We start from the raw sequence: 288,358 nt of genomic DNA on the forward strand, positions 1-288,358 counted from the left end.
TCTCTTATGTATTACGTAGTGGGGAGGGAGACCAATTGCTTTTGCTTCACGTACTCTCAGTACCAGTGAGAGTAATTATGCGCAAATTGAAAGGGAAGCTTTGGCATTAATTTTTGGGGTCAAGAAGTTTCACAATTATTTGTATAGTCGTAAGTTTACGATTGTTACGGACCATAAGCTCTTAACAGCAATCCTCCATCCAAAGTCTTCAGTTCCAACATTGGCTGCAGCCCGAATGCAGAGATTGGCTTTGATTTTGTCAGCATATACATATGATATAGAAACATAGAAAATAGGTGTAGGAGTAGGCCATTCGGTTCTTCGAGCATGCACCGTCATTCAATGAGTTCATGGCTGAACATGCAACTTCAGTACCCCATTCCTGCTTTCTCGCCATACCCCTTTATCCCCCGAGTAGTAAGGACTACATCTAACTCCTTTTTGAATATATTTAGTGACTTGACTTCAACAACTTTCTGTGGTAGAGAATTCCACAGGTTCACCACTCTCTGGGTGAAGAAGTTTCTCCTCATCTCGGTCCTAAATGGCTTACCCCTTATCCTTAGACTGTGATCCCTGGTTCTGGACTTCCCCAACATTGGGAACATTCGTCATTGCATTTGACCTGTCTAAACCCATCAGAATTTTAAACGTTTCTATGAGATCAGTGAATACAAGCCCAGTTGATCCAGTCTTTCTTGATATGTCAGTCCCGCCATCCCAGGAATCAGTCTGGTGAACCTTCGCTGCACTCCCTCAATAGCAAGAATGTCCTTCCTCAAGTTAGGAGACCAGATGTGGCCTCACCAAGGCCATGTACAACTGTAGTAACACCTCCCTGACTCTGTACTCAAATCTCCTCGCTATGAAGGCCAACATGCCATTTGCTTTCTTAACCATCTGCTGTACCTGCATGCCAACCTTCAATGACTGATGTACCATGACACCCAGATCTCGTTGTACCTCCCCTTTTCCTAAGCTGTCACCATTCAGATAATAGTCTGTCTCTCTATTTTTACCACCAAAGTGGATAATCTCACATTTATCCACATTATACTTCATCTGCCATGTATTTGCCCACTCACCTAACCTATCCAAGTCACCCTGCAGCCTCATAGCATCCTCCTCGCAGCTCACACTGTCACCCAACTTAGTGTCATCCGCAAATTTGGAGATACTACATTTAATCTCCGCGTCTAAATCATTAATGTACAATGTAAACAGCTGGGGCCCCAGCACAGAACCTTGCGCTAACCCACTAGTCACTGCCTGCCATTCTGAAAAGTCCCCATTTACTCCTACTCTTTGCTTCCTGTCTGACAACCAGTTCTCAATCCACGTCAGCACACTACCCCCAATCCCATGTGCTTTAACTTTGCACATTAATCTCTTGTGTGGGACCTTGTCGAAAGCCTTCTGAAAGTCCAAATACATCATATCAACTAGTTCTCCCTTGTCCACTCTACTGGAAACATTCTCAAAAAATTCCAGAAGATTTGTCAAGCACAATTTCCCTTTCACAAATCCATGCTGACTTGGACCGATCATGTCACCTCTTTCCAAATGCGCTGCTATGACATCCTTAATAATTGATTCCATCATTTTACCCACTACCGATGTCAGGCTGACCAGTCTATAATTCCCTGTTTTCTCTCTCCCTCCTATTTTAAAAAGTGGGGTTACATTGGCTAATCTCCACTCCATAGGAACTGATCCAGAGTCTATGGAATGTTGGAAAATCACTGTCAATGCATCTGCTATTTCCAAGGTCACCTCCTTAAGTAGACTGGGATGCAGACCATCAGGCCCTGGGGATTTATCGACCTTCAATCCCATCAATTTCCCCAACACAATTTCCCGACCAATAATGATTTCCCTCAGTTACTCCTTCTTACTAGACCCTCTGACCCCTTTTATATCCGGAAGATTGTGTGTGTCCTCCTGAGTGAATACCGAACCAAAGTACTTGTTCAATTGGTCTGCCATTTCTTTGTTCCCCATTATGATTTCCCCTGATTCTGACTGCAGGGGACCTACGTTTGTCTTTACTAACCTTTTTCTCTTTACATATCTATAGAAGCTTTTGCAGTCCATTTTAATGTTCCCTGCAAACTTCCTCTCGTACTCTATTTGCCCTGCCCTAATCAAACCCTTTGTCCTCCTCTACTGAGTTCTAAATTTCTCCCAGTCCCCGGGTTCGCTGCTATTTCTGGCCAATTTGTATGCCACTTCCTTGGCTTTAATACTATCCCTGATTTTACCTGAGTTGAGTCACCTTCCCTTTTTATTTTTACGTCAGACAGGGATGTACAATTGTTGTAGTTCATCCCTGCGGTCTCTAAATGTCTGCCATTGCCCATCCACTGTCAACCCCTTAAGTATCATTCGCCAATCTATCCTAGCCAATTCACGCCTCATACCTTCAAAGTTACCCTTCTTTAAGTTCTGGACCATGGTCTCTGAATTAACTGTTTCATTCTCCATCCTAATATAGAATTCCACCATATTATGGTCACTCTTCTCCAACGGGCCTCGCACAACGAGATTGCTAATTAATCCTCTCTCATTACACAACACCCAGTCTAAGATGGCCTCCTCACTAGTTGGTTCCTCGACATATTGGTCTAGAAAACCATCGCTTATGCACTCCAGGAAATCCTCCTCCACCGTATTGTTTCCAGTTTGGTTAGCCCAATCTATATGCATATTAAAGTCACCCATGATAACTGCTGCACCTTTATTGCATGCACCCCTAATTTCCCGTTTGATGCCCTCCCCAACATCACTACTACTGTTTGGAGGTCTGTACACAACTCCCACTAACGTTTTTTGCCCTTTGGTGTTCTGCAGCTCTACCCATATAGATTCCACATCATCCAAGCTAATGTCTTTCCTAACTATTACATTAATCTCCTCTTTAACCAGCAATGCTACCCCACGTCCTTTTCCTTTTATTCTATCCTTCCTGAATGTTGAATACCCTTGGATGTTGAGTTCCCAGCCCTGATCATCCTGGAGCCACATCTCTGTAATCCCAATCACATCATATCTGTTAACATCTATTTGCACAGTTAATTCATCCACTTTATTACGGATACTCCTTGCATTAAGACACAAAGCCTTCGGGCTTGTTTTTTATTTACACCCTTTGCCCTTTTAGAATTATGATGTAGTGTGGCCCTTTTTGTTTCTTGCCTTTGTTTATTCGGCCTTCCACTACTGCTTTTTACCTTTCTACCATCTGTTTCTGACTCCATATTACTTTGCCCTGTCTCGCTGCATAGGTTCCCATCCCCCTGCCATATTAGTTTAAATACTCCCGAACTGCATTAGCAAATGTTACCCCCAGGACATCAATTCCAGTCCTGCCCAAGTGCAGACCATCCCTTTTGTACAGGTCCCACTTCCCCCAGAACTGGTTCCAATGTCCGAGGAATTTGAATCCCTCCCACTTCACACTCCATTTCCTGAATTTCTAAGTCTGGCACTGCTGCAAACTATGCTTTTGTGTGCAGTATTTTTTCCTGTAATAACAAATGATGGATCATTAGACATTACTGTAAGCTAACTTTCAACTGGCCTATGTTCCACTGCACTTTTGGTGTAATGACTTGTTTTCACAAAGCATAAGCCTATATTCAGGGCTATAGTGTCAGCTGTGGTTCAGTGGGTAGCAAACTCTCCTGAGTCAGAAGGTTGTGGGTTCAATTCCCACTCTCAAGAACTTGAGCACAAAAAATCTAGGCTGACACTCCAGTGCGGTGCTGAGGGAGCACTGAACTGTCTTTTGGATGAGACGTTAAACCGAGGTTCCGTCTGCTCTCTCTTAAGTTGGATGTAAAAAATCCCATGGCACTATGTCGAAGAAGAATAGCGGAGTTATCCCTGGTGTCCTGCCAATATTTATCCCTCAAGCAACGTAACAAAACAACATTATCTGGTCATTATCACATTGCTGTTTGTGGGAGCGAGCTTGTGCGCAAATTGGCTGCCGTGTTTCCCACATTACAATAGCGACTACACTCCAAAAGTATTTCATTGACGGTAAAGCGCTTTGAGATGTCTGGTGGTCGTGAAAGGCGCTATATAAATCCAAGTCTGTGGGGCTGCAGTTGGTCAAGGGCTCCTCCCGCCCAAAGTACCGCCGATGGCCACCAAGGTACCAAACGGTACTTCAATGGGATTTTCACCATCGAGGTCCCTTGAAGGTCGGCGGACAGCAAATGAACGACGTACACCGCCAATCTGAGTGGCAGCGGGTGGGAGGTCTCATTCTCGGTGGCAGAGGCGCTTGCCGCCAAAGTGCTGCTGAGGATGGAGTTGGGCCCACGGAGGGTGAAAGACCTAAAAATAAAAATCATCAACAAAAAAAACATCTGAGGACCTTCAGGGGACCCCATCCAGGTAAGTACCTGTAAAGAAATAACGTAAAAACATTCCACTTACCTTTTTTACAGGATCTTGACACTCACCATTCAGGACAGAGCAGCCTATACGCAGTGGTCCACTGCCGTCCTGCAACCGACTCCCGCCCGCACCAATCTGGCATCTCGGCGGGCGGGAGTCTACTGACGTGCATCGGCCGTCCGCTAACGTCGGCGGGCGCTTCCCGGCGGCTCTCCCCTCCCACCCACTCCAGGTCACCTCGAAAGTGGCACTGGACGGATGTTGCAGAGGAATGTCGCCGGCAGTGGGTGGTAAGTTGAACAATTTCGGCCCTTCTTTCTTTCTGTATTTTAGTCTTTTTTGATGCTGTGTCAGCTTTTTTGAAATTGTTGCTCAGCTTTTGCTAGGTTTTTAGGTTGGCATGTGTGTTTACACCATTCAAACTTCGTTGTCTTTCATGAATCCCTTTATTGAATTGGTTGAGTGCCTTGTAACTCACCACCTACCGTCTATTATCCTGCATATAATAGGATCTAACTCTCGCAGTTATGACCTCATCGGAACGATTCAATTGAATTAATGCCTTCCAGCCATCTATTATGCTCTGTTTATCTACCTATCACTCCACTGAATTTGATTGAGGTAGATTAAACATTTTGTAAGTCTTTCTGATTGATGCACATTCATGTGCACACAGAGAGATAGGACATCTGCTTTACAGTTCAAGTCCTTAAAGTCATCACTAATTTACAGAACCAGGACAAGATGATGTATATTTCTAAAATCTGTTCTACAGATGTTAATACTGCAGCTCATCGGGCAATACATTTGGTGGTGTTTTATTCAGTTCTCCCAGATTATTCAGGATATATAAAAGCTGGATCTTCTTCCTCTCAACCAACATTATAATCAAAATCTCCCACAATGAATCCTCACCTGCTGGGGCACATTGTCTGATGTATTACGGCAGTGATATCTGCAGCTAATCAGCCTTTGAGACTTCTATCCAGATAGAGTAAGGAAAGGAAGCAAAGGAGAATAGAAACTAATGCTCTCCCTTCTCTGTTCAGCAAAAATCCCTTTGGTGACTTTTTTCTTTTATTCGTTCATGGGATTTGGGCATCATTAGCAAGGCCAGCATTTATTGCCCATCCCTAATTGCTCTTGAGAAGATGGTGGTGAGCTGCCTTCTTGAACTGCTGCAGTCCGTGTGGTGAAGGTACTCCCACAGTGCTGTTACAGAGGGAATTCCAGGATTTTGACCCAGTGACGATGAAGGAATGGCAATATACTTCTTGTCAGGAGGATGTGTGACTTGGAGGGGAACGTGGAGCTGGTGGTGTTTCCCTGTGCCTGCTGCCCTTGTCTTTCTAGGTGATAGAGGTTGCAGGTTTCAGAGATGCTGTCGAAGAAGCCGTGGCGAGTTGCTGCAGTGCATCTAGTCGATGCTACATACGGCAGCCACGGTAAGCTGAAGATGGAGGGAGTGAATGTTGAAGGTGGTGGATGGGGTACCAATCAAGCGGGCTGCTTTGTCCTGGATGGTGTTGAGTTTCTTTAGTGCTGCTGGAGCTGCATTCATCCAGGCAAGTGGAGAGTATTCCATCGCACTCCTGATTTGTGCCTTGTAGATGGTGGAAATGCTTTTGGGAGTCAGGAGGTAAGACACTCGTCACAGAATACCCAGCCTCTGACCTGCTGTATTTATGTCATTGAATAATAGAATTATAGAAGTTTACAGCACGGAAGGAGGCCATTTCGGCCCATCATGTCCTTGCCGACCAACAAAAGGGTATCCAGCCTAATCCCACTTTCCAGCTCTAGGACAATAACCCTGCAGGTTATGGCACTTCAGGTACTTTTTAAATGTGGTGAGGGTTTCTGCCTCTACCATCCTTTCAGGCAGTGAGTTCCAGATCCCCCACAACCCTCTGCGTGAAGAAATTTACCCTCAAATCCCCTCTAAACCTTTTACCAATTACTTTAAATTGATGCCCCCTGATTGTTGACCCCTCTGCTAAGGAAAATAGGCCCTTTCTATCCACTATATCCAGGCCCCTCATAATTTTATAAACCTCAATGAGGTCTCCTCAGCCTCCTCTATTCCAAGGAAAACAAATCCAGCAGAAACTGTCCTCGTAGCTAAAATTCTCCACTCCCGGCAACATCCTAGTAAATCTCCTCTGTACCCTCTCCAGTGCAATCACATCCTTCCTGTGACCAGAACTGCATGCAGTACTCCAGTCATGGCCTAACCAGTGTTTTATACAGTTCAAGCATAACCCCCCCCTGCTCTTGTATTCTTGCCTTGGCTAATAAAGGCAAGTATTTCGTATGCCTTCTTAACCACCTTATCTACCTGGCCTGCTACTTTCAGGGATCTGTTGAGACATGCACTCCAAGGTCCCTTTGTTCCTCTACACTTCTCAGTGTCGTACCATTTAATATGTATTCCCTTTCCTTGTTAGCCCTCCCCAAATGTATTACCTCACACTTATCTGGGGATATTCATGGAGCCTCCTCTTCCCATTAGTTGCTTAATGGTACATCACCATTCATGAAAGGATGTGGCAGGACTGCAAAGCTTTGATCTGATCCGTTGATTGTGGGATCGCTTAGCCTTGTCTAAAGCATGCTGCTTCCACTGTTTAGCATGTAGTGCTGTGTTGCAGATTCTCCAGCTTGGCACCTCATTTTTAGGTACGCCTGGTGCTGCTCCTGGAATGCTCTTCTACACTCCTCATTGAACCAGGTTTGGTCCCCTGGTTTGATAATAATCGTAGAGTGAGGGATATACCGGGCCATGAAATTACAGATTGTGGTGGAATAAAATCTGCTGCTGCTGATGGCCCACAGTGCCTCATGGATGTCCAGTTTTGAGCTGCTAGATCTGTTCTGAATCTATCCCATTTAGCACGGTGGTAGTGCCACACAACACGATGGAGGGTGGCCTCAGTGTGGAAGATGGGACTTCGTCTCCACAAGGATTGTGTGGTGGTCACTGCTACCAATGCTGTCATGGACAGATGCATCTGTGACAGGTAGATTGGTGAGGATGAGGTCAAGTAGGTTTTTCCCTCATGTTGGTTCTCTCACCACCTGTTGCTGGCCCAGTATGGCAGCTATATTCTTCAGGACTCAGACAGCTCAGTCAGTAGTGGTGCTTCCGAGCCACTCTTGGTGATGGACATTGAAGTCCCCCACCCAGAGCACGTTCTGTGCCATTGCTACTCTCAATGCTTCTTCCAAGTGGTGTTCAACATGGAGGAGTACTAATTCATCAGCTGAGGGAGGGCAGTAGGTGGTAATCAGCAGGAGGTTTCCATCCCCATGCTTGACCTGAAGCCATGAGACTTCTTGGGGTCCGGAGTCAATGTTGAGGACTCCCAGGGCCACTCCCTCCCAACTGTATACCACTGTGCTGCCACCTCTGGTGAGACGGGACATACCCAGGGAAGTTGCTGGAGGAGTCTGGGACATTGGCTGAAAGGTATTATTCTGTGAGTACGACTATGTCAGGCTGTTGCTTGACTGGTCTGTGGGACAGCTCTCCCAATTTTGGTACAAGTCCCCAAATGTTGGTGAGGAGGACTTTTCAGGGTCGACTGGGCCGAGTGTGCTGTTGTTCTGTCCGTAGCCGGTGCCGAGGACTCTGCCTGGTGTTCCCACCAGTTTTATTATTATTTTTTTTTCTCATAGCGGTTTTGTTACAACTGAGTGCCTTGCTAGGCCATTTCAGAGGGCAGTTAAGAGTCAACCAGATTGCTTTGGGTTTGGAGTCACAAATAGGCCAGACCAGGTAAGGATGGCAGATTCCCTTCCTTAAGGTCATATAAATACACGTTAAAAAAAATCACATCAACTTCTCCTTGGGTCAAGAACATTAAAATGTTTGAGCAATGAAAGGCCATTCAATCCAATTAACTCATTCTGTCATTCAGCCTCTGTTTCGATACACAATCTATAATACTATTGTAATAGCACCCACCTCACAACTTGAGCCTCCACCGGGAAATCTCCTCCATGCCTTTCAGTTCTACACAGAGCGGATTCCTGTACAGGCTGCTCTTGAACACACTCCACGTTGCCATCCTCGCCTGCCGTCCGAACACGCCATGGCGCACCATTTTGCCATCCGGAGAAGGTGGGGGTCCCCAATCGAGTGCTCGCTACGCAGGAGTCCTCCTTTTATTTATTGGGGACTTGGCCTGGATGATGTTGCATGGAGCAGTACCGTGCAATAAGTTTTTAAGTCGGTTCACGGTCACCCAGGCCGCCTGTAATTTCTGCGGTCTAGAGGAGTCCGTGTTCCTTATTTATATTGAATGTGTGAGGCTGCAGCTCCCCTTCCAATATATGAAGAGGCTGGTGCTCAAATTCTGGTTGCACTTCAGTCCCACACTCCTGATTAAATTAAAAAGTAGGACCTCAAAGGTAGTAATCTCAGGATTGCTACCAGTGCCACATGCTACTGAGAGTAGGAATCACAGGATAGCTCAGATGAATACGTGGCTTGAGGAATGGTGCAGAAGGGAGGGATTCAAATTCCTGGGAACCGGTTCTGGGGGAGGTGGGACCAGTACAAACCAGACGGTCTGCATCTGGGCAGGACCGGAACCAATGTCCTAGAGGGAGTGTTTGCTAGTGCTTTTGGGGAGGATTCAAACTAATATGGCAGGGGGATGGGAACCTATGCAGGGAGACAGAGGGAAGTAGAATGGGGGCAAAATCAAAAGATAGAAAGAAGAAAAGTAAAAGTGGAGGGCAGAGAAACCCAAGGCAAAAATTAAAAAGGTCCACATTGCAGCAAACTTCTAAAAGGGCAAAGTGTGTTAAAAAGACAAGCCTGAAGGCTCTGTGCTTGGGAAAGTCAGCAATTCGGTAGTATCCTGCAGCCCTCTCAGTCTGTGCCTCCCTGGTCATAGGGAAGCTGATAAAGTCCATCCTGCGTGCATAAAGGCTTCAGTGACCTGTCTAATGCAGCAATGCATGGCATGCTGAGATATACCGCAAAGGTCAACAGCTGAGACCTGAAAGGAACTCAATGCATAGAATGAAAGTGCCGCGGTGACCTTGACTTGACGGACAGTGCGGTCCTGATGGTGCTGGCAGGCTGCACATCTCCCCTAATGAGCTGGCATATCTCACTGATAATCTCTTTGTGGAAGCGCAATCTCCTAAGGCACGTGTTATCGGACAAGTTCAGGTAAGACCGCTTCTCCCTGTAAGTGCGTAGGGTGTAAGGTCTCATCCTCCTCGGCAGTCTGGCACGTTTTAGGCTGGGCACATATGCTGTTGAATATACCTTCTGCCATCTCTAGTCTGCAGCATGTGCGTGGTCATCAAGACAGGCTAAGAAATGACAGGCCCCATTCCAATAACTATCAGTATTGAACAAATACTTTGGTTCCGCTTTCACTAAGGAAGACACGAATAACCTCCTGAAAATACTAGGGGACTGAGGGTCCAGCGAGAAGGGGGAACTGAGGGAAATCCTTATTAGTCAGGAAATGGTGTTAGGGAAATTGAAGGGACTGAAGGCCGATAAATCCCCAGGGCCTGATAGTCTGCATCCCAGAGTACTTAATGAAGTGGCCCTAGAAATAGTAGATTGGTGGTCATTTTCCAACATTCCATGACTCTGGTTCAGTTCCTATGGATTGGAGGGTAGCTAATGTAATCCCACTTTTTAAAAAAGGAGGGAGAGAGAAAACAGGGAATTATAGACTGGTTAGCCTGACATTGGTGGTAGGGAAAATGTTGGAATCAATTATTAAAGATGTAATAGCAGCGCATTTGGAAAGCAGTGACAGGATTGGTCCAAGTCAGCATGGATTTATGAAGGGGAAATCATGCTTGACAAATCTTCTAGAATTTTTTGAGAATGTAACTAGTAGAGTGGATAAGGGAGAACCAGTGGATGTGGTGTATTTGGACTTTCAAAAGGCTTTTGACAAGGTCCCACACAAGAGATTCATGTGTAAAATTAAAGCACATGGTATTGGGGGTAATGTACTGACGTGGATAGACAACTGGTTGGCAGACAGGAAGCAAAGAGTAGGGATAAACGGGTCCTTTTTCAGAATGGCAGCATGCCGCAGGGCTCAGTCTGGGACCCCAGCTATTTACAATATACATCAATGATTTGGATGAAGGAATTGAGTGTAATATCTCCAAGTTTGCAGATGACACTAAGCTGGTTGGCGGTGTGAGCTGTGAGGAGGATCCTAAGAGGCTGCAGGGTGATTGGACAGGTTAGGTGAGTGGGCAAATGCATGGCAGATGCAGTATAATGTGGATAAATGTGTGGTCATCCACTTTGGGGGAAAAAACACAAAGGCAGAATATTATCTGAGTGGCAACAGATTAGGAAAAGAACATAAGAATTAGGAACAGGAGTAGTCCATCTAGCCCCTCGAGCCTGCTCCGCCAGGGGAGGTGCAACGAGACCTGGGTGTCATGGTGCATCAGTCATTGATAGTAGGCATATAGGTACAGCAGGCGGTGAAGAAGGCAAATGGTATGTTGGCCTTCACAGCTAGGGGATTTGAGTATAGGAGCAAGGCGGTCTTACTGCAGTTGTACAGGGCCTTGGTGAGGCCTCACCTGGAATATTGTGATCAGTTTTGGTCTCCTAATCTGAGGAAGGACATGCTTGCTATTGAGGAAGTGCAGCGAAGGTTCACCAGACTGATTCCCGGGATGGCTGGACTGACATATGAGGAGAGACTGGATCGACTGGGCCTTTATTCACTGGAGTTTATAAGGATGAGAGGGGATCTCATAGAAACATATAAAATTCTGACTGGACTGGACAATTTAGATGCAGGCAGAATGTTCCCGATGTTGGGGAAGTCCAGAACCAGGGGACACAGTCTAAGGATAAGGGGTAAGCCATTTAGGATTGAGATGAGGAGAAACTTCTTCACTCAGAGAGTTGTTAACCTGTGGAATTCCCTACCGCAGAGAGTTGTTGATGCCAGTTCATTGGATATATTCAAGAGGGTGTTAGATATGGCCCTTAAGGCTAAAAGGATCAAGGGGTATGGAGAGAAAGCAGGAAAGGGGTACTGAGGTGAATGATCAGTCGTGATCTTATTGAATAGTGTTGCAGGCTCGAAGGGCCGAATGGCCTACTCCTGTACCTATTTTCTATGTTTCTATGATCTTTGGGCACCCTATGCATAGGGGACCGGACAGGTCGGAAGGCCTCCTCGTAGGACTGCTCCTGGGCATGGCCAAGGTGGCCATCAACCTGTCCAGGCAGCGGGCATTCGAGGGGGTCCTTCAGCCTGACTGCCTGCCTCTCTTCCGTGGTTACATCCAAGCCAGGGTGTCCCTGGAGATGAAGCATGCAGTGTCCACTGGTATGCTCACGGCCTTCCGCGAGAGGTTGCCGCCGGAGGGACCGGAGTGCATCATCACCCCCGGCAACCAAATTTTAATTTTTAATTCGAACCAGTTGACTGTCTAAAATTTAATTTGTTTAAGTTTGTCAGTTTTAGTGCCCCCCCCCCCCCCCACCTTTAATCAGGGGGCACTTGATTTACTGAATTAATTGATTTACAGGTGCAACTTAAAATAGTTGTAATAGCATTCAACTTAGCCATTTTTCATCTTTTCCCCACCCAAATCCTTATCCCTTTGCTTCGTGTTGTATCAGTAAATTATTAATTTTCCTTTGAAACCTTCAAATTAATCAGTATGTATAGCACTAAGTAGCAATCTACTTCATAAATTAATGACTTGAAGTTTTAAGAAGTTATTCTTTAAATTTAGTTTTGCCTGTGTGTTCTTCAGAAAATGTCTCTCCAAATCCCTTCATTATATTAACATTTGTAACATATTATCCCGAAATCTTTTTTTCACTAGCAACAACAGGCTTATCTTAGAACATAAGAACATAAGAACTAGGAACAGGAGTAGGCCATCTAGCCCCTCGAGCCTGCTCCGCCACCCAACAAGATCATGGCCGATCTGGCCGTGGGCCCAGCTCCACCCACCCGCCCTCTCCCCGTAACCCCCAACTCCCCCACTGGCCTATTATGCATTAGTCCCCAATCTGATCAACTGTTATAAAAACATCTCCAGTGCATTATGATTTTCTAAAATCCATACAAAGCAAGGCCAAAAGAAAAAACTACCTTAGTTCTCCACAAAAATACCCTTCACATTACTTCCCTTCCTCTCCATCATGCCTCCGCTGTCAGCATCATTGACATCACGACATATAATCTCACCAGATAGAATGTAACATTTGCTTTCACAGACACAGAACAAACTAATTTGTAGCTGATGATTAGTAGACAAATGTTAAATGCTCGAATGTCAAAGATAAGCAGCATTGGGCTTTGATCTGTAATGAGATGTTGAAATGTTAGTGATTGTTCATCATTATATTAATAGTTGTTGCTGACAGGATAAAGCATTTTCACCATCTGGTTCAGTTTATGTCAGTCAGCGCAAGATAGTCCCTCTTTAGAATATTATGTTAGGAATAATATAATATTATGAGCGGTATGATTGTGATACAGTACATGTGGGAGCTCTAACACACTGCACCACACATTGGTAGGATGCAAATCTGCACCTGTAATTCTCCACATTCATGATCATTACACCTCATGTGCACTAGCTCACAATAAGATTTTTGGCAGTTAACAAAACGTGCAAGTTCACGAGGCGTGCACTGGTTCACGAGGTGTGCACGAGCTCACGAGGCGTGCACGAGCTCACGAGGCATGCACTAGGAGTTCACAAGGTGTGCATGAGCTCACGAGGCGTGCATGAGCTCACGAGGCGTGCATGAGCTCACGAGGCGTGCATGAGCTCACGAGGCGTGCACGAGTTCACGAAGCGTGCACTAGCTCATGAGGTGTACACTAGCTCATGAGGTGTACACTAGGAGTTCACAAGGCGTGCACGAGCTTACGAGGTGTGCATGAGCTCACGAGGCATGCACGAGCTCACAAGGCGTGCACGAGCTCACGAGGTGTGCACGAGCTCACAAGGCGTCCACTAGCTCATGAGGCGTACACTAGGAGTTCACGAGGCGTGCACGAGCTCACGAGGCGCGCACGAGCTCACGAGGCACACACTAGGAGTTCACGAGGCGTGCACTAGCTCACGAGGCGCTCACGAGGCGTGCACGAGCTCATGAGGCATGCACTAGGACCTCACGAGGAGTTCACGAGCTCACAAGGCGCGCACGAGCTCACAAGGCATGCATTAGCTCATGAGGCATGCACTAGCTCCCGAGGTGTGGCAAACTGGACAAAGGGGTGCAGACCCATAATGCTGGGTCTCCATTGCATTTGCCTGTGATGCACATTTCTCTAGGTCGTTTGAGCAGGATACTTCTGCCTGAACGAAGGAAGCCTCAGAATTAAAAAAAAATAGATTCTTTCCTGCAGCCACAGGAGCCTTTATGATATCTACCCACCTGATTTTTTTTCTTCCAGCTCAATTAGAACCGCCAATGGGTTTCCATGAAGCGGATGTATCCTTTAGCCACCGAAATGTTTGGAAAGCAGAAGGAAAGCTCAGAAGCAAGAAAATCTCAGGCAGAACGAGGGTGGTTGGAGCATCTTGTAGACAATGGAAGAAACCGCTGAGACATGAGACAGCAGAGCATCTTGAAGGCAGAGAAGAGATCACAGAGACCGATAGACATTAAAGGAAGCATGGAGACATAATGGAAGACACTTAGTGATTTTTGGAGAGGAGTGAGAAGGAGGAATTCATTTCAGAGGCAAAAAATAAGCAGACAGGGGATCTCAGATGTAAGAATGGACTGGGAGCCAGTTCCCAGGTCTGCACAAATGCTTTATTTTATTCCGCGGTTGGAGTGTCCAGGTGTGCCTATCCCTCTCATTTTTAAGCATTTTCATCCCTATATACATCTGTTAGGGGATGGAGATGGACTCTGGCAGGGCTCCAAGGAATGATAGTGAGGTCAGGAGCCTCAGTGCTGCCAGGCCAATTTTTTTTTAAGCATATTTTTTTAAAGCAGAACCAAAGCCTATGAAATCAATCACTCTGGGGCATTGGCATCCCCCCCCAGTCTTTAAAATTGAACTACATCGCTTACAAACGTAGCAATATTCGATGTCAATGATGAGCCTTGAGCCCAACATGGCAATGGAGCAAATGACGGAAAATGCATCAGATGGCTTATTTCCTTTCGCACTACTCTCACTCACTATCAGTGTTGTTCCAAAGGAATCGGTGTCAGGATCTTTGCTCTTTACTATCTTCATTAATAACCAGATGTAGGTGTTGAGGGAATGATCTGCAAGATTACCATGTTATGTGCGAGTGTTAAGACTGTCGAGGATGCTAAACTACTGCAAGCAGATCTTAATGTGTAGGAGAAATGGTACCTTGTTTGGCAAATGATGTTTAACTTAGGAAATTTTTAGCATTGTGCACATCTGATGCTAAATATACATACACCCTACAGGGAACAGAATTGAAGCCATTGGTGAAAGAAACAGATGTGTGTTATAGTGCATCACATTCTAAGGCTGCAATTTCATCTATCAAGGCGAATCTATGGCGGCTGAAGTCTTTAGTGAGGTTCCAGCCCACTGTTGGCTGCAGCCCACTCTCTCTAGGTTATTTTATGTTGATGGGGCTTCTTATGCCTGTCCAACGAGGTTCCCGGCCAATGAAAAGGAAAAAGGTTGGATGACATCATTTGCTGATGCATCATCAGCCGGTTTCCTTAAAGGGAGCATGTCTAAATGGATTTTGACAGTTGTGCTGTCAGTGTTCTACAGCATTGAGGTGCTGCAAACACTGACGAGCACAGCACAAAGGTGCACGGCTGCACCCAGGCTCTCCCATAACTCCCTCCAGATGCTTATAGAGCGAGTCAAAGCATTCAGGAAGGTTCTCTTACCTTCCAATGGGTGGAAGAGACCTCCCCAGGATACCAATGCAGCCTGGTTGCACATTGCACAGGATGGCAGGGATGCCATCAGAAGGACCTGGCTGCAATGAAGGAAACCTTTCAATGATCTCAGTAGATCACAAAATGTTACTGCAAAACCACACTCAACCTCATATTGCTGTGCCACTCATCAAATTCCCATCGCTCTTCCCTACCCTATTCCTGCACATCCTTACTCACACTAACTTACCTTGCACCTCCACCCATCCCTCTCTCTCTATCGACATTATCACTTCCTCATCTCATTAGCCACCCCTCGCATTCACCTTCATCCTAGTCCAATCATACCAACCAACAACAACCAAGGGTAGGGACTTGCGTCTTTTAGCCAATGTTCATGTAAGGTTCCTGTTAATGTGTTGTCAAACATTGAAATCTTTATTTTCAACATTTTACCGCCTTGGACAGATCTGTGTGAACCTTTGGAAGGAGTTTAATGAGTTGCAGTGAATGGTGAGACATAACAGTAGTCCCCCCCCCAATGGTGATGAGTGTGAAAGGAATGGCTTGGGCATTGCAGGGATGCTTTATGGTTCTGGTATGGGGTGGTGCCAACCTGATGCATCATGTGGCAGCCAGGGTGTACAGCGTCAAGTGAACTAAATCTGGCCATGGTGAGGTCATCCCTGGCCTTCCGGACAGCAATGTGGTCAGCTGCTGATGCCCTCTGTCCTGTGCAGCATCAGTTGATTGCGTAGACGGTTCTTGTTGTTGTTGGTGATGCTGGTGTGCCTGGTGTCGCTGGTTTTGGGGCTGATCATGGTGAGTTTCTGAGGACCAAGGTGAGATTTGTTCAAGGGCAATGTTGCTGATGCAATAGATAGCAGGTGAGGTTGAGATGACAGAAGTGATCTGTCAATGGTGAGAGAGGTTGTTCCAAGGAGGTGGCAGTGGATAGAGCATTTAGTCCAAGCATTTCCAACCTGCATACAGCTCAAATGTGTATTCCAAATCCTGAAGGCTCCAGGTTCTAAGATTGGAAAGTGAACAGCTGTGAAATGGTAGCTTTTATAACACATTTGCAGCTGTCAACTATTCAGAAGAATGGATACACATTGAAAACCTAACCTACTTATCTGACATGATCCCCGAGCACTGTGAACCTTGTGAAAAAGCTGGAAAAATGTTAAGTACATGGTAAAATGATGTTTAAGTACCTCAAGTAGGACCTCAAGAGTAGTACTCTCGGGATTGCTACCAGTGCCACGTGCTAGTCAGAGTAGGAATCGCAGGATAGCTCAGATGCATATGTGGCTTGAGCAGTGGTGCAGCAGGGTGGGATTCAAATTCCTGGGGCATTGGAACCGGTTCTGGGGGAGGTGGGACCAGTACAAACCGGATGGTGTGCACCTAGGCAGGAGCAAAACCAATGTCCTAGGGGGAGTGTTTGCTAATGCTGTTGGGGAGGAGTTAAAGTAATATGGCAGGGGGATGGGAACCTATGCAGGGAGACAGAGGGAAGCAAAATGGAGACAGAAGCAAAAGACAGAAAGGAGATGAGTAAAAGGGGAGGGCAGAGAAACCCAAGGCAAAAAACAAAAAGGGCCACTTTACAGCAAAATTCTAAAGGATCAAAGTGTATTAAAAAGGCAAGCCTGAAGACTCTGTGCCTCAATGCGAGGAGTATTTGGAATAAGGTGGACGAATTAACTGTGCAGGTAGCAGTTAACGGATACGATGTGGTTGGCATCACGGAGACATGGCTCCAGGGTGACCAAGGCTGGGAACTCAACATCCAAGGGTATTCAACATTTAGGAAAGGTAGACAGAAAGGAAGAGGAGGTGGGGTGGTGTTGCTGGTTAAAGAGGAAATTAATGCAATAGTAAGAAAGGACATTAGCTTGGATGATGTGGAATCGGTATGGGTGGAGCTACGGAATACCAAAGGGCAGAAAACGATAGTGGGAGTTGTGTACAGATCTCCAAACAGCAGTAGTGATGTTGGGGAGGGCATCAAACGGGAAATTAGGGGTGCATGCAATAAAGGTGCCATTAATATGCATATAGATTGGGCTAACCAAACTGGAAACAATACGGTGGAGGAGGATTTCCTGGAGTGCATAAGGGATGGTTTTCTAGACCAATATGTCGAGGAACCAACTAGGGGGGAGGCCATCTTAGACTGGGTATTGTGTAATGAGAGAGGATTAATTAGCAATCTCGTTGTGCGAGGCCCCTTGGGGAAGAGTGACCATAATATGGTGGAATTCTACATTAGGATGGAGAAGGAAACAGTTAATTTAGAGACCATGGTCCAGAATTTAAAGAAGGGTAATTTTGAAGATATGAGGCGTGAATTGGCTAGGATAGATTGGCGAATGATACTTAAGAGGTTGACAGTGGATGGGCAATGGCAGACATTTAGAGACCGCATGGATGAACTACAACAATTGTACATTCCTGTCTGGCGTAAAAATAAAAAAGGGAAGGTGGCTCAACCATGGCTATCAAGGGAAATCGGGGATAGTATTAAAGCCAAGGAAGTGGCATACAAATTGGCCAGAAATAGCAGCGAACCTGGTGACTGGGAGAACTCAGCAGAGGAGGACAAAGTGTTTGATTAGGGCAGAGAAAATAGAGTACGAGAGGAAGCTTGCAGGGAACATTAAAATGGACTGCAAAAGCTTTCCTGTAAAGAGAAAAAGGTTAGTAAAGACAAACGTAGGTCCCCTGCAGTCAGAATCAGGGGAAATCATAACAGGCTGAACAAAGAAATGGCAGACCAATTGAACAAGTACTTTGGTTCGGTATTCACTAAGGAGGACACAAACAACCTTCCGGATATAAAAGGGGTCAGAGGGTCGAGTAAGAAGGAGGAACTGAGGGAAATACTTATTAGTCGGGAAATTGTGTTGGGGAAATTGATGGGATTGAAGGCTGATAAATCCCCAGGGCCTGATGGCCTGCATCCCAGAGTACTTAAGGAGGTGGCCTTGGAAATAGCGAATGCATTGACAGTCATTTTCCAACATTCCATAGACTCTGAATCAGTTCCTATGGAGTGGAGGGTAGCCAATGTAACCCCACTTTTTAAAAAAGGAGGGAGAGAGAAAACAGAGAATTATAGACCGGTCAGCCTGACATCGGTAGTGGGTAAAATGATGGAATCAATTATTAAGGATGTCATAGCAGCGCATTTGGAAAGAGGTGACATGATAGGTCCAAGTCAGCATGGATTTGTGAAAGGGAAATCATGCTTGACAAATCTTCTGGAATTTTTTGAGGATGTTTCCAGTAGAGTGGACAAGGGAGAACCAGTGATGTGGTATATTTGGACTTTCAGAAGGCTTTCGACAAGGTCACACACAAGAGATTAATGTGCAAAGTTAAAGCACATGGGATTGGGGGTAGTGTGCTGACGTGGATTGAGAACTGGTTGGCAGAGAGGAAGCAAAGAGTTGGAGTAAATGGGTACTTTTCAGAATGGCAGGCAGTGACTAGTGGGGTACCGCAAGGTTCTGTGCTGGGGCCCCAGCTGTTTATATTGTACATTAATGATTTAGTCGCGGGGATTAAATGTAGTATCTCCAAATTTGCGGATGACACTAAGTTGGGTGGCAGTGTGAGCTGCGAGGAGGATGCTATGAGGCTGCAGAGTGACTTGGATAGGTTAGGTGAGTGGGCAAATGCATGGCAGATGAAGTATAATGTGGATAAATGTGAGGTTATCCACTTTGGTTGTAAAAACAAAGAGACAGACTATTATCTGAATGTTGACAGATTAGTAAAAGGGGAGGTGCAACGAGACCTGGGTGTCATGGTACATCAGTCATTGAAGGTTGGCATGGAGGTACAGCAGGCGGTTAAGAAGGCAAATGGCATGTTGGTCTTCATAGCGAGGGGATTTGAGTACAGGGGCAGGGAGGTGTTGCTACAGTTGTACAGGGCCTTGGTGAGGCCACAACCTGGAGTATTGTGTACAGTTTTGGTCTCCTAACTTGAGGAAGAACATTCTTGCTATAGAGGGAGTGCAGCGAAGGTTCACCAGACTGATTCCCGGGATGGCGGGACTGACATATCAAGAAAGACTGGATCAACTGGGCTTGTATTCACTGGAGTTCAGAAGAATGAGAGGGGATCACATCGAAACGTTTAAAAGTCTGACGGGTTTAGACAGGTTAGATGCAGGAAGAATGTTCACAATGTTGGGGAAGTCCAGAACCAGGGGTCACAGTCTAAGGATAAGGGGTAAGCCATTTAGGACCGAGCTGAGGAGAAACCTCTTCACCCAGAGAGTGGTGAACCTGTGGAATTCTCTAACACAGAAAGTTGTTGAGGCCAATTCACTAAATATATTCAAAAAGAAGTTAGATGTAGTCCTTACTACTAGGGGGATCAAGGGGTATGGCGAGAAAGCAGAAATGGGGTACTGAAGTTGCATGTTCAGCCATGAACTCATTGAATGGCGGTGCAAGCTTGAAGGGCCGAATGGCTGACTCCTGTACCTATTTTCTAACAACCTCTTAATGATGTCAACTGCCTCCCTCGTTGCTTGGTGTCGGTTCTGGTTAAGCGCTGACAGACCCGACACATGGGAGACCAGCCTGGAGGCAGGTTGACAGTGGGCTCCTGACCCACTGTCAATCTTTTCTATTTTGACAGCTGTCCCTCCTCAGAACCCGCCCTCTTAGCGCCGGTAAAGTTACGGCCTCAGTGTTTAAAATCAATGTGATGAAACTATGTCTAAAGCAAACAGAGTATAAGGCTGTATTCAAGGACAATTTACTGCAAAACAAAACATACAATTTTGTCCTTGTACAAGGCTTCAGTCATGTCTTATTTAGAATATTGTGTCCAGTTTTGGTCCTCTCACATGGTTGGGGATATTGAGGCTTTGAACAGGGTAGAGAGGAAGACCACAATATTGGTTCCCAGTTTAAAACACCTTAGCTTAGCAAGGTTTAAAGAGAATTGGGGACTCAATGATGATTTGATCAAGGTTTATAAAATAAGGAAGGGACTAGATTGCGCTTATGTGGACAAATTATTTCAATTGGATAGATTAGGGAGAACATGGGGTCATGCTTACAAATTACATCAGGTCAGAACTAGGCTGGATGTAAGGTGGTTCTTCTTTTCCAAGAGAATAGTGGACCTGTGGAACAGGTTGCTGGCTTGTACACTGAATGCTGATTCATTGCATGCCTTCCAGAGAGACCTGTTTCTGTCTGGGGTGGAGATCACAGCATACAAGAGGAAGAAACCCTGTAATAAAGAACAGGATAAATTCGATCTCCTGAGTTAGTTTTGATCGCTTAAAGAGAGGAATTTTCCAGATTTTTTCCTCTAACTAACCTGGACATTTTATCTGTTTTTTGTCTTTCCCAGGAGATTACATGGCTCTGGATGGATAGGGAGTGTCTATATCATGATGCCACTTTACGAGAGAGGCTAGATGGACAAGTTGGCCTTTTCCTGACTGAAGTTTTTGTACATTCATATATATAGGTCGAGGTATTTTATGTTCCTTGTGAGTTACAGCCGGAAATCCCAGAAGTGGTGGAGATGAGCACAGGACCATGGAGCAGCAGTTTCCACTTGAATTTTATCAAGTGTAACTCAAGTGGAAAATCTAGGCCCATACCTTCCTAAAGGAACTTAGCATGGGCCTGTCTATTTGCTTTACATGTACTGTTTAAGTCAATTCTAAATTATTAAAAACTGGTGCGAATTTTACCAGTCCAGTGACATGCTTAAAGCGCTCGATTCACTGGGGGATCAGCGAAGTTCCCATTCAACTGTGTGGTTGGGTGGCCACGCAGCGGTCTGGAGGCCCCACAGGCTGCTTAGTGGCTTTTAAATGGAAAAAATTGAAATTTGGATGGGCCATGCAGCCCATTAAAGGGGTCGCACACCCAAAATAAATTAGCGGGAACATTGGGAGTCAGTCCACCTGTATAATTATTTACAGTTCCTGGTACTGATGTGGATGGGTGCCAGAAGTCCTCTAGTAGTGGAAGCAGAAGATTGCAAGTCGGTGCAATTTAAGAGATTTGGGCTAGAAATTGCGTAGTTCCCTGTTTGAGGCGATAACTTTTGCGGGAGCGCAATAGTATCGCCGAGCGCTATACAATTGAATCCGCCGAGAACTTTCAGTTTAGCGCTTCAAGAGGGAAGTGGAGCTTTTTAGAGACCATAGAAAGATACAATGTTCCAACCTCGAGTGGACAAGTTTAAGGTGAATTTGTGATACCAAAACTGAATGTTTGCGAATGCTGTTAATGCTGATGCAGAATCGTCTGTGCTTTGCCTTCGCGTGTATGTATACACAGCAACAATGGTGTTGATTCACACAGATACACAGGTAGTGTGCTGATTCACTGTTCAATGGGATCGGGACAATCAAGGCCGCACCATCGGAAGCCTCAGCATGTATGACCAAGCTCATGAACAATTCAGTTCTTATATTGAGTGGATGGAGATGTTTTTTAGGGCCAATAACATTATTGAGACCGAAGGTGCAGATGAGAATGTTCAAGCTCAAAATTAAGTAAGTTGTGAATGGAAGAAAGCAATTTTTCCAACGGAGATCAGGCTAGAAGTCTACAGAACATTGACAAATGTACTTATGCCAGGGAAAGCGATGGATGCATCATTTGAAGACATTGTCAAGAAACTCGAGGACCATCTTGACCCAAAGCTGTTAGAAATAACAGAGAGCTATAAGTTTGGTACCAGAAACCAAAATGAAGTGAAACCATCAGTTAGTACATTCCCAGGATGGCAGGACTGACATATGAGGAAAGACTGGATCGGCTAGGCTTATACTCACTGGAATTTAGAAGAATGAGAGGGGATCTCATAGAAACGTATAAAATTCTGACGGGACTGGACAGGTTAGATGCTGGAAGAATGTTCCCGATGTTGGGGAAGTCCAGAACCAGGGGTCACAGTCTAAGGATAAGGGGTAAGCCATATAGAACTGAGATGAGGAGAAATGTTTTCACCCAGAGAGTTGTGAACCTGTGGAATTCTCTGTCACAGAAAGTTGTTGAGTCCAGTTTTTTGGACATATTCAAAAGAGAGTTAGATGTGGCCCTTACAGCTAAAGGGATCAGGGATTATGGAGAGAAGGCTGGGGTGGGGTACTGAGGTTGAATGATCAGCCATGATCATATTGAATGGCGGTGCAGGCTCGAAAGGCCGAATGGTCTGCTCCTGCACCTATTTTCTATGTTTCTATGTTTACATTGTAGCTCTTAAGAAACCTGTCTTTGCATTTTAACTTCGGCACACTTTTGGATCATGCATTGCAAGATAAGTTTGTGTGTTGCCTGGTGGATGAGCGCATGCAGTCCAAGTTACTGAACACTCCAAAGGTAATGTTTGACATAGCATGCAAAATTGCCCTATCTGCTGAAATGGTGTCTAAGAATGCGAACGAGCTCCGTCCAACTCAAGTGACTAGTGCAGCTGAGATCTACAGTCACAAAGCCACCGCCAAACCTAAAACTGTGAGACTGGGTCAAAAGCATGTTGGTGAGAGCAGTTCAGTGAATTGTTATTGCTGCAATGGAAATCACTCACCACAGTCCTGCCTATATAGAAATGCGAAGTATTTTCACTGCCAGAAGCAAGGCCATATTTCAACAGCTTGCAGAGCTAGATCTAAAGCAGGAAGTAAGAACCATTCTAGTGGCAATGCAAAGCAGTGACAACAAAAGGGAGGAATTCACAATATTGAAGTGAACACACCTGATGTTGAAGAACTAGGCATCTACAGTATCTATGCCACTAGCAGCAATGCTAGCAAGCGTGAGAAACATTTCTGTACAAAATTTTTGTTCAGATTAATATATGTATCGACACCACGGCAGACTGCTCTATCATGAGTAAGGACACATATGAGATTAAATTTACAAAGAGTACCAAAGAGTTAAAAACCTACTCCGGAGAAATCCTAGAGACATTTGGACAATGGAATGTGCAGTACAACACAATGGCCAGACAGTAAAGCTGCCTATTATTGTAGCGAGCTACAACAACAGGCCAACCCTCATTGACAAAGACTGGTTGAGAAAGTTAAAACTAGACAGGAAAACATCTTCAGTGTAGATGCTTCAAAGAAGCGACTTGACACAATGCTGAACAAGTACAAAAGCATGTTCACAGACAGTTACAAGGGCATCACCGGGTATGACAGCATATCCGCATCAAGTCCAACGTGAAGCCTGTCTATTGTAAGGCAAGGCCGGTCCCCTATGCTTTGAAAAGTCAGGTCGAGGAAGACCCAGTGAAGCTGAGAGAGAATGGAGTGCTAGTAAAAACTGACATAAATGAAGGGGCTACCTGATTGTGGTGGTGCCCAAAGCAGACAAAACTGTACGCTTGCGTGGTCAATACAAATTTACTATCAACCAAGCAGCTGACGATGAGCAGTATCCGTTACCTACATCGCAAGATTTGTATGCAGCACTCTCTGGGTCAAAGGTTTTCTCCAAACTTGGCCTGTCGCATGCTTACGCTTAACTGAATGCTGACAAAAAGAGTCAACAGTATCTCACTATCAACACACACAAGGGACTGTACTCATATCCCAAGCTGCCATGTGATGTAAAGTCCTTCCCCAAAATCTTCCAAGCTATGATGGATAAGATTTTGCAAGGAATTCCAAATTGCTTATGCTACCAAGACGATGTGCTGATCGCAACACGCGGTGAGGAAGAAAATCTAGAAGCGTTAGGTATCGTGCTTCAAAGGTTGAATGCCCACAGTGTCAAATTGAAAAGAAGCAAATGTGCTTTTGTGCAGCCAGAAGTTGTTTACCTTGGTTTAAAGGTGATGCAAATGGCTTGCAACCAGTGAAGGAAAATAGTGATGCTGTCATCAATGCGCCAAAGTTACAGAACGTGTCTGAGTTAAGCTCTTTCCTTGGAATGGTCCAGTACCACTCACGTTTCTTACCTGAGTTAGCGACCAGGTTAGCTTCATTGCATGAGCTCCTCAGGAAGGATACAAAAGCAAAATACTGCAGATGCTGGAAATCAGAAATAAAAACAGAAAATGCTCTGTGGAGAGAAAAAAACAAAGGGTCATCTATTGTGTCTGTAAGCACTCTAGTAATGACTCCATGAGGCAAGGTATTGTACTTGAACTGTGGTCCATTTATTACAGCTCCTGAGTGAGGGTACAGCATGGTGAGCTCCCTTTTATACCTGGTTCCCTGTCGTGTACAGGTGACCCCCAGGTCTCCACCAGTTGCACCCTCTGGTGATACAAGCACAGTGTATACAGTGTGAAGGTACATCCAGTAGTCTTATGTAACTGTACTTTGAGTGTACAGGGTATATACTTATATTATACATACACAACATCATCGACATGAAATGCTAACTCTGTTTCTCTCTACTCAGATGACCTGCTGAGTATTTCCAGCATGTTCTGCTTTTATTCCTCAGGAAGGGTGGACAAAGGCGCAACAGGAAGCTGATGACACTTGGAAGAGAAATCTCTCTAGCGATGCTCTACTTGTGTACTACGACAACGAGCGTGAGCTTAAGTTACATGTGATGCTTCCAGCTACAGTGTGGGAGCTGTCATAAGCCACATAATGGATGACGGTCAAGAGAAACCAATCGCATTTGCATCACGAACCCTCACTAAAAGTGAAAGAAACTAGGCGCAAATTGAAAAGGAAGCACTCATCATAGTGTTTGGAATCAAGAAATTCCAACAGTTCCTGATCAGCAGAAAGTTTACCCTGATAACCAATCACAAACCACTCCATTTGGGGCCCAAATCTGCCATCCCTGCAATGGCTGCATCAAGAATGCAACGTTGGACTGTGTTGTTGTCACAGTATGACTACACAGTGAATATCGCACTTCAAAGCAAAATGCAATCGCAGATGCCTTGTCCAGGTTGCCACATGAAGACTCATGTTGGGAGTGAAGGTAAGGTTTTCGCGCTAGGTGCAGTTGACAAAAACTTTTCTATGAATGCAACTGAAATTGCAGATGGGACTCTAAAGGACTCAGTACTAAAAAGAGTGTATGAAAACACCTTGAATGGATGACTGATCAGTGTATGGACACAGAGTTGAAACCATTCCATAATCACCATACTGAATGGTGCGGAAGGTTGGGAAACTGAGTGGTGGAACCTACTTCTTTGAGAGACAGAATTCTGGCTGAACTTCATACTGAACATCCAGGAATCATCAGTATGAAATCAAACTTTGTTTACTGGGCTGGATTGGACAGTGATCTTGAATCACTTGTCAGCAAATGCAGCATTTACCAAAATTGCAGAAACAAACCAAAGCTCCACTACAACCCTGGTTCATGGCCAAGTAGACCTTTTCAGAAAGTACATGTAGACTTTTGTGAGAAAGCAAACCATTATTTCCTGGTACTTGTAGATAGTCAAAGTGGATTGAAATGAAACACATGGGTTCAAATACTACAACTGAATGTACCATAGATGAGTTGAGATCTATCTTTGCATGTCATGGCTTACTTGAAAAGCTTGTGTTTGACAATGGCCCTCAGTTCTGTTCTGCTCTATTCCAAGAATTCATGAAATGAACGGTATCAAACACAATCTCCAGTCATCTAGTTTCAAACAGAGCAGCCGAAAGGTCAGTCAGAATAGTGAAAGAAGCTCTCAAAAAGCAAGTGTTGCAGGGTTGTTTGGGACTCAGCATGAAGCAACATTTGGCAAATTTCTCACTGAGGTACAGAACTACTTGGCACACTACAAAGGGATATTCTCCAGCAAAACGCTTGATTGAGAACACGATTGAGTCTTGTTCAATCAAATTTGGCCTCAAGAGTTGAACAGAAACAGTTGAGTCAGAAACATTATTATGACACCAATCAGAAATAATGCAGCTTCAAACAAAATGAGTGTGTTCATGTTCTCAGTCTCCTGGCAAGTCGAGTTCACACAAGTGAGATGTCGGAACCATAGTAAAGGGTGGTGGAACCAAGAGATATTTGGTTAAAATTGGTGACAAAATCCAAAGTGTTCATGTAGATCAAATGATCTCTGCTAGAGATGAACCAAAACATGATCATGAACCACTTGATCATGAACTCATACATGTTCAGACTTCAGTAACTGAAGTACCAGGTTCAAACAAGTCTGAGATAGAAACGGGATCATCTTTGAGTTCGGAACCAAAACAAAACAGCCCGAAAATTGGTTCAACATCAAAACGTTCTATAAGGAGGTTGTCATGTATCCTACATGGTTACTGCTTGTACTATTACAAGGTGTGCCACCAGAGGGCACTGCAGTGGGAGACTTGCAGTATACCTGTACAAGTGTGCCTTTAGAGGCTGGACTGTAGAATGCGAACCTTCTCAGGGAAGAGAGAACAGGCCCCCGAGTCGCTTAACTCAGAGTCCACCGAGGGGAGCTAATCGAGTAGCTCCATGCTGGCGTTGTGGAGGGAATCATAGGGCTCACCAGTGCTGTTTTAAAAACTATGTTTGTAAAGGCTGCAGCACAAAGGGCCACCTCCAGCGAATGTGTAAAAGAAATATGACTCACTGTGTTGATGAAGAGTCTGCAGATGGCCATGAATCCAGCGTGGGTTATGAAACAATAGGCAGAGAGGCAGCTCAGCCCCACGATGAGGTGTATAGCACGTTTACTTGCACCACCAAGTGTTCCCCGTTGAGGATGGAAGTCGAGATAAATGGCGTTCCAGTCTTCATGGAAGTGGATACGGGGGTGAGCCAGTCAGTAATGAATCAAGAAGCCTTTGAGAGGCTATGAGACAATCAAGCTGAACCACCCAATTTGGTCCCGGTTCAGGCAAAGCTGCACACCTACACTGATGAACTTATCCCAGTCGTTGGTGGTGGTGTGGGTGTGAAGGTACTCCATAGTGGCATGGTGCACAAGTTACCTCTATGGATTGTTGCAGGTGATGGATCAACGCTATTCAGAAGAAGGTGGATGGAGAAGATCCATTGGAGTTGGGAAGACTTCACCCCTCCAGCTCGGAGGCAAAGCAAGCCCTTACCTGAGGGTGGACCCGGCACCAGAGAGCAGACCAGCACAGCACCCGAGGCACAGACCGCTCAGCACGACTGCATGGAGTTGATCCAGCTGAGACAACCCGAACGCACCTTCCAGGCTCCAGTGGCAGGACTCCGGAGGAAGAAAATCAGATCCAGAGGCGACTTCCCAGCTTCGGTGGCAGAACCCGGGGAGAAGAAGATCACCGCAGTCGACATCGTGGATGGAGGAAAGATGGCGCCCAAACCACGAGGTGAGGCACTGAAGAAAAAGATGGCGGCGGCCAGACCGCGAGGTGCAACGCTGATGGAGCAACAGGCGCCACCAAATGGAGAAGAGGATTGGGGTAAAGATAGCAAGGCTCTCTTAAAGGAGGCCTGCAACCCACCACATTTAAAGGGACAGTTCCACATTTTCAATCAATGTAAGAGCAACTGTGAGTTAGATGTAAAATGTGCAATTGATGATCAGAATTGTGTACATGCAATAAGCAAAGAAAAGAGACGCAATCATGATCGGAGCTACAGGTTATTTACAATGAGTAATGAAACGTTGTGCGATGTAGGATTTCAACTGCATTCAGTCAATGCAGCGGGCAGACACCCATCGGGAGCACACAGATCCAGCGAGCTACCCAATGCAGTAGCCTGCATTCCTGGGACCAGAGTTATGCACCATGGAGTGTGACCACAAGCAGCCAATACATACAAGCTGCAGAGCAAGCGATCTCAGGAGGGCAACGGCACCGGTATCGATACCCTACCCCTGATCGGCTCCACCTCTCAGGCACCCGATGACACCAACCACCACGAGCCTGAAAGAGCAAACTGTGCCAAGGCACAGCCCCCAGACCCCATCGCCACCAAGGCCATACCTGGGACCGAAGGGTCACCTGCAACAGTTTTGCCAAGGGGACCGGGACCAGCCAGGATCCCAAACCAAACAACGTCCAGGCCAGCGAGTCAGCATTTCCCTGGGCACTGCCAGACGACTGCTCCTCAGGGAGCAGCAGCAACCCAGGGTGCAGAGAAAGGACAGGGAGGTCACAGGCATCTGTGAACCTGCCCGATGCTAGGAGCAATGGCAACAGCCCCAAGAGCAGGCAACTTGAGCCAACCAGGTTCCCACTGCCAGCACTGGGCACCGTGCTGCCACCAGACTACCTGGACACCATCCAGCTGTTCTGGAACTAGCTTGTCCTCACACACCGGTTACCGATCCCCTGTACATCTCAAAAATGTATCTCATCAGTCGAATGTACTTGCCTCACAACTGAACCACAAATGTAATGCAAACTTTTTTTTCTGGACTTGAATATATATGAATGTAACGAGCCTCCGGCATAATCTATATGTGGGGGGGAGAGAATGGAGTAGTCATGAACACACACAAACAGAAATCACCAGCACTCTACTGCCAACGAAACACCACCCATTCACCCAAGATAGAAACGACCCGCCAAGGGTCAACCAGATAGAGCTAAGCCCAGAGCACAGTCAATGCAGAGGCAATTTGCACTAAAGGCTTGGGGGAGAGTGATATCATGTATCCTACACGGTTACTGCTTGCACTATTACAAGGTGTGCCACCAGAGGACACTGCAGTGGGAGACTTGCAGGTTACCTGTACAAGTGTCCCTGGCCTAGTATAAAAGGCAGGCCACCAGGTGTGATCCTCACTCTGGAGTTATCAATAAAGGACTAAGGTCACTACAGTTCAAGTACAACACATTGCCTCATGGAGTCATTATCAGAACATCTAAAGACATAACAGTGGTCTATTAATAAACTGGATTTGTAGTTCATTTATAAGATTTGTGGTCATTTAAAATAAAAAAAGCCAGGAGTTTTTGTTATGTGATGCATGTAATGCTGGGAAAGGTGGGGCCATAGTTTTGTTGTATTTGAGAGGGGAATACATACATTATTTTAAAGGGAGGGAAAGCTGTGTAATGTATTATCACATGGTTTGTCATATGGTTTAGTATGAGCATGCTTAATTCGCTCTGGCCTAATAAAGCAAGTATATGGAGTAGCAACTCAACATGTCTCTCTCCTTCATTTGTCCTACCCACAAATATTACAAGTACTACAGTATGGCTACAAGGAGATGGATGCAGGTTTGAGACTGCCGCTGGCCTGTGCTGTTACTGGCTGTGCCAGCCATATCCTACATGTTGGCAGGAAGTCCTCTTACAGCAGATGGCACAATTCTGTATCCGTGTCCCTGCTGACCAGATCATATGAAAACAGTTCCTCAAGATCGGTGTGACAATGCCTGCAAATAAGGTTGGAGACATATTGATGGATGTGCCCAATCAGGATTTACTAGCTGATGAGCACCCTGGATAAATGCCTAAATGTGCCAAAAAGAAGACCAGACAGCACAATAAATAAAAGCAGACCTTTCAGCAAGTTTCAGATGGAAAAGAATAAAAACAACATCCCAGTGAGTATTTAGCAGTTAACTGACAGCAAATGCCAGCAAGGTTAACTCTAACAGTACTTTCACCTGATGCAGCCTTCCAATAATCCTGAATGCCTATTTGAAAGCATCAGTCATTTAGAGAGGCAGTACAGAGGTGGCAACAGTGGGGAATTCCACCTTGGCTATGGATTGGGTGCTTTAATACCATTTCCATAGGGCAGGCAGTATTTTGCTGAGCGCTGCTAGTTGTCAACATTGCAACGAGAAGAAAATTGTAGTGGGTGTTCTTAGGGGCGAGGATTTGGATCAACTCATCCCTGTCCCATTTTCCTCTTCCAGCCAACCTGAAACTACCCAAAAACGAGTACAATAAGCAAGGATAATCTAAGCCAGAATAGATGAACGAAAGGACGAATATATTTAGAGCAGGCATCTTGTGCCATCCTATGGCAGTCATGTGCTATTACATTATGCTAATCAAATTAAAGGAGGTGGAACGAAATAATTTACAAAGTAAAATACTCCTCTACCCGTTGAGGTCAAAATATTTTTTATTTGCTCTAATGTCAATCCCACCTTGCACAAATAAATAAGCCGATAGAGTCCATAAATAATTGTATACACGTTAGCTGTCCATGTTTTGCTCAGACAGTCAGAGTTTCAGATTCAAAGTCCACTTGTCCACACCTGTTGATGAAAATCAGCAAATATTCAGATTTCCTGCACTTCCCCAAGGCATGAGTCTGTAGGCGAGTGATGGAGCAGCTCAAGCATCTGATCCCCTGTCTGATGGCTGCTGAAGTGGAGGTGGTGCTGTATGAGATACTGAGACTAATTCTACTGGAGCAGATATGGCTAACAGGGAATTTAATTGAGGTTTTTTAAAAATTATGCATAGTTTTGATAGAGCTAATAGGGAAATATTAGTACCTTTGTTTGGAAAGTCTGTAACCACGAAATTAGAGGGTTTAGCGCTGGATATTAAGGCTGGTATTAAAGAATAAATGGCGGCCAACTCACTGCCGCCTGCCGCCTGCCGCCTGCCTCCTGCATGTCCCGTGGCACCGTCATTTTGGGGAGTTGGGTAGTGCTTCTGCTGCCAGCGCTCGCTCCACATATTTAGATGATGCAGATTGTGACGTCGATGAGTGTGCATCAAATCAGCATTGTACAATCTGCCATTTTCAATTCAAAGCCCTTTCCTAATCACGATCAGCTGACCAAGCGTTCAGCAGCAAGAAGGAGCCCCCAGCAATGCTAGTTAAAGGGATCATCAACAACTTGCAGCTGACTTGTTTTTTAGTTCTACTGGCTCTGTCAAGGTTTGTGCTAATGTTTGGAGCTTTCTAAAGTTGCTGAAGTAACAGGGCGGGTTGCTGAAGGGGTTCTGTTTTAAGGGGTCTGCTCACACCCCTTACTCCCAGTCATGGGAGCTCTACTTGCAATCCTCCTCACGCTAAATTATGACAAGGAGATGGAACGGAAGCAGTGAAGAAGAGGACAAGATGCTCGCAGAGGGAGGAGGAGGCAGGAAGGCTCTCAGCAGGAGGCCTTACCCATCTAAGGTCTTCCCGGAGCACTTCTCTTCAGAACTTCTCTACTTAAGGCAGGAGCAGTGTATTAGGAGGCTCTGCTTCACCGAGGAGGTGGTCACAGACCTCTGCAGCCTCAGAGCAGGGCAACAGTAGCTCTCCCAGTGGCTTTCAAGGTCACCATGGTCCTCAATTTTTTTTGCCACCAGATCCTTCCAGTCTGGAGCAAGTGAAATCTCCCAGTTCGCCATCCATTGCTGCTTCCAGGAGATCATAGGGCTAGATTTTACACTTTTGTGCATATCGCCCAACAATGGGTGTTATTTCCGGCGTGGGCGATAAAAATGGGATTTCAGATAACCGGTTTCTCGCCCATTCTATATATGTGGACTTGTATTTACTCTGTACAGCCACCAGAAGGCTCATCCCCTAGAGTCCCAAGGGATCCCATAATCCCTTGGGAGCACAGGTACTTAAGGAGGTTTCACAGGTTGGAGAGGCACTCTGGAAACCTGCAATAAAAGACTACGGTCACACTTCACTTTGAGCTCCATGTACAGTCTGACTCTTTCTCCATACACAACAACTGGAGTCGAGATACAGATAGCGAACCCAAGGATGCAGAGAACAGTGGGCATCCTGGAGAAATTTTCGGAGGGAGATGATTGGGAAACTTTTGTGGAGCAACTCGACCAATACTTTTTGGCCAACGAGCTAGATGGGGAAGAGAACACTGCCAAACGAAGGGCGATCATCCTCACGTTCTGTGGGGCACCAACGTATGGTCTCATGAAGAATCTGCTCACTCCAGCGAAACCCACAGAGAAATCGTACGATGATTTGTGCACACTGGTCCGAGAGCATGTGAACCTGAAGGAAAGCGTTCTGATGGCGAAGTACCAGTTCTACACCTACAACAGGTCTGAAGGCCAGGAAGTTGCGAGTTATGTCGTCGAGCTAAGACGCCTTGCAGGACATTGCGAATTTGAAGGACATTTGGAGCACATGCTCAGAGACTTTTTCATACTTGGCATTGGCCACGAAACCATACTTTGCAAATTTTTGACTGTAGCGACCCCAACCTTGAGTAAGGCCATAGCGATAGTCCAGGTGTTCATTGCCACCAGTGACAATACTGAGCAAATCTCTCAGCACGCAAGTGCTGCTACAAGTACTGTGAACAAAGTGATGTTGTTTTCGAATCGTAACACACAGGGCAGATCGCACATAACTGCAGCTGCACGTCCGCAGACTACTCAGAGTCCACCATCAAGGGTGATGAATGCAAGGCCATTAACACCTTGTTGGCGCTGCGGGGGTGATTATCGTTTCCATTCATGCCGATTCAAAGAGTATGTTTGCAAGGGCTGTGGAACAATGAGACACTGCCAACGAGTGTGCAGGTGAGCTGAGAAGCCTGTTAAACCTGCAAACCACCATGTTGCAGAAGAGGACAGATCAACAGAGGATCACGATGAACCAGAGCCTCCGATAGAGGAGGCAGAGGTACATGGGGTGCACTCCTTCATCACGAATTGTCCCCCGATAATGCTGAATGTTGAACTAAATGGACTCCCAGTGTCAATGGAGCTGGACACGGGCGCGAGCCAGTCCATTATGGGCAAAAAGACTTTCGAAAGGTTGTGGTGCAACAAGACCTCAAGGCCAGTCTTAACTCCAGTTCACACGAAACTAAGAACTTACACTAAAGAACTGATTTCTGTAATCGGCAGTGCTACCGTAAAGGTCTCCTACAATGGAGCGGTGCACAAGCTACCAATCTGGGTGGCACCGGGCGATGATCCCACGCTGCTCGGCAGGAGCTGGCTGGGAAAGATATGTTGGAACTGGAACGACTTCCGAGCGCTATCGCCCGCTGATGACACTTTGTGTGCCCAGGTCTTAAACAAATTTCCTTCGCTGTTCGAACCAGGCATCAGGAAATTCCAAGGAGCAAAAGTGCAGTTCCACCTAATTCCGGGGGCGCGACCCATCCATCACAAGGTGAGAGCAGTACCGTACATGATGAGAGAAAGGGTAGAGATCGACCCAGACCGGCTGCAAAGAGAGGGCATCATTTCACCGATCGAGTTCAGCGAGTGGGCCAGTCCTATCGTCCCAGTCCTCAAGGGAGACGGCACCGTCAGAATCTGTGGCGATTACAAAGTAACTATCAATCGTTTCTCCCTGCAGGACCAATACCCACTACCAAAGGCCGACGACCTCTTTGCAATGCTAGTGGGAGGAAAGACGTTCATGAAGCTGGATCTGACTTCAGCCTACATGACGCAGGAACTGGAGGAATCATCATCAAAGGCCGTCACCTGCATCAACACGCACAAAAGTCTTTTTGTTTATAACAGATGCCCGTTTGGAATCCGATCAGTGGCAGCGATATTCCAGAGAAACATGGAAAGTTTACTGAAGTCAGTCCTGCACACTATGGTCTTCCAAGACAACATCTTGCTCACAGATCGGAACACAGTCGAGCACCTGCAGAACCTGAAGGAGGTTCTTAGTCGACTCAACTGCGTGGGGCTCAGGTTAAAATGCTCAAAGTGTGTTTTCCTGGTGCCTGAAGTGGAGTTCTTGTGAAGGAGGATTGCGGCGGATGGCATCAGGCCCACCAACGCGAAGACGGAGGCAATCGAGAATGCACCAAGGCCACAGAATGTAACGGAGCTGTGGTTGTTTCTGGGACCCTTGAACTACTTTGGTAACTTCTTACCGGGTCTCAGCACACTGCTAGAACCACTATATGTCTTACTATGAAAAGGGGGCGAATGGGTTTGGGGCAAAAGCCAAGAAAATGCCTTTGTAAAAGCGAGAAAATTGTTATGCTCAAACAAATTGCTTGTGTTGTATGATCCATGTAAGCGTTTGGTACTAGCATGTGATGCGTCGTCAGATGGCGTCGGGTGTGTATTGCAACAAGCTAATGATTTCGGGAAACTGCAACCAGTCGCTTATGCATCCAGGAATCTGTCTAAGGCTGAGAGAGCCTACAGCATGATTAAAAAAGAAGCATTAGCTTGTGTCTATGGGGTAAAGTAAATGCATCAATACTTGTTTGGGCTAACATTTGAATTGGAAACTGACCATAAACCACATATACCTGTTTTCCGAGAGTAAAGTGATAAATACCAATGCATCAGCCCGCATCCAGAGAAGGGCGCTCACGATGTCCACATGTAGCTATGCCATCCGCCACAGGCCAGGCACAGAAAACTGCGCCGATGCTCTCAGTAGGCTGCCATTGCCCACCACGGGGGTGGAAATGGCACAGCCTGTAGATCTAGCCATGGTTATGGAAGCATTTGAAAGTGAGCAATCACCCATCATTGCCTGGCAGATCAAAACCTGGACAAGCCAGGACCCCTTATTATCTCTCGTCAAAAGCTGTGTGCTTCATGGGAGCTGGTCCACTGTCCCAGTGGAAATGCAGGAAGAGATAAAGCCGTTCCAATGGCGCAAAGATGAAATGTCTATGCAGGCAGACTGCCTTCTGTGGGGCAACTGAGTAGTGGCCCCCAAGAAGGGCAGAGACACCTTCAATAGTGACCTCCACAGTACCCACCCAGGCATCGTAATGATGAAAGAGATAGCCAGATCCCACTTGTGGTGGCCCGGTATCGACGCGGACTTAGAGTCCTACGTTCACAGATGTAATACATGCTCACAGTTAAGCAATGTACCCAGGGAGGCGCCGCTAAGTTTATATGTGGTTTAGGGTACACGTCGACTATGCAGGCCCGTTCTTGGGTAAAATGTTCCTTGTGGTTGTAGACGTGTACTCCAAGTGGATTGAATATACGATAATGTCGGCTAGCACGTCCTCTACCACTACTGAAAGCCTGCGGGCCATGTTTGCCAAACGTGGTTTAACCGATATCCTGGTGAGCGACAATGGGTCATGTTTTACCAGTGCTGAGTTCAAAGAATTCATGACCCGTAATGGGATCAAACATGTCACATCTGCCCCGTTTAAACCAGCGTCCAATGGTCAGGCAGAGAGAGCAGTGCAAACCATCAAGCAAGGCTTGAAGAGGGTAACTGAAGGCTCACTGCAGACTCGCCTATCCCGAGTCCTGCTTAACTACTGCACAAGACACCACTTACTCACTGGGATCCCACCTGCTGAACTGCTCATGAAAAGAGCACTCAAGGCAAGGCTCTCGTTAGTTCACCTTGATCTACATGAACAGGTCGAGAGCAGGCGGCTTCAACAAAGTGCATATCATGATAGCGCAAATGTGTCACGCAAGATTGAAATCAATGATCATGTATTTGTATTAAATTATGGACAAGGTCCCAAGTGGCTTCCCAGCACTGTCATGGTCAAAGAGGGGAGCAGGGTGTTTCGGGTCAAACTTTCAAATGGAAATACTTGGACCAAATCAAACTCAGATTCACGGACTATCCTGAGCAACCCACCTTGGACCCTACATTTTTTGATCCCCCAACATACACACCAGTGGCAACCAGCACCACGGTTGACCACGAATCATCTACAGCAGCCTTGCAGAGCCCAACACACCAGGCAACCCAGCAAGGCCAGCTGCACAGCAGCCCAGCGAGGGCCCAACAAATGATTCAACAACACCAGCTTTCACACCGAGACGATCAACCAGGGCAAGAAGGGCCCCAGATCGACTCACATTGTAAATAGTTACACTATTGACTTTGGTGGGGAGTGTTGTTATATATGTGGACTTGTATTTACTCTGTACAGCCACCAGAGGGCTCATCTCCTGGAGTCCCAAGGGATCCCATAATCCCTTGGGAGTACAGGTATTTAAGAAGGCTTCACAGGTTGGAGAGGCACTCTGGAGACCTGCAATAAAAGACTAAGGTCACACTTTACTTTGAGCTCATAGTGTTCAGTCTGACTCTTTCTCCATACACAACAAGAACATAAGAACATAAGAACATAAGAACATAAGAAATAGGAGCAGGAGTAGGCCATAAGGCCCCTCGAGCCTGCACCGCCATTCAATAAGATCATGGCTCCACTTCTCTGCCCGCTCCCCATAACCCATTATCCCCTTATCGTTTTAGCACCTGGTTCCCATTTTTGAAATTGGGCATTACCGCGAGCGATATGAAATGGGCGGTAGCTTTAAATCTCTCTCTCCTTCTGCCGTAAAGTGTCGCTGTCCTTAGCAATGGCATAGCAACGCTCGATTCCTGCTATTCAGGATGTCAAGGGTCATCATGACATGCACAGAAGAGGAGACAGAGAGAGAGGGAGCTCAGAGGCACTGAAAGCGTGTGTGGCTATGGTGTGTGCTTGTCTGGTTGTTGTGGAACACACGAGGGAGATTCACCAGCAGCAAAAAGCCGACTAAGCACCAAGAACACAGTTGGCATTGAGTTTTTGTCCAACAAATAAGATATAACATGGAAGGCCTGGAGCTGGTAGTCAGGAACACTGGTGGCAAAGGGCTCCCAGTGGTCCCGTAGCACGGCACTGCACCGGCCCCCACCCTGCCAATGAAGCATCGCCTGAGGAGCTCCTCGGCCAGGTGGCTTGAAGTCAGAAGGGGAAGGGGTAGAGGTGGGGAAGAGAAACAGCGGGATGGGGTGGGAAGGGTTGGTTTTTACAGAAATACTGATGATTTCAGATGAATGTTCAGCTTAAATGTTTTTTATTTAACAAAACCTTGCTGCGCATTGGCTCAGATAGCCGCACCGTTACACACTGGTGATTCCTTAACATCAAAGGGTATAATCACACTTAACTTCAATCAACTTAAACTTTAACTGTCACCAAGGTCATGCCCACATTGATATATGACCTGCACACACAGCAGTGTGTCAGCTTTCTAAAGACCACCAACGTTCTTTCATAGAAACATGGAAAATAGAAAATAGGTGCAGGAGTAGGCCATTCGGCCCTTTGAGCCTGCAACACCATTCAATAAGATCATGGCTGATCATTCATCTCAATACCCCTTTCCTGCTTTCTCTCCATACCCCTGGATCACTTTAGCCATAAGGACCATATCTAACTCCCTCTTGAATATATTTAACGAACTGGACTCAACAACTTTCTGCGGTAAAGCATTCCACAGGTTAACAACTCTCTGAGCGAAGAAGTTTCTCCTCATCTCGGTCCTAAATGGCTTATCCTTTATCCTTGGACTGTGACCCCTGGTTCTGTACTTCCCCAGTATTGGGAACATTCTTCCTGCCTCTAACCTGTCCAATCCCGTCAGAATTTTATATGTTTCTATGAGATTCCCTCTCATTCATCTAAACTCCAGTGAATACAGGCCCAGTCGATCCAGTCTCTCCTCTTATGTCAGTCCTGCCGTCAGTCTGGTGAACCTACGCTGTACTCCCTCAATAGCAAGAATGTCCTTCCACGGATTAGGAGACCAAAACTGTACACAATATTCCAGGTGAGGCCTCACCAAGGCCCTGTACATCTGCAGTAAGACCTCCCTGCTCCTATACTCAAATCCCCTAGCTATGAAGGCCAACATGCCATTTGCCTTCTTCACCGCCTAGCTGTACCTGCATGCCAACTTTCAATGACTGATGTACCAGGACACCCAGGTCTCATTGCACCTCCCTTTTACTAATCTGTCGCCATTCAGATAATATTCTGCCTTCCTGTTTTTGCCACCAAAGTGGATAACTTCACATTTATCCACATTATATTGCATATGCCATGCATTTGCCCACTCACCTAGCCTGTCCAAGTCACTCTGCAGCCTCTTAGCATCCTCCCCACAGCTCACACTGCCATCAAGCTTAATGTTATCTGCAAATTTGGAGATATTACACTCAATTCCTTCATCTAAATCATTGATATATATTGTAAAGAGCTCGGGTCCCAGCACTGAACCCTGCGGCACTCCACTAGTCACTGCCTGCCATTCTGAAAAGGACCTGTTTATCCCGACTCTCTGCTTCCTGTCTGCCAACCAGTTCTCTATCCACGTCAATACATTACCCCCAATACCATGTGCTTTAATCTTGCACACTAATCTCTTGTGTGGGACCTTGTCAAAAGCCTTTTGAAAGTCCAAATACACCACATCCACTGGTTCTCCCTTGTCCACTCTACTAGTTACATCCTCAAAAAATTCCAGAAGATTTGTCAAGCATGATTTCCCTTTCATAAATCCATGCTGACTTGGACTGATCCCGTCACTGCTTTCTGACTGTGCTGCTATTTCATCTTTAATAATTGATTTCAACATTTTCTCCACTACTGATGTTAGGCGAACCGGTCTATAATTCTCCTTTTTCTCTCTCTCTCCTTTTTTAAAAAGTGGTGTTACATTAGCTGCCCTTCAGTCTATAGGAACTGATCCAGAATCGATAGAATGTTGGAAAATGATCACCAATGCATCCACTATTTCCAGGGCCACTTCCTTAAGTACTCTGGGATGCAGACTATCAGGCCCTGCTGATTTATCGGCCTTCAATCCCATCAATTTCCCTAACACAATTTCCTGACTAATAAGGATTTCCTTCAGTTCCTCCTTCTCGCTAGACCCTCGGTCCCCTAGTATTTCCGGAAGGTTATTTGTGTTTTCCTTCGTGAAGACAGAACCAAAGTATTTGTTCAATTGGTCTGCCATTTCTTTGTTCCCCATTATAAATTCACTTGAATCTGACTGCAAGGGACCTACGTTTCTCTTCACTAATCTTTTTCTCTTTTCACATATCTATAGAAGCTTTTGCAGTCAGTTTTTATGTCCCAGCAAGCTTCCTCTCGTACTCTATTTTCCCCCTCCTAATTAAACCCTTTGTCCTCCTCTGTTGTATTCTAAATTTCTCCCAGTCCTCAGGTTTGCTGCTTTTTCTGGCCAATTTATATGTATCTTCCTTGGATTTAACCCTATCCCTTGTTAGCCACGGTTGAGCCACCTTCACTGTTTTATTTTTACTCCAGACAGGGATGTACAATTGTTGAAGTTCATCCATGTGATCTTTAAATGTCTGCCATTGCCTATCCACCGTCAAACCTTTAAGTATCACTCGCCAGTCTATTCTAGCCAATTCATGTCTCATACCATCGAAGTTACCTTTCCTTCAGTTCAGGACCCTAGTCTCTGAATTAACACTGTCACTCTCCATCTTAATAAAGAATTCTACCATATTATGGTCACTCTTCCCCAAGGGGCCTCGCACAACAAGATTGCAAATTAATCCTTTCTCATTACACATCACCCAGTCTAGGATGGCCAGCCCTCTAGTTGGTTCCTCAACATATTGGTCGAGAAAACCATCCCTAATATACTCCAGGAAATCCTCCTCCACCATATTGCTACCAGTTTGGTTGGCCCAATCGATATGTAGATTAAAGTCGCCCATGATAACTGCTGTACCTTTATTGCACGCATCCCTAATTTCTTGTTTGATGCTGTCCCCAACCTCATTACTACTGTTTGGTGGTCTGTACACAACTCCCACTAGTGTTTTCTGCCCTTTGGTATTCCGCAGCTCTACCCATACAGATTCCACATCATCCAAGCTAATGTCCTTCCTTACTATTGCATTAATTTCCTCTTTAGGGAGCTAGGAGTTAAATTAAAATTCATCCACCTTATTATGAATACTCCTCGCATTGAGGCACAGAACCTTCAGGCTTGTCTTTTTAACCTACTTTGGCGCTTTAGAATTTTTCTGTAATGTGGCCCTTTTTGATTTTTGCCTTGGGTTTCTCTGCCCTCCACTTTTACTTTTCTTCTTTCTATCTTGTGCTTCTGCCTCCATTTTATTTTCCTCTGTCTCCCTGCATAGGTTCCCATCCCCCTGCCATATTAGTTGAACCCCTCCCCAACAGCACTAGCAAACACTCGCCTTAGGACATTGGTTCCAGTCCTGCCAGGTGCAGACCGTCCGGTTTGTACTGGTCCCACCTCCCCCAGAACTGCTTCTAATGTCCCAGGAATTTGAATCTCTCCCTCCTGCACAACTCCTCAAGCCACGTATTCATCCCAGCAATCCTGCGATTCCTACTCTGACTAGCATGTGGTACTGGCAGCAATCCTGAGATTACTACCTTTGAGGTCCTACTTTTTAATTTAACTCCTAGCTCCCTAAATTCATCTTATAGGACCCCATCCCATTTTTACCTATATCGTTGGTACCTATATGCACCACAACAACTGGCTGTTCACCCTTCCCCTCCACAATGCCCTGCAGCCGCTCCGAGGCTTCCTTGACCTTGCACCAGGAAGGCAACATACCATCCTGGAGTCTCTGTTGCGACCGAAGAAATGCCTATCTATTCCCCTTACAATAGAATCCCCTACCACTGTAGCACTCCCATTCTTTTTCCTGCTCTCATGTGCAGCAGATCCACCCATGGTGCCATGAACTTGGCTGCTGCTGTCTTCCCCGATGAGCCATCTCCCCCAACAGTACCAAAAACAGTGTATTTGTTTTGGAAGAGATGACCGCATGGGTCTCCTGCACTGCCTTCCTATTTCTGCTTGATGGTCATTCATTCCCTATCTGCCTTTGTCACCTTTACCTTTGGTGTGACCAACTCACTAAACGTGCAATTCACGACTTCCTCAGCCTCACAGATGCTCCAGAGTGAATCCATGCGCAACTCCAGTGCTGCAGCTGGATACACTTCCTGCATACATAGTCGTCAGGGACACTGTCCCTGATTTCCCACATGGCACAGGAGGAGCATGACATGGGACTGGGCTCTCCTGCCATAACTTAACCCTTAAATTAATTTAATTTGGCAACTATGCCAAAGGTTACTTACTGATAAGAAAAAGAAAAAGATAAAGATAAGGAAAAACTACTCACCAATCATTTACCCCCTTGGCTGTGATATCAACTTTTGATTTCTTTTTACTTCTTTTTTGCCCTTTCTCCCTGCAGTAGCTTGCTGCTGGGCCTTTAGTAGGTCTCTCACCTCTCACCGCTCACTGCTCCGCCTCCAGACTGCTGCTCCCGACACTGCTGGGCCTTTAGTCGGCCTCTCACCGCTCACCGCTCACTGCTCCTCCTCCAGACTGCTGCTCCCGACACTGCTGGGCCTTTAGTAGGCCTCTCACCTCTCGCCGCTCGCTGTTCCGCCTCCCGACAAAGCACTCATTGATGAGCTCCTGACGTAAGGCTCTTGCAGCTATCATGCCACCACGAGACCTTTCATGTGGTCTACAGGGGGGTGGGGGCATAGCTTCAGCATCAGCCTGATTGTCTGGGCTGATGTCAGCGACCGCCTCCTCATCCTCCTCTTCCTCTGTGGTGAGGTGGACTGTCAGAGAAAATTGGCATTAGGGGTATAAGCGAAATAAGGTTCAAAGTACCGGCTTCTACATTGGCTCAGCAAAAGGGGCAGAAGGTCTGTGGCTGACCTCACATTCTAACATATTCCAGCACCAAGGACCCAGAGGCCTTTGATTCAACATTGATGTACCAAAACACCAGATAACATTAAGGTACGTCCAGTGCAGCAAGATAAGATTCTGTGAAAAGACTCTAAACAGACTTTTAGGCACTACGTACGATCAGCAAATTCTAACCCAATGAGGTCATCCCAGTTAAGGTCTAAAAGTTGCCCTGAAACCTTGGTCTGTCAATCCAAAATATTACTAATAAGGTAACCCAATTAGAGATCGAGGGAGGTCGTACAGGGGTGGGGGCGAAGGGATCTATGAAATGTATAACTGATGTACAATTTTGCTATTCAGGGAACATCTCCGCTCACAGGTGGCTGTGATGAGAAGTGTTCCCAGACATCCGTAATTAAAGATTGTTATACCTTGCCATCCGTCGCCGTCTAATAATTCAAGGGCTGCTACGCGGGTTGGGACGAGCGTCAACCCTTTATATCAAAGGGCCCGCTCGTGGGAAGAGAAGCCTTCCCATTTTCCCCTTCAATTTGGCGCTGCGAGCAGAGTACAAGAACTTCCCGAATGGAACAATGATCTATCTGTCGGAGTGAGTATGTTTAATTTACCACCTTCAAGTTAGAGCTGAGGCATTGTAAACCAGAACCATCCGTAGGGGTTGAAGGCAAATCCTAGGAAAGCCCAGGTAGCAAAGGAGGAGGTTACGTACTTGGGCTACATAGTTGCCCAAGGGAATAGACAGATGCCTGTAGATTGGAAGGAGGCTGTTAGAACAATGCCTAGACCAGAAACGGTAAAAGGGGTCCGACAGGTACTGAGACTATTTAACTATTGCCGAAACTTTATTCCGGAGTATGCAGAGATGGCCCAACCGATACAGGACCTAGTAAAAGGAGGAAGGCCCTCCCAGGAACCCGTCGACTGGAGTAGCCCCCAGGAGGCGCCGTTTATACAACTGAAGCAAGCCCTTATGAGTGCACCCACATTGGGATTGCCAGATCAGAATACACCCTTCCACCTGTATGTGTAGCATAGTGAGACCCATTACAATGCGGTGGTAACCCAGGAACACGGGGATAGGCAAAGGCCCGTGGCATACTATTCCACGAAACAAGGACCGGTGGTCGCAGGGCTGTCCCAATGTGTCGCAGCTCTTGATGGTGCGGCATGGGCCGTGAGGACCAGCGAGCCTATAGTGATGACCGGGCAGGTCATCTTACATACGCCACATACCCTCGTGGAATTACTTAACACAACAAGAAGGTTAAGAACCATATCCGACGCACGGCGCGCCAATTGGGAAGCGATGCTCTTACCCCCAAACGGCGCCGTGACTGTAATAAAGAATAACAGGAATAATCCCGCAGGATGGATAGTGTTAGATCTCTTAATTTTCAATGAGATGCAAACTCCGGTGATAGTTTAACATAACTTTATTCTGGCAGCTGCAACAAACTGCTGGCTTTATGCCAGGTCCTTTGTCCTTCTGAAACACATGGCAAAAAATGGCTGTACCTATCCTGGATCAATTTACAATCGTGACCTCGCCCCCCTTGACCTTATTGGCTCAATTGGTATGTTGTTAGCCCATAATTGGCTCGCTGCCAAAAGCCCTGAAATGTCAAGCGTGAGTTACAGCTCAGTGCAATATGCTAACTCTCACGTAGGCAGGGGTCTGTGTTTTCTCAACTTTGCAGCCTATTTGAATTCCCTATCAATCTCCCCTTTGATTCTTTCACAAACTGAATCATAAAACATCAGGTATCACTGGTTAAACATTCTACAAAATAATTTCACACATGTTAATAGAGTTTCCTTCTAAAATTTGTTGATGTATTTCGCCACATGTGTGGACTAGTAGCTTCCACACAAATTTACATCAACCCGAATTCCATCGTGGCCACAATGGAAGTCTGGTTTTAGTAGGTTAATTAATCTCATTCCAATTTAATCCAAATCAATATCTTAATTCAACCAGTAAACAACCTTCCCTTAAGCATAACATACCCCTGTGCCATGTACAGACGGTCTGCTGGGACCTGCAAGGTGTCTCACATGCGGGACAGCAGCTACAGCCGCCTGGTTGCAAAAACATTTAATCAACATAAACAAACAATATAAAAGTAAAATAATTACAACGAATAGAATTAAACCTTCCACCAATGAAGTTCCTATTGAACCTAGCCATTCAGTGGCTCCGCTCCACAAAGTGAATGATGGGGGTTGCTTAAGTTTTTCTACCTCCTTTTGGATATGCTCCGCTAATTGGATAATTTCTTCGGAGCTATCTAGGATATATGTGCAACACTCAACAACTAGAAATGTTACTTTGGCATAAATGTATGAGAGATATAAAAAAGTATTTACATGTAAATTCCTGGGTACTCTACTATTTCCCTTTGGTGCAGAGGGTCGGCTAGTAAGAAGTAGGCAAATGCCTAGAATACCTGCAGTCAGTAGTACAATAAATTTATACATTTTGGCAAAAAGTAATTGTCCTTATCAGATTTCAGTTTCAGTTACGGGTGCTCGTTTAACGTGTGAAGCGTGGATCTAGGCTTTCTTTCCTTGGACTTCAACAGCTGCCTGGGTGATCAATAACACTTGGTAAGGTCCCTCCCACTTGGCACCCAAAGGTTCTTTATGCAACTTTTTCCCATACACCCAGACTCCCGGGATGATGTCGTGTCCTTCTTTGGGTGGATTACCCCAAGCTGCCGATACTTGTCGGGAAACAGAACTAATAGCATCGGTTAGGTCCTGACAGTATGATAACAAAGTGTCACTCATTAAGTGAACATCAGCTTTCCATAAATCGATAGTTCCTGGCAGCGACATGGTTCTTCCTGTTATAATTTCAAATGGGCTTAGATCTGTAGTTCTGTTCGGGGTTGCCCTAATGCTACATAGCACTATTGGTAGTGCCTGGGGCCATGGTGTTCCTTCTTGGTGATATTTGGCAAGCCGTTATTTCAGAGTTCGATTCATTCGCTCTACTTGTCCTGATGATTGTCGGTGATAAGGAAAGTGTAAATCCCACGTAATGTTCAGTAACCTACAGACTTCTTGGCAGACAGCACCTGTGAAGTGTGTTCCCTGATCTGAGTCAATGCTACTCGGGACTCCCCATCGGGGAATGTAATCCTTACACAAGACCTTTGCAGTGTGATTGGCTGTGGCTCTTTTAGTTGGGACAGCTTCTACCCATCTAGAGAATCTGTCGACCATGACAAGAATGTTAGTGTATCCTTGGCATGGAGGGAGAGATATATAATCAAACTGCAAATGCTGGAATGGTCCGACAGGGGCAGGGGGCCTCAGTTGGGGTATTACCGTGATGGGTCCAGAATTATTTTTCTGACAGACCACACAACGGTCTGCTACCAGCTGGGCATGTTTTTTAAATCCCCGACCCCACCAGCTTTTCTGGAACCGTGCCGTCATCTGTTGTGAGGCCAAGTGTCCCCATGAGTGGATCTGTTGGGCTAAAAAAGGCATAAGTGCTTGTGGCGCGACTGGCTTGTCGGTAACTCTTTGTCTCCAGACACCATCTTCGCATAGCTTAATTCCTGCCTCAATCCATGTCCATTTTTCCTCTCGGGAACACTCGCCTTGCATTCTTTGAAGGTCTCGTGTCAGAGTCCTTAGTGCTTTCAATCTGCACATCTGTGTTGGTTCTTCTGGGGGAACGCCCTGTGAGGCGGCATCTTTAGCTGCCTGGTCGGCTAGGGCATTTCCCTGTGCTTCTGTGGTATTTTCCTTGGTATGGGCCTTACACTTCAGGATGGACACTTCCTGAGGTAATTGTATGGCCTCTAATAAGTCTCAGACTTCTTTTCCATTTCGGATAGGTGTACCAGCAGCAGTGAGGAATCCTCTTTTCCGCCTTAACAGACCAAAGTCGTGAGCGACTCCAAAAGCATAACGCGAATCTGTGTAGACATTAGCTGTCTGTCCTTATGCTATTCGACATGCTTCTGACAGGGCCCGTAACTTGGCCTGTTGTGCTGACGTTCCTGAGGGTAAACATCCTTTTGCCACTACCTCATATAAGGTTGTAACTGCCCATCCTGCTTTTCTGGTACCATTGTCCACAAAGGAGGAACCATTTGTAAACAGGATGAGGTCTGGGTTGTGCAGAGGCTCCTCTGCTGCTAAGGCTGCTTCTTCTGTTTCTTTTAAAATCTCCACGCAGTCATGCTCTTCACATTCTCCCCGCTCTTGCTCCCTCGATTCTGACATCGGGAGCATAGTTGCGGGATTAACCGGGCTGGCCCGGACGATATGGAGATTAGGAGCTTCCAAAACTGCTGTCCAGCGGGTCCATCTAACTGCTGTCACCTGAGACATTCTATTCATAGACAGCAAGGTGTGTACGGTGTGGGGGCGCTTGACCATCAGCTTTTGGTCGAGGACTAGACCCGCAGTGATCATTACCGCTCGACATGTAGCTTCCATGGCCCTTAGACAACTTCCCCATCCGAGGGCTACCGCATCCAGTTTTGCCGAATAATAGCCAATAGGTCTTTGCCGATCCCCATGTTCTTGTGTCAGTGTAGCTGTCATGTATCCTTCTTTCTCATGGACAAACAGGGTAAATGGCTTACTACTGTCGGAGATTCCCAGAGCCGGTGCCGAACACAAAGCCTTTTTCAAACTCAGAAAGGCCTCTTGCTGTTCCTTAGTGAGGGTGGTAGTCTCTTTAGAGGCATGTTTCCCCTTTAAGATATCATTCAATGACTGAGCAAGCTGTGTGAAGGAGTCAGAAAGGGAACAGAACAGCAGTCCGGGGAGCGTCGAGAGAGGAGGGAGTCGAGAGAGGCAGCGGCCTATAAAAGGCTCAGCAGTCCGGGGAGCGTCGAGAGAGGCGGGAGTCGAGAGAGGCAGCGGCCTATAAAAGGCTCAGCAGTCCGGGGAGCATCGAGAGAGGCGGGAGTTGAGAGAGGCAGCGGCCTATAAAAGGCTCAGCAGTCCGGGGAGCGTCGAGAGAGGCGGAAGTTGAGACACGTACCGGTGCAGCTCCAGCTGAGAGAAGTCAAAAAAGAAGTAGAAAGAAATCAAAAGGTGACGTCACAGCCAACGTGGTAAGTGATTGGCTGCTGATTGGTGAGTAGTTTTTCTTTTTCTTTATTAGTCAGTAACTTTTAACATTGTTGTCGGCAATTTAAGTGTATCTAAGGGTTAAGTCATGGCAGGACAGCTCGGTCACGTGATATGCTCCTCCTGTGCCATGTGGGAACACGGGGACAACACCAGTGTCCCTGACGACTACATGTGCGGGAAGTGTGTCCACCTCCGGCTACTGACGGTCCGCGTTGCGGAGTTGGAGCTGAAGGTGGATTCACTCTGGAGCATCCACGATGCTGAGAATGACGTGAGTATCACGTGTAGCGAGTTGGTCTTACCGCAGGAGAAGGGTCCACAGCCAGCGAGGGAATGGAAGACCAGCAGGAAGAGTAGTGCAAGGAAGGTAGTGCAGGGGTCCCCTGTGGTCATCCCACTGCAAAACAGATACACTGCTTTGAGTGCTGTTGAGGGGGATGACTCATCAGGAGTGGGCAGCAGCAGCCAAGTTCATGGCACCGTGGCTGGCTCTGTTGCACAGGAGGGCAGGAAAAAGAGTGGGCGAGCGATAGTGATAGGGGATTCAATTGTAAGGGGAATAGATAGGCGTTTCTGCGGCCGCAACCGAGACTCCAGGATGGTATGTTGCCTCCCTGGTGCAAGGGTCAAGGATGTCTCGGAGCGGGTGCAGGACATTCTAAAAAGGGAGGGAGATCAGCCAGTTGTCGTGGTACCAGTTGGTACCAATGACATAGGTAAAAAAAGGGATGAGTTCCTACGAAATGAATTTAAGGAGCTAGGAGCTAAATTAAAAAGTAGGACCTCAAAAGTAGTAATCTCGGGATTGCTACCAGTGCCACGTGCTAGTCAGAGTAGGAATTGCAGGATAGCTCAGATGAATACGTGGCTTGAGCAATGGTGCAGCAGGGAGGGATTCAAATTCCTGGGGCATTGGAACCGGTTCTGGGGGAGGTGGGACCAGTACAATCCGGACGGTCTGCACCTGGGCAGAATCGGAACCAATGTCCTCGGGGGAGTGTTTGCTAGTGCTGTTGGGGAGGAGTTAAACTAATATGGCAGGGGGATGGGAACCAATGCAGGGAGGTAGAGGGAAACAAAAAGGAGGCAAAAACAAAAGACAGAAAGGAGATGAGGAAAAGTGGAGGGCCGAGAAACCCAAGGCAAAGAACAAAAAGGGCCATTGTACAGCAAAATTCTAAAAGGACAGAGGGTGTTAAAAAAACAAGCCTAAAGGCTTTGTGTCTTAATGCAAGGAGTATCCGCAATAAGGTGGATGAATTAACTGTGCAAATAGATGTTAACAAATATGATGTGATTGGGATTACGGAGACGTGGCTCCAGGATGAGCAGGGCTGGGAACTCAACATCCAGGGGTATTCAACATTCAGGAAGGATAGAATAAAAGAAAAAGGAGGTGGGGTAGCATTGCTGGTTAAGGAGGAGATTAAGGCAATAGTTAGGAAGGACATTAGCTTGGATGATGTGGAATCTATATGGGTAGAGCTGCAGAACACCAAAGGGCAAAAAACGTTAGTGGGAGTTGTGTACAGACCTCCAAACAGTAGTAGTGATGCTGGGGGGGGCATCAAACAGGAAATTAGGGGTGCGTGCAATAAAGGTGCAGCAGTTATAATGGGTGACTTTAATATGCACATAGATTGGGCTAACCAAACTGGAAGCAATACGGTGGAGGAGGATTTTCTGGAGTGCATAAGGGATGGTTTTTTAGACCAATATGTCGAGGAACCAACGAGGGGGGAGGCCATCTTAGACTGGGTGTTATGTAATGAGAGAGGATTAATTAGCAATCTCGTTGTGCGAGGCCCCTTGGGGAAGAGTGACCATAATATGGTGGAATTCTGCATTGGGATGGAGAATGAAACAGTTAATTCAGAGACCATGGTCCAGAACTTAAAGAAGGCTAACTTTGAAGGTATGAGGCGTGAATTGGCTGGGATGGATTGGCGAATGATACTTAAGGGGTTGACTGTGGATGGGCAATGGCAGACATTTAGAGACCGCATGGATGAACTACAACAATTGTACATTCCTGTCTGGCATAGAAATAAAAAAGGGAAGGTGGCTCAACCGTGGCTATCAAGGGAAATCAGGGATAGTATTAAAGCCAAGGAAGTGGCATACAAATTGGCCAGAAATAGCAGCGAACCTGGGGACTGGGAGAAATTTAGAACTCAGCAGAGGAGGACAAAGGGTTTGATTAGGGCAGGGAAAATGGAGTATGAGAAGAAGCTTGCAGGGAACATTAAGACGGATTGCAAAAGTTTCTATAGATATGTAAAGAGAAAAAGGTTAGTAAAGACAAACATAGGTCCCCTGCAGTCAGAATCAGGGGAAGTCATAACGGGGAACAAAGAAATGGCAGACCAATTGAACAAGTACTTTGGTTCGGTATTCACTGAGGAGGACACAAACAACCTTCCGGATATAAAAGGGGTCGGGGGGTCTAGTAAGGAGGAGGAACTGAGGGAAATCCTTATTAGCCGGGAAATTGTGTTGGGGAAATTGATGGGATTGAAGGCCGATAAATCCCCAGGGCCTGATGGACTGCATCCCAGAGTACTTAAGGAGGTGGCCTTGGAAATAGTGGATGCGTTGACAGTCATTTTCCAACATTCCATTGACTCTGGATCAGTTCCTATGGAGTGGAGGGTAGCCAATGTAACCCCACTTTTTAAAAAAGGAGGGAGAGAGAAAACAGGGAATTATAGACCGGTCAGCCTGACATCGGTAGTGGGTAAAATGATGGAATCAATTATTAAGGATGCCATAGCAGTGCATTTGGAAAGAGGTGACATGATAGGTCCAAGTCAGCATGGATTTGTGAAAGGGAAATCATGCTTGACAAATCTTCTGGAATTTTTTGAGGATGTTTCCAGTAGAGTGGATAAGGGAGAACCAGTTGATGTGGTATATTTGGACTTTCAGAAGGCGTTCGACAAGGTCCCACACAAGAGATTGATGTGCAAAGTTAGAGCACATGGGATTGGGGGTAGTGTACTGACATGGATTGAGAACTGGTTGTCAGACAGGAAGCAAAGAGTAGGAGTAAATGGGTACTTTTCAGAATGGCAGGCAGTGACTAGTGGGCTACCGCAAGGTTCTGTGCTGTTTGCACTGTACATTAATGATTTAGATGAGGGGATTAAATGTAGTATCTCCAAATTTGCGGATGACACTAAGTTGGGTGGCAGTGTGAGCTGCGAGGAGGATGCTGTGAGGCTGCAGAGCGACTTGGATAGGTTAGGTGAGTGGGCAAATGCATGGCAGATGAAGTATGATGTGGATAAATGTGAGGTTATCCACTTTGGTGGTAAAAACAGAGAGACAGACTATTATCTGAACGGTGACAGATTAGGAAAAGGGGAGGTGCAAAGAGACCTGGGTGTCATGGTACATCAGTCATTGAAGGTTGGCATACAGGTGCAGCAGGCGGTTAAGAAAGCAAATGGCATGTTGGCCTTCATAGCAAGGGGATTTGAGTACAGGGGCAGGGAGGTGTTGCTACAGTTGTACAGGGCATTGGTGAGGCCACACCTGGAGTATTGTGTACAGTTTTGGTCTCCTAACCTGAGGAAGGACATTCTTGCTATTGAGGGAGTGCAGCGAAGGTTCACCAGACTGATTCCCGGGATGGCGGGACTGACCTATCAAGAAAGACTGGATCAACTGGGCTTGTATTCACTGGAGTTCAGAAGAATGAGAGGGGACCTCATAGAAACGTTTAAAATTCTGACGGGGTTAGACAGGTTAGATGCAGGAAGAATGTTCCCAATGTTGGGGAAGTCCAGAACCAGAGGTCACAGTCTAAGGATAAGGGGTAAGCCATTTAGGACCGAGATGCGGAGGAACTTCTTCACCCAGAGAGTGGTGAACCTGTGGAATTCTCTACCACAGAAAGTTGTTGAGGCCAATTCACTAAATATATTCAAAAAGGAGTTAGATGAGGTCCTTACTACTAGGGGGATCAAGGGGTATGGCGAGAAAGCAGGAATGGGGTACTGAAGTTGAATGTTCAGCCATGAACTCATTGAATGGCGGTGCAGGCTAGAAGGGCCGAATGGCCTACTCCTGCACCTATTTTCTATGTTTCTATGTTTCTCCCCAGCAGGGCTGGGAGATCCCCGGGGACTATCCACAGGTAAAGTCGGTGCACCATCCCTTTGTGTGTGACTGAGAGCATGGCGCTGCCAAGGACTGGGACGATTTCTTTAGTATAGGTCCTTAGTTTGGTGTCGATCTTTGTGAGTTTTGGTCTTTTCTGCGGGATTTTCCACCCCCTGCTGCCAAGCTGCCACCCATCCGATCTCCCAGTAAGCTCTATTTACTCCAACAGTCCCTCCTTTGGTTCATGTGGACAGGAGGAAGCTCCCACCCCTCTGAACCATTATGCCCTGGACCCTTCTGCTGATGTAGTTCCTCTCGCCACCTCTTCTGGTGTTTTGCTTGATGTTCAGCATGTATGGGGTTCGCCAATCCTGCGATCCCCTGCTCTCAAGCTTTGGTGGTCCTACAGCCAAATTCCTTTCTTATGAGTGTTAGTAATGTTGGAGTAACGGGATCCGGGCTGGATCACTGGTTGATATTCTGGGACTATGGTGACCAGCATAACCAAGAGATACAGCACTATTATGACAATACCAATTGTAACAAATCCCTGCATCAGGGTGGTTCCTATTGATCCCAACCAGCCGGTCGCCCATCCCCACAGAGAGGAATCCGGCGTTTGTCGAGCCTTTGCTGCCTCTGTTTGGATGTGGTTAGCTAAATCGTGGATAGTCTCCGAGCTATCTGGCATGTAAGTGCAACACTCTCTTCCAATTATCGCACATGTGCCTCCCTTCTTGGCTAAGATAAAGTCTAGGGCCATCCTGTTTTGTAAGACCATCGTGCGTATTGCCACGGTTTTGGCGCTGATGCCTTCCAGCGCTTCAGCCGGATCATTGGCAACCTCTTTGAGTAGGGAGGCCAGGAGTTTTATTTCATTTATTGCTCGGGCAACACCATAGGAGGGTGCTATGATAGCAAAGAATCGGGTGGTCTCACTTATGTCTCTTTTTGCCAAATGAGGGTGTTGTGTCAAAGACCTCAGATGGTGTACATATGGGACCACGTAATCCAGGTAGCAAGACCCGGTCCGCTTCAATGGTAGCCAGGGGTACGCCTTATGGCCACAGACAAAGTATGTCCCATTATATGGGCTGTATCGTGTTACCACCTCAGGGGCCCATGCGTCAGTCAGGTTGCTACCATCTGTTAGGTTCTGGAATATTATGCAACTATTATCAGCGTCATCAGTTACGTTAAAATACTGGGAGCCCTAACTACGCCCCATTGTTTGCCCTCCAGTCTGGTTTCTAATGAAACAAACCGACCCGAGTGGTTCCCCTATTCCTGAGGTATTAGTAAGAACCAGGAACAGGGGCTGACAACTTGTATTGTACTTGGGCAGGTACCATCCTGTGAAGGTTTTTAATGGGTGGCCTGCTTGTTCCCATTCTGTCTCACTTCCCTTCATACTAACTATATACACCTGCCACCCCCCGGAGGCTAGATTTCCTTCTCTTGTCTCATCCGCGGAGGAGGCGTTCTGGTTGATGTACCATTCCGCCACCTCCGACAGGTTGAGCGGTACGGGCCTCAGAGGAATACCTCCCTTAGCGTGAATTGGGACATATGCGCATACCCAGCAGCTTGACAACTTTTTAGCTTTAACATATATATATGACATGTACAAGAACGTGTTAACATGTAATTCCCATTTTCGCCGGAGGGCCGTACCTTTTCCCCATTGGCTAACGCCGAGGAAGCAAAACAGAGACAAAGCGGACAGCACTTTCATTCTCATTGTTACTTATTAATCTACACTTTAACAATCTCCCAAACCCGCGTGCAACGTGTTGATAGAAGATGTGTCAGGACCTTCCTGTCAATGGTAACAACGAGGTTTGTTAAGTGTTAGGGCTTTAAGCTGAGACCATTGTTTCCATTGTCCCTTTCCCTTAATGTCCACACAAGCACAAGTATCACTGCTAAGCATGACCTCATAGGGTCAAAGCCCAGTTTTCCCGGTATGATCTTGACCATTACCCTTGTCCCCGCCGGGAGTACTTCAGGGAGAGTGGTCAACTTAAGGTTATCATCTCTTTCCTTTTGGTCAGAACGAACTGTTTTCCTCATATCTGCCAATTGCTGACTCAATTCGATGAGGTAGGTTCGTATTCTATCTTTCAATGGGCCCGCCTCCGTTCCTCCCGTGGCAATGCCCTCAGGCAGCAACATTGCCCGTCTGGTCATCAGTTCATACGGGGTAAATCCAGTAGTGTGATTGGGGGTCGCTCTTAATTTCATTAGGATTATAGGCAACACATGTTTGTCCAGTGTCCCAGATGGCCTTCCCCAAAGCCAATTTTAATGTTCTATTCATCCGTTCTACCATACCCGAGCTCTGAGGATAGTAGGGAATGTGGAACCTTTGTCTGATTCCCAATAATTTACAGACCGTTTTCATTACCGATCACATAAAATGTGTGTCCTGGTCCGAATCTATTTGCAATGGTACCCCCCATCGCGGAATTACCTCCTCTGCCAAGATCTGTGCCACGGTAGTTGCCGTGCAGTTTCTCGTTGAAAAGGCTTCTCCCCAACGGGTGAATTGGTCTATCACCACCAAGCAGTATTGTTTTCCCTGGAAAGCTGGGAAGGTCCCAGTGAAGTCTATCTGGATGTTTTCCCAAGGTCCCCGCGGGCGTGGCTGATGTGCCATCCGGACCTGTACCGGTTTTCCACTCTTGTGCTGTGTGCATATAATACACCTATGGCAATATCGGCCGACGTCCGGCCTCAACCCCGGCCACCACCAGTCTTTCATAATCGCAATTGCCATTGGGACTCGTGCGGTATGGCTCGCGCCATGGTGTAATTCCATTAACATTTGCCTTATACAGGACGGGGCTACTACTCTCCCGTCTTTCCTCCATACATGGTCCGCTTCCATTTTTGCTCCCTTCTGTGCCCATTCCCCTTTCTCAGCGGCGGGGATGTCAGCATGAAGCTGTACTATATTTATCCTTTCCTGTTCTACTCTTGCGGCCGCCACTTGTTCCACCCGTTCCGACTCTAAGGCCGTCTGCGCGGCCTTGTCAGCCGCTTGGTTACCCTCCTGTTCTTTCATCTTAACCTTTTGGTGTGCCTTAATCTTTATAACTGCTTCCTGTGTCGGTTTACTTGAGGCTTCTAATAGGTTCCTAACTCTTACTTGATGCCTAACGGGCTCTCCCCCTGTGGTGATAAAGCCCCTGCGTCCCCATGCGGTCATATAGTCATGCACTACCCCAAATGTGTACCGACTGTCCGTATAAATGTTTACGGTTTTTCCTTCTGCTAGCTTCAGTGCTTCTGTGAGGGCCACCAATTTGGCTCCCTAAGCCGACAGGCTCCCATCTATTCATCCCGATCTCTCAACGTCTAAGTGCTCGTTCACCACAGCCTACCCAGTCCGCGGGGCCCCATCCATATATTTATGTGACCCATCTACGTAGAAGGTGAGCTGCAGGTCCTCCAATGGTGCATCCTTCAGCCTTCCCATGTTCACTTCCTCATCCACTTCCTCACATTCATGGAGACTACCTTCCCCCATCATTCCCTCTGCTGGATTCTCCCTTGTGTCTCTGATTATCTTGACTAACTGATCGGCGGGTAGTAACACTGCCTCCCACCTTGCCCGGCGCATGTTAGAGACGGACCTCAGCCTTCCAGTGTTTAACATTTCCACAATGGTATGTTTGGTATGTAGGATAATATCTCCTGTCATTACCACTGGTTCACTGACTTTTACCGCCCATGCAGCACAGTCCAAGGCAGCTGCACATCGCGATAGTCCCTCTTCTACCGGTGACATCTTAGTAGAGTAATATGCCACTGGCCTCTTTCTATCCCCATGATCTTGTGCCACTACTGCTGTGTAAAATCCTGCATGATTGTTACAGAATATATGGAATGGCTTTCGCATATTCGGCAATCCCAGTCCGGGTGCTGTAACGAGGGCCCATTTTAACTCCATATAGGCTTCCTGTTGTTTCGGGCCCCATTCTACCTCCGACGTGGCCAGAGGGGAGCCCCTCACTAATGCCTGCATAGGTTCGACTATTTCTGCAAAATTGGGAATAAAGCCCCGGCTGTAATTAAAAAGACCCAGGACCTTCCTCAACCCCCTTACGGAGACCGGACGAGGCATTCGTTCTATGGCACTCCGCCGGTCTCTGGGCATGGTTCGTTGTCCCTGCGACAACTGTTGTCCGAGGTACATGACCTGGGCCAACCCTATCTGTGCTTTCTTTGAATTTACCTTAACCCTGCCCTCCAGCAGTGCTTGCAATACCACGACCAGCGCAGTGGCGTGCCCCCTTTAATCCTCTGAAGCGATTAGGAGGTCATCTACATATTGTAAAACCGTACTGTGCTACGGTGTCAGGTCTACTTTTTCTGATAACGTGCTCATGGCCCAATGGAAGATGACTGGACTATTGTGAAATCCCTGTGGGAGTTTTGTCCAGGTAAATTGCTTTGCCCCGACTGTGAAGGCGAATTTGTCCTGAGACGCCCGGTCGAGGGGGATAGACCAGAACCCATTTGCTATATCTAAAACCATAAAAACCTTACGAGTGGGGCTGAGCCGGTTAAATATTGTGGCCGAATCGGGTGTACCTTCGAGGTGATCTTATTTAAGGTCATGTAGTCGATCGTAAGGTGGTAAGACCCATCTGGTTTAGACACTGGCCACACAGGGGAATTAGTAGTCCTTTCAGTGTGTCTCACTATTCCTCTTTTCTCCAGCTCCTTAACTATCTCTTTAACCACCTGTTCTACTTCCGTTTTAATGGGGTACTGTCTGTGGGTGGTATGGACTGGTCCCTCGACTGTAATGGGCGATATCTTGCTTGTCCTTGGCCCAAACTGCGGACAAGGCACTACAAACCGCTCGATAGATTCCCTTAATCTTTGTCCAATCTTGTGCCAAAACTTGCGCACTTCCTATCTTGGCCGTGTGGCGGGTATATTTGGTGAGATGTGTCCTGGCCCCATTTGCTACCGGCCAGTGCAATTTAGACTGTCGGGTATCTATCAAGAAGTTAAGGTCCCTCATAAGGTCGAGCCCCATGATGTAGCCTCATTATTCTTACACACATAGAACTGTGCGAGTATCATTTTCCCATCTATTTCTACCACCTGCACTGTGCTTTTGTACGCGTGGACTCGTTCTCCTCCTAAGCCCACTATCACTATTTTATCCTTGGTTAACAGGAGGGGTATGTTGATTATAGAGACCGAGCATCCTGTGTCCACTAACATTTCACACTGTCGGCCCCCTATTCGTGCAGACACATACATTCATTCATCTGACCCTCCTTCCCCGGGGGCCGCTGACCGTCAATAGCTGCTCCCTGACTTCTTGAGGTATTCCAGGTATTTGCGGTACTCGTCGCTACCTATTTGTTGTTCGAGGGTCCCAGGGGCCGATGTTTTACTGGCCTCGGCCTGTCCCGCCCAACATTTCTCCGCTAGGTGTCCCACCTTTCCACAATTCATGCAGACAGGTTTCGGGGCTTTACAGGCCTTTGCCATGTGCCCGGCCTTACCACAATTAATACAGGTTCGGGGTCGGGTACCCTGCACCTGTCCCGCTGCCCCTCTCTCTTGTTTTATAGTTGGGCCCCCATGTTCTCGCTTTGCCTCTTGGGCATCTACGTTACTAGCCCACCGTACTACATCATCATAGGTGGCGGTGGCAACCATCCCCATTTTCAAAATCTTTTGTGTTCGGATGATAATCCCTCCTTAAACATTTGGACAAAGGCTGGGTCATTCATTGTAGCATTTGGCTGTCCTAATAATTCCTCATAGGCGGCGAACAGTCGTTCCCCGTATTCTGACGACCCCTCTCCCTTTATCTGTTTGTATGTCAGAATTTTTTCCCAATTAGTGGGAGCTGCCCCGAGGGCGGTTTGGACGGAGGCCTTAAAGGTAGCAAAAGGTGTCTGTTGGGCAGCTCTGTCTGCCGCCAGGACAACATTTGAGGCCCAAGTCCCGTCCCGATAATTTGCATTAGTCTGGGCTCTCCACCGATCCTTCGGGCACTTGGCCCTGACCAGTTGATCGATGTCCCTAGGGTGTAAGTCATGTACATCCCAGGTCTCGTCAAACCTTCCAAAATTCTATGTTATTACTCCTTGGTTTCAGAGACCCAAGGTCCTTCAGGATGGTTTGTTTCTCTAATAGCGTAAACGCGGCATATTTCGCAGTTGGGTTTGCCGCAGTTCCCCCCCTTCTCACTGGAGCTGCTTTTATTTCTGTGATGCCATCACCCCCTTCTCCGTTCTGACCCTCCATTTCCGGAGGGGCCGACGCCACGGGATATATTGGCGCATATGGGGGCGGTATTTCTCGTCCGAACATTTCTCCTGATGCACATGACCTATTTGGTGTACTGGTTATATTTTCCAATTGTTTCTCTAATTCTCTGATTCTTTTTGTTTTATATCTGTCGTTTTCTTCCGCTATTTCCTGTAACTGTATATATACTTGGGCCAACATTATCCCTGCCTTTTTTGTTCTATATTTCTTCTATTTTCTGTTTTTCCCACCAGTCCCGTTGCTCCGGGAACAGTTTGGACGGGTCCCACCCGTCCCGATTCATTTTCTCTCTCTCTGTCTTTCTTTCCTCCATAAACCATCTGGTCAAGGACCCTGACGGCCCCGAACTAAATGTAGAGTCTTACCTGCCATCGTAGTACGTCTACGACCTCACTTATGTCCAAGTGGGTCCCGCTTATCCAGCTGGGACGCCTACTATAATCCGTCGTCAGAGGTGCCTCACGTGTAAACCCACACTTTCCGGGTCTCTCAGTGGTGTCTCACTTGTAAACCCACACTTTCCAGGTCTCTCAGCGGTGTCTCACTTGCGACTAATATGTGGCATATCACGGACCTATTTAACATTTAGTCTTCTGTAAATAAGAAACAATACAGTTACAGAACCGCGGGTCGTGACCTATATAAGCCGTTTAAGTCACAAACCCACTCCCTTAGTTCGTTGGATCCGTCCGAGTGACCTACTCACCAGTCCCACGGTGTCAATTTATGGACGGTCAGAAATGTGACTCCTCGCCCCGTACCGCGGGCCTATGTAGAGAGAGTCCTCGACACGGATCCTGCCGAGTACGCCAAATTGTTAGTGAAATAACTTATTCACCGGAATACGGAAGAGCTTTGCGAATCATAAACAGTTTATTAAACAGAGCGCTCTGGGAGAGACGCCGTGGACTCCACAGTCACAGCAGCTGACTTTTCGTTTAAGCAGAGTGGAGCACAATCATTTATACACTGAAGTAAACAAGTATAGAAAATCTCGTTATTGTACAGAAAATCTCATTATTGATAAGAAATCGCCTGACCCATGAGTCATATAACTGCCACCGCCTTTGTCTGTCTACATGACGTCTGTATATGATTATACGATTATATGCTAGAGTGTGACCTCATCCCTAGTTGTGCAACTGGGGATTTTCCACCCCCTGCTGCCAAGCTGCCATCCATCCGATCTCCCAGCAAGCTCTATTTACTCCAACGTCTCAGTATGTTCAAGATGTTTGTACAGATGTTCACATCATCTCCAAAGACCTCCAGAGTACATCCGACCTCCCCCGAGGTTGAAGCAGAGCAACCTTTTAAAGGATGCGACATGTGATGTAGAACATGGCGTCCATAACGCTGTGATTAGTTCTCGTCAGTTCCACTTTTTCCGGGCGTTTTTTTGGGCAAGTGATATTGTGGGCGATATGTGTGTGAGTTGGTGAAAGTGACGCTGGGCGATCTCATGGCCATTAGTTTCGGCAAATGTGATCGTTACGACAAAAAAAAGTGGGCGGACGGTATTATTGAATCTCGGCATTAATTCCATACGGAAACTAATGTTGGACGATGTTATGGGCATTGATTTCGCCCATTCTGATGATTCCGCCCCAAAAAAGTGGGCGGGCGGTATTGTTGAATCTCGGCATTACACACATGGGGAAAGTAACGCTTGGGGATAAGTTTCTGAAAGATGCCCGTTAGTTTCCATTTTGTGGCTAAATAGGCAATATATGAGCTTTATACGTCATTTCAGCGGTAAAATGAACGTTAAGTGGGCGTTAAGCATTCAAAAAAAAGTGGAAAATCTAGCCCATAGAATCTCTCTATTCCAGGGACTATTCCCCTCATGACCTTTCTGAGCTCATCCTGTCCATGAGATCCAACTTCCTGCTCCCTTGACTCTATTTCCACCAAACTGCTGACCACCCAACTTCCTTATCTGGCTCCCATTTTAGCTGACATTGTTATCAGTTCTCTCTCCTCAGGTACTCTCCCCCCTCCCTCAAATCTGCCGTCATCACCCCTCTCCTCAAAAGAACAACCCTCGACCCCTCCATCCTTGCAAACTATCTGCCCATCTCCAACCTCCTTTTCCTCTCCAAAGACCTTGAATGTGTTGTCGCCTCGCAAATCCGTGCCCATCTTTCCTGCAATTCTATGTTTGAATCCCCCAAATCCGGTTTCCACACCTGCCACAGCACCGAAACAGCTCTCATCCAAGTCACAAATAACATCCTTTGTGACTGTGACAAAGGCAAACTATCGCTCATCGTCTTTCTTCACTTGTCTGCAGTCTTTGACACTGTTGACCACTCTATCCTTCTCCAATGCCTCTCCACCATCGTCCAGCTGGGTGGGGCTACACTCACCTGGTTCCATCCTTATCTATCTAGTCGTAGCCAGAGAATCATCTGCAACAGTTTCTCTTCCCGCCTCCGCATCGTTGCCTCTGGTGTCCCCCAAGGATCTATCCTTGGCCCCCTCCTATTTCTCATCTACATGTTGCCCCTCAGCACCAGTTTCCACATGTATGCTGATAGCACCCAGCTCGACCTCTCCACCACTTCTCTCAACTCTTCCATGGTCTTTAAATTGTTAGACTGCTTGTCCAACATGCAATTCTGGATGAGCAGAAATTTTCTCCAATTGAATATTGGGAAGACCGAAGCCATTGTTTTCTGTCCCTGCCACAAACTGCGTTCACTAGCCACTGACTCCATCCCTCTTCCCAACTTCTGTCTGAGGCTGAACCAGACTGTTCATAACCTTGATGTCAAATTTGACCCTGAAATGAGTTTTCGACCACATAGCCACAGCATAACTAAGACCGCCTATTTCCACCTCTGTAACATCGCCCGTCTCCTCCTTTACCTCAGCTCATCCGCTGCTGAAGCCCTCATCTATGCCTTTGTTACCTCTAGACTTGACTATTCCAACACACTCCTGGCTGGCCTCCCACATTCTACCCTACGTAAACTAGAGATGATCCAAATCTCAGCTGCCCATGTCCTAACTCGCACCAAATCCCACTCACCGATCACCCCTGTGCTCACTGACCTACATTGGCTTCCGAATAAGCAACGTCTCAATTTCAAAATTCTCATCCTTATTTTCAAATCCCTCCATGGCCTCGCCCCTCCCTATTGCTGTAATCTCCTCCAGCCCCACAACCCACCAAGATGTCTGGGCTCCTCTTGATTATAATTGTTCAACCATTAGTGGCCGTGCCTTCTGTTGCCTAGGCCCCAAGCTCTGGAACTCCCTGTCTAAACCTCTCCGCCTCGCTACCTCTCTTTCATTCTTTAAGACGCCCCTTAAAACATGCTTCTTTGGCCAAGCTTATAAGAACATAAGAAATAGGAGCAGGAGTATGACATACGGCTCCCCGAGCCTGCTCCGTCATTTAATACAATCATGGTTGATCCGATCATGGACTCAGGTCTACTTCCCTGCCCTCTCCCCATAACCCCTTGTTCCCTTGTTGGTTAAGAAACTGTCTATCTCTGTCTTAAATTTATTCAATGTCCCAGCTTCCACAGCTCTCTGAGGCAGCAAATTCCACAGATTTAAAACCCTCCGAGAAAAGAAATTCCTCCTCATCTCAGCTTTCACTTGGCAACACAGTGAGACGGTGAGGTCGTGAGTTCCGAAAGGTGGTGAGTTCTGAGAGGTCGAGAGGTTGGGAGTTCTGCGGAGCATGAGGCCCGAAGGTCGGTGAGAATTTCAATTCTGACGAGTCGGGAGATCGGTGAGTCGGGAGGTCGTCAAGTCGGTAAGGCCCTGAGGTCGGTGAGTCGAGGGGTCAGAGAGTCGGTAAGGCCCTGAGGTCGGTGAGTCAGGAGGTCGGTGAGTCGGGAGGTCGGCAAGTCGGTAAGGCCCTGAGGTCGGCGAGTCGAGAGGTCGGTGAGTCGGGAGGTCGTCAAGTCGGTAAGGCCCTGAGGTCGGTGAGTCGAGGGGTCGGAGAGTCAGTAAGGCCCCGAGGTCGGTGAGTCAGGAGGTCGGTAAGTCGGGAGGTCGGCGAGTCGGTAAGGCCCTGAGGTCGGTGAGTCGAGGGGTCGGAGAGTCGGTTAGGCCCTGAGGTCAGCAAGTCGGTAAGGCCCTGAGATCGGTGAGTCGAGGGGTCGGAAAGTCGGTAAGGCCCCGAGGTCGGCGACTCGGGAGGTCGGTGAGTCAGGAGGTCGGCGAGTCGGTAAGGCCCTGAGGTCAGCAAGGCGGTAAAGCCCTGAGGTCGGTGAGTCGGGAGGTCGGCGAATGGGTAGGCCCTATGAGGTTGACGAGTCGGGAGTTCGGAGGCCGAGAGGTCGGGAGGCCACAGAGGTCGTTGAGTTCGGGAGGCCACAGAGGGTAGCTCTCTCTTTTCTCTATTTCTTTTTAAGTAGATTTTAAACTAGATAAGGCTAATTAGAGGTATGGCAGTGCAGCTCAGTCCCATGGAGTGCACATCCTGCAGCATGTGGGAAGTCCTGGATGCTTCGCGCAGCCTAGACAACCATGTGTGCAGGAGGTATCTCCAGCTTCAACTGCTCGAACTCCGCATTTTGGAGCTGGAGCAGCGGGTGGCATCAATAAGGTGCATCCGCGAGGCTGAGAACTACATGGATAGCACGTTTCAGGAGGTGGTCACCCCGCAGCTTAAATGCTTGCAGGTACATGGGAAGTGGGTGACCACCAGATGTAGTAAGTGTGCTAAGCAGGTAGTGCAGAGTCCCCCATGAGTCCATCTCGCTTTCAAACCAATATTCACTTCTGCGTATCGGTAAGGACGATGGTGCCTCTGGGGAGTGCAGCCAGAGCCAATTCCAAGGCACAACGGGTGGCTCAGCTGCACAGGAGGGAGAGACGAAGAACAAAAAAGCCTAGTGATAGGGGATTCTATAGTTAGGGGAACAGACCGGCGTTTCTGCGGCCATAGACGTGACTCATGAATGGTTTTGTGCCTCCCTGGTGCCAGGGTCAAGGATGTCACAGAGCGGACACAGGGCATCCTGGGGAGAGGGGAGGGTAAACAGCTGGAGGTCATGGTCCATATTGGGACCAACGACATAGATAAAATAAGGGATGAGGTCCTACAGGAAGAATTTAGGGAGGTAGGAAGAAAATTAAAGGGTCGGACCTCAAAGATAGTAATCTCCGGGTTATTACCGGGTACCACGTGCTAATGAATATAATAGAAGGATAGAGAGGATGAACACGTGGCTGGAAAGTTGGTGTAGGAGGAAGGGCTTTAAATTCTTGAGGCATTGGGACTGTTTCTGGGGGAGATGGGATTCGTACAAACCGGATGGGTTGTACCTCAACAGCGCTGGGACCAATATCCTCATGGGGAGTTTTGCTAGTGCTGTTGGGGAGAGTTTAAACTAGCTTGGCAGGGGGATGGGAACCTGAGAACGATTCAAAAAGGAAGGAAGTAAAGCAGAAATTGGATAGCAAGAATCTAGAAAGTGAATCTGTAAGACAGGTGAAACAGGGTTTAGTATGCAGTAAGCAAGGAGGTCTTCCTGTGCTGAATGGTATATACTTTAATGCAAGGAATATAGAGAATAAGGTGGATGTGTTAAGAGAACAGGTAGACACTTGGGAGTATGACATTATAGCCATTACAGAAACATGGCTGAAAGAGGGGCAGGTTTGGCAGATCAATATTCCTGGCTACAGGATTTTTAGACAAGATAGAGAGGAGGGTATAAAAAGGGAGGGTTGCGATACTGATTAAAGAAACTATTACAGCAGTGAGGAGGGATGATATGTTAGAGGGATCATCAAATGAGGCCATATGGGTCGAATTGAAAAATAGAAAAGGGGCGATCACACTGCTGGGAGTGTATTATAGACCCCCAAACAATGGGAGGGAAATAAAGGAGAAAATATGTAGGCAAATTGCTGTGAAGTCCAAAAACCATAGGGTAGTAATAGTAGGGGGTTTTAACTATCCAAATATTGATTGGGACAAATATAGTGTGAAGAGTATAGAGGGTGCGGAATTCTTGAAATGCATTCAAGAAAAGTTTTTTAGTCAGTATGTAGCAATCCCAACACGAGAGGGGGCAGTCTTGAATTTAGTTTTGGGGAATGAAGCTGGGCAGGTTGAAGGGGTATTAGTGGGAGAGCACTTGGGTGCCAGTGACCATAATTCAGTCAGATTCAAATTGGTTATGGATAAGGACAAAAATAGGCCTGGAATAAAAGTTTTGAATTGGAGAAAAGCTAATTTTGCTAAGTTAAGGAGTGATTTGGCCAAGGTGGACTGGAAACAGCTACTTGTGGCTAAATCAGTGTTGGAACAGTGGGAGGCATTTAAGGAGGAGATCCGAAAGGCTCAGGCCAAACATGTGCCCTGAAAGAAAAAGGCTGAGAAAAATAATTCTAGAGCCCGGTGGGGACTTACAGGGGAGGATTAAGAAAAAAAGAGACGCTTATGTCATATATCAACGGCTAAATACTTTAGAATCTTTAGAGGAACATAGAAAGTTAAAAGGCAAAATTAAAAAGGATATTAGGAATGCTAAGAGAGAGCACGAGAAATTCTTGGCCAGTAAAATTAAGGTAAACCCTAAGATGTTCTATAAATATATTAAGATTAAGAGGGTAACTAAAGAAAGGGTAGGGCCTATTAGAGACCATGAGGGTAATCTTTGTGTGGAGGCGGAGATGTTGGGAGGGTTCATAATGAATATTTTGCATCTGTTTTCACAAAGGAAAGGGGCAATGCAGATACTGCTATCGAGGAGGAGTGTGATATTATGGATTAAATAAATATAGTGAGAGAGGAAGTATTAAGGGGTTTAGCAGCTTTGAAAGTAGCTAAGTCCTCAGGCCCGGATTAAATGCATTCCAGGCTGTTGAGTGAAGTAAATGAGGAAATAGCAGAGGCCTTGACCATTATTTTCCAGTCCTCTTTGGATTTGGGCATAGTGCTGGAGGACTGGAGGACTGCTAATGTAGTACCCTTGTTTAAGAAGGGAGAAAGGGATAGGCCGAGTAATTACAGGCCTGTCAGCCTAACCTCAGTGGTTGGAAAATTATTGGAAAAAATCCTGAAAGACAGGATAAATCTGTATCTAGAAAGGTAAGGATTAATTAGGGACATTCAGCACAGATTTGTTAAGGGAAGATCGTGTCTGACTAACCTGATTGAATTTTTTGAGGAGATAACCAAGAGGGTCGATGAGGGTAGTGCGTACGATGTAATATATATGAACTTTAGTAAAGCTTTTGAGAAGATCCCACATGGTAGGCTGGTCATGAAGGTTAAAGCCCATGGGATACAGGGCAAAGTGTTAAGTTGGATCCAAAATTGGCTTGGAGGTCGGAAACAAAGGGTAATGATTGATGGATGTTTTTGTGACTGGAAGGATGTTTCCAGTGGGGTTCCGCAGGGCTCAGTACTTGGATCCTTGTTTTTTGTGATATATATCAATGATTTAGATTTGAATATAGGTAGTACGATTAAGAAGTTTGCAGACGACACTAAAATTGGCTGTATAGTTGATAATGAAGAGGATAGTCATGGGCTGCAGGAGGATATCAATCGACTGGTCAGGTGGGCAGAGCAGTGGCAAATGGAATTTAATTCAGAAAGTATGAGGTGATGCACTTTGGGAGGGCTAATAAGGAAAGGGTATACACATTAAGCGATAGGCCACTTAATAGTGCAGATGAACAAAGGGACCTTGGAGTGCTTGCCCACAGATCCCTGAAAGTAGCAGGCCAGGAAGATAAGGTGGTTAAGAAGGCATACGGAATGCTAGCATTTATTGGCTGAGGCATAGAATATAAGAACACAGAGGTTATGCTTAAATTGTATGAATATTGAGGGGCCTGGACATAGTGGATAGTAAGGGTCTATTTCCATTGGTGGAGGGGTCTATTACGAGGGGGCATAGTTTTAAGGTGGCTGGTGGATGGTTTAGAGGGGATTTGAAGGGGGGCTTCTTTACGCAGAGGGTTGTGGGGATCTGGAACTCGCTGCCTGGAAGAGTGGTGGATGCAGAAACCCTCACCACTTTTAAGAGATGGTTGGATGCAGTAACCTGCAGAGTTACAAACCTAGAGCTGGTAATTGGGATTAGAATGTTGGACAGAGCAGATGTAATGGTAAGTACTGCAGGGAATAGAATACGGCCAGGGTGATTTCCTGGACTAGTTTCGATTGCTTGAATGGTGATTTCCTGGACTAGTTTCGATCGCTTGAATGGGTCGGAGAGGAATTTTCCCAGATTTTTTTCTCCCTAAATTGGCCAGAGTTTTATCTGGTTTTTGCCTCTCCCAGGAGATCACATGGCTGCGGTGTAGAATGTTTTCGTACAAGGGGTGTCGTAGTTGTGGTGAGGCAGATTGGTTGGGCTAGGTGCTCTTTGCCTTTCCGTCAGTGTTCATAGGTTTACATGTAACCTTTAGGGCTGCTGACCAAGGGCCGTGTAGCTCTTTGTCGGCCGGCGTGGATACGATGGGCCGAAATGGCCTCCTTCTACGCTGTAAATTTCTATGTTTCTATGTTTCTAAATGGGCGGCCCCTTATTCTAAGATTATGCCCCATAGTTCTAATCTCCCCTATCAGTGGAAACATCCTCTCTGCATCCACCTTGTCAAGCCCCCTCATAACTTTATACATTTCGATAAGATCTCCTCTCATTCTTCTGAATTCCAATGAGTAGAGGCCCAAACTACTCAACCTTCCCTCATAAGTCAACCCCCTCATCTCCAGAATCAACCTACTGAACCTTCTCTGAACTGCCTCCAAAGCAAGTATATCCTTTCTTAAATATGGAAACCAAAACTGTACTCAGTATTCCAGGTGTGGCCTCACCAATACCCTGTATAAATGTGGCAAGACCTTCCCTGCTTTTATACTCCATCCCCATTGCAATATATATTGTGTTCCCAACACAGATGAGACGGCACACAAGGAGGTTAAAGTAACAGTGACCTCAGTCTTTAATAAGACACTCCAGAGTGAGGAACAGGCCTTAAGGGCCGGCTTATATACAGTGCTCCCAAGGGATGCTGGGATCCCTTGGGACTTCAGGGGATGATCTCCCTGGTGGCGGAACATGGGAGTGCATGCTTTACAGATACACAACATCACTCCCCCACCAAAGTCAAAGTGAAAACTATTTACAAGGTGAGGTGGTCGGGAGCCTTTCTTTCCCTGGTGGACCGCCTCGGTACAAATGTCTGTTCTGGTGTATCGGCTGTGCCCTCGCTGGGCTGGCGTGTTGTTGGCCCTGCAGGGCTGCTAGGTGAGCCTGGCCTTGCTGGGCTGTTGGGCGTGATGGGTTCAATTTCCTGGTCCGGCGTGGTGTTGTTGATCCTTTGGGTGTCTGCTGTGGGTTGTTCAGGGCAGTCTGTGAACCGCAGCCTCGTTTGGACCAGGTGCTTTCTGTAAATTTGTCCATTGTCTAGTTTGACTACAAACATCCTATTCCCTTCTTTAGCTATCACCATGCCCGCGATCCACTTGGGACCATGTCCATAGTTGAACACATACACAGGGTCATTCAGATCAATTCCCCGTGACACAATGGCGCGACCATCATTTACATTTTGTTGCTGCCACCTGCTCTCTACCTGATCATGCAGGTTGGGGTGAACCAGCGAGAGTCTGGTTTTAAGTATCCTTTTCATGAGTAGCTCAGCCGGGGGCACCCCTGTGAGCGAGTGGGGTCTCGTGCGGTAGCTGAGCAGTACTCTGGACAGGCAGGTTTGGAGTGAGCCTTCTGTTTAAGGCTCTGTTTGATGGTTTCTACTGCCAGCTCTGCCTGCCCATTGGAGGCTAGTTTAAACAGGGCTGAGGTGACATGTTTGATCCCATTGCGGGTCATGAATTCTTTAAATTTGGCACTGGTGAAACATGGCCCGTTGTCACTGACCAGTATGTCAGGCAGGCCTTGGCTGGCAAACATGGCCCTCAGGCTTTCAATGGTGGCGGTGGCGGTGCTTCCCGACATTATTTCACATTCAATCCATTTTGAAAAAGCATCCACCACCACCAGGAACATTTTACCGAGAAACGGGCCCGCATAGTCGACATGGATCCTCGACCATGGTCTGGAGGGCTAGGACCACAAACTTAGTGGTGCCTCTCTGGGTGCGTTGCTCAACTGAGCACATACGCTGCATTGCCGTACACAGGACTCTAAGTCAAAGTCGATACCAGGCCACCACACGTGGGCTCTGGCTATCGCTTTCATCATTACTGTATCCGGATGTGTGCTGTGGAGATCCGAGATGAACATCTCCCTGCCCTTTTTGGATAGACTACGCGGTTACCCCACAACAGGCAGTCTGCCTGAATGGACAGCTCATCCTTTTGCCGCTGGAACAGCTTGATTGGCTCTTGCATTTCAACGGGGTGCTGGCCCAGCTCCCATGCAGTACACAGTTTTTTACTAGAGACAGCAGAGGATCTTGGCTGGTCCAAGCTAAAATGGCGGGCCGTGACAGATGATTTATCATTTTCAAATGCTTCCATGACCATCAACAAGTCTGCGGGCTGCGCCACCATTAACAAGTTTGCAGACTGTGCCATTTCCACCCCCGTGGTGGGCAATGGTAGCCGACTGAGAGCATCCGTACAGTTCTTGGTGCCGGCCTGTGGCGGATGGTATAGTTATACGCTGATAGCACGAGTGCCCACCTTTGTATGCGGGCTGAGGCATTAGTATTTATCCCCTTATTTTCAGCGAACAGGGATATGAGGGACTTGTGATCGGCTTCCAGCTCAAATTTGAAGCCAAATAGCATTTTCTTTACCCCAAACACACACGCTAATGCCTCTTTCTCAATCATGCTGTAGGTCCTTTCAGCCTTGGACAAGCTCCTGGAAGCATAGGTGACAGGTTGCAACTTCCCCACAATGTTAGCTTGTTGTAATACACACCCGACTCCGTACGACGACGCGTCACATGCTAGCACAAGTCTTTTACACAGGTTATACAATACAAGCAGCTTGTTGGAGCATAAAATGTTTCTGGCTTTCTCAAAAGCAATTACTTGGTTTTTTCTCCATACCCAGTTCTCACATTTGCGCAATAACACATGTAGGGGCTCTAAAAGGGTGCTTAACCCCGGTAGGAAGTTACCAAAATAGTTGAGGAGTCCCAGGAACGACCGCAGCTCCGTGACGTTCTGTGGCCTGGTCGCGTTCCTGATAGCCTCTGTCTTGGCGCCTGTGGGCCGAATGCTGTCCGCCGTGATCTTTCTCCCCAAAAACTCGACTTCTGTTGCCATGAAGACGCATTTTGACCTCTTCAGCCGCAGCCCTACGCGATCCAGTCACTGGAGGACCTCTTGCAGGTTTTGTAGGTGCTCGACGGTGTCCCGACCCGTGACCAATATGTCGTCCTGAAAGACCACCATGTGTGGTACCGACTTGAGTAGGCTCTCCATGTTTCTCTGGAAGATCGCTGCAGCCGACCGAATTCCAAACGGGCATCTGTTGTAGATGAACAGTCCCTTGTGCGTGTTGAGCAGGTGAGGCCCTTCGAAGACTCCTCCAGCTCATGTAGGCCGAAGTCAGGTCAAGCTTGGTGAACGTCTTGCCTCCTGCCAGCGTCGCAAATAGGTCGTCTGCTTTAGGTAGCGGGTATTGGTCCTGCAGCGAGAAACGATTAATAGTTACTTTATAATCGCCGCAAATCCTGACCTTGCCATCACTTTTGAGTACTGGGCTGGCCCACTCGCTGAATTCCACTGGGGAGATGATGCCCTCGCATTGCAGCCTGTCCAGCTCGATTTCCACTCTCTCCCTCATCATGTGAGATACTGCTCGCACCTTGTGGTGAATGGGTCGTGCCTCTGGGACCAAGTGGATCCGCACCTTCGCCCCGGAAAAGTTTCCAATGCCTGGCTCAAAAAGGGAAGGAAATTTGTTGAGAACCTGGGTACATGAGGCCTCTTCGACATGTGATCGCGCTCGGATGTCATCCCAGTTCCAGCGCATTTTGCACAGCCAGCTTCTTCCAAGCAGTGTGGACCATCGCCTGGGACAATCCAGAGTGGCAGTTCATGCACCATGCCCTCGTAGGTGACCTTGACCAAGGCGCTGCTCAGGACAGTGATAAGCTCTTTGGTGTACGTTCTCAGTTTCGTGTGGATGGGGCTCAGGGCTGGTCTGAGTGCCTTGTTGCACCACAGTCTCTCAAATATCTTTTTACTCATGATGGATTGGCTAGCGCCAGTTCCATGGCTACGGGTAAGCCATTCAATTTTACGTTTAGCATTATAGATGGACATTTCGTCGAAAATGTGTGCACCCCATGTACTTCAGCATCTGCCTCCTCTCTCTGAGGCTCGAAATTACTTTGATCCATCATGGACCAATCTTCCTCTGCCACGTGGTAGTTAGCAGGTTTTGCAGAGCTTGCAGCTTGTTTGCAAGCTCGTTGGAGGTGCCCCATTGTTCCACAGCTCTTGCAAACATACCCTTTGAAGCGGCATGAACAGGTTGAATGGAAGCCTCCACAACGCCAACAAGGTGTGAATTACCTTGCATTCATCCTTTGTTGCGGACTCTGAGTCATCTGGGTCACCTGAGACCTGCTGGCAGTTGCAGACTCATGTGTTCTGCTCTGTACATTTCTGCTTGCAAACACAGTTCCAGTTAATTTATGAACATTGCTAGCACTTGTGTGCTGAGAGATTTGTTTGGTGTTATCACTGGTGGACATAAACGCCTGTGCTATCGCAATGGCCTTACTGAGGGTCGGTGTCTCTACAGTCAAAAGTTTTCGTAGGATGGTCTCGTGGTCAACACGCACAAGGGACTGTTCATCTACAACAGATGGTCCCATTACAAAAAAGTCTCTGAGCATTTGCTCCAGGTAGCCATCAAACTCACATTGTCCTGCAAGTCGCCTTAGCTCAGCGACGTAGCTCGCCACTTCCTGACCTTCAGATCGATGGCACATGTAGAACCGGTACCTCGCCATCAGCACACTCTCCCTCGGGTTAAGATGCTCCCGAACCAGTGTACACAGCTCCTCATACGACTTATCTATGGATTTCACCGGAGCCAGAAGATTCTTCACGAGGCTGTAGGTCGGTGCCCCGCAGACTGTGAGGAGGACCGCTCTCCTTTTTGTAGCGCTTCCTTTTCCGTCCAGCTCATTGGCTACAAAGTATTGGTCTAGCCATTCGACATAGGCTTCCCAGTCCTCACCCTCCGAGAACTTCTCCAGGATGCCCACAGTTTGCTGAATCTTTGCGTTGGATTCGTATTCTCGTCGCCAGTTATTGTGTTCCTAACACAGATGAAGCTGCACACAGGGAGGTTAAAGTAACAGTGACCTCAGTCTTTAATAAGACACTCCAGAGTGAGGAACTGGCCTTAGGGGCCGGCTTATATACAGTGCTCCCAAGGGATGCTGGGATCCCTTGGAACTTCAGGGGATGAGTTCCCTGGTGGCGGAACATGGGAGTGCATGGTTTACAGATACACAACAATAAAGGCCAAGATTCCATTGGCCTTCCTGATCACTTGCTGTACCTGCATACTAATCTTTTGAGTTTCATGCACCAGGACCCCCAGGTCCCGCTGTACTGTGGCATTTTGCAATTTTTCCCCATTTAAATAATAACTTGCTCTTTGATTTTTTTCTGCCAACGTGCATAACCTCACACTTTCCAACATTATACTCCATCTGCCAATTTTTTTCCAACACACTTAGCCTGTCTATGTCCTTTTGCAAGTTTTTTGTGTCCTCCTCACAAATTGCTTTTCCTTCCATCTTTGTATCATCAGCAAACTTGGCTATGTTACACTCAGTCCCTTGATCCAAGTCATTAATATAGATTATAAATAGTTGGGGTCCCAGCACTGATCCCTGTGGCACCCCACTAGTTACTAATTGCCAACCAGAGAATGAACCATTTATCTCGACTCTCTGTTTTGTGTTCGTTAGCCAATCCTCTATCCATGCTAATATCTTACCCCCAACCCTGTGAACTTTTATCTTGTGCAGTAACCTTTTATGTGGCACTTTGTCAAATGCCTTCTGGAAGTCCAAATACACCACATCCACTGGTTCCCCTTTATCCACCTTGTTCGATACATCCTCAAAGAATTCTAGCAAATTTGTCAAACATGCCTTCCCCTTCATAAATCAATGCTGACTCTGCCTGACCGAATTTTGCTTTTCCAAATGTCCTGCTACTGCTTCTTTAATAATAGACTCCAACATTTTCCCAACCACAGATGTTAGGCTAACTGGTCTATCGTTTCCTGCTTTTTGTCTGCCTCCTTTTTTAAATAGGAACATTACATTTGCAGTTTTCTAATCTGCTGGGACCTCCCCAGAATCCAGGGAATTTTGGTAAATTACAACCAATGCATCCACAATCCCTGCCGCTACTTCTCTTAAGACCCTAGGATGCAAGCCATCAGTTCTCGGAGATTTATCCATCTTTGTCCTATTATCTTACTGAGTACCACCTCCTTAGTAATTGTGATTGTGTTAAGTTCCTCCTCCCTGGTCACCTGCACAAATTTCTACTCATGTGGCTCAGTGTCAAATCTTTTTATCTCATAACACTCCTGTGAAGAGCCTTGGGATGTTTCACTATGTTAAAGGTGCTATATAAATACAAGTTATTATTGTTGTTGTTGTTGACTGAACAGAGAGAAGCAGGACAAGTGCCCACATGGCTTTGCCAGGTTAGCGTGTTTCCCCATAGTGCACGGCGCCATCAACGGCACACATGTGACTTTGCAGGCATCGTATACCAATCCTGAGATGTTCCAGGCTACCATTCTCTTAATGTGCAGTTGATGTGCCCACTGAATGCCCACTATCCTGGCAGCAGTCATGATGCCTTCATCCTGTGCTAGTCCGGTACGCCAGCAATCTTCCAGGCACCGTGGCAAACCTGAGGGTGGCTGCTCAGAGACTCTGCAGATAGCTGATGAGTCCCCTCCGCAACCTCACTGCTAGCTAGCAGCCCATGCTTATATAATGAGAGCCATGCTGCCATGAGAAACGTCATCAAGCAGACTATCGGGGTGCTCAAGCAACAGTTCTGCTGCCTTGACCGCTTGGGAGGAGCTCGCCGGAGTGGGTATCCTGTTTCGTGGACAACTTGGCTATCATGCACGCACAACCCTTGCCACCACCGGTTCTAGGATCACCTCAGGAGGAGGAGGAAGAGGATGAGGGAGGAGGAGGAAGAAGAGGAGGAGGAAGAGGATGAGGATGTTAAACAATCAACCTTCTTTCTCCTCTGATTCACAACAACACGTTTCGAGTAAGCACAAGACTTCGTCATGGAGTATAGGGAACAGACTTTATTGATGCACAGTAAAGGTGACCAGTCTCAATTGCATTCAAAGAATGGATATTCAGTGTCTGTATCTTTTGAGTACTTTCTGACAAACTGTTGAAAACCATGATCTTTTATACACCATATTTTGACCACATCAAAGGAAAATGCCAAAATGACGTACCTATTTCCCAAATCCTCTATGTAAACAGTTTGCAATAGTTTACTTCAAAATCATTTCCCTTAAACAAGATTTCCTGAAATGGATTTGCTACCCCTGTTTTATTACCCTAAAACTAAAGCAACGTTTTATTAACTACATTTATTTCCTTCCACAAGCAAGTTACATCTCAGAAAACAAGGCATGCTTTCTCCTTACGACACTTCAAAGTCATTCTGGAAAGCCTGTTGCTTTAAGATACAAGAGATTTGACTGTTAGCTCTTAACTCCACAAGATGTCCAACATACATCACTCCAGGATGTCCAAGAGAAAAGGAGGAAGGGAGGAGGCAGGCAGCACACCCCTGTTCCGGACAGGCTGTCCGTTGACGCCTCATCAGACTACGGTTCCAATGAATGAAACGCCATATCCCTCTTGCTCACCACTTCCACATCATACCAACCCTCTGTCACAAAACATCACAGAATCCTCCTGCGCACAAAGCTGAATTGAGAGCCACCAGAAAAGACACGCACCAAACAAAATTCAAATCAAAAGAACTGTTATGTCTTCAGATGCTCTAACAATGACTCCACGAGACAATGTGTTGTGCTTGAACTGTAGTGACCTTAGTCCATTTAATGTAACTCCAGAGTGAGGATCACACATGGTAGCCTGTCTTTAATACGAGGCCTGACACACCTGTACACGTAACCTACAAGTCTCCCACTGCAGTGCCCTCTGGTAGCACACCTTATAATAGTATAAGCAGTAACCATGTAGGATACATGACATCACTCTCCCCCAAATCCTTAGTGCAAATCGCCTTTGCATTGACTGTGCTCTGGACTTAGCTCTATCTGATTGACCCTTGGAGGGTCGTTTCCATCTTGGGTGAGTAGGTGGTGTTTCATTGGCAGTAGAGGTATTGGTGGTTTCTGTTTGTGCGTCCATGACCACTCCATTCTCTCCCCTCCCCCACCCCGCCTCACCCGCCCCCCCCCCCCCCCCCCGCCACGTACAGATTGTGCCATTGGCTCATTATATTCATATACATTCCAGTCCAAAAAAAATTGCATTAACAGTATTACATTTGTGGTACCATAGAGAGGCAAGTACATTTGAATGGTGAAGTACATACTTGGAATATACTTGGAGTCAGTGATGAGGTCAGCACTGGTGCGTGAGGACAAACTAGTACCAGAACTGCTGGATGGTGTCCAGGTAGTCTGGTGGCGGCATGGTGCCCAGTGCTGGCAGTGGGAACCCAGTTGGCTCAAATTGCCTGTTCTCGGGGCTTTGGTCATTGCTCCTAGTGTCAGGCAGGTTCATAGATGCCTGTGACCTCCCTGTCCTCTCCTTGTGCCCCGGGTCGCTGCTGCCCACTGAGGAGCAGACGTCTAGCAGTGCACAGGGAATTGCTGACTCGCTTGCCTGGGCGTTATTTGGTTTGGGATCCTGGCTGATCCCGGTCCCATTTGGGAGAACCGTTGCGGATGACCCTTCGTTCCCGGGTGTGGCCTTGGTGGCGATAGTGTCTGGAGGCTGCACCCTAGCATGGTTGGCTCTCTCAGGCTCCTGGCGGTTGGTGCCATTGACTGCCTGAGAGGTGGAGCCGATCGGGGGCAGAGTATCGATCTCAGTGCCATTGTCCTCCTGAGACCGCTTGCTCTGCAGCTTGTATATATTAGCTGCTTGTGGCCACACTCCATGGTGCATCACTCTGGTCCCGGGGACGCAGGCTACAGCATTGGGTAGCTCACTGGACTTGTGTGCTCCCGATGGGTATTTGCCCGCTGCATTTACTGTATGCAGTTGAAATCCTACATCGCACAACGTTTCATTACTCATTGTAAATAACCAGTAGCTCTGATTGCAATCACACGACTTTTCTTTGCTTATCGCATGTATACAACTCTGATCATCAATTACACATTTTACATCTAACTCACAGTTGCTATTACATTGATTGAGAGTGTGGAACTGTCCCTTTAAGTGTAGTGAGTTGCAGGCCTCCTTTAAGAGAGCCTTGCTATCTTTACCCCAATCCTCTTCTTCGCTTGGTGCCACGTGTTGCTCCATCAGCGCTGCACCTCGTGGTCTGGCCGCAGCCATCTTTTTCTTCAGCGTTTCACCTGGTGGTTTGGGCGCCATCTTTGTTCCATTCCTGATGTCGATTGCTGTGATCTTCTTCTCCCCGGTTCTGCCACCAAGGCTGGGAAGTCGTCTCTGGATCCGATTTTCTTCCTCTGGAGTCCTTCAGGAAGGTGCGTTCGGTTCGTCTCAGCTGGATCATCTCCACGCAGTCGTGCTGGGCGGTCTGTGCCTCGGGTGCTGTGCTGATCTGCTCTCTGGGGCCGGATCCAATCTCAGGTGAGGGCTTGCTTCGCTTCTGAGTGCAGAAGACGTCGATAGCTGGAGGGGTGAAATCTTCCCAGTTCCAATGGATCTTCTCCATCCACCTTCTTCCGAGTAGCGTTGGTCCATCACCTGCAACAATCCACAGAGGTAACTTGTGCACCGCGCCATCATGGAGTACCTTTACATCTGCACGACCAACGACTGGGATAAGTTCATTGTTGTAGGTGCACAGCCTGAACCAGGACCAGCTTGGGTCGTTCAGCCTGATTGTCCCATAGCCTCTCCAAGGCTTCTTGATTCATTACTGACTGACTCGCCCCCGTGTCCACTTTCATGAAGATTGGAACGCCATTTATCTCGACTTCCATCCTCAACGAGGAACACTCAATGGTGCAGGTAAACATGTTATATACTTCATCGTGAGGCTGAGCTGCCTCTCTGCCTATCGTTTCATAATCCACGCTGGATTCATGGCCATCTGTAGACTCTTCATCAACATATTGAGTCATATTTATTTTACACATTCGCTGGTGATGGCCCTTTGTACTGAAGCCTTTACACACATAGTCTTTAAAATGACACTGATGAGCCCTGTGATTTCCTCCGCAATGCCAGCATGGTGCTACTCGACTAGCTCCCTCGGTGGACTCTGAGTTAAGGGACTCGGGGGGCCTGTTCTCTCTTCGCTGAGAAGGTTCACGTTCTACAGCCCAGCCTCTAAAAGGTGCCATTCTGTACTTGCCGGGTTTGAGTCCTGAGGATGAGTCATCCACCTAGAGCCACAGGTCGAGGTCATGAATGCTTGCCTCACGGACATGGCCTTCTGCAGTGTGACTGTGGTAACTGCAGATAGTAGCTTATGAAGAAGGCCCTCATGGCCAATTCCGATGACAAAGATCTGGGTGAAAAAGTTCTCCTCAACTCCCCTCTAATCCTTCTACCAATTATTTTAAATCTGTGCCCCCTGGTTATTGACTTCTCTGCTGGGGAAATAGGTCCTACCTGTCCATTCTATCCAGAGCCCTCATAATTTTATACACCTTAATCAAGTCTCCCCTCAGCCTCCTCTGTTCCAAAGAAAACAATCCCAACCTATCCAATCTTTCCTCATAGTTAAAATTCTCCTGTCTGTACGCAGTACTCCAGCTGTGATCTTTAGATGATGATACTGATGATTTCAGACAAATGTTCCATTTAAATGTTTTTTATTTAACAAAACCTTGTTGTACATTGGCTCAGATAGCTGCACTGTTACACGCTGGTGATTCCTTAACATCAAAGGGTATAATTACACTTAATTTCAATCAACGTAAACTTTAACTGTCACCAAGGTGATGCCCCCCATTGATGTATGACCTGCACACCAGCAGTGTGTCAGCCTTGTAAATAACACCAATGTTCTTTCAGGCAAAGTGATCATTGATGAGCTCCTGACATAAGGCTCTTGCAGCTATCATGCCACCACGGGCCCTTTCATGCGGTCTACAGGGGGGCAGGGGCATGGCTTCAGCATCAGTCTGATTGTCTGGGCCGATGTCAGCATCTGCCTCCTCATCCTCCTCTTCCTTTCTGTGGTGAGGTGCGCTGTCAGACTCTTCAGGCAATTATTGTCCCCTCCTGATAGCCAAGTTGTGCAGCATGGAGCACACCACCATGAATTGAGCTACCTGCTCAGGGTGATATTGGAGGTCGCCTCCTGAGTGGTCCAGGCATCTAAAGTGCTGCTTAAGCACTCCAATGATTTTCTCCATGATATTGCAAGTGGCTCTGTGGCTCGTTATATCGCCTCTTGGCTTCGGTGTGGGTGTCATGCAGGGGGCGGGGTCATCAGCTAAGTGGTGAGGCCATGTCCTTTGTCACCAAGCATCCAGCATTGACCTTGTGGCTGATTGTTAAACAAGTCAGATACAGTGCTCTCATGCAGGATGTGAGCATCATGGATGCTGCCCAGAAATTTAGCATTCACTGCCAGTATAATTTGCTGGTGGTCGACAATGAGTTGGACATTCAGGGAGTGGAATCCCTTGCGGTTCCTAAAAACCTCTGCATCCTGAAAAGGTACCCACATCGCGATGTGCTTACAGTCTATTGCTCCCTGCACCTTGGGGAAGTTTGCAATTCTGGAGAATCCTAGAGCCCTCTCATAGGGAAGCTGATCAAGTCCCTCCTGTGTGTGTACAGTGCTTCAGTGACCTGTCTAATGCAGCAATGTGTGGCACGCTGAGACAGATCACAAATATTGCCAGCTGAGGCCTGAAAAGAACCCGACACGTAGAACAACAGTGCCGCGGTGACTTTGACCTCGACGGACAGTGCAGTACTGATGGTACTGGCAGGCTGCAGATCTCGCTTTATGAGTTGGCATACCTCAGTGATAACCTCTTTGTGGAAGCGCAGTCTCTGAAGGCAGGTGGTGTCGGGCAAGTCCGCTTGTCCCTGTACTTGCGGGAGGTGTAACATCTGGTCCTCCTCATCAGTCTGGCATGTCTTGCATTGGGCACATAATGCTGTGGAACGTACCTTCGGTCATCTCAAGTCTGCAGCATGTAATCGGTCATCAAGAGAGGGTGAGAAAGGACAGGCCCCATTGCAATAGCTCTCTGTTTTCCACCGATTGGTCACAAAGAATGAATGTCCCGACGAAGACACCTATTAAATTCCAATCGGTCACAGTATGGTCAAAATGTTTGTACAGATGTTCACATCACCTCCAAAGACCTCCAGAGTACATCCGAACTCCGAGATTGAAGCAGAGCAACCTTTTAAAGGATGCGACATGTGATGTAGAACATGGCGTCCATAACGCTGTGATTACTTCCGGTTAGTTTCATTTTTTCCGGGCGGTTTTTTGGGTGAGCAATATTGTGGGCAATATGTGATGTAGAACATGGCGTCCATAACACTGTGATTACTTCCGGGGAGTTTCATTTTTTCCGGGTGGATTTTTGGGTGAGCAATATTGTGGGCAATATGTGTGCGGTGGTGAAAGTGACGGTGTGCGATCTCCTGGGCGTTATTTTCGGAAAATGTGATCTTTACGACAAAAGAAAAATGGGCGGTCGGTATTACTGAATCTCGGCATTAATTCTGTGCGGAAAGTAAGGTTGGGTGATATTATGGGCATTGATTTCGCCCATTCTGATCATTCCGTCCAAAAAAAGTGGACGGGCGGTATTATTTTTCCCCAATGTTACGCACATGGGGAAAGTAACACTCGGCGGTAAGTTTCTGAAAAATGCCCGTCAGTTTCTATTTTGTGGCGAAATGGGCAATATATGGGCATTAGACGTCATTTCAGCAATAAAATGGACGTTAACTGGGCGTTATGCATGCAAAAAAGTGGAAAATCTACCCCATGATAGTTTGAGGAAAATTTATTGGCCAAGAGTGCAAATTTTAATGGGGTGATAAGCCCTTTTTGAAAGGGTTGCTTGGAGCAAGGGAAAGGTTTGTGTTGGCAAGCATAGGGTCAAGGAGGGAAAGCTGAGTTAAAGCAGGTGCTGGGCTTCAGTTGGAGAGGTAGTTCAGAGGTGGCAACTGTCACGTATCCAAACATGTTTATTGCTTGTACTATTACATATGATGTGCCACCAGAGGGCACTACTATGGGAAACTTGTACACCAGCTGTATGGTCACTAAGGTGTGCCACCAGAGGGCACTGCAGTGGGAGGCTTGTAGGTTACTTGTACATGTGTGCCAGGCCTAGTATAAAAGGCAGGCCACCATGTGTGATCCTCACTCTGGAGTTATATTAAATGGACTAAGGTCACGACAGTTCAAGTACAACACATTGCCTGGTGGAGTAATTATCAGAGCATCTAAAGATATAACAGCAACAGTGGGAAATTCCACCTTAGTGGGTGCAGAATGGTATTAGGGATGAGGAACTTCAATTATGTGGAGGGACTGGAGAAGCTGGATCAATCTATGTACAGCAGAGGTTACAAGAAAATGTTATAGAGGTGTTCAAAATCATGAATGGTTTTGATAGAGTAAATAAGGAGAAACTAGTTCCAGTGGCAGAAGGGTCAGTAACCAGACGACACAGATTTAAGATGATTGGCAAAAGAACCAGAGGTGACATGAGGAAACATTTTTGGAAGCAACAAGTTGTTGTGATTTTGAATGTACTGCCTGAAAGGGTGGTGGAAGCAGATTCAATAGTAACATTCAAAAGGGAATTGATTAAATACTTTTTTTCCTTTAAAGTACTGGGCTGTGGGGAAACAGCAGGAAAATGGGATTAATTGGATAGCTCTGCCAAGGATTCGTCAGAGGCATAATGACCTCACAAAGGCCATCGACACTGTCAACCGTGAGGGATTATGGAGTGTCCTCCTCAAATTCGGCTGCCCTCAAAAGTTTGTCACCATCCTCTGCCTGCTTCACAATGACATGCAAGCTGTGATCCTGACCAACGGATTCACCACAGACCCAATACACGTGCAGATTGGGGTCAAGCAAGACTGTGTCATCGCAGCATAGCTCTTCTCGATCTTCCTTGTTGCAATGCTCCATCTCACCCTCAATAAGCTCACCGCTGGAGTGGAGCTAATCTACAGAACAAACCAGAAATTGTTCAACATCCATCACCTCCAGTCCAGATCCAAGGTTGTCCCATCCGGTCATTGAATTACAATTTGCAGACGACGCTTGCCTTTGCGCGCACTCGGAGTCGAACTCCAAACCATTGTCAACACCTTCACCGAAGCATACGAGAGTATAGGCCTCGTATTAAACATCGGTACAACAAAGGTTCTCGACCAACCCGCCCCTGCCGTACTGCTCGCCGATTATCAAGATCCATGACGAGGCCCTGGACAATGTGGACCATTTTCCATACCTCAGGAGCCTACTGTCAACAAGGGCAGATGTCGATGATGAAGTCCAACATCGCCTTTGGTCGCCTGAGGAAGATAGTGTTTGAAGACCAGGATCTCAAACCCGGCACCAAGATCATGGTCTACAGAGCAGTAGTGATACCCGCCCTCTTATATGCTTCAGAGACATGGACTATATACAGCAGGCACCTCAAAGCACTGCAGAAGTACCACCAATGCTGCTTCCGCAAGATCCTGAAAATCCATTGTCAGGATAGGCGCACCAACATCAGTATTCTCGCTCAGGCCAACATCCCCACATTGAAGCATTGACCACGCTCGATCAACTCCGATGGATGGGCCACATCATCCACATGCCTGATACTAGACTCCCAAAACAAACGCTCTACTCAGAGCTTCAACATGGTAAGCGAGTCCCAGGTGGGCAGAGGAAATACTTCAAGGACATCCTCAAAGCCTCCTTGAAGAACATCCCCACCGACACCTGGGAATCCCTGGCCCAAGACCGTTCAAAGTGGAGGAGAAGCATCCGGGAAGGAGCCGAACACTGAGTCTCTTCGCCGGGAGCACGTGGAAGCCAAGCAGAAACAGCGGAAGGAACACACAACAACCCAAGCACTCCACCCACCCGTCCCTTCAACCACCGTCTGCCCCACCTGTGACAGAGACTGCAGGTCCCGCATTGGTCTCTTCAGTCATTCTCGATTCGAGGGACTGCCTAAGAAGAAGAAAAATGGGCCAAGTGGCCTCCTTTTGTGCTGTATCATTCTATGATTCTAGTTCATGAGGTACCATGGATGTTTGGTTTTATTGAAGAGTAGCTATTGAACATTGGCAAGACCATGCAAATCAAACAACACCCTCTGATGATGATGATGATGATGATGATGATAGTTACGCTGGAAGAGGTGCAACAGAGAAGGGTAACCCTATTTGGGCCCAATGAGAGCTTGATACATGAGTGAATGCTGTGCCTCCACCTCCCCCCGCCCCGTTCTGTTTCCATATCCTTTTATTCCCCTTTCCTTCAACCATATCTCTAACCTATTTTTCAATGTTGACACAATCTCTGTTTCAATCATTAGCACCAGAAGTACATTCACAAAATTCTATGTAAAAAAAAAGGCACTCCTGCTCTTTGTCTTAAATATCATACAGTTAATCTTATATCAATCTCCTCTCGCTCACATTGCTTCAGTCGTGGTCTCCCTTTCGATGCTCATTATGTATAATTCATTAGCACTGAGGCTCTGGGGCTCAAAACCAAACTAGAAATTCATTATATATACAAATGATGATATTACCCCTTTAAATAAACAATTTCATTTATTCCACAGTAATTAATTTTAATGCACATTTCATAAAATTATATTTAAAACATCTTATGTGCAATTTAATCCATTCCACACTTTTTAATTTTATCATTCACCTTAACGTCAACAACACCAAAATACATAATTATGCAATAAAAACAGAAAACGTGGAAATACTCAGCAAGTCAGGCAGCATCTGTGGAGAAACAGAGTTAACATTTTAGGTCAATGTGCTAGACTTTCCACTTTTTTTGCATCGATACCGCCCACTTAACGTCTATTTTAATGCTGAGATGAGGTACCAGATATCGCCCATTTCGGCACAAAATGGAAATTAACGCCCATGTATCAATCACTTCTCGCCCAACGTAACTTTCGGCATGTATTTAATGGCGAGAAATAATACCGCCCACCCACTTTTTTTTGGCCTAAAGATCAGAATGGGCGAAACAAACGCCCAAAATATCGCCGAGCATTACTTTTGGCATGTACTTAACGGCGAGAAATAATAATAATGCCCGCCCACTTTTTTTTGTCGTGAAGATCAGATTTGCCGAAACTAACGCCCAAAATATCGACAAGCGTTATTTTCGGCACCTCGCCCACATATCGCCGAAAATAATTATCGCCGATAAACCCGCTGTGAAAAAGTTACTTCCACCTGAACTAATCACAGCGGTATGGACGCCATTTTGTACATCACAGGTCGCTTCACTTAAAAGGCTGCTTCAACTTCTGGGAAGTTTTGAGGTACTGTGGAGTTCTTTCAAGGTGATTTGAACATCTGAATAAACATCTTATCATACTGTGGACGATTGGAATTTAGTTTAGGTGTCTTAGTGGGAAAAATTATTGTTTGTGAACAATAGGAACATAGAAACATAGAAAATAGGTGCAGGAGCAGGCCATTCGGCCCTTCGAGCCTGCACCACCATTCAATATGATCATGGCTGATCATGCAACCTCAGTACCCCATCCCTGCCTTCTCTCCATACCCCCTGATCCTCTTAGCCGTAAGGGCCACATCTAACTCCCTTTTGAATATGTCCAACGAACTGGACTCAACAACTTTCTGTGGCAGAGAATTCCACAGGTTCACAGCTCTCTGAGTGAAAATGTTTCTCCTCATCTCGGTCCTATATGGCTTACCCCTTATCCTTAGACTGTGACCGCTGGTTCTGGACTTCCCCAACATTGGGAACATTCTTCCTGCATCTAACCTGTCCCGTCCCGTCAGAATTTTATAAGTTTCTATGAGATCCCCTCTCATTCTTCTAAATTCCATTGAGTATAAGCCTAACCGATCCAGTTTTTCCTCATATGTCAGTCCTGCCATCCCGGGAATCAGTCTGGTGAACCTTCGCTGCACTCCCTCAATAACAAGCACGTCCTTCCTCAGATTGGGAGACCAAAACTGCACACAATACTCAAGGTGTGGTCTCACCAAGGCCCTGTACAACTGCAGCAATACCTCCCTGCTCCTATACTCAAATCCCCTCGCTATAAAGGCCAGCGTACCATTTGCTTTCTTTACTGCCTACCTTCAATAACTAATGTACCATGACACACAGGTCTCATTGCACCTCCCCTTTTACTAATCTGTCACCATTCAGATAATAATCTGCCTTCCTGTTTTTGCCACCAAAGTGGATAACCTCACATTTATCTACATTATACTGCATCTACCATGCATTTGCCCACTCACCCAACCTGTCCAAGTCACCCTGCAGCCTCTTAGCATCCTCCTCACAGCTCGCACTGCCACCTAGCTTAGTGTCATCTGCAAACTTGGAGATATTACATTCAATTCCTTCGTCCAAATCATTAATGTTTATTGTAAATAGCTGGAGTCCCAGCACTGAACCCTGCGGCACCCCACTAGTCACTGCCTGCATTCTGAAAAGGACCTGTTTATTCCCACTCTTTGCTTCCTGTCTGCCAACCAGTTCTCTATCCACGTCAATACATTACCCCCAATACCATGTGCCTTAATTTTGCACACTAATCTCTTGTGTGGGACCTTGTCAAAAGCCTTTTGAAAGTCCAAATACACCACATCCACTGGTTCTCCCTTATCCACTCTACTAGTTACATTCTCAAAAAATTCTAGAAGATTTGTCAAGCATGATTTCCCTTTCATAAATCCATGCTGACTTGAACCAATCCTGTCACTGCTTTCCAAATGCGCTGCTATTACATCTTTAATAATTGATTCCAACATTTTCCCCACCACCGATGTCAGGCTAACCAATCTATAATTCCCTGTTTTCTTTCTCCCTCCTTTTTTAAAAAGTGGGGTTACATTAGCTACCATCCAATCCATAGGAACTGAACCAGAGTCATGGAATGTTGGAAAATGACCACCAATGCATCTACTATTTCTAGGGCCACTTCATTAAGTACTCTGGGATGCAGACTATCAGGCCCTGGGGATTTATCGGCCTTCAGTCCCTTCAATTTCCCTAACACCATTTCCTGACTAATAAGGATTTCCCTCAGTTCCCCCTTCTCGCTAGACCCTCAGTCCTCTAGTATTTTCAGGAGGTTATTCGTGTCTTCCTTAGTGAAAGCAGAACCAAAGTATTTGTTCAATACTGATAGTTATTGGAATGGGGCCTGTCATTTCTTAGCCTGTCTTGATGACCACGCACATGCTGCAGACTAGAGATGGCAGAAGGTATATTCAACAGCATATGTGCCCAGTCTAAAACGTGCCAGACTGCCGAGGAGGACGAGACCTTACACCCTACGCACTTACAGGGAAAAGCGGTCTTACCTGAACTTGTCCGATAACACGTGCCTTAGGAGATTGCGCTTCCACAAAGAGGTTATCAGTGAGATATGCCAGCTCATTAGGGGAGATGTGCAGCCTGCCAGCACCATCAGGACCGCACTGTCCGTCAAGTCAAGGTCACCGCGGCACTTTCATTCTATGCATTGAGTTCCTTTCAGGTCTCAGCTGTTGACCTTTGCGGTATATCTCAGCATGCCACACATTGCTGCATTAGACAGGTCACTGAAGCCCTTTATGCACGCAGGATGGACTTTATCAGCTTCCCTATGACCAGGGAGGCACAGACTGAGAGGGCTGCAGGATTCTACCGAATTGCTGACTTTCCCAAGGTGCAGGGAGCAATAGACTGTATGCACATCGTGATGCGGGCACCTTTTCAGGATGCAGAGGTTTTTCGGAACCGAAAGGGATTCCACTCTCTGAATGTGCAACTCGTTGTCAACCACCAGCAAATTATAATGCCAGTGAATGCAAAATTTCCAGGCAGCATACATGATGCTCACATCCTGCGTGAGAGCGCTGCATCTGACATGTTTATCAGTCAGCCACAAGGTCAATGCTGGATGATTGGTGAGAAAGGATATGGCCTCACCACCTGGCTTATGACACCCCCCACCCCCCCACCGCCCCTACGTAACACCCAGACAGAAGCCGAGAAGCGATACAACAAGAGCCACAGAGCCACAGAGCCACATGCAATATCGTCGAGAAAACCATTGGAGTGTTTAAGCAGCGCTTTAGATGCCTGGACCACGCAGGAGGCGAGCTATAATACCACCCTGAGCAGGTAATTCAATTCGTGGTGATGTGCTCCATGCTGCACAACCTGGCTATCAGGAGGGGACAAGAATTGTCAGAAGGGACTGATGGTCCACCTCAGGACAGAGAGGAAGAGGAGGATGAGGAGGTGGATGCTGACCTCGCGCCAGACAATTAGGCTGACACTGAAACCATGCCCCGCCCCCCTCTAGACTGCAAGAAAGGGCCCGTGGTGGCTACATAGCTGCAAGACTCTTACTTCAGCAGCTCATAAATGAGTGCTTTGCTTGAAATAACGTTGTTGTTATTTATAGAGCTGCATCACTGCTATGTCTGCAGCTCATACATCAATGGTGGGCATCACCTTGGTGACAGTTAAAGTTTAAGTTGATTCATGTTAAGTTTAATTATCCCCTTTCATGTTAAGGAATCACCAGTGTGTAACGATGCAGCTATCTGAGACAATGCGCAACAAGGTTATGTTAAATAAAAAACATTTAATGAGAAGATTTGTATGAAATCATAATTATAACTGTAAAAAATACCCCACCCCACCCCCATTTAGATCAATCAAATGGTCAACATTTCCAACAACACAGAACACAGATGCAAACCAACAAGGTACCCTCCTCACCCCTTCTCCCAAACCACCCAACAAAATAGCACCAACAACATAAAAATATGCCCAAGACAACACCTGTGGCCATGCACCTCACTTTCCTCCCCCGCCCCCCCCACTTCTCCTCCCCACCTCTACCCCTTCCCCTTCCCCAACTGACTCCAAGCCACCTGGCCGAGGAGCTCTTCAGGCCTGCTTCATTGAGGGGGATGATGGCAGAACTGCTGTTTGGATGGATACGGGAGAGGACGGTCCCGAGGTGGGAACGTGCTCTGAGCCAGAAGCAAGATCTTCCTCCTGGCTGTCATGTGTCATTGGCAATGGGGGTGCGGCACCTTGGGATGCAGTGCCACGCTCTGGGACCACTGGGCGGCCTCTGCCACCAGTGTTCCTGGCTATTACCTCCAGGGCCTCCGCCATCCGTGGCACATGCTGGCCAGCTGGTGGGATATGCCCCCCATTGTCTGGAGGATCTGCTGATCTATGTCAACACTCCTCCTGGATAAGTGTACCATGTCCCCGTTCAGATCTGTCGCTCGTGGACCAGACCTGCCGCATCGAACCAACCTCCACTTGGTCGGCGCCGTCCTGGAGACATCTGGGGTGCCCTGTGGCAAGGTGCTTGGGCCTGGTACCTCCATGGTGGAGGTGGGAATGGTTGCAGGAGCACTAGATGTCATTGGTGTCGAATGGATTATGGAGCTTGCCATTGCAGGCTCCTCAAAGTTCGCACTGTCATCCGTGGAGAAGGGACCCAGCAGATCCATGGGCGAGAATCGGGGCTCCTCAGCACCAGATGGAGGAGAGTCCGATGAGTCCGTCCCCGCGCCCCCACCTTCTGGGCTCGGTGGTCTCGTATGGGGCCACGCTGCTGGCTGAGCTGCAAAACATAAATGAGGGTATTAGAGGAGAAGGGGGTGTTAAGGTCACAAGGTGATTCCAGCGCTACACACAGCATATGCACGACAAAAGCACCACCATTATCAAGATCATCACAGACATCACATTTCATGACAATCACCAAATTCTGCATTGCAATAATTCCCATGAGGCCATCATTTATTAGAGAACACTTTTATCATTCATCTATCATATATTATTGGTCGGATATAAGTGGGTGTGGCATCTATTGACTTTACATCATGCAATGGTGTATACTTTACTCACGTGGCATCACAACAGGTTTTGCTGCTGCTTGTGTGTCCGACCGGGGGTGGCTCCCCACTAGTGCCAGCACTCACTTCTCAATGGCGGTGAGGTCGCTGATCACTGGTGACCCACCACCCGTTCGCCTCTGCTCGGCTCTATTCCTCGAAAGCTTCTGCTGTAAAAGGTAACACCAGCACGACATGGCATCAGATCATTGCGTGAGATCATTGCTCGGTACTATCACAGAGACTGATACAACACATAATCGACAGATGTAATTATGATTATTATGAAAATTATCATTCTTTTCCTAAAGAAGTACACCCTGAACGCAGGCTTTGAGTAAAACATTCCCGGAATAAGTGCAAGACATCACATCTGATTTTAATCACTCATTACACTTACAATTCAAACTGTATAAATATATAAGTAAATGTAAATAAATGTAATCAACTTACTCTGCCAGATCCAACAAGGTCGTTCCAGCGCTTGCGGCATTGATTGCCCTCACGCACCTCATTGATCGCCGAGGAGACCACCTCAGCTATGTCGGCCCAAATCCTCTGGTAGACCTTTGGGTGGGCTTCCCATGCCCACCCTGGGTCAATTGACTCCAGCGTGACTCTACCTCCTGCAAGAGGGAGGCATTTGCCTCGTCCGAGAATCTCCTCGCTCTTTTTCATCCTCCCAATAGTTCCACTCCCACCTCACTGCTTTCACCAGTGTCAGTCTCCGCAGCATGCTGTGTTGCCTCCTCCATCCCTTCCATTGTAACAATAAATTTACCACAAAAACCTCTGTGGGAACAACGTTATTTGTCCTCGGAATTCTTTTTGCTGCTGGAAAATCTCCCTCCTACCTCCCAAAATAGCCAAACAAGTACACACCACACTCACACACGCTTTCAATTCCTCTCTGCTCCAGCTCTCTCTCTCTCTCTCCTCTTCTGCACATGTAATGATGACCCCTGACCTCCTGAAATATGGGAAATGTCAGTTGCCATGTCGTTGCTATGGACACCGACACTTTACGGCAGAAGATCAAAAAAATTTAATGCTAACGCCCATTTTAGGTCGCTCGCGGTAATGCCCATTTTATAAAATGGAAAGTTGGTGTTTTGAAAATGGGAGATAATCCGGTGATCGCAAAACCCATTTTTACCGCACACACTGAAAATAACGCCGATTTTTGGCCGATCTGCACAAAAGTGGAAAGTCTAGCCCAATGACCTTTCATCAGAAATGGACAAAGTTAGAGATGTAACAGGTTTTAAGCAAGTGCAGGGAAAGGGGGAGAGGAGACAAAAAAAGAAAAAGGGAAATTCTGTTATGTTGTGTATCTGTAAAGCATGCACTCCCATGTTCTGCCACCAGGGAGCTCATCCCCTGAAGTCCCAAGGGATCCCAGCATCCCTTGGGAGCACTGTATATAAGCCGGCCCCTAAGGCCTGTTCCTCACTCTGAAGTGTCTTATTAAAGACTGAGGTCACTGTTACTTTAACCTCCCTGTGTGCAGCCTCATGTGTGTTAGGAACACAATATGTTATAGGGTGGAAGGCAGGAGAAATTAAACGACAAAAGGTATCTTGCCATAAGCAATTAGGCTCATACAGCAGTGTCTGATCGGCAGTCGTCTTGGTCCCCCTTGCCACTGGGGGAAGACCTTGCTCAGCTAAGCCCGTGTGGTAGCCAGCGTGCAGCGGCCACCTCAAGTTAAAAGAACTCACGCAGAGGTATCTTCCACCCTTCAATATGAAGTTTGGGACCTGGAACATCAGGACCCTCATGGACAACTCCAACAGCGACAGATCGGAACGCCGCACCGCCATAGTTGCCCGGGAACTTGGATGCTTTGATATCGACATTGCTGCCCTAAGCGAGACCCGGTGGGCAGGGGAAGGCTAGCTCAAGGAACAAGGTGGAGGTTACACCTTCTTCTGGAAAGGCAAACCAGAGGAAGAACGCCGCCTCCACGGAATCGGTTTCGCTATCAGGAATGAGCTGGTCAGGCTAGCACTTCAGTCCCACGCTCCTGTTCTTGAGCAGGCAAGTTGGAAGGTGTCATGTATTTAACCAGCATGTATAATCTGACCTAACTTGTACACTGTGAGAACAATGACCACGAGGTGGTGAACTTGTGGGAGACACTCCTAACCTGGACCTTCAGGTATAAAAAGGGAAGCTCCACCCACTTTCATCACTTGAGTGCTAAGGAATAAAGGACAGGTCACAGACTGACCTTCTCTCAAGCATGGGCCTCGTGTGCATTTATACTGTATAATAAGGGCGTATCAATGGCGACGAGAACCACGCGAGCATGGCCACTAGCAGAACAGACGAGAGGTACTGTGTTAAGGAATGGTTGGGACAGAGATTCAACATTGTTGAAGCAGCAGCACACACTTCTCCAGGCAGACAAGGACAATCGGGCATGCCCCAACATGTAGTCGAACCCAGAGGGGGAGTTCGACAGAGACAATGGCAAGTGAACGGCGATTCACGCCATTGCAAGGGACAATGCGGCCAGTAATTGGGCCATCAACACCTCAAGGGTCAGTTACAGCCGGTAGCTTATGCCTCCAGAAGTCAGTCCCAGGCAGAAAGGGGCTACGGGATGGTAGAAAAGGAGGCGCTCGCATGTGTATATGTGGTAAAGTAAATGCACCTGTACCTGTTTGGCAGGAAATTTAAGCTGGAGACAGATCACAAACCCCTTACGTCCCTTTTGGCCGACAACAAGGCCATGAATGCAAACGCATCGGCCCGCATACAGAGGTGGGCACTCACGTTAGCCGCCTATGACTATACAATTCGGCACAGACCGGGCACCGAAAACTGCGCCGATGCACTCAGCAGGCTCCCACTAGCCACCACTGAGGGGGCTACCGAGCATGCTGCTGAGATGGTCATAGCTGTTGAAGCTTTCGGAAGCGAAGGCTCACCTGTGACAGCCCGTCAGATTAAAGTCTGGACAAATAGGACTGGGCAGCCACGTACAGGGCATGCCCTGAGGAATTTAAACCATTTCACAGCTGCAGGGATGAACTCTCGATTCAGGCCGATTGCCTACTGTGGGGAAACTGCGTAGTCATGCCCCAGATGGGCAGAGAGGTGTTCATCAGAGAACTCCACAATGAACACATGGGCATTGTCATGATGAAGGCAATTGCCAGGTCACATGTTTGGTGGCCAGGGATAGACGCAGATCTGGAACTTTGTGTTCGCAGGTGCAACAAGTGTGCCCAGCTGGGCAATGCGCCCAGGGAAGCCCCCCTTAGACCCTGGCCATGGCCCGCCAAGCCTTGGTCACGCATCCATGTGGACTACGCAGGTCCTTTCATGGGAAAATGTTTTTGGTTGTAGTAGACGCCTATTCCAAATGGATCGAGTGTGACATTTTAAATTCAAGCACATCCTCTGCCACGGTAGAAAGTCTACGGACAATGTACGCCGCCCACGGTCTACCGGACATCTTAGTCAGCGACAATGGCCCATGCTTCACAAGCACTGAATTCTAGGATTTCATGGCAGGCAATGGAATTAACCATGTCAGAATGGCACCGTTCAAGCCGGCCTCAAATGGCCAGGCTGAACGAGCAGTGCAGATAATCAAACAGGGGATGCTCAGAATCCAAGGGGGTTCCCTACAAAGCCGCTTATCACGCTTCCTGTTGGCCTACAGATCCCGACCACACTCGTTCACAGGGGTTCCACCCGCAGAGCTGCTAATGAAAAGGACGCTCAGAACCCAGTTATCCCTTATACACCCCACCATGAAAGAAATTGTCGAGAGCAGGCGCCAGTCACATTATGATTACCATGACAGGAATGCAAGGGCACGATGTATTGATGTAAATGACCCTGTTTTTGTCCTCAACTATGTTGCAGGGCCCAAGTGGCTCGCAGGCACTGTGATTGCCAAAGAGGGAAATAGGATTCTGGTAGTTAAACTTACCAATGGACAAATCTGCCGCAAACACATGGATCAAACAAAAAGGAGGTTCAGCAACCCCATAGAAGAAGCAGAGGAAGAACACGATATAGAGTTCACTCCACCGCAGGTGACCGAACACCAGTACCAAAGGGAGGAGAGCCCAGTTATTGTGGGCAGTCCGGATAGGCCTGAGGCACCGCAAACAGCAGACACTCAGGCCAGCGGCCAACAACCGGAGCCCCAAATCAGGCGCTCTACAAGAGAACGTAAACCACCAGAGAGACTCAACCTGTGATCCCAATAAGACTTTGGGGGGGGAGGTGATGTCATGTATTCAACCAGCATTGTAACCCATGTATAATCTGACCTAAGTTGTACACTGTGAGAACAATGACCACTAGGTGGTGAACTTGTGGGAGACACTCCTAACCTGGACCTTCAGGTATAAAAGGGGAAGCTCCACCCACTTTCATCACTTGAATGCTAAGGAATAAAGGACAGGTCACAGACTGACCTTCTCTCAAGCATGGGCCCCGTGTGCATTTATGTTGTATGGTAAGGACGTAGTAGAAGGCCTCCTCGTAGGACTGCTCCTGGGCATGGCCAAGGTGCCATCGACCGGTCCAGGCAGCGAGCGGTTGAGGGGGTTGTTCAGCTCAACTGCCTGCCTCTCTTCCACAGTCACATCCGAGCCAGGGTGTCCCTGGAGATGGAGCACGCGGTGTCCACCGGTTCGCTCGCGGCCTTCCGCGAGAGGTGGGCGCCGGAGGGACTGGAGTGCATCATCACTCCCGGCAAATTTTAATTTGATCATTTATGTTTAAAGCTTAATTTGTCAATGTTTATTGGTTTTAGTGCCCCCCCCCCCACCCTTTAGCCAGGGGGCACTTGTATAATTTCTGTTTTCAGTGCCCTCAAAAAAAAACAAGGGGGCACTTTTTTGAAAGTGTCTGGAGTGTGCTCCCCTTTAACCAGGGGGCATTTGATTAATGTTGTCCACAAAAATAGTTGTAAAGAAAAAATAAAAAAAAATAAAAAAAAGACCTTTTGATTGTGCCCTTAAAAAAGAGGCACGATTTAAAAGTTTTACAAAATAATTAGAAAGATAATTGTTAAATCCTGACTCTAATGTACTGACTTACACGAGACACATGCTGAAGTCAAGGTCACTCCGGACCTGCACCTTTAATTCCAGCTCTCCAGTGCTGCACTTGCCTGAGATCTCCCTTTATATATCACAGTGGGACAGGTATGGAGTGTCTCCTGCAAGTGCACCCCTGGTGGTAAGGTATGGTTATTGTTACAGGTCATATCCAGTTACAGTCATGTATAGCATGGTAAGATACAGTTATATACAGTAATGTGAGATACATGCCATCACCCTCCCCCAAGGTCTTATTGCCTTTATAGATTCAGTCTCTCAGGTGGTCTGCGCTCTCGCATGAAGCGTCTTAGTTGTGGTTCAGTTGTTTGCCTTGGTGCCTGTTTTTCGTTCGGTGTGATTGCTGGTATCTCGCCTGGGCCCTTTCCTCAGGTTGTTCCACCTGTCTGTCCACCAGGTGTGGCGTGAGTTCCACATTGTAGTCTGCCTCTGGTTCTTCAGTGTTATCAGTGAATCTACTTTTTACTTGGTCTACATGCTTCCGGCAGGTTTGGCCATTGTCCATTTGTACAACCAGTAGCCTGGTTCCCTCTTTGTCTGTTACTGTCCCTGCAAGCCATTTGGGACCCCGGGCATAGTTTAGCACAAACACTTTGTCCCCTATCTCATTCCACCTCCCCCTCTAATTTCGGTCATGGTACTCAGTTAGCTTTTGACACTTAGCCTCAACAATTTCATGCATGTCTGTGAGGATTAATGAGAGCCTGGTCTTTAAGGTTTGTTTCATCAATAGTTGCGCAGGGGGAACCCCAGTCAACAAATGCGGACGAGATCTGTATGTCAACAGCAGTTGTGACAGGCGGCTCTGCAGCGTGGGACCTTGGATTCTGAGCATATCTTCTTTAATGATCTGCACTGCTCGCTTCGCCTGGCCATTGGAGGCTGGATTGAAAGGTGCCAGTTTAACGTGATTTATACCGTGGTCAACTATAAAATCGTGAAATTCTGCGCTGGTGAAGCACGGACCATTATCACTGACCAATATGTCAGGAATGCCATGCTTTGCAAACATGGTTCTAAGGCTCTCCACAGTGGTGGAGGTGATGCTCGAGTTTAAAATGGTGCACAATATCCATTTTGAAAATGCATCAACGAATACGAGGAACATTTTGCCCATGAATGGGCCCGCATAGTCTACATGCACCCGCGACCACGGTTTATTGGGCCAGGGGCTTAGGGGGGCCTCCCTGGGGGCATTACTGAGTTGGGCACAAATGGTGCACGGACGGACGCAGAGCTCCAAGTCCGCGTCAATGCCAGGCCACCAGACATGAGATCTGGCTATGACCTTCATAAGGACGATCCCCGGGTGCTCGCGATGGAGCTCCCGGACAAACGCCTCCCTGCCTCGTAAGGGCATAACTACTCGGCTGCCCCACATCAGGCAGTCTGCCTGTAGTGAGAGTTCATGCATGCGCCTATGGAAGGGTTTGACCTCCTCGGGGCAGGCATCGCGAGCCTCTGCCCAGTCACCGGTTAAAACACATCTTTTAACTAGAGATAACGTGGGGTCACTGGTCGTACAGGCTCTGATTTGGCGAGCCGTCATGGGCGAACCTGTGGATTCAAAGGCATTGATTGCCATGACCATCTCACAGTCCTGTTCGTCGGACTCTTCTGTGGTCGCCAGGGGTAGCCTGCTAAGCGCGTCGGCACAGTTGTCTGTGCCTGGTCTGTGCCTTATCGTGTAGTCGTAAGCCGCCAGCATGAGTGCCCACCGCTGAATGCGCGCTGAGGCGTTGGCGTTGATTGCCTTGCACTCGGATAGTAGGGACGTGAGGGATTTGTGGTCGGTTTCTAACGCAAACTTGGCCCCGAAAAGGTATTGGTGCATCTTTTTGACACCGTACACGCACGCGAACGCCTCCTTCTCAAGCATATCGTACCCGCGCTCCGCCCGCGAAAGTGACCTGGAGGCATAATCAACGGGTTGCAATTTACCCGCATCATTGACGTGCTGTAAAACGCACCCGACCCCGTACGCTGATGCATCACACAAAAGAACTAACTTTTTACCTGGGTCAAAAAGGGCTAAAACACTCTTGGAACATAGAAGGTTGCGTGCCTTATTGAAGGCGCGTTCTTGGGCGTGCCCCCAAAACCAATCGCACCCCTTTCTGAGTAGCACGTGGAGAGGCTCCAGCAGCGTGCTCAAGTTCTGCATAAAGTTCCCAAAGTAATTGAGTAGCCCGAGAAAGGCGCGCAGTTCCGAGACATTCCGGGGCCTGGGTACCAGGCGAATCGCTTCAGTTTTGGATTCGGTTGGGCGGATTCCATCAGCGGCAATCCTTCTGCTCAAAAATTCAACCTCAGGCCCGAGAAACAGACACTTGGATTTCTTAACTCTTAGGCCTACCCGATCGAATCGACTTAATACCTCAAGATTGCAGAGATGAGAGTCGGTGTCCCTGCCCGTGATGAGTATGTCATCTTGAAACAAAACCGTCCCCGGGATGGACTTGAGCAGACTCTCCATGTTGCGCTGGAATATAGCAGCTGCCGACCTGATGCCGAATGGGCATCGATTGTACACAAAAAGGCCTCGATGTGTGTTGATGGTGGTGAGTAGCTTAGACTCTTCGGTCAGTTCTTGCGTCATATACACAGATGTGAGGTCAAGTTTCGAGACAAGTTTTCCTCCAGCCAACGTGGCAAATAGGTGCTCCGCTCTGGGCAACGGGTATTGGTCCTGTAGGGAGACTCTGTTTATGGTAGACTTGTAATCCCTACAGATTCGCATGGATCCATCAGGCTTCATGACGGGGACGATGGGGCTTACCCAGTCGCTGAATTCCACAGGAGTAATTATGCCTTCCAGCAGAAGCCGGTCCAGTTCGTTTTCAATCTTTTCCCTCAGGCACAGCTCTAGCCTTGTGATGGACCGGTCTGGCATTCTGTGTGATGTAGATTCTAACTTTAGTCCCTTTGAAGGTGCCCACACCTGACTGAGAGATGTTCAAAACAGCTTAGAACTGTTGAGCAGGAGGTCCGTTCCTCTGATGACATGGTGTGAACATCATCCCATTTCCAATTAAGTTCTGCTAGCCAGGGGATTTGAGTACAGGGGCAGGGAGGTGTTGCTACAGTTGTACAGGGCATTGGTGAGGCCACACCTGGAGTATTGTGTACAGTTTTGGTCTCCTAACCTGAGGAAGGACATTCTTGCTATTGAGGGAGTGCAGCGAAGGTTCACCAGACTGATTCCCGGGATGGCGGGACTGACCTATCAAGAAAGACTGGATCAACTGGGCTTGTATTCACTGGAGTTCAGAAGAATGAGAGGGGACCTCATAGAAACATTTAAAATTCTGACATTTAAATTTAGAACCAGAGGTCACAGTCTAAGGATAAGGGGTAAGCCATTTAGGACCGAGATGCGGAGGAACTTCTTCAGCCAGAGAGTGGTGAACCTGTGGAATTCTCTACCACAGAAAGTTGTTGAGGCCAATTCACTAAATATATTCAAAAAGGAGTTAGATGAGGTCCTTACTACTAGGGGGATCAAGGGGTATGGCGAGAAAGCAGGAATGGGGTACTGAAGTTGAATGTTCAGCCATGAACTCATTGAATGGCGGTGCAGGCTAGAAGGGCCGAATGGCCTACTCCTGCACATATTTTCTATGTTTCTATGTTTCTCCCCAGCAGGGCTGGGAGATCCCCGGGGACTATCCACAGGTAAAGTCGGTGCACCATCCCTTTGTGTGTTACTGAGAGCATGGCGCTGCCAAGGACTGGGACGATTTCTTTAGTATAGGTCCTTAGTTTGGTGTCGATCTTTGTGAGTTTTGGTCTTTTCTGCGGCCACAGCTGTCCAAATTGTTGAACGCTCATGAGGGATTGACTGGCCCCCGTGTCCAGTTCCATGTTGACAGGTATCCCGTTGAGTAGAACCCTCATCATAATTGGAGGCGTCTTGGTGTAAGAACAGTGGACATTGATTGTGTTAACCCGCTGTACCTCGGCGTCCCGTGCACTGTTCCAACCGTCTTCTGGTCCGCTTTCCGACCCTTCCGATTCGTATACTAGCCAAGCTGCTGTTTTTCTGCACATGCGAGCCAGATGCCCTGTGTAGTTGCAGTTTCTGCAAACGACATGCTGAAATCGACACACCCTGGTTGAGTGCCTTCCCCCACATCTCCAACACAGACCGTTTCCATTGTTTTCGAAGGATGAGCTGCATCTGGCTGATCTCCCTTGAGCTTCTCTCAATCTGTTGTTGATTGCTCGCATTGTGGGTTGATGAGGTGCGATCGGCCGTTCATGTGGCCCTTGATTTTGATGGCTTCTGGTGCCACTGTCTGCTGTTGAAGGCCTGCTCTCCTGCCTTTGTCTGTGTGTGGGGGTAGCGGTTTGTTTCACAATGTGAACCCCTTGTTCTGATGCCTCGTTGGTTGTCATACCCGAAGTATAGATCAGCCTCGTTTCTTCTTCACCTGCCAAGAACATCTGTGCGACCAGTGCTGCTGCCTCTAGTCAAGTTCTTAGACTTGATAAGCTTTCGGAATATGCCTGCGTGGCCTATTCCTTCAATAAAAAAGTCTCTCAGTACTTCTCTCCTTAGTTCATCGGGGAACTCACACGAACTAGCCAGCCTCCGAAGTTCCGCCACGAAGTCGGGTATGCTTTGGCCCACACAGCGTCTGTAGTTGTAGAATCTGTGTCTGGCCATGTGTAGGCTGCTCGCTGGCTTCAGGTGGTTTCTCACCAGTGTGCTCAACTCCTCAAACGACTTGCTTGCTGGTTTCTTGGGTGCCAGCAGGTCTTTCATTAAAGCGTATTTTTTCGAGCCACAGCTGGTCAAGAGATGCGCTCTTCTCTTGTCTGCCTTATCGTCGCCCAGCCAGTCTTTGGTCACAAAGCTTTGCTGGAGCCTTTCTATAAAGTCATCCCAATTGTCTCCAGCATTATATTTCTCATCTGAGCTGTTGGTAGCCATTCCGTGGATTCTGTGATCCCAAAACTCGTCGCTACTGTTATGTCCTGACTCCAATGTACTGACTTACATGAGACACATGCTGAAATCAAGGTCACTCCAGACCTGCACCTTTAATTCCAGCTCTCCAGTGCTGCACTTGCCTGAGACCTCTCTTTATATACCTCAGTGGGACAGGTATGGAGTGTCTCCTGCAAGTGCACCCCTGGTGGTAAGGTATGTTTATTGTTACAGGTCATATGCAGTTACAGTCATGTATAGCATGGTAAGATACAGTTATATACAGTAATGTGAGATACATGACAATAATAATTATGTGCCTAATGGAGGATGATAATTATGCTCTGATTCGCCTCCAGACGTCCGTATTCACTACAAAGATTCTTAAAGGGATAGCCCCGTTTACACACATCTCAAAGGAACAGAATGCGACCCTTGCTGTTAAATGCTCCTTTAAGAGTTTCCCATTAAATACTAAATGCGCATGCTCAGTAGCTGGCATTCAGCGCGCGGTGGTTTGAAAGCTGTTCGGCGACTTTTCCGCCGTTGGGTTTTACGGGGTTGAGTTTTTTTTTACCCTTTACACGAATGGCTGACTCGTTCCAGAAGCTGAAAGTGGGCCTTCTTGTTAAAATTCAACGAAGCAATGGTAAGAAATTATTTGCTGATCAACGGAATATTTTCACGGCTGAGCTAAATGGGCGGACAAAGTGACGGTACTCTTGGCTCATTGCTATCTTTGAGCAGTGTTTTTTAGTGGGGGATGACTCTTGCCGTATCTCACTTCTGGGTGGAAAATAAAATAAATAAATGAAAATCTCTTCCCCAAAAAAAAAGCATGAGTCGGACGGGGACGTGCACATGCGCACTGAAGCAGTGGCTTTTTTTTGTTGAATTACCCGCCGGGTGGACGTCACTTATTCCACAGCCGCCTGAATCAAACGCCGGCGGTGATTGGCTGGTTGGGGCATTGTGACGTCAATGTCAGCCGGCTATTGGGCGCAGTGAGCTGTCGATTGATTGGGTCATCGCAGTTTGAATTTGCAGCAGGTCGTTTTCCAAACCCAGCAATTCTGAAAAAGAATGAAGGGAATACTAAACTGGAGCAAGTCGCTGTGATATTTGATCGCTTAATTTTATCAAATGTTAATGGCATCAAGTAAGCTGCATTGCCTGCAAATGCTGGAAATAAAAAGTGGTTTTTAAAAAACACAGCTCTGGGGAGAGCTCTGAATGGTTGCCCGATCTCTCCGATGTTGATTGACCTGCATCTATCCAGCACGTGTTTTTTTTTTTGTTTTAAAAATAGATTAGGAACAGTTTTGTACTACTTTCACAACTGGGTATAATGTTTTCTTGGTTTTTAAATAAATGTAACTTTTTTTTTGGTCTGGAAAAAAAATTGCTTTTTAAAAAAAACAACTGATTACTGGAAGCAACATGGAGTTAAAACTGATCACACGGGGTTAATGTCAGCCTCAACTAGCTATTTTCTGCGAAATGGAGTGGCGGGTCTATTAGTCAACTTCTGCTTGAAAGGGTAGATCTTGACTTGATGTGGGCAAGTAACTTTTTTGATTGACCATGGCACATGGGATGGGATAGGATACCAAGGTAAAAAAGAAATGGGTGATCTCACCATTTCTATTTATCTGAAGTGCCAGGCAAAAACTATCTCCAACAAGTGAGCCTAACCACCTCCCCATGACATTCAATGGCATTACCATTGTTGAGTTACCACCACCCTCCTTTCCATATCCTGGGGGTCTGACCAGCTATGTAAATACTGTGGCTGCAAGAGCAGGTCAGAGGCTGGGCAGCCTGTGCTGAGTGTGACTACCTGACTTCCCAAAGCCTTTCTGCCATCTACAAGGCACAAGCCAGGATTGTGATGGAATACACTCCACTTGTTGGAGCTACACTCATCCAGACAACACTGAACAAGCTTGAGACAATCCATAACAAAGCAGTGCACTTGATTGGCACCTTATCCACCACCTTAAATGTTCACTTTCTCCACCACCGGTGCACCATTTATCAGATGCACTGCAGAAACTCCCAAACCTGTGACCTCTACCATTAGAAGGACAGCGGGTGCATGGGAACACCACTTCCACCAAGTCATACCATCCTGATTTGGAAATATAGTGCTGTTCCTTCATTTGCCAACAAAATCCTGGAACACCCTACCTAACAGCACTATGGGAGTTCCTTCACCACACAGACTGCAGCGGTTCTTCTCTAGGGCAATTGGGGACGGGCAATAAATGCTGGCCTTGCCAGTGACTCCCACAACTCATGAATGTTTTTTTTTAAAGATTGTGAGGAAGGGAAGATGGAGTTAAGGGGGTTTGGAGCTTCCACTGCAAGTCAGTTGGTAAATGGACTGACAAGTGTGGAATTGAGCCATACAGATGAGGAAGGTCTTGGATTCTATCACTGATCTGTGCTGAGTTAACTAAATGCTAATAGAATCCTAGAAATGTACAGCACAGAAGGAGGCCCATTGTGTCCGTGCTGGCCAACAAAGCTATCCAACTTAATCCCACTTTCCAGCACCATAGATTATGGCAATTCAAGTGCCTTTTAAATGTGGTGAGGGTTTTTGCCTCTACTACCCTTTCAGACAGTGAGTTCCAGTCAATGTCAGGCACTTAAGGACCCAGCTAAGAGCCCTTTACAGTCAGTGCCTCACAGCTAACCTGGTGTGCCTTGATGACCCTGAGATGCAGAATGTCCACAACGCTTGGTCTGCCCTCCAGGCCTCCATAACCAGTGCCTGCAAAGAGATGCTCGGTCAGTCAACCAGGAAACACCAGAACTGGTTTGATAATCAGGAGATTCAAGAACTAATAGCAAGCGCAGGGCATTTGAGCCTTAAACGGCAACCCAACTCTAACAGCAAAGCAGCATTACATATCGCTAAAGGCTAAGGTCCAACAAAAAACCCAGGACCTAAAGAACAGGTGGTGAATGGAGAAAGCACAGGAGATGCAACAGCTGGCTGATTCTTCACTGCAGTCAAGGCCACATACGGACCAAACTCTCAAGGCCCCACCCCAGTGCTGGCCAAGAACTGGGAAACACGAATCAAGGACACAGGCAGTCAGGGCCTGCTGGAAGGAGCACTTCAAAGATCTCCTCAATCAAGACTCTGCCTTTGACTCGAGTGTTCTCAACTCCATTCCACAGCATGCTACCCGCCACCACCTCAGTCAGACCCAACACTGCACGAGGTAGAAAAAGCCATAAGACAGCTTAAAAAAACAAGGCTACGGGAGCGGATGGAATCCCTGCTGAGGCACTGAAGTATAGTGGAGAGGCACTGTTTGCATCAATACACGACCTCATCTCCTCTGGAGGGAGGTGAGCGTGCTGGGAGATCTTAGTGATGCAGTGATCGTGACCATTTTTTTTAAAAGGGGACAAGTGCAACTGCAGAGGAATCTTCCCCGCCATCGACCCCTGGGAAAGTCATCGCTAGAGTCCTCCTCAACTGTCTTCCTGGAGTCGCAGTGTGGATTTCGTGCCCTCCAGGGGCACAACGGACATGATTTTGTATCGCAACAGACTAATGAATAAGGTCACAGCATGCAGAGTCGGGACAAGTAACAGAATGGATAACTAGCCGGCTTCAATACATAAAGCAGAGAGTAGGTGTAAACGGTAGCTATTCAGTGGCAGAAGGTGGGAAGTGGTGGTCCACAAGGATCAATGCTGGGACCACTGTTCACAATTTATATTAATGGTTTAGGCTTTGGAATCAACAGATTTCAAGTGAGATGGAAAATAAAAATATTGAGTCGGGGAGGCTGGCTGCAGAGATCACTAATAGCACAGCAATTCTACTATCTCTTACCTATTTAGTCACCAAAGCCAAGGAAGTGGCATACAAATTGGCCAGAAATAGCAGTGAACTCGGGGACTGGGAGAAATTTAGAACTCAGCAGAGGAGGACAAAAGGTTTGATTCGGGCAGGGAAAATGGAGTACGAGAGGAAGCTTGCAGGGAACATTAAGACGGACTGCAAACGTTTCTATAGATATGTAAAGAGAAAAAGGTTAGTAAAGACAAACGTAGGTCCTCTGCAGTCAGAATCAGGGGAAGTCATAATGGGGAACAAAGAAATGGCTGACCAATTGAGCAAGTACTTTGGTTCGGCATTCACTGAGGAGGACACAAACAACCTTCCGGATATAAAAGGGGTCAGAGGGTCTAGTAAGGAGGAGGAACTGAGGGAAATCTTTATTAGTCGGGAAATTGTGTTGGGGAAATTGATGAGATTGAAGGCTGATAAATCCCCAGGGCCTGATGTACTTCATCCCAGAGTACTTAAGGAGGTGGCCTTGGAAATAGCGGATGCATTGAAAGTCATTTTCCAACATTCCATAGACTCTGGCTACCCTCCTCCATAGGAACTGATCCAATGTAACCCCCTTTTTTTTTTTAAAAAAAGGGAGAGAAAACTGAATTACAGACCGGTCAGCCTGACATAGGTAGTGGGTAAAATGATGGAATCAATTATTAAGGATGTCAGAGCAGCGCATTTGGAAAGAGGTGACATGATAGGTCCCAATCAGCATGGATTTGTGAAAGGAAAATCATGCTTGACAAATCTACTGGAATTTTTTGAGGATGTTTCCAGTAGAGTGGACAAGGGAGAACCAGTTGATGTGGTGTATTTTGACTTTCAGAAGGCTTTCAACAAGGTCCCACACAAGAGATTAATGTGCAAAGTTAAAGCACATGGAATTGGGGGTAGTGTGCTGACGTGGATTGAGAACTGGTTGACAGACAGGAAGCAAAGAGTAGGAGTAAATGGGTACTTTTCAGAATGGCAGGCAGTGACTAGTGTGGTACCACAAGGTTCCGTGCTGGGGCCCCAGCTGTTTGCATTATACATTAATGATTTAGACGAGGGGAATAAATGTAGTATCTCCAAATTTGCGGATGACACTAAGTTGGGTGACAGTGTGAGCTGCGAGGAGGATGCTATGAGGCTGCAGAGTGACTTGGATAGGTTAGGTGAGTGGGCAAATGCATGGCAGATGAAGTATAATGTGGATAAATGTGATGTGATGTTATCCACTTTGGTGGTTAAAAATAGAGAGACAGACTATTTGAATGGTGACCGATTAGGAAAAGGGGAGGTGCAACGAGACTTTGGTGTCATTGTACATCAGTCATTGAAGGTTGGCATGCAGGTACAGCAGGCGATTAAGAAAGCAAAAGGCATGTTGGCCTTCATAGCAAGGGGATTTGAGTACAGGGGCAGGGAGGTGTTACTACAATTGTACAGGGCCTTGGTGAGGCCACACCTGGAGTATTGTGTACAGTTGTGGTCTCCTAACTTGAGGAAGGACCTTCTTGCTATTGAGGGAGTGCAGCGAAGGTTCACCAGACTGATTTCCGGGATGGCGGGACTGACCTATCAAGAAAGACTGGATCAACTGGGCTTGTATTCACTGGAGTTCAGAAGAATGAGAGGGGATCTCATAGAAACGTTTAAAATTCTGATGGGTTTAGACAGGTTAGATGCAGGAAGAATGTTTCCAATGTTGGTAAAGTCCAGAACCAGGGGTCACAACCTAAGGATAAGGGGTAAGCCATTTAGGACCGAGATGAGGAGAAACTTCTTCACCCAGAGAGTGGTGAACCTGTGGAATTCTCTGCCACAGAAAGTTGTTGAGGACAATTCACTAAATATATTCAAAAAGGAGTTGGATGTAGTCCTTACTACTAGGGGGATCAAGGGGTATGGCGAGAAAGCAGGAATGGGGTACTGAAGTTGCATGTTCAGCCATGAACTCATTGAATGGCGGTGCAGGCTTGAAGGGCCTACTCCTAAACTTATTTTCTCTTTTTTTTTTATATATATGTCTAAAATTTGCAGATAACACCAAACTGGGGTGGGGATAGGCAATACTAAGGAAGACTGCAAAAAAAATTACAAGATGGCATTAATAAACTTAAAGAATGGACATATAACTGGCAAATGAAATTCAACACAGATAAAAGGGAGGTTAGGTTATTACATTTTGGTAAATAGGGAGATCACATATATTTGGAAAATACAAATCTAAATGGGGTAGAAGAGCAAAGGGATCTTGCAGTACAAATACACACCACTAAAAGTAGCAACACAGGTTAACAAGGCCATTTTATTAAGAAGCAAACAAAGCACTAGGATTTATTTCTAGGGGGAATTAATAAGTAGAGAAGTTATGCTAAATGTGCACTGAATCTTGGTTAGACCACACTGGGTACGGTGTACAATTCTGGTTGTCATATTTTTGAGGACAGAAGCACTAGGGAGGGTACAAAAAATTTACAAGGATGATACCAGAAATATGAGGGTACACTTATCAGGAAAGGATGAACAGGCTGGATCTCTTTTTTTTTTTTCCTTGAAAAGAGAATACTGAGGGGTGACCTAAAAGGTCTTTAAAATTATGAAAAGAGGGTCGATAGTGTTTCCACTTGTGGGGGAAAAGCAAAACTAGAGTCCATCAATACAAGATAGTCACCAAGAAATCAAATAGGAAATTCAGAAGAGTCTTTATCCAGAGTGGTGAAAATGTGGAACTCACTACCACAGAGTGGTTGAAGTGAATAGTTCAGATGCACTTAAGGGAGGCTAGATAAGCAGACAAGAGAAGGGACAAGTGGGTTATGCTGAGTTTAAATGAGGAAAGCTAGGAGGAGGCTTGAGTGGAGCATGGATTGGCTGGGCTGAATGGCCTTTTTCTGTTGTGTATATTCTATGTAATCCAATTCAATACCAGTATGTACTGACTGGAGTTATAATTCAGTAACCACTACCTTGTTCTTCCCCCTTCCCCTGTCCACCGGGTCTCAAGGTGGCGGTGTCTGTCTTAGCATCTGAGTTCCCAGGTAATGATGGTGCGGCGTTTGAATTGTCTGAGGGTCCTGACATTCCAGGTCCCGAACTTCATTTTTGAAGGGGTGGAAGATGCCTGAGTTCTTTTTAATGTGGGGTGGCTGTTGCACACTGGCTATCACACAGGCTGAGCAGAGCATAGTCTTGGTCCAAGACTACTGTATGGGCCTAGTTGCTTATGTTGCCGCCTTCTGGAAAGGCAAAGCAGAAGAACGCTGCCTCCATGGAGTTGGCTTCACCATCAAGAACAAGCTGGTCAGCCGCCTCGGACTCCCCCCTGCGGGATAAGCAAATGTCTCATGACTCTCCAGTTCACCCTATCCTGGAACCAGTGCGCCACAGTAATCAGCGCGTACACCCCAACACTCGCCGCAACAGATGAGGCCAAAGAGGAATTATCCTCGGCGACTTCAATGCCAGTCAGTAAGGACACAGACCTCTGGGGGTGTGTGTGTGTGAACCTGCTCCTGATAAAATGCCTAGAACATGACCATGTGGTCAACAGCTTGTTCCACCAGAGGGGACCTGCTCGACTATGTCATCGTCCGTGTGAAGGACTGCCCAGACGTGCGTGTCACCTACGCTATGACCGGAGGCGACAACTACTGGATGGACCACCGCCTAATCCATTCAGTCATGAATATAGCCCCAAAGAGGCGACGACAACAGAAGCAATGCTGCAGAAAAATCAACAGTGAGGCACTCAACCCAGTTAACGGAGCCCTATACAGCCTCGCTGCCAACCTGGCCACCCTCTATGACCCCAAGACAGATTGCCCACAATGTCTAGTCTGTCCTCAAGGCCTCCATAACCAGCGTCTGCGAAGAGATGCTAGTCATTCAACCAGGAAATACCAAGACTGGCTTGAGGTCATCCAGGAGCTAAGCCGCAAGCGCAAGGCATTTCTGAACTTAAAGCAGCAACCCGATTCGGAAGCAGCTCTACAGGCGGCTGAAGGCTGAGGTCCAACAAAAAAACTCGCGACCGAAAGAATGGATCGTGGGTGGAGAAAGCATGCGATCCTGCAGCTGACAGCCATGACGAGTGAGGATTCTTCACCGCAGTTAAGTCCACCTACAGCCCAAGCAAACCAGGCACCAACCCGCTGCTGGCTAAGAATGGGGAGACATTCATTTAAGGACACCGCGGCAGTCGGGGGCCCGCTGGAAGAAGCACTCCTTAATCGAGACTCTGCTTTTGACACGTCCTCTACTCCATCCCGCAGCATGCTTCCCGCCGCCATCGCCACAAAACCCCAGCCCTGCACGAGGTAGAAAAGGCCATCCGTCAACTCCAAAACAAGGCATCAGGAGCAGATGGGATCCCTGCCGAGGCACTAGGGCATGGTGGAGAAGCACTATTGGCACGAATGCATGACCTCATTCTTCTGGAAGGAGGCGAGCATTCTGGGAGATCTGATGCCGTAATAGTGACCATCTTCCAAAAAAGAGACCAGTCCGACTGCAGGAACTAGAGGAATCTCCCTGCTGCCGACCATTGGGATAGTCATCGAGAATCCTCGTCAACCATTTTCTCCCTGTGGCTGAAGAGCTCCTCCCAGAGTCTATGTGGATTCCATCAACTAAAGGGAATGGCACCAACCCTTGTACATGGCTTTCTTTGACCTCACAAAGACCTTTGACAATCAACCGTGAGGGACTATGGAGCGTCCTGCTCCGTTTCGGCTGCCCCCAAAAGTTTGTCACCATTCTGCGCCACGACAACATGCAAGCAGTGATCCTGATCAATGGACCCACCACTGACCCAGTGCACAACTCTTTTAGGGGGAGACAAAATAAATATTAAATCAAGTGCCCCCCGATCTGGGGGACACTCCAGACACTTATACCTGCCCTCTTTTTTTTTTTTTTCCTTTTTGTGATTTTTTTTTTTGGGGCATTAAAATCATATAATTTACAAGAGCCCCCTATAAAAGGAGAGGGGGACACTAAAGCCAGCAATTAAAACAAATTAAACTGTAAAATAAATAAAATCAAATTAAAATTTGGTTGCTGGGGGTTATAATGCACTCCAGTCCCTCCGGTGCCCACCCCTCGCGGAAGGCTGCGAGCGTACCGGTGGACACCGCGTGCTCCATCTCCAAGGACACCCTGGCCCGGCCGACCCAGTGCACATCTGGACCAGGGTCGAGCAGGGCTGTCTCATCAAGCCAACTCTTCTCTCTTTTCCTCGCTGCAATGCTCTCCCCCTCAACAAGTTCCCTGCTGGAATGGAACTAAACTATACAACAAATGGGAACCTGTTCAACCTTTGTCACCTTCAGGCTAGATCCAAGGTCGTCCCATCCTCTGTCATCGAACTACAGTACGCGGACGCGCTTGCGTCTGCACACTTCAGAGGCCGAACTCCAAGTCATCGTCAACATCTTCACCGACTTATGAAGGCATCGGCCTTGTACTGAACATCCATAAGACAAGGGTCCTCCACCAACCTGACCCCGCCACACAGCACTGCCCCCCACCGGTCATCAAAAGCCATGGCGCAGCCTTGGACATTGTGGACTATTTTCTATACCTCGGGAGTCTATCAACAAGGTCCAACACTGCCTCCAGTGCGCCAGCGCAGTCTTCGGTCGTCTGAAGTGTGTTTAAAGACCAGGATTTACAAGTTGGCATCAAGATTATGGTCTACAGAGCAGTAGTGATACTTGTCCTCCTATATGGCTTGGACGTGGACCAAATACAGTAAACATTGCAAAGTGCTAGAGTAATACAACCAGCGCTGCCAGCATCTAAGCACTGGCCGCACCGCTCCATTGGGCGGGCACATCGTCCGCATGCCCGACTTGAGACTCGCAAAACAAGCACTCTACTCTGAACTACACGGCAAGTGAGCCCCAGGTGGGCAGAGGAAATGTTTCCAGGACACCTTTTAAAGCCTCGATCAAGTGCAACATCTCCACCCACCTCGGAATCCCTGGCCCAAGACTGCCTTCAGTGGGGGAAGAGCACCTAGAGTCTCGTCGCCGAGAGCATTGGCAACACCGACAGTGGAAGGAGTGTGCGGCAAACCAGATTTCCCCACCAACTCTTTCCTTCAACCACTGTCCCACCTGTGATATACAGGAATTCCTGTATTGGACTGTATAGTCAGCTGAGAACTCGGAGTGGAAGCAAGTCTTCCTTGGTTTTTTGAGGGAATGGCAATGACTAATATCTGGTAGAAATGTTGACCCAAAATCCTGGCTTTAGAGTTATGCTTCAGCAACTCCAATCTACAGAATAGAATCATAGAAAAATTACGATGAACTAGGAGGCCCTTTTTGGCCCATCGTGTCCGTGCAGGTCAAAAAATGGCTACCCTGCCTAATCCCTCCTTCCAGCACTAGGTCTGTAGCCATGTAGGTTACAGCTCTTCAAGTGCACATCCAAGTACTTTTTAAATGTGATGAGGGTTTCTGCCTCTACCTCCCTTTTCAAGCAGTGAGTTCCAGACTCTGACCACCCTCTGGGTGAAGAAATGTTTCCTCATCTCCCCCTCTAATCCTTCTACCAACTACTTTAAATCTATGCTCACTGGTTATTGACTTCTCAGCTTCCTATCCACTCTATCTAGGCCTCATATATAATGTACCTCAATTAAATCTCCTCAGCCGCCTCCTTTTTCCAAAGAAAACAAACCCAGCCTATCCTATCTCTTGTAGCTAAAGTCCTGGCAACATCCTCATAAATCTCCTCTGCAATCTTTCCAGTGCAATTGCATCCTTCCTGTAATGTGGTGACCAGAACTGTACACCGTACTCTAGCTGTTGCTTAAGTGTTTTATACAGTTCAAGCATAACCCCTGTTCCCTTTATTAGCCAAGGCATAGAATTCAAGTATTCCCTATGCTGCCTTAACCATCTTATCTACTCGTCCTGCTATCTTCAAGGATCAGTATGGGTGATCCCATTGGCCTCAAATGCCCCTGGGGTAAAGAAGGGCATCCTCTAGTGTGTCCACTAGTCACTGTCCAGTCACTCTAATGGACAGTTCCAGTATAAACACTGGGTAAGATGGGGCTTGATGCCCTTTATGCTATAATTGTGCCCACATTTATCTGAGCTCCCTTCGCCCCCTCCTATTTCTCATCTAAGTGCTACTCCTTGGTGACATCATCCAAAACACAGCATCACTTTTCACATGTATGCTGATGACACCCAGCTCTACATCGCCACCACTTTTCTCAACCCCCTTCAGTCTCTAAATTGCCAGACTGATTGTCTGACATCCAGTTCTAGATGAGCAGAAATTTTCTTCAATTTAAATATTGAAGACCGAAGCCATTGTTTTCCCCCACCACACATTCTGTTCCCTAACTACTGACTCCATTCATCTCCCCAATGAGGCTAAGCCAGACCTTGGTGTCATATTTGACCCTGAAATGAGCTTTTGACCACATATCTGTGGCATAACTAAGTGCCTAATTACACCTCGGTAATATCGCCCCTCTCCACCCTTGCCTCAGCTCATCCCCTGCTGAAATCCTCATGCATGCCTTTGTTACCTCAACTTGACTATTCCAACTCACTCCTGGCTGGACACTCTCTCATTCTACCCTACGTAAATTTGAGGTCATCCAAGCTCGCATCAAGTCCTGTTCACCAATCGCCCCTGTGCTTGCTGCCTAACCGGGAGCCAATGCAAGGTCAGTGTCTCAATTTCAAAATTCCCATCCTTGTTTTCAAATGCCTCCATGGTCTCGCCCCCTCCCAATCGTTGTAATCTCCTCCAGCCCCACAACCCCTCTTTCTCTTTCTCCCCCCCCCCTCCCCCCCCCCCTTCAAGATCTGTGGTCCTCTAATTTTGCTGCCTTGCACATCTCCGTTTATAATCACTCAAACATTGGTAGCCATGCCTTCGGTTGCCTCTGCCCTAAGCTCTGGAATTCCCTGCCTAAACCTCTCCACCTCTAACTCTCTTTCCTCCTTTTTTAACAAGATGTTCCTTAAAACCTACCACTTTGACCAAGCTTTTGTTCACCTGCTCTAATTTCTTTGTTGCTAGATATCAATTTGTTTTTGTCTTTTAATAATCCTGTGAAGTTCCTTGAGACATTTTACTACATTTTCCGCCCCCCCCCCCCCCCCCAAGTCTTGTGTACGGGTTATTTACAGGTTGAGGCGATCTAGCGCTCTGCGTTCCCTGGTTGATCGCCTGAGTTGAAGTCCTGGCATAGGTGAGTTGGTCAGATCATTGCTGCGCGGCTAGTCTGATCGGACTGTCGGGCATGGTGGGTTCATCCTCGTGGTTGACAGCGAGATTGATTACTGGTTGGGTGTGTATGGGTGGATCATAGATGGTAAAGTCTTCAAACTATTTTTGGTTGTCAGTGAATCACAGTTTGATCTGATCAAGTGCTTTCTGCACGTTTTCCCATTCAACGGTTTAACAACAAACTCTAGTCCCTTCCTTGGCTAAAAGTGCCAGCAATCCATTTGGGACCATGATCGTAATTGAGAACACAAACAGGATCGTTAACCTCAATGTTGCGCAATACAGCCGTGCGATCGTGGTACGTGTTATGCCGTGCCGCCTGGTTTCTACGTGATCATTTGAGATCTGGGTGGACTAAGGAGAGCCTGGTTTTGAGTGCTCTCCATTAACAATCTGCAAGGGGAAACCCAGTGAGCGAATGGGGGTGCGTCCGGTAGCTGACCAAGACCAGAGATAACCAGGTCTGCAAGGAGCTGTCTGTTGCGCGTTTCAAGCTCTGCCTAATGGTTTAGACTGCCCGTTCCGTCTGACTATTGGATGTGGGCTTAAATGGGCAGACCTGATGCTTAATACCATTGCGGGTCATTAACTCGTTGAATTTTGAGCTGGTGAAAAATGGTCCATTGTCACTAACCAGGAGGTGGGGCAAACCATGGGTAGCGAACATGGCCCGGAGGCTTTCAATGGTGGCAGTGGACGGACATGATATACATTCAATCCATTTAGAGTAAGCATCCACTGCTACTAAACATTTTTCCTGGAAAAGGGCCAGCAAAATCTACGTGGACTCTGGACCACAGTTTGGAAGGCCATGACCACAGGCTCAATGGGGCCTCCCTGGGTGCGTTGCTTACCTGTGAGCAAGTGTTGCATTGGTATATGCATGGCTCCAATTTGGAGTCGATGCTGGGCCACCAAACATGCAACCTAGCAATAGCCTTCATCATGACTATGCACGGGTGGGTACTGTCTAGGTCGCGTACAAATGTTTCCCTGTGTTTTTTGGCAAAATCACGCGATTCCCCCATAGGAAACAATCCGATTGGATGGACAATTCACCTTGCATCAGTGGAATTGCTTAATTTCATCTTGCATTTCCCCAGGAACAGCTGACCAGCTCCCATTTAAGGATGCAGCTTTTTACTAGTGATAGCACAGGGTCTTGGCTAGTCCAGGTCCTGATCTGGTGAGCCATGACGGGTGACCCCTCGTTCTCAAAAGCATCCATTACCAGAAGCAAGTCTGCAGGTTGCGCCCTTTCCATCCCGGTGGTGGGCAATGGTAGCTGACTGAGGGCGTCAGCGCAGTTCAGTGCCTGGTCTGTGGCGGATTACATTGTCTCCGTGTGACTGTTAGTGCCCATCTTTGGATGTGGGATGAAGCATTGGTGTTGATCCCTTTTGCTTTCTGAGAGCAGTGACATAAGCAGTTTGTGGTCGGTTTCAAGCTTGAACTGGAGACCAAATGGGTATTGGTGCATTTTCTTAACCCTGTGTACATGTGCTAATGCTAATCTTTCTCAATCATACTGTAGGCTCTTTCAGCCTTGGATAAACTTCTGGACGCATATGCAACCGGTTGCAGTTTGCCTGACACGCTTGCTGTAACACACAACTGACCCCGTACGACGACACATCACAAGCTAGTACTAAACGTTTACATGGGTCATACAATACAAGTAATTTGTTAGAGCATAGCAGGTTTCTGGCCTCATTAAAGGCTGTCTCTTGATTTACTCCAAACCCAGTCGTCAACCTTGCATTGCAATAAATGCAAAGGTTCCAGCAAAGTGCTCAACCGCAGTAGAAAGTTCCCAAAATAGTTGAGTCCCAGGAATGAACGCAGCTGTCACATTGTCTGTGGTCTGGGTGCATTCTTGGCCTTCGTCTTGATCTGATACCGTCTGCCGCAATCTTTCTCCAGAAATTCGACCTCTGGCAACAGGAAAACACACTTGAAGCGTTTCAGCCTGAGTCCCACTCTGTCCAGTCGCTTTAGAACCTCCTTCCAGGTTGTGCGAGTGTTCGGTGGTGCTGCGATCAGCGATCAAGATGTCGCCTTGGAACACCGGTGCATGGAACAGATTTCAGCAGACACTCCATGTTCCTCTGGAAGATGGCCACCGCCGAGCGAATCCCAAAGGGGCATCTGTGGTACACGAACAGTCCCTTGTGCATGTTCATGCACGTCAATTTCTTTGACGGTTCAGCCAGCTCCTGTCATGCAAGCAGAGGTTAGTTCTAGCTTGGTGAACGACTTTCCCCCTGCTAACATTGTGAATAGGTCCTCGGCTTTAGGTAGTGGGTACTGGTCCTGTAACGAGACTCTGTTGATCGTTAGCTTGTAGTCCCCACAGATTCTGACCATCCCATCGCTCTTTAGACCTGTACGTTGGCGCCTGTGAAGTTGCCAATGCCTGGCTCAAAACGCCGGGGATTTGTTTAGCACCTGGGGGGCACGAGGTATCATCCACCGAAGACCGTGCTTTGATGTCGTCCCAGTTCCATCGGATCTTTCCTAGCCAGCTTCTGCTGAACAGCGTTGGGCCATCGCCTGGTACAGTCCGTAGTTGTAAATCGTGCACCATTCCATCGTACGATACTTTCACTGCTGATAACATATGAGTTCTTTAAGTGTGCAGTTTTGTGAATCGGGCTCAGTTTTGGCCTCTGCCTTGCCCCACAGTTTCTCAAAAGCCTTCTGGCTCATGATTGATTCGCCTCCATGGAGATTGGAATGCTGTTAAGTTTAACTTTTAACATTATTGGAGGGCTTTTGGTGGTGAAGGTGTGTACCCCATACACTTGCTCTTTACCCTCCGGTTGAGTAGCCTCTCCTGCTTGTTCAGCGTGATCTGTGCTGGATCAGTTGTCCTCTGCCACATTCGCTGGAGGTGCCCTATTGTTGCACAGTGCTTGAATTGACATTGATGGGCTCTATGACTGCCCCCGCAGCGCCAACATGGTAATGAATACGCATTCACACCCCACAGCAGCCTCTAAGTCACCCTAGGCCTGGCCTTCTGCGGTCGTGTAGGCCCTGCCATGTACAGTTCTGCCTGCTGAAGACATTATTTTATGCACAGTACTTGCCGGTGAGCTTCGATGCTATGAAGATATCTGTTCGTGTTGCCGCTTATGGATATTAAAGCCTGGGCTATCGTGATGGCCTTGCTCAGATCGAGGGATTCAGCAGTTTGCGAAGAATGACCGTGGCACGAAAAGTTCCACTTCCATGCAACATTTTCCCCAAAGATCCGGCAAATTCGCACTGTCCTGCAAGGCATCTTAGGTCAGTGACAAAGCTCACCACGTTCTGGCCTCAGTGATGGTGCATGTAAAAGCAATACCTGGCCATTAAGATGCACTCCTTCGGCTTGAGGTGTTCCCGAACCAGCATGCACAGCTCTAAGTCTTGTCTGTTGGTTTGACCAGTGCCAGCAGATTTTTGACAAGGCCATATATCGAAGACCCACATGGTGAGAATCACCCTGCACTTGAACGCCATCTCAGCTGTGTCCAGCTCGTTGGCCACACCGTACTGGTCGAGATGCTCAACGAAAGCTTCCCAATCATCACCCTCAACAAATCTCTTGCATACAAACGGCAGCCATTGTCGTGTGAAAGTTCGTGATCTGTAACTTGTTGCCAGTTAAGTACAGAATAACTCCAAGACTGTTGTAAGCTCAAAACGTTGTGATCTTGGTCTCTTTTTAATGTAACTCCAGTGAGAAAGCAGTATGGTGGATTGCCTTTTATAGCTGCTTGCTCAGGTGACCCTTGGGTCTCCCACAGGTGTGCCCTCTGGTGGCAAGTCATACTCATTTGGTGAGGTTAGCATACATAATAGGAAGGGGTCAAATAGTAAACCTATATATTAATACTTTTACAACTATGGGACCATGTGCAGTCGAGGAATTTGAGAAAATTTATCCAAATGTTTTATGAAAACTTTCACCCGAGTAGTGATAACAAAAATGCTGTACTCCATGGCGCACTGTTTTTACAAAGATGGTGATCTTCAGCACTCCATTTTTAAGGTTTTTTGCAAATTGTCTCATTTTGTGCCTTTTTGTAGCTACTGATGAACATGGAGCAGGTTGCTAACATCTGTGGATGCAAATGTGTAGGAAGCATTGTTGGTTCTCAAACCGTACCCCATGTCCAGCTGCATTAGAAATATGTATGACAATATCAAGAGGCAATTTCCACCCCCCCCCCCCCCCCCCCAACCCCTGCAAAAAAAAAACATCCTATGCAGTTCCAATGTGCCATGGAAGTGCAGATGCATTTTGTTGTGACATTGACATGGTTGTCTCCATACTAGAAAAATGGCTTTCCAATGGCGTTGCAAGCATCTCACAAACCAGGAAAAAAACTAGCATTTAAATAGTGCCTTTCCTGGCCTTTGGCTGTAAAGCACTTTGGAACATCCCATGAAGTACTGTGTACTCACTGTTGTAATGTAGGAAACATGGTAGCCAATTTGCGCACAGCAATGTGATATTGACCAGATAATCTGTGGGATAAATATTAGCAATGACACCGGGGATAACTCCCCTGCTCTTCAAAATAGTACCTTGGGATCTTTTACGTGCACCTTGGCGAGCAGACGGGGCTTCTGTTTGACATTTCATCTGAAAGACAACATCTCTGACAGTGCAGTGGTCCCTCAGTACTGCAGTTCAAAGGAATGTGAAGTGTGGGCTGAGCAGGCATTTAAATAAAAATGTAAATGCTAAAATTAGTTGAAACCCAATAGGCATTTCAAAAGTAGATTTGGTAGGGCACAGGAACCAGTAGAGCTTGTTGAAGATGGGTTGTTTGAGTGAGAAGACTAGCTGTAGTTTGAGAGGAGGGAAGTTGAGAACTCAATCCTTGAAATGATAGACATGGTTGAGGGGAAGAAGAGGTAGAGGCATAAGCAGACAGTGGACAAATGCACTATTTTTAACCACCTAGATATAGTAGATTGATGGTTCAGTGGAATGGCAGGGTTTTCATCCTGAGCCAACACTTGAGGCTGTTGGGAGTTGGATTCATGTCAGTGCTGTTGAGCCAAATAGAACGACTGGTTTTGTCAATGAGTTGAAAATTTACAGGGCTTGCAGTTGGCTAGTATTGAAATGGCATTCAAGTTGATGGTGTGGATATTGTCATGCATAAGAACATAAATAGGAGCAGGAATAGTTCATACGGCCCCTTGAGCCTGCTCCACCATTTAATACAATCATGGCTGACCCCGATCATGGACTCTGGTCCACTTCCCTGCCTGCTCTCCATAACCCCTTATCATTTAAGAAGCTATGTTTCTGTCTTAAATTTAAGAATGTCCCAGCTTCCACAGCTGAGGCAGTGAATTCCACAACCCTGAGGAAATTTCTCCTCATCTCAGCTTTAAATGGGCAGCCCCTTATTCTAAGATTATGCCCTCTAGTTCTAGTCTCCCCTCTGGATGCATCTACCTTGTCAAGCCCCCTCAATCTTACACATTTTGATAAGATCACCTCTCATTCTTCTGAATTCCAATAAGTAGAGGCCCAACCTACTCTACCTTTCCTCAAGTCAACCCCGGAATCAACCTAGTGAACCTTCTCTGAACTGCCTCCAAAGCAAGTATATCCTTTCATAGATATGGAAACTAAAACTGCACGCAGTATTCCAGGTGTGGCCTCACGAGTACCTTGTATAGCTGCAGCAAAACTTCCCTGCTTTTATATGCCATCCCCTTTGCAATAAAGGCCAAGATTCCATTGGCCTTCCTAGTCACTTGGTATACCTGCATACTAACCTTTTTGTGTTTCATGCACAAGTACCCTCAGGTCCTGCTGTACTGCAGCACATGCAATCTTTGCAATGTAGAAGCTGAACTCCCTGCTTACAGATGATCAATGGAAGTGACATCTGAGCATGAGCAAAAACTATATTGGAACAAATGGCAGCTGAGGGTACTACTGTGGGGATCCTCTGCAGAAGAGAGGTGATGGGGACGAATGGAACCACGTTAAAGGCGGCAAAGAACACGGTCACGTTTGACCACAGTGCTGTGTGTGTGATGGCAATGTGATTGGACAGGGTGAAGTGAGCATGTTGCATAACATTGTATTCCAGCACCTTGGAGACAAAAGGTAGATTAGAGAAATGGTAGTTTGAGGGTGATTAGCCCTTTTTTTTTGAAAGGGTTGCTAGAAGCAAGGGAAAAGTTCATGGTGGCAAACATATGGCAAAGGAAGAAAAGCTGGTGAAGATTTAAAACACGTTTTGTGTGGAGTTTAGTTTGAGGGCTGTGCGCATAACACTTCTAGTTTGTTGGCAGTAGTCGCATCCTTCTATAAATGTTGCTTGGCGTTTGAGAAATTGGATAATGCAACAGCAAGGCTGTTTTGATGCTGCATTTAAAGGCATGTTCTACAGATTAAGATAATGCCAAACATTAACTGACAGTTTGGGCCTTTTTATCCTCATTAAATTTCAGCCCCTTATTGGTGCTCCACTAAAAGTGGTGAGCTGTTCTGGTTTTGAAGGCATAATCTGCTGAGACTCAGCTTGTACTTTTTGAGACTTCAACTGAAAATGGTAGTCAAGCTGTTTTATGATGTCACAATAGCTTCCTCACGATGTAAAGGTTGTGGGCAGTGTTGTCTGCATTTCTTATCCATCCTCTTGTAATACAAGCTGAATGTGTTTGCTTAATTTTTGGCATATCTCCTGGAATAGCTGAAGTGCTTTTGCAACCTTGGTAAGTGCTTCTGTAGAATGTCAAGTGGAGATAACCTGGCTTTCATGGTAAACTTTCAAAATGCCATGTACAGAAATAGGCTGACATTCACTCTAATGCTATTTTACCAGTGGTAGTTTCAACATTAATTACATAACGAGCAAGAGGATTACTAAAGAAAGCGGGACTATTAGGGACCAAAATGGTCTGTGTGGAGGATGTGGGTAAGTTACTAAATGAATACTTTCCAGCTGTCTTCACAACAGGTGAACAATCGGCGTTGAAGTTCAGGCGGAAGATAGTGAAATATTGGACGGGATAAACATAGTAAGGGAAGTATTAAGGGGTTTAGCATACTTTTGAAAGTAGATAAATCACCAGGACCGGATTAAATATATCCGAGGCTATTAAAAGAAGCAAGGGAGGAAATTGTGGAGGCTCCGACCATTTTATAATCCTCTCGTGACTACAGGAGTTGTGCCAGAGGATTGGAGAACTGCTAACATTGTAGCATTGTTCAAGAAGGGATGTGGGCACATAATTATGCCATCAAGGGCATCAAGCCCCATCTTGCCCAGTGTTTATACTCAGTTAGTGACTATGTCCTTATTTACCCCAAGGGTGTTTGAGGCCTTTGAGATCACCCATATGGATCCCTGAAGGTAGCAGAACAGGTAGATAAGTTGGTTAAAAAGGCATGGGGAATACTTGCCTTTATTAGCCGAGGCATAGAATACAAGAATGGGTTATGCTTGAACTGTATAAAACACTAGGTCACAGCTAGAGTATTGCGTGCAGTTCTTGTCACCACATTACAGGAAGGATGTGATGGCACCATCCTGTACACCCTTTCTAGTGCAAAGACTGAAACTTTAGCTGAGGAAGGATATAGGCTGGGTTTGTTTTCCTTGGAACAGAGGTTGTTGAGGGGAGATTTAATTGAAGTATATAAAATTCTGAGGGCCTTAGTGGATAGGAAGGACCCATTTCCCTTAGCTCAGGAGGTATCAATTTTAAAGTAGTTGGTGGAAGGATTAGAGGGGAGGTGAGGAAACATTTCTTCACCCAGAGGGTGGTGGGAGTCTGGAACTCACTGCCTGAAAGGGTGGTAGAGGCAAAATCCTCATCACATTTAAAAAGTACTTGGATGTGCACTTGAAGTGCCATAAGCTACGGACCAAGAGCTAGAAGGGAAAGAGATCCAGCCTGTTCATCATCCTTTCCTGATAGGTGTACCCTCGCATTTCTGGTATCATTTTTGTACCCTCCCCGGTGCTTCTGTCCTTCTTTTTTTTATAATATAGCAACCAGAATTGTACACTGTACTCAGTGTAGTCTAACCAAGATTCGATACGTGTTTAGCATAACAACTTCTACTTTTCAATTCAATCCCTCTAGAAATAAATCCTAGTGCTTTTTTTTAATGGCTTGTTAACCTGTTGCTACTTGTGATTTTGTGTATTTGTACTGAAATCCCTTTGCTCTTCTACCCCATTGAGATTTGTATTTTCCAAGTAAAATGTGATCTCTCTCTTTTTACCAAAATGTAATACCTCCCATTTATCTATTGAATTTAATTTGCCAGTTATATACCCATTCTTCAAGTTTATTAATGTCGTCTTGTAATTTGTTGTAGTCCTCATTAGTATTGCCTATCCCCATCCCAGTTTGGTGTTATCTGCAAATTTTAGATATGTTTTGATTCCAAAGTCTAAACCATTAATATAAATTGTGAAGTGGTCCCAGTGTTGATCCTTGTGGAACACCACTTCCCCACCATCTGCCACTGTGAATAGCTACCCTTTACACACCTACACTCTGCTTTGTCTTGAAGCCAGCTAGTTATCCATTCTGCTACTTGTCCTGACTCTGCATGCTGTGACCTTATTCATCTGTTATGTGGTGCCTTTTGAAAATCTAGATAAATTACATCTACTATATTGCCCTTGTCTACTGTAAAAGGCAGGTGGTCAGACCTTAAGGTTGGATCTTAAAAATGTCTGCTTGCAACTTGAACTAGATGAGTCCAAGTCATGCTTGACTATAAATACTCATCTAGGCCTATATCCATTTTAATAGGCTACCATTTGGAGTGTCTTCTGCCTCTGCCCCTGCTATATTCCAAGGGGTGATGAACCAGGTTTTGCAAGGTATTGAAGGGGTAGTATGTTTAGATGACATACTAATTTCAGCACCAAATAGGCAAATTCATAACCTATTGAATGAAGTCCTCAAACGGCTAGAGAAGCAGAGAATGAGCATCTGTTAGTTATTTCAAAACTCAGTGGAGTACTTAGGGTACAGAGTAGACAAATATGGCTTGCATCCAACCAAAGGAAAGCTGGATGCAATCTGAAATGCCCCCACTCTCAAGAATGTCACTGAACTGTGATCATTTTGGGGTCTTTTGAACTATTATGGGAAGCTCCTACCAAATTTGGCTACAGTATTACATCCATTGAATGACTTGTTGAAAAAAACAGGTCCATTGGAAGTGGTCAGAAGAATGTGATGCAGCATTCAAGAAGTGTAAAGCAAATTGGTAGAGAGCACCATGTTAGTTCACTATGATGTATCTAAGGAGATCAAGCTAGCATGTGATGCCTCTCCAAAAAGAGTTGGGGCAGTGACCTCATGTACCACATAGTGGCAAGGAGAGCTGGATGCAATCCGATGCAATTGCTTTTGCTTCACGCACTTGGTGCCAGTGAGTGTAGAAGTTCCGCAAATACTTTTGTGGTCGTAAGTTTACTATCATAAGCCCCTGACCGCAATCCTCCATCTGAAGTCCCCAGTTCCAACATTAGCTGCAGCTCAAATGCAGAGATGGGCTTTGATTTTTGTCAGCATATACATATGATATTGAATACAGGCGATCAGCTGATCACAGTAATACTGATGTGATGTCACGATTGCCTTCCCCATCACAAGTTACACCCAATAGGGAAGAAGTGTTCTATTTTTCATACATCGATGAATTGCCAGTCACAGCTGAAGAGATTGGTAGAGGAACAAAATGTGACCCAGTTATGTCAAAGGTGTATGGCTATTTCACGTGGCTGGCCAAGCCAGGTAACACTCTTTCGTAGGAATGAATTATCAGTTGATACAATCTTTATCATGTGGGGTGCAAGAGTGGTTATACCAAATAAATTCAGGTCCAAATTATTCGGAGACCTCCATGACCAGCACCTGGGAATGTGCTTGACCAAGAGTTTTGCACGCAGTTACTTTGATAGAGGTAGAGTAAGAGTTCAAATGGAAATCATATATTTATATATTGACTCTGTCCGGGATGCTGTAACGCAATATCCTAGATTTTCCAGGGCCTATGACTGCGTACATACAATGTACGTGGTCGTAAGTGCCAGCAAATTCTAGGTTTCCCCACAATGTGCATGTGCGAAAACCGGAACTTGCAATCTGTCAAAGCTTGACAGATCATACAAATCCAAAGGAACTGGACATTTTGCTAGTGCAGATTTGGGCTATTTGCCCAACTACTACCCAGCGAATACCCACAAAGTTCCTACACCTAGAAAAAGCAGGTGTACAGCTGCCTTTTACCAGCATAAGGATTTAAATAAATAAATTTTAAAACCATTTAAACATTCATAAACCTTCAATTAGTTTATTTTTGTCCCTTTAAAAATGATTAAAATTTTCAAAATATTAATTGATTAAATTAAGTTTTTATTTGTGGGGTGATGGTGTTTTTTGTGATTCCATTATGCTTATGGGAATTCCATACATAAATGGAATCCCCCTTTGTGATTGGTTGGGCTGGCCCACATGATCCCAGGGATGCTTGTGAACTGCATGTGGGCTTTATACAGGCCTGCAAGAGACCGAAGATATGGAGGCACCAGGTAGGTGTGCACTTTTCTTGAGAATCTGAGGAATTCGCCTGCGGGAAGCCTCTGACCGCAATTTCCAGCCCAATTGTTTTTTGTACAATTCCTAAACTATGGAATTGTCGTTTTTGATAAACCCCACCACCACAGCAAACCTTGTGTGCATAATGTGTCAAATGCCAGCAGGAAGCTACAAGTTCTTATACTCTTGGACTTGACTCCTCATACCAACTTTGTGTTCAAAGGGTAATTTATTGAATTAAACCTGAAATAAGAAATCCTACTGAAATGTTCATTTCCGTTATAGTACTTGTACCAGGACAGATGTGAATAGTGTGTTCTGTAACCTGCACATTGGTTTACTATAAATGATGGCCTCAAGATTAAATAGTGACCATAAGAAGTAGTGCAATTGTAAATAGTATGGTTAACTGGTGCAATTCACTATGTAGAGGGGTGGTGGGTATGTGCTCCACGTTCTGAGAAGCTCCTCACCTTTTTATTTGCTGCTTCATTCTGAAAAAGGAAATGCAATGGAGTTGCTTTGAACATGTGCCTCCAAACAATATTCTTGATTGGGCAGAGATTTGCATTTATATAGTACCTTTCATGACCTCAATGGCTGTAAAGTGCTTTGGGACAATGTACTTTTTGAAGTGTAGTCACTAGTATAATGTAGGAAACTAATGGGAGGCCTGTGAACCGAACATCCACAAATTCTAATGAAAAATGTGAGCATATAAGGGAGAAAAGGGGCACTTGAACAATGTTGGTTTATCAATTGCATAACCATCACTATATACATTTTTAATAGGAGCTTGATTTTGAAATCAAAGTAAGTTTACTGCCTCACGTTTTGATATTTAAATCAAATTACCTGGAATGATTGACCTGCATCATTATAACTGTATTAATACTTGGTCAAATTCAGTTTATGGGACATAACTTCATTGTAAATTCTTGTGACCTACCAGTTTGAGGGAGCACCATAGACTTTTGATTTGTTTACTTCAGAATGCTGCAGAACTCGCCTTGCCTTTGTCTGTGTTTTCACGAGTGAAGAAGTAAAAAAATATATATATATACTTGGCTAATGTATGCTTCAATACCACATGGAGGAGGAACTTGTCGTCAAAACCTGATTTTTAAAAAAAATTTATTTGGGTAGACATGACACTGGCACCAGCAAACCAGTCAGCGTACCAGTGTTTGTCATTCTCCCAGATTGCAGATAACTATACTTTTTTTTAAAATTGCCCTTGAGTTTATGAACTAGATTTTACTTCATTTCTGTAGTAAAAATGCCATCTGCTCTAATCCCATCATATTAGCCAATTGGTTGTTATACATAGTGAATGTACACTCATTGCTGTGGTAAGTTTGTCTGTGATATTGCAGTTTTGGAAATATTCCTATATACATCCTAATACAAAGACTAGGCTGCTTTTTATGTACTTCATATTTAACGGCACTTATCAATTTAAGCATTGGAAGAATGCTCTCCTGTGGAGGGTAAACATTAGAGATATTGCATCATCTGATGGGAAGGGAGATGTGTATATAGCTTTTTCCCATAGCTCATTTTTAATTTAGGAATTGTCTTGATTTATTTCTTCACAGGAATGATACACAATGCAACGATAACTGAATTGATTATAGAGAAATCTATTGTAAGAGCTGAGTGGCTAGAGGACAGCATAAGTAAAGGCAAAGAGGTAAGGAAGTCTTCTGTCAGAAATGCATATTTTGAAGCTGCATTCTGGGTGAAGGACAATATTGTGATGCTCAAGGCCAAACTTCATAGTAAATGGCAAATCCTTGCTGTTTGAATTGAAAATGTATATCAATATTGACACAAGAATGGAAGTTGTCTACCATTATATAAGAACATAATAGGAGCAGGAGTAGGCCATTTGGCCCCTCAGACCTGCTCTGCCGTTCAATAAAATCGTGGCTGATCGGATCTTGGTCTCTACTCCCCTTATTCTGGAAATCCAAATACATGATATCTACTGGTTCCACCCTGCTCGTTACATCAAAGAACTGCAGCAAATTTGTCAATGGTTTACCTTTCATAATACCATGCTGACGATGCTTGACTGTTATGATTTTCCAAATTTCCTGCTACTACTACTTTAATGGACTCCAGCATTTTCCCAGTGGCAGATGTTAGGCTAACTGGTCTATAGTTTCCTGCTTTCTGTCTCCCTCCTCCTTTCTTAAATAGGGATGTTACATTTGCAGTTTTCCAATCTGCTGGGACCTCCAGAATCCAGGGCATTTTGGTAGATTACAACTAATACGTCCACTATCTCTGCAGCCACTTCTTTGAAGACCCTAGGATACAGGCCATCAGGACCAGGGGACTTGTCCACCTTTAGTTCCATTAGTTTGCCTAGTACATTTTCTCTAGTGATTTGTTTTAAGTTTCTGTCACCTCCTATAGCCCCTTGATGATCAATCATTGGAATGCTTTTAGTATCTTTTATCATGGAGACAGATACAAAATATTTGTTCAAATTCTCTGCCATTTCCTTCTCTTCCACTATTAATTCCCCAGTCTCATCCTCTAAGGGACCAATGTTTACTTTAGCTACCCTCTCTTCCTTTTTTTATATACCTGTAGAAACTCTTACTGTTTTTATATTTCTTGCTAGTTTAATCTTTTTTTTTTAAGTCATCCTTTGCTGGTTTCTAAAAATCTCCCAATCCTCTGGTCTTAATCTTTGCAACATTGTATGCCTTTTGTTTTCAATTTGATGCCATCCTTTACTTCCTTAGCCACAGATGGTTCATCCTTCTCGGGCTTTCTTTCTCACTGGAATGTATGAGAGTTTTGAAATATCTCCCTAAATGTCTGCCACTGCTTATCTATCTACCCTTTTAATGTATTATCCCAGTCCACTTTAGCCAACCCTGCCTTCATACCTTTGTAATTGCCTTTTAGTTCAGGACACTAGTTTGAGACCTAACTTTCTCACCCTCAAACTGAATTTGAAATTCTACCATGCTATGATGCTAAAGAGGATCCTTTTATTATGAGGTCAGTCATTAATCCAGTCTCATTACAGATTACCAGATCTAAAATAGTCTGTTCCCTGGTTGGTTCCACAACATATATTCTAAGAAACCATCCTGAATACACTCTGAACTCTTCCTCGAGGCTACCTTGGCCAATTTGATTTGTCCAATAAATAAGATTAAAATCGCCAATGATTATTGCAGTACCTGACCACCACTAAGCTGGGTGTTAGTGTGAGCATCGTCCTCACAGCTAAGAGGCTGCAGGATGACTTGGACAGGTTAGATGAGTGGGCAAATGCATGGCAGATGCAATATAATGTAGATAAATGTGAGTTTATCCACTTGGTGGCAAAAACAGGCAGGCAGAATATTATTTGAATGGTGACCAATTAGGAAAAGGGGAGATGAAACGAGACCTGGGTGTTATGGCACATCAGTCATTGAAAGTTGGCATGCAGGTACAGCAGGTGGCGAAGAAGGCAAATGGCATGTTGGCCTTCATAGCGAGGATTTGAGTATAGGAGCAGGAGGTCTTGCTGCAGTTGTACAGGGCCTTGGTGAGGCCACACCTTGAATATTGTGTACAGTTTTGGTTTCCGAATCTGAGGAAGGACATTCTTGCTATTGAGGGAGTGCAGCGAAGGGTCACCAGACTGCTTCCTGGGATGGCAGGACTGACATATGAAGACAGACTGGATCGACTAGGCTTATATTCAGTCATTTAGAAGAATGAGAGTGGATCTCATAAAAACATATAAAATTGGACAGGTTAGATGCAGCAACAATGTTCCCGATGTTTGGGAAGCCCAGAACTAGGGGTCACAGTCTAAGAATAAAGAGGTAAGCCATTTAGGACTGATGAGAAACTGCTTCACTCAGAGAATTGCAAACCTGTGGAATTCTCTACCAGAGTTGTTGAGGCCAGTTCGTTAGATATATTCAAAAGGGAGTTAGATATGGCCCTTGTGGCTAAAGGGGTATGGAGAGAAAGCAGGAATGGGGAACTAAAGTTGCATGATCAGCCATGATATTGAATGGTGGTGCAGGTTCGAAGGGCTGAATGGCTGACTCCTGCACCTATTTTCTATGTTTACCTTTCTCCGTTATTGATTTTTTTTTTACTCTGTCCTACAGTATAGCTATTGTTAAGGGGCCTATAGACTACTCCCACTAATGACTTATTTCCCTTATTATTTCTTATCTCCACCCAAACTGATTCTACATCTTGACCTCTGAGACAATATAATTTCTCAGTTACCCAACCTCCTTTTCTCTTCTGCCTATCCTTCCAAAATGTCACATACCCTTGAAAATTCAGTTCTCAGCCTTGGTCACCTTACAGCCACGCCTCTGAAATGGCTATCAGATCATGCCATTTATTTCTATTTGTGTCGTCAACTTATCTAGTTACGAATGAGGCGTGCATTTAGATAGACCTTTTAATTTGTCGTTTTACCATTTTTTTTCCCCTACTCTGACCCCACTTTCTGATGCACTCATGTTTTATACACTGTCCCTTCCTGTCATACTGTGATATCATTACCCCGATTGCTACCCTGCACTATTGCCTTCTCCTTGACTCATTGACATTGTGCTTGTGTTTTCTGAGAATCATATTGATAATTAAGCTCAAGTCTGGTATTGAAACAGTTAAATACGACAGACATCTGATCCAAGGATACCGGCACTCTGGCTTTATATTTGTACTTGTCTAGCTTGCAACAAAGTGGTTTGTCAGGATTGAAAATTAAACTTGAGGGTTGCAATCGACTTCCTGCAGAAATCTGTCCCAAACTGAGGTGACTGACCTGGAAGCAGGTTGTTCCCAGTATAAATTGTAGCCCGTGGCTTCTGGTGTCTTGTATCTCCTACAAGATTTTTATTCTTTGACAACCTTAGATGATGGGAAGAACACGTTTTTTATATTTTATATTAAAAAAAAATTAGATGGCATTTGAAGTGGCCCAGCAGGGCACTCTGTTGTACCAAACCACTGGCAAAGTCACTCTGGGAGTACTTTCACCACACAGTGCAATGGTTCAAGAAGGTGACTCACCCCCACCACCTTGAGGGCAATTATGGATGGGCAATAAATGGCCTTGCCAGTAACTCGCATCCCCTGAATGAATTTTTAAAAATTTGCATGTTGTATTTTTTTTTAAAACTTTTTGGGGGATGCTTTGTTTACCACTTCAATGCTTTTATTTTCCAATGGCTGGACATTCTTGATCACGGGTGGGTGGGGAGGGAAACTACAAGTTAACTGGAGTTTGGTATGCTTTTTTTCTGCTTCCCCCAAGCTATCCTGTGGCAACTGTGTGAGTGACCGTTTAGTGTGTGGGCCATGCCTACTTGGCATGGGGTTGAGGCTGTCCAAACTCACTTCACATGGGAGCTTTGTAGTGAACGGATGAGGGAAACTTTCATCCCATCATTCTGGATTGGATTCAAATTGCAGAAATAAAGTTAGCTTTTAATGCAGTCACCCCCACTCTATACACTACATTAATTTTCAGGGGCTTTCATTGTGTCCCCAGAATAAGGGGGAACCCAGCAGAATTGATTTGCATATTGGTGTGGGAGCACAGTCCTGCATTTCTGAACTCTTTTTTTGCTTCAGCATGCGGTCTGAAGTTTGGATTAAGAAAACGGGAAGATTGAAGTTTGGATTTTAAAAAAAAAACAAGATTGGAAGTTTGGATTGAAGAGACTGTTGGACAATGTGGTGCCTTCCAACCATTGAGATGATTGGTCATGTATGGATGTTAAGTATTTGAGTACCTTACGGTGGGAATAATAGTATATGTAAAACAATCCAGAAAGCAGTTATTCTTTGCATTTAGACACTGACTAAGAATTCAAAGGCTTTTTAGATATAAAAGATAGAACTGGCTTTTGTCTCAGACTCTTATGGACTGTAAAGACACTGCAATCTCGCAAGGTGTGTAACTTCTGGAAGAGTTGCCTTTGCAAGCAGAGTTGTTAGCTTGTGAATGTCTAAATAAAGATCCGGCCTTTACTACCACTGTGCGCGGGTAATTCGACGTTAAAAGCAATGAAGCGAAAGAGCAAGACAGCTGTTTACAACAGATAGTACAAAGGCAAGCAACTATGATTCATAGAATTTATCATTCATAGAATCATAGAAATTTATGACCCAGAAGGAGGCCATTCAGCCCATGTCTGTGCTGGCTGCAAAAGAGCTATTCAGCCCAATCTCACTTTCTAGCTATTGATCAGAGAGGCAGAAGCCGACTTGGAAGTGGCACTGAGCTCACTGGTGGAGCAGGATGTGTTGAGACCAATAGCCACGCACGTGAACTTCCCCTGTGGCCGGTCAGAAAACCGGAAACTCATGAAGGGCCACCGTGGACTACCGAGTGCTCAACAGAAACATCCTGGCTTGTGCTCTTGCAGTGTCAGCCCTGATCAGGGAAATCCCTGCGTCTGCAACCACCTTCACAGTCCTAGACATCTCAAATGTGAGGAGAGAGGACCAGTACAAGTTTTCACCTTTAAGGAACAGCAATATACTTGGAGCTGCCTCCCTCAGGGATTTCACAACAGTCCCAGCATCTTCCACCAGTGCATGGCGAACTGTTTAGAGCTTCAGCCAGCCGCAACAGTTGTTACAGTATGTGGACAACCTGCTCCTTTTCACTGACAACAGTAAAGAGCATGGTCCCCTGCTGGCAGAACTGTTAGCTGTGCTCAAGGAGGGGGGTTTTTAAGGTCAACCCCAAGAAGGCCCAGGTAGGGTTAAAGGAAGTAAAATTCCTGGGTCTAACACTCAGAGCAGGGGAACGAGGTATAGATGAGGCACGAAGGCAAGCCGTGCAGGAACTCCCAGTACTGACCACCGTATCCGGAGTCAGATCTTTTTTAGGGATCACAGGCTACTGTAGAGATTTCATAGAAGATTATGCAGCAACCGCAGCCCCTCTACTCAGGCTCTTACACAAAGGGGTTGAGTGGGAGTGGGATCAAGGCTGCCAAGCTGCATTTCTTCAGTTGAAACAGAACCTGCAGAAGGCACCTGCACTGGGGGGCTATTGATGGGTGGAAAGGATTTCTATTTAGAAGTAGCAGTCTGAGTGCAGTGCTTTTACAGGAAAGGCACGGACAGCTGAGACTGATAGTGTACTCCTAGAGTCCTTGCAGAGGTGGAGAAGGGGTACTCCAACTGTGAAAGGCATCTGTTAGCCACTCACTGGGCTGTGAAAAGAGCACCGGGGATACTCCTGTGAAAACCCATCACACCCCGACCCCAGATGTTAGATGGAAGAATAAAGGATGGAACAGTCAGCAGTGCCAGGATCACCCGCTGGACCACCCTCCTCTCCCAAATGGCCGTCAGGGGCCTCTGAGCCCAGGCTCGCAGCTAACCTCATCTATGCAGGGGAGCCACACAGATGCTCAGTAGAAGGGGTTTGGGACACCAACTTGGATTTCGGGCAGGGGTACATCCCACAGGCTGCGAGATCGATGTCAATGGATCCAGTTTGGTGTCCGCGGGTACAAGACTCTCGGGCTGCGGAGTTTGGGACCCCGAGGCAGGCATAGCCTTGGCGCTTAAACTCCCCAGCACCCTGGGCGCTCAGCAGGCTGAACTGTCAGCGGTGATGTATGTGGTGACACACCCTGAGGAATTCCCCACCTCGTACACTATTTGTTCAGACAGTATGTTTACGTGCAATTCGTGTACAGAGTATCTGGCTATTTGGTCACTCAGGCGGTACACATCCACCGATGGGAAGCCCCTGGTAACCAAACCCCTGCTAGTAAGGATAGTGGCAGCCCTAGGGAACAATAGGGATGTCAACATCCACAAGGTTAAGGCACATTCTAAGACCGAACCCAGGGCAGAGGGTAACCAGCAGGCGGACCTCCTGGCCAGAGAAGGAGCCAAGACCGGTCGCTTCTGGGACCCATATGAGAAAGACAGGGTGATGGCAGCTAGAGGCAAGCCAGGGAAACAAGGGAGCGCTAGGGTAGCAGTGGTCCCGGACCTGAACAGTTCAGGCGCAGGACCCCGTCCTCAAGGCTGCCATAGCAACCATTCTAAGTGGAGGCAAGGCAGAGAGCCCATACAGTGCCGCAGATATAGATTTCAAGGAAGGGATGCTGTTTAAAGGGGATAAATGGGTGGTTCCAGCACAACACCAGCATGAGGGTCCAGGTGCAGGACACCCCAGGCCAGAGTCCACCTGGCAGAAGGTGGAACAGGCAGCATAGTGGCCAGATCTCTAACGACATCAGTGATTTCTGTGCAGCCTGTCTGGTGTGTGCAGCCAACAACCCAGACCCCCAGAAGAGAGGCATCCATGGGACACACCAGGCGGGAAGAGGGACTACATAGGGCCCCTACCAACCATTCAGGGGGTGTACAAGTACTGTCTAGTGCTGGTGGATGTATTCTCCCAATGGGTGGAAGCCTTCCCTTGCCGAACAGCTACTGCATTGGCCACGGCCAAGATCCTGGTCATGGAAGTGTTCTCAAGGTGGGGTCTGCCGCAGTTTGTGGAGTCCGACCAGGGAAGCCACTTCACTGGCCAGGTGATGCAAGCCACCTTGAAGGTACTGGGGATTAAAGCACGGTGGCATGTAGCGTACAACCCCCAGTCCTCAGGCCCTGTAGAGCGTCTCAACTGCACCATCAAGGAAACAGGGAATTCACCCAACAGATGGGTAGAGGTCTTGCCACTTGTCCTTATGGGGATCCGGGCCAGTCAGTCAAAGCACAGGGTATTCACCTATGAGCTGATGACTGGCAGACCCATGAGGACCCCAGTACACATACTGGTGCCGGATCTCGCCGATGGACAGCTTCAGGAAGCTAACCGAGACCGCTTTGCTAGGAATCTGCTCTAACAGCTGCAGCAGATTCACTGGCAGGCAGCCACCAACATGGGAAGACAGCACTTTAGTATCAAGCTGCTGCTGGAACCCCGTGGGTAATGGGCGACCAGGTCATGGTACGCAGCTTCGCCAGGGTGGGGGTGTTCGAGCCACTGTACATGGGGCCCTACAGTATAGTGGACAAGGCAAGCCCTATGGTTTATGCAGTGCAATTACCCCGCCAAGTAAAATGGTACCACATAAACCAATGTAAGCGGTTCGACCCTACTAGGGCAGGAAAAAGGAAGGCTCCCACAGGTAAAGAAACCTCATGAGGCAGAGGACATTCCAGTGGATGTGGAGGCTGTTAGAGGTCAACCCTGGCCCCGAAGCCCCACAACCCGGAATAGTCCACTGCCACAGTAGGGCCATCACACAGCAGAAAAGGGACTTGGCACAGGAGAAGGGAGTCCTGTGCAGTATAACGACAGGGCAGATAGAGGAAGGGATAGACCAGTGGGAGGACCAAGGGGTGCAGCCCGTAACATGGGCTTCCGCGCCCCTGGTTAGGCGTAGTTCCAGAGTGGGGCAGCTTAGGATGTCTTGGTCCCCCATATATATACCTTCCCGCCCGTCCGAGTCAAACGAGAAAAGAAGCACACGTGGTAGACTCTGTGTGGTAAAAGGGACACCACCGAAAGACCCAGGAAAGATCCCAGACACCGAAGGGCTCACAGAAACGGAAGCAGGACATTTAAAAGAAGTCCTCCTGCAAGCCCTACAAAAGGGGGCAGTCTGGCTCCTGGGGCAAGGTCATCAAGATGGCCGACAAAGCCAAGAGCGTATCAGAGACTGACCTGGCCACCTGAAGACGGGTGGCATTGTATATAGCCTGGTGTTCTGTATATAGTTTAGGGAGATTTTAAAGTGAGGGGATGGTGTTTTTATTTTGTGATACTCCAGTCGAGCCTGAAGAAGTCTCTGGCAAGACTGTGTTCAATCTTGTGTTCCAGAAGATGCTCCAGACCGTCGCGATGTTATTTACCTACCTGGGGACCTGCACTGGACAGAAACTCGACATCGAGATATCTTTGACATACGGGTGCTCTGGGGGCAGGGTGCCAATCGTGACCACGGGAGAAGGGATCATGGAGGCAGAAGGCCAGGCCACCTACTTCCACAAGGGGAGATGGCCTGGGTAGTTGGGTTCGAATTCGAACCACGAGAGTTTTATCTAATGGGGAGGCCTCCATCCCTTGCCCCGAAATCGAGATGGCCACGTCCCGGGTTAGGGTGACAGGGAAGAAGAGTGTGTTTAACATGTGTTGGGGACATACCTTTGGGACGCTGGTGGTGGCTCAGGAAACTGAGCGTGGCATTGAGGACAGCAGCTCAGACTGGGAACTTCTGAGCAATAACACCTACCGGACGATCACGGGGTCACCGGTGGGGGGGTGGGTGGGGGGGGTCACTATGTTGGGAGAAATGGTGGGCCTATGATCAGGGCATCGATACATGCCTATGGGGGTCGGCCCAGGTGTGCCCAGCGGGTTTGTCCACTGCCTTTGCCAGATGGTGGAAGGACTCTGGGAAGGGGATGGAATGGGATTGCAGCAGGGAAGACTGTGTGCTCCCTCACTTCCAGGTACCAGTCAACGCCACTGAGCTACTGGCTCAGGTGAAGAAACCCCTGCCTACGCCAAGCCCATTGACAGTTATGCATGTCTGCCCACCACTAGGGAACCTGGGAATGAGTTCGTGTTAGTACCGACAGATAAGTTAGTATACCAGGGAGTACATTATGCTGTTGCTTCAGTAATTCTAAACCTGACAGAAATACGCCTACCTGTTTTTTGCCCCAGAGAACGAGTTGTTGTACCAAGCTCTACTGAAGGAAATGTTCAGGAGCTTCTACGAGCTGAACTTTGGGGACGTGTATAGACCAGAAGATACAACCGAGTGGGGCAGACAATGCGGGGGGGGGGTCATGAATGACGTTTTCACCAGATTTAACACTGGGGCATCCGTCATGAACAGCCTGGATGATGTGCAGCTGGTCCTACAGATCAATGGGTTAAAGTCACAGCTGCGCAGCATCCTAGGGAAAGAGAATAATGTGTTGGGTTCCACGCTTCACGAGGGGGTGGCTATGACTGCGTCTGAAAGGGAATATTATTTGAATGGGGAGAAATTACAACATGCTGCGGTGCAGAGGGACCTGGGGGTCCTTGTGCATGAAACTCTTGAGTTTACCTGGAAAAAAAAACAAACATTAAACCGTGCCACCCGCCTGGGTGACACAGCAGACATTTTCAAGGCCCCTTTTTCTTTTCTTTTTTTTTTTTCCTTTTTTTTTTGGGTGCTAAGATCACATTTTTCCAAGTGCCCCCTATAAAAGGGGAGGGGGACACAAAGCACCGGCAATTAAAACAAATTAAGCTTTAAAACGTAAAATCAAATTAAAATTTGGTTGCCGGGCGTGATGATGCACTCCAGTCCCTCCGGTGCCCATCCTTGTGCATGAAACTCTTTTGAGTTCCTTGTGCATGAATCCCAAAAAGTTAGTTTGCAGGTGCAGCAGGTAATCGGGAAGGCGAATGGAATGTTGGCCTTCATGGCGAGAGGGATGGAGTACAAAAGCAGGGAGGTCCTGCTGCAACTGTACAGGGTATTGGTGAGGCTGCACCTGGAGTACTGCGTGCAGTTTTGGTCACCTTACTTAAGGAAGGATGTACTAGCTTTGGAGGGGGTACAGAGACGATTCACTAGGCTGATTCCGGAGATGAGGGTTACCTTATGATAGATTGAGCAGACTGGGTCTTTACTCGTTGGAGTTCAGAAGGATGAGGGGTGATCTTATAGAAACATTTAAAATAATGAAAGGGATAGACAAGATGGAGGCAGAGGTTGTTTCCACTGGTCGGGGAGACTAGAACTAGGGGGCACAACCTCAAAATATGGGGGAGCCAATTTAAAGTAGAGTTGAGAAGGAATTTCTTCTCCCAGAGGGTTGTGAATCTGTGGAATTCTGTGCCCAAGGAAGCAGTTGAGGCTAGCTCATTGAATATATTCAAATCACAGATTTTTAACCAATAAGGGAATTAAGGGTTACGGGGAGCGGGCGGGTAAATGGAGCTGAGTCCATGGCCAGATCAGCCATGATCTTGTTGAATGGCGGAGCAGGCTCGAGGGGCTAGATGGCCTACTCCTGTTCTTAATTCTTGTTATGTTATGTTATTGCCCAGCTAGAGGCTCACGCCCGGACAATAGACACCTTGATCAAGGAGGACCGGTTGGCCTCGGATCAGACTGCACAGAGCGAGGTGTGTGTACTCTATGGGGCCTGGTTGCTGGGAGAGGGACAGCAATTTGGAAGACCTTGGGCAAGGTCGGGTCCCCTCCTGCATCAGCAACCAGCACCTGGAGGCACTACACCCATACAGCAGCATATGTAGGTAGTGGGACGTATTGTGTTGCCACGACTGCCCACCGATATAGACACGGCCCGAGCAAGTGGTTTGATATTCCGGATAGCAGTTTTTGCTTTAAACCTAGGGCAGAAGTTCAAGTGGTCCAGGAAAAGATCATCCCAATCCCAGAACCCTCTATGGTCCACCTCACAGTACAGTATAACGCGAGTGATCTGCAGAACTATGTTGCCCATTTTGGGTACCCCATACCCTTACTACCTGAGAAACTCACCGCCCTGTTGAAGGCAGTGGATCTCAGCGAAAAATGTGAGTCTGGAGTCAGCGAGCAGCCTACAAAAGGCTGCGAGAGGCGTCTGGAGGTGCGTTGGAGAGACGTGAGTCCGGGGTCGGCGAGAGGCCTACAAAAAGCTAGCCGGTGCAGCTACAGGGGGAAGGCAAAAAAGTAGTAGAGAGAAATAGAAAGGTGCGATCACAGCCAAGGGGATAAGTGATTGGCTGTTTGGTGAGTAGTTTTTCTTTTTTCTCCTATATCAGTGAGTAACTTTTAGCATTGTTGCCAATTTAAGTGTATCTAAGGGTTAAGTCATGGCAGGAGAGCTCGGACACGTGTTATGCTCCGCCTGCACTATGTGGGAAATCGGGGACGTCTCCGGTGTCCCTGACGGCTATGTGCGGGAAGTGTATCCAGCTCCTGACGGACCGTGTTGCGGAATTGGAGCTGAAGGTGGATTCACTCTGGAGCATCCACGATGCTGAGAATGACGTGAATAGCACGTTTAGTGACTTGGTCTTACCGCAGGTAAAGGGTCCACAGCCAGATAGGGAATGGAAGACCAACAGGAAGAGCAGTGCAGGGATCCCCTGCGGTCATCCCCCTGCAAAACAGATACACCGCTTTGAGTACTGTTGAGGGGGATGACTCATCAGGGGAGCAGCAGCAGCTGCCAAGTTCATGGCACCATGGCTGGCTCTGCTGTACAGGAGGGCAGGAAAAAGAGTGGGAGAGCAATAGTGATAGGGGATTCGATTGTAAGGGGAATAGACAGGCATTTCTGCAGCCGCAACCGAGACTCCAGGATGGTATGTTGCCTCCCTGGTTCAAGGGTCAAGGATGTCTCTGAGCAGGTGCAGGACATTCTGAAAAGGGAGGGCAAACAGCCAGTTGTCGTGGTGCACATTGGTACTAACGATATAGGTAAAAAAACGGGATTAAGTCCTACGAGATGAATTTTAGGAGCTAAATTTAAAAAGTAGGACCTCAAAAGTAGTAATCTCTCGATTGCCACGTGCTAGTCAGAGTAGGAATTGCAGGATAGCTCAAATGAATATGTGGCTTGAGCAGTGGTGCAGCAGGGAGGGATTCAAATTCCTGGGGCATTGGAACCGGTTCTGGGGGAGATGGGACCAGTACAAACCGGACGGTCTGCACCTAGGCAGGACTGGAACCAATGTCCTGGGAGTGTTTGTTCATGCTGTTGGGAGGAGTTAAACTAATATGGCAGGGGGCAGGGAAACAAAGGGAAACAAAATGGAGACAGAAGCAAAAGACAGAAAGGAGATGAGTAAAAGTGGAGGGCAGAGAAACCCAAGGCAAAAAACAAAGGGCCACTTTGCAGCAAGATTCTAAAGGGTCTAAGTGGGTTAAAAAGGCAAGCCTAATAGCTCTCTGCCTCAATGCGAGGAGTATTTGGAATAAGGTGGACGAATTAACTGTGCAGATAGCAGTTAACGGATACAATATGGTTGGCATCACGGAGACATGGCTCCAGGGTGACCAAGGCTGGGAATTCAACATTTAGGAAGGATAGACAAAGGAAAAGGAGGCGGGGTGTCATTGCTGGTTAAAGAGGAGATTAATGTAATAGTTAGGAAGGACATTAGCTTGGATGATGTAGAATCAGTATGGGTGGAGCTACGGAATACCAAGAGGCAGAAAATGCTAGTGGGAGTTGTGTACAGACCTCCAAACAGTAATGATGTTGGGGAGGGCATCAAACAATTTGGGGTGCATGCAATAAAGGTGCAGCAGTTATCATGGGTGACTTTAATATGCATATAGATTGGGCTAACCAAACTGGAAGCAATACGGTGGAGGAGGATTTCCTGGAGTGCATGAGGGATGGTTTTCTAGACCAATATGTCGAGGAACCAACTAAGGGGGAGGCCATCTTAGACTGGGTATTGTGTAATGAGAGAGGATTAATTAGCAATCTTGTTGTGCGAGGCCCCTTGGGGAAGAGTGTCCATAATATGGTGGAATTCTACATTTAGGATGGAGAAGGAAACAGTTAATTCAGAGACCATGGTCCGGAACTTAAAGAAGGGTAACTTTGAACGTATGAGGCGTGAATTGGCTAGGATAGATTGGCGAATGATACTTAAGGGGTTGACAGTGGATGGGCAATGGCAGACATTTAGAGACCACATGGATGAACTACAACAATTGTACATCCCTGTCTGGCATAAAAATAAAAAAGGGAAGGTGGCTCAACTGTGGCTATCAAGGGAAATCAGGGATAGTATTAAAGCCAAGGAAGTGGCATACAAATTGGCCAGAAATAGCAGCGAACCCAGGGACTGGGAGAAATTTAGAACTCAGCAGAGGAGGACAAAGGGTTTGATTAGGGCAGGGAAAATAGAATACGAGAGGAAGCTTGCAGGGAACATTAAAATGGACTGCAAAAGCTTCTATAGATATGTAAAGAGAAAAAAGTTAGTAAAGACAAACTTGGGTCCCCTGCAGTCAAAATCAGGGGAAGTAATAACTGGGAACACAAATTTCAATTGAACAAGTACTTTGGTTCGGTATTTACTAAGGAGGACACAAACAACCTTCCGGATATAAAAGGGGTCAGAGGGTCTAGTGAGAAGGAGGAGCTGAGGGAAATCCTTATTAGTCAGGAAATTGTGTTGGGGAAATTGATGGGATTGAAGGCCGATAAATCCCCAGGGCCTGATGGTCTGCATTCCAGAGTACTTAAGGAGCTGGCCTTGGAAATAGTGGATGCATTGACAGTCATTTTCCAACATTCCACAGACTCTGGATCAGTTCCTGTGGAGGGTAGCCAAAGTAACCCCACTTTTTTTTTTAAAAGAAGGGAGTGAAAACACAGAATTATAGACCGGTCAGCCTGTCATCGGTAGTGGGTAAAACGATGGAATCAATTATTAAGGATGTCATAGCAGTGCATTTGGAAAGAGGTGACTTGATGGGTTCAAGTCAGCATGGATTTGTGAAGGGGAAATCATGCTTGACAAATCTTCTGGAATTTTGAGGATGTTTCCAGTAGAGTGGACAAGGGAGAACCAGTTGATGTGGTGTACTTGGACTTTCAGAAGGCTTTTGACAAGGTCCCACACAAGAGATTAATGTGCAAAGTTAAAGCACATGGGATTGGGGGTAGTGTGCTGACATTGATTGAGAACTGGTTGGCAGACAGGAAGCAAAGAGTAAGAGTAAATGGGTACTTTTCAGAATGGCAGGCAGTGACTAGTGGGGTTACCGCAAGGTTCTGTGCTGGGGCCCCAGCTGTTTACATTGTACATTAATGATTTAGACGAGGGGATTAAATGTAGTATCTCCAAATTTGCGGATGACACTAAGTTGGGTGGCAGTGTGAGCTGCGAGGAGGATGCTATGAGGCTGCAGAGTGACTTGTATAGGTTAGGTGAGTGGGCAAATGCATGGCAGATGAAGAATAACATGGCTAAATGTGAGGTTATCCACTTTGGTGGTAAAAACAGAGACCGACTATTATCTGAATGGTGACCGATTAGGAAAAGGGGAGGTGCAACGAGACCTGGGTGTCATGGTACATCAGTCATTGAAGGTTGGCATGCAGGTACAGCAGGCGGTTAAGAAAGCAAATGGCATGTTGGCCTTCATAGTGAGGGGATTTGAGTACAGGGGCAGGGAGGTGTTGCTACAGTTGTACAGGGCCTTGGTGAGGCCACACCTGGAGTATTGTGTACAGTTTAGGTCTCCTAACTTGAGGAAGGACATTCTTGCTATTGAGGGAGTGCAGCGAAGGTTCACCAGACTGATTCCCGGGATGGCAGGACTGACCTATCAAGAAAGACTGGATCAACTTGGCTTGTATTCACTGGTTCAGAAGAATGAGAGGGGACCTCATAGAAACGTTTAAAATTCTGATGGGTTTAGACAGGTTAGATGCAGGAAGAATGTTCCCAATGTTGAGTCCAGAACCAGGGGTCACAGTCTAAGGATAAGGGGTAAGCCATTTAGGACCGAGATGAGGAGAAACTTCTTCACCCAGAGAGTGGTGAACCTGTGGCATTCTCTAACACAGAAAGTTGTTGAGGCCAATTCACTAAATATATTCAAAAAGGAGTTAGATGAAGTCCTTACTACTAGGGGGATCAAGGGGTATGGTGAGAAATCATGAATGGGGTACTGAAGTTGCATGTTCAGCCATGAACTCATTGAATGGCTGTGCAGGCTAGAAGGGCTGAATGGCCTACTCCTGCACCTATTTTCTATGTATTACACCCTACAGCAAAAGACCAAAGACATCGCCCTTAAAATTGCAGACATAGACACCAGCGTGGTGGGAATGGGGTAAGAGTAGATATCCCGGTTTGGCTTCGCACGGCCTCCCACACTGGTGATTGTACAACTGGTCATTGTCCTATGTCTCCTCATCAATGCCTGCAGATCCAAAAGAGCCCGAATAGCACAGGGTTATCTTAAAATATTCCAGAAACAGAAGGACAGCCCAGTCTAACACACAAGAATGCCATTTTGTTTCCAGGTGGTTTTAACAAAAGGGAACATTCTGGTTTACCGTAGCACCGCGAAAGCCCGTACCTGGAAACTGACTGGCACTGTCAATTACGTAAGCTGTTAAAACTATCCATGACAGAACACAATACGGACTTGCTTATCGCAGATCTACATTTGCACAGTGTATCTGCATCTGTTCGATATGCTGTGGTGGCAGAAAAATCTTTCAAGGAACGCAAGCAACACGCAACATGATGTGCTATAATTATGTACTTAACTCTACGTAACTCAAAGCAAAAATGGTACCTTGTTTGTAGTTTCCCTGTAAAGGAACGTGGGTCGTGCACAAATTATGGATAGAAATATTGTTGCCGCACATTGGTTTATGCGGGTCTATAGTTTAGAGTAATTATGGGGATGGCTGACACTTGGAGCTCTAGGATTTTCTTGCAATCCTTTTGACATCCCGTCTATATCCGGGTGTCAAGATGCAGTGTAAGGTTCCAAAATCCACGGCTGCATTTTATTGGAACACCCTAAGGACAAGAAAACCAAGATGGGATCGTCCTATACATTTTAAATGAACATTTTTGGCCAAGTAAAATCCTCAGACCAGGGCAGGCTGGGAAAAGTGTGGGCGGATACAGACATTGTGGAGTCTGGCTCACAAGTGAGACAGAGGCACTGGCCAATGGGGGAGAAGTGTATTCTGGCAGGCCAATCAGGGGTCGAGTCAGGCCTGAAGCGGGGAATTCCTTAACCAATGGGGACCTCCTGGCCCAGTTCAAAAATATGACTCTCCCCTAAACAAATTATGAATGTGGACCATCATCTACCTAATTAATATGGACAGCGGATAATAGTCCTGAGATCACTGCGGTGATGGCCCATCAAAGGGGAGGCCAAACCGATTGACTCCCAGGACTGTTTCAATGGACCAGCAGCCTTTGAGGCACCAATGTGCACTGAAACAATACCCCTGTCCTCACACCTACCTGTACCTGTGACATCATCTAATTAAATATTCAAAGCTATCTCCCCGCCCAAACTTACACAATGGACCACCAACTGAGTTTGGGCGTGAAAAGGCCAGAACTAAATTGGATAGAAATATAGGACCTACGGAACCACCGAGGGTGGAGAAGCAGCTGGAGCAGTAGGAGAAGTTGAGTAGCAGTCACAGACAGACAGAAACCGAGAACACAGACGGACTATTACCGGCTGGGAAACCTACCATCCAACAGGCCCTGGACTCTACTTGTGTGCAGAATGTACAACCAACTACCGAGAGGCCAACATCGTATCAAGAGGCCGAGCCGTACACCGAACAACGCTCCGAGGCCAACCAGCTGAAGAACCGAAGACCAAAGTAACTGAGAGGCAACATTCACTCCAGCTACACAGTAAACTAACCATCATAAGGCTAAAAAAAAATAACTCTCAAAAGGGATCATAAGTATTATCCTGGGGTTTCTTTTCCCAACTATCAGTCAGCTAAAAAGGGGGGTGGTGCGGGTGGTGTTGGAAATGTCTTGTAAAGATAAAATTGTGCAAGGTTTTCGTTGTCTGTTTCTTCCCATAGATTTTCATAGTTTATAAGTGTGTGTCAGCTATGTGTTTTGATGAAGTTTGACCTTGTTGGAAACTTACCGTGGTTAATAAATTAGACTTGCCTGTTTTTTTACGTTCCAAGGGCCACTTGTCTGTTTTGTTTTCCCTTGTGGAAGCTCATAATCCACCCAAATTCTGAGGTTAGAACCAGATAGGGGTGCTAGGGCGCTTTGAAACTGCCAGTTTAGTGGTCAGCGAGCCATAAGCTGCTGGACTGTCCCCTAGGAGGGACAGAGGCCCAATACACCAACAGCCACCAAAGACCCCTGTAATTGGGCAGAGCAAAAACTCCCTACAGTTATGAAATTTTTAAATGTTTTTGATCCCGGTTCTTAATTTAAACAAATGGCAAAGAAAGCAAGAAATACTCACCAACCAATCACTTCCCTGCTTTGCTGTGATGTCACACTTCCAACCAGTCCATTTGTATCTTTCCTGCAGACTACAGTTTTCTTCCTCTAGCAACCACGCAGACAATTTTTGCATCCTCTGCAAACTTCTTAATCACGCCCCCTACATTGAAATCTAAATTGTTAATTTTGTTGGTTCTAAGCTGTTGGTCTTTTTTTGAAGAAGCAACAACCTTTTTGTAATGTGTGCAACGTTTTTGTAATCGTGTTTTGCAAAAGTTTTGTTGACTCTAATGAGCTTGGTGTATTTCTCTTCTCTTCAGATTGACATTGAAAGCTTACTATTGTTAAATCCTAACCTAGTAGGAAATATGCCACCTCCAAGCCTGCCACCTCCAAGCCTACCACCTCCAAGCCACCCAAGAAGGAACTCTAGGGTAAGTTTTAAGTCTTCAGCTCTTGAGTTAATGTATTTATTTAATGTACAATGTTATCCTTGATTTACTGATAACTGAACATTTGTCCAAGAAATCACCAATACAAAACCAAAGTATGTAGTGCATAGGAACAAGAGTAGGCCATTCAGCCTCTCTCTAGCCTGTTCAGAAATTCAGTTAGATCATGGCTGATTGGCACCTCAACTCTGCCTCTGCTCAATATCTGTTAATGCCCACACCTATCAAAAATCTCTATAGCCACTGTAGGCATTAAATACTTTTATTTCTTTAGATTGTAAGCTGTAGAAAAAAGTTTAGAAAGTGAGTTTGAAAGACAGAGGAAATGAGCAGGAAAAAAGGGTAAAAAAAACAAATTTAAAAGCTCTTTTGTCTAAATGCATGTAGCATTCGTAACAAAATTGATGAGTTGACGGCACAAATAGATACAAATGGGTATGGTCTGATAGCCATTACAGAGACGTGGTTGCAAGGTCACCAGGACTAGGAACTAAATATTCAGAGGTATTTAACAATTCGGAAGGACCAAAAGAAAGGAAAAGGAGGTGGGGTAGCTCTAAATAAAGGATGGGGTTAGTGAGAAATGATGTTGGCTCAAGATCAAGATGTTGAATCTGTTTGGGTGACAAGGAATAATAAAGGGAAAAAGTCGCTGGTGGACATAGTCTATAGGCCCCCTTAACAGTAGCTACACTGTTGGATGTAGTAAAAAAGGAACGGCAATAATCATGGATGATTTTAACCTTCATATTGTTAGGACAAAGAAAATTGGCCAGGGTAGCCTTGAGGAGTTCATAGTGTATCCGGGATAGTTGCCTTGAACAGTACGTTGCGGAACCAATCAGGGAGCAGGCTATCTTCGATCTAGTACCATGTAATAAATAATCTCATAGTAAAAGATCCTCTAGGAATGAGTGACCATAATATAGTTGAATTTAAAATTCAGTTGGAGGGTGAGAAAGTTGGTTCTCAAACCAGGATCCTAAGCTTCAATAAAGGAGACTACAAAGGTATGAGGGAAGAGTTGGCTAAGGTAGACTGGAAAAATAGACTAAAGTATGGGACGGTTGATGAGCAGTGGTAGACATTTAAGGAGATATTTCATAACTCGCAACAAAATATATCCAAATGCGAAGGACTAAGAGGGGATAACCATCCGTGGCTAACTAAGGAAATAAGGGAGGATATCAAATTGAAAACCAAGGCATACAATGTGGCCAAGACTGGTAGGAGGCCAGAGGATTGGGAAATTTTTAAAAGCCAGCAGCGAATGACCTTATTAAAAAAAAAAAAAAAAATGATTGAGAGGGAAGATAATGAAAGTAAACTAGCACGAAATATAAAAACAGATAGTAAGAGTTTCTACAAGTACATAAAAAGGAAGAGTGTCGCTAAAGTAAATGTTGGTCCTCTGGAGGATGAGACTGGGGAATTAATAATGGAGAACAGGGACTAGCAAGAGACGTTGAACAAATATATTGTATCAGTCCTCACCGGTAGACACTCAAAACATCCCAATAGTGGATAATCAAGGGGCTATAGTTAGGGAAGAACTTAATACAATCACGAATGAATCAGTACTAGGTAAAATAATGGGACTAAAGGCGAACAAGGGCCCCGGACCTGATGCCTTACATCCTAGGGTCTTGAGAAGTGGCTGTAGAGATGGTGGATGCATCGGTTGTAATCTACCAAAATTTCCTGGATTCTGGGGCGGTCTCAGCAGATTGGAAAACCGCAAATATAACGCTCCTATTTAAAAAAAGGCAGACAAAAAACAAGAAACTATTGTTTTTAGCCTAACATCTGTTGGGGAAAATGCTGAAGTCCATTATTAAGGAATCAGTAGCGGGACATTTGGAAAAGCATGATTCAATCAAGTAGAGTCAGCATGGTTTTATGACGGGGAAATAATGTTTGACAAATTTGCTGGAGTTCTTTGAGGGTGTAATGAGCAGGGTGGATAAGGGGGAACCAGTGGATATGATGTATTTGGATTTCCAGAAGGCATTCGATAAGGTGCCACAAGAGATTACTGCACAAGATAAAGGTTCACAGGGTTGGGGGTAATATATTTAGCATAGATAGAGGATTGGCTAACTAACAGCAAGCAGAGATTCGGGATAAATGGGTCATTTTCCGGTTGGCAAACAGTGAGTAGTGGGGTGCCGCAGGGATCTGTGCTAGGGCCTCAACTATTTACAATCTATATTAATGACTTAGACCAAGGGACTGAGTGTAATGTAGCCAAGTTTGCTGATTTAAAAAGATGGGTGGGAAAGCAAATTATGAGGCGGACACAAACTCTGCAAAAGAATATAGACAGGCTAAGTGGGCAAAAATTTGGCAGATGGAGTATAGTGGGAAAATGTGAGTTTATCCACTTTAGCAGAAATAATAGAAAAGCAAATTATAATTTCAATGGAGAAAAATTGCAAGGTGCTGCAGTACAGATCTGTGGGTCTTTGTGCATGAAACAGTTAGTATGCAGGCACAGCAAGTAATCAAAGGCAAATGGAATGTTGGCATTTATTGCAAGCGGGATAGAGTATAAAAGCAGCGAACAACTGTACAGGGTATTGGTGAGGTCACACCGAGTACTGGGTTCAGTTTTGGTCTCCATATTTAAACAGAAATATAGAAAATAGGTGCAGGAGTAGGCCATTCGAGCCTGCACCACCATTCAGTAAGATCATGGCTGATCATTCCCTCAGTACCCCTTTCCTGCTTTCTCTCCATACCCCTTGATCCCTTTAGCCATAAGGGCCATAATCTAACTCTCTCTTGAATATATCCAATGAACTGGCATCAACAACTCTTTGCGGCAGGGAATTCCACAGGTTAACAACTCTGAGTGAAGAAGTTTCTCATCTCAGTCCTAAGTGGCCTACCCCTGATTCCCAAGACTGTGTCCCCTAGTTCTGGACTTCCCAACATCGGGAACAATCTAGCTGCATCTAACTGTCCCGTCCCGTCAGAATCTTGTATGTTTGAGAGATTCTCTCTCCTCCATCTAAACTCCAATTTATAAAGGCCCAGTTGATCCAGTCTCTCATGTCAGTCCAGCCATCCCTCTGGTGAAGCTTTGCTGCACTCCCTCAATAGCAAGAACGTCCTTCCTCAGACTAGGAGACCAAAACTGAACACAATATTCCAGGTGAGGCTTCACCAAGGCCCTGTACAACTGCAGTAAGATCTCCCTGCTCCTGTACCCAAATCCCCTAGCTATGAAGGCCAACATACCATTTGCTGCCTTTACCGCCTGCTGTACCTGTATGCCAACTTTCAATGACTGATGAACCATGACACCCAGGTCTCGTTGCACCTCCCCTTTTCCTATTCTGCCTCCATTCAGATAATCTGTCTTCGTGTTTTTGCCCCCAAAGTGGATAACCTCACATTTCTCCCCATTATACTGCATCTGCCATGCATTTGCCCACTCACCTAATCTGTCCAAATCACCCTGCAGCTTCTTCGTGTCCCTCACACCGCCACCCAGTTTAGTGTCATCTGCAAACTTGGAGATATTACACTCCATTCCTTCATCCAAATCATTGATGTATATTGTAAAGAGCTGGGGTGCCAACACTGAGCCCTGCAGCACTCCACCACTAGTCACTGCCTGCCATTCTGAAAAGGACCCGTTTATCCCGACTCTCTGCTTCCTGTCTGCCAACCCGTTCTCTATCCACTTCAGTATATTACCCCCAATACAATGTGCTTTGATTTTGCACACCAATCTCTTGTGTGGGACCTTGTCAAAAGCCTTTTGAAAGTCCAAATACACCACATCCACTGGTTCTCCCTTGTCCACTCTACTAGTTACATCCTCTCAAAATTCCAGAAGATTTGTCAAGCATGATTTCTCCTTCATAAATCCATGCTGACTTGGACTGATCCTGTCATTGTTTTCCAAATGTGCTGCTATTTCATAATTGATTCCAACATTTTCCCCACCACTGATAAGCTAACCGGTCTATAATTACCCACTTTCTCTCTCCCCTTTTTTAAAAAGTGTTCCTACATTAGCTACCCTCCAGTCCATAGAAACTGATCCCGAGTCGATAGACTGTTGGAAAATGATCACCAATGCATTCACTATTTCTAGGGCTATTTCTTTAAGTACTCTGGGATGCAGACTATCAGGCCCCGGGGATTTATCAGCCTTCAATTCCATCAATTTCCCCTAACACAATTTCCTGCCTAATAAGGATATCCTTCAGTTCCTCCTTCTGACTAAACCCTCGATCCGCTAGTACTTTCAGAAGGTTATTTGTGTCTTCCTTCGTGAAGACAGAACCAAAGTATTTGTTCAATTGGTCTGCCATTTATTTGTTCCCCATTATAAATTCACCTGAATCTGACTGCAAGGGACCTACGTTTATCTTCACTAATCTTTTTCTCTTCACATATCTATCGACGCTTTTGCAGTCAGTTTTTATGTTCCCGGCAAGCTTCCTCTCGTATTCTATTTTCACCCTCCTTAATTAAACCCTTTGTCCTCCCCTGAATTCTAAATTTCTCCCAATCCTCAGGTTTGCTGCTTTTTCTGCCCAATTTATATGCCTCTTCCTTGGTATTAACACTATCCTTAATTTCCTTTGTTAGCTTCGATTGAGCCACCTTCTCTGTTTTATTTTTTACTGCAGATGGGGATGTACAATTGCTGAAGTTCATCCATGCGATCTTTAAATGTTTGCCATTACCTATCCACCATCAATCCTTTAAGTATCATTTGCCAGTCTATTCTTGCCAATTCACTCCTCAAACCATCGAAATTACCTTTCATTAAGTTCAGGACCCTAGTTTCTGAATTAACTGTCACTCTCCATCCTAATAAAAAAATTCTACCATATTATGGTCACTCTTCCCCAAGGGGTCTTGCACAACAAGATTGCTAATTAGTCCTTTCTCATTACATATCACCCAGTCTAGGGTGGCCAGCTCCTTGGTTGGTTCCTCGACATATTGGTCTAGAAAACCATCCCTAATACACTCCAGGAAATCTTCCTCCACTGCATTGCTACCAATTTGGTTAGCTCAATCAATATGTAGATTAAAGTCACTCATGATAACTGCTGTACCTTTTTATTGCATGCATCCCTAACTTTTGATGCTGTCCCCAACCTTATTACTACTGTTTGGTGGTCTGTACACAACTCCCACTAGGAAGGATATACTTGCATTGGAGGCTGTTCAGAGAAGGTTCACTAGGTTGATTCCAGAGATGAGGGGGTTGACTTATGAGGGTAGGTTGAGCCTATACATATTGGAGTTCAGAAGAATGAGAAGTGATTTTTATTGAAACATAAGATAATGAGAGGACTCGACAAGGTGGATGCAGAGGATATTTCCACTTGTAGGGGATACTAAAACTAGGGGACATGGTCTTAGAATAAGGGGCTGCCCATTTAAAACTGATGAGAAATTTCTTCTCTGGGTTGTAAATGTATGGAATTATCTGCCCCAGAGAGCTATGGAGGCTGGGTCATTGAATATATTTAAGGTGGAGATACAGATTTGAGTGATAAGGAAGGAAATAAAGGGTTATGAGGAGCAGGCGGGGAAGTGGAGCTGATCAGCTCAGTCATGATCTTATTGACTGGCGGAGCAGGCTAGAGGGGCCAAATGGCCTACACCACCTATTATGTTATGTAATCATCAACCGAAATCTTCCCAGCCCTGCGAGTGTGGTGTTGAAGGTGAGCCCGCTGTCAAAATGGCTTTGTTTGACAGCGGGTTGGGATCCCATTCTGAAACTCTCTCCGTGTGGGTATCTCAAGTGTCAGGTTGGCATTTGGATAGCCAACCCAACAGGAAGCGGCATTAATTAACATAATTAAAAAGAGCTTAAAAGTAAGCACTTACAATTTTACCAATCTTTTGACAGCTTTGCCATCCCTCGGGTTTCACGGCAGGTAAGTGGAGTCTGGTTCTCAATGACACTCTTTTGCTTTGGCTAGTTGACAGCTGCAGAAGTGGTATAAAAGCTACCATTTCACAGCTGTTCACTTTCCAATGTCAGAAGCTGAAGCGTTTGGGTTTTGGAAAGGATTTGTGAGCTGTATGCACTTTGGAAGTGCTTGCAGTGAACTCTCCATTCACTCACCCCCTTTGAGCAACCCCTCTCCATTGACAGGACCCTTCTGTCATCTCAACCTCACCTGCCATCTATTCCAGCAGCATTGGTGCCCTTGACACAATCTCGCTTTGGTCCTCAATCCCACCACAATCACCTCCAACACCATCACTAAACACCCCCAGCATCACTACCAACAATACTAATCTTCTCCAGTCACCTGGCGCTACACAAGAAATCAGCAGCAGACCACATTGCTGCCCACTCGGGAAGCCAGTGATGGCCTCACCATGGCCACTTTTACTTCACTTCATGCAGTACACCCTGACTACCGCATGATGCGCCAGGTTGGCACCACCCCACATCAGCTCCATAAAGCATTCCTGCAATGTCCAACCTATTCCTTTCTCACACTCCTCCATTGTGGGGGTACCATTCATTACGACTCAATAAACCAATTCCAAAGGTGCTCACATATCTATTCAAGAGCGCAAAGTCCTGAAAATAATGTTTGACAATACATCACCATTAACGATACAAGAACATTGGCTAAATGACCAAGTGCCTGCCCTTATGTGTTGTTAGTTGGTTTATTTGGACAAGGATGAGTGTGAGGGGTGGCTAGTGAAATGGGGAACTGATAATATAGATAGAGATGGGTGGAGGTGCAAGATAAGTTGGTGTGAGAAAGGATGTGCAGGGGTAGAATTAGGGAAGGCAGAGTAATGGGGAGGTGATGAGTGGCACAGCAGGATGAGGTTGAGTGTGGCTTTGCAGTAACATTTCGTGATCTGCTGAGATCATTGAAGGGTTTGCGCCACTGCAGCCTGGTCCTCCTGACGACATCCCTGCTTGTGCCCTACTGTGCAATGTGCAACCAGACTGCGTTGGTGTCCTGGGTCCCTTCCGCCCTTTGGAAGGGAAGAGGACCTACCTGTGTGCTGTGACTCCCTCCATAAGCATCTGAAGGAGTCATGGGAGAGCCTTGGTGCAGCTGTGCTCCTCTGCTCAGTGCTTCTCAATACGGCAGGACATTGACAGAACTGGCAAAACCACTGTGGGCATGGCCCCTTTAAAGAAACTGGCTGACACGTCATCAGACCGGCTTCCTCTTAATTTACCGGAAAGCCTGCAGGGTGGGCTTAACTAGCCTAATCACAGGAAGATTCCTGAAAGCGGGTTTGAGTCTGGAGCAGGCTTTCAACATGCCACCTACCCCAGCCGCATCGATCGTGCCGCGTATGGAGAAATCAAGGCCATCATGTGAACACTGTGCAAACTTAAAAGTTGAATGACTACCCGTGGACAGTATAAGAGATGCTGCTAATGATTCACAAAAAGTCCTCATTCCAAATTATCCCTTTAGCTCAGATTTTTGTAATGGCTGGAACTGTATAAAATGTTGGCTTCTGCCTGTTCCATGGGTTGTCTTGGTGCACTTGGATATTGTTTTCATTTGCTTCTGTGGAACTAAAGCTCCAATGATGCATCTCTCTTGCATGCAAAAAAACACCACCCTCTGGACAAATTCCAACTGAGTTTGAAACAACTCTAGTCATCTGCTTTTATTTTTTTTTAAATGGGGACAAGCCTCTGGGGAAAACTTTCTGATGGAAATTATTTTTTAAACACACATTTAATAAATTTAATGACAGTACATTTTAATTTTGTTTTTATATAAATATTTTATATGGTTATATATTCAGCTGGGAACACTTCTCAATTTCTTTGTGCCCCTCCCACCCCACCCATCATTCAAATTGCTGCTTTTCAAATTATCTCACTTTTGTGTGGTCTTTGATCTGTATTTCAGTTGCTTTTGTGTTTTAGCAAGCATGATCCTGGTACAATCTGACTTAATGTCTTGTGTTATATGCAGGACATCTAACTTGTATCGATAAGCTAGCTTCTCATCTGTATTGAGAATGAGGGTGACTCCTAGTAGACACAAGTGTAGGATGGTTGTGTGTGCACTTTTGGTTGTAAGCTATTGAATTTTGACACACGGGTGGAAATTTTAGCCTTCCCATTCACATTACAAAGGTTCATATTGGGTGTTGAATTTTCTTTTTCAGGTCCCGAGACGTGAATCAGCTCTGCCAAGGAATGGGGTCACAAAGGAAAGTGAGTTGAAGTTTACATGCAGATCCTACTGTCCTACTTTCTTCAGAACTAGAGTCTTTCCTTATGATTAAATGGATTTTGTAGCATCCATAATAGAACAAATTGGATATAGTCTCTGGAAAAAATGGGTTAAATTGCTCTGTTAATGCTTAGCATATTTTCATTACCAACTGGAAAAAGTTTTAAGTGTGCCTTAAAACCATGTGGGATGGTCAATGACAGATGACATTTAATATGGAAATGTGTAAAGTACTGTACATAGCAAAAACATGGATGTCATCATGTGACTGGTTTTCAAATAGGAAATGATGCATGAGTTCTAGCAGGTTTATTAGATTCTACAACCAACCTGTTTAATCACTAGAGAGCAGCAAACAACAAAGCTCAAACATGAAATCATAGTGTCCTGCTCTGGTCTGGACACACACACAAGTTCTGGGGCAGTTCAGAGAAGACCACTAGTGTCAGAAGTGAAGACTGACTTGAGGTGCTTGGGTATTTTGGGTATTTTAGCCCAGACACTGGTTTAAACTAGGAGTGTTGAGAATTTCTCCAGACAGTAGTCTTAGAGGTGCAATTCTTAGAATAACAATTAGATGGATAACTCTACTTTCTGGGTGGTTTAACTAAAACTAGTCTGTATGGAAATGCATCTACTAGCTCTCTGTAAATGTGGAGAAGGGGGGCTGTGGAGAAATTACTGACAAACATGGGAGCTGAAATGGGGCAGTGGTGGGGGGGGGGGGGTGTGGTGTGGAGAGAAAGCTCTTAAACTAGAAGCCTGAGAAAGAGAAGTGGTGGGGGAGGGAGACACACACAGGGTGAAGGAATTGTTCACAAGGCCACTCTTCAGAACAATTCATTGGCTGCTATTGGGTTCAACAAAACCAAAACAAACTCAAAACTGCAGTGTTTGAACAATTAGCATTGTTCTGTCAAAAGAATTTTTGGAAAAGTACTAAATCTTCTGGCCTGTGGCTTTGGAGGGTCTAATAACCCAACCCTAAACCTTGTCTGTTCGGAGGAAATACTTATTGCTGTGATTGAGGCTTGAGAGGGAGAAAAGTCATTCTCCAGGCAAAGGTGATTTGAATTTTTTACTAAAAACTAAGGTCTCTGGTTTGATTTTTTTTTTTTAATTCCTCATCTCATCATCTATCTTCCCACCCCCACTGCTTCCAATTCTGTGATGCAAAAAGTGTGCATATGGTTGCCAGGTGACATCGGATTAGGCTTAGCTAAGACATTTTCCCTTTTCTCTTCCCCATTAGTTGAATAGCCTGCTGACATTTAACATAAGAAATAGGAGCAGGCCATTTGGCCCCTTGAGCCTGCTCTACCATTCAATAAAATCCTCCTCATTTCTGTTTTTAAATGGGTGACCCCTTATTCTGAAACTATGGCCCCTAGTTCCAGATTGCCCCACTAGGGGAAATGTCCTCTGCATCTACCTGGTCAAGGCCCCTCAGAATCTTGTACGTTTCAATAAGATCACCTCTCATTCCTCTAAATTCATGTATAGGCTCAACCTTTCTTATGACAACCCCTTCATCTCCGGAATTAATGTCGTGAACCTTCTTGAACTGTATCCTTCCTTAAATGAGACCAAAACTGGTTATACAGATGTAGCAGGACTTCCCTACTTTTATACTCCATCCCCCTTGCAATAAAGGCCAACATTCCATTTCCCTTCCTAATTACTTGCTGTAACTGCATGTTAACTTTGTTTCATGTACAAGGACCCCCAGAACCCTTTGTAATCTCCCCATTTAAAAAAAAAATGATTTGCTTTTTTATTTTTCCTTTCAAAGTGGATAACCTCACATTTTCCCACATTATACTCTACTAAATTTTTGCCCACTCACTTAGCCTATCTTATGGACTCAAAATTGCCCAGGAGTTGCTCTGTTTTTTTGGGAACAACTTGATTTTTCTGGAGTATCTTAAAAATCCCCATTTTGCACATTCAATTTGCGCCAGTGTAAGTGAGTTAGTTAGGATATTTAGTTTTTTTTTCAAAAGCAGGTGTTAAGTCACCTATACCTGTTTTGGCCATTTAGGCTATACAGGACATCATATGACAAACTTCGCAAAGTTAATTTACTATACAACAGCATTCATGGAAGCTTAAACTACAAAAATAGAGACAAAATATATTTACATAATTTTTTTCAAATAATAAATAGAAGTATCTCCTGCTTGTAATTCTTGTGTTGGAAAGTATTTTCATCAATGGGGTTAAGGAAAGTCTTGAGTAAGCTCATTTAAAATTACTAGCTATACAGTTATCACACCCCTTCCTCCATTTTCCCCCCCCCCCCGATCAAACTTTTGGGATGGATTTCAAAATAGACAATTCTAGCTGAACTGTTGCATATGGCAATGTTGTCAAGTCTTCAAGTTGTGTGTAGAATATTGACACACAGTGGCTATAATGCAGGCAGCCAACAAAAGAACTAAATGCTTTAGAAGAAGGCAGGCTTCTTGTTACTGTGCCGCAGGGGTGGGGACGCATCGAGTCCCACGCTGCAGCACTCAGGCTGGGGGCAGGAGCCAATGCGCATGCGTGCGCACTCCAACGTGCATGTGTAGAGCTGCCGGCACTGTTTCTGGCGCAGGGCCCGCGCTCAGCCCCCCAATCGACTGGCCACACCATGCCAAGCCCTAGGAGAGGCAACACAGCGGCCAGAATCGGGAGATTTTGTAGGCGTCATTTTCAGCCCACAAAGCCGGCACATCTGAGTGTGCTGGAAAAAGGAGTGGACCAAATTTGAGCCCTATATCCCTTTGTAAATTCTTTGCTTCCTCCTCGCATCTTGCTTTCACACCTGTCTTTTGTATTATCAGCAAATTTGGCAACATTATACTCTGTCCCTTCATCCAAGTCATTAATATAAGTTGTAAATAGTTAAGGCCCCAGCACTGATCCCTGTGGCACCCCACTAGTTACAGTTTGACAATCTCTAAATGACCCATTTATCCTGACTCTGCTTTCTGTTAGTTAGCCAATCCTCTATCCATGCTAATATTATCCACAACCCTGTGAACTCTTGTGCCAGTAACCTTTTTATGTGGCACCTTAACGAATGCTTTCTGGAAATCCAAATACACATCTACTGGTTCCTCTTTATCTACCCTGCTCGTTATATCTTCAAAGAACTTCAGCAAACCCTTTCATAAAACCATGCTGACTGCTTAATTGCACTATGGTTTTCTAAATGTCCTGCTCCTACTTCCTTAATGGACTCCAGCATTTCCCAGTGACAGATGTTAGGCTAACTAGTCTAGAGTTTCCTACTAGATTACAACCAATGCATCCACTGTCTCTGCAGCCACTTCTTTTTAAAACCCTAGGATGTAAGCCATCAGGTCCAGGGGACTTGTCTGCCTTTAGTCCCATTAGTTTGCCTAGTATCTTTTTTCTCTAGTGATAGTGATTATTTTAAATTTCTCTTCTTTCTCTGCCCCCCCCCTCCCCTCCATAAATAGCCCCTTGATTATCAATTATTGGGATGCTTTTAGTGGGTTCTACCGTGAAAACCGATGCAAAGTATTTGTTCAAAGTCTCTGCCATTTCCCTGTTTCCAATCATTAATTTCCCAGTCTCATCTTCTAAGGGACCAATGCTTACTTTAACTACCCGCTTCCTTTTTATATATCTGTAGAAGCTCTTGCTGTCTGTTTTTATATTTCGTGCTAGCTTCTCACTCACTCTCTCTCTCTCTCTCTCTCTCTCTCTCTCTCTCTCTCTCTCTCTCTCTGAGATCCAGTCTCATACATTGCCAGATCTAAAATAGTCTGCTCCCTGATTAGTTCCACAATGTCTTGTTCTAAAAAACCATCCTGAATACACTTTTATGAACTCCTCTTCAAGGCTACCTTTGCCAATTTGATTTGTCCAATCAATATGAAGATTAAAATTGCCCATCATTGTTATTGCCGTACCTTTCTTACAAGCCTCCATTATTTCTTGATTTATACTGTCCTTACAGTATGACTACTGTTTGGGGACCCACCAGTAACTTTTTAACCCTTATTATTTCTTCTTTCCACCCAAACTGATTCTACATCTTGATCTTCTGAGACAATATCATTTCTCACTACTGCACTGATCTCATCCCTTATTAACAGAGCTATCCCACCTCCTTACAAAATGGCAAATACCCGTGAATATTCAGTTTCCATCCATGGTCACCTTGCAACCATGTCTCTATAATGGCAATCAGATCATACCCATTTATCTCTATTTGTGCTGTCAACTCATCTATCTTATGAATTTGAAGTCTCATAAATAATAGCAACTTTAGCAATATACATGGGGTTGCCTGATGTCTGTGGAACTGTACCCTTGCAAGGAGTTGATAACCTCCAGATAGGATGGCATGGGAAGAAATGTTCAGGTAGCAAAGCCAGTAAATGACCAGATCCAGTAGCCCGTTTAGAATTGCTAAAGGAATTAATATATCATTTAGTCTGGACAGCTCTCACTGTCTAGCTGACGGCTATAAAATTCCAGTTTACGGATCTGTAACTTAAGATGGATGTAAACCTCATGGATGTTTCATATTGGTGTGGTATGATTGAAAAGATTCCAGTTCTTGCTGGAATTTCTGCTATCCTGCCAGGTTGCAGCAGTAGCTGAATTTTTAATCGCTTATCTTGCAGGCCATAAAGATGAGTTGTAATTTTATTGGAACTGATTTAATTGTTGCTTGTGAAGCAACTTCAAATGTCTGGAGTTTCTTAAAAGATAAAAATTGAAATCAACAGACCATTTCTCTACAGGCAAACTGGGTTTGGGAAAGGGGTGAGATAGGTGGTGAATTCTTGTATGGAATCTAATGGAGCTTGTTTTATCTTTTTTTTTGATGCTAATATTCCAGAAACTATGCTAGAGTCTGATGACGTTGCAGGTAACATTACTCTGTCACCGTTTGTTAAATGGTGTTTGGTCCCTTACTCCGCATCCAGATCTCTCTCCCACTTTTTTTTTTTTTCCCCTCACCACCCCCCCAACACCTCTCTCTCTCTCTCTCTCTCTCTCTCTCTCTCTCTCTCTCTCTCTCTCTCTCTCTCTCTCTCTCTCTCTCTCTCTCTCTCTCTCTCTCTCTCTCTCTCTCTCTAAAAAGGAGTCCATATAATTTTGAGTTATGTCGGGCAGACACAAAAGTACTTCCATAAAAGATTTGCATTTTATATAATGCCTTTCACAACCACCAGAAGTCTCAAAGTACTTTTGGAGTGTAGTCACTGCTTTAATGTGGGAAACACAGTAGCTGATTTGCGCACAGCATTCTCCCACAAACAGCAATGTGATAATGACCATTGTTTGAAGGATAAATATTGGCCAGGACATAGGATAACTTCCCTATCCTTCAAAATAATGCCATGGGATCTTTTGCATCCACCTGAGGGGGCAGACGGGGCTTTGTTTTAACGTCTCATCCGAAAGACTGTGCCACACTCCTTCAGTACTGCACTGCTAGTGTCTGTCGACAGCCTAGCTTTGTGCTCTAGTTCCTCGAGTGGGACTTGAACCCCAACCTTCTGACTCTGAGGTAAGTGTACTATCCACTGAGCCACTGCTGACACGCAACAATGATTCTGAGCAGATGTGATGTATCTGGTTGTTTCAATGGGCTTGTGTTTTCAAGAACTAGTTTGAAAGACTGACTTCATTTGCATATGGTAGACAGTCAATTTCATCATTGGTCTGGACTCTGGTGAAAGGTACTGTTCTAAATCTAGTGCAGCAGCCAGTCCCCTAGAACCTAGAGTTCAAAGGTGACATTTTCCTCCTCGTTTCTCTGATTCCACTTCGTCCCAAGGTAAAGAACCTTAGGAGGTGGCTGGTTCCTTTAGCTATAGTTAATGCTGTTCTTGGATAACTGTCGCGAGGTAGAGCTGTAACAAACCACTAGAAATGCAACACCAGTATCCAAGCCTCATTAAAAGCTCTGTTTTTAGCCCACTTCATTGTATCAGCAATTTGCTTCACTTACAACATTAGGACATGGGTTGAATCTCTTGATATGGGGTGAATAGAGAGCACAAATCTCCCCATAATAATGATGGATGTTATATATAAACTTGTATTTACTCTGTACAGCTACCAGAGGGTGCATCCCAAGGGATCCCATAATCCCTTGGGAGCACAGGTATTTAAGGAAGCTTCACAGGTTGGAAGGCACTCTGGAGACCTGCAATAAAAGACTACGGTCATACTTCACCTTGAGCTCTGTTCAATCTGACTCTTCATACACTACAACTGGCGACGAGATACAGGTAGCGCACCCAAAGATGCCGAGAACAGTGGGCATCCTGGAGAAATTCTTGGAGGTAGATGATTGGGAAACTTGTGGAGCAACTCAACCAATACTTCATGGCCAACGAGCTAGATGGGGAAGAGAGCGCTGCCAAACAAAAGGCGATCCTCCTCATCGTCTGTGGGGCACCAACATATGGCCTCACGAAGAATCTGCTCACTCCGGAGAAATCATACAACGATTTGTGCACACTGGTCCGAGAGCATTTGAACCCGAAGGAAAGTGTTCTGATGGCGAGTTACCGGTTCTACACCTACAAACGGTCTGAAGGCCAGGAAGTGGCGAGTTATGTCGCCGAGCTAAGATGCCTTGCAGGACATTGCGAATTTGAAGGACATTTGGACAACATGCTCAGACTCTTTCGTACTTGGCATTGGCCATGAAACCATACTTCTCAAACTTTTGACTGTAGGGACCCCAGTTCTTGAGTAAGATCATAGCAATAGCCCAGGCGTTCATTGCCACCAGTGACAATACGAAGCAAATCTCTCAGCGCACAAGTGCTGCTACAAGTACTGTGAACAAAGTGATGATTTCGAATCGTAACATACAAGGCAGGTCACACATACCTGCAGCTACCCGTCCGCAGATGTCTGAGTCGATCATCAAGGGTGATGCAAGGCCATTAACACCTTGTTGGCGCTGCGGGGGGTGATCATCGTTTCCATCCATGCCGTTTCAAAGAGTACATTTGCAAGTGCTGTGGAACAATGGGACACCTCCAAAGAGTGTGCAGGCGAGCAGCAAAGCCTGTTAAACCTGCAAACCTCCATGTTGCAGAGGAGGACAGATCCACAGAAGATCATGACGAACAAGAGCCTTAGATAGAGGAGGCAGAGGTACATCACGAATTGTCCCCCGATAATGCTGAATGTTGAACTAAATGGACTCCCAGTGTCAATGGAGCTGGACACGTGCGCGAGCCAGTCCATCATGGGCAAAAAGACTTTCGAACGGTTGTGATGCAACAAGGCCTCAAGGCCAGTCTTAACTCCAATTCGCACAAAACTAAGAACTTACACAAAAGAACTGATTCCTGTAATCGGCAGTGCTACCATAAAGGTCTCCTACGATGGAGCAGTGCACAAGCTACCAATCTGGGTGGTACCGGGCAATGGTCCCGAGCGGTTCGGCAGGAGCTGGCTGGGAAAGATACGCTGGAACTGGGACGACATTTGAGCGCTATCGCATGCTGACGACACTGTGTCCAGGTCTTAAACTAATTTCCTTCGCTGTTCGAACCAGGCAGCGGCAAATTCCAAGGAGCAAAAGTGCAGATCCACCTAATTCCAGGGGCGCGACCTATCCATCACAAGACGAGAGCAGTACCATACATGAGAAGGGGTAGAGATCGAGCTAGACCAGCTGCAAAGAGGGCATCATTTCCCTGATCGAGTTCGAGTGGACCAGTCCTCAAGGGAGACTGCACCATCAGAATATGTGGCGATTACAAAGTAACTATCAATCGTTTCTCCCTGCAGGACCAATACCCAATACCCAATACCCAATACCCGCTACCAAGGGCCGACGACCTCTTTGCAATGCTGGCGGGAGGAAAGACATTCACGAAGCTGGATCTGACTTCAGTCTACATGACGCAGGAACTGGAGGAATCATCGAAGGCCCTCACCTGCATCAACATGCACAAAGGACTTTTTGTTCATAACTGGATTCCAAATGGGCATCTATTGGCGGTGGCGCTATTCCAGAGAAACATGGAAAGTTTACTGAAGTCGGTCCCACACACTGGTCTTCCAAGACGACATCTTGGTCACAGGTCGGAACACAGTCGAGCACCTGCAGAACACGGAGAAGGTTCTTAGTCGACTCAACCGCGTGGGGCTCAGGTTAAAACACTCATGTGTGTTTTCCTGAAGTCTGAAGTGGAGTTCCTGGGAAGGAGGATTGCAGCAGATGGCATCAGGCCCACCATCGTGAAGACGGAGGCAATTGAGAACGCACCGAGGCCACGGAACGTGACGGAGCTGCAATCGTTTCTGGGACTCCTGAACTACTTTGGTAACTTCTTACCGGGTCTCCACACTTAAAACCACTGCATGTCTTACTGCGAAAAGAAGACGAATGGGTTTGGGGAAAATCCAAGAAAATGCCTTTGTAAAAGCGAGAAAATTGTTATGCTCAAACAAATTGCTTGTGTTGTATGATCCATGTAAGCATTTGGTACTAGCATGTGATGCGTCGTCATATGACGTCAGGTGTGTATTGCAACAAACTAATGATTTTGGGAAACTACAACCGGTTGCTTATGCATCCAGGAGTCTGTCTAAGGCTGAGAGCCTACAGCATGATTGAGGAAGAAGTGTAAGCGTGTGCCTCATAGGCAGTCCCTTGAACGAGGATGACTTGCTTCCACAAGAGTTCAGATGTTTCAATGAAGGACCTGATGTTCCAGTCCTGAACTCCAATTGAGGGGATGGAAGATGCCTGTGCATGGATTTTTTTAACGTGTGGTGATCGTTGCGCATCAGCCACCACACGGGCTTGACAGAGCTTAGGCCTTTATCCAGTGGCAAGGGTTGAACCAGGACGACGGAAGACCTGCTCTGCTGCACGGACCTAGTGCGCACACATTGCAGTGTGGGCAGGCCCGTGCTGCCCCTGGGCCCTCTGCTCTTCTGGGCCCCGTACCCTCATTCGCCACACTTTCACCCACGATGTTCCAGGGCCCGGCGCTCCAGCTCTATTTATAGCCCTGACCTGCGGTGGTGGTCTCACATGGGTCGGGACGGTCCACGATCTAGTCCTATAGGATGAATGACTGCTTTTCACAATTAACAATTACGGATTTAAGTCAAGTCAAAAAGGCGACTCTCCACCACCTTGAGGGCAATGAGGGATGGGCAATAAATGTCGGCCTCGCCAGCGACTCCCACATCCCGGAACACAAACCTTTTAAATATCCCGAAGTTTGGATCCAGGGTGCTACGCAGCCAGAGGAGATCACGATCTCTGGGGTGCAAGAGATCGTGGCGCTTGGGGTTAGTGCTGCCGCAAATCAAGGCGCAATTTTGCGGGTGTCTGTGCTCTCGCCCGCCTGCTCAGAGCCGGTAGCGCCTCGGGCTTTAATGGGGTGCAAAGGAGGCCAATTTCTAGTCCAAGGTGTTTTTTGCATGTCTGGGTGCGTAATTTGGATAATCAGCATGAATAAACTTAAACCTCACGCATGTTCCATACTTTGTGCAATAAAGACAGGAACAATGTGGATGATTGTATACACGAAGTTGGGCTAAATTTATTTTAAAGAATGCTTGACATACTATTCCACAATATTATGGCTGCAGCAGGACATCATTCACGGGAGAAATTATTTCTGGTGGTGGGGCAGGGGAAGATTTTATCTGTGAACTATGTACATGAAAATATTTATGCTCATTATCAATTGGTTTTATTACTCAAGGTGGACAGAGGAAATCTTGCTCTGTGATGAACAAAGAAAAAAAATAACCAGTCTATGCATTTACTACCATATTTAGTTAACCCACAGGTGAGAAAGAAAGAAAAGACTTGCATTTATAGTGCCTTGCATGACCACCGGACATCTCAAAGCGCTTTACAGCCCATGAAGTATTTTTGGAGTGTAGTCGCTGTTGTAATGTCGGAAACGCGGCAGCCAGTTTGCGTTATATAGCTCGCCGATGTCATTCAGATATTTTTGCTTTTAGCTGTCTGAAAGCAGCTTTCGCCTCATTAAATCAACATAACGCCACTGTCCAATCGTTGCTGAACAATGTGATTTCAAATGAAGAGCAGAAATCCCCTCTATGACCCTGTGGCCTCTGGACAGGAGCGACCATTTCTCCTGCTGGTCCAATCTAACTATCCATCAACTTTCCACGTTCAAAGATTACAGTCTTTCTGACCATGGAAATTCAGTAGGTTGCTTCAACTCAGAACCAAGTCCGTCTTAATAGCACTATCCCACAACTGCATTATAATACAAAAATATGCACTTTCACATTTTTTTCAGTTTTATAGTCTTTTAATTCAGCCCCTTCCATCTCAAAAGTAAAAAGTGTTATGCCCATTTTTCTGTGACAGTCTCCTTGCAACTCTTCACGAGGGCCATGCCTCTGGTCTCTCAGCTGAAGACACTTTTTTTTTTCCTTTTCCTCCTCTTGCATGAAATTCACTTTTTTTTGTTTTGTTTTGCTTACTATGATGTACTCTTTGATGTCATTGTGCATACAAGGGGTGCTATACAAAAGCAAACCGATGTTGTTGGAGATTCTTTGCACTTGGTTCTACAATGACTGTGAAAGATGGAAGATCTCGGAGTTTCCAGTCTACAAGGCAGGGGTACGCATTATGCAACATCTCAGACCAGACCAACTTGGCCAAAAGTGCAGGAGTGGACAACCTTTTCAGATTCATCATCATAGGCAGTCCCTTGAAATCGGAAGACCTGTGTCTATGGGGTAAAGAAAATGCATCGATACCTGTTTGGGCTAAAATTCGAATTGGAAACTGACCATAAGCCACTTATATCCCTGTTCTCAGAGTAAAGGGATAAATACCAACGCATCAGCCCGCATCCAAAGATGGGCGCTCACGTCTGCATACAACTATGCCATCCGCCACAGGCCAGGCACAGAAAACTGCACCGATGCTCTCAGTAGGCTGCCATTGCCCACCATGGGGGTGGAAATGGCGCAGCCCGCAGATCTAACCATGTTTATGAAACATTTGAGTGAGCAATCACCCGTCACTGCCTGGCAGATCAAAACCTGGACAAGCCAGGACCGCTTATTATCTCTAGTCAAAAGCTGTGTGCTTCACGGGAGCTGGTCCAGTGTCCCAGTGGAAATGCAGGAAGAGATAAAGCCGTTCCAGCGACGCAAAGATGAAATGTCTCTACAGACAGACTGCCTTCTGTGGGGCAATCGTAGTGGTCCCCAAGAAGGGCAGAGACACCCTCACCAATGACCTCCACAGTACCCACCCAGGCATCGTAATGATGAAAGCGATAGCCAGATCCCACTTGTGGTGGCCTGATATCGATGCGGACTTAGCGTCCTGCGTTCACAGATGTAATACATGCTCGCAGTTAAGCAATGCACCAGGGAGGTGCCACTAAGTTTATGGTCTTGGCCCTCCAAACTGTGGTCTAGGGTACACCTCGACTATGCAGGCCCGTTCTTGGGTAAAATGTTCCTTATGGCTGTAGACGCGTACTCCAAGTGGATTGAATGTGAGAGAATGTTGGCTAGCACGTCCGCTGCCACTAAAAGCCTGCGGGCTATGTTTGCCACTCAACGGCCTACCCGATGTCCTGATGAGCGACAATGGGCCATGTTTTACCAGTGCTGAGTTCAAAGAATTCATGACCGTAACGGGATCAAACATGTCACATCTGCCCTGTTTAAACCAGCATCCAATGGTCAGGCAGAGAGCAATGCAAACCATCAAGCAAGGCTTGAATAGGGTAACTGAAGACTCACTGCAGACTCTTCTATCCCGAGTCCTACTTAGCTACTGCATGAGACCCCACTCACTCACTGGGATCCCATCTGCTGAACTGCTCATGAAAAGAGCACTTAAGACGAGGCTCTCATTAGTTCACCCTGATCTACATGAACAGGTAGAGAGCAGGCGGCTTCAACAAAGTGCATACCATGATAGTGCAAATGTCACGCGAGATTGAAATCAATGATCCTATATTTATATTAAATTATGGACAAGGTCCCAAGTGGTTTCCTGGCACTGTCGTGGCCAAAGAGAGGAGTAGGGTGTTTTGGGTCAAACTTTCAAATGGACTCATTCACTGGGAACACTTGGACCAAATCAAACTCAGATTCATGGACTATCCTGAGCAACCCACCTTGGACCCTACCTTTGATCCCCCAACGTACACACCAGTGGCAACCGGCACCACAGTTGACCACGAAGCAGAACCCATCATCTACAGCAGCCCTGCAGGGCCCCAACACACCAGGCAGCCCAGCAAGGCCAGCTGCACAGCAGTTCAGCGAGGGCCTAACAAATGATTCAACAACACCAGCTTTCACACTGACTATCAACCAGGGCAAGATGAGCCCAGATCGACTCAGTGTAAATAATTACACTATTGACTTTGGTGGGGAGTGTTGTTACATATGTAAACTTGTATTTACTCTGTACAGCCACCAGAGGGCTCATCCCCTGGAGTCCCAAGAGATCCCATAATCCCTTGGGAGCACAGGTATTTAAGGCGGCTTCACAGGTTGGACAGGCACTCTGGAGACCTGCAATAAAAGACTACGGTCACACTACTTTGAGCTCAGTGTTCAGTCTGACTCTTTCGCCATACACTACAGGGGAGCTGGTGGAAGATGAAATAAAAAGGAGTTGGTCTTAATGGTGGCCAGCTTAGTGGCATTGATAGATGGCAGGGGATGCTGAGAACAGATCACTTCTTTTTGGGTGCAGGTGCTGGGAATAAAATGGTGGTTGCCTCAAATATTTTTCTTCAAATAGAAGAGGTATTCAACTATTGAAACTGACCTATGCTTTCTCATTAGACGTTGATGAACATATATCTTTTCTATTTTCCAGATTTTCAGCATTTGTCTTTTTTTTGCTTAAACTGCATAACAGCAATATAAAGAATTGCTAGTCTTAAAATGGTTGAGGTTGATTCTTGAATCATTTTTATTAATCCTCTGCATTCCCAACAAAAAGCACTTGAAGACAGTAAATTGTCTCAAGGAAAGATTTTTTTTGTTTTAAAGAAATCCTTGGTTAGAATCTTGCTTTTTTTTAAACAAAATGCAGTCATAGTTCAAATTTTGCCAGAAAATTCCACTGTCAATGCCCCTGTAATCTGATAACTCTTTGACCTTTTGCTTTGTGTCAAAACACTTGTATGTTGCATGCTACATGTTCAGTATTGGGTAAATGTGTTGTCACTGGGTTATTGATTTGACTTGCATGATTTAAACTTTTACAGAAGGGCAACCAGGAGATGGGAATTTTAACATTTTATCCACTTTCTTAAGTACCACGCTCCACTCGTTCAAGAACACAAGCCACGTTGGAGATGCAAGTTGTGCCTAGTTCAAGACCAACTGAAGTAGAACCTGTAAACTACAAGACCATTTCCACAGGTAAAAGGCACATCATAGACCTGACTCTTAAAATGCACACTTAAGGATTGTTGTAATACTCAAGCCCCCACTCCATTTGTTTGTATTGATATTGAATAGGGTACTTTTTGTCCTGAGGTGAAAATGCCTGCCATACTTGTAGCCTTTTTAGATTGTGAACATTTGGATAAATTTTTTTCTGCTTTTGAATAAATTGCATTTATTTCTCAGTTAGTCCTATTGCATATTTAAAAAAATAAATGCTTATCCTTGTGGTTTTCCTTGATCCTGAATGTGCTTGTAGCCAAAGGAATAAGTGGTAAATTAGTGTTGGCCATGGCACTCGTTGTTTTAATATGCTGATGGGCATTGCTCATAGTGGGATTAAGCTAGCCAAGTTATCCCAAAAGATGACTGGGTGGGGTTAGGTTACGTAATGGTACACATTTTTGTTGTATAGAATTCTATTTGGGTCCTGTCCAACTCTCTTGCAATAAAACCAATGGCCGCAATTTTACCGGCACTGAGGACGGGATCAGAGGCGGTTCAGCTGTGAAATTTGGAGTGATTGACCCCCACCTCCGCACTAGTCTCCCAGGTGTCGGGTCTGTCCGTGCTCAACAGACCTGACACCAAGTGGTGGGGGAGGCAATTTAGATTAACAGCTTGTTAACAAGCACTAAACGTGGCTGGCTCTGTTGCACAGGAGGGCAGGAAAAAGAGTGGGAGAGCGATAGTGATGGGGGATTCAATTGTAAGGGGAATAGATAGGTGTTTCTGCGGCCACAACCGAGACTCCAGGATAGTATGTTGCCTCCCTGGTGCAAGGGTCAAGGATGTCTCTGAGCGGGTGCAGGACACTCTTAAAAAGGGAGGGAGAACAGCCAGTTGTTGTGGTGCACATTGGTACCAACGACATAGGTAAAAAAACAGGATGAGGTCCTACGAAACGAATTTTAGGAGCTAAATTTAAAAAGTAGGACCTCAAAAGTAGTAATCTCAGGATTGCTACCAGTGCCACGTGCTAGTCAGAGTAGGAATCGCAGGATAGCGCAGATGAATACGTGACTTGAGCAGTGGTGCAGCAGGGAGGGATTCAAATTCCTGGGGCATTGGAACCGGTTCTGGGGGAGGTGGGACCAGTACAAACCGGATAGTCTGCACCTGGGCAGGACCGGAACCAATGTCCTCGGGGGAGTGTTTGCTAGCGCTGTTGGGGAGGAGTTAAACTAATATGGCAGGGGGATGGGAACCAATGCAGGGAGGCAGAGGGAAACAAAAAGGAGGCAAAAGCAAAAGACCGAAAGGAGATGAGGAAAAGTGGAGTGCAGAGAAACCCAAGGCAAAGAACAAAAAGGGCCACTGTACAGCAAAATTCTAAAAGGACAAAGGGTGTTAAAACAAGCTTGAAGGCTTTGTGTCTTAATGCAAGGAGTATCTGTAATAAGGTGGATGAATTAACTGTGCAAATAGATGTTAACAAATATGATGTGATTGGGATTACAGAGACGTGGCTCCAGGATGATCAGGGCTGGGAACTCAACATTCAGGGGTATTCAACATTCAGGAAGGATAGAATAAAAGGAAAAGGAGGTGGGGTAGCATTGGTGGTTAAAGAGGAGATTAATGCAATAGTTAGGAAGGACATTAGCTTGGATGATGTGGAATCTATATGGGTAGAGCTGCAGAACACCAAAGGGCAAAAAACGTTAGTGGGAGTTGTGTACAGACCTCCAAACAGTAGTAGTGATGGGGAGGGCATCAAACAGAAAAATAAAGGTGCAGCAGTTATAATGGGTGACTTTAATATGCACATAGATTGGGTTAACCAAACTGGAAGCAATACGGTGGAGGAGGATTTCCTAGAGTGCATAAGGGATGGTTTTCTAGACCAATATGTCGAGGAACCAACTAGGGGGGAGGCCATCTTAGACTGGGTGTTGTGTAATGAGAGAGGATTAATTAGCAATCTTGTTGTGCGAGACCCCTTGGGAAAGAGTGACCATAATATGGTGGAATTCTGCATTAGGATGGAGAATGAAACAGTTAATTCAGAGACCATGGTCCAGAACTTGAAGGGTAACTTTGAAGGTATGAGGCGTGAATTGGCTAGGATAGATTGGCGAATGATACTTAAGGGGTTGACTGTGGATGGGCAATGGCAGACATATAGAGACCGCATGGATGAACTACAACAATTGTACATTCCTGTCTGGTGTAAAAATAAAAAAGGGAAGGTGGCTCAACCGTGGCTATCAAGGGAAATCAGGGATAGTATGAAAGCCAAGGAAGTGGCATACAAATTGGCCAGAAATAGCAGCGAACCCGGGGACTGGGAGAAATTTAAAACTCAGCAGAGGAGGACAAAGGGTTTGATTAGGGCAGGGAAAATGGAGTATGAGAAGAAGCTTGCAGGGAACATTAAGACGGATTGCAAAAGTTTCTATAGATATGTAAAGAGAAAAAGGTTAGTAAAGACAAACTTGGGTCCCCTGCAGTCAGAATCAGGGGAAGTCCTAACTGGGAACAATTGAACAAGTACTTTGGTTTGGTGTTCACTAAGGAGGACACAAACAACCTTCCGGATATAAGACGGGTCAGAGGGTCTAGTAAGGAGGAGCAATTGAGGGAAATCCTTATTAGTCGGGAAATTGTGTTGGGGAAATTGATGGGATTGAAGGCCGATAAATCTCCAGGGCCTGATGGACTGCATCCCAGAGTACTTGAGGAGGTGGCCTTGGAAATAGCGGATGCATTGACAGTCATTTTCCAACATTCCATTGACTCTGGATCAGTTCCTATCGAGTGGAGGGTAGCCAATGTCACCCCACTTTTTAAAAAAGGAGGGAGAGAGAAAACAGGGAATTATAGACCGGTCAGCCTGACATCGGCAGTGGGTAAGATGATGGAATCAATTATTAAGGATGTCATAGCAGCGCATTTGGAAAGAGGTGACATGATAGATCCAAGTCAGCATGGATTTGTGAAAGGGAAATCATGCTTGACAAATCTTCTGGAATTTTTTGAGGCTGTTTCCAGTAGAGTGGACAAGGGAGAACCATTTGATGTGGTATATTTGGACTTTCAGAAGGCTTTCAACACGGTCCCACACAAGAGATTAATGTGCAAAGTTAAAGCACATGGGATTGGGGGTAGTGTGCTGACATGGATTGAGAACTGGTTGTCAGACAGGAAGCAAAGTAGGAGTAAATGGATACTTTTCAGAATGGCAGGCGGTGACTAGTGGGGTACCGCAAGGTTCTGTGCTGGGGCCCCAGCTGTTTACACTGTATATTAATGATTTAGACGAGGGGATTAAATGTAGTATCTCCAAATTTGCAGATGACACTAAGTTAGGTGGCAGTGTGAGCTGCGAGGAGGATGCTATGAGGCTGCAGAGTGACTTGGATAGGTTAGTGAGTAGGCAAATGCATGGCAGATGAAGTATAATGTGGATAAATGTGAGGTTGTCCACTTTGGTGGTAAAAACAGAGAGACAGACTATTATCTGAATGATGACGATTAGGAAAAGAGGAGGTGCAACGAGACCTGGGTGTCATGGTACATCAGTCATTGAAGGTTGGCATGCAGGTACAGCAGGCAGTGTAGAAAGCAAATGGCATGTTGGCCTTCATAGCGAGGGGATTTGAGTACAGGGGCAGGGAGGTGTTGCTACAGTTGTACAGGGCCTTGGTGAGGCCACACCTGGAGTATTGTGTACAATTTTGGTCTCCTAACCTGAGGAAGGACATTCTTGCTATTGAGGGAGTGCAGCGAAGGTTCACCAGACTCATTCCCAGGATGGTGGGACTGACCTATCAAGAAAGACTGGATCAACTAGGCTTTTATTCACTGGAGATCAAAAGAATGAGAGGGGACCTCATTGAAATGTTTAAAATTCTGATGGGTTTAGACAGGTTAGATGCAGGAAGAATGTTCCCAATATTGGGGAAGTCCAGAACCAGGGGCCACAGTCTAAGGATAAGGGGTAAGCCACTTAGGACCGAGATGAGGAGAAACTTCTTCACCCAGAGAGTGGTGAACCTGTGGAATTCTCTACCCCAGAAAGTTGCTGAGGCCAATTCACTAAATATATTCAAAAAGGAGTTAGATGAAGTCCTTACTACTAGGGGAATCAAGGGGTATGGCGAGAAAGCAGGAATGGGGTACTGAAGTTGCATGTTCAGCCATGAACTCATTGAATGGCGGGGCAGGCTAGAAGGGCCGAATGGCGTACTCCTGCACCTATTTTCTATGTTTCTAAACTATTTTAAGATTGCCAATGGCTTCCCTACGTCGGGTAAGGAGGTCGGGTGTTGTGTCATCGGAGAATGATTTCTTAACTTGACAGCTCATGGTCTATAAAAGCCCCCATTTCACTTCTCTTTCCAAGGTTAGAAGCTGTTGTTTGTTGCATTTGGAAGAAAAATTGGGTTTTATGCAGCTCGCAAGTGTTTGGCACAATCTCTCTCTATCCAGTGTCACCTCATTGAAACCATCTCTCACCACTGACGGATTGCTTCTGTCATCTCCACCTCATCTACTGCATCAGTGTCCTTGAAAAAATCTCGCCTTGGTCCTCAGAATCCCACCATGATCAGCCCCAATACTGCCATCAACAAGCACACCAACAGCACCAACTTTCTCTGCAATCAACTGATGCAGCACAGGACACAGGCCATCAGCACCCGACCACATTGCTGCCGAGGGATGGCCTCATCACGACCACATTTACTTCATTTGACACGGTAGACCCTGGCTGCCACATGATGTGCCAGGTTAGCACCACCCCACACCAACATCATGAAGCATCCCTACAATGCCCAAACCATTCCTTTCACACGCCACCATTGGGGGGGGGGGGGGGGAGGGTGTATCCTTGCGTCTCTCCATTCACTGCAACCCACTAAGCCACTTCCAAAAGCGCGCACAAATCTGTCCCAAGAGGCAAAGTGTTGAAAATAAAGATTTCAATGTTTGACAACACATTAACAAACTTTACATGAAAATTGGTGAAATGTCCAAGTGCCTACTCTTGTGTGGTGTTGGCTGGTATGCTTGCACCAGGATGAGTGAGTGAGATGGGGAAGTGATGTAAGAAAAGAAATAGGAATAGGCCATTTGGCCCCTCGAGCCTGCTCCACCATTCAATAAGATCATGGCTGATTGGATCATGGACTCAGCTCCACTTTCCTGCCCACTCCCCGTAACCCTTTACTCCTATATCGCTCAAAAATCTGTCTATCTCCGCCTTAAATATATTCAATGATCCAGCCTCCACAGCTCTGAGGCAGAGAATTCCATAGATTTCCAACCCTGAAGAAATTTCTCCATCTGTTTTAAATGGGCAGCCCCTTATTCTAAGACTATATCCCCTTGTTTTAGTTTCCCCTATGACTGGAAATAGCCTCTCTGCATCCACCTTGTCAAGCCCCCTCATTATCTTATAAGTTTCAATAAGATCACCTCTCATTCTTCTGAATTCCAATATGTATAGGCTCAACCTACCCTCATAAGTCAACCCCCTCATCTCTGGAGTCAACCTAGTGAACCTCTGAACAGCCTCAGTTGCAAGTATATCCCTCCTTTAAATATGGAGACCAAAACTGTACCCAAAACTCCAGATGTGACCTCACCAATACCCTGGTACAGTTGTAGCAGGACTTGTCTGCTTTTATTCTCTCTCTCTCTCTCTCTCTCTCTCTCTCTCTCTCTCTCTCTCTCTCTCTCTCTCTCTCTCTCTCTCTCTCTCTCTCTCTCTCTCTCTTCCCCCACCCTGCCCCAGCAATAAAGGCCAACATTCTATTTGCCTTTGATTACTTGCTGTACCTGCACACTAACTTTGTTTCATGCACAATGACCCCCAGATCTGTACTGCAGCACCTTGCAATTTTTCTCCATTTAAATTATAATTTGCTTTTCTATTATTTCTGCCAAAGTGGATAACCTCACATTTTCCCACGTTATACTCCAGCTGCCAAATTTTTACCCACTCGCTTAGCCTGTGTCTCTCCCTTTGCAGATTTTTTTGTGTCCTCACAATTTGCTTTCCCACCCATCTTTGTATCATCAGCAAACCTGGCTACAGTACACTCGGTCCCTTCATCCAAGTCATTAATATAGATTGTAACATAGAAAATAGGTGCAGGAGTAGGCCCTTCGAGCCTGCACCGCCATTCAATAAGATCATGGCTAATCCTTCCCTCAGTACCCCTTTCCTGCTTTCTCTCCATACCCCTTGATCCCCTTAGCCATAAGGGCCATATCTAACTCCCTCTTGAATATATCCAATGAACTGGCATCAACAACTCTCTGCGGCAGGGAATTCCACAGGTTAACAACTCTGAGTGAAGAAGTTTCTCCTCATCTCAGTCCTAAATGGCCTGCCCCTTATCCTAAGACTGCGTCCCCTGGTTCTGGACTTCCCCAACATCGGGAACATTCTTCCCGCATCTAATTTGTCCAATCCCGTCAGAATCTTGTGTTTCTATGAGATCCCCTTTCATCCTTCTAAACTCCAGCGTATAAAGGCCCAGTTGATCCAGTCTCTCCTCATATGCCATCCCTGGAATCAGTCTGGTGAACCTTCGTTGCATTCCCTCAATAGCAAGAATGTCCTTCCTCAGATTAGGAGACCAAAACTGAACACAATATTCCAGGTGGGGCCTCACCAAGGTCCTGTACAACTGCAGTAAGACTTCCCTGCTCCTATACTCCAATCCCCTTGCTATGAAGGCCAACATACCATTTACTGCCTTCACCTGCTGTCCCTGCATGCCAACTTTCAATGATTGACATACCATGACACCCAGGTCTCGTTGCACCTCCCCTTTTCCTAATCTGCGCCATTCAGATAATCTGCCTTTGTGTTTTTGCCCCCAAAGTGGATAACCTCACATTTATCCACATTATACTGCATCTGCCATGTATTTGCCCACTCACCTAATCTGTCCAAGTCACCCTGCAGCCTCTTGGCTTCCTCACAGCCACCCAATTTCATGTCATCTGCAAACTTGGAGATATTACATTCAATTCCATCATTTAAATCATTAATATATATTGTAAAAAGCTGGGGTCCCAACACTGAGCCCTGCAGCACTCCACTAGTCACTGCCTGCCTTTCTGAAAAGGACCCATTTATCCTGACTCTCTGCTTCCTGTCTGCCAACCAGTTCTCTATCCACATCAGTACATTACCCCCAATACCATGTGATTTAATTTTGCACACCAATCTCTTATGTGGGACCTTGTCAAAAGCCTTTTGAAAGTCCAAATACACCACATCCACTGGTTCTCCCTTGTCGACTCTACCAGTTACATCCTCAAAATTCTAGAAGATTTGTCAAGCATGATTTCCCTTTCATAAATCCATGCTGACTTGGACCAATCCTGTTGAGGATCCAGCACGGATGCCTGCAGCACCCCACTAGTCACGGTTTGCCAACTGGAAAATGGCCCATTTATCCTGACTCTTTTCTGTTAGTTAGCCAATCTGCTATCCATGCTAATTACCCCCGATCCTGTGCAGTAACCTCTTATGTGGCACCTTATTGAATGCCTTCTGGAAGTCCAAATACACCACATCTACTGGTTCCCCCTTATCCACCCTGCCCGTTACACCCTCAAAGAACTCCAGCAAATTTGTCAGATGTGATTTCCCTGTCATAAAACCATGCTGACTCTGCTTGATTGAATCATGCTTTTCCAAGTCCTGCTGCTGCTTCTTTAATAATGGACTCCAGCATTTTCCCAACAACAGAAGTAGGCTAACTGGTCTACAGTGTCCTGCTTTTTGTCTGTCTCCTTTTTTTTTTTTAAATAGGAGCGTTACATTTGCGGTTTTCCAATCTGCTGGGACCGCCCCAGAATCCAGGGAATTTTGGTAGATTACGACCAATGCATCCACTCTCTCTGCAGCCACTTCTGGTCCAGATGACTTGTTTGCCTTTAGTCCATTATTTTACCTAGTACTACTTCATTAGTGATTGTATTAAGTTCTTCCCTAACTATAGCCCCTTGATTATCCACTATTGGGATGTTTTTAGTGTCTTCTACCGTGAATACCGATACAATATATTTGTTCCAATGTCTCTGCCATGTCCCTGTTCTCCATTATTAATTCCCCAGTCCCATCCTCCAGGGGACCAATGTTTACTTTACCACTCTCCCTTTTTTTTTTAATGTACCTGTAGAAACTCTTACTATCTTTTTTTTTATTTTGTGCTAGTTTACTTTCATTATCTTCCCCCTCAATCATTTTTTTAGTCGTTCTCTGCTGGCTTTTAAAAATGTAGGTGGATGGAAGGATGGATGTGCTGGAGCAGCACAACAAGATGAGGTTTTGCAGTAGCATTTTGTGATCGAAGATTGAAAGGTTTGCGCTACTGCAGCAAGGTCCTCCTGACGACATCCCGGCTTGTGCCCTCTTGTGCAATGTGCAACCAATTCGCGTTCTTCTGGGAAGTCTTGTATGGAGAGCGCTTGGGTACAGCTGTGCACCTATGTGCAGTGCTTGTCTGTGTTTGCAGCAGATTAATGCTGTAGAACACTGACAGAACAACAGTCAAAATCAATTTACACATGGTCCCTTTAACGAAACTGGCTGATATGTCATCGGACCTGGCCACTCAGGACCCGAAATCCCCAATGTATTCAATCACTTGAACATCATGGCATTTCAACAGTAATGCGTTCTACAATAAATGCAATAATGCAAATAAAACCCAGCTGGGTGTCCTGACATTTTAAGCAGAAATCTGTTGGAACAACTGTGCTGGACAAATAAATTCCTTGGAAGTTCAAGAGGCATGTAAACAGGATGGCGATGCGAGGGACTGTGTATATAACTTCCATAGCCTGATTAATTGCCATTTGTTATTTACCATTGTAATGGGATGGTAGGTTTAAAAAAGAGATGTTCTGCAGGTGCACAATTACATGGTACTTGGAAAACCTGACATTTGTGTGGGATTGGTAGTGTTGGTAAAAGCATGTTACTAATGTCAACTGAACATTTATTTCTACTGGCTCCAGTTACTGGTAACTTATCTAGCCGTGAACAGACTTTTGAATTGCCTTGTAGGAAGAAGGCCATCCTGTCTAAGAGAAACTGATAAGCTGAAGAAACAGCGTGAAGATAGGCGAACTCAGCTACAGGAAATACGAGAAAAGCGTACACAGGTAAATCCAGGCATCTTGCAGGCTGAATAAATGCCATCTTGAGTGGAGTATAAAACATAATCCACTTATGTTTTGTTTTGTTTTTCTAAAAAAAAATTAAAGGATCCATTAGTAATTCAAATTTGTGAATTTTGTTTGGGTGGCAGGTATCCATGTGAAATTTTAAAACTAAAACTTGAGCCAGCATTGCAAGTTTTTTGTTTTTATTCCAGATGTGCAAAATATATTGATGTCAAAAGGGGTATTCAACATTCAGGAAAGGGAGGTGGGGTAGCATTGCTGGTTAAGGAGGAAATTAAGGCAATAGTTCGGAAGGACATTAGCTTGGATGATGTGGAATCTATATGGGTAGAGCTGCAGAATAACAAAGGGCAAAAAACGTTAGTGGAAGTTGTGTACAGACCTCCAAACAGTAGTAGTGATGTTGGGGAGGGCATCAAACATGAAATTAGGGGTGCGTGCAATAAAGGTGCAGCAGTTATAATGGGTGACTTTAATATGCACATAGATTGGGTTAACCAAACTGGAAGCAATACGGTGGGAGAGGATTTCCTGGAGTGCATAAAGGATGGTTTTTTAGACCAATATGTCGAGAAACCAACTAGGAGGGAGGCCATCTTAGACTGGGTGTTGTGTAATGAGAGGATTAATTAGCAATCTCGTTGTGCGAGACCCCTTGGGGAAGAATGACCATAATATGGTGCAATTCTGCATTAGGATGGAAAATGAAACAGTTAATTCAGAGACCATGGTCCAGAACTTGAAGGGTAACTTTGAAGGTATGAGGCGTGAATTGGCTAGGATAGATTGGCGAATGATACTGAAGGGGTTGACTGTGAATGGGCAATGGCAGACATTTAGAGATCGCATGGATGAACTACAACAATTGTACATTCCTGTCTGGCGTAAAAATAAAAAAGGGAAGGTGGCTCAACCGTGGCTATCAAGGGAAATCAGGGATAGTATGAAAACCAAGGAAGTGGCATACAAATTGGCCAGAAATAGCAGCAAACCCGGGGACTGGGAGAAATTTAGAACTCGGCAGAGGAGGACAAAGGGTTTGATTAGGGCAGGGAAAATGGAGTACGAGAAGAAGCTTGCAGGGAACATTAAGACGATTGCAAAAGTTTCTATAGATATGTAAAGAGAAAAAGGTTAGTAAAGACAAACGTAGGTCCCCTGCAGTCAGAATCAGGGGAAGTCATAACTGGGAACAAAGAAATGGCGGACCAATTGAACAAGTACTTTGGTTCGGTATTCACTGAGGAGGACACAAACAACCTTCCGGATATAAAAGGGGTCAGAGGGTCTAGTAAGGAGGAGGAACTGAGGGAAATCCTTATTAGTCGGGAAATTGTGTTGGGGAAATTGATGGGATTGAAGGCCGATAAATCCCCAGGGCCTGATGGACTGCATCCCAGAGTACTTAAGGAGGTGGCCTTGGAAATAGTGGATGCATTGACAGTCATTTTCCAACATTCCATTGACTGGATCAGTTCCTATGGAGTGGAGGGTAGCCAATGTAACCCCACTTTTTAAAAAAGGAGGGAGAGAGATAACGGAATTATAGACCGGTCAGCCTGACATCGGTAGTGGGTAAAATGATGGAATCAATTATTAAGGATGTCATAGCAGTGCTGATATGATGGGTCCAAGTCAGCATGGATTTGTGAAAGGGAAATCATGCTTGACAAATCTTCTGGAATTTTTTGAGGATGTTTCCAGTGGAGTGGACAAGGGAGAACCAGCTGATGTGGTATATTTGGACTTTCAGAAGGCTTTCGATAAGGTCCCACACAAGAGATTAATGTGCAAAGTTAAAGCACATGGGATTGGGGGTAGTGTGCTGACATGGATTGAGAACTGGTTGTCAAACAGGAAGCAAAGAGTAGGAGTAAATGGGGACTTTTCAGAATGGCAGGCAGTGACTAGTGGGGTACCGCAAGGTTCTGTGCTGGGGCCCCAGCTGTTTACACTATATTAATGATTTAGACGAGGGGATTAAATGTAGTATCTCCAAATTTGCGGATGACACTAAGTTGGGTGACGGTGTGAGCTGCGAGGAGGATGCTATGAGGCTGCAGAGCGACTTGGATAGGTTAGGTGAGTGGGCAAATGCATGGCAGATGAAGTATAATGTGGATAAATGTGAGGTTATCCACTTTGGTGGTAAAAACAGAGAGACAGACTATTATCTGAATGGTGACAGATTAGGAAAAGGGGAGGTGCAATGAGACCTGGGTGTCATGGTACATCAGTTATTGAAGGTTGGCATGCAGGTACAGCAGGCGGTTAAGAAAGCAAATGGCATGTTGGCCTTCATAGCGAGGGGATTTGAGTACAGGGGCAGGGAGGTGTTGCTACAGTTGTACAGGGCCTTGGTGAGGCCACACCTGGAGTATTGTGTTCAGTTTTGGTCTCCTAACCTGAGGAAGGACATTCTTGCTATTGAGGGAGTGCAGCGAAGGTTCACCAGACTGATTCCCTGGATGGCGGGACTGACATATCAAGAAAGACTGGCTCAACTGTGCTTGTATTCACTGGAGTTCAGAAGAATGAGAGGGGACCTCATAGAAACGTTTAAAATTCTGACGGGGTTAGACAGGTTAGATGCAGGAAGAATGTTCCCAATGTTGGGGAAGTCCAGAACCAGGGGACACAGTCTAAGGATAAGGGGTAAGCCATTTAGGACCGAGATGAGGAGGAATTTCTTCACCCAGAGAGTGGTGAACCTGTGGAATTCTCTACCACAGAAAGTTGTTGAGGCCAATTCACTAAATATATTCAAAAAGGAGTTAGATGGAGTCCTTACTACTAGGGGAATCAAGGGGTATGGTGAGAAAGCAGGAATGGGGTACTGAAGTTGCATGTTCAGCCATGAACTCATTGAATGGCGGTGCAGGCTAGAAGGGCCGAATGGCCTACTCCTGCACCTATTTTCTATGTTTCTATTTTGAACATATGTTTGCAAATTATCAGTTGGGAGAGTTTTTTTCAATCTAGCACTGTGATGTGATATGTTCTCGGCTTGGTTTTTTTTCTCTTGTCCTCCATATCTGGAGCAGTACATGGGCTGCACAGTATCCCAGTTGACTACTGAAGTAAATCTTGCATGACTCATGTGCTGCAGCCAATCCCATGTCAGGAAATTGTTCTTGATTTGGTGCCTTTTTTTTTTAAACCATTCCCATCCCATTTCTTCCACCTCCCTTCCTGGTTCTAAAATCTGGAATCCAAGCATAACACTTCTCTCTATCTATCTAAATTCAAGTCTGAATATCGTCCATCAATCATGTTGGGCAATCTTGGTCCTTCGTTTATGCAGCCAGTGGGCAACTGCAAGAGATTCTGGAGTTTACCAGCCCCAATATATGACTGGGCTAAAACAGCACCTTGGCAGGTTCTGACTTCAAGCATGAAATGAAGCATGCAAAGCTGGTTAGGTTTGGTTACAAATGGATTTTTATCAAACATTTTTCATAGCTAAAATTAAGAATAGTGTTTGTAAATTATTTCAGGAATATGACACGAGCAATCCAGGCTGGGAATTCATGAAAATGATTGCAGAATTCAGAGCTACTTTAGACTGTTATCATCATCTCTCTACTGCAGATCCTGTGAGTTGTAATTTTGCATCATTCACATTGTGCTCTGGAGGGGGTAAGTGCTACCTTCCCACCTCTGGGACCAGAAGTCAAATATAGTGCACTTGGCAGTTAAGAGTCTTAATGAATGAAGCCTATTCAAATGGGGATGGAAGCAATGTTCTCTTGTTTTGGAGCCATGCACCCAAAGTGCAAAACTTTACATTGTGCAGACAGCTGCACTGCTTCATTATACTTGGATTCATATTGAGGATGTGATATTTGGCTGCATTCCAGAAGTGGAAATTTCACTGATAAATAATGAAAATAACATTACGATAACCAATATTTTGTTGTACATCTTAAGTGGAGTGGTTTTGTCATCACTTACCTTTCAACTCTTTCAGATTGAGCTGCACAAAATATGTGTCTGTGTCCGAAAACGACCACTCAGCAAAAAAGGTGTGTTGAATGACTGACATTATAATTGCTGGATGATATAATTTTCTTGCACCTTTGCAGCACTGCTATACCTGTGGGATTTGAAGTGCTTGAAATTTATCGTCTGTTCTTGGCTTTTTCTTACATGGGGTAGGGGAGGAGAGGATTTAAGACCAGTTTCTACCCTATGTGGCTCCTCCAGCAATCTAGTCATAGGGAGAAACCAAAATGTCAATATGCAGTATATTTTATCCACTTGGAAATTGTTTAGTGCGAGTTTCAGGCAGATTTATGGTTGAGATTTGTGATTTTAACCCTGATTGACCAACAGCTACCAGTTACTAGATGATCAGTGATTCTACTCCAGAGGTGGAATGTCACTAGGAAGTGGTCTGATTGAGCCATATCTTGCTGGAAAAATAATGGCGAGTTCACAACGCACGGCATTATTAACGCCAAATCGGCCAGCAAGTTCAGGGGAAGAAGCGATACGGCGTGAGTTGCAAATCTCCATAACTTGATGGTCGATTTACGGCACTCCGCCGTTTGACTAGCATAGACTGCATCTCGCCCTTAGCCTTCCCGTAAGAACTTGCTGAACTTGCACATTAATTGCCCATTAAACTTGCAGCAGAAAGTTGAATCGTGCTTAACAGTGCAAGTAACCTTTTAACAATGTGATAATTGCAATGCCAATCAACCTCTTGGGGCCCAGACAGGGAACTATTTAACTGTTGAGTCTCCTTTTAAAACGTACTGCATGCAGAAGAGATTTTAAAATGTAAAATTTATTCTCTTGTCTTTTTTTTCTCTCAATCCAATCTTTCCTCAATTATTTTTCTTTGTGCCTGATTTGACACTAATTTACCCTGGTTCCTTCTCCATCTTTCCAGTTTCTTTCTCGATCCTAAATTAGAGATGGACTGTTGGTCCAGTTGCTCACTAAGGGCCTAGTTGCCTCGTTGCCCCATTATCAGCTCGCAAGGGCACCAAATGATATTCAAGCTGAAGTGTGCAGGAAAAAATCTTAACTAATGGCACACGCCATGGCGTGCCATTCCAGCAAGATTTGGCCCATTGTTTCAGCATGTGAAGATTAGTAATTTTGAAGTATTGCTTCAAGTATAAGCAGGCAGTTAACATTGCTCCCTTCAAGATACTGGATCATCATGCACTAGTTTGGTGGCTCTGACACAAAATTCTGTGCTGCTTGTCACTGTGCTCAGAGCCCTGAGGTAATGGAACCAGCACTTTAAAGAACCAGAGTAATCTCTTTCACTTTGTAATGGTTTCAGCAATTGAAAACTAAGTGGCATCCAAAAAATTTGCACAGCAAATGCTTGCTTATGGCAATTATGAGAGAGAATACTCTGCCGAACTAACAAGAAGAATTTGTAGATCATTGTATACCTTTACAGCATTACCTAGATCAAATTGTTTAAGAACTTGTAATTTGGCAAAGTGTGTGCATCTGCACCCTGAATGTCATGGAGAAGAGTCTGTGATGTGATATGTTCAGTATCTTTCTGGGTAAATTAGCTATCTTCAATGAAGAAACACCTCAGGGGCTGTTTTTCACGCTACCCTTATGTAGCATGACTTTGTTCTGTATTTCTTGATAGCTTTCATGTATTTTCTATATCAAGTATTAACCTGTGTAAACAAACATACCTTTTTTAAGGTTCTTTGTTTGGATGTGGTGAATGTTGTAGTATGGCGGCTTGCAATTATCTAGAATTAAATCGAATTTTACAGCACAGAAACAAACCAATTGGCCTAACTGGTCCATGCTGGTGTTTATGCTTCACACGAGCCTCTTCCCATTTTGCTTCATCTCACCAACATATCCTTCTATTCCGTTCTCCTTCCTGTACTTGCCTAGCTTCCCTTTGAATTCACCTATACTGTTTGCCTCAACCACTCCATGTGAGAATTCCACATTCTCATCACCTTTGAGAAAAGCAGTTTCTTCTGAATTCCTTACTGGATTTATTAATGACTAATGTTGGTGACCCCTACTTTTGGACGCATCACAAGTGGAAATATCTTCTCTACGCCTACCCTATCAAACTCCTTCATAATTTTGAAGACCTCGGGTCACAATTTGTTTGAGAAAGGAGCCCCAATCTGTTTAGTCTTTTTGTACCCTCTGTTCTGATGTATCTCGCCACATTAGTCGAGGCATGGAATATAAGAGCAAGGAGGTTATGCTTGAACTGTGTAAAACACTGGTTAGGCCTTGTGTCCCCTGTATACACATATACAAGCAGCCCAATGCCTTGTTTGTCCTTGCCCAGTATGGTGGGTGGTGCACTTTAGGTCGGAAGTGTGTGTGCATGTGCTTCCTGCCTGCCATTTTGAGGCCTTAGGAGGCCAGCAAGTTCCTGAATCAGGTGCTATGTGGCAAAATTTAACCCCAGAGCGGCGAGAGATCATGGCGGAGGTGCGGCAAATGAGGGTAAGAGACCCAGAAGAGCCAAGGGCCCACGGGTAGCACGGGCCAACCCACACTGCGATATGTGTGCGCACTAGGTCCGGGCAATAGAGCTGGTCTCCAGTCGTACTGGTTAACCTTGTCACTGGATAAAGGACTAGCTCTGCCAAGCCCGTGTGGTGGCTGATGTGCAATGGTCACCACACGTTTACTAAAAAAAAAAAATTAAAAATCCACGCACAAGCATCTTCCACCCCTGGAGTTCAGGACTGGAATATCTGGTCCTTTGAAACATCTGCGAAGTCATCCCTTGGTGTGGAAGCAAGTCATCCTCGTCCGAGGAACCACCTATGATGATCTGATATCAATCATGTAAAAAAAAATGTTGCGCTTCTATATTTTTATAATCTGGAGATCCGAACTATGCACAGTACTTTTAAACTTGTATAGAACTTTGCTGAGACCATATTTAACATAGCTTCTCTGCTTTTGAATTCTATCCCTCTAGAAATGAACCCTGGTGCTTTGTTTGCACTTTATGCTGCTGTTGATCTGCATTGCTACATTTAATGATTTGTGAATCTGTACTCTTTGATCTCTTGCACTGCTGCCCCATTTTGTCCCTTGTTTTCCAAGGAGTAGGTGGCCTCCTTACTCCTACCAAGATGCACCACCTCACTTGTCTATATTGAAATTCATTTGATATTTATACACCCATTCTACAAATTTGTTAATGTCCTCTTGTATTTTGTAGCTCTCTTACCTCAATATTAACTATACCCCCAATTTATTGTCATCTGCAAATTTTGTATTCCCTAGAATTTAGACAGGTGATTGGATTGAGAAACTCTTTCTGTTGGTTGGGAATTCTAAGCGCAGGGGGCATAGTCTAAAAACAATTAGAGCCAGTCCTTTCTGGAACGCAATTGGGAAAACACTTCTACACAAAGGGTGGTAAGAAATTTGGTACTCTTTTCCGCAAATAACAATTGTTCATTTAAAATCAGCAAGTGATAGATTTTTTTTTTGTTAACCAAAGATATTAAAGGATATGGGCCAAAGGTGGGTATATATGGAGTTAGGTCGCAGATCAGACATGATCTCATTTGAATGGCAGAATAGACTCGAGGGACTGAATGGCCTACTCCTGTTCCTACGTTTGTTAATGTACTTCCGATTCGCACATGTTTATTTATGTAAGTGGTGAATGGCAGAGGTCCCATGCACTGATCCCTGTGGAACACCACTTCCCACCTTCCGCCAGTCTGGGCAATTACCTTTAACCCCTACTCTCTGCTTTTTGCTTTGTAGCTAATTTGCTATTTTTGCTACTTGCCCCCAACTCCCCATGCTCTGACCTTATTCATGAGTCTACAATGCGGTACCTTTGTCAAAAGTCCTTTATTTATTTGAAAATCCATTTCCATAATATTCACTACATTACTCTTGTCTACTTGTTATTACTTTGAAGAATTTAATAAGGTTGGTCAAGCATACCTTCCTGTTTGAAATTCTGCTGACCTTTATTAGATTTTCAGTTTCTAGTTTGAGCTCTAATTGAAAATGGCTAATGTAGTAATTTATTAAACTAATATACATTGGAGTATTGCTGATCTCAAGTCGGTACATTGCAACTGTTGGTGCCCATTCACCTGATTATTTCCCAGTTGTATATGGTATAGCTTTTTTTTTGGGGTGTACTATTGCATCAGTCATTTCATCTGAATCAGAAGGTGAGACTAACTGGCATGAAAATGTTTGTTCTTTTTAAATGATGAATGTAGATTGATATTTTATTGGTGACATTCATGTGTAAGATGTCAACATTGAGGAAAAAGGGTTTTCTCTGAACAAAAATACCTGATCAAGACATCTTGCAGAGTTGAGAAAGGGAAAGTTAATGGGTTGTGATTTGAAAAGTTTTATATCCTTGTTCTATAGTATGTAACGCATATTTTGGAAGAAAAGGAAGTAATCGTTTTTTTAAAAATCTGACTGATCTAAGCCTGAATACTGCAGAATTTTAGTAGGCTATTATAGTCGGTACAATCCAAAACTAATGAAATTCAGTGCTTCTACCTTTTTTTTTTATGAAGCTTTTAAAGTTCGGCCTTAATTCTGTGCTTTTGGCTCCACAGAAAAAACAAAAAAAGAGATTGATGTCATTACAGTTTCCAGCAAACATGTAGTTCTGGTACATGAGCCAAAGATGAAGGTTGATCTCACCAAGTACTTGGAAAACCAGGCCTTCAAATTTGATTATGCTCTTGATGATTTGATTACCAATGAAGAAGTATACAGGTACACAAATCTAAATTTGTTTTGAGTTACTGTTTTTAAATATTTCGAATGACATGCTGTCACTTGACGTGTTCTCACAGGTGAGACAAGAATGACTGCTGGATTTTATTCTCAAGATGTGTAAGACTGTGAAAAGACTTGATGGTAATGGACCTTCAACTAAGAAGGCCTACTGTGTTGTGACCTTTCTTCCCCTCACCCCCCCCCCCCCCCCCCCCCAACCACCACCTCGAGTAACGTTCATTATTCACTGCAATAGCTGGCATATTAACTAGCATTCCTTGAAATTTGCGACTTTGTACCTTGAGCATATTGCCAAATCTTCCCTCCTTCCCAAATTATTTTACTTGATCTTTCAAGTTAAAATGGTGGGTTTAAGATTAAAGGATTTTAACAACATAATTTCAGACCATTCCCTTTAAAGTTATTGCATAAGGTAGTGATAAAAGGTGCCAGTTTAACTTTTGGGGCTGGAGTTGCTAAAACTTTGATATTGCACAAATTGCATTTTAACTTGTGCTTTATAAATCTAAAATTGAAACTCCCTTTCCCCTTTTTAAGCAATTACTTCAGTTGCTTGGCTGGAAAAACTCCTCGCATGCATGGTTTTTTACGTGAGATTTTACTGTAGCGTGATAGCCATTTTACAAACCTATTCATCCTTGCTCTTGTGCTGTCTTAACTCCATCATTAAATGGGACTTGAGATCAAGCCTTTACACTTTTGTACCAAATCAAGAACCAAACACCAATGTTTCTGAAAGTAATTGCAGCATTTTATAAACTGAGAGCTGGTAAAATGAGCTTCCTCGTAGAAAAAATAAGATTTATGCTTGAGACTTAAGTAAGCAGGAAATAAATTTGAGGTGTTGCATGTTCAAGGAGGCCACCTACTCCTTTGGAAAAAAAGTCTAAGTGGAGTAAGGGTGTGATACAATTTCTGGGCACGGATACACATCATTAAATGTCGCAGTGCAGGCCATAAAGTGTAAACCATGCACTGGGGTTGATTTCTAGAGGAATAGAAATCAAAAGCAGAGAAATTATTCTAAACATGTGTAGAACCTTGGTTAAACCACACTTCGAATACTGTGCACAGTCCTAGTCTTATTACAAAAACAATGCAGGAACACTGGAGAATGCAAAAAAAGATTTTCTGAACAGGCTGGGGATTCTCGGAGGACTGAGAGGTGACTGATAACTGCCTTTAAAATTACGAAGTGGTTTGATGGGATAGACGTGGAGATGTTGTTTCCACTGGTGGGAGAGGCCAAAACTAGGGTCTATAAATATAACCTAATCACTAGTAAATCCAATAACTAATTCAGGAAAATGGTGAGAATGTGAGACTTGGTACCACATGGAGTGGTCGAGGCAAATAGCATAGATGAATTTATGGGAAAGTTGGATAAATTTGCAAGGGAGAAAGGAATAGAAGGATGTATCGGTAGGGTGATATACAGTAAGTGGAATGTTGGGAGACTCGTGGAGCATAGGTGCTGGCATAGACTGGTTGGGCTGAATGGCCTGAGATATAGGGTGGTACAATCTATTTTGCTATTAACCTTTTTTCAGATTTGTGAATCTCTATTCTGGTGATTTATAGTATTTGCCCTAGAAAAATTCTTCAGAATTAGGCTCTAATGATCTGGTCTTGTTTCCAAATAGTTTAGTTCTCCAGTAAAATCTTAACTTTTTGTTCTTGTTCAGCAGCTAACCCCTTGAGTTTGAAGTTTATGCGTGCTAATGAAGGGATGTTGCAAAGTTGTGTGTTTTTTAACTTTTGATCTCAGATTCACAGCAAAGCCTTTAGTACAAACCATCTTTGAGAGGGGAATGGCTACATGTTTTGCCTATGGACAGACTGGAAGTGGTAAAACGCATGTAAGTTATTGTTTAATTTATCTATTTATCCCACTGACTCTCGGGAGTCCCTGGCCCAAGACCGCCCTAAGTGGGGGAAGTGCATCCGCGAGGGCGCTGAGCACTTCGAGTCTCGACGCCGAGAGCATGCAGAAATCAAGCGCAGGCAGTGGAAAGAGCGTGCGGCAAACCAGTCCCACCCACTCTTTCCCTCAACGACTATCTGTCCCACCTATGACAGTCTGTGGCTCTCTTATTGGACTGTTCAGCCACCAAAGAACTCACTTCAGGAGTGGAAGCAAGTCTTCCTCGATTCTGAGGGACTGCCTATGATGATGATGATGATGGTAACATCTATTCCTCTTAATTTTTAATTGTTTAAATTTGATCTGTTAATTTGTGCATAAATAGCCTTCCATGTTTTCTTACATTTGCTTAATTAAAACAGTATAAATTCACTGAATTAAAGATAACCAAATTAAAGTTCATATTTGCAAATTTGGATCCAAATGAAATTTTCTGCTCCTAATGTGTGTTTCAAGGTAACACACTTTTCCTTCCCTAGGGTACTAGTTCAAGCTCACTGTACACTAAACACATTTTTTTAAACTATTTTTGCCATTTCCTTAATTTAGATCTCCCACTGACACTTTGCACTTGATTGTTGTATAATATATGTTCACCATGCTTTTTATTTTCTAAATATCATGTGATTTTAAACACCAGTAGAATTTAGTATTGACCTAAATTTGAACTGTAAAACAGGAGCAACTGTGTTGCAAGGAGGGGTGACGTGGAAAGCCAGGACTTTAAATGCAGAGAAATATACTGTCTGTTACTGATTTGCTGCAATCTGGAATAAGAGTTTGTGCCTCTGGTTTTTACCACCCTTCGCTAATGTGCTTTTTTTTTTAAAGCAAGTTCAATAGGAAAACATTCTATGCACTCTAATACCAGCAGTTAGTGATTGGAGCTATATGAGTCTGAGTAGGATGCTTGGCCTGCCCTTTTGGTGGAAGAAAAGGGATATGAACCATTTTGAGATGTGGTCTAAGCTACTCATACTCTAGAATGAATTATGATACATCTTGAACTGTTTTAGGACATTGGGCCTGAAATGCCATGGGATTTTTGTGGCTAAGGTGATGTAGACTGGAATTTGGGTTATAAGCCAGAAACGGCAGATTTGCAACTGTTCTAAATACATGCTAAATTCCAATAAGTGGCTGCTGGTAGATGTTCTGGCCTCCCAAGTGCTGTGTATATAAGTAAATACTACTGTCTCAGAATTGCCTCCTGACTTAAGCTTGTTGAAATGAAGGGTAAGTTACCTACATGACTTAATCAAACCAAAACGTGGTTTGTGGACAAGCTTTTCTGAGCTGTGCAACTGAAAACATTCTGCAAGCTGCCTTTCAGCATTTTCAAAAAGAGAAATCTTATACTTCCTGCTCTTCTGTAATAGAGCCCTTGCCATAGGACTCACTGTGGGCATTCCCATATATGCCCTTCTAATGGAGGCAGACAGAAGGAAAAATTGACTAACATGGAAAAAGCTTCTGATGTTGGCATTGGACTCTGCCATGACCCCTGCCATTTGTGGTACCTTCATTGTGAATATAGTGCTCATACAATTTTTATATAAAAAGCAAGAGGCCAGGTAGCTTACCTTTGCTACTCTGGGCTAGGTCATTTAAACTTCCTAAAATGCAAGGGTACCTTGGGATATAAGGAGGTGGCACACACTTCCACAATCACTTCCTAGACACAATGTGTACTACATTTTTAGGTCTCCGGTACCCAATCCCAAACTGACTGTTCCTCCTTATCTGAGGAAGGATATACTTGTCTTGGAGGTGTTGCAATGAAGGTTCACTAGATTAATTCCTAATGATGAGAGATTTAGATTGGGCCTATAATCTGGTGTTTAGAAGAATGAGGGGTGATCTCATTGAAACAAGATTCTAAGGGGGGATAGACAAAGTAGATGCTGAGGTTGTTTCCCCTGGCTGGAGAGTCTAAAACTAGGGGTCATAGTCTCAGGATAAGGCCTTTTATGACTAAGATGAGGAAGAATTTCATTACTCGGAGGGTTATGAATCTTTGGAATTCTCTGCTCCAAAGGGCTGTGGATGCTGAGTTGTTGGGTATATTCAAAGCTGAGATATTTTTGGATTCTAGGGGAATTGAGGGATATGGAAATCGGGCAGGAAAGTGGAGTTGAGGTCGAAGATCAGCTATGCTCTTGAATGGTGGAGTAGGCGCAAGGCACCGTATGGCCTGCTCCTAATTCTTCTGTTCCTACTCTCTTGGGGCATGCATGTTTGACAAATTTGAGACTCTCGTTAATCTGATTACTATCCTTGTCAACTCCTTGTCAACTAGGTTACCTATTTTTTTGTTGCCCAGTGCTGCCGTGGCTTCTTTAAGCTGCAGCACGTTTTATAATTTTTTTAAAACCCTAAGCCATTTGGCTGCTAATTCCTGCCTCCGCAGGAGTTTTCCCATTCTCTGGCATCATAGGTTATATTTACACCGCCTGCACACCTCTATGCACTGTAATTAGCTGACCCACAATTTATAGCAGCAAATGACTTCAAGGTAGGTAGCTGTGCCACTTCACCTTTGGTCCAGCAACCTTGTCAGAATCTCATGTATCGGTGAGTGGCAGATACACTTGCAACGTTCTCTAAATAGTGCAGGTATTTGATGCTCTACAGCCACTTGTGTATATGAGGTTAGTGCAATATCTCAACTAGAACCACAACTGACTTGTCATCAAAACTGGTACGTGTTCACTCAATGTTTTGTTCACAACCATCTCCTTGACAACTTTGCTAACTTGCATCTCTTCTGTTACGTGACAAGACTTGCTTTTTGGCTCTGTTAACATGTCTGGGGGTGGAAAAAAGACTTGAGTGTAGTAAGAAATTGAAATTGTGCATATTTACTCAAATTGGAGTGTCTGCTATTGCGAACATTTCAATTATTTGCAACCGTGATCTTTAATATGTCAGATATTCTGGCAGCTGCTCAGTGGAGAGCACATTGCCATTATAATTTTTTTAAAGCTCAATTCTCCTTTTATGCAGACTATGGGTGGTGACTTCTCTGGGAAAAATCAAGACTGTTCAAAAGGAATCTACGCTTTTGCAAGTAAGCTACAGGCGAAAATGGTTGTGAAAATATCTATGTAACAAGCAAATTATCAGCTTTCCATTTTTTTTTCTTCAGCTCAAGATGTGTTTTTGCTGCTTGAACAGCCCAGATACAAGGGTCTTAATCTGAAAGTATTCGTAAGCTTTTTTGAAATCTATAGTGGTAAGGTAAGTTTGCACTTGATTAAAATCATTTAAATGAACAAAGTGTACACTAAGACCTACATGCTGACTGTACCAAAGAAAATCATGAATATAGAAAGTGTTAGGAACGTTAAAATAGTTTAGAAGGGCTAAAGGGGAACATGAAAAAGACTAACATTCATTTATTTAAAAAAAATAGTTGAAGATGGGGCTGCTCAGCAGAAAGGGGAAAATGTTGTGGAGGGTGAAGGTACGGCAGAGACATCGGGGGAAAAAAACTTGTCTGTATGCTTCCTCTCTAACCTTTCTGTTAACTTTCCTTTTAAGTGTTGACTTAAGAATGCTATAATGACAATCACCTAATATAAATTTATCCTGCAGTAATTGCGCTTTTCCCACCAGTTATGTATATTCCAACTTATCGGCCTGTACAATGTGCCAAAATTCCAATTATCCTCTGCCCTCTAAATGTGGAGGTGAGAATGTAGGTGTACTAGAGATAACTGCAGGAAGAATTGGTCCTGAATGAATTAGCAGAACTCTAGGTGAATAAGTCACCATGCCCAGATGGCATGCATCCTAGACTATGAAAGAAACCAAAGGAGCTAGCAGAGGCTCTGTAACCACAATTTAAAAAAAAATCTTGATATGCAAATTGCATCACGAGCTGGAAAGTAGCCAATATAATCCCTATTCAAGAAAAGAGCAGAATAAAGTGGCAAGTTGGTCTGTCAGTTCTAGGCAAACTCTTGCAACCCTGACTGTCGATAGATAATGCAGTATGTGTGGATGGAAATTTTATCATAAAATAGTTACAGCAGGGAAGACCACCAGTCGAGCCCATGCAGGCTCTCCAAGAGCACTTCAGATAGTCCCAATCCACATCCCCTTCCCTGTAGCCCTGCAAATTTTTTCCTTCAGGTATTTATCCAACTCCCTTTTGAAAGCCACAATTGAGTCTGCCTCCACCACCCTTTAGTGTTGTATTTAAAATAAACACAACACCAGGTCTGGGTTCAAAGATTCAAGTAGTCTTTTTATTTTGCACAGATGGGGTGCCCGTCTACTTGTTTGCCTGTAGCCAGGCTTCGCCGATGATGCAAAGTTCCAAGCAACCTTTTATACATTTAATGATGCATGTTAGCCTTGTGCATGTCTCGTCTTTCCCCCCCCCCCCCCCCCCCCCCAAATTGTCGTTTAATTGGCCCAAAGCCAGCGTGCACAATTGTTGATTATATGATGCAAAAGGGAATTAGTCAATCATTCGTCTGTCTCAATATCAGATGGAGTTTCTCCAACATGTCACCTCTGACCCCTTGCTCTGTTTAATTGCCTCTCTGGGCTTCTTGTGGTTCAACAGTTTGGCTATTTGTACTTGCATAAGAACATAAGAAATAGGAACAGGAGTAGGCCATACGGCCCCTCGAGCCTGCTCTGCCATTCAATAAGATCATGGCTGATCTGATCGTGGACTCTGCTCCACTTCCCTGCCCACTCCCCATAACCCTTTATCCCTTTATCGATTACGAAACCATCTATTTCTGTCTTAAATTTATTCAATGTCCCTGCTTCCACAGCTCTGAGGCAGTGAATTCCACAGATTCACAACCCTCGGAGAAGAAATTTCTCCATCTGTTTTAAATGGGTGGCCCCGTATTCTAAGATCATGCCCTCTAGTTCCAGTCTCCCCCGATCAGTGGAAACATCCTCTCTGCATCCATCCTGACGAGCCCCCTCATAATATGTTTCGATAAGATCACCTCTCATTCTTTTGAATTCCAATGAGTAGAGGCCCAACCTACTCAACCGTTCCTCATAAGTCAATCCTCGAAATCAACCTAGTGAACCTTCTCTGAACTGCCTCCAAAGCAAGTATATCCTTTTGTAAATATGGAAACCAAAGCTGCATGCAGTATTCCAGGTGTGACCTCACCAATACCTTTTTATATAGCTATAGTAAGACTTCGCTGCTTTTATACTCCATCCTCTGCAATAAAGGCCAAGATACTATATTGGCCTTCCTGATCACTTGCTGTACCTGCATACTATCCTTTTGTGTTTCATGCACAAGTACCCCCAGGTCCTGCTGTACTGCGGCACTTTGCAATCTTTCTCCATTTAAATAATAACTTGCTCTTTGATTTTTTTTTGTCATTGTGCATGATCTCACACTTTCCAACATTATACTCCATCTGCCAAATTTTTGCCCACTCACTTAGCCTGTTGTCCTTTTGCAGATTTTGTGTCCTTCTCACTCATTACTTTTCCTCCTATCTTTGTATCGTCAGCAAACTTGGCTATGTTACACTCAGTCCCTTCTTCCAAGTCATTAATATAGATTGTAAATAGTTGGGGTCCCAGCACTGATCCCTGCGGCACCCCACTAGTTACTAGTTGCCAACCAGTGAATTAACCATTTATCCTGACTCTCTGTTCTCTAAGTTAGCCAATCCTCTATCCATGCTAATATATTACCCCCAACCCCATGAACTTTTATCTTGTGCAGTACCCTTTTATGTGACACCTTGTCAAATGCCTTCTGGAAGTCCAAATACACCACATCCACTGGTTCACCTTTATCCACCCTGTTCGTTACATCCTCCAAGAACTCCAGCAAATTTGTCAAATATGACTTCTTCATAAATCCATGCTGACTCTGCCTGACCGAATTTTGCTTTTCCAAATGTCCTGCTACTGCTTCTTTAATAATAGACTCCAGCATTTTCGCAACCACAGATGTTAGGCTAACTGGTCTATAGTTTCCTGCTTTTTGTCTGCCTCCTTTTTTACATAGGGGCTTTACATTTGCAGTTTTCCAATCTGCTGGGACCTCCCCAGAATCCAGGGAATTTTGGTAAATTACAACCAATGCATCCACTATCCCTGCCGCTACTTCTGAAGACCCTAGGATGCAAGCCATCAGGTCCAGGGGATTTATCTGCCTTTATCCCATTATCTTACTGAGTACCAGCTCCATTGTGATTGTGTTAAATTCTTCCCCCCCCGTGCCCCTATAGCCCCTAGGCTATCCACTGCTGGAATATTGTTGGTGTCCTCTACCGTAAAGACTGATACAAAATATTTGTTCAGAGTTTCTGCCATCTCCATGTTTCCCATTACTAATTCCCTGGTCACATCCTCTAAGGGACCAACATTTACTTTAGCCACTCTTTTTTTTTTTTCCTTTTTATATACCTATAGAAACTCTTGCTATCTGTGTTTATATTTTGTGCTAGTTTACTTTCATAGTCTATCTTCCCTTTCTTAGTCATTTTTTTTTAGTCATTCTTTGCTGGCATTTTAAAGCTTCCCATTCTTCTGTCCTCCCACTAGTTTTGGCCACTTTGTATGCTCTTGTTTTTAATTGGATACCATCCTTTATTTCTTTAGTTAGCCACAGATGGCTGTCTTTTTTTCTTACACCCTTTCCTCCTCACTGGAATATATTTTTCCTGAGTTGTGAAATATCTCCTTAAATGTACACCACTGTTCATCAACTATCCTACCCTTTAATCTATTTTCCCAGTCCACTTTACCCAACTCTGCCCTCATACCTTCATAGTCTCCCTTATTTAAGCTTAGTACGCTGATTAGAGATCCAACTTTCTCACCCTCCATCTGAATTTGAAATTCAACTATGCTATGATCACTCATTCCGAGGAGATTGTTTATTAATCCTGTCTCATTACACAGGACCAGATCCAAGATAGCCTGCCCCCTGGTTGGTTCTGTTACATACTGCTCAAGGAACCTGTCCCCTATGCACTCTGAACTCCTCCTCAAGGCTACCCTGACCAATTTGACTTGTCCAATCAATATGGAGGTTAAAATCACCCATGATTATTGCTGTTCCCTTTTTACAAGCCTCCACTATTTCTTGGTTTATGCTCCGACCAACAGAGTTGCTACTGTTAGGGGGCCTATAGACTACACCCACCAGTGACTCTTCCCGTTATTGTTCCTTATCTCCACCCAAACTGTTTCAACACCCTTATCATTTAAGCCAATATCGTTTCTTACTATTGCAGTGATTCCATCCTTTTATCAGTAGAGCTGCACCACCTCCTTTTCCTTTCTGTCTGTCCTTCCGGATTGTCAAGTATCCCTGAATATTTAATTCCTGGTCACCTTGCAACCATGTCTCTAAATGGCTATCAGATCATACTGATTTGTCTCAATTTGTGCTGTCAACTCATCTATTTTGTTACAAATGCTACATGCATTTAGACAAAGTGCCTTTTAAGTTTTTTTTTTTACCTTTTTTTTCTTGTTTCCCCCCTCCTTCAAACTCACTTTCTTTTTGCTTTCTAATTCCCTCTTTACTCCCTTCCCTACTGAATCTAGTTTCAGGTTCCCATCCCCCTGCCAAGCTAATTTAAACCCTCCCCCCCCCCCACCCCCCGGTGAGGATATTGGTCCCGGCTCTGTTGAAGTGTAACCCGTCCGGCTTGTACAGGTCCCACCTCCCCCAGAAGCTGTCCCAATGCCTCAGGAAACTAAAGCCCTCCCGCCTGCACCATCTCTCCAGCCACTTATTCATCTGCCCTATCCTCCTATTTCTGTACCTACTAGCTCGAGGCACTGGGAGTAATCTGGAGATTACTACCTTTTTTGAGGTCCTGCTTTTTAATCTCTCTCCTAGCTCCCTAAACTCTGCCTGCAGTACATCCTACCTAGGTCATTGGTACCGATGTGGTCATGTCCTCATGTTACACAGTACTCATTCTGACATGTTGTTTTTAGCGTTCTCTTCTGCCCTTTAAGCAACTTGGAAAGCTGACAACTACAAAAGCCTATTTAGCTCTTTTTAGTTCCAAGACCCATTCTTAATCCTTTAATTATAGGAGAGCTCGAAAGCCCCACTTCAACCCTTTCAGCCAGTGCATTCCAGATCCTAACCATTCGCTGCGTAAAGTTTTTTTATTATGTGGCCTTTGGTTCTTTTGTCAATCACCATAAATCTGTTGTCTCTGGTTCTTGACCCTTATGGGAACAGTTTTTCTCTCTACTCTGTCCAGACCCCTTATGATTTTGAACACCAATCAAATCGCGCTTCAATCTTCTGTGCTCAAAGGAGAACAACCCCAGCTTCTCCAGTCTATCCACATAACTGAAGTTCCTCATCCCTGGAATCATTCTCAAATCTTTTCCGCACCCTCTCTAAGGCCTTCACATCCTTCCTAAAGTGCGGTGCCCAGAATTGGACACAGTACTCCAGTTGAGGCTGAACCAATGTTTTATACATGTTCATCATAACGTCCTTGCTTTTGTACTCTGGGTCTGAAATTGCCCCTTTCCTTGATGCCTGTTACCGCTGGAAATCAGCAGCCACGCTGTGGAGTGGAATGGCCGCCGATTTTTTTTTTTTTTTGTGGATTGGCCACCATTTTGAAAATTGCCCTCCTGCAGTATTCCACGGTGACCCACTTCCACCACGCTGCTGCAAATCCATCCTAGTGCATCATCTGAGCGCGCACAGCCGATGTCCCATTCCTCCTCTTTTCCCCCCCCCCCCCCCCCGAACGTGAAATTCCGCAGAGAAAATGTTGCTACCATCTCTGTGCCACCGGCAGCTTTTTCTGTCGCTGCACTGTTTGTAAAATGACACTGCAGCCGCAATTAAAAGGAAGGGCACACTGCCGTGGCCGGCATCTTTTTTTGCCGGCTGACTGCCAGGTCAGGCCGACAGTTAAGGCCCTGGATTCGGCTGGGCTGCCAACGGGCAGCCTGGACACGCCCTTTTGGGTGCCAAGCCTCTAGCCCAGCCAAAACCCTCCCTGGTGGCCCAGTGGACCTAACTAAAATAAGCACAATTTGCAGCGGCCCTCCTCTTTTAAGTGAAGGGGAGAGATGTGATGATGCACCAGCGCGATGATGTCATCAGCGCTACGCTAATTGCCAGCGGCGGACAGTATGCCCGCCTCCCACTTCCACCCCTCTAGTATGCAAACTTCTGCTCTCTGCCACACTTGCACCCCCATTAAGGCGACTTCAGGCCGCTGGGAAAAAAAAGCTAAGAGCAGAATTTCGCACGAGGCTACTGCATCCATTGTAGTGGTGAAAACGGCTGAAACAGGGTAGGTAGGGTGAGCCGCGTTTCTGGATTTTGGCCCGAATACCCTCCATGAAGGCCAGGATTCCGTAAGCTTTTTGTAAACTGATTTCTCGACCTGCCCTGCCACCTTCAACAAATTGTGCACATATACCCCTCGGTCTCTGTTCGTGCACCCCCTTTAGGATTGTACCCTTTAGTTTATATTTCCTCTCCTCATTCTTGCTACCAAAATATTATCACTTCACACTTTTCTGCATTAAATTTCATCTGCCACATGTCCACCCATTCCACCAGCCTGTCTGTCCTTGTTTGGACTCACTATCCTCCTCACTGTTCACCTTTCCTTTCAAGTTTTGTCATCTGCAAATTTTGAAATTGTGCCCTGTACACCCACGTCCAAGTCATTAATATATATATCAAAATCAGTGGTCTTCGAACTGACCACTGGGGAACACCTGTACACCTTCCTCCAGTCCGAAAAACAACCGTTCACCACTACTGTTTCCTGTCACTTAGCCAATCGTATCCATGCAACCTTGTCCCTTTTATTCCATTGGCTCCAACTATGTTGGCGAGCCTATTATGTGGCACTTGTCGAACGCCTTTTGGAAAGCTATTTAAACTACGTCAACCCTCTGTTACCTCATCAAAAAACTCATCAAGTTGGTTAAACACGACTCGCCTATAACACATCCATGCTTAATTAATCCATACTTGTCCAAGTGGTGGTTTTTGTCCCTGATTATTGTTTCTAAAAGCTTCCTCACTACTGAGGTTAAACTGACTGGCCTGTAGTTGCTAGTTTCATCTTTACACCCTTTTTTCAACAAGGGTGTAACATTTGCAATTCTCCAGTCCTCTGGCACCACCCCCATTTCTAAGGAGGATTCAAAGATTTTGGCCAGTACCTCTGATTCCTTCCTTCCTTCACTTCCCTAAGCGTCATAGGATGCATCCCATCTGCTCCTGGTGACCTATTACTTTAAGTATAGCCAGCCTTTCTATCCTTTATCAATTTTTATCCCATCCAGTATCTCCACTGCCTTCTTCACTGTCTATGGCAGCAATTTTCTTTACATGGAACATGGCACAAGGGAGTGGTTGAGACTGTTGCAACTTTTAAAGGGAAAAATGGATAAATATTCAAAGTTGAGGAAGACACTTGGCTAGGGCGAAAGTGAGCAGTGCAGTGGGACTTGTTTTGGATTAAATAGGATGGCTAGATTTGTCTGCCTTCTCTTTGCAGTTGTCCCTCATTTTTCCCACCTCCCAAAGATTTCAGCCATTCACATCTCCCAACTTAATCAGCTTACTGGTGAAGAAAAGGTTCAGCTGGAAGATCTAGCCTGCAGATGTCTTCAATCACTGGCTGACTTCATCAGAAAGCATGAGATTTTTTTGCCCCTATGGTTGTTTTTCCTCTCTATCCAAACTTAGGTGAGCAGATGTAGTTCTCCTGAAGCCAAACTATAAATGTTTATCATGCCTGGCATTTGAATGGCCTACAGCTGAGATTCTAGGTGTTGAGGTTATAGATTATTTAATTTTATAAATATAAATATATATCTCTCCATCCCTCCCCTAAGCTACACCATAAACAAATGAAGAGGGAGTCATTTCTGTGGTCCCAGGCCTCTACCAAAACCTTACTTACAGTTTGTGAGGTCATGACTGGGTCTTGATGATTTTCAGTTTTCTCTCCCTTGAATTGAAACTATGTTCTGAGCTGAGAGTGAAAACATATTCAATGTTGTACACTTCAAAACAAATATTGCTCCCCACTTGGCTTACTGATTGACCCAATTCTCATTTTACCAATTCTCATACAGGTATTTGACCTCTTGAATAAGAAAACTAAGCTGCGAATAATGGAAGACAATAAACAACAGGTACAAATTGTAGGACTGCTGGAGCAGGACGTCTTCTGTGTAGATGATGTGATCATGAATATTGACATGGGGAACAATTACAGGTAACTGCTGCACTCTTTTTTTTTTTTTTTCTTTTTCCCAACGCCAATGTTTATTTGCTATTTGTTTCTTGGGGAAACCTTGCTTTCCCCCCAGCTTCTTTTGCCTCAAAAGAAACATGGTTAATAGAGAAAGGGACTTAATTTTCTCCATGTATTGACACACTTCTTGTTCTTGAACACATGCATGTATCAAAGGGGTATGTTGAGCTATCCCTGGCTCTTCAATAACCTGCCTTCAAATTATTATTTTTTTTAAATTAACTGCCTGACCTGACTGCACAGTGTGTAAAGTATTTCCTTCCTAGTGTGGTATAATTTATAATGTATATCTATTTTGAGATGGCTAGTCACTTTTTAAAATCGCAATACAAGACATCAGGAAACTCAGACTGGTGGTCTTGTTGTTTAAATATGTTGAGGGTAATCTTATTGACGATGATCTAAGTGTACTTTAAGCGCCACCTAACGTGCTTGCTTTGTTCTAAAAGTATTCAAGTAAGGTAACTGTTGAATAGAGGATGTAAAGTCTTGCTGGATGTCCCGTCCCCTGTAAAAAGTAGAACCTGAACCCAGGAAGGGGCCATGCTGATCAGCAAAATCTGCTGACATCACCGGTTTGAGATGCCAGCAGCAAGCATTCCTTGTGTTAAAATTCGATAGAAGCTAAAGCACCTTGTGCAAGTATGAAAGATGAATGCTCAAGGTTATAAAAATGGAATGTTTAAAGCTCCTCTAAAACTAATTGAATGCATAGTACCTCTGCTTACTGTCTCCGAGTATAGTTTTAAAAGATTACAGGTTACTTTTGTTTTTATAGGACCTCTGGGCAAACTTCTGCAAATAATAACTCCTCCAGGTCCCATGCAGTCTTCCAGATTATTCTACGGAGGAATAATAAGCTTTACGGCCAGTTTTCCCTCATTGATCTGGCTGGAAATGAACGAGGTGCTGACACCAGCAGTGCAGATAGGCAAACACGCATGGAAGGCGCAGAGATTAATAAAAGCCTACTTGCCTTGAAGGTAACCGAAGTGCATCATATGCATAAGAACTGGACAATCTCAAACTTTCTCGTGCTCTCCAATTTCTAGTTTTTAAGAATAATTATACTCCAGCAAAGAGTCAGTGCCAGTGCCTTCAGAAAGAAAGTGGCCCAAAAAGGTGGACTTAAACATAATAAGCACAGAAAGAGACCATTCGGCTCATCGTGCCTGTGTCTGCTTGTTTGAAAGCTATCCAATTAGTCCCACTCCCTCAGCCCTGCATTTTTTTTTCTTTTCAAATATATATCTCTTTTGAAAGTTACTGTTGAATCTGCTTCCACCTCCCTTTTAGGCAATGCATTCCAGATCATAACTGCTCATCTCTTCTTCTCCCCTTTTTGGTACTTTGACAGTTACCTTCAATCTGTGTCCTCTGCTTACGTACCCATCCACCAGTTGGAACAATTTCTCCTTATTTACTCTATCAAAATGTAATTTTGAACGCTTCCATTAAATCTCCTCTTTACTTTCTCTGCTTTAAGGAGAATAATCCCAGCTTCTCTAGTCTCTCCAAGCAAATATCTTGGTTTTAATACCACTGTAGTGCAAGACTTTTGTTGACTTGCAAAGGAAAGCATTACAGGACTTGAACTAGATTGTGGAGTGCTCTTACTAGAGTTTAAATAATTTTAAAAGCTACCTCTTCTAAACAAAAGTAAGTGCAAAAGGGAAATCTAGTATTATGGGGTTGTATAATACTTGAAATTGTATGGTATTTGTGTTTATATAATATATTGAACTGCTCAACTGTTAATCATGGATACATTGGTTTTATTTTAAGATCATATGTTTATAGCTTAAATATTTTTGTATATTCCTTTTATGATTGATTCTTAACATAAATAGGCTTTGACAAGTGTATTCACACATAGCATAATCAGGAATTTCTAAATCTATCCAATGTAAACCTTTTGCTTTACCATTTGTCCAATTGCTCAGTATTTTTTGAATGATATTTGGTCTTGCTGTGAAGTGTCCCATTTAGCTTTGTAAAGCCTATACACATGTGTATATATATTTTTTAATTCTGCAATTTTGATTATGATGGATTCTTTCTCGCATGTCACAAGAACCAAGATTTAAATTGGTTACTGTTTGAGCTTTGGTCAACTACAGAGAATATGCCTCAGTCTGTGAAAGACACTGATGTTCTTGTGCTTGACCCACCAGCTATGGCTACTCCATCATCCTAGGCAGTCCCTTGGAATCGAGGAAGACTTGCTTCCATTCTTAAAATTAGTCCCTAGGTGGCATCACAGTCCCTGTCACAGGGTGGGACAGATAGTTGTTGAGGGAAAGGGTGGGTGGGATAGGTTTGATTTCTGCATGCTCTCGGCGATGAGACTCTGTGCTCCATGCTCTCCTGAATGCACTTCCTCCACTTGGGGCGGTCTTTGGCCAGGGACTCCCAGGTGTCAGTGGGGATGTTGCACTTTATCAGGGAGGCTTTGAGGATGTCCTCTGCCCTGCCCACGTTTGGCTCATTTGTTGTAAAGGAGTTCCGAGTAGAGCGCTTGCTTCGGGAGTCTCGTGTCTGGCATGCGGACAATGTGGCCTGCCCAGCAGTGCTGATAGTGTGGTCAGTGCTGTGGCTACGGGACTAATGGTTGATTAGATTGCTCCTGTACCATTTTCCTTTGTTGTTGATCAGCATTGGAGAAGCATCTTTATTTTTGATATTGATTAGATTAAAATTTGTAATTACTGTAAATGTAATGTTTAATAAATTCTCATGATTTATAGCTGGAACCATAAGTGTATATCCTACATACCAAAGGAAATTGTCATGTGATCTATTCCTGTAATCAGGATTACCATGATTTTTTTTTGTTCAATCCCTGGGTCTTGCTACATTTTCCTAGATATCGGGCAGGTAGTGACTGATTCACGGGGGATGTGAGGTCAGCGATAGGAATGGCCAGTGACCATTTGAACCCAAGGATTTTTTTAAAATATAACTGATAGGAGCAACAGAGATCATCGGTTGCAAAAGAACAGATGTTTAGAAAAGCAGAACCTAATGAGCAGCAAATGCAATGTACTACATTGAAGCAAATGCATGTAAATAACTATCTCTCTCAAGGAAGGAGTATTTGGGAGCATGGAGTGGGAGGTATACATCTCGTCATTGCATGGAAAAGTTTTGGATGACCAGTTGTAAGTAATGATAGGGTATTGTGGAGGGACCAAAAATGGGATGGTGAAGACATGTTTTCTGGTAGGGTCATGTAGATGGTGGAAGATTAATGTCCGGTGACAGGGGTTGTCATGGTGTGCTCATTTTCATGTACAATTTCAATGATGCTTGGCATACTATTTCAGCACCAAGATGTTATTTCTAACTCTGCACAAGGTTAACTGTGGAAAATATGTACAATTTATGATGCAGCTTGGTAGATGTTGGGGGTTTGATTGTTCAGTTTAAAAATGTGAATTATTTCTATGCATTTGTTGCGATAATAGTTTTATTGTCTTCCAGGAGTGCATTAGATCATTGGGGCAGAATAATATGTATACACCGTTTCGAGCAAGCAAGCTAACCCTGGTATTGAGAGATTCATTTATTGGTGAAAACTCAAGGACTTGCATGGTATGTTTTCTATGCAAGTCTTAAGATTTGTTTCTAACTTTTTAGTGAAGTTTTATTATACAGGAATTGGATGTTTATTTTTACAAATTGGACCCTCTAATTCACAAGCTGCCTTTTAGCCTCTTCTAGCAAGAGGTACATTTTAAATTAAGAACATGAAATAGGAGCGGGGTAGGCCAATTTGAGCCTGCTCCGCAATTCATTAAGATCATGGCTGGTCTCCTACCTCAGCTCCACCTTCCCATACTTATCCCCATATTCCTTGATTCCTTTTAGTATCCAAAAATCTATCTGTCTTGAATACACAACGATTGAGCATCCACAGCCCTCTTTGGAAGAGAATTCCAAAAATTCACCACCCTCTGAGTGAAGAAGTTTCTCCTCATCTCAGTCCTAAAATGGCCTGCCCCTTATTCTGTGACTGTGACCCCTCGTTCTCGACACCCCAGCCAGGAGAAACATCCTCCCAGCATCTACTCTGGCAAGCCCCTTAATATGTTTCAATGAGATTACCTCGCATTCTTCTAAACTCTAGGGAATATAGGCCTAGTCTACTCAATCTCCTCATAGGACAATTCCCCAACCCCTATCCCAGGAATCGGTCTAGTAAACCTACATTGCACTCCCTTTAAGACAAGTATAATCCTTCCTTGGGTAAGGAGACCAAAACTGTGTACAATACTCTAGGTGTGGTTTTACTAAGGTTCTGTATGATAGTAGTAGGACTTCTTTATTCTTGTACTCTAATCCATTTGTTAATAGAGACTAACAAATCATTTGCTTGCTGTACCTGCATGTTAACTTTCTGGGATTAGTGTACAAGGACAACCATATATTGGATACAGATTGTAAATAGCTATATATTGGTGAGGAGCAAAAAAAAATTGTCATCCAAATGCCTCTTATATTAAAACCATCTTCTTGAGGTATTTTTATAGATGTCTCGCTAATACACTAGTAAGAAATATAAAAACAGATAGCAAGAGCTTCTACAGGTATATAAAAGAAGAAAGTAGCTAAAGTAAATGTTGGTCCCTTAGAGGATGAAACTGGGGAATTAATAATGGGAAACGGGGAAATGGCAGAGTCTTTGAACAAATATTTTGTATCTGTCCTCACGGTAGAAGACACTAAAAGCATCCCAATAATAGATCATCAAGGGGCTATAGGTAGGAGGGAACTTTAAACTGTCACTAGAGGAAAAAGTACTAGACAAACTAATGGGACTCGAGCTGGACCTAATGGCCTGCATCCTAGGGCCTTCAGAGAAGTGACTGCAGAGATAATGGATCCATTGTTTGTAATCTACCGAAATTCCCTGGATTCTGGATTGGGAAACTGCAAATGTAATGCCCCTGTTCAAGAAAGGAGGGAGACAGAAAGCAGGAAACTATAGACCAATTAGCCTAACCTCGGTCATTGGGAAAATGCTGGAGTCCATTATTAAGGAAGTAGTAGCAAGACATTTGGAAAATCATAATCCAATCCTCCCTTGTAGAAGATCAATTGGGGTTTGTTAATTGGTCTATGTGGTCAGCTTGTGTTGAGTATTTGTATCTTTCTAATTTTTTTTTAAAATTATGGCGAGCAAAAATTATTTGACCACAACAATTAACTGGTTTTGTTACTATTGTAACTACATAACTTTAAAATATGAAGTGTCATGAGCTTGTAGGCCTCCAATATAACACATCCATTTGAGTGGCATATGATGTCCAAAGATATTAGTTTTCTGCACATGAGCTGTTGGCTTCACTGCCAAGGTGAAAAGAATGCTATCTTTCACATTGATGATGGAGTTGATATTTCCACCATTTTTTATTTTGGGGTAAGGTCCAGCCCTTCAGTATCTACTTAAATAGTTATTCTGCATATACACGAGCCTACAATCAGTACACTATTGTACCATGAGAGAACATCAGTTTCCAATCTTGTCTGCATGTGTTTCCAATAGGGCTTGCTGAAAAGTAATCTGATATGAAACCTGCTTTTCTCAGGAAATGCATTGTAGCACTCCCACTGACAGCCCAGCTAAACTCTACAAGCTAGTGATCAAACCTGGGACTTGTCTAATCAACATGGCTCAAGCACATGCACAACAAAGCATCATTGTTTTTATTCCAGACCTTCCAATCTTTAAGTAAATTGAGTGCAGATTCTGCCAAGTGCCACAGGTTTCATAGACTGCTTTGGTCGGTCACGCTATTAGTTTGCTAACATATTTTGTTCTGTTGTGATTGTTTAGAAAGGGAGGTGGAAGGTCTGTTATTCAGTACTGTATTATAGTCCTGTCTGGGAGAAGCCACGGCTGGTCTTGCTGCAGCATGGAATATAGAAACCTAGAAATTTACAGCACAGAAGGTGGTCATTCCGGCCCATCGTGTCCGTGCCAGCCGACCATGAGCCACACGGCCCTTGGTCAGCAGCCCTAAAGGTTACATATAAACCTATGAACAATGACGGAAAGGCAAAGAGCACCCAGGCCAACCAATCCGCCTCACCTCAACTGTGACACCCCTTGTACTAAAACATTCTACACTCCACCCCAACCGGAGCCATGTGATCTCCGGGGAGAGGTAAAAACCCAGGCCAATTTAGGGAGGAAAAAATCTGGGAAAATTCCTCTGAACCATCGAGGCAATCGAAACTAGTCAAGGAGATCACCCTGGCCGTATTCTATTCCCTGTAGTACTTACCATTATATCTGCTCCGTCCAACAAAAGGTCATCCAGTTTAATCCCAATTACCAGCTCTAGGTCTGTAACACTGCAGGTTACTGCACTTTAAGTGCCCATCCAACCATCTCTTAAAAGTGGTGAGGGTTTCTGCATCCACCACTCTTCAGGCAACGAGTTCCAAATCTCCACAACCCTCTGTGTAAAGAAGCCCACCCTCAAATCCCCTCTAAACCTTCCACCGACTACTTTAAAACTATGCCCCCTCATTATGGACCCCTCCACCAATGGAAATGGACCCTTACTATCCACTATGTTCAGGCCCCTCAATATTTTGTACACCTCAGTGAGGTCTCCTCTCAACCTCCCCTGTTCCAATGAGAACAAACCCAGCCTATTCAATCTGTGCTCCGAACTAAGATTCTCCATTCCAGAAAGCATCCTAGTAAATCTCCTCTGCACCCTCTCTAGTGCAATCATGTCCTTCCCATAATACAGCGACCAGAACTGCACGCAATACTCCAGCTGTGGCCTATCCAATGTATTATACAATTTAAGTATAACCTCCCTACTCTTATATTCTATGCCTCGACCAATAAAGGCAAGCATTCTGTATGCCGCCTTAACCACCTTATCCACCTGACCCACTTTCAGGGAGCTGTGGACAAGCACTCCAAGGTCCCTTTGTTCATCTACACTATTAACTGGCCTACCACTTAATGTCTTTCCTTATTAGCCCTCCCAAAATGCATCACCTCTCACTTCTCTGAATTAAATTCCATTTGCCACTGCTCTGCCCACCTGATCAGTAGATTGATATCCTCCTGCAGCCCATGATTTTCCTCTTCATTATCAACCACACAGCCAATTTTAGTGTTGTCTGCAAACTTCTTAATCATACTCACTATATTCAAATCTAAATCGTTGATATATACCACAAAAAGCAAGGATCCCAGTACTGAGCTCTGTGGAACCCCACTGGAAACATCCTTCCAGTCACACAAACATCCATCAATCATTACCCTTTGCTTCTTTCCTCCAAGCCAATTTTGGATCCAACTTGACATTTTGCCCTGTATTCCATGGGCTTTAACCTTCATGACCAGTCTACCATGCAGGACCTTATCAAAAGCTATGCTAAAGTCCATATATACTACATCATACACACTACTCTCATCAACTCTCTTGATTGCCTCCTCAAAAAATTCAATCAGGTTAGTCAGACATGATCTTCCCTTAACAAATCTGTGCTGACTGTCCTTAATTAATCCTTGCCTTTCCAAATGCAAATTTATTTGCCTTTTAAGATTTTTTTTCCAATTTTCCCACCACTGAGGTTAGGCTGACAGGCCTGTAATTACTTGGCCTGTCCCTTTCTCCATTCTTAAACAAGGGTACCACATTAGCAGTCCTCCGGCACCATGCCCAGCTCCAAAGAGGACTGGAAAATATGACTCTGGCAAACCATCCACAAAACTGATAGTGCTGAAGTATTTGGATTTCTGCAAAAAATCAACCAGGTATCCAATGTTGCACAATGTCTGTTTTATTAATCTTGCCAGAGTTGATTTTTCTTTTCTTTCTCTTCTAGATTGCAATGATTTCACCAGGATTAAATTCCTGTGAACACACACTAAATACGTTGCGATATGCAGACAGGTAACCATACAAGCTATAGAAATTGAATTCCAGAAATGTTCGATGAACAAGACAAATAAGAGTATCATTGTGTTTAATTAATGCAGGGAGCTCTATTGCATACTGATAGCTATGTCAAGTGTTGACTCCTTCCATTCAAATTATTAGAAACATGCACCAAGGCTATTAAATATGCGATGCCATAGTTTCTTAAGTATTATCTTAATTCAAAGTTCTTTTAACATGCTGTTCTATTATTTTATAAGTGAAGACATTCTTGTGTGGTTCTTCAGTCTGAATGTCCTTTCCTTCTCCCTCCTAGTTTGCTGAGGTCTATAAGTGATGAAATGCCACCTTGTCTGGGAATTTGGCTGACTGCAAAATATTTCTCTCTGCGATGATTGCCTTTTTGGGAGTTTGTGAATCATTAGATGGGAGCAGTATAATGTGCTGGTTTGTGGGTTATGCCACTTTTGTCCCCTGCCTCCTCCCCCATGTATGCCAAGGAGCTTCTGGTTACTGTCTGAGGAAGACTGGTGGTTGTGTCTAGGGGGGAAAAGACATTTTTGCTCTAGATTAGATTGGCCTTGACTTTGGCCTCACAAACAATCTTAATAACCTGCCATCACTGCTATTAAACTCTTAATTGAATGCCCACTTAGGCCAGAGGGCAGTTGGCACCTGTTGAATCTTACTCCAGCATGAATCATTGCCTCGAAGGGGACTGGTGAAGGCTGTCCATTTGTGTTGGATTATTAAATACAAAACAAATTTGAAATTTTTGTATTGCAGAATTACTGTTATGTAATCTAGCTTCACAAAGTATCAGAGTACTAAAATGTATTTAGCTCTATTGTCATAAATGCTGGCAGTGCAGATTCTAGATTGCAAATGTTTGTTCTTCATTTTGGTATTTTCCCAGTGAATTTTTAAATTAAACAATGCTCACAAATAAGTAGGCATAATGCTGTAATCTGTGACTGTTTTGCCACTTTGTTTATTTTGCTACTTATCTGGTAATTAGAGAAGGATTGAATTGTATTCATGTATATTCAAGGGTGAAAGAACTTGGGGTTGAGGAAGCTTCCAATGAGCCAGAATGTTCCACAATAGCTGAAGAGAGAGGATTGCACGGTGAGAAAAATGTAAGTACAGTTTGAAGCTGTTTTCTTTAGAAATGTCTGAGAATGCTGATGTGCTCCAATATACTTTTCCCCCCTTCCCCCAACCCCAAAAGAATTTCCAAAATCACTTACAGTAAAGTTGTTCATGAAAATATTTTCTCCAAGCCAAACTGCAAAGTGAACATTTTGTAGTCATGGTATTAACCAACTTTGCATCATCTATGCTGGGTTCAGAGAAGGAGTATGTCCACTTCACTTCATTATTGTTGCCTAGCTGTCTGACCTTTCTATTCTATGAAACAGAAGTCTACAATTGATATTTGAGCACTACCATAGTTTGAAATACTGGACAAAGGTCAAGATCCATGTAAGGTGTTTTCCACCCTCTAGGATTTGTTTTAATGAGATCATCCAGAGAATTCTGAAGACTATCCAATCAGTAGATCTTAAACTTCTGATGTTCCCTGCTGTGCAGGTCTTGACCAAACAAAGCTATAACAAAGTTTTTTAAATATTTGTTTTACTATTTCATTGCTTGCTTCAGTGTACTAAACTGGTAGAATATAGGTTCACCACTCTTTTTTTTTAAATAAACACCCCCTTTCCCTTCCCCTCTTCCAAAATATCCAAATCAACTTGAGTTGCACCTATTGATTATTTGGAAGACTTCCTTGCAATATGGGCTTGTTATTTGACCTTCCCATCATCCAAGATCCCAACAGCTGTATGCATGTGTAAGATATCTACCGGTTCTGGATTTTTTTTTTTCCCCCATTTCCCTTTTATCACCACCCACCCCACCACAAACCAGTTTATTTTTAATGTGCAAAACGGCTTTTTCAATTTTTGAAGTATGAAACGGCTGGAAATGCAGGAGAGAATGGAACAAACCACTGCTGTGTTCTAATGCAGGTTTCCCCACCCAAAATGTTCTGACCTTTCATCAGAACTCTGCTGGAAGAGTCTGGACCCGTTCTCCATTTGAGAGCTGGTGGATCCACTGTACTTTTCCAGCATCTATTTCAGTCTCAAACTTGAACTGTGTTTTCTGTGCTCTATCTCTCATTTTCTCACTCTCCTTTGGCCTCCCACTGACTTAACTATTCACTATTAACTATTTTCTTTAATGTCCCTTCTTTTAAGGTTTCCATCTATTACTTGACAGACCTATTGCATCATTCCACTTATTCTGTTTATTTACTCTCCTCTCTTTCTGACTCTTCTAAAGGAAAGTCGCATGCATTTGGAGAATGTCCATTAAAGCTGGACATTGACTGTTATCCAGGACGATTGGAAATAATGGGGATACCATTATCTTATCATGGGGGCTCCAAACCAACATTTGCACTGGGGTGGGAGGGGCGCAATATCTGTTAAGCACTCTAGGGACTCTCCAATTTGATTGGCAGCCTGACTGGCCGTCCCTTCCCTTGGGCACGTATCCGGAGCCAGGTCCCAACTTCCTATAAGGACAGGAATGGTGGTGAAAAAGACTTGCATATGAACAGTCTGGTTTTATTGAAGAAAATCTAACGGTCTTATTGAGGCAAGATGTCAAATGCTGATAGTTATCTTTTGAATCAAATAAGATAATCTGAGTTTTGAGGAGGGAGCATGGCATATTTATTGTGTATAGTTACATAAAATTTGTACCAGTTGATCATTTATTCTGTATGTTCACTCATTGTGAAATAAAGCAACTTAATTATCCACATCAAGTCTCATCCCCTAGGTAATTCGCTCTGCCTTCTGGGAAATTAAAGTAGCTTTTGTGTAAAAAAAAAACATGAGTAATATCACTTCTATTACCTCAAATGCTTGAGAAAAAGGGCCTTGGTTGCAAAGAATAACACTGCATGTTATTAACATCTAGTGCTTAGAATCTTTGGCTTCAGAGTTCATGCATGCTTGAAACAGTATCTGGTGCTCTTATTGTTTCCAAGCCTTTCTCGGCTGAACTACAAAAATAGAACATTAAGGTTCCCAAAGAGAATTGGAAACAATACTGCATGTTTTAGTTTTCATGGCTACTGAATGTAGTCTACCCTCTGTTTATGATAACTCCTTTAATAGCAGTCTTTCTCACACCCCTCTGGAATTGTCTTTAAAGCATGAAACAGAAGTTCAAAGTAAGAATCAGGAAATGGTTACAGCGCATGACTTGTCTTTGGACATACCTCAGGTTAGGCTCAGTTTCTTACTAGCTATCCCAAGACTCTGGGCTGTTTCAGATTTTATTGGTGGGGACACAGGGATAGCTTGAAATGTTGATTATGATTAATTTGTTTTTAAACCCATCTAATTTTCATTTTGGCTGTGGGTGCAATCCAGCATCCTTTTTTTGAATAACTTATAGAAACATAGAAAATAGGTGCAGGAGTAGGCCATTCTGATTGAGTCGCCTACTGCTGCAATATCTATTTTCCATGTGGAAAAAATCAAACCTCCCTTTTTTTCTTCTAAATGATCGTAATAGGGGTGGGAGTAGAGGAGGAACTTCAGGTTCAAAGAAAATGCTCAGTTTTATTTAAAAAAAAAAAAAAATGTGATCTACATTTAACTTTTCCAGGGGTGTGTGTGTTAATTGTGTGAAATACCCTTCTTTGTGATCATCTCTCCAATATGGTAAACTTGGTGTTTCTGTGTTGGATTCTTTGTAACTTTTCGATATCTGGGGTGCTTGTTGCTGTTATCTAGATTTATAACTAAATTGTATCCTCAATTATTGCCTACAGTTATAAAGTATTTTTAAATCTAAGATTTTTGTATACAAAAACAGAACTCTTAATGATTAAGCACATTTCATCGTGTACACCTTCCAACATACATAATGTTCCTATTTCACCTAACTTCAGTCTATGCACAGTTATGACAAATCAAGATAATCAGCTCATTTTCTTTCTTGCATCCAGAATTTGCCTAAAGTTCATCAAATGCCATTGCAGCATCTAATGTTAAATGGTTCCAGGGTTTTCACCTCCAACTCTAAACGGAAAGGAATTCCATTTATTGTGCGAACAACTTCCTGATGTCCGTATTAATTTAAAATTGTCTCATTTATAAGAACATGAGTAGACCATATGGCCCTTCGAGCCTGCTCCGCCATTCAATAATATCATGGCTGATCTTCGACCTCAACTCCACTTTTCCGCCCAATCTCTTAATTCCCCTAGAGTCCAAAACACACTCGATCTTGCCCTTGAATATATCTCACGACTGAGTATCCACATCCCTCTGGGGTAGAGTTCCAATGGTTCAGAGTGAAGAAATTCCTCAACATCTCAGTCCTAAACGGCAGACCCCTTATCCTGAGACTACGCCTCCTAATGTCCTAATCTTGCAAATAATTTAAAGTAATATTCTGGATTTACATATTCCTTTCCATTAACTATCTTATATACTTGCAAGATCACTTAATTGATGTCTCCTTTCCAGACTGAAAAGCCCAAGTTTTTCCAATCTTTTCTCATAACTCTGATCATTCAGTCATGGGGCTTTCTTGCACTTCTCTCCAGTGCTTGAATATCTTCCCTGTCTGTGACCATAACTGTACACTTCGAGGTGTAGTCTGACCAGTGCACTGTATAGTTTGATCACAACTTCTGACTTATTTTTTAGCTATATAGTTCAACATTTGATCATCTTTTCTGCTGTACATTAGGTGGACATGTAGGTCAAGTTTCGGCCTGAGTTGCTCCTATTTTTTTGGAGCAACTCATTTGTTTGCTCCAGTTCTAGTCAGTTAGAACAGTTTCATTTTGAAACAGATTTTTTTTCAAAAGGGGGCGTGTCCGGCCACTTGCACCTGTTTTGCAAGTTTAGGCTGTGAAAACTTACTCCAAACTAACTTAGAATGGAGTAAGTGTAGATTTTTGTCTGCTCAGAAAAACCTTGCCTACACTTTACAAATCAGGCGTAGGGAACGATGGGGAGAAGTGGGGAGGGGAGGGAAGGGCAGTAATAAAATTCTACAAGCATTCAACAGTCTTTCTTATACAAAGAGCGAGCCATCCTGACTAAAAAATTATAAACAAAGCAAAGACAAAATATTGAATATTCCTACCTGGTGTGAAGCAGCAGCAGCCTTCGAGCTGCGGAGCTTCAGGCATGCCTTCCTTCCATGTAGGAGACGGGCGCGGTGTCAATAGCTCGATGGCAGCCGAAGACACAGCAAGCAAGCAGCCTTCGAGCTGCTTGGGAAGCTGAGTCCATTCGGCCACGGGATGGGGCGGTGACGGCGGCTGAAGACATAGCAAGCAGCCTTCGAGCTGCGAGGATAACTGAGGCCATTCGGCCAGGGAGAGGCAGCCAGATAGCCAGTTTGAAACTTAAATTTACAGAATGGGTGCTGCATGGTCAACACCACGTGATTTATTCAACGGTGCTGCTAAAAGCACTCCTTCAGACACACACAAAATCACCAAAATTCAATCCCAAGCCTTTCCAGGGGTCCGCGAGACAAATCAACACTTTTCTTTAAGTCCCTTTAAAAATGGCCGAGTGCCAATGTTTCTGGGCTACTGCGTGCATGCTCCAATGCACACGCACAGGGCTGCTGCACAATGTTGCCTCATTTAACTTAGCCCTACCCCACCCCCCTCCACTTGCAGAATTGCCGCGACTGTGGCTCCGCGCCGTGCTGAGCTCCCAGGGACCAGCAAGGAGCCAGAGAATTAAGAGGTATTTTTCTGTCGCACTTTTAGGCGTGAAAAATGGGCGTCCAGGTCGGGGCTGCGCCATTCTAGGCGCGGCCCGAAACTTGACCCCGTAGACTTGAAGTTCAATTTGGGGTATTTCAACACCATTCATGGAGTACATCGCTACCCTTTATCCACTTGGCCCACATCCCCTCTCGCGTGCATTCACTCAAACCATAACAAGAAATTGAATTCAATAAAACTGGTAACATGAGTTACCACCAAAAGTGAGCAAATTTGCTGGGTTTTTTTTAAACTGGTTCACTAAGGTCCTTTAGAGGAGGACTGACCTATGTGACTCCTGTCTCACTACGTAATTGACTCTTAATGTCTTCAGGGCATCTAGGAACAGGTGACACACACTGCCTTGCCGCATGCTGCCTTGACAGTGTCGCACTCATACCAAGAACAACTAATTTAGGGGGCATCTGAATTGGTACTTCTCACCCCAACATGCATCTGTTGTATTCCACGCCTAGTCAATATCTTATCCATTCCCTAATTTATCTTGAATATCCATAGTTTGAGTTTAATCAATAGCCTTTTTGTAGCATTTTGCCAGATGCATTTTTGAAGTCCAGGTACACCACAGTGTCATAGCCCATGTGGGTTGTCACTTCCTCAAAGAAATTGGGGTTGATCAGGAAGGATCTGTCCCTTGTAAATCGATGTAGACTGTTGTTTACTATGTAGTAGTAGTAACGATAATCCTCCAGTTCACTTCTGATTGATTCTGTTTTTATATGAAATTGAAGTCTGAATAATGGATCTATAATTGCATCTGTCACCTAGGGTCACACCTGTTTAACTCAGCTTGCTGATTTGAGATTAGCGTTTAGCCTCCATGCTTAGCATTATTCATTTAAATGTTATACTTGACCTCTACTACATTGTTAAACAAACTCCTCAAATCTATTGGTGTTCGTTCGTTCTCTTGTTTGTTTAAATTTAGCCTTTTTTTAAGTTGCACAACCTGACTCCTGGCTCCCAGTTCATTGTTGAACTTGATCCTTCTATTGCTGCCCTTTGCTTACTGTGTTCTCTGGATCACTTCAATCAAATGGCTATGCTACCATAAACATCAATTTGATGGCAGCAACTGCAATCTGAGATGAATACCTTGTGTCACTTAAGAACTAGATAAGCTTTTTCCAGAACTTGCTGGTAGGCATCAGTTTGTGCTTTTAAATTCCAGTTAAATCATCAGACCTAAATATCTGGAACCTGCCACATCAGTGGCCCTGGCTCCCTGGAGTAGGAAGATTTGTATTCACTAATTTTCAACTAAAGGACTTGCCAGAACTTGTTCAGTGGCTTGCAATGAGTCCACCCAGACTTCAAAGTGGACAGCTATCCTTGAGATTGCTTGTTCCACGTTTGAAACTGCACAAAGATAGAGGTGCTCATCAAATTCTGTTTCTAGAATTGCAGTGTCTTTTGTGATGCACTAATTGTGAATATGTTTGCTCTAGTAGGAATCGGGATTTGTATTGTACATAGGAACTAGATGTAACTACTGGATATAACCATTGCTAAATTTCAGGTGGATTTAACAAATTATATTTTTCCCAAGTACAAAATGCTCAGTTCAAAATTGAGGCAGTGGTAAGTTTGGAGTCTTTGTGCTTTTAAAATGTGTTAATAATTGGTTACAGTAATGTACTGATCAGGTATTGGCCCACCAAGTCATAAGTGGTGAGATCAAATCCCACTGTCAAGTTGTGAAACTTTATTTTGGTAGCTTGTGGGCTCGTACCAAAAGAATCACTACCGGGTTGTTGTAAAAACTCAATTAGTTCACGAATGTCCTTCAGGAAGACAGCTGGCCACTCTTTAGTTTAGCCTACATGTGACTCAACCCCACACTGAAGTTGATTCTTAATACCTTCTGCAGTATTCTGGCGCCAGTAAGCTCCATGACCTCTAATAATGAGGACAAGAGCATTATGCTTAGGAATACCAGCACCTCAAGTTACCCTCCACTCATGTATCATCCTGACTTTGGCATGTCCATCATTCCAGGATTTTGATCCAGTGATAACTAAGAAATCCTCTACCTAGTCATCGTCTTCTTGGGCAATCCCCAGAGTCGAGGATGACTTGCTTCCACACTAAAATGAGTTCTAAGGTGACCGAGACCAATGAAGGATCTACAGTCTCTGTCACAGGTGGGACAGATGGTCGTTGGTGGATGGGGTGCTTGATTTGTCGTACGCTCCTTCCACTTTTTGTGCTTGGCTTCCGCGTGCTCCCAGTGAAGATACTCTTAAGTGTTCGGTGCCTTCTCGGATGCTCCTCCTCCACTTTGAACAGTCTTGGGCCAAGGATTCCCAAGAGTTGGTGGACTTTTCAAGGAGGCTTTGAGGGTGTCCTTTAAGTGTTTTCTCTGCCCTCCTGGGGCTCGCCTGCCGTGACGTAGCTCGGAGTAGAGTGCTTGTTTCGGGAGTCTAGCAACAGGTAAGTGGATAATGTGGCCTGTCCACCGGAGCCAGTCGAGCGTGGTCAATTCCTCGATGTTGGCCTGAGAACAGTCGTGGTGCACCTATCCTGCCAATGAATTTGCAGGATTTTTCGGAGGCAGCGTTGGTGGCTCCATGTCTCTGAAGCATATGAGGGTGGGCATCACGAATGCTCTGTAGACCATGAACTTGATACCGGGTTTTGGATCCTGGTCTTCGAACAATCTTTTCCTCAGGTGGCCAAAGGCTGCACTGGCATACTGAAGGTGATGTTGCACTTCATCGATGTCTGCCCTTGCTGTGATAGTAGGCTCCCAAGGAATGAGAAGTGGTCCGCATTGTCTAAGGTCTCATCATGGATCTTGATAACCGGGGAGCAGTAGTGTGTGGCGGGGGCAGATTGGTAGAGGACTTTGTCTTACTGATGTTTAATGTGAGGCCCAGACTCTTGTACACTTCAGTGAAGGTGTCAACGATGGTTTGGAATTCGAACTCCAAGTGTGCACAAACACAAGCGTCATCTGCGTATTGTAATTCAATGACCGAGATTAGAGCAATCTTGGATTGAACTGGAGGCATCAGAAGTTGAACAATTTCCTCCAATTTCAAACAATTCTACCTAGTACCATCAGCACAAGTTATAGTTTAAGGAGAAAGGCCATCACTACCTCGGGGCAACTAGGCATTATTTAGGTGTCGGCCTTGGCTCCGTGGTAGCACTCTTGCCTCTGACTCAAGGTAATGGGTTCAAGTCCCACTCTGGACCGTTAAATACATAATATAGACTGACACTTCAGTGCAGTACTGAGGGAGTGCTGCACTGTCAGAGGTACCATTTTTCAGATGAGTTTTAAAAAGAATTGTGTGCCATCTGCCCTTTTGGGTGGATGTAAAATATATCATGCCCAAAAGTAGGGTGGTTCTCTTGCCTAACATTTATCCTTCAATCAACACTACTAAAACAGATTCTCATTGCTGTCAGTGGGACCTTGGTATGTGCAAATTGGCTGCTGCAGTTTCCAACGTTTCAAAAGTACTTAATTGGCTGTTAAGCACTTTGGAATGTACTGAGGCAGTGAAAGGTGCTATATAAATGCTATCTTGCATCGAGATCAAATTGTAAAAAAAAAGGCATAATGGTCCTCAAACAATCCCATTGCATAGTGAAGAGAAATTATTCTTTCATATTTGTAAGGAAGTGATTTAAGGGTAGTGATTCTTTTTTTTTTAAACTAGGGGAGCACTACAAAAATGCACCAGATACTAAAGCGAATACAATTGCCAAGTAGCATTGCATTAATGTTGCCCATGTAATTTATCTTGATGCAGTCCCCACCATTAAAATGGCCAGCCGCTTATCAGCCAAAAAGTGATAACCATTATCCTTTTGCATTAATGTCAATTTCAAAGTATGAAGACCCCCATTCCAATGACGAGCTAACTTAGCAGCTGTGCATCAACAGTAATTGACAAAGCGAATGGTCAAATGGGGTAATTATAGGCAAAATGGGATGAGGGATTTGTGCTAAGAGAGATTGAGTAGAATGGGCCAAATTCCAGAGAGTTTAGAAGAATGATGTGACTTCATTGAAATGTATAAATTCCTGAGGGCTTGACCAGGTAGATGCTGAGAGGCTGTTCCCCCCCTGGCTGGAGAGTCTAGAACTAGGGGGCATAGACTCCGGATAAAGGGTCGGTCATTAAGATGAAGAGAAATTACTTCACTCAGGATTGTGAACCTTTTGGAGTTCTCCATTCGAGAGCTATAGATACAGTCAATGAGTGAGTATATGCAAGGCTGAGATTGATGGATTTTAGGGCACCAAGAGATATGGGGATAGGATGGCAAAGTGGATTTGATGTAGATGTTCAACCATGATCTTGAATGGTGGAACATGCTGAAGGGGCTTATGGCCGCCTCCTGCTCCTATTTCATAGAATCATAGCATGGCTACTGCACAGAAGGCCAGTTGAGCCTGTGCCAACTCTTGGGCTAGTCCCATTCCTCTGCCCTTTCCCTGTAGCCCTGCAAATCTTTTTCCTTCAGATACTCATCCAACTCTCTTTTTGAATAAGATTCAGTCTCCACCACTCTTAGGCAGTGATTAAGTTTTTTTTTCTTGCATTGCCTTAATCAGCTTAAATCTGTGTCCTCTGGTTCTCGACTCTTCTGCCGATGGCAGCAGTTTCTCTCTCTCTCTCTCTGTCCAGACCCCTCATGATTTTGAACATCTGTCAAATCACCTTTAAGAACGACCACCCCAGCTTCTCCAGTCCATTAATGTAACTGAAGTCCCTCATTCCTGGAATCATTCTCATAAATCTTTTCTGCACCTTCTCTAAGGCCTTCACATCCTTAAAGTGCGGTGCCCATAATTGGACACAGTACTGGGCTGAACCAGTGTTTTATACAAGTGGTTCATAATTTCTGCACTTTTGTACTCTCTACCTCTCCATGAAGCCCAGGATCCTGCAAGCTTTAACTGCTTTCTCAACCTGCCCTGCCACCTTCAACAATTTGCACACCCACTTTAGGATTGTACCATTTATGTTATGTCTGCTCCTCATTCTACTACTTTCTATTACTTCACACTTTTCTGCATTAAATTTCATCTGCCACATTTCCACTCATTCCACCAAGCCTGTATGTCCTCTTGAAGTATATCATTATCCTCTTCACTGTTCACTGTACTTCCAAGTTTTGTCACCTGCAAATTTTGAAATTGTGCCCTGTCATTAATATATATCAAGAAAAGCAGTGGTCCTATAACCGATCCCTGGGGAGCACCACCTTCCTCCAGTCCAAATAACAACCGTTCACCACTACTGTTTCCAGTCTCTCGGCCAATTTTGTATCCATGCTGCCCTTTTATTCTATGGGCTTCAACTTTGCTGGCAAGCTTATATAACACTTTGTCAAGTGCCTTTTGGAAATCCGTGTAGACTACGTCAGTCACATTACCTTTTGTTACCTCAGCAGCAAACTCGATCAAACTATTTGCCTTTAACAAACCTGTACTGGCTTTCCTTAATTAATCCACACCTATCCAAGTGTCAATTTTGTTCCCGATTACGGTTTCTAAAAGTTTCCCCACTACCAAGGTTAAACTCACTGATCTGTAATTGCTGGGGTTATCTTTACACCCTTTTTTGAACAATGGTGTAACATTTGCAATTTTCCAGTCATCTGGCACCGTCCCCGTATCTAATGGAGGATTGGAATATTATGGCCAGTACCTCTGTGACTTCTGTTTTCAATTCCCTCAGCATCCTAGATGCATCCCATCTGCTCCTGGTGATTTATCTATTTTAAGTACAGCCACCTATTCTAATACCTTTATCAATTTTTATCCTATCAAGAGTCTCCTACCACCTCCTTCACTGTTTATGGCAGCATTCTCTTCCTTGGTGAAGATAGATGCAAAGTACTTGTTTAGTACTTCTGTCTCTCATCAGTCCCACCCTCTTTACTACCCTTTTACTATTTATATGCCTATAGATGACTCTTGGATTACCTTTTTATGTTGGCTGCCATTCTGTTCTCACACTCTTTTTGCCCCTCTTATTTTCCTTTTCCCTTCTCTTCCGACCTATATATATATATATATATATATATAACCTGATTCTCCGATGTATTTGCAACCTGACATCTGTCAAATGTGCTCTTTCTGCTTCATCATATTCTTTGTTTTGTCATCCAGGGAGCTCTGACTTTAGTTCCCCTGCCTTTCCCTAGTGAGAATGTACCTTGTCTGTAACCCAAACTATTTCCTCTTTAAAGGCAGCCCATTGTTCGCTTAGTTTTGCCAGACAATCTTTGATTCCAGTTTACCTGGGCCAATTCTGTTCTCATCCCAGTGAAATTTGCCTTCCCCCAGTTAAACATTTTTACTTGAGATTGCTCCCAGTCCTTTTCCAGAGCTTATCTAATCCTTATGATACTATAATCACTGTTCCCTAAATGTTCACCGACTGACACTTGCTCTTGACCTACCTCATTCCCCAGAACCAGCAATGCCTCCTCCCTCATTGGGCTGGAAACGTACTGATCAAGAAGGTTCTCCTGAACGCACTTCAAAAACTCTTCCCCCTTCTCTGCCCTTAATATTATTACAATCCTAGTCTTATATTGGCATAATTGAAGTCTCCCAATGTATGAGGAGAGATAGAGTAGATGAGGCCTATATTCTCTACAGTTTAGGTGATCTCATTGAAATATACAAAATTCTTCAAGGACTTGACTGGGTAGATGCAAGAATGATGTTTCCTCTGGCTGGGGAGTCTAGAACCAGAGGTCACAGTCTCAGAATAAGGGGTCAATCATTTAGGACTGAGATAAGAAATTTCTTCACTGAGGGTAGTGAATATTTGGTATTTTCTGCCCCAGAGGGCTGTGGAGGCTCCATATTTGAGTACATTCTAGATCTAAATCTCTTAGATTTTTTGATATTCAGGGAATCTAGGGATATGGGGATAGTGCAGGAAAGTGAAGTTGAGGTGGAAGATCAGCCATGATATTGAATGACCTACTCCTGCTCCTATTATGTTATGAATTCAAAAGAGTGTCTAATCTTTGAGCGAGTATCTGGAGATTAAAATTAGTTTGGATAGTTACATTTTGATGGTGTGTGTGTACATAGCTCCAGTGATCCACCCGAGTAATGGAAACATAGAAAATAGGTGCAGGAGTAGGCCGTCCGGCCCTTCGAGCCTGCACCACCATTCAATAAGATCATGGCTGATCATTCCTTCAGTGCCCCGTTCCTGCTTTCTCTCCCTCCCCTTGATCCCTTTAGCCGCAAGGGCCATATCTAACTCTCACTTGAATATATCCAATGAACTGGCATCAACAACTCTCTGCGGCAGGGAATCCCACAGGTTAATAACACTGAGTGAAGAAGTTTCTCCTCATCTCCTCTGTCCTAAATGGCCTGCCCCTTATCCTAAGACTGTGTCCCCTGGTTCTGGACTGCCCCAACATCGGGAACATTCTTCCCGCATCGAAACTGTCCAATTCACTCAGAATCTTATGTTTCTATGAGATCCCCTCTCATCCTTCTAAACTCCAGTGTATAAAGGCCCAGTTGATCCAGTCAGTCCAGCCATCCCTGGAATCAGTCTGGTGAACCTTCGCTGCACTCCCTCAATAGCAAGAACGCCCTTCCTCAGATTAGGAGACCAAAACTGAACGCAATATTCCAGGTGGGGCCTCACCAAGGCCCTGTACAACTGCAGTAAGACTTCCCTGCTCCTATACTCATCCCCTTTCTATGAAGGCCAACATACCATTTGCTGCCTTCACAGCCTGCTGTACCTGCATGCCAACCTTCAATGACTGATGAAACATGACACCCAGGTCTTGCTGCAACTCCCCTTTTCCTAATCTGCCATTCAGAAGATATTCTGCCTTTGTGTTTTTGCCCCCAAAGTGGATAACCTCACATTTATCCACATTATACTGCATCTGCCATGTATTTGCCCACTTGCCTAACCTGTCCAAATCACCCTGCAGCCTCTTAGCGTCCTCCTCACAGCTCACACCGCCACCCAGTTTAGTGTCATCTGCAAACGTGGAGATATTACACTCCATTCCATCATCCAAATCATTAATATATATTGTAAAGAACTGGGATCCCAGCACTGAGCCCTGTGGCACTCCACTAGTCACTGTCTGCCATTCTGAAAAGGACCTGTTAATCCCGACTCTCTGCTTCCTGTCTGCCAACCAGTTCTCTATCCTCGTCAGTACATTACCCCCAATACCATGTGCTTTGATTTTGCACACCAATCTCTTGTGTGGTACCTTGTCAAAAGCCTTTTGAAAGTCCAAAAACACCACATCCACTGGTTCTCCCTTGTCCACTCTACTAGTTACATTCTCAAAATTCCAGAAGATTTGTCAAGCATGATTTCCCCTTCATAAATCCATGCTGACTTGGACCGATCCTATCACTGCTTTCCAAATGCACTGCTATTTCATCCTTAATAATTGATTCCAACATTTTCCCCACTACTGATGTCAGGCTCTTGGTGGTCTGTCGTATCCAACAAAGATGTTGATGTGCTAATCATCAATGGCATGTGTCTTCAAGTGGCTGTATAGGCCAATTCTGGATGCACACAGTCTCTTGCACGTCGGACAAGGGAAGTTCGATGTGCCTGATGCTGACCGTACTGCCACCTGATGTGGTCTATCTCTAGTGTCCCGCAAGCGTTGACATCGGCTTTCTTCGAAGGTCTGGCAAGCAGTCCTCGTGAGGGTTCCCCACTGGATTTTATTAGCTCTGTATTCTCGAGGTTCTTTGGTCGGATGCCACAGTACTGGAGGTTAGCCTTATTGCAATCTTTATAGCGCTTGCGGGTGTGCCCCTGGTGTCTTTGGCCTTCAGAGCTCGCCGTGAAGAAGCTTGACGAGGGATCCTTGACTCAGCCATGCGGATGACATGTCCAGCCCATCGGAACTGGGCTCGCATGATCATCACTTCCAATGCTAGTTGATTGTGCTCTCTCCAGAACCTCAAGGTTTGACACCCGGTCCTGCCAGCGTATGTGAAGTATAGATCTGAGACTGCATGTGGAAAGCTTCCAGCTTTTTGGTGTCGCCTGTAGGGTATCCAGGTCTCACATCCATAAAGGAGAGATGAGAACGACTGCTCTATACACTAACAATTTAGTTGACAGTCAGATGTGGTGGTGACTCAACACCTTGGTGTGCAAGCGACCAAGTGCCTGGCTGGCTTTGCAGATCCTTGCATCAATCTCCTTGTCCAAGGAGATTATCACTTGATATGGTGCTGCCAAGGTACTTGAAGCTGTCCACTGTCTTTAGTCAGGCTAACCGGTCTATAATTACCTGTTTTCTCTCTCCCTCCCTTTTTTTAAAAGTGGTGTTACATTAGCAACCCTCCAGTCCATAGGAACCGATCCAGAGTCAATAGACTGTTGGAAAATTATCACCAATGCATCCACTATTTCTAGGGCCACTTCCTTAGTCTACATCCCAGAGTACTTATCAGGTCCTGGGGATTTATTGGCCTTCAATCCCGTCAATTTCCCAAACACAATTTCCTGCCTAATAAGGATATCCTTCAGTTCCTCCTTCTCACTAGACCTTCGGTCCCCTAGTACATCCGGAAGGTTATTTGTCTTCCTTTGTGAAGACAGAACCAAAGTACTTGTACAATTGGTCTGCCATTTCTTTGTTCCCCATTATAAATTCACCCGAATCCGAATGCAAGGGACCTACATTTGTCTTCGCTAATCTTTTTTTCTTCACATCTATAGAAGCTTTGGCAGTCATTTTTTGTTTTCCTGGCAAGCTGCCTCTCGTACTCTATTTTCCCCCTCTTAATTAAACCCTTTTTCTTCCTCTGCAGTATTCTAAATTTCTCCCAGTCCTCCGGCTTGCTACTTTTTCTGGCTAATTTATATGCCTCTTCCTTGGATTTAACACTATCCTTAATTTCCCTTGTTAGCCATGGTTGAGCCACCTTCCCCGTTTTATTTTTACTCCAGACAGGGATGTACAATTGTTGAAGTTCGTCCATATGATCTTTAAAGGTTTGCCACTGCCTATCCACTGTCAACCCTTTATCATTTGCCAGTCTAATCTAGCCAATTCACACCTCATACCATCAAAGTTACCTTTCCTTAAGTTCAGGACCCTAGTTTCTGAATTAAATGTGTCACTCTCCATCTTAAAGAATTCTACCATATTATGCTCACTCTTCCCCAAGGGGCCTCACACAACAGGATTGCTAATTAGTCCCTTCTCATTACACATCACCCAGTCTAGGATGGCCAGCTCTCTGATTGGTTCCTCGACATATTGGTCAAGAAAACCATCCTTAATACACTCCAGGAAATCCTCCTCCAGTTGAGTTAGCCCAATCAATGTGTAGATTAAAGTCGCCCATGATTACTGCTGTACCTTTATTGCACACATCCTTTATTTCTTGTTTGATGCTGTCCCCAACCTCACTACTACTATTTGGTGGTCTGTACACAACTCCCACTAGCGTTTCCTGCCCTTTGGTATTCCGTAGCTCCACCCATACTGATTCCACATCATCCAAGCTAATGTCCTTCCTTACTATTGCATTAATTTCCTCTTTGACCAGCAATGCCACCCTGCCTCCTTTTTTCCTTTCTGTCTATCCTGCCTAAATGTTGAATACCCCTGGATGTTGAGTTCCCAGCCTTGGTCACCCTGGAGCCATGTCTCCGTGATGCCAATCACATCATATCCGTTAACTGCTATCTATGCAGTTAATTCATCCGCCTTATTCAGAATACTCCTCGCATTGAGGCACAGAGCCTTCAGGCTTGTCTTTTTATCACACTTTGACCCTTTAGAATTCTGCTGTAAAGTTGCCCTTTTTGTTTTTTGCCTTGTTTCTCTGCCCTCCACTTTTACTATTCTCCTTTCCATCTTTTGCTTCTGTCTCCATTTTATTCCCCTCTGTCTCCCTGCATTGGTTCCCATCCCCCTGCCATATTATTTTAACTCCTCCCAAACAGCACTAGCAAACACTCGCCCTAGGACATTGGTTCCAGTCCTGCCCAGGTGCAGACCGTCCGGTTTGTCCCACCTCCCCCAGAACTGGTTCCAATGTCCCAGGAATTTGAATCCCTCCCTTGTGCACGACTCCTCAAGCCACGCATTCATCTGAGCTATCCTGCTATTCCCACTCCAACTAGCACACGGCACTGGTAGCAATCCTGAGATTACTACTTTTCTTGTAATCTACCTTTTCTAGAGAATATATTATCTAGCATGCCCAGTGGAAAGGTGTGATGCACTACGATAAACATGGCTGGCACTTGAGAATTTTCCTTGCTCAATGACTTCAGTGAATATCCTATATGTCACAAAATATTTACTTAGCTATTTGTTTTTATTGGACTTGGCATATAGATGGGGAAACTATTGAATTTTAAACCACCACCTTAGTTATATCTGAAACAGCCCTGATTGAAACTGTTAATGAAGGGAAATAACAATCTACAAGAAAAGTATAGTACTGTGAAACAAAATATTAAGAATAGATATAATTCTTAGATGTAGCTGCTTATCTTTTTCTATTTAGTTATTTTCTTCCTCCATTTCCCCCCCCACCCAAATGAAGTTGCTCTAACATACCTACTCATTCATCCATTCTAATGTCCTGTGCTGGGCATAAAACCGTGCTGTACTAATCAATATAGTATATGCATTTTAAATAACACAATTCTGGAATTACACAGCAGGTTAATCGGCCTCTGAAAGAAAGACAAGTTCATGTTTGCGATGGTTTAAAGAATGGTGAAGGCTGTTACTTTTTTGGGGTCCTTGATGGAAATAAAACTGCAAATGTATAGCAGGACAGATTTGCAATGTGTACTGTGTTTTTAAATTCTTGTAATTTTTTTAATTTGTTCATGGGATGTGGACATTGTTGGCAAGGCCAGCATTCATTGTCCATCTTTAGAAATACACAGCAGGTTAATTGGCCTCTGAATGAATTGGCTTAGCTATCAACTACAATAAGCTGATTCCAGAGATTTAACCCATAGAGTATGTCCCACTTGTTTCATTTATAGCTCTTGCAATGGTCTGAATGGGACTGTATCAATCCTAGATCTCTAGGTGAATAGAAGTCTTTCTCTTCCTCGCCTTTGTTTCAGCTTCTATCTCTCATTCTGATAATTAAGTTACATTTTTTTGTTTGCCAGTTTTAGAAAGAAACCATGTGAGTCCTTTGCTCCTCTTTAATATCTGTATTCGACAGTGCAATCCAGAACAGGCCGATCCATCATTTGGGATCCTTTCCGATGCTAATAGGTGCAGCCTCTTAAAGTAAAATGTCAGCTCTGCAGCAGTTAATCAATATACTGAACATGGTTTTGTTAATTACTCGCAGCTAACTTCAGTTTGATTCCCATTTGCTGTTAGCAAAGAAACCTACGAGTTCTCTCTGCATGTGATCAAGAGTACAAGCAGTTTTCTGCTTTTGGTTTGTCCCAAGGTGGTCAAAGATTTTTCCTGATCTGTTGATTGTGAACATGAAAGTTTATTTTTTTAATTACTTTGAAATTAATCACCTATAGTGTAGCTAGAAAGGATGGTGAGACCAGTCAGTCTCTTGGGTGTATATTTTACCTTGCTTCCAAAACAAAGTTTTAGATAATGGAAAAACTGGGCTATCTAAAATTAGCAGCTCTTGTTTTGCATTCATCTGCATAGTTGCTGAAATTTGCAGGCAATCCACCAGTGCTTTAAAATTAGTTCACTGCTGTTCATGTCCCTTGTTGAGGGTGCAATGTAAGACTAAGACTAATTAACTTTTGAAAGCATGAACTCTTCAGTCACTAATATACATATATTCTGCCATGGCCCTGATCTTGATCTGTTATATTCACACTATTTAAATATTGTACCTAAAATGCTTACTTATAGATGTGTTCTGATAATTGTCCTTCCATTTTTAAGGAGGCAACATCAAAGATTTGTGACTTGCATGTAGATGTTTCTCGAATTCTTGAGCTGGAGGAACAGGTGGTGGATGAACATCGAGAAATTCAACAGGTATGAAAACTTTTTTTCAAAAATCATGTTGACTAATTCCTTAGCTAACCAATGACTGTTCTGCAGCTGAACAGTTGAGCCGTTTACACCAGGAGGATCCCCAGTATATTAGCTGATCACAATCCAGGCAGTTGTGGGCTACTACAATTGAATGTACATGGATATCTGGTAAAGACTGGAACAGGATTGGTTGTGACTTTCCTCTTTCTTTCCTCCCCATCCCATCCCCATCTTGCTTGTTGGAATAGCCCAACATTACCCAGTCAAGGCTCTTGTACAAATGGTTAAGTACCACAGAGCAACTAGTGCTTGTTAAGCCAGCCCAGTAAGAAGGATGTTGGTTGGGTGGGGGGGGCTGGAGCAGGAAAATGTGCAGCATTAGGAGAGCAATTTGGGGCACCCCACCTTTAAAGTATCTTGATCTGTTGGAAGGATGCATCTTGCACTTAGAGCTTTGTAAGAATCACAATTGAATGTTCTTTTAGCTAAGTATTGATGGAGTACATGATCCAGGATTTTAAAAGTACTGAAGTATTTTAACAGGTTTTAAGCAAACTATTTGGCTTGTAATACAAATTTGTTATTGCATATTAACATAAGCCACAAATAATATCTTGCAAGGTAACACTTGAATCAAAAATTACTTGGTGTTCCTTTCAGCCAATAAGTATGCTGTTTCCAAAACATTTGTCCTTTTTATTGTCATTATGTGAAGTTTAGCATGAGCCTGGAAAATCCCTGGTGTCCCCACTGCTCTGTTCAGATGTACTGCAGCCAAGATTGTGATGCCCATTTGTCAGGATGCTGGTATTAGTGTCAAATTGGGACAATAATAGGGCTACAAGTGAATGCAAGTAATTTCAATCTAATTTCCAGTGCATTTGAGTTCACAGTAAAAACCTGCCCATGACTAATCAAGGCATCTGCAACGAGAGCCAACAACTAGGGGTGGGAAATAATACATGATCTGGTATAATGCAAGAGGTTGCAGTTGAGGCACATTGGACAGAGTAGGAATTTTATCAAATGTGAGTGACACCAGATCTAGGAAAGCTTAATGTTGTTCTCTCTGCCATTTTCCTGTCTCTCTACCAACAGTCACCACAACTGAAATGTCATGTAATGAGTATGGGACATTTTTAAATGTATACAATAAATGTTTATATATTTTTTTACAGAAACTACTACTGTGGAGTGATGCAGATAATAAACTCCTGAAGATGACTCAGCTACCTGACTATAATGTTGAGAGTTACATCAACATATTACAAACTTACATTGGCGAGAGGATGGAAATATTGCAAGAATTTGACAGTACATTTTTAAAATTATATTCTTGGATAAAGGAGAACTATTATGAAATGAAGCTGATTTGTATGTAAAGACAAGTGGGAGGATAGAATATTTTTGTTGTAATTGCTAATGCTGCCCTGTTGCTTTTCACTCTCTTCGTCCATGTCTTCTTCCTTCCTTAAGTGACCTGGAGCCCAGACAAGGATTGGTACATGGAATGGAGAGACATCTTGGGTGGAGACTTTGGATGAAATTGGTCATTGGGCACAATTTGCTATTGCCAATTTAATTTTCTATCAATGGAAAGACAATCTGGCGTAACAAAACGGGCAGCTGATTTTGCTAACGCCTGTTTGCGCTATCGCCCAAGATGAGTCCCTGTCCCTTTGTTTACGGCCACTAGTGTGTAAGCTTTTACTGTTGTGCGGGTAAGACCCCACCTTGGGTCCACGACCTACCCCCATTTCCCTGCCTCCGGGGAAAAAATGTGCTGAACCCTGGCTTGAGAGATATAGGCAGAGGTACAAAAGCAAGGAATTGGCCCTATTTGAGATTGGCCAATAAACTGGACTTGAAGCAATCCATCTAGATGTTTCTTATCCCACTAATGGAAGAGGGTAACCTATATCTCACTTTCCTTATGGCACAGCAAATCCATGAACATTCTGGTGCTCCAATATATTGTACCGCTTTCTTAAAATATAGTGAAAGTATTAAATGCATTGGGAGAATATTAAATAAAAAAAGGCTGTTTCTTACTCCAAATTATTGAGATCCTGCAAAGCTGCAGTAAAAGCTGAATTGGGGCAGAGAAACCATATTAAGAGCATAGAGAATTATGGAATTCCATATCCAATCTTGAATTCAACACCGTGTACATGTCAAAAATACAACAGTATGATGCCCTAGGTCATTTTTTAAAACTTTGTGTAATCAGCATTAGCTGCCCCAAAAACTATGCCAAAATCATTGTTCACAAAAGGTGGTATTTAAGCTTGCATCTACAAATAAACACATTAATGAGTTCAAAGTCACTAAATAAATTAATATCAATTACTTTCCCTTTCCCATTCCATATTCCAGAAGTTGTACTGGCCCCATTTGCTATCTCATAACTGTAGAATAAATATTTCATTTCCTTTAGGATCTTTATTTTGACCACATCACTAAACAGATAAGACCAGGATGTGCTTGATGAGTTAATGCCATTTACAATAGCTTGCTGTCAATGGCCTTTTCATGTTTGTGGAGTGTTCTTAGTTTCTTAAATCTGAGACTAATCTATTGAATCTGTACAGAGGTCTTGTTAAATACAAGGGATTTTTGAGGCTCATCAGATTATAAATAGTATCTCCCTTTTAAAACTAGTGTAATGTGGACACAAAAAATCAAAACTTGCTTGCAATTTAATCATGTTGCAGAGTTGCATGAAGTGATTTGTGTTTCTCATCTGGACATTAAATTTGTTTTGGTCTGTCTGTATTAAAATACTTGTCTTTCATCTGCAGAAAATGTGACTGCCTTGAAACAAGCCTTGCAGAAAGAGGAGCAAGCTGCCAAAACTCAAGGCTGAGGCGTCACCGGCCTCAATTTGACAATCTGTGAAGCATCTGTGAAGCACTTGCATTGTAACTGTTGTGGCCACTGGATTCAACTTTCTTTCACACAAGGGCTGCAAACTGCATGTGTTCTTCTTTATTATTCCTGTCCTTGCAACTCTTTCTAAAACTTTGTCTGACTTTTTTATATTTTTTCTTTTGAAAAATTGTACAGATTTATATCTAGTGTATAATATGCTTGCACTGACATTGTAACACATAACTAAAAGTGTAAGTTTGCACACATAGCAATGCAGTTTTGATGTTTTGTTGTTCAGGGTGCATTGATTTCTCTCATCCAGTCCTCGGTTGCTTATAAAGAAATTAAATTATTTCGGAGATAAATGTTAAGTAGGAGAATGGAATCACTGTCCTTCCTCCCAAGCCCATCCCAAAATTTAGCAGAAATGTTCCATAGACCAATCTATATTTTAATGTATTGGCATTGTGGAATTATTCAATACATACAAAGGTTCTTTGAGAATTTCACAACTCATTTTATAATTGTTCCAATAGGATATACTACCAAGCCTTTGGTATCTGGGTTTCATGAACTCTGATTTTGGTCTGGTTTCAGTATCCTCCTCCAGTAACAATGATTAGATTAAAACTAAAGGCCAATTCAGTATGTAAGTGAAACCACCATTTTATCTTAGGAACTTGGTATACCTGTTAGACTGCTGAAATATTTTCTGAATTCTTGGTGAACTTTTAGGTTTATAAATCAGCTACAGGATCAGTTGCAGTATTGGCAAAAATCAGGCTCTTATGCAATCTGTGAAGCATGGCAATCTTGTATTTTTTGAACTGTTCTCAAGGGCAAAGCAAGATATTATAAACAGATTCTACTTAAATCACAAAGCATTTCTTCCTACCTTTGTACATTTTTTTTTGAATTCTGTCTAGAGATGGAATAGGAGCAGAGAAATCAATAGACTTGATTCTGAAATGACCCCAAATGTGTGTTTTATGCATAAGCTAGCTGTTGAAGAACTGAATTAAGGTTTCTTAGTCTATCCCTTGATGTTTGCTGCACTCAATGGAAAAGTCAAATAAACTGTTTACTGATCCATATCCAGTCCCAGAATGCATGGGCCATTGGAAAACGTTGAATTGAATAATCATTATAACGTTTTGTCACATTTTAATAAACCATACAAACTGGTTTGCAGCTGTTTATTATTTAAACCATATTGTTTTGTGAGTGCTTTTGGGGAAGAGTTTAAACTAGCTTGGCAGGGGGGGATGGGAACCTGAGAACAAATTCATTAGGGAAGTAAAGCTGAAATTGGACAGCAAAAATGCAGAAAATGAATCTTAAGTCAGAGGAAACTAGGGTAAGTAAGTAGTAATCAAGGAGGTGGTCTTCCTGTGCTAAATGGTATATACTTCAATGCAAGGAGTATAACAAATAAGGCAGATGAGCTGAGAGCACAGGTAGACACGGGAGTATGACATTATAGCCATTACTGAGACATGGCTGAAAGAGGGGCAGGTTTGGCAGGATTCTTGGTTACAGGATTTTTTTTAGACAGGACCGAGAGGAAGGTAAAAAGAGGGGTTGCGGTATTGATTGATTTCAACTATTACAGCTGTGAGGAGGGATGATCAAATAAGGCCATATGGGTCAAACTGAAAAATAAAAATAGGGCGATCACACTGTGAGGTGTGTATTATATAGACCCCCCCAAACAGTGGGAGGGAGATAGAAAAGCAAATATTAAGTGCAAAAATCATAGGGCAGTAATAGTAGGGGATTTCAACTATTCTAATACTGATTGGGACAAATAGTGTGAAGTGTATAGAGGGTGCTGAATTCCTAAAATGCATTTGAGAACTTTTTTTAGTCGGTATGTAACAAGCCCAACATGAGGGGGTGGTTCTGGATTTAGTTTGGGGGAATGAAGCTGGGCAGGTGGAAGGGATATCAGTGACCATAATTCAGTCAGATTCAAGGTAGTTCTGGATAAGGACAAGTATAGACCAGGAATAAAAGTCCAAAATTGGGGAAAAGCTAACTTTGCCAAGTTGAGAAGTGATTTGGCCACAGTGGACTGGAAACAGCTACTTGAAGGTAAATCAGTGGGAGGCATTCAAGGAGATCCAGAGGGCTCAGGCCAAACATGTGCCCTTTTTATAAAAAAAAAAGGGTGGAAATAACCATTCTAGAGCCCCCTGGCTGTTTAGGGACTTGCAGGTGAGGATAAAGGGAAAAAAGGGGAAGCTTGTGTCATATCAATGGCTAAATACTGTAGAATCTCTGGAGGAACATAGAAAGTTCAGAGGTGAAATTAAAAAGGATATTAGGAATGCTAAAAGAGCATGAAAAATTCTTGCCGAGTAAAATCAAGGAAAACTCGATGTTATAAATATATTGAGCAAGAGGATAGCTAAAGGGGTAGGGCTTATTAGAGACTGGGCAAAAGGGCATATGATCAAGGGCAAAAATCAAAAAGGGCCACATTACAACTTAATTCTAAAAGGACAGTGTTTCAAAAAAAACAAGCCTGGAGGCTCAGTCTCGATTTGTGAGGAGCATTCATAAGGTGGATGAATTGACTGCGCAGATAACTTAACGGATATGATGTAATTGGGATTACGGAGACATGGCTCCAAGGTAATCAAGGCAGGGAACTCAACATCCAGGGGTATTCAATATTAAAGAAGGACAGACAGGAAGGAAAAGGAGGTGGGGTAGTGTTACTGGTTAAAGAGATTAACGCAATAGTAAGGAAGGACATTGGCGTGGATGATGTAGAATCTATATGGGTAGAGCTGCAAAACACCTAAGGGCAGAAAACTGGGAGTTGTGTACAGACCACCAAACAGTAGGAGGGAGGTTGGGGATGGCATCAAACAGGAAATTGGGGACACGTGCAATAAGGGTACAGCAGTTATCACGGGTGACTTTAATCTACATATTGATTGGGCTAACCAAACTGGTAGCAATACTGTGGAGGAGGATTTCTTGGAGTGTATAAGGGATGGTTTTCTAGACCAATATGTCGAGGAATCAACTAGAGAGCAGACCATCCTAGACTGCGTCTTGTGTAACGAGAGAGGATTCATTGGCAATCTGGTCGTGCGGGGCTCCTTGGAGAAGAGTGACCATAATATGGTAGAATTCTTCATCTAAGGTGGAGAGTGACAGTTAATTCAGAGACTAGGGTCTTGAAAAAGAAAGGAAACTTCAATGGTATGAGATGTGAATTGGCTAGGATAGACTGGAGAAATATACTTAAAGGGTTGATGGTGGATAGGCAAAGGCACAGTTAAATAGCACATGGATGAACAACAATTGTACATCCCTGTGTGGCGTAAGAATAAAAAAGGAAGGTGGCTCAACCGTGGCTAACAAGGGAAATTAGGGAAAGTGTTAAATCCAAGGAAGAGGCATATAAATTGGCCAGAAAAAGTAGCAAACCTGAGGACTGGGAGAAATTTAGAATTCAGCAGAGGAGGACTAAGTGTTTAATTAGGAGGGGGGGAAATAGAGTAAGCTTGCAGGGAACAAAAACTGACTGCAAAAGCTTCTACAGATATGTGAAGAGAAAAAGATTAGTGAAGACAAAGGTAGGTCCGTTGCAGTCAGAATCTGGGGAATTCATAATGGGGAACAAGAAAATGGCAGACCAATTGAACAAATACTTTGGTTCTGTCGTCACTAAGGAAGACCTGAATAACCACCTGAAAATACTAGGGGACCGAGGGTCTAGTGAGATGGGGGAACTGAGGGAAATCCTTATTAGTCAGGAAAGGGTATTAGGGAAATTAAAGGGACTGAGGGCTGCATCCCACAGTACTTAAGGAAGTGGCCCTAGAAATAGTAGATGCACTGGTAGTCATTTTCCAACATTCCATGGACGCTGGTTCAGTTCCTATGGATTGGAGGGTAGCTAATGTAACCCCACTTTTTTAAAAAAAGGAGGGAGAGAAAACGGAATTATAGACTGGTTAGCCTGACATCGGGGAAAATGCTGGAATCTATTAAAGATGTAATAGCACATTTGGAAAGCAGCGACAGGATCGATCCAAGTCAGCATGGGTTTATGAAAGGGAAATCATGCTTGACAAATCTTCTAGAGTTTTTTAAGGATGTAACTAGTAGAATGGATAAGGGAGAACCATTGAATGTGGTGTATTTGGACTTTCAAAAAGTTATTGACAAGGTCCCACATAGGAGATGAGTGTGCAAAATTAAGGCACATGGTATTGGGGGTAATGTATTGACGTGGATAGAGAACTGGTTGGCAGACAGGAAGCAAAGAGTGGAAATGAACAGGTCCTTTTCAGAATGGCAGGCAGTGACTAGTGGGGTGTCGCAAGGTTCAGTGCTGGGACCCCAGCTATTTACAATATGCATTAATGATTTAGACAAAGGAATTGAAGGTAATATCTAAGCTGGGTGGCGCTGCGAGGAGGATGCTAGGAGGCTGCAGGGGGACTTGGACAGGTGAATGGGCAAATGCATAGCAGATGCAGTATAATGTGGATAAGTGTGAGGTTATTCACTGGTGGCAAAAACAGGAAGGCAGATTATTATCTGAGTGGTGACAGATTAGTAAAAGGGGAGGTGCAACGAGACCTGGGTGTCATGGTACATCAGTCATTGAAGGTAGGCATGCAGGTATAGCAGGCAGTAAAGAAAGCAAATGGCATGCTGGCCTTCATAGCAAGGGGATTTGAGTATAGGAGCAGGGAGGTCTTACTGCAGTTGTACAGGGCCTTGGTAAGATCACACCTTAAGTATTGTGTGCAGTTTTGGTCTCCTAATCTGAGGAAGGACATTCTTGCTATTGAGGGAGTGCAGCGAAGGTTCACCAGACTGATTTCTGGGATGACAGGACTGACATGAAGAAAGACTGGATCGACTAGGCTTATATCCACTGGAATTTTGAAAAATGAGAGGAGATCTCATAGAAACATATAAAATTGGATAGGTTAGATACAGGAAGAATGTTCCCGATGTTAGGGAAGTCCAGAACCAGGGGTCACAGTCTAAGGATAAGGGGTAATCCATTTAGGACCGAGATGAGGAGAAGCTTCTTCACTCGGAGATATGTTAACCTGTTGAATTATCTACCACAAAGATGTTGAGGCCAGTTTGTTAGATATATTCAAAAGGGAGTTAGATGTGGCCCTTATGGCTAAAGGATCAAGGGGTATGGAGAGAAAGCAGGAATGGTGTACTGAAGTTGTATGATCAGCCATGATCATATTGAATGGTGGTGCAGGCTCGAAGGGCCAAATGGCCTACTCCTGCACCTACTTTCTATGTTTCTATGAGGGTAATCTCGAGGTGGAAGATGTGGTTATGGTTCTTAATGAATACTTTGCGTTTGTTTTCACAAAGGAAAGGGGCAATGCAGATACTGCTATCGAGGAGGAATGAAATTCCGAATGAAATAAAGTGCGAAGGTTTTAAGGGGTTTAGCAGCTTTGAAAGTGGATAAGTCCTCAAGCCCAGATGAAATACATTCCAGGCTGTTGAGCAAAGCAAAAGAGGAAATAGCAGAGGCCTTGACCATCATTTTACAGTCCTCTGGATCCAGGCATGGTGCTGGAGGACTGCTAATGTGGTATTCTTGTTTTAGAAAAGGATAGAACAAGTAATTGCAGGCCCGTCAGCCAAGCCTCAGTGGTGGGAAAATTATTGGAAAAAATCCTGAAGGATAGGATAAATCTACATTTAGAAAGGCAAGGATTAATTGGGGACAGTCAGCACGGATTTGTTAAGGGAAGATCGTGTTTGACTACCCGTTTTTGAGGAGGTAACCAGGAGGGTCAATGAAGGTAGTGCGTACAATGTAGTGTATATGGACTTTAGCAAAGCTTTTGATAAGGTCCCACATGGCAGACTGGTCACGAAGGTAAAAGCCCATGGGATCCAGGGCAAAGTGGCAAGTTGGATCCAAAATTGGCTTAGAGGTAGGAAGCAAAGGGTAATGGTTGATTGATGTTTTGGTAACTGGAAGGATGTTTCCAATGGGTTTCTGCAGGGCTCAGTACTGGGTCTCTTGCTTTTTGTGGTATAAATCAATATCTAGATTTGAATATAGGGGGTATGAGTAAGAAGTTTGCAGATGACACTAAAATTGGCTGTGTGGTTGATAAGAGGAAAGTCAAGGACTGCAGGATGATATCAATCTAATGGACAGGAAGGCAGAACAGTGGCAAATGGAATTTATTTCGGAGAAGTGTGAGGTAATGCAGTTGGGGAGGGCTAATAAGGAAAGGGTATATGCATTAAATGGTAGGCCACTTAGAACTATAGATGAACAAAGGGACCTTGGAATGCTTGTCCACAGATCCCTGAAAGTAGCAGGCCAGGTGGATAAGCTGGTTAAGAAGGCATACGAAATGTTTGCCTTTATTGGCCGAGGCATAGAATACAAGAGCAGGGAGGTTATGCTTAAATTGTATAATACTCTGGTTAGGCCACAGCTGGAATACTGCATGCAGTTCTGGTCGCCGTATTATAGGAAGGATGTGATTGCACTGGAGAGGATGCAGAGGAAATTTACTAGGATGTTGCCTGGAATGGAGAATCTTAGCTATGAGGACAGATTGGATAGGCTGGGTTTGTTCTCCTTGGAACAGAGGAGGCTGAGGTGTATAAAATTTTGAGGGTCGTGGATATAGTGGTTAGCAAGGGCCTATTTCCCTTGGTGGAGGGGACATAGTTTTAAGGTCATTGGTGGAAGGTTTAGAGAGGATTTGAGGGGTAGCTTCTTCATGCAGAGTGTTGTGGGGGTCTGGAACTCTCTGCCTGGAAAGATGGTAGAGGCTGAAACCCTCACCACATTTAAAAGGTGCATGAATGGGCTGCAGGGTTACGGACCTAGAGCTGGTAAGTGGGATTAGACTGGATAACCTCTTGTTGGCTGGAGCAGATAGGATAGTAAATACTTTGGGGAATCTAATACGGTCAGAGTGATCTCCTGGACTAGTTACGATCGCCTGGTTGGGTCGGAGAGGAATTTTCCCAGATTTTTTCCCCAATTGGCGTGGGTTTTGATCTGGTCTTTTGCTTCTCCCAGGAGATCGCATGGCTCCTGGTGGGGGTGGAGTGTAAAATGTTGCGATACATGGGGTATCGCAGTTGTGTGGGGCGGACTGGTTGGGCCAGATGCTCTTTGTCTTTCTGCCATTGTTCATAGGTTTATATGTAACCTTCAGGACTGCTGACTGAGGGCCGTGTGGCCTCCTTCTGCGATGTAAATTTCTATATTTCTATGAGGATAGTTCCCAAACACAAGTGATGAACAGTGACGTGAGTGAAACTTGCAAATAGGTTTGTCAATGTTTGTGCTGCCAATTTCCACTTTTGATGTCTTAAAGTATTTTTTAATGCACATTAATTGAACTTCTCCAATAGAAACAGAGTAAGTGCTCATTTTTAATTTCCTTTCTGCCTTTATCTTAATGAAGCTGGTTCCAGATTGACTGCCACAAAAGTACCTGACTAATCAAAAAATTAGTGTGACTTGTATCCGACGATATGCCACGTGCGCCACATATCTTTTTAATTTGTTTCTGGGATGTGGGCATCGCTGGCAAAGCCAGCATTTATTGCCCATCCCTAATTGCCCTTGTGAAGATGGTGGCTCACCACCTCTTGAACCCCTGCAGTCTGTGTGGTGAAGGTACTCCTACAGTGCTGTTAGGGAGGGAGTTCCAAGATTTTGACCCAACGAGTATGAAGGAACAGTGATCTATTTCCAAGTCAGGATGGTGAGTAAATTGGAGGGGAACTTGGAGGTGGTGGTGTTTCCATGTGCCTACTGCCCTTGTCCTTCTAGATGGTAGAAGTCGCGGGTTTCGGAGGTGCTGTCGAAGGAGCCTTGGCATGTTGCTGCAGTGCAGCTTGTAGATGGTACACACTGCAGCCACGGTGCACCGCTGGTGGAGGGAGTGAATGTTTAAGGTGGTGGATGGGGTGCCATTCAGCGGGCTGCTTTGTCCTGGATGGTGTTGAGCTTCTGGAGTGTTGTTGCAGCTGCACTTATCCAGACAAGTGGAGACTATTCCATCACACTCCTGATGTGCATTGTAAAGGGTGGAAAGGCTTTGGGGAGTTGAGAGGTGAGGCACTCATCGCAGAATACTCAGCCTCTGACCTGCTCTTGTGGCCACAGTATTTATGTGGTTGGTCCAGTTAGGTTTCTGTTCAATGGTGACTCCCAGGATGTTGATGGTGGGGTTTCAGCGATGTTAATGTCATGAATGTCATGGGTCATGGTTAGACTCTTCTTGGAGATAGTCATTGCTTGGCACTTGTGTGGCGTGAATGTTACTTGCCACTTATCAGCCCAAGCCTGAAACTCTTTTAGAGTCTACCTGCAAAACATAAACATTAAACTGTGCCACCCGACCTGGGTGACACACCAGACATTTACAAGGCCCTTTTTTTCCTTTTTTTTGTGTTTTTGGTTTTTTTTGGGGGGTTTTTTTTTGGGCACTAAAATCACAACTTCTCCGGTGCCCCCTATAAAAGGGAAGGGGACACTAAAAGCACCGGCAATGAAAACAAATTAAACTTTAAAACATAAAATCAAATTAAAATTTGGTTGCCGGGCGTGATGATGCACTCCAGTCCCTCCGGTGCCCACCTCTCGCGGAAGGCCGCGAGCGTACCGGTGGACACCGTGTGCTCCATCTCCAAGGACACCCTGGACCGGATGTAAGAGCGGAAGAGAGGCAGGCAGTCAGGTTGAACGACCCCCTCGACCGCCCGCTGCCTGGACCGGCTGATGGCACCCTTGGCCCAAGCCTGAATGTTGTCCCAAGTTTTGCTGCATGTGGGCATGGACTGCTTCATTATCTGAGGAGTTGCAATTGAAACTGAACGATGCAATCATCAGTGAACATCCCTTCTTTTGACCTTTATGATGGAAGGTCATTGATGAAGCAGCTGAAGATGGTTGAGCCTAGGACATTGCTCTGAGGAACTCGTGCAACAAGGTCCTCAGGCTGAGATGATTGACCTTCAACAATCACAACCATCTTCCTTTGTGCTAGGTATGACTCCAGCCAGTGGAGAGTTTTTCCCCTCCGATTCCCATTGACTTCAATTTTGCTAGGGTTACTTGATGTCTTTATGTCAAGGGCAGTCACTCTCACCTCACCTCTGGAATTCAGCTCTTTTGTCCATGTTTGGATCCAGGCTGTAATGAAGTCTGGAGCCGAGTGGCCCTGGCGGAACCCAAACTGCATCAGGAAGACAAACTTTGCTGGGAAGACAACCCTAAGCAGTGCCAATGTTGCTTTCCCTACTCTTGCATACCAACTTGTGACCAGTTAAATTGATGCTCCAATCCCATGCAGACATGATTCCCATACCGAGTAGCATGTCACCCACACCAGTGCTAGGGGTATGTGAGGTCATCCCAATTTCTAGCATTCTGGGCATATGCTGAATGATGCAAACTAGTAAATCTTAAAGTAATTATTTTTTCGACCCTAGAACCATAGGCTTGCTCTGCAGGTCACTAAATGCAAGCACACAGGATTGTATCCGGCAGCTCCAGGCCATTGAGCAGCAGCAACAGCACAACTAGTCCCTGAAAGTTGCTATGATTTGTTTCTGTTGCAGGTTTCAGTATTAATGCTATATCACTAAACTATAATAAGTATAACTTTTTTGCAAAAACGTACCTGTTAGAACCACTTGATATTCAGTAGGGAATTTGACACTTTCAGCTTTGTGATGGCAGGATTTGTTTTTAAACTACAGTGACCACACTTGGGTTGAGGAACAGCGAAGACCAAACTGGGAATGATGATACCAGCAAAAATTGAGTATTTACTCACCTGCATTGACTTTAAACCATCCTGCAGTATGTCATCTCAGTCACAACCCTCTAACAATTAAATAAAACTTGTAACATTCAGTTAGCAAAACATCCAAAGTACCCAATTCAGAATATTTTTTTTAAGTTAGAGCCATGTGCTTTCACCTGGCAGGGAAAAATGTCAAAGCTGTAGCCACTGTTGCTGGGAAGGCCATGAAGGCATGTCTTACTGAGTCACTAAGTGAGGACAGGAACTGGCTCAGTTGTGACTCGAATAGTCCATCCAGTAGCTTGTCTACGACGCTCCATGAAGAATGGTCACTTGAATGAAGTACTCTAGGCCTGCCAGCATCCTACGAACCATACTGCAACAGTAGGTGCCTTTGAGAGGGTAGAAGAGAATATGATTTAGTTTAATTCAATTATTGAATATAGCAGCCTGTACCCTGTAGCAGTGCTCTTCCTCTAGTCCTACTCCCCTCACCAACCTAACGTCTCCATTTCTCTGACTGGCTTCTGGTGCCTCTACCTGTCTTTCCTTCCTTTATCCTACAATTGGTGACTGTTTTGGCTCCAGGTTCTAGAATTCCTCCCTTCTGGCTTTCCACCTATCCCTCTTTTAAGATCCTCCTTTAAAACCCACCTCTTTGACCAAGCTTTTAGTCACCCCTACTAATCTTTCCTTTGGCTTGCTGTGCATTTTGTTTTCTCTTGCACCTCTGATGTGTGTTGAAATGTTTTTCTAAATTAAAAGTGCAATATAAAGGGTTGTTCTAATCCTCCCTTTCCTCCCAGCTGCCATGGAGTCTGACCCATAATATAAACAGCTCAGTATTTACAGCACCCTGAACTTAATCCAATACCTCTGAACCAGTTCGGTAATACAAGTGTGCTGTTGAAAGCAGTAACCAGACAGTACATTTAAACAATCTGGATTACTGTTGATCCACAGTTAAACCTGGCTTTGTGGATCCAATTTCCATTTTTACTAATGGTAATGCCAGGGCTTATAAGGCCGCTCTGCTTTGTCTTATCCCCACCCCCGTTCCTCCATTCCCACACAGCCCTGCTTTCTAATGTAATGTAATCAAGTATCTAACATTCAAATCGCCATCAATGATTAATTTAATCACTGTTGGCATTGTTTCATGAATTCAATACCTATTACTAATCTAACTCCTGATATTGCATTTATTTTAAATATAGTACTTCAAAGTAAATTACAGATGACTTAAGTTATTTCACTAACTGGTGACAAACATCCAGGGCTGGATTTTAGGCTTTTCTGTTTTTGGGGTGATAATGGCAGCGGGGCGGGAAAGTTAATGGCCGGGAATAGTTTGTGCCTCAGTAGGTAAGTTTGGGCATCTGTGCCCTGCGTCAGGGGACGCAGCGCTAAGGGAGGCATTGTACACCTCTCTTGGCGCAAGGATGGGAAACAGCCGAGCTAAAGAGCCGGGCCAGGAATGCTCCGAGACACGTCTTGTGGGGGGGATCCTAAAAAAAAACCTACAAAAACATTCCTAAAACATTGCCCATGCCACCAAAACACAAATCGCTAAAATTAACAGAAAAAACAATCACACTTACCTTAGGAGTCCATTACTCACCTCTTTGCCGACGGGATGGTTGGACCGCCCTGATTTCCAAAGCTGTCATTGCGGGCGCACTTCCAAGCGGACGGGTCAGGCGGGAGCTCAAACTCGTGCCAGTGTCGCAACCAGGGCATTGCATACCAGCTCAGTTCTTTCGGGCAGTGCTGCTCCGCACCGCTGCAAAACCAGACCTGAGAATCGCTGCGGGGCACTGGAGGCTGATCACCCGCCCGGAAGACCTCGCTGCCGCCACTCCAGGGCGAAAAATGGAGCGCAGAAGATCCAGGCCCCAGAATTTCACATCAGTGTGGGAGTACTGTCGCCACAAGGGCTGCAGGAGTTCAAGATGCCCAGCCACCACCTTTTCACGACATCTAGGATGGGCAATAGAATGCAGTATCACCCATGTCCGTGAACAAATCTTTAAATTTGCGGTCGGCAGCGTATTAAGGATTACGCCACCGGCATCCAAACGGAATGCGCACATACCTGATGGGGACCCTCCTTCAACAACTTGCTGTCAGGCGCTGCAGAGTTGAGCGCAGCATAGTGGCCCACGGATCCCAGGGGCGCACCATGTGCGGATGGGTACCTTGGATCACATGACCCGGTGCCCCAATCAGGAAGTAGAAGGTCTCCCACTCACCCCAAGTCTCTCATTCACGAGCCAACCACATTTTTATTGTGGGAAATTATTTATATGTAAATGCTTGCAACATTCAAGTAAAATGCAGCAACTTTCTATTCGCATTCAAAAATAAAAATATGCCAGGCTACAGTGGAATGTTATTTTGCATATTATTGAAATTTTTTGGAAGTGTTTTCTACTCTCATGGGGTTGACGGTAAGTTTGAAAGACTGGCTTGTAGTTTAAGCTTTTAAAATTATATATATATATTATATATATATATATATATATAATATATATATATATATTTGGATCTCCAAAAGGTTATCCCCTTATGCTGTGCAAACGGCTGGTGTGTCTGTTTGCACCAGCCATAAAATTTTCAGGTGTAATTGTTGGGCAGTTGGTAGGCAATTAGCCCAACTCTACGCCAGCAGCTAGGATTTCAATGTCGGTGCGGATCATCTATCAAGTCGGAACTTGACGAAACACAAGTTTGGGATTTAGCGCAGGTACTTAAATCCCGAACTTGCTGTCCATTTCAAAGGCGGCATGACAGCATACTCTGAGGGTGCGGCATCATACCAACCGCAAAATCCAGGTCTTTTTTTCCAATGTGACACAACGGTGCGGCAAATTGGAGCTCTTGGCTACAGTGCTCCCAGAGCGATAGGATGCAGATTGATACTCCTGATTCATGCATTTTTTAGCACCAAGCTAAATGTTGACCAGTTATCCTGGGACTTTATGTACATTTTATAATCTGGCTAGACAATACCATTACAAGAGGCATGTACAATATGACTGAAAGGAACTCTGACTTAGTAGGCAAATGCAGCATGTGGTGTGGAACTGACCCATGCAGGCCAGGAAGGTCCTAGGTTCAATCCCTCGTCTATGTTGAGCTCGATGATCATAGGAGCAGCCGTGTAAGTATAATAATTAGTCACCCTAAGCTAGGGAAAGGATTAATATCAGCAAAGAATCTGGCTCCTAATAACAGTTACAAAATGAGAATAGAATGGCAACTAACATAAAAGGTAATCGAAAATTCTTCTATAGGCATATAAATAGTAAACGGGTGGTAAGAGGGGTGGGGCTGATTAGAGACCAAAAAGGAGACCCATGCATGGAGGCAAGAAGTATAGCTGAGGTACTAAATGAGTACTTTGCATCTGTCTTCACCAAGGAAGAAGGTGCTGCGATAGACATAATAAAGGAGGAGGTAGTGGAGATACTGGTTGGGATAAGAATTGATTACGTCAAGGTAATAGAAAGGCTAGCTGTACTTAAAGTAGATAAGTCACCAGGACACAATTTCAAACTTTGCAGATGACACAAAACTTGGAAGTATAGTGAACAGTGAGGAGGATTGTGATAGACTTCAAGAGAACATTGACAGGCTGGTGCAATGGGCGGACACGTGGCACATGAAATTTAACGCAGAAAAGTGTGAAGTGATACACTTTGGTAGAAAATGAGAGGAAATATAACTAAAGGGTACAATCCTAAAGGGGATGCATGAACAGAGAGACCTGGGCGTACATGTGCACAAATTGTTGAAGGTGGCAGGTCAGGTTGAGAAAGCAGTTAAAAAAGCTTGTGGGATGCTGGGCTTCATGAAGAGAGGTATAGAGTACAAAAGCGTGGAAATTATGATGAATCTGTGTGAAACACTGATTCGGCCTCAACTGGAGTATTTTGTCCAATTCTGGGCACCGCACTTTAGGAAGGAAGTGAAGGTCTTAGAGAGGGTGCAGCAAAGATTTAGAAGAATGATTCCAGGGATACGTGGATAGGCTGGAGAAGCTGGGGTTATTCTCCTTAGAGCAGAGAAGATTAAGAGAAGATTTGATAGAGGTGTTCAAAATCATGAGGGGTCTGGACAGAGTAGATAGAGAGAAACTGTTCCCATTGGCAGAAAGGTCGAGAACCAGAGGACACAGATTTAAGGTGATTGGCAAAAGAACCAAAGGCAACAGAAGAAAAAACTTTTTTACACAGCGAGTAGTTAGGATCTGGGATGCACTATCTAAAAGGGTAATGGAGGCTGAAGCAGGTGCAAAATTCACAAGAACCGACTCCCCCACCCCCCCCCCCCCCCCCCTCCAGTGTTTGGGCTCATTCGAAAGGAAATTTAATTTGGAACTATCATCCTGAAAAGTTTGGAAGTCTAAAGTGCTTATGAAAAAAACTACGAACTTTATTAGAATTTTGGATTTTAAAAGACAAACTCAAGGCTGTGGGCGGACCTAAGGAACTAGCAGGAGACAGTCTAATTAAGTGAAGCTACCTGGGTGTGAGGGCAAAGTCAACCTGTCTGGAAGAATGAGTATGTGAAAATTCTTCCCCCACAAGAAACATTTACATCACAAAATCACCCAGAGGTAGCTACCCATCAACATGGGTCTGGACAACCATTTCAGCATATACATCGCAAAGAGGCCCAATCCAGCCTGTATGCGAAAGACTAATCACAAAAGGACATTGCAATTACCAAACTAATATTTCCATCAGGGAACAGTTTTCAAACATCAACTCACCCAAAACATATCAACTTTTAACGAGCCCACCAAAATATTACAAAGAAGCGCCAAGCCCGCCAAAATTCTATAAAGAATTTTGAACAGATTTGGCGCCAAGATTAGAAACACTGAAATTGTATAACTGGCCCCTGTTTTCAACAGAGGTTAGGTTGCTAGGTAGCTACAAGGCTGCTACTACCTCAGATGACACTTTGACTGACAGACTAGTACCACACTACGCTGTGTCTTCAAGACAAGGAGAGAAACCAATTCGACATTTGTAAACTAACTTCTCCAGCCTCGAAGTCCTGAAGGAAGGAAGAACATCACCATCGCGGCAATGACCAACCACAGTCAACGTGGTGTCAATGGAAAAACAACCGCGATCTACCATTAACTGTCAAAAGGATTGGTAAGCATAGTCCCTGCATACCCTGGAGTCCAACCTAGCTAGAATTAGGTATTGGGAGGTGGGAGGTATAATTTTACTGTAACCCCCTTTGAATATGTAATGTATGGTTCTTTATCAGAGAGATTTTAAGTCTGGTCTTGTACCTTTCCTTGTATTGTCCTTTATTAGAGTGATTGTAAGTTTAGCCTTGTATTTTCTTACTAGAGTAGTAAGCCTGTATTACTTTGACTGTAATAAAAACGAAGTTCTTTTGCATCAAACCAGTGTCCTTTGCACTTTTGTCACACACCCCAAATAAATCCAGAGTACAGAACCCAAGGGAATGGGAGCGATTCGAACCGCTCAAGTTGGTCAGAAGGGAACCTGACCCCCTCATAGAGACCACCCCCTTACAAGGCAGACTCAATCACTGCTTTCAAAATGGAGTTGGATGAGTACCCGAAAGAAAAAAATTTGCATGGCTACAGGGAAGGGGCGAAGGAGTGGGACTAGCTGAGGTGTTCTTGCAGAGAGCCGATACAAGCTCGACAGGCCGAATAGCTGCCTTCCGTCCTATAACCATTCTATGATTCTATGATCTGTAGATGCTGAGTGAAAGCAGGATTGTGTTTAGTTGTGAAGCTCTCCAGTCAAATAACTTGACAACATTCACAATTTTGGCAAGAGGTTCCAATTAATGTTGAAATAAAGGTCCATGTTCTTCCCTAATCAATTTTACCAAGCTCTGGCTGGCATTCTAACGACTTGAAGTTGTGGGTGAGCTATGTATTTCTCATCAACATGCTGCCCCTCAGCGACATCATCCAAAAACACAGCATCAATTTTCACATGTACGTTGACGGCACCCAGCTCTACCTCATAACCACTTCTCTCGACCTTTCCACTGTCTCTAAGTTTTCACACTGCTTGTCCGACGTCCAGTACTGGATGAGCAGAAATTTTCTCGAACTAAATATTGGGAAGACTGAAGCCATTCCCCCGGTCCCCACCACAAACCCCGTTCCCTGGCACCTACTCCATCTCTCTCCCTGGCATCTCTCTTAGGTTGTCATATTCCCCCGACCTGCAAGAACCATCAGCAGGTTGGGGCCTTCAAAGGAGGTAAAGCAGGAGTGGCGAGGTTGGGGCGCAGGTGTGGCGAGTGATCGTGGAGCGATATGATTGGGGCCCAGGAGAGGCATCAGTTTGGGGCCCAGAAGAGGCGAGGGCCCGGGGCAGCATAGGCCAGCCCACACTGCAATATGTGTGCGCACTAGGTCCGTGCAGCGGAGCTGGTCCCCAGTCGTCTTGGTTAATCCTTGCCACTGGACCGAGAGGTCGGGGGTTCGAGAGGTCAGGGGTTCGGAGGTCCGAGAGGCCCTGAGGTCGGTCAGTCGGGAGCCCCTGAGGTCGGTGAGTCGGGAGTTCGGAGGACAGGAGGTCAGTGAGGTGGTAAGTAGCTCTCTTTTCTTTATTTCTTTTTTAAGTAGGCCGGGAGTTTGGAGGCCGGCAGGTTGGGAGCTCGGAGTTCAGGAGGCCACAGAGATCAGTGAGTTCGGGAGGCCACAGAGGTCGGTGAGGTGAGTAGCTCTCTTTCTCTTTCTTTTTAAGTAGGTTTTAAACTAGATAAGGCTAACTAGAGGGATGGCAATGCAGCTCAGTCCCGTGGAGTGCACATCCTGCGGCATGTGGGAAGTCCTGGATGCTTCGCGCAGCCTAGACAACCATGTGCACAGGGGGTGTCTCCAGCTTCAACTGCTCGAGCTCTGCGTTTCGGAGCTGGAGCAGTGGGTGGAGTCAATAAGGTGCATCCGCGAGGCTGAGTACTACGTGGATAGCATGTTTCAGGAGGTGGTCACCCCGCAGCTTAAAGGCGTGCAGGTACATGGGAAGAGGGTGACCACCAGATGTAGTAAGTGTGCTAAGCAGGCAGTGCAGAGTCCCCCCGTGAGTCCATCTCGCTTTCAAACCAATATTCACTTCTGCGCATCGGTAAGGACGATGGTGCCTCTGGGGAGTGCAGCCAGAGCCAATTCCAAGGCACCACGGGTGGCTCAACTGCACAGGAGGGAGAGACGAAGAACAAAAAAGCCTAGTGATAGGGGATTCTATAGTTAGGGAAACAGACGGGCGTTTCTGAGGCCATAGACGTGACTCCAGAATGGTTTTGTGCCTCCTTGGTGCCAGCTTCAAGAATGTCACAGAGCAGACGCAGGGCATCTGGGGGGGGGGGGGGGGGTGGCGGTGGGGCGAGGAGAGGAGGGTAAACAGCTAGAGGTCGTGGTCCATATCGGGACCAACGACATAGGTAAAATGAGGGACGAGGTCCAATTGGAAGAATTTAGGGAGCTAGGATGAAAATTAAATGATAGGACCTCAAAAGGTAGTAATCTCCAGGTTACTACCGGTGCCACATGCTAATGAGTATAAGAATAGAAGAATAGAGAGGATGACCACGTGGCTAGAAAATATGGTGTAGGAGGGAGGGCTTTAAATTCTTCCGGCATTGGGATGGCTTCTGGGGGAGATGAGACCTGTACAAACAGGACGGGTTGCACCTTAACAGCGCCGGGACCAATATCCTCACGGGGAGTTTTGCTAGTGCTGTTGGGGAGAGTTTAAACTAGCTTGGCAGGGGGATGGGAACCTGAGAACAAATTCAAAAGGGAGGGAAGCAAAGCAGAAGTTGGATAGCAAGAATCTAGAAAGCGAATCTGTAAGACAGAGTGTTGTGTATGGAGAAAGAGTCAGACTGAATACTGTGAGCTCAAAGTAAAGTGTGACCTTAGTCTTTTATTGCAGGTCTCCAGAGTGCCTCTCCAACCTGTGAAGCCTCCTTAAATACCTGTGCTCCCAAGGGATTATGGGATCCCTTGGGACTCCAGGGGATAAGCCCTCCAGTGGCTGTACAGAGTAAATACAAGTCAACATATATAACAACACTCTTCCCCCCCCGCCCCCCCACCCCAGTCAATAGTGTAACTATTTACAATGTGAGTCGATCTGGGGCCCTTGTTGCCCTGATTGATAGTCAGTGTGAAAGCTGGTGTTGTTGAATCATTTGTTGGGTCCTCGCTGGGCTGCTGTGCAGCTGGTCTTGCTGGGCTGCCTGGTGTGTTGGGCCCTGCAGGGCTGCTGTGGATGATCGTTTCTGCTTCGTGGTCAATCGTGGTGCCGGTTGCCACTGGTGTGTGTGTTGGGGGATCAAAAAAGATAGGGTCCAAGGTGGGTTGCTCCGTGAATCTGAGTTTGATTTGATCCAAGTGTTTCCGGTGAATGAGTCCATTTGAAAGTTTGACCCGAAACACCCTGCTCCCCTCTTTGGTCATGACAGTGCCGTTAAGCCACTTGGAACCTTGTCCATAATTTAATAAAAATACAGGATCATTGATTTCAATCTCGCGTGACACATTTGCGCTATCATGGTATGCACTTTGTTAAAGCCGCCTGCTCTCTACCTGTTCATGTAGATCAGGGTGAACTAATGAGAGCCTCATCTTAAGTGCTCTTTTCATGAGCAGTTCAGCATGTGGGATCCCAGTGAGTGAGTGGCATCTCGTGCGGTAGCTAGACAGGACTCGGGATAGGCAAGTCTGCATTGAGCCTTGCTTGATGGTTTGCACTGCTCTCTCTGCCTGACCGTTGGACGCTGGTTTAAACGGGGCAGATATGACATGTTTGATCCCGTTACGGGTCATGAATTCTTTGAACTGGTAAAACATGGCCCGTTGTCGCTCACCAGGACATCGAGTAAACCATGAGTGGCAAACATGGCCCGCAGGCTTTCAGTAGTGGCAGTAGACGTGCTAGCTGACATTATCTCACATTCAATCCACTTGGAGTACACGTCTACAATCACAAGGAACATTTTACCCAAGAACCGGCCTGCATAGTCGACGTGTACCCTAGACCACGGTTTGGAGGGCCAAGACCATAAACTTAGCGGCGCCTCCCTGGGTACATTGCTTAACAGCGAGCATGTATTACATCTGTGAACGCAGGACTCTAAGTCCACATTGATACCGGGCCACCACACATGGGATCTGGCTATTGCTTTCATCATTACGATGCCTGGGTGGGTACTGTGGAGGTCATTGATGAAGGTGTCTCTGCCCTTCTTGGGGACCACTACTCGATTGCCCCACAGAAGGCAGTCTGCCTGTATAGACATTTCATCTTTGTGCTGCTGGAACGGCTTTATCTCTTCCTGCATTTCCACTGGGACACTGGACCAGCTTCTGTGAAGTACACAGCTTTTGACTAGAGATAATAAGGGGTCCTGGCTTGTCCAGGTTTTGATCTGCCGAGCAGTAATGGGTGATTGCTCACTCTCAAATGTTTCCATAACCATGGCTAGATCTGCGGGCTGCGCCATTTCCACCCCCGTGGTGGGCAATGGCAGCCTACTGAGAGCATCGGCGCAGTTTTCTGTGCCTGGCCTGTGGCGGATGACGTAGTTGTATGCGGGTATTACTACAGCCCTGTAGACCATGAGCTTGGTGATAGTTTTGAAGGATTGATCTTCAAACACTCTTTTCCTCAGACGGCCGAAGGCTTCACTGGCGCACTGGAGGCGGTGTTGGATCTCGTTGTCAATGCCTGCTCTTGTTGATAGGAGGCTCCCGAGATAGGGGAAGTGGTCCACGTTGTCCAGGGCCACGCCATGGATCTTGATGTTTGTGGCGCAGTGCTGTGCGGCGAGGACAGGCTGGTGTAGGACCTTTGTCTTACTAATGTTTAGCGTAAGGCCCATGCTTTCATTCGCTTCGGTAAATACGTCGACTATGTCCTGGAATTCAGCTTCTGTGTGTTCACAGACGCAGGCGTCGTCCGCGTACTGTAGCTCAACGACAGAGGTTGGAGTGGTCTTGGACCTGGCCTGGAGACGGCGAAAGTTGAACAGCTTCCCACTGGCTCCCCTCCTGTATGGCTCAGAGATTTGGACCATGTACAGTAGACACGTCAAGTCGCTGGAGAAATACCACCAGCGATGTCTCCGCAAGATCCTGCAAATCCCCTGGGAGGACAGATGCACAAACATTAGCGTCCTCGTCCAGGCCAACATCCCCAGCAGTGAAGCACTGACCACACTTGATCAGCTCCGCTGCGCAGGCTACATAGTTCGCATGCCAGACACGAAACTCCCAAAGCAAGCGCTCTACTCGGAATTCGTCCACGGCAAACGAGCGAAAGGTGGGCAAAGGACACCCTCAAAGCCTCTCTGATAAAGTGCGACATCTCCACTGACACCTGGGAGTCCTTGGCCATAGACCGCCCTAAGTGGAGGAAGTGCATTTGGGAGGGCTCTGAGCTCCTCGAGTATCGTCGGCGAGAGCATGCAGAAATCAAGCGCAGGCAGCGAAAGGAGCGTGCGGCAAACCAGGCTCCCTGCCCACCCTTTCCCTCAATGACAATCTGTCCCACCTGTGACAGAAACTATGGTTCTCGTATTGGACTGTACAGCCACCTAAGAACTCATGCTAAGAGTGAAAGCAAGTCTTACTCGATCCCGAGGAACTGCCTATGATGATGACGATGAGTTGTATGCGGACAACGTGAGCGCCCATGTCTGGATGTGAGCAGATGTGTTGGTGTTTATTCCTTTACTCTCGGAAAACATGGATATAAGTGGCTTATGGTCAGTTTCCAATTCGAATTTTAGACCAAACAGGTATTGATGCATTTTCTTTACCCTGTAGACATATGCAAACGCTTCTTTTTCAATCATGCTGTAGGCTTTCTCAGCCTTAGACAGACTCCTGGATGCATAAGTAACCGGTTGCAGCTTCCCGAAATCATTAGCTTGTTGCAATACACAATGACGCATCTCATGCTAGTACCAAACGCTTACATGGATCATACAACACAAGCAATTTGTTTGAGCATAACAATTTTCTCGCTTTTACAAAGGCATTTTCTTGGCTTTTGCCCCAAACCCATTCGCCCCCTTTTCGTAATAAGACATGTGGTTCTAGCAGTGTGCTGAAACCCGGTAAGAATTTATGAAAGTAGTTCAAGAGTCCCAGAAACGACCGCAGCTCCGTCACATTCTGTGGCCTCAGTGCATTCTTGATTGCCACGGTCTTCGCATTGGTGGACCTGATGCCGTCCGCCGCAATCCTCCTTCCCAAGAACTCCACTTCAGGTGCCAGAAAAACGCACTTCGAGTGTTTTAACCTGAGCCCCACGCGGTTGAGTCGACTAAGAACCTCCTCCAGGTTCTGCAGGTGCTCGACTGTGTTCCGACCTGTGACCAAGATGTCGTCCTGGAAGACCACGGTGTGCGGGACCGACTTCAGTAAACTTTCCATGTTTGTCTGGAATATCGCCGCCGCTGATCGGATTCCAAACGGGCATCTGTTATAAACAAAAAGACCTTTGTGCATGTTGATGCAGATGAGGGCCTTCGATGATTCCTCCAGTCCCTGCGTCATGTAGGCTGAAGTCAGATCCAGCTTTGTGAACGTCTTTCCTCCCACCAGCGTTGCAAAGAGGTTGTCGGCCTTTGGTAGTGGGTATTGGTCCTGCAGGGAGAAACGATTGATAGTTACTTTGTAATCGCCACATATTCCGACGGTGCCGTATCCCTTGAGGATTGGGACAATAGGACTGGCCCACTCGCTGAACTCAATCTGTGAAATGATGCCTTCTCTTTGCAGCCGGTCTAACTCAATCTCTACCCTTTCTCTCATCATGTATGGTACTGCTCTCGCCTTGTGATGGATGGGTCGCGCCCCCGGAATGAGGTGGATCTGCACTTTTGCTCCTTGGAATTTCCCGATGCCTGGTTCGAACAGCAAAGGAAATTTGTTTCAGACCTGGGCACATGAAGTGTCGTCAGCGGGCAATAGCGCTCGGATGTTGTCCCAGTTCCAGTGTATCTTTTCCAGCCAGCCCCTGCCGAGCAGCGTGGGACCATCGCCTGGTACCACCCAGAGTGGTAGCTTGTACACCGCTCCATTGTAGGAGACCTTTACGGTAGCACTGCCGATTACAGGAATCAGTTCTTTAGTGTAAGTTCTTAGTTTCATCACAACCTTTCGAAAGTCTTTTTGCCCATGATGGACTGGCTCGCGCTCATGTCCAGCTCCATTAACATCGGGAGTCCATTTAGTTCAACATTCAGCATTATCGGGGGACAATTCGTGGTGAATGTGTGCATCCCATGTACCTCTGCCTCCTCGGTCTGAGGCTCTGGTTCATCGTGATCCTCCGTGGATCTGTCCTCCTCTGCAACATGGTGGTTGCAGGTTTAACAGGATTTGCAGCTCGCCTGCACATCGTTGGAGGTGTCCCATTTTTCCACAGCCCTTGCAGACGTACTCTTTCAATCAGCATGCATGGAAACGATGAATACCCCCGCAGCGCCAACAAGGTGTTAATGGCCTTAGCATTCATCACCTTTGATGGTGGACTCTGAGTCATCTGCGGACGTGCAGTTGCAGGGTATGTGTGACCTGCCCTGTACGTTATGATTCGAAAACAACATCACTTTGTTCACAGTACTTGTAGCAGCACTTGTGCGCTGAGAGATTTGCTTCGTATTGTCACTGGTGGCAATGAATGCCTGGGCTATCGCTATGGCCTGACTCAAGGTTGGGGTCTCTACAGTCAAAAGTTTGCGAAATATGTTTCGTGGCCAATGCCAAGTACGAAAAAGTCTCTGAGCATGTGCTCCAAATGTCCTTCAAATTCGCAATGTCCCGCAAAGCATCTTAGCTCGGCGACATAACTCGCCACTTCCTGGCCTTCAGACCTTTTGTAGGTGTAGAACCGGTACCTCGCTATCAGAACCCTTTCCTTCGGGTTCAAATGCTCTCGGACCAGTGTGCACAAATCGTCGTACGATTTCTCCGTGGGTTCCGCTGGAGTGAGCAAATTCTTCATGAGGCCATACATTGGTGCCCCACAGACGGTGAGGAGGATCGTCCTTCATTTGACAGCACTCTCTTCCCCATCTAGCTCATTGGCCATGAAGTATTGGTCGAGTCGCTCCAAAAAAGTTTCCTAATCATCTCCCTGCGAAAATTTCTCCAGGATGCCCACTTTTCTCTGCCTCTTTGGGTTCGCTATCTGTATCTCGTCGGCAGTTGTTGTGTAAGAGAAAGAGTCAAACTGAATACTGTAAGCTCAAAGTAAAGTGTGACCGTAGTCTTTTATTGCAGGTCTCCAGAGTGCCTCTCCAACCTGTGAAGCCTCATTAAATACCTGTGCTCCCAAGGGATTATGGGATCCCTTGGGACTCCAGGGGATGAGCCCTCTGATGGCTGTACAGAGTAAATACAAGTCCACATATAAAACATAGAGGAAACAGGGCTTAGTGTGTAGTAAGCAAGGAGGTCTTCCTGTGCTGAATGGTATATACTTTAATGCAAGGAGTATAGTGAATAAGGCGGATGAGCTAAGAGCACAGCGGGACACTTGGGAGTATGACATTATAGCCATCACAAAAACATGGCTGAAAGAGGGACAGATTTGGCAGATCAATATTCCTGGCTGCAGGATTTTTAGACAAGATAGAGAAGGGGTAAAAAGGGGGGCAGGGGTTGCGGTACTGATTAAAGAAACTATTACAGCGGTGAGAAGGGATGATATGTTGGAGAAATCATCAAATGAGGCCATATGGGTCGAATTGAAAAATAAAGAAGGGGCAATCACACTGCTGGGCATATATTATAGACCCCCAAACAGTGGGAGGGAGATAGAGGAGCAAATATGTAGGCAAATTAGTGTGAAGTCTAAAAACCATAGGGTAGTAATAGGACGGGATTTTAACTATCCAAATATTGATTGGGACAAATTTAGTGTGAAGGGTATAGAGGGTGCGGAATTCTTGAGATAGATTCAAGAGAATTTTTTTAGTCAGTATGTAGTATGCCCAACACAAGAGGAGGCGGTCTTGGATTTAGTTTTGGGGAATGAAGCTGGGCAGGTTGAAGGGGTAATAGTGGGGGAGCACTTGGGTGCCAGTGACCATAATTCAGTCAGATTCAAGTTGGTTATGGATAAGGACAAGAATAGGCCTGGAATAAAAGTTCCGAATTGGGGAAAAGCTAATTTTGTTAAGTTAAGCAATGATTTGGCCATAGTGGATTGGAAACAGCTACTTACGGATAAATCAGTGCCGGAACAGTGGGAGGCATTCAAGGAGGAGATCCAGAATGCTCAGGCTAACCATGTGCCCTTAAAGAAAAAGGCTGAGAAAAATAATTCTAGAGCCCCCTGGATGTCTAGAGACTTACAGGAGAGGATTAAAATAGGGACGCTTATTTCATATATCAACGGCTAAATACTTTAGAATCTTTAGAGGAATATAGAAAATTAAGAGTCAAAATTAAAAAGGATATTAGGAATGCTAAGAAGAGCATGAGAAATTCTTGGCCAGTAAAATTAAGGAAAACCCCAAGAGGTTCTATAAATATATTAAGAGTAAGAGAATAACTAAAGAAAGAGTAGGGCCTATTAGAGACCATGAGTGTAATCTTTGTGTGGAGGCGGAAGATGTTGGTAGGGTTCTTAACGAAAACTTTGCATCTGTTTTCACAAAGGAAAGAGGTAATTCAGATACTACTATAGAGGAGGAGTGTGATATTCTGGATGAAATAAATATAGTGAGAGGGGAAGTATTCAGGGGTTTAGCAGCTTTGAAAGTAGGTAAGTCCCCAGGCTGTTGAGCGAAGTAAAAGAGGAAATAGCAGAGGCCTTGACCATCATTTTCCAGTTCTCTTTGGATATGGGCATGGTGCCGGTGGATTGGAGGACTGCTAATGTAGCACCCTTGTTTAAGAAGGGAAAAAGGGATGGGCCAAGTAATTACAGGCCTGTCAGCCTAACCTCAGTGGTGGGAAAACTTTTGGAAAAAATCCTGAAAGACAGGATAAATCTGCATTTGGATAGGCAAAGATTAATTAGGGACAGTCAGCACGGATTTGTTAAGGGAAGACCGCGTTTGACTAACCTGATTGAATTTTTTGAGGCAGTAACCAAGAGGGTCGATGAAGGTAGTGCGTACAATGTAGTATATATGGACTTTAGCGAGGCTTTTGATAAGATCCCGCATGGTAGACTGTTCATGAAGGTTAAAGCCCATGGGATCCAGGGCAAAGTGGCAAGTTGGATCCAAAATTGGCTCGGAGGTAGGAAGCAAAAGGTAATGATTGATGGATGTTTTTGTGATTGGAAGGATGTTTCCAGTGGGGTTCTGCAAGGCTCAGTATAGGTTCCCTTGGTTTTTGTGATATATATCAAAGATTTAGATTTGAATATAGGGAGTATGATTAAGAAGTTTGCAGACAACACTAAAATTGGCTGTGTGGTTGATAATGAAGAGGCAAGTCATGGGCTGCAGGAGGATATCAATCTACTGGTCAGGTGGGCAGAGCAGTCGCAAATGGAATTTAATTCAGAGAAGTGTGAAGTGATGCACTTTGGGAGGGCTAATAAGAAAAGGGTATACACATTAAGCGAGAGGCCACTTAATAATATAGATGAACAAAGGGACCTTGGATTGCTTGTCCACAGATCCCTGAAAGTAGCACGCCAGGTAGATAAGGTGGTTAAGAAGGCATACGGAATGCTTGCCTTTATTGGCCGAGGCATAGAATATAAGAGCAGAGAGGTTATGCTTAAATTGTATAATACTTTGGTTAGGCCACAGCTGGAGTACTGCATGCAGTTCTGGTCGCCATATTATAGGAAGGACGTGATTGCACTAGAGAGGGTGCAGAGGAGATTTACTAGGATGCTGCCTGGAATGGAGAATCTTAGTTATGAGGACAGATTGGATAGGCTGGGTTTGTTCTCATTGGAACAGAGGAGGTTGAGAGGAAACCTCATCGAGGTGTATAAAATATTGAGGGGCCTGGACATGATGGATAGTAAGGGTCTATTGCCATTGGTGAAGGGGGCTATTACGAGGGTGCATAGTTTTAAGGTAGTTGGTGGAAGGTTTAGAAGGGATTTGAGGGAGGGCTTCTTTACACAGAGGATTGTGGGGATCTGGAACTCGTTGCCTGGAAGAGTGGTGGATGCAGAAACCCTCACCACTTTTAAGAGGTGGTTGGATGGGCACTTAAAATGCCGTAACCTGCAGGGTGATCTCCTGGACTAGTTTCGATTGCCTGGGTGGGTTGGAGAGGAATTTTCCCAGATTTTTTTCTCCCTAAATTGACCTGGGTTTTTATCTGTTTTTTGCCTCTCCCAGGAGATCACATGGCTCCAGTTGGGGTGGAGTGTAGATGTTTTTAGTATAAGGGGTGTTGCAGTGGTGTGGGGTGGACTGGTTGGGCTGGGTGCTCTTTGCCTTTCCGATATTGTTCATGGATTTGTATGTAACCTAAAGGGCTGCTGACGAAAGGCCGTGCAGCTCTTTGTCGGCCAGCGTGGATACGATGGGCCTAAATGGCCTCCTTTTGCGCTGTACATTTCTATGTTTCTATGTGTGATGGCTGGTGTGCAACGGCCACCACACGCTAAAAAAATCCAGGCACAGGTATCTTCCACCCTTCAACATGTAGTTTGGGACCTGAAACATTAGGTCCTTCATTGAAACACCTGTGAACTCATCCCTTTTTGGCGTGGAAGCAAGTCATCCTCAATACGAGGGTCCACCTATGATGATGATGTCATATTTTATCCTGAGATGAGCTTCCGCCTACATTACCGCTCCATCACTAAGACCGCATATTTCCACCTCTGTAACATTGCCTGTCTCCGGCCCTGCCTCAGCTCATCTGCTGCTGAAACCCTCATTCAAAACACCCTCCTGGCCAGTCACCCACTTTCTACCCTCTGTCAACTTGAGGGAGACAGAGAACAGGGACCACCTGTAAAACAATAAATCATTAAATCAAGTGCCCCCCCAATTAAAGGGGGGGGGGGGCACTAAAACCGACAAACTTAAACAAATTAAACTTTAGACATTACGTGGTTCAAATTAAAATTTGGTTGCCGGGGGTGATGATGCACTCCAGTCCCTCCGGCGCCCACCTCTCGTGGAAGGCAGTGAGCGTATCAGTGGACAACGCGTGCTCCATCTCCAGGGACACCCTAGCTCGGATGTAACAGCGGAAGAGAGGCAGGCAGTCGGGCTGAACAACCCCCTCGACCGGTTGATGGCCACCTTGGCCATGCCCTGGAGCAGTCCTACAAGGAGGCCTTCCGACCTGCCCGCTCCCCTCTGCACAGGGTGCCCAAAGATCAGGAGTGTGGGACTGAAGTGCAACCAGAATTTGAGGAGCAGCCCCTTCAAATATTGGAACAGGGGCTGCAACCTCGCACACTCTACATAAACATGGAACACGGACTCTTCCCATGTAGAGCACTCCATTGAGGACCCCCGCCTCCTCCAGATGGCAAGATGGTGCATCATGGCATGTCCGGACGGCAGAAGAGGATGGCAAAGTGGAGAGTGTGCAAGAGCAGCCCGTAGAGGAATCCCCTCCGTGCAGTACTCTAAGGCATGGAGGGGATTTCCCAGAGGAGGCTCAAGTTGTGAGGCGCCGGCTCTCGTGGGAGGTTTTGGGGCTTGGCACCGATGAGGAATTCCGCCCGGATGGGGATCAGTTCGAACGGGATCGCCCCACGTGCTTGAGCATCCTCGACACACCTAACGGAGTCAGGGCCCAGAGTTGTTTTTAGCGACTCGATGGCATTGGCTGCGCACCGGCCCAGGATAGGTGCCATGCCAGCTCCTCTAACACCATCCAGCCCAATCCTCCGGCACCATCCAGCCCACTCCTCCGCCATCGAGCAGGTCCGTGATCCTAGTCACCTTGCCAGCCACAGCCCTCTCGTCCGCCTGCCACCTAAAACCGCGGTCATGGAGGTACGGATTCTTGAGCAACAGCTTCTGAAGGACAGCCGCTACTCCTGACGGGGGAGAACTGCGCTTGGTGCTGACTCTGTTCCAGACCCTGATGAGTTCCTGGTAAAAGAACAAGCAGCCCCCGCATGACGGTCCTGATGCCCCCCCAGGTTCACAAACAGGAGCTGCGTGTAACAGGGACCTACAGACCAGTTAGTCTGACATCAGTAGAAGGGAAAATGCTAGAATCTATTAAGGAGGTGCTAACATCACTTAGAAAATAATAATAGGATTGGGCAAAGTCAACACGGATTTATGAAAGGGAAATCATGTTTGACGAATCTGTTAAGAGTTTTTTGAGATTGTAACTAGCAGAATAGATAGGGGGGGGGGGGGAACCAGTGGATGTGGTGTATTTAGATTTTCAGAAGGCATTCGATAAGGTGCCACACCAGGTTATTGAACATAAGTCATCCTCGACTCCGAGGGACTGCCTATGATGATGATGATGATGATATTGAACAAAATTAGGGCTCTTGGGATTGGGGGTAATATACTCACATGGATTGAGGATTGGTTAACTTACAGAAAACAGAGGGTAGGAATAAACGGGTAATATTCGGGTTGGCAGACTGTAACTAGTGCAGCAAGGATCGGTGCTATTCACAATCTATATCAATGATTTGGATGAGGGGACCAAATGTAACATATCCAAGTTTGCTGATGATACAAAGCAAAGTGTGAATGTAAGTTGTAAGAAGATTGCAAAGAGACTTCAAGGGGATCTTGATAGGGTAAGTGAGTGGGCAAGAACATGGCAAATGGAATATATTGTGGAGAAATGTGAAGTTATCCACTTTGGTAGGAAAAATAAAAAAGCAGAGTACTTTTTAAAATGGTGAGAGATTGGGAAATGTTGGTGTTCAGAGGGACCTGGGTGTCCTTGTTCACGAAGCACTGAAAGTTAACATGCAGGTACAACAAGCAATTAAGAAAGCAAATGATATATTAGCCTTTATTACAAGAGGATTTGAGTATAAGAGTAAAGATGTCTTACTGCAATTCTATAGGGCCCTGGTGAAACCACAGCTGGAGTATTGTGTACAGTTTTGGTCTCCTTACCCAAGGAAGGATATACTTGCCATTGAGGGAGTGCAACAAAGGTTCACCAGACCAATTCCTGGGATGGGGGGGATTGTCTTTTAAGGAGAGATTGAGTAGACTAGGCTTATATTCTCTAGAGTTTAGAAGAATGAGGTGTGATTTTATTGAAACCTACAAAATTCTTACACAGCTTGACAGGGTAGATACAGGAAGGATGTTTCCTCTGGCTGAGGAGTCTAGAATCAGGGGTCACAGTTTCAAAATAAGGCTTCAGCCATTTATGATTATGAGGAGAAACTTCTTCACTCAGGGGGTGGTGAATCTTTGGAATTGTCTACACCAGAGAGGTGTGAAGGCTCAGTCTTTGAGTACATTCAAGACAACACTCCAGAAGCTCAACACCATCCAGGACAAAGCTGCTGCTTGATTGGCAGTCCATCCACCACCATAAACATTCACTCCCACCATTACCGACGTACCGTGGCTGCAGTGTGTACCATCTACAAGATGCACTGCAGCAACTCACCAAGGCTTCTTCAGCAGCACCTCCCAAACCTGCGACCTATACCACCTGGAAGGACAAGGGCAGCAAGCGCATGGGAACACCACCACCTCCAAGTTCCCCTCCAAGTCACACACCATCTTGACTTCAACGTATATTGCCATTCCTTCATCGTCGCTGGGTCAAAATCCTGGAACTCCCTCCCTAACAGCACTGTGGGAGTACCTTCACTGCAAGGATTGCAGCGGTTCAAGAAGGCAGCTCACCACCACCTTCTCAAGAGCAATTAGGGATGGGCAATAAATGCTGGCTTTGCCAGCGACGCCCACATCCCAGGAACAAATTTTTTAAAAGAGATCGATAGATTTTTGGATATTATGGGAATCAAGGGATATGGGGACAGTGCAGGAAAGTGGAGTTGAAGTAGATCAGCCATGATCTCATTGAATGGCGGAGCATGCTCGAGGGAGCGAATGGCCTTCTCCTAATTCTTATGTTCTTATCCAAAACTCTGCTCCCTGTGTCCTAACTCGCACCAAGTCCCATTCATCCATTACCCCTGTGCTCTCTAACCAACATTGGCTCCCAGTTAAACAATGCCTCAATTTTAAAATTCTCTTCCTTCTTTCAAATCCCTCCATGACCTCATCCCTCCCTATCTCTAATCTCCTCCAGCCCTACAACCCTCCGAGATACCTGCACTCCTCCAATTCTGATCTCTTGAGCTTCTTCGATTTTAATCCCTCCACCATTGGCAGCCGTGCTTTCAGCTGCCATGGCCCAAATCTCTGGAATTCCCTCCCTAACTCTCTTTCCTCTTTTATGACACTCCTGAAAACCTACCTCTTTGACCAAGCCTTTGATCAATGGCCCCAATATCTCCTTATGTGGCTCAGTGTCAACTTTTGTTTCATAATGCTCCTGTGAAGCGACTTGAGACATTTTACTACATTAAAGATGCTTTATAAATACAAGTTGTTGTTGTTGTAGTGTGTGTGTCTTTCTCCCGTATCACCTCTTCTCTATTCATCATTTTTATTACTCTTTCCTTCTTTGCTACTTTCTCCTCTGTTTTACCCAGGTTCCTATTGATTGTCATTCTCCTATGTATCTGTTTCCTTCACAATCTGCCTGTATTGATTATTTTCAATTATTTGCCCCATGCCCCTCATACACTTACCCACTCTTTCTGTATTTTTTATTACATTCATCCTGTGTGTTACTCTCCTACATTTCTCCCTTGTCCCTAGATGAGGGTTTCAGTGGCAGATAGGCTACGGCAGTGGCCAAGGCGGACAAAGTTATGGAGGTGGAATTAGGCAGTCTTTGTAGTGGAGAAGATATAAGGGAGAAACAAAGACTTGCATTTATATAGCACCTTTCATGATCTCAGGACGTCCCAGAGTGCTTTACAGCCAATGGGTTATTACATGACATAATCTCTTGGGTTCAGCATCATTGCTCCTTACTTCATGTCCTTCTGATCTAGAGTGCATAATATCCAGGTAAACAATAGCACATCACCAGGATTGGAACAGAGAACACCAACTCGGAATTACTAGAATGTACTCACCAAACAGATTGGATAAATACTCTTACTAAATTGAAATACAGGCTTTACACCAATTAGTGCTTTTATTTACATAAAATAATTGAATGATCAGAACACAAATTAACACAGTGAGGTATTTATTTCTCTATAAGCCCCAATCTATGAAACAAAACGACTTGTAGTTCAACGCCATTGTCTGTAATGAAACTGAATATCAGGCGCTGTGTGTAACGAGTAGGCGATCCAATACCGCCCGCCACGAATTTCTAGGCTACTGACTTCTTCCCCATGACTGCTTGGAACCTGGCTGCGGGTTGCTAATATCATTCTGTGAAAGAAAGTCTTTGAACACTAGCTGTGCATCACAAAGATCTATTGCAAATCAAGGATCCTGCCCCCTTCTCAAAAGTCTCAGAAATAATATCAATGAAAGTCACTATCCCAGCAGGGGGCTTTATCTTTTAAAGTATGACCAAGCGGCTTTTCATAGGTGTCAGCCTTGGTTCAGTGGTAGCACTCTCGCCTCCAAGTCAGAAAGTAGTGGGTTCAAGCCTCAGTCCAGACACCTAAGTATATAATCTAGGCTAACACTTCATGCTGCACTGTTGGTGTTGTCTTTCAGATGAGACATTAAAGTGAGACCCAATCTCTTAGGTGAATGTAAAAGAAACCATGGCATTCTCCAGTGGAGTTCTCCCTCAACCAACATCAAAAAACCCCAGATTATCTGATCATTTATCTCATTGTTGTTTATGAGACCTTGCTGTGCACAAGTTGACTGCCATGTTTCCCTATATTGCAACAGTGACTACATTTCAAAAATACTTCATTGGCTGTAAAGCACTTTGGGATGTCCTGAGATCACAAAAGGTGCTATATAAATGCAATTCTTTATTTCTCCCTTATATCTTCTCCACTACAAAGACGGCCTACTTCCACCTCCATAACTTTGTCCGCCTCAGCCACTGCCATAGTCTACCTGCCACTGAAACCCTCATCCAGGCCTGGTCACCTTCAGACTCAACTATTCTAACACTCTCATGGTCATCCTCCATTATCTGTAACATTCAGCTCATCCAAAACTCTGATTCCTGTATCCTATTCCACAGCAGGTCCTGATCAGCTATTTCCTGTCCTTGCTGTCTTATATTGGCTCCCAGTCCAACGCATCCAATTTAAAATTCTTAAGTTCCTCCTATTTAAATCCCTTCATGGTGTTATGTATGTAAACATTGTAATGGAGTAAGACTTGCCACCAGGGGGCGCACCTGTTGGAGACCCAAGGGTCACCTGCACACCTAGTGCAAGCAAGTATAAAAGGTTGTCTGCCATGCTGCTTCTTCACTCTGGAGTTTGATTAAAGAGACAAAGGTCGCATCAGTTTGAGCTTACAGCATACAGTCTTGTGGAGTTATTCTGAACATAACACATGGCATTGCCCCTCTCTATTTCTGTAACCTCCTCCAGCCTTGACAGCAGATAAATGAACTGTATTGAGTGCAAAACAGTATACCTTACACTAATTACAAACTTTATTGTAAATATCAAAAACAACATTCCCAAGGTGCTTCACAAATGTATATAAGAAGCTGAAAAGGGATATTTATAAGATGGGAAAATGAGTTAAAAAGTGGCAGATTGATTTCAATATCAGTAAGTGTGAGGTGATGCATTTTGGTAAACAAATAGCAGCAATACATAAGATAAGAACATAAGAAATAGGAGCAGGAGTAGGCCATTTGGCCCCTCGAGCCTGCTCCGCCATTCAATGAGATCATGGCTAATCTGATCATGGACTTAGCTCCACTTGCATGCCTGCTCCCCATAACCCTTTACTCCTTTATCACTCAAAAATCTGTCTTTCTCCACCTTAAATGTATTCAATGACCCAGCCTCCACAGCTCTCTGGTTCAGAGAATTCCATAGATTTACAACCCTCCGAGAGAAGAAGTTCCTCCTCATCTCAGTTTTAAATGGGTGGCCCCTTATTCTGAGTCTATGTCCCCTAGTTTTAGTTTCCCCCATGAGTGGAAACATCCTCTCTGCATCCACCTTGTCTATCCCTCTCATTATCTTAGAAGTTCCAATAAAATCACCTCTCATTCTTCTGAACTCCAATGTGTATAGACATAACCCACTCAACTTATCTTCACAAATCAACCCCCTCATCTCTGGAATCAACCTAGTGAACATTCTCTAAACAGCCTCCAATGCAAGTATATCGTTCCTTAAATACAGAGACCAAAACTGCATGCAGTACTCTAGGTGTGGCCTTACCAATACCCTGTACAATTGTAGCAGGACTTATCTGCTTTTATATTCCATCCCCCTTGCAATTAAGGCCAACATTCCATTTGCCTTCCTGGTTACTTGCTGTACCTGCATACTAACTTTTTGTTTTTCATGCACAAGGACCCCCAAGTCCCTCTATACTGCAGCATTTTTCTCTATTTAAATAATAATTTGCTTTTCTATTTTTTCTGCCAAAGTGGATAACTTCACATCTGCCAAATTTTTGCCCACTCACTTAGCCTGTCTATATCGCTTTGTAGATTTTTGTGTGTCCTCCTCACAATTTGCTTTCCCATCCATCTTTGTATCATCAGCAAACTTAGTTACATTACACTCAGTCCCTTCAGCCAGGTCATTAATATAGATTGTAAATAGTTGAGGACCCAGCAACGGTCCCTGCGGTACCCCACTAGTCACTGTTTGCCAACCGGAAAATGACCAATCCTCTATCCATGCTAATATATTAGAAACATAGAAAATAGGTGCAAGAGTAGGCCATTCGGCCCTTCGAGCCTGCACCACCATTCAATAAGATCATGGCTGATCATTCACCTCAGTACTCCTTTACTGCTTTCTCTCCATACCCCTTGATCCCTTTAGCCGCAAGGGCCATATCTAACTCCCTCTTGAATATATCCAATGAACTGGCATCAACAACTCTCTGCGGTAGGGAATTCCACAGGTTAACAACTCTCTGAGTGAAGAGGTTTCTCCTCATCTCAGTCCTAAATGGCTTACCCCTTATCCTTAGACTATGTCCCCTGGTTCTGGACTTCCCCAACATCGGGAACATTCTTCCTGCATCTAACCTGTCCAGACCCGTCAGAATTTTATATGTTTCTATGAGATCCCCTCTCATCTTTCTAAACTCCAGTGAATACAGGCCCAGTCGATCCAGTCTCTCCTCATATGTCAGTCCTGCCATCCCGGAAATCAGTCTGGTGAACCTTCGCTGCCCTCCCTCAATAGCAAGAACGTCCTTCCTCAGACTAGACCAAAACTGAACACAATATTCCAGGTGAGGCCTCACTAAGGCCCTGTACAACTGCAGTAAGACTTCCCTGCTCCTATACTCAAATCCCCTAGCTATGAAGGCCAACATACCATTTGCCTTCTTCACCACCTGCTGAACCTGCATGCCAACTTTCAATGACTGATGTACCATGACACCCAGGTCTCTTTGCACCTCCCCTTTTCCTAATCTGCCGCCATTCAGATAATATTCTGTCTTTGTGTTTTTGCCACCAAAGTGGATAACCTCACATTTATCCACATTACCCTCAACCCTGTGAACTTTTATCTTGAATTGAAGTAGACTTGGTGCTGTGGAAGCAAAGGGGTTTGGTAGTTCACAAGACATTTAAAGCTACACCTCAGGCTTGTAACGCTGTAAAATATTGTCCTGGCCGATATTTATCCCTCAAACAACATTATAAAAACAGATCTTTTGGTCATTATCACATTGCTGTTTGTGGTAGCTTGCTGTGCGAAAATTAGCTACCACGTTTCCCACATTACAACAGTGACTACACGTCAAAAGTACTTCATAAATACTGCATCGAAGCACTGACACACTCGACCAGCTCCGTTGGGCAGGCCACATCATCCGCATGCCCGACATGAGACTCCCAGAGCAAGCGCTCTACTCGGAACTCCTACACGCCAAGCGAGTCTTAGGTGGGCAGAGGAAACGTTTCAAGGACACCTTCAAAGCCTCCCTGATAAAGTGCAACATCCCCACTGATACCTGGGAGTCCCTGGCCAAAGACCGCCCTAAGTGGAGGAAGTGCATCCGGGAGGGCGCTGAGCATCTCAAGTCTCGTCGCCGAGAGCATGCAGAAATCAAGCGCAGGCAGCAGAAAGAGCGTGCGGCAAACCTGTCCCACCCACCGCTTCCTTCAACCACTGTCTGTCCCACCTGTGACAGAGACTGTAATTCCCGTATTGGACTGTACAGTCACCTGAGAACTCACTTTTAAAGTGGAAGCAAGTCTTCCTCGATTCCGAGGGACTGCCTATGATGATATCTTCATTGTCTGTAAAGTGCTTTGTGACGTCCGGTGGACGTGAAAAGCGCTATATAAATGCAAATCTTGCTTTTTACGACTAATTGCCCCTGACTGCCCCTCACAAACATGGCTCCGCTCTCGTCCCGTCTGTGCACGCTACGTCACTCTGCGCGCCCCGCGTGAGTTCGCGCGAGACTTGGAATCGACTTATGGCCCAGGAGCCTTTGCGGTTCCTCTTTCCAACCGACGCCTGAAAATGGGTACGTGAGCGGCCGGGGTTTGCACTAATGTAATCCGAATCAATCTGCCATTTGTGTCAGATTGGGGCCGCCAAAATGTCCCCGATTGAGTTCAAGTAAGCGTAGAGCTTAGTCTGGGCTGTGTCTGGGGCGATCGCTCGGGCTGCTTCTGGTGACATTTCAGTGTTTAATGTCGGGAGCCCGGGTGGTGGATGGAGGCATCCAACATGGCCGCCCTGTATCCGTGCCTGGAGCTGTTGTGCTGTCGAGCGGAGGCCGGTTCACCGGTTGTCGGATGGTGCCGGTACAATCTGCTCATCACCAGGACACTTAGGGAGAAAAACATTCTGGGCCGAGCAGCAATCGCGGCCTGGGTGTTGGGAATAGCCGGGGGTGGGGGCTGCAGCTCTTGGCCTGAGGCCCCGTTCGTCCAGGAATAAATTCAGTCATTTGTAGCCTCACTTTAAAAATTCTTGTTAATTATTATGCACGAGGGACTGCTTATCAATATAAAGCGATGCCCCAAACCAGAAGCTGTATTCGCACCCAGGTACTACTGAGCTAGTGATTAAAGGTAAACACAATACAATCTGGCCCATGTGAATTGGAGCTTGGTTATGCTGTACTTCCCTCATTTGGCCTGTTGTGGATTATAATTTCTTATTAACATAAACAATTAATTTTTCATTACACAATTTGAAATGTGATCTGTTTTGCAGAGCAGGTTTAAGTACATGCCAACTTTTATTGCCTGGTACCCTGACTGTTGGTTTTAAAAGCTTTATTGCGGGAGCATTGATTAGTAATTGCACAGGTGTCATGTCTGTGATACTCTTGTGGTGAACTAACTACCTTAGAGAACTGAACACCTGCCTTGTCTGTATTCTGGTTAGATGAGACGTTAAACTGAGACCCCGTTTGCCCTCTCAGGTGGACGTAAAAGATCCCACGGCCACTATTTCGAAGATGAGCAGGGGAGTTATCCCTGGTGTCCTGACCAATATTTAAACTTGATGTCTGATTGCAGGTATTTCCCGGAACAATTGGCACAAGCGGCGCAAAACTGGAGGCAAAAGGAAGCCATACCACAAAAAGAGGAAGTATGAACTTGGGCGTCCTCCTGCAAATACCAAGGTATAGGCAACAGGGGTACTTTTGGAGTTTGATTCTGGCTGTTACATTTGGTAGTAGTCCAGAGGGGTGACTGGATACTGTTCACAAGTAAGGAGTTATTGTAGGTGGATTGTATTTTCCAGCAGTGTGAATGATGAAAACATGACTTTTTTTGATAGGTGGGTTTGTTTTGACTGTTCTGGTCATATTTGGACCCACCAATGTTACTCTTGTCATAGTTACACTGACTACACTGCCTGTATTAATTATTTTTTCCTCCTGTAGGTTTTGATGGAGTTATTTTCAATATTTTTTAATACAAATGGACTTGAATGTGCTTCTACAAGCTTAAGAAGTGAATATAGCAAAGCAGTGGCTTATATTTTGTGGTGATCTCTACCCCAAGCATATTTTGCACTTTAAATTTTACGAATGTTAAATTTTGGACATAACAGAAGTGTGTCAAACCTAACATGGTTGCATTTGCATAATATGCATATAATGCACTACTTGTACAGAATAATGTATGTACAGGTATTTGATCCCAAAGTGTCAGGATTCCTAGTTGAGTGTCAGCTTGATTTGAGCTTTGCATGGTTGATCATACAATTCAGTGTCGTATTTACTGATGTCTTTGACATGTCTGCAGATTGGACCACGACGTATCCACACAGTGAGAGTCCGTGGTGGAAATAAGAAATACCGGGCACTAAGGTTGGATGCTGGAAACTTTTCCTGGGGTTCAGAATGTAAGTTCTTTTCGGAGGTGTTTGTAGCAATTTTCCTTGTACCCTCACTGTAGAACTTTTCTGGTCAGTTATGCCATTTCTAACCCAGTGGTAAAATGTCTCCTTTGTAGGTAGCACACGGAAGACCAGGATCATTGATGTGGTCTACAATGCCTCCAACAACGAATTGGTTAGGACAAAAACGTTAGTAAAGAACTGTATTGTTCTGATCGACAGTACTCCCTTCAGGCAGTGGTATGAGTCTCACTTTGCCCTTCCCCTCGGCCGGAAGAAGGGTGCTAAGCTGGTATGTGGAGCAGCTATTTGACTGGATTACATAACCATGAAGTTCATTTCTATTCTGATGTTGCATTACAGTGGCTTTTACTTCAATATTTTCTCGATTTAAAATAAAAACATATGTGCCAGAAGCATCTGGTGGATTAGGCAGCATCTGTGAAATAGTTAAAATTTCAGTTAGATGTTACAGATGAACAGCTTTCAAGCAAGTATAGGGAAAGTGGGGACAGAAAAGGAAAATAGGGTGGAGGGCAGGAGTGATTAAATGGCAAAAGTGGTGATGGTGCAAGGCAGAAAAAGGGCTTGAGCCCCATCAAGTCTCATGGAATGTCCTAAAGCACTTCATTTCCAATGTACAGATATTTGACAAGCCCCAATACTCGTTTGGGTAGCGACAGCAACCAATTTTCAAGCCGGTCCCACAAACCGCTATTGGAGGTTATTAGTTCCTATTGCAGTCTACTGTGGTTGCCATTTTACTCTTGAAATATTGAATTAAGTAACAATATTTTGTGCTAGAAAATTCATTCAAATTGTGTTGAATTAAGACATAGACTATAATGTTTATAGCCAAGTTGCCCAGAGTATACTGGTTACTATTAGCAGGAAGGAAAAGCACATTTTATCTAGTTCTCTCATGGGATATAATGTGATTTATAAACCAATGGGATAGTTCCACAAAACTTTCAAACACATGATGCTTAAGTGCTACATGTAACAAAAGTAAAATATATAAGCGGTTTTCAAGCAGTCTCTTGTGGTCTGATTTTAAAAAAAAAATATCTGGAAATTCTAGTTATTTGTGATATAATACAAAATGTTATGTTCCATACATTCTGTAATCATGTTGCACAGCCTATTTTTTTTTAGTTATTTTCAGTTGAATTAAACCAACATAATGCTATTACTGTCTAACCATGGTTTAAGATTTGTTGGGACATTTTTTTAATATCCCGAACCTATAATATAAGATGCCACTTTGCTGAATTCAGACTCCTGAAGAGGAAGAAATTCTGAACAAGAAGAGGTCCAAGAAAATTCAGAAGAAATATGATGATCGTAGAAAGAATGCAAAAATCAGCCAACTGCTAGAAGAACAATTCCAGCAGGGGAAACTGCTTGGTACGTTAGTTTAAAATCCTGCCATTGGACTAATTTCTTTGTAGAGAAGATCTTAAGTTTTACAAAGAAGCCCCCGGGGAACTCGTCTGACCTAATAACTTTGCCCGGTTCTGCTGCTGATATTTACAAAATGTTAGAAATTTGAAGAGCACTGGTGTTCATATTAGCCAGCAGAGCTTCCCTGGTGTGCAAGTTTTGGTGCAGTATGCCAAGTTGGCCACTCAGCCTTTGAGAGGAACGAGTGGATAATAAAATGTGGCTTGAGAGAATGGGTTATTTTTGTCAAATTAAGACTGGTTTAAGGTCGGCTGTTGTGCTCTCTGGACATATAGCCAATAACTTGCACAGGTGGGCTGTTTGTGCCCATAGTTCTGGAGTTTCCACCAGAGGTTAGACCCAGATCGTGGCGGAGATGCAGCGAATGAGGGTATGGGGCCCACAAGAGCCGAGGGCCCAGGAGCAGCACGGGCCTGCCCACACTGCAATATGTGCGCATTAGGTCCGTGCAGCAGAGCAGGTCTCCAGTCGTCCTGGTTAACCCTTGCCACTGGATAATGCCCGTGTGGTGGCTGATGTGCAACGGTTACCAAATGTTTTTTAAAAATCCACGCACAGGCATCTTCCACCACTTCAATTGGAATTCAGGACTGGAACATCGAGTCCTTTATTGAAAGGTATGTGAACTCGTGTGGAAGCAAGTTATCCTCATTGGAGGGACTGCCTATGTTGATGATGCAGCCCAGTATGACCCACTACAATGAAGCTGGTTCTAAGGAAAGCATTATCATTAAAAATAATAATCATAACTGATAAACAAGAACTGTTAATTTATTGTGTCCAACCCTGTTTACACAATCCAGTTCTTGTGTGAAAAGGTTGTGACAAGTACCATTGTATCTTGAATAGTACCTGGAAGATAGAAAAATGAGTTTCAGCTCTTTAGATTTTCATTGGGGAAGAGCACAGACAGATCCTTTCCATCAAATGTGTCTTTAGGTAGAGGTCCTGTAACTCCATGGCCCATTTTATTTTTTTGATGTTCTGTTGATGTGTTGAAGGCAAGGTGATTAGAGCTTGAATTTCCCGTTTGGTTGGGGGCTATGTGTGGCTGTGAACCATACACAGAATGGAGGTCCTCAGCATTATCTCTGATTTGATGTCAACTAATATTGGGGGCACTACAGTTAACAACATCCTGGTTTAAGGAAGGGAGGATAAATCTGGGAAGGTTTCAGTTCCTGATACATAGCTCATCGCACAATTATTAGATAGCTATGTGTTTGGATATTGTATGAGAGCAGGATTGGCTGTAATGCTTAACACCACACTCAAATAAAACCGCATACAGCCAACTGCCGCTTACTGTCTTTCTATATGAATTTCTACTTGGGCACAAAATGGGCAAGGAAGGAGAGACACCAGCCAATTTATTGTACCTAGTTGATGCCTGGATTGAAGTGGTCTGTCTGCTTTAAGGGGTATCTTTCTTCTTTTGCAGCTTGCATAGCTTCAAGACCTGGTCAGTGTGGCAGAGCTGATGGCTACGTCCTTGAAGGAAAAGAGTTGGAATTCTATCTGAGGAAGATCAGAGCCAAAAAGGGCAAATAAACATAGTACTTTAAGGAAAATGCAATATTAATAAACCATTTTTCACCCACTATTGTTGTCTTTGCTAAAAGATTGTGAAATGCCAATTTTCCCCTTGGAGATTTAGTCTTTAGTGTACACAGTTTGTGACTCGAGGCTTCAATATTTTACACGCTGCAATTGTGTTTGCAAGTAACTTGGTGTGGAAGCAGAAAGGTATGCATAAATGAAAGCAACCCTCGAGTTGTTGCTGTGTAGTACTTGAATCATTTAATGTGCTGGAGTAAACGTTGCACTATTTGGACACACTGTAAATGACTTCAGATTTGCAACTAGTGAAGCAGGCTGATTGTGTGTTGATTTGCCAACTGCCTTTTAAGGTGCACAGAAATGTTTATCCTTGCTGAAGGATTCATGGTGTGCTGCTTTGTTTTATAAAACGGGTAGTTGTTATGCACAATCAAGTGACTTGGTGTCTTTGTTGTGGCCTTCCAAGTCTCATTCTTGTGCAAGATCAAACTCTAGTTTGCAGAAGGGCTGAGCTTTTACTTGTAGCTTCTCTCCTTTCGAAGGCTGGGGACAGTTCAATTTTTCCACTTCTGTGTATTTTTTAATTAATTTCTATCAAACAGAATTTGTAATAGCATTAACTTTTTAAACATGAGACTCTATCCACACTTAGGAAATAGCATGCATCTAGTGTGGGAAATGTACAGTGCAGAAATCTATCTCCGTTTCGAAAAACACCCTTAAGCACAAAAAGAGCAAGATTATCTTCGCATATGAAAGTTTTTTCCTCGTACATCAGTGAGCAGGAAGGGCTGGTTCTTTCACTGTGTAGCCTTTTCCAAGCATGGGAACTTTTAAAGAGGTGAAAATGGCTTTGTTCACAAGCATAAAGCACCTTATGGTATGGTGATGCACTATATAAAATGCAATTTTTAAAAGTGACGAAAAGCGCATCTATACTTGTTGGCTTTGTGCACATCTTATGCAGAATAAGTATAAGCAGAAATCATATCGCGTTGCCAAGGACAGGACCTCAGAATTGCAGCTGGAATGCGAGTTCCGTTAAGCTAATCTGCAAGGCATTTTAAGACTAATTTAAAAAAAAATGTTACCACTTTTTGTGAAACTTTTAATTCCCATTTTAGATAAGTGAGGAGAGCAAGTTAGCATCATGGATTATACATCTATAGTACTCACAATGGAATAAAAAGCTGCTCATGGTTTGTTCAGTAGTACAACTTCAAGCTGTTTTGTCCAGGTTTCTTGAGGCATAGACAGGAGCCTCACTCTGAAAGCCAACAGTTGGTGACAAAAGATCAGTGTCAGTATATAGGGGTATTTTCAAAATACTTAGCTTTTTATTTGCAGTGAATTCAAGACAATTTAATTTTTAACAGTTCTTTAATTATTCTCTCTGGTGCAGAGGGGTCAGTCACTCCTACTGTTTGGGTAGCATAGGTATACCCCATGTCTAAATATAATATATTTGGGAGGGACAAAGGATTGGCAGTATTGATCAAAGATATTGTTGCAGCGCTCAAGAATAATGTGCTAGAATCTATTTGGGGGTGGGGGAGGAAATTCTGAATATTTCCAGCCCAACAAGGAAGGGAACAATGTTGAATCTAGTTCTGGGGAATAAAACGGAGCATGTTTCGCGAGAGAATATCGGAGGAATAGTGATACTTGACTTACTGTAGTTATGGAAGAGTGTGCAACAAGCAATGGTGAAAGTACTCCACCAGAAAAGGGCTAATTTTGGTGAGTTGGAGGATCTGGCCCAGATAGATTGGAAATAAAGCTTGCCAGGTATGTGGGGGACCTTTAAAGGTTTTGAGATTGTACATGGAGTGTTTTCTCTGCTCACCTGGGGCTCGCTTGCTGTGTAGAAGTTCTGAGTAGAGTGCTTGCTTTGGGAGTCTCGTGTCGGGCATGTGGATGATGTGGCCTGCCCAACAGAGCTGGTCGAGTGGTCTGCTTCGGTGCTGGTATATTCTGACATGGACTTGGGTAAGGGGTGGAGGGCACAATTTTTAAAGTTTCAGATGAAAAATGTGCTCAATGGGAAGATAATAGGCTTCAAAAGGATGGATTGATTTGGGCAGACACAAAATTTAATGTATTGAAGTGATGCACTTTGGAAGGAAGAATGAGGAGGCAATAGGGGTGCACAAACAATAGACTTAGTGGTTTATATACACCAATATTTTGAGGGTATCTGGTCGGGTTGATGAGGCTATTAAGCATTTGGATTTATTGGCTTTATAAATAGAGACATAAGTGCAAAAGCAAGGATGTTACGCTAAATCTTTTGTGAATAACTGGTTTAGCCTCAGCTAGATTGTTTTAAGATAATTGGCAATAGAGCCAGGAAAGATCCCCCAGCAGCCCCTAACCTGTTAAGATCTGGAATGCAATGGTTGTAAGTTTGGTGGAAGCAGATTCAATGGTAATATTCCGAAAGGCATTGGGATATACATTTGGAAAGGAAAAACATTTGCAGGGCTGTGGGTGAATAGTGCTAAAAGAATAGGTCTTTCAAAGGGATAGTGGGAGCTCAAAGACCTGTGCTTTATGATTCTAAAAGTGTAATGAGATATTTTTGTCTTTTGCACATACCACATTTCTGCCTCCAGTCACTTCAAAGGTGAGAAAATGCTTGGTAAGAAGGGGCCAGCAAGGGAACATGCAGAGCAATAGCTACACTTAATTTAATCCGTACGCCTTGTCTTTGTAATGAAACATAACAGCACAAATGTTAGGTTTTCCTATCTTGGTAACCAGAGTACCCCAGTTTTCTGTTTGGAAATCTTTGTGTTTCAAATCTCTTAGGTTTACAAACTTGCGGGTTGCCCTACAACTTCCACGGAGTGCTTGGGACCAGGAACCTACCAACAAAGTAGATGTGAAATGTTTTACTGAGCCAGGATAATGGAAACAAGCTATCTTAGTGCTGTAGAAAAATGGTTTTTTAGATAATGCAATTAATTTGTGTGACTATGTCATTACACAATTAAAATCATAGAAACATTTGGTTGTCAAAAAACACGAATATGCTTATGCACCACTTTACATCTCATGTTAAAGGCTGTAAATGTTTGGTGAGTCGAGGATAAGAATCAGCAAGTAAATAATAGGTGATTAATTCAATCAGTATAGCTTGGCTTTTTTGGTTTATGGGGCAAGCCACATTTTTATTTATGATGGCTTTCTGGCTGCTGAGGCCTGATTTAATTTGGGGGGGGGGGGCAGGGGCTCAGTACACCATGCATGACCTCCAAGGAGAGGGTCAGTTTAGTTGCAGGACATTGCCTGGAGCAACAGCAAGTTTCCCAAGAACCCATTATGTTGGCCACCTGGGAAGAATTTGTCCTCTGGCATCTGACAATTGAAGTTCCACTACAGGCCTCCTATACCCTTCCCTATTAACTATCTATTTGTAATGATTAATTAGATTCCTAAGACTACATATGCTCTTCCAATCACCAGCTCCCCTCCCAGTCCTAGAATCAGAAAGTGGCCCATTGTGCGCTATACCAACCATATTTTTCTCTTTCAAATATATAACGACCACCGATGGTTGAGCAGTTATAATCAGGGATGCTCAAGAGGGCAGAATGTGTAAGGGGGGGGGGGGGGGTTGTGAGGCTGAAGGAAATTAGAGATAGGGAGGGGCGAGGTCATGGATTTGTAAACAAGAATTTTGAAATCTGCATTGCTTAACCGGGAGCCAATGTAGATCAGCAAGCACAGGAGTGATGGGTGAGCGGGACTTGGTGTGAATTACGACATCGGTTGCTGAGTTTTGGATGATCTCAAGTTTACCTAGGATTGAATGTGGGAGGCCAGCCAGGAGTGTATTGGAGTAGTCAAGTCTAGAGGTAACAAAGGTATGAATAAGGGTTTCAGCAGCAGAGGAGCTGAGGCAGGGGCCGACAAGATCGAGGCAGAGAGGTTGTTTCCACTGGTCGGGGAGACTAGAACTAGGGGACACAGCCTCAAAATACGGGGGAGCCAATTTAATAGAGTTGAAAAGGAATTTCTTCTCCCAGAGGGTTGTGAATCTGGAATTCTCTGCCCAAGGAAGCAGTTGAGGCTAGCTCATTGAATGTATTCAAGTCACAGATAGATTTTTAACCAATAAGGGAATAAGGGGTTACGGGAAGCGGGCGGGTAAGTGGAGCTGAGTCCACGGCCAGATCAGCCATGATCTTGTTAAATGGCGGAGCAGGCTCGAGGGGCTAAATGGCCTACTCCTGTTCCTAATTCTTATGTTGAGACGGGCAATATTATGGAGGTGAAAATAGGTGGGTTTAGTTATGCCATGGATATGTGGCCGGAAGCTCAATTGAGGGTCAAATATGACACCTAGGTTGCGAACAGTCTGGTTCAGCCTCAGACAGATGCTAGGGAGGGGGATGAAGTCGTTGGCTAAGGAATGCAGTTTGTGACGGGGACCAAAAACAATGGCTTTGGTCTTCCCAATATTTATTTGGGACAGCATTTCTGTTCGTCCAGTACTGGATGTCGGACAAGCAATCTGACAATTTAGAGACCGTGGACGGGTCGAGAGAAGTGGTGAGGCAGAGCTGGGTGTTGTCGGCATACATGTGGAAACTAATCCCATGTTTTCGGATGATGTTGCCAAGGGGCAGCATATAGATGAGAAATGGGAGGGAGCCAAGGATATATCCTTGGAAGACACCAGAAGTAACGATGCGGTAGTGGGAAGAGAGGCCATGGCAGGTGATTTTTCTGGCTACGAGTAGGCAGAATACAGAGAGTGCTAGGGAAAATTGAAAAAGGATACAAGAGCAAAGAGAATGAGAAATGATTAGTGGATAACATAAAAGGGAACCCAAAATCTTTTATAAAAAGTTAAAGGAATGGTAGGGCCAATTAGGAACAAAGAAGGAAAAAATTTTGCGGAGGCAGAGGGCATGACAGATACTAAATGAATATTTTGAATCTGTCTTCACAAAAGAAATGGATGTATTGTAGGAGGCAGGAGTAGAGATACCGGATAGAATAAAAATAGAGAGGGAGTGCTAAGTAGGTTAGCATCGCTCAAAGTGTCACCCAGTCCAGATGGGATGCATCCTAGATTGCTGAGGGAAACGAGGGTGGAGATAGCAGAACCTCTGACCACAATCATTCAATCCTCTTTTGATAAGAGAGTGATGCTAGAGCACTGGAGGATAACAAATGTTATACCCCTATTCAAAAAAGGGAGAGAGATAAACATGCCAGTCAGTCTAATGTTAGTGGTGGGAAAACTACGAGAGATCTTTGTCAAGGACAAAATTTACTGAATTAAACACAAAGATTGCTGGAAATACTCAGCAGGGCAGGCAGCATCTGTGGAGAGAGAAACGCTAAACTTTTCAGGTTGATGACCTTGCATCAGAACTGATTCTGATTTGGAGAAGCAATGGGTTAATAAGGGATAGCCAACATGGATTTGCAAGGTCCCCCAGGGATCAGTATTAGGACCATTGCTATTGTATATAAAGGACATGGACTTGGTTATAGGGAGTACAATTTCAAAGTTTGCAGATGATACAAGATGTGGAAATGTAACAAATAGGAGGATAGCAGTAGACTTCAGGAGGACATAGATTGGTGAAACGGGCAGCCGCATGGTGGATGCAATTTAATGTGGAAAAGCGTGATGTGATACACTTTGGGAGGAACAACGTGGAGAGGCAGTACAATCGAAATGCCACTATTTTGAGAGGGTTGTAAGAGCAGAGGGACCTGGGGGAACATATTCATAAATCTTTGAAGGTGGCAGGGCAAGTTGATAAGGCGCTGAAGAAAGCATGTGGTATACTTGGTTTTGTAAATAGGGGCATTGTATATAAAAGTCATGCTAAATCTTTACAGAAACTCAATGCAAGTTAATTATGTGCAAATATGCCAAACTACAATGGGCTGTAGAATTTGAGGAGGTAGTTCAAAAATTACAAGATGAACGGGACAAAATATGTAAGTGGGCAGAAAAATGGCAGATCAAATTTAATGCAAACAAGTAAGGTATGCTATGTAGGAAGGAAAACTGAGTAACATGTTTACTTCAATGATTTGAACTAGCTAATCATTATATTGAAAAATACATAAGTCTTAACATAGCCAATCAATGTAGAGCAGCAATCAACAACACCAATAGAATGTTGAACAAGTCAGAGGAAGTCAGATCAGACTACATTATCAATACTATGCCCATTCTGGTCATTGTGACACAAGGGAGACATTCAGGAATTGGAGGCAGTGCAAAAAAGAGCAACAAGATAATCCCTAGTGTCAATAGTCTGAATTAGGAAAGATTGGAAAAATTTGGACTTTTCAATTTACAAACGGTCTTACCCTTTGGCCCTGCATTCGCCAGAATACTTCTGCAGCTACAGATCTGCTCAATCACCTCCATCTTTGATGCCCTTGTCTCCAGTAAAACCTGTACTCTCTTCCACCGTGGTCATTCCTTTTGGTATGACTTCAATTTCTCTCTCAAGTCCAAGGAATGCAGATTTTAACGTGTATGGTGCACAGCTGGTTTAGCCATTCATCGCTGGACATTCAAATCTGGATGGACCACATCAAACAGTATTAGGCCCTGCTCTCCTCTGCCAAAACTGTTCCCTACTCTGGTATCATCCTAAAATCCAAAGATAACCTTGGCTTCTTTCCTCCAATACCAATTGCCTTCTTAAACACTTCTTTGCTGTCCCCTCCACGCTAACCTGCAACAATAAGGGCGAGGAGTTCATGGACTCCTCTATCACTAAGATTGAGCCCATTTGTTCAGCTGTCTCTGCTGTACCCCTATTTCTCCTTGCCTAAGCCAAACTTCCCCCAAGGTTCTAAACCCTGAACCTGCCTTAGACCTGAGTTCACATCTTTCTTTAATTTCTCTTGATCCTTGCAAACTACTATCCCCATCTCCAACCTCTCATTCCCCTTCAAAGTCCTTGCCAAGTTGCCTGCCAAATTCATGCCCCACTTTCCCACAATTCCATGTTTGAACCTCCCCAATCACAGTTTCACCGTTGCCACAGCACTAAAACAACCCTAAAGTCACAATTGACATCCTATGTTACTGTTACCATGGTGCACTATCCCTCCTTATCATTTTTGACCTGTCTGGAGCCTTTGACATGATTGATCACACCACCCTCCTCCAATGCTACTCCTCCGTTGTCCAGCTGAATTGGACCACCCTCACAGTGAGGCTGCAAAGAGATTTAGATAGGTTAAGCGAATGGGCTAAGGTTTGGCAGATGGAATATAATGTCGGAAAATATGAGGTCATCCACTTTGGGAAAAAAAACAGTAAAAGGGAATATTATTTGATTGGGGAGAAATTACAACATGCTGCGGTGCAGAGGGACCTGGGGGTCCTTGTGCATGAAACTCTTTTAGAGTCTACCTGTAAAACATTAAACCGTGCCACCCGCCCTGGATGACACAGCAGACATTTAGAAGGCCTTTTTTTTCTTTTTTTTGTGTTTTTTTTTGGGTGCTAAAATCACATTTTTTTCCAGTGCCCCCTATAAAAGGGGAGGGGGACACTAAAAGCACCGGCAATTAAAACAAATTAAACTTTAAAACGTAAAATCAAATTAAAATTTGGTTGCCGGGCGTGATGATGCACTCCAGTCCCTCCGGTGCCCACCTCTCACGGAAGGCCGCGAGCGTACCGGTGGACACCGCGTGCTCCATCTCCAAGGACATCCTGGACCGGATGTAAGAGCGGAAGAGAGGCAGGCAGTCAAGTTGAACGACCGCCCGCTGCCTGGACCGGCTGATGGCACCCTTGGCCGTGCCTAGGAGCAGTCCTACGAGGAGGCCCTCGGACCTACCCGCTCCCCTCCGCACAGGGTGCCCAAAGATCAGGAGAGTGGGACTGAAGTGCAGCCAGAATTTCAGGAGCAGCCCCTTTAGATAATGAAACGGGCTGCAACCTCGTGCACTCAGTAAAAACATGGAACACGGACTCCTCCAGACCGCAGAAATTGCAGGCGGCCTGGGAGTCCGTGAACCGGCTTAAAAATTTGTTGCACGGCACTGCTCCGTGCACCACCCTCCAGGCCAAGTCCCCGATGAATAGTGGGAGGACTCCCGCATAGAGTGCCCTCCATCGGGGACCCCCGCCTCCTCCGGACGGCAAGATGGTACGCCATGGCGTGTCCGGACGGCCGGCGAGGATGGCTAAGTTGAGAGTGTGCAGGAGCAGCCCGTACAGGAAACCCCTCCGCGCGGAACTGAAAGGCACGGAGGGGATTTCCCCGAGGCGGCTCAAGTTGTGAGGCGCCGGCCCCCGAGGGAGGTTCCGGGATTTGGCGCCAATGAGGAATTCCGTCCGGACGGGGGTCAGTTCGGACGGGATCTCCCCACGTGCTTGAGCCTCCTCGATGTACCTAACAGAATCAGGGCCCAAAGCTGTTTTTAGCGACTCGATGGCTTCGGCCGCGTGGCGGACGTCGGCTGAATTTAAGCGCCGCGCCAGCATGCCTGGCGCCATCCAGCCCACTCCTCCGCCATCGAGCAGGTCCCTGACCCTGGTCACGTAACCAGCCACAGCCCTCTCTTCCGACCGCCACATAAAACCTCGGTCGTGGAGGTACGGATTCCCGAGCAGCGGCTCCTGCAGGACAGCCGCCACTCCAGCCGGCGGAGAGCTGCGCTTGGTGGAGACTTTGTTCCAGACCCTGATGAGGTCCCTGTAAAAGACAGGCAGCTCCCGGAGGGTGGTCCTGACACCCCTCCTTGTGCATGAATCCCCCAAAAAAAAGTTAGTTTGCAGGTGCAGCAGGTAATCAGCAAGGCGAATGGAATGTTGGCCTTCATTGCGAGAGGGATGGAGTACAAAAGCAGGGAGGTCCTGCTGCAACTGTACAGGGTATTGGTGAGGCCGCACCTGGAGTACTGCGTGCAGTTTTGGTCACCTTACTTAAGGAAGGATATACTAGCCTTGGAGGGGATACACAGACGATTCACTAGGCTGATTCCGGAGATGAGGGGGTTACCTTATGATGATAGATTGAGTAGACTGGGTCTTTACTCATTGGAGTTCAGAAGGATGAGGGGTGATCTTATAGAAACATTTAAAATAATGAAAGGGATAGACAAGATAGAAGCAGAGAGGTTGTTTCCAATGGTCGGGGAGACTAGAACTAGGGGGCACAGCCTCAAAATACGGGGGAGCCAATTTAAAACCGAGTTGAGAAGGAATTTCTTCTCCTAGAGAGATGTGAATCTGTGGAATTCCCTGTCCAAGGAAGCAGTTGAGGCTAGCTCATTGAATGTATTCAAATCACAGATAGATAGATTTTTGACCAATAAGGGAATTAAGGGTTATGGGAGCGGGCGGATAAGTGGAGCTGAGTCCACAGCCAGATCAGCCATGATCTTTTAGAATGGCGGAGCAGGCTCGAGGGGCTAGATGGCCTACTCCTGTTCCTAATTCTTATGTTCTTATGTTCACCTGGTACCACTTTTATCCAGTTGTAGCCAGATAGTTTCCTGCAATGGCTTCCTTTTACACCCCTGCACTGTTACCTCTGGAGTCCACCAAAAATCTATCCTTTTCCCCCTCCCATTTCTAATCTACATGTTACTCCCCTCAGTGACATCCACAGACACAACATCAGTTCTATATGTGCGCTGATGACACCTTGCTATACCACCACCTCTCTTGACCCATCCACTGCCTTTGTGTTGACCGTCCACTTGTCTGACATCCAGTCCTAGATGAGCCAAAATTTCCTCCATTTAAAAATTGGGAAAATCAAAGTTATTGTCTTTGATCCCCGCCACCAACACTGTTCCCTAGCTACCGAATCCTTCCCTTTCCCTAGCAACTGGCTGTGGCTAAACCAGACAGATTACCATTCGCAGCCTTGGTGTCAAATTTGACCCAGAGATGAGGTTATGAAAATATATCCTCCAATTCCCTCCAGTTAAACATAGGGAAGACTGAAGGTGTTGTTTTCGGCCCCCTCCACAGTCTGCTTTTAGTCATATACCCGAATATCTACTTCTTTGGTTCTGTCAATTTCTGTGAAGTGCTTTGGGCATTTTACAATGTTAAATGCACTTTGTGAATGCAAGTTGCTGTTGAAAGATGTACAAAAGGGGATCTTATAGATGTTTATGTTAATTATGACATGGAAAAAATAAATAATTTAAATTTAAAGTAAATTGTGTGAATAGAACAAGGGGACAAAGGTCAAACTAGTAAATGGCAAGCTTAAGAATGGTATCAGGAAGGTCTGGTGCATTCAGCCGTCATGCAAGGTTTCACCAGATCAGTGGTCCCAGAGTTTCCATTCAATCAGAAACTATGGTGCTGTCTTTAACTTAGTAATTGTAGGGTGGCTGTTCAGAAGTGCTTTGGGGGAATGCCTCAAAGTGGTTCCACACAGGCCAGGTCTTTAGAGCATCCATCTGCCAGCTCTCTTATTTTAATTGCTGAGGTGGGCATACTCACTCTACAGAAGTGGTGTTCTCTTGTCCCGCTGAGGTTCAGGATGTGAGCATCCAGGTGTGAAAGCCTGAGCTGACTACTGCATAAAAAATGTGGTAAGCCATTTCTCTTTCTGTGCTTAAAATTTTCTCTGCCAGAACTAGCTATGGGTTGTTGGCCTGTAGGATCGAAAATATACGCAGCAATCTATGGATTCATTGCTACATCTGATTTGTCACACTGATTTGTCCGACATCCAGATGAGCAGAAATTTCCTCAAATTAAATATCGGAAAGACCAAAGGCACTTACTTCAGGCCACGCCACATACTCCATTCCTCAGCCATCGTTTGACGCTAAACCACACAGTTCGCAACCTCGGTGTCCTATTTGACCCCAAACTGAGCTTCCGACCCACGATCTTATCACCAAGACAACCTACTTCCACCCCCATAATATTACTCATCTCTGTCCCTGCCTTAGCACATCTGCTAATGAAACCCTCATCCACGCTTTTGTTACCTCCAAACTCAACTATTCCAATGCTCTCTTTGCTGGCCTCCCATCATTCATCCTCCATAAACGTGAGCTCATCCAAAACTGCAGCCCTTGCCCTGACTCACATCGAGTCAGAACAGGGTGAATAAAGGGGAACCAGTGGATGTGGTGTATTTGGACTTCCAGATAAAAGGTTACTGCACAAGATAAAAGTTCACGGGGTTGGGGGTAATATATTAGCATGGATAGAGGATTGGCTAACTAACAGAAAACAGAGTCGGGATAAATGGTTCATTCTCTGGTTGGCAATCAGTAACTAGCGGGGTGCCACAGGGATCAGTGCTGGGACCCCAACTATTTATAATCTACATTAATGACTTGGAAGAAAGGATCGAGTGTAATGTAACCAAGTTTGCTGACGATACAAAGATGAGAGGAAAAATAATGTGTGAGGAGGACACAAAAAATCTGCAAAAGGACATAAACAGGCTTTTTGAGTGGGCAAAAATGTGGCAGATGGAGTATAATGTTGGAAAGTGTGAGGTCATGCACTTTGGCAGTTAAAGTCAAAGAGCAAGTTATTATTTAAATGGAGAAAAATTGCAAAGTGCTGCAATACATCTGGACTTGGGGGTACTTGTGCATGAAACACAAAAGGTTAGTATGCAGGTACAGCAAGTGATCAGGAAGGCCAATGGAATCTTGGCCTTTATTGCAAAGGGAATGGAGTATAAAAGCAGGGAAGTCTTGCTACAGTTATACAGGGTATTGGTGAGGCCACACCTGGAATATTGTGTACAGTTTTGGCTTCCTTATTTACGAAAGGATATACTTGCTTTGGAGGCAGTTCAGAGAAGGTTCAATAGGTTGATTCTGGAGATGAGGGGGTTGACTTATGAGGAAAGGTTGAGAAGGTTGGGCCTCTACTCATTGGAATTCAGAAGAATGAGAGGTGATCTTATTGAAACGTATAAGATTATGAGGGGGCTTGACAAGGTGGATGCAGAGAGAATGTTTCCACTGATAGGGGAGATTAAAACTAGGGAGCATAATCTTAGAATAAGGGACCACCCATTTAAAACTGAGATGAGGAGAAATTTCTTCTCTCAGAGGGTTATAAATCTGTGGAATTCACTGCCTCAGGGAGCCGTGGCAGCTGGGACATTAAATAAATTTAAGACTGAGATAGATAGTTTCTTAACCGAGAAGGGAATAAAGGGTTATGGGGAGCAGGCAGAGAAGTGAGCCTGAGTACATGATCAGATCAGCCATGATCATATAAAATAGCGGAGCAGGCTCGAGCGGCTGTATGGCCTACTCCTGCTCCTATTTCTTATGTTCTTATAACTGTATTTTATAATCTCTTGAACACTCTTAGTTCAACTTAACTCTATTTATTTGGGCGATCTCAGACAGCTATGTGGAGCTTAAAATGGTGTTCCTTCACAGGGCTCTCTCAATACAGCTCCCTATACCTCCTAGTTAGAGGGCGCTATACATTATATCGATACCTCCTAGCTAGAGGGCACTATACATTAAATCATTACACCTTTCCTTTCATAAGAAACAAATATAAACTGTAATTAACTTCTTATGAATACATGGAGTAAACAACTACAAGTTTAACAAACAACAACAAAAACCTTGGCTTATTGTTTCTTTATCCAAGTGTTACATGTTTCACACTTTGAAATATAGTCTTTTATGTCACTTCAGTCCTGGCCAGTAAACGGATTCTCGGGCACATCGAAGAGTGCTCTCGCCAGTGTGAACAGTATGAAGTCACTGACGAATGTCAGATCTCAGGGATTTTGGTATGACACAGCGATCGCCTTTGAAGACTATGCCATCCTATGTTGTGAGTTTGTCACAAACCTAGGAGTATGCATGCGTTTCAGGTGGCCATTCATGTTTCATTTCTGGCCATCCCGTTGTGATTTGTGTATGACCAGTTGTAGTGTGGAGTCGCTTGCAGTTGCACATTGTATGGTAATCAGTCCTTGTTTGGAGAGTGGGAGAAAGTCCATCATGTGGATGCATTCCACTGCAGTTTCTGTCGGTGATCTCTCCATGAGGTATGCGCGCGAGAGGGTATCAGCTAGGTACATTTCTTTTCCTGGTTGATACTTTATTTCGACATCATATTGGTTGAGCCGAATGAGCAGACATTGTAGTCACTTGGGTGCTGCAGATAACGCCTTGCATCGTATAGCAACCAAAGGCTTATGGTGTGTACATAGTGTGATCTTGCGACTGTATACATATTGATGGTTTTGTTCCATTCCAAAGATTGAGCAAGCAGCTCCTTTTTGATTTGAGAGTATCGTGTTTCTGCTGGAGTGAGCGCTCGGCTCGCGTATGCGATTGGTTGTCCCTGTTGCAGAAGGCTGAACCCAAGACCCTTGCTCGAAGCATCTCCTTGACCTTCAGTTGCAAGTTTGTGGTCAAAGTATCTGAGCACTAGAGAATCTGTCACTCGTTGTTTGATAGCTTCAAACGCTTTGTCTTGTTCTTCAGTCCATTTCCAGACTGTGTCTTTATGAGTAAGCCGTCGCAGAGGCTCACTGAGGTCTGAAAGAATTGGCAAGAATTTTGCGAGATACTTTGTCATGCCGACAAACCATTGTACACCTGCGACATCCTGCGGTTTCTACATTTCGTTGATTGTGACCACTTTGCTTGGGTTGGCTTTGAGTCCATCACTAGACAGTATGTGTCCCATGTATTTCAATTGGGAGCTCTTGTATTCAAACTTATCAAAGTTTAGTTTGATGTTTCACTCTCTGCATCTCTATATGAATTTGCGTAGGTTTGCGTCATGATCGTGATTGGCCTCTTTAAGTGTCTCACCGCGTCCAGTGATCAAGATATCATCTGCAATCTTGTAGACTCCATCTAGATCCTCGAGGTTCTGATCTAGCTTCTGCTGGAAGATTTCCAGGGCAGGACTGATGCCAAATGGCATTCTATTATATCGATATCGTCCCCATGAAGGTCGTGAGGTAGGAGGACTCTGTGTCTAGTTCACATAGCAAGAAACCCTCCTTGCTGTCTGCTTTAGTGAAAACCTTTACATTTGACATCTGTGGCAAGATGTCATCGATCACAGGAAGTGAATCACATGGCATTGTTCAGATGTTGAGGGTCGATACATACTTGTATCTTTCCATTTGGTTTTTGTACAGTCATTAGACTGGATACCCAGTCCGTCGGTTCAACCACTTTCGTGATGATTTGTTGTTTTTCCAAATGATCGAGTTTTAGCGTTTGTTTGATCGCTATTGGCACCCGTCTGGGTGGCATTACAGCTGGTGTCACTGATTCATTAAGTTCAAGGTGAACTGTCCCTGGCATGTGTCCAAGTCCCTTAAACACATCCGGATACGCATTGTTGACATCAGTTTTTGACGCTAGTGAGACGTTTGCCTTGTTCATAATTTGCGATTCACATGGTTCATTTACCACCGCGATTTTCTGATGCTGCACTTTTATCAGTTGTAGCTGTTGAGCAGTGCGTGAACCAATCAGTGGTGCACTTTGGCCCTCAATGATCACAAAGGGCACAACGTACTTTGCTTGTTCTTTGTATTTTCCAGTGGCACATTACAACTGGAATGGTTGCATGGTTGTCATCTAGTGACAGTATTGTCTTAGATTCTTTTATCTTTAAGCCTTTAGATAAGTATCTAAGAGGTGGCACATTGCATGTGGCCCCACAATCTATTTGCATTTTTACCATTTGACCTTTAATGGAGAAGGTCGCCATAATCTTGCTGGGATACTTTCTGTCAGCTTTGTCCTTGATTGTGCGATCAACTTTACCAAGCATCTTTACAGTCATGACTTCAAAATCAGAATCATAACTCTCTTCATATAGTGCATATATTTTTGGCTTGCCCTTATATTTAGGATTATGTGTAGACTTCTGCCTCGATCCACTCTGTCTGCACTTTTGATAAAAGTGCTTTAGTTTGCCGCAACTTGTGAAGGTCTTTCCAAATGCTGGGCATTTCGTTTTTGACAGCTCATGTTTTTTGCCACAATATCTGCAATTGTTTGTTAACTCTTTGTCTGTGAATTCTTTCCTTGTCGGTCAGGGTTTCTGTCTGACAGCTTTGACACCTTCAGAGTCTGTTTTAGTGAGCTTCATGGATTTAATTTGCACAACTGTGGCATCTGTAGCTTTACAGAACATCACACATTTATCGAGTGTAAGGTTTGATTCTTGCAACAGCCTCTTACGCAGAGTGTTATCAGATATTCCGCAGACTATGCGGTCTCTGATAAAATCATCCCTCAAATTGTCAAAATCACATGACGATGGTAGTTCTCTCACTTTCATGAGATATCTGTCAAACTGCTCGTTCCCCTGTACACAGTTGTTAAAGTGGTACCGTTCATAGATGATGTTGGTTTTACCTTTAAAGTGCTCTTCCCAGAGCTTCAAAATAATCTCAATATCTTGCTTGTCGCCCTCTGATTTGTAGGGAAGATTAATGTGGATATCTAGGGCATCGGTGCCAATGGCAGTGATATACTTTGCAACCCTAACTCTCTCTGGTTTTTCCACAATATTCTTGATAATTTCATAGCTGTCCTACAGATGTTTGAATTTTTTCCAGTTGGCTTTCAAATTGCCAGTCACCTGCAATGGAGGTGGGAGAGGAATGTGCATGGGAGTTGGCACCGTGGTGGTCATAATAGCTCGCTACAGTTTAGGACTTTTGAGTTTGTCATATACATGTATACAGTTCAAATACCCAGAGGACTAGAACAAGTCTAATAGTAAAATATCGTGGCCATGTAATTGTAGAAATACTTTTTCAGTCGAGGCTCTACAATAACTTATGCCACTTTAAGTTTACTTTACTAATGCCTCTAGATTATTTTACAAGCTTGTGACTATTTATCACCCTTCACGGATCCACGCACGATGTGTAGGAAGCACGCTCTGCACTGCACTGCTTAACGTCGATTTTGATCGGCTCAAAAAAGTCTTACAGTTCCAATATTTTGGTCGTAGATGCGTTCGACGAAAGATCGGAAGTCTCTGCTTCTGACACCATGTATTTTATAGGCTCTTGAATACTCTTAGTTCAACTTAACTCTACTTACTTGGGGAATCTCAGACAGCCATGTGTAGCTTAAGCAGGTGTTCCTTCACAGACCATCTCTCTCAATACAGCTCTCTATACCTCCTATCTAGAGGTCAGTTTACATTATATCGATCCTCATCATCATAGGCAGTCCCTTGGAATCGAGGAAGACTTGCTTTCTGTTAAGCTCGTAATAATGTAATGCAACTGAGTATTGTAGACAATGAGTAAGTGTGACCTTAGCTCCTTTAATTAAACACCAGAGTGTTGGTACAGCATGGGAGACCTGCTTATATACCGTGCTCACAAGGGATGCTGGGATCCTTTGGGACCCTGACAGGTATGCCTTCTGGTGGCAGTATGATACAGGTTGCCTAAGGTTGCATACATAACATCACTCCCTCCCAAAGTAAATAGTACACTTATTTACAGGGTGAGACGATCTGGGGCTTTTCGCTCCCTTGTCGATTGTCTCGGTACAAATGCAGGTGTGGGTGAGTTGGTTGGTTCTTCGCTGGGCTGCCGGGCTGCTGGCCTTGTTGGGCTGCTGGGGATGGTGAGTTCAGCTTTGTGGTCAACCATGATGTTGGTTGCCACTTGTGTGTGTGTTGGAGGGTCGAAGTTGGTGGTGTCCTCTTCGGGTTACTCGTGGCTGTTTGTGAATCGCAGTTTGGTTTGGTCCAAATGCTTTCTGCAAGTTAGTCCATTAGTAAGTTTGACTTGAAACACCCTACTTCCTTCTTTGGCTATGACGGTGCCAGCAAGCCATTTGGGACCATGTCCATAGTTGAGTACAAATAAGAACATAAGAATTAGGAACAGGAGTAGGCCATCTAGCCCCTCGAGCCTGCTCTGCCATTCAATAAGATCATGGCTGATCTGGCCGTGGACTCAACTCCACTTACCCGCCCTCTCCCCGTAACCCTTAATTCCCTTATTGGTTAAAAATCTATCTATCTGTGACTTGAATACATTCAATGAGCTAGCCTCAACTGCTTCCTTGGGCAGAGAATTCCACAGATTCACAACCCTCTGGGAGAAGAAATTCCTCCTCAACTCGGTTTTAAATTGGCTCCCCCGTATTTTGAGGCTGTGCCCCCTAGTTCTAGTCTCCCCTACCAGTGGAAACAACCTCTCTGCCTCTATCTTGTCTATCCCTTTCATTATTTTAAATGTTCCTATAAGATCACCCCTCATCCTTCTGAACTCCAAAGTAAAGACCCAGTCTACTCAATCTATCATCATAAGGTAACCCCCTCATCTCCGGAATCAGCCTAGTGAATCGTCTCTGTACCCCCTCCAAAGCCAGTATATCCTTCCTTAACTAAGGTGACCAAAACTGCACGCAGTACTCCAGGTGCAGCCTTACCAATACCCTATACAGTTGCAGCAGGACCTCCCTGCTTTTGTACTCCATCCCTCTCGCAATGAAGACCAACATTCCATTCGCCTTCCTGATTACCTGCTGCACCTGCAAACTAACTTTTTGGGATTCATGCACAAGGATCCCCAGGTCCCTCTGCACCGCAGCATGTTGTAATTTCTCCCCATTCAAATAATATTCCCTTTTACTGTTTTTTTTCCCAAGGTGGATGACCTCACACTTTCCGACATTGTATTCCATCTGCCAAACCTTCGCCCATTCGCTTAACCTATCCAAATCTCTTTGCAGCCTCTTTGTGTCTTCTACACAACCTGCTTTCCCACTAATCTTCGTGTCATCTGTAAATTTTATTACACTACACTCTGTCCCCTCTTCCAGGTCATCTATGTATATTGTAAACAGTTGTGGTCCCAGCACCGATCCCTGTGGCACACCACGAACCACCGATTTCCAACCCGAAAAGGACCCATTTATCCCGACTCTCTGCTTTCTGTTTGCCAGCCAATTCTCTATCCATGCTAATACATTTCCTCTGACTCCGCGTACCTCTATCTTCTGCAGTAACCTTTTGTCTGGCACCTTATCGAATGTCTTTTGGAAATCTAAATACACCACATCCATCGGTACACCTCTATCCACCATGCTCGTTATATCCTCAAAGAATTCCAGTAAATTAGTTAAACATAATTTCCCCTTCATGAATCCATGTTGCGTCTGCTTGATTGCACTATTCCTATCTAGATGTCCCGCTATTTCTTCCTTAATGATAGTTTCAAGCATTTTCCTCACTACAGATGTTAAACTAACCGGCCTATAGTTACCTGCCTTTTGTCTGTCCCCTTTTTTAAACAGAGGCATTACATTAGCTGCTTTCCAATCCGCTGGTACCTCCCCAGAGTCCAGAGAATTTTGGTAGATTATAACGAATGCATCTGCTATAACTTCCGCCATCTCTTTTAATACCCTGGGATGCATTTCATCAGGACCAGGGGACTTGTCTACCTTGAGTCCCATTAGCCTGTCCAGCACTACCCCCCTAGTGATAGTGATTGTCTCAAGGTCCTCCCTTCCCACATTCCCGTGACCAGCAATTTTTGGCATGGTTTTTGTGTCTTCCACTGTGAAGACGGAAGCAAAATAATTGTTTAAGGTCTCAGCCATTTCCACATTTCCCATTATTAAATCCCCCTTCTCATCTTCTAAGGGACCAACATTTACTTTAGTCACTCTTTTCCGTTTTATATATCTGTAAAAGCTTTTACTATCTGTTTTTATGTTTTGCACAAGTTTACCTTCGAAATCTATCTTTCCTTTCTTTATTGCTTTTTTAGTCATTCTTTGCTGATGCTTAAAATTTTCCCAATCCTCTCGTTTCCCACTAACCTTGGCCACCTTATACGCATTGGTCTTTGATTTGATACTCTCCTTTATTTCCTTGGTTATCCACGGCTGGTTATCCCTTCTCTTACCGCCCTTCTTTTTCACTGGAATATATTTTTGTTGCGCACTATGAAAGAGCTCCTTAAAAGTCCTCCACTGTTCCTCAATTGTGGCACTGTTTAGTCTGTGTTTCCAGTCTACTTTAGCCAACTCTGCCCTCATCCCACTGTAGTCCCCTTTGTTTAAGCATAGTACGCTCGTTTCTGACACAACTTCCTCACCCTCAATCTGTATTACAAATTCAACCATATTGTGATCACTCATTCTGAGAGGATCTTTTACTAGGAGATCGTTTATTTTTCCTGTCTCATTACACAGGACCAGATCTAAGATAGCTTGCTCCCTTGTAGGTTCTGTTACATACTGTTCTAAGAAACAATCCGTATGCATTCTATGAATTCCTCCTTCAGTGCCTCAGCAGGGATTCTATCCGCTCCCATAGTGTTGTTATTTTTTAGCTGTCTTATGGCTTTTTGTACCTCGTGCAGTGTTGGGGTCTCACTGAGGTGGTGGCGGGTAACATGCTGCGGAATGGAGTCCAGAATACTCGAGTCAAAGGCAGAGTCTCGATTGAGGAGATTGTTATGTCTTTCGATGCTCTGGTAATTTCTCCACGAGGCAATGTATTGTACTTGAACTGTAGTGACCTTAGTCCACTTAATATAACTCCAGAGTGAGGATCACACCTGGTGACCTGCCTTTTATACTAGGCCTGGCCCACCTGTGCAGGTAACCTACAAGTCTCCCACTGCAGTGCCCTCTGGTGGCACACCTTAGTGACCATACAGCTGGTATACAAGTTTCCCATAGTAGTGCCCTCTGGTGGCACATCGTATGTAATAGTACAGGCAGTAACATGTTTGGATACATGACATCACTCTCCCCCAAGTCCTTAGTGCAAACCGCCTTCATGCATTGACTGTGCTCTGGGCTTAGCTCTATCTGGTTGACCCTTCGAGGGTTGTTTCCATCTTGAGTGAGTAGGTGGTGTTTCATTGGCAGTAGAGTTGCTGGTGGTTTCTGTTTGTGTATCCATGACCACTCCATTCTCTCTCCCCGCACATATAGATTCTGCCGGTGGCTCATTACATTCATGTACATTCAAGTCCAGAAAAAAAATTAGCATTTACATCATTACATTTGTGGTACAGTTGTGAGGCAAGTACATTCGCCTAGTGAGGTACATACTTGGACTCAGTGCTGGTGTCAGCACCGGTGCGAGAGGACAAACTAGTTTCAGAACTGCTGGATGATGTCCCTGCAGTCTGGTGTTGGCGCGGTGCCCAGTGCTGGCAGTGGGAACCAGGTTGGCTCAAGTTGCCTGCTCTCGGGGCCTTTGCCATTGCTCCTAGCGTCGGGCAAGTTCACATTGCCTGTGACCTCACTGTCCTTTCCTTGCACCCCGGGTCGCTGCTGCTCCCTGAGGGGCAGTCGTTTGGCCGTGCGCAGAGAACTGCTGACTCGCTTGCCTGGGCGTTCTTTGTTTTGGGATCCTGGCTGGTCCCGGACCCATTTGGGAGAACTGTTGCAGGTGACCCTTCGTTCCCGGGTGTAGCCTTGGTGGTGATAGGGTCTGGGTAGCTGTGCCTTAGCAAGGTTTGCTCTTTCAGGTTCGTGGCGGTTGGTGCCATCGGGTGCCTGAGAGGTGGAGCCGATCGGGGGCAAGGTATCGATACCGGTGCCGTTGCCCTCCTGAGGTCGCTTGCTCTGCAGCTTGTCTATTTTAGCTGCTTGTGGCCACACTCCGTGGTGCATCACTCTGGTCCCAGGGACGCAGGCTACAGCATTGGGTAGTTCGCTGGACCTGTATGCTCCTGATGGTTTGCCCGCTACATTAACTGAATGCAGTTGAAATCCTACATCGCACAACGTTTCACTACTCATTGTAGATAAACTGTAGCTCCGATCGCAATCGCACGACTTTTCTTTGCTTATTACATGTATAAAACTCTGATCATCAATTACAAGCTTTACATTTAGCTCACGGTTGCTATTACATTGATTGAGAATGTGGACCTGTCCCTTTAAGTGTGGTGGGTTGCTGGTCTCCTTTAAGAGAGCCTTGCTATCTTTACCCCAATCCTCTTCTTCGTTTGGTACCACGTGTTGCTCCATCAGCGCTGCACCTCGTGGTCTGGCTGCCGCCATCTTTTTCTTCAGCGCTTCACCTCGTGGTTTGGGCGTCATCTTTCTTCCATCCACGATATCGATTGCTGTGATCTTCTTCTCCCCGGGTTCTGACACCGAGGCTGGGAAGTCGCCTTTGGATCCGATTTTCTTCCTCCGGAGTCCTGCCACTGGAGCCTGGAAGGTGCGTTCGGGTCGTCTCAGCTGGATCATCTCCGCGCAGTCGTGCTGAGCGGTTTGTGCCTCGGGTGCTGTGCTGGTCTGTTCTCTGGTGCCGGATCCAACCTCAGGTGGGGCTTGTTTTGCCTCTGAGCGTGGGATATGTCGATCGCTGGAGGGATGAAATCTTCCCAGCTCCAGTGGATCTTCTGAGTAGCGTTGGTCCATCACCTGCAACAAGCCACAGAGGTAACTTGTGCACCACGCCATCATCATCATCATCATCATAGGCAGTCCCTCGAACTGAGGATGACTTGCTTCCACGTCAAAAAGTTCACAGGTGTTTCAATGATGGACCTAAAATTCCAGGTCCGAACTAAATCTTGAAGGGTGGAAGATGCCTATGCGTGGATTTTTTTAATGTGTGGTGACCGTTGCACACCAGCCACCACACGGGCTTGACAGAGCTAGGTCTTGGTCCAGTAGCAAGGATTAACCAAGACGACTGGAGACCTGCTCTGCTGTATGGACCTAATGCGCACACATAGCGCAGTGTGGGCTGGCCCGTGCTGCCCCTGGGCCCTCGCTTCTTATGGGCCCCAATCTCGCACCTCTCCGAGAGTACCTTTACATCCGCACTACCGACAACTGGGATGAATTCATTGGCGTAGGTGCGCAGCTTTGCCTGAACTGGGACCAACTTGGGTCATTCAGCTTGATTGATTGTCCCATAGCTTCTCAAAGGCTTCTTGATTCATTACTGACTGGCTCGCCCCCGTGTCCACTTCCATGAAGACTGAAACGCTGTTTATCTCGACTTCCATCCTCAACAGGGAACATTCTGTGGTGCAGGTAAACAGGCCATATGCCTCATCGTGGTGCTGAGCTGCCTCTCTATCGCTTCATAATCCGCGTTGGATTCATGGCCATCTGCAGACTCTTCATCAACACAGTGAGTCATATTTCTTTTACACGTTCGCTGGAGGTGCTGCAGCTTTTACACACATAAAACGGCACTGGTGAGCCCTGTGATTCCCTCCACAATGCCAGCATGGTGCTACTCGATTAGCCCACCTCGGCGGACTCTGAGTTAAGGGACTCAGGGGCCTGTTCTCTCTCCCCTGAGGAGATTCACGTTCTACAGTCCAGCCTCTAAAAGGCGCCATTCTGTGTACAGTACTTGCCGGGTTTGAGTCCTGAGGATGAGTCATCTGCTTAGAGCCGCAGGTCGAGGTGATAGCCTTCTGCAGTGTGACTGTGGTATCCGCAGATAGCAGCCTGTGAAGAAGGCCCTCGTGCTCGATTCCGATGACAAAGATATCCCGCAGCGCTTCGGCGAGGTGGTCGCCTGCCTCCTGAGGTCTGCAGCATATTTCGCGATTTCCTGGCCTTCGAGCCGTCGGTGGGTATAAAACCGGTGTCTGGTTGTGAGGATGCTCTCTTTGGGCTTGAGTTGTTCTTGGATCAGCATTACAAGCTCCTCGTACATCTTGGTCGTTGTCTTCGCTGTGCCAGCAAGTCCCTGACGAGTTCATAGACGGTGGGCCCACAACTGGTTAGCAGGATAGCTCTGAGCTTATCAGCCAGTGTGGCCGGATTGTCGCCTGCCAGGTCGTTTGCTGCGAAGAAATGGTCGAGCTTCTCCAGAAAGGCATCCTAATCCTCACCATCAGCGAACTGCTGCAAAGTACCAAGGTTAGCCATTTTCGCGTGAAAGTCCGTAATCTCGTCGCCAATTGTTATGTCTTTAGATGCTTTGATAATAACTCCACGAGGCAATGTATTGTACTTTGTCCATTTAAAGTAACTCCAGAGTGAGGATCACACATGGTGGCCTGCCTTTTATACTGGGCCTGGCACACCTGTACAGGTAACCTACAAGTCTCCCACTGCAGTGCCTTCTCGTGGCACACCTTAGTGACCATACAGCTGGTGTACAAGTTTCCCATAGTAGTGCCCTCTGGTGGCACATCATATAGTACAAGCAGTAACATGTTTGGATTCATGACAGAGATCTTCGAAGTGCTCCTTCCAGCGGGCCCTGACTGCCTTGGTGTCCTTGATGAGTGTTCCCGTTCTTGGCCAGCAGCGGGGTGGGGACTTGGGTGTTTGGACCGAAGGTGGCCTTGACTGCGATGAAGAATCCTCACACATCATGGCTGTCGGCCATCTGCTGCATTTCCTGTGCTTTCTCCATCCATCACTTGTTCTTTAGGTTCCAGTTTTTTTGTTGGACCTCAGCCTTGAGCCGTCTGTAATGCTGCTTTGCTGCTCCCGAGTTGGGTTGTTGTTTAAGGCTCAGAAATGCCCTGCACTTGCGATACCTCCTAGCTAGAGGACGCTATACATTATATCGTTACAATAACCAATGCTCCCATTTTTTCAGACAGCAGGTGCTGGTAATGGTTCTGCTGTTGCCATTTACAGCTACTCTAGACCCATCTTTTTTCCTTTACTTGTCCCGTTACAACTCCCTTTTACCTTGGGACGAATTTATTTGTACTGTAAAAATGGCCGCCCTTTGTCTCTGATTGGTCCCCTTGGAGGATAAACCACATCATGATGTTTCTCTGTAATGTGTAACTGGAACCGCCCATCCCAAGTTCTCACTGACGTCGCAAATTGTAACTCGATCCACTTTGACTTCCAGAAGCCACAGAGGATACATCTCCGCAGAAGCCACCAAGTGCCCAGCCAAAGACCCTTACCCCAACCCAAGTGCGTCCCTCCCCCAGCCAAAGTCCCTTACCCCAGCCAAAGTGCCTCACCGCAGCGCAAATGCTGCCTCTCCCAGCCAAAGTGCCTTACTGCAGCGCAAATGCTGCCTCCCCCAGCCAAAGTGCCTTACCCCAGCGCAAGTGCATGACCTTACACACACACACACACTCTCCTCCCCCCCCCACCATAGATGAGGCATTGTGTACGGATTGTTAACAGGTTTATTGGGAATGACAATGTGGTGACTTCTGGATTTCATCCACTCCAACGATGTCCCTTGTAGGGGGTTGTAACAACGTAATCCGTCTTCTCTGAGTTCCCTCTCTCCCCTCCGATTTCCCCCGCTCCACCTTTTTCTCTCTCTCCTCCCCCCAGTCTCTCTCTCTCTCTCTCCCTCCCCCCCGCTTTCTCTCCCTGCCCTCCCATGCTCTCTCTCCCTCCACCCCAGGCTCTCTCACTCCCTCCCCCCCCAGTCTATCTCTCTCTCTACCCCCCTCCATGCTCTGTCTCCCCTCCCCCCACGCTCTCTCTCTACCCCTCCAAGCTTTCTCTCTCTCTCTACCCCACCCCTCTACGTTCTCTCTCTCTACCCCCCACCACGTTCTCTCTCCCTCCCCCTTGCAGTCTTTCTCTCTACCCACCCCCCCCCCACCATGTTCTCTCTCCCTCCCCCCAGTCTCTCTCTCTCTCTCTCTGCACCCCCCTCCACGCTCTCTCTTCCCTCCCCCACGTTCTCTCTCTCTACACCCCCCCCCCAGTCTCTCTCTCTACTCCTCCCCCCACGTTCTCACTCCCTCACCCCAGCCTTTTGTCATTTAATCACTCCTGCCCTCCACTCTATCATGGACCCTCACCTTTGTTCTCCCCTCCCTTTTCCTAGGCTCTGTACTTATAACTGTTTCTCTCCACAGATGTTGCCTGACCTGAGTATGTCCACATTTTCTGTTTTTCTTAAAGCAAATAGGAAGAAAGAGGAGAGGCAATATAAGCTAAATGGTACAAATTTTAAAGGATGTACAAGAACAGAGAGACCTGGGGTTGTACATACACAAGCTTTTGAAGGTGGCAGGACATGTTGAGAAGGTTTTATAAATGGAAGCGAGGATGTTACGTTAAACCTTTATAAGACACTGGTATTGCGTCCATCTCTGGGCATACACTTTCGGAGGGATCTCTAGATTTAGGAGATTTGCTGGAATGGTAGCAGTGATGAAGGACTTCAGTTATGTGAAGAGAATGGAGAAACTAGGGTGGTTCGCCTTATAGTAGAGGTTAAGGGAAGATTGGATGGAGGGGTTCAAAATTATGATGGGTTTTGATCGAGTTAATAAGGAGAAGCTGTTTGCAGTGGCAGAAAGCTCAGTAACCAGAGGACACAGATTTAAGGTAATTGCCAAAAGAACCAGTGGCGATTTGAGGAAAAAAATATGCAGGGAGTTGTTATGATCTGAAATGCAGTCTGAAAGGGTGGTGGAAACAGATGCAATAATAATTTTCAAACGTGAATTGTATAAATACTTGAAGTGGCAGATTTAGCAGGGGAGTGGGACTAACTGCACACAGGCACAATGGGCTGCATTGTTGTCTGAATTCTCCCGCTCTGCCCCGCGCACTGGGCGACCAATGGAAGCATCGCCACAACAATGGCCAGCCTCCCGCCTATCAGGCGCTTCTGGAGAATCACGTGACGCGCGACTGGCAAACCCCGCCCTTCCATTTGACGTCATGTTGGCATGATGTCACTTCCGCCCGCACCGCCTATATATGCAGGCTCGGGTGCCGCGGCTCGCTCTTTTGCTGCTGCGGGTTGGACCGACTGAGTTGTTTGTATGCTTTTGGCAATGCTGGTCGCTCCCGGGCCTGGAGGCCTCTCACGGGGTAAGGCAAAGTGCGGCCTCGGCCTGGTGGTCAAAGTTGAGCGCGTGCACATGATGATAATTCTTTGCTGCGAACTCCTGAATTCCCCTTGTGGAGATCTATCTTGGAGAACTGAGCACTCGCTGACCACCATTTCCACCATGCTCTGCACCTACTTCCCATCAGATACTCATGTCTCCATTATTTTTTGTAGGTCCGATGAGGACGAGGCGCCGACCAGATCGGAGTTACACCGGAGCTGAGAGAATTCCGGGCATAGCCTGTAACCATTGAGGTACTAAATCAGTACTACTGCCGTGATTTTAGTTTTGATTATCAACTGAAGAGATTGTGCGTCTCTTCTAACTGGTGGTCTTTTAAAGCTTCGTTTAACAATATTAATTACTGTTTTGTAATTCTGAACATTTAAATCAGTGTAATAGTTAAATGTAACTCATTAATACACTATTTCTGTCACGAGCTTTAAAAAAAATATATATTTTATATTTAACATCTTGGGCATCTCCCATAGCACTCACCATAGGCAGTCCCTCGGAGTCGAGGATGACTTTAAACTCTGCACTGGAGTGTCAGCCTAGATTTTTTGTGCTGAAGTCTCTGCAGTGGGACTTGAACCCATGCCCTTTTGACTGAAGCGAGTGTTACCAACTGAGCCACGGCATATAGGATGATAGTCATAAAGGATGTCTTATTTGTTCAGGTTATAAGATCTTACGACACAGATACAGCATAGGAAATACATGCTCAACAACATTTGTAAAGAGGAAGGACACATTAACCTTTTGGGTGTGTTTTTGTGCTCCAATCAGCAGTTACACACCAATGATACCTTTTTTTTACTGACCTGAGCCCCAATAGAAACATAAAAATCTACAGCGCAGAAGGAGGCCGTTTCGGCCCATCGTGTCTGTGCCGGCCGACAAAGCCACACTGCCCTCGGTCAGTAGCCCTGAAGGTTACATATAAACCTATGAACAATGGGTGGACAGGTAAAGACCACCAGCACAACCAGTCTGCCCCACGCAATTGTGATACCCCATGTATTGCAACATTTTACACTCCACCCCAACTGGATGGAGCCATGTGATATCCTGGGAGAGGTAAAACCAGATAAAAATCCAGGCCAATTTGGGGAGGGGGTGGAAATCTAGGAAAATTCCCCTCTGACCCATTCAGGAGATCACTCTGGTTGTATGAGGTTTCCTGAAGTACTTATTATTGTATTTGCGCCAGCCAAAAAGAGGTTATCCAGGGGCAGCATAGGCCTCCAGTTGTCTTGGGTAATCCTTGCCATTGGACCAAGACCTAGTTCTTGTCAAGCCCATGTG

The 288,358-nt window shown here is 45.1% G+C and overlaps 2 protein-coding genes, 1 long non-coding RNA gene and 2 other non-coding genes across 6 annotated transcripts in view; all 5 read left to right on the plus strand.

Moving 5' to 3' along the window:
• The first annotated feature begins 96,920 nt into the window (after window positions 1–96,920).
• On the plus strand, window positions 96,921–222,137 carry kif2c (kinesin family member 2C). 2 transcript variants are annotated; one of them, XM_070886746.1, is made up of 20 exons: window positions 96,921–97,052; window positions 120,713–120,807; window positions 138,414–138,527; window positions 146,700–146,748; window positions 160,070–160,177; window positions 169,239–169,336; window positions 172,855–172,953; window positions 173,328–173,382; window positions 177,934–178,096; window positions 179,889–179,979; window positions 183,051–183,114; window positions 183,193–183,284; window positions 191,145–191,287; window positions 192,105–192,309; window positions 194,810–194,920; window positions 199,187–199,254; window positions 200,291–200,378; window positions 217,985–218,080; window positions 219,259–219,394; window positions 220,882–222,137. In XM_070886746.1, the coding sequence occupies exons 1-20, from the start codon at window positions 96,992–96,994 to the stop codon at window positions 220,944–220,946; spliced, it is 2,001 nt and encodes a 666-aa protein (XP_070742847.1). In that variant the 5' UTR covers window positions 96,921–96,991; the 3' UTR covers window positions 220,947–222,137. The 2 variants fall into 2 exon arrangements, with proteins under 2 accessions (XP_070742847.1, XP_070742848.1); XM_070886747.1 differs by lacking the exon at window positions 96,921–97,052 and adding an exon at window positions 97,459–97,562.
• Window positions 222,138–256,369: 34,232 nt separating this feature from the next.
• Window positions 256,370–261,328, plus strand: LOC139268504 (small ribosomal subunit protein eS8). The gene is made up of 6 exons (XM_070886748.1): window positions 256,370–256,428; window positions 257,435–257,541; window positions 258,170–258,269; window positions 258,380–258,555; window positions 259,541–259,670; window positions 261,169–261,328. Exons 1-6 carry the CDS (start codon window positions 256,425–256,427, stop codon window positions 261,276–261,278), a joined length of 627 nt encoding a protein of 208 aa, XP_070742849.1. The 5' UTR covers window positions 256,370–256,424; the 3' UTR covers window positions 261,279–261,328.
• Window positions 261,329–261,709: 381 nt separating this feature from the next.
• On the plus strand, window positions 261,710–261,842 carry LOC139270105 (small nucleolar RNA SNORA35). The gene has a single exon (XR_011594452.1). It is a non-coding gene; the product is annotated as a small nucleolar RNA SNORA35 (small nucleolar RNA).
• A 25,085-nt stretch (window positions 261,843–286,927) lies between these two features.
• The window catches only part of LOC139268505 (uncharacterized), a 6,254-nt gene continuing 4,823 nt past the window's right edge, over window positions 286,928–288,358 (plus strand). Inside the window, exons 1-2 of the long non-coding RNA XR_011594042.1 lie at window positions 286,928–287,030; window positions 287,224–287,304. This is a non-coding gene — a long non-coding RNA (uncharacterized lncRNA). The remainder of the gene's footprint in view (window positions 287,031–287,223; window positions 287,305–288,358) is intronic.
• On the plus strand, window positions 287,074–287,152 carry LOC139270097 (small nucleolar RNA SNORD55/SNORD39). The gene has a single exon (XR_011594444.1). It is a non-coding gene; the product is annotated as a small nucleolar RNA SNORD55/SNORD39 (small nucleolar RNA).

The sequence above is a fragment of the Pristiophorus japonicus genome, chromosome 8, assembly GCF_044704955.1.
Source record: "Pristiophorus japonicus isolate sPriJap1 chromosome 8, sPriJap1.hap1, whole genome shotgun sequence".
NCBI lineage: Eukaryota > Metazoa > Chordata > Chondrichthyes > Pristiophoridae > Pristiophorus > Pristiophorus japonicus.

Coding starts and splice junctions, on each gene's coding strand:
- LOC139268504 (XM_070886748.1), top strand. Junction 257,542..258,169: donor GTCCTCCTGCAAATACCAAG/GTATAGGCAACA, acceptor ACATGTCTGCAG/ATTGGACCACGACGTATCCA. Junction 258,270..258,379: donor CTTTTCCTGGGGTTCAGAAT/GTAAGTTCTTTT, acceptor TCTCCTTTGTAG/GTAGCACACGGAAGACCAGG.
- kif2c (XM_070886746.1), top strand. CDS start 96,992: ATGGCTGACTCGTTCCAGAAGCTGAAAGTGGGCCTTCTTGTTAAAATT. Junction 160,178..169,238: donor CTACAAGACCATTTCCACAG/GTAAAAGGCACA, acceptor ATTGCCTTGTAG/GAAGAAGGCCATCCTGTCTA. Junction 191,288..192,104: donor GACATGGGGAACAATTACAG/GTAACTGCTGCA, acceptor TTGTTTTTATAG/GACCTCTGGGCAAACTTCTG.